The 218,940-nt window shown below is 39.0% G+C and overlaps 12 protein-coding genes and 1 long non-coding RNA gene across 21 annotated transcripts; 6 read left to right on the plus strand and 7 right to left on the minus strand.

Moving 5' to 3' along the window:
* Nucleotides 1-4,720: 4,720 nt before the first annotated feature.
* Nucleotides 4,721-11,050, plus strand: zftraf1 (zinc finger TRAF-type containing 1). The gene is made up of 4 exons (XM_066675869.1): nucleotides 4,721-5,539; nucleotides 7,405-7,643; nucleotides 8,188-8,399; nucleotides 9,233-11,050. Exons 1-4 carry the CDS (start codon nucleotides 5,240-5,242, stop codon nucleotides 9,622-9,624), a joined length of 1,143 nt encoding a protein of 380 aa, XP_066531966.1. The 5' UTR covers nucleotides 4,721-5,239; the 3' UTR covers nucleotides 9,625-11,050.
* An 868-nt stretch (nucleotides 11,051-11,918) lies between these two features.
* arpp21 (cAMP-regulated phosphoprotein, 21) lies at nucleotides 11,919-21,802 on the minus strand. The gene is made up of 19 exons (XM_066675486.1): nucleotides 21,671-21,802; nucleotides 21,534-21,575; nucleotides 19,726-19,794; nucleotides 19,287-19,401; nucleotides 19,077-19,155; nucleotides 18,935-18,994; nucleotides 18,680-18,817; nucleotides 18,339-18,438; nucleotides 17,866-17,964; nucleotides 17,728-17,765; nucleotides 17,154-17,210; nucleotides 16,794-16,966; nucleotides 16,431-16,550; nucleotides 16,190-16,341; nucleotides 15,468-15,545; nucleotides 14,424-14,654; nucleotides 14,244-14,322; nucleotides 12,584-12,702; nucleotides 11,919-12,486 (listed from the first exon to the last, which is right to left on the minus strand). The coding sequence occupies exons 1-19, from the start codon at nucleotides 21,800-21,802 to the stop codon at nucleotides 12,274-12,276; spliced, it is 2,094 nt and encodes a 697-aa protein (XP_066531583.1). The 3' UTR covers nucleotides 11,919-12,273.
* Nucleotides 21,803-31,237: 9,435 nt separating this feature from the next.
* Nucleotides 31,238-46,018, minus strand: pdcd6ip (programmed cell death 6 interacting protein). 2 transcript variants are annotated; one of them, XM_066674677.1, is made up of 18 exons: nucleotides 45,643-46,018; nucleotides 43,060-43,108; nucleotides 42,896-42,965; nucleotides 42,657-42,784; nucleotides 41,047-41,200; nucleotides 40,591-40,691; nucleotides 40,044-40,175; nucleotides 38,557-38,779; nucleotides 38,253-38,376; nucleotides 37,904-38,081; nucleotides 37,644-37,755; nucleotides 37,065-37,234; nucleotides 35,474-35,722; nucleotides 35,155-35,289; nucleotides 33,981-34,075; nucleotides 33,774-33,894; nucleotides 33,493-33,686; nucleotides 31,238-32,954 (listed from the first exon to the last, which is right to left on the minus strand). In XM_066674677.1, exons 1-18 carry the CDS (start codon nucleotides 45,846-45,848, stop codon nucleotides 32,786-32,788), a joined length of 2,610 nt encoding a protein of 869 aa, XP_066530774.1. In that variant the 5' UTR covers nucleotides 45,849-46,018; the 3' UTR covers nucleotides 31,238-32,785. The 2 variants fall into 2 exon arrangements, with proteins under 2 accessions (XP_066530774.1, XP_066530775.1); XM_066674678.1 differs by having other exon boundaries at nucleotides 40,044-40,160; nucleotides 45,643-46,009.
* A 4,079-nt stretch (nucleotides 46,019-50,097) lies between these two features.
* ubp1 (upstream binding protein 1) lies at nucleotides 50,098-64,811 on the minus strand. The gene is made up of 16 exons (XM_066674851.1): nucleotides 63,977-64,811; nucleotides 58,153-58,304; nucleotides 57,971-58,047; nucleotides 57,260-57,365; nucleotides 57,042-57,148; nucleotides 56,272-56,424; nucleotides 56,042-56,152; nucleotides 55,822-55,935; nucleotides 55,189-55,292; nucleotides 53,665-53,719; nucleotides 53,457-53,550; nucleotides 53,260-53,350; nucleotides 53,031-53,152; nucleotides 52,150-52,292; nucleotides 51,842-51,893; nucleotides 50,098-51,746 (listed from the first exon to the last, which is right to left on the minus strand). Exons 1-16 carry the CDS (start codon nucleotides 64,090-64,092, stop codon nucleotides 51,709-51,711), a joined length of 1,635 nt encoding a protein of 544 aa, XP_066530948.1. The 5' UTR covers nucleotides 64,093-64,811; the 3' UTR covers nucleotides 50,098-51,708.
* A 7,349-nt stretch (nucleotides 64,812-72,160) lies between these two features.
* Nucleotides 72,161-119,589, minus strand: clasp2 (cytoplasmic linker associated protein 2). 4 transcript variants are annotated; one of them, XM_066674056.1, is made up of 44 exons: nucleotides 118,521-119,589; nucleotides 115,445-115,523; nucleotides 114,553-114,656; nucleotides 114,233-114,324; nucleotides 112,349-112,424; nucleotides 111,834-111,931; nucleotides 105,460-105,530; nucleotides 99,306-99,452; nucleotides 95,475-95,551; nucleotides 95,211-95,303; nucleotides 94,141-94,286; nucleotides 93,790-93,925; nucleotides 93,390-93,460; nucleotides 93,242-93,301; nucleotides 92,428-92,505; nucleotides 92,160-92,327; nucleotides 91,898-91,938; nucleotides 91,103-91,264; nucleotides 90,833-90,853; nucleotides 90,054-90,158; nucleotides 88,651-88,677; nucleotides 88,055-88,081; nucleotides 87,173-87,340; nucleotides 86,850-86,891; nucleotides 86,048-86,155; nucleotides 84,861-84,923; nucleotides 84,084-84,190; nucleotides 83,448-83,471; nucleotides 83,045-83,289; nucleotides 82,690-82,753; nucleotides 81,767-81,823; nucleotides 80,558-80,560; nucleotides 79,824-79,987; nucleotides 79,664-79,742; nucleotides 78,078-78,221; nucleotides 77,671-77,814; nucleotides 75,777-75,883; nucleotides 75,523-75,673; nucleotides 75,166-75,340; nucleotides 74,609-74,802; nucleotides 74,380-74,508; nucleotides 73,803-74,009; nucleotides 73,591-73,707; nucleotides 72,161-73,289 (listed from the first exon to the last, which is right to left on the minus strand). In XM_066674056.1, exons 1-44 carry the CDS (start codon nucleotides 118,716-118,718, stop codon nucleotides 73,200-73,202), a joined length of 4,659 nt encoding a protein of 1,552 aa, XP_066530153.1. In that variant the 5' UTR covers nucleotides 118,719-119,589; the 3' UTR covers nucleotides 72,161-73,199. The 4 variants fall into 4 exon arrangements, with proteins under 4 accessions (XP_066530153.1, XP_066530152.1, XP_066530154.1 ...); XM_066674055.1 differs by lacking the exons at nucleotides 80,558-80,560; nucleotides 81,767-81,823; nucleotides 88,055-88,081; nucleotides 88,651-88,677; nucleotides 90,833-90,853 and having other exon boundaries at nucleotides 74,609-74,805; XM_066674057.1 differs by lacking the exons at nucleotides 80,558-80,560; nucleotides 81,767-81,823; nucleotides 83,448-83,471; ... (1 more) ...; nucleotides 88,055-88,081; nucleotides 88,651-88,677 and having other exon boundaries at nucleotides 118,521-119,587.
* Nucleotides 119,590-120,766: 1,177 nt separating this feature from the next.
* On the minus strand, nucleotides 120,767-135,388 carry fbxl2 (F-box and leucine-rich repeat protein 2). The gene is made up of 14 exons (XM_066675112.1): nucleotides 134,887-135,388; nucleotides 132,759-132,820; nucleotides 132,590-132,644; nucleotides 132,414-132,488; nucleotides 132,046-132,140; nucleotides 131,155-131,319; nucleotides 128,032-128,158; nucleotides 127,844-127,918; nucleotides 126,730-126,860; nucleotides 126,580-126,640; nucleotides 126,416-126,460; nucleotides 125,180-125,236; nucleotides 124,872-125,084; nucleotides 120,767-124,398 (listed from the first exon to the last, which is right to left on the minus strand). Exons 1-14 carry the CDS (start codon nucleotides 134,914-134,916, stop codon nucleotides 124,291-124,293), a joined length of 1,299 nt encoding a protein of 432 aa, XP_066531209.1. The 5' UTR covers nucleotides 134,917-135,388; the 3' UTR covers nucleotides 120,767-124,290.
* Nucleotides 135,389-142,829: 7,441 nt separating this feature from the next.
* On the plus strand, nucleotides 142,830-149,632 carry susd5 (sushi domain containing 5). Its single transcript, XM_066675487.1, has 5 exons — nucleotides 142,830-142,848; nucleotides 144,054-144,228; nucleotides 146,604-146,716; nucleotides 147,163-147,351; nucleotides 148,062-149,632. Exons 1-5 carry the CDS (start codon nucleotides 142,830-142,832, stop codon nucleotides 149,630-149,632), a joined length of 2,067 nt encoding a protein of 688 aa, XP_066531584.1.
* Nucleotides 149,633-153,468: 3,836 nt separating this feature from the next.
* On the minus strand, nucleotides 153,469-159,181 carry crtap (cartilage associated protein). Its single transcript, XM_066675345.1, has 7 exons — nucleotides 158,708-159,181; nucleotides 157,186-157,335; nucleotides 156,266-156,437; nucleotides 155,953-156,081; nucleotides 155,697-155,842; nucleotides 154,819-154,902; nucleotides 153,469-153,797 (listed from the first exon to the last, which is right to left on the minus strand). Exons 1-7 carry the CDS (start codon nucleotides 159,164-159,166, stop codon nucleotides 153,750-153,752), a joined length of 1,188 nt encoding a protein of 395 aa, XP_066531442.1. The 5' UTR covers nucleotides 159,167-159,181; the 3' UTR covers nucleotides 153,469-153,749.
* A 1,969-nt stretch (nucleotides 159,182-161,150) lies between these two features.
* Nucleotides 161,151-170,203, plus strand: fkbp9 (FKBP prolyl isomerase 9). The gene is made up of 10 exons (XM_066674942.1): nucleotides 161,151-161,595; nucleotides 162,180-162,325; nucleotides 163,130-163,319; nucleotides 163,997-164,142; nucleotides 164,347-164,536; nucleotides 164,945-165,090; nucleotides 165,429-165,615; nucleotides 166,004-166,149; nucleotides 168,939-169,102; nucleotides 169,738-170,203. The coding sequence occupies exons 1-10, from the start codon at nucleotides 161,390-161,392 to the stop codon at nucleotides 169,915-169,917; spliced, it is 1,701 nt and encodes a 566-aa protein (XP_066531039.1). The 5' UTR covers nucleotides 161,151-161,389; the 3' UTR covers nucleotides 169,918-170,203.
* A 2,785-nt stretch (nucleotides 170,204-172,988) lies between these two features.
* sytl1 (synaptotagmin-like 1) lies at nucleotides 172,989-183,739 on the plus strand. Of its 4 annotated transcripts, none has more exons than XM_066675130.1 (15): nucleotides 172,989-173,105; nucleotides 175,529-175,673; nucleotides 175,813-175,955; nucleotides 177,553-177,697; nucleotides 178,225-178,279; nucleotides 178,369-178,408; nucleotides 178,564-178,628; nucleotides 178,834-178,923; nucleotides 179,223-179,389; nucleotides 180,239-180,341; nucleotides 181,308-181,469; nucleotides 181,755-181,833; nucleotides 181,949-182,048; nucleotides 182,134-182,327; nucleotides 182,748-183,739. In XM_066675130.1, exons 2-15 carry the CDS (start codon nucleotides 175,555-175,557, stop codon nucleotides 182,888-182,890), a joined length of 1,605 nt encoding a protein of 534 aa, XP_066531227.1. In that variant the 5' UTR covers nucleotides 172,989-173,105; nucleotides 175,529-175,554; the 3' UTR covers nucleotides 182,891-183,739. The 4 variants fall into 4 exon arrangements, with proteins under 4 accessions (XP_066531227.1, XP_066531230.1, XP_066531228.1 ...); XM_066675133.1 differs by having other exon boundaries at nucleotides 178,372-178,408; XM_066675131.1 differs by having other exon boundaries at nucleotides 173,071-173,176.
* Nucleotides 183,740-185,119: 1,380 nt separating this feature from the next.
* On the plus strand, nucleotides 185,120-195,827 carry LOC136699778 (digestive cysteine proteinase 1-like). The gene is made up of 11 exons (XM_066674756.1): nucleotides 185,120-185,257; nucleotides 185,490-185,555; nucleotides 185,645-185,737; nucleotides 188,414-188,586; nucleotides 189,048-189,297; nucleotides 189,416-189,611; nucleotides 189,725-189,915; nucleotides 190,071-190,162; nucleotides 192,376-192,537; nucleotides 193,097-193,286; nucleotides 195,279-195,827. Exons 1-11 carry the CDS (start codon nucleotides 185,215-185,217, stop codon nucleotides 195,464-195,466), a joined length of 1,644 nt encoding a protein of 547 aa, XP_066530853.1. The 5' UTR covers nucleotides 185,120-185,214; the 3' UTR covers nucleotides 195,467-195,827.
* A 209-nt stretch (nucleotides 195,828-196,036) lies between these two features.
* On the minus strand, nucleotides 196,037-209,287 carry si:dkey-166k12.1 (solute carrier family 22 member 13). Its single transcript, XM_066674758.1, has 10 exons — nucleotides 208,970-209,287; nucleotides 205,726-205,829; nucleotides 205,357-205,511; nucleotides 203,326-203,494; nucleotides 202,663-202,777; nucleotides 201,064-201,167; nucleotides 200,199-200,410; nucleotides 199,258-199,366; nucleotides 198,627-198,827; nucleotides 196,037-197,367 (listed from the first exon to the last, which is right to left on the minus strand). Exons 1-10 carry the CDS (start codon nucleotides 209,285-209,287, stop codon nucleotides 197,262-197,264), a joined length of 1,593 nt encoding a protein of 530 aa, XP_066530855.1. The 3' UTR covers nucleotides 196,037-197,261.
* On the plus strand, nucleotides 199,633-201,787 carry LOC136699780 (uncharacterized). 2 transcript variants are annotated; one of them, XR_010803673.1, is made up of 3 exons: nucleotides 199,633-199,822; nucleotides 200,170-200,361; nucleotides 201,057-201,787. It is a non-coding gene; the product is annotated as an uncharacterized lncRNA (long non-coding RNA). The 2 variants fall into 2 exon arrangements; XR_010803672.1 differs by having other exon boundaries at nucleotides 200,170-200,343.
* Nucleotides 209,288-218,940: the final 9,653 nt, after the last annotated feature.

Raw genomic sequence — 218,940 nt, forward strand, 5'->3', positions numbered from 1 at the left:
CACAAAACAGCTTTTGTTTAAGATCATTATGTATTCATGAAACATACCTCAAATACATTCGATAAAATCATTTAATTAAAAGGGCACAATTTTCTAGATCAATAAAAAGAAAAAAATATTAAAACCACACAATATTAATAAAAAACAATTATGGAATTATCAACAAATATTACTATTCCATTCATCCATTATCTGTAACCGCTTATCCAGTTCAGGGTTGCGGTGGGTCCAGAGCCTACCTGGAATCATTGGGCGCAAGGCGGGAATACACCCTAGAGGGGATGCCAGTCCTTCACAGGGCAACACACACACATTCACTCACACCTACGGTCACTTTTGAGTCACCAATCAACCTACCAACATGTGTTTTTTGGAGGAAACCGGAGCACCCAGAGGAAACCCACGCGGACATGGGAATATTACTATTAGTATTTAAATTATATAAGGCACAGATTTCATTCATTCATTCATTCATTCATTATCTGTAACTGCTTATCCAGTTCAGGGTCGCGGTGGGTCCAGGGCCTACCTGGAATCATTGGGCACATGGCAGGAATACACCCTGGAGGGGGCGCCAGTCCTTCACAGGGCAACAGACACACACACACACTCATACACTTACACCTACGGACACTTTTGAGTCGCCAATCCACCTACTAACGTGTGTTTTTGGGAGGAAACCGGAGCACCCAGAGGAAACCCACGCGGACACGAGGAGAACACACCAACTCCTCACAGACAGTCACCCGGAGCGGGAATTGAACCCACAACCTCCAGGTCCCTGGAGCTGTGTGACTGCGACACTACCTGCTGCACCACCGTGCTGCCCAGGCACAGATTTCAGATAATAAAATACAATATTCTACATCAATCTGGATTCATCTTTCTCGAACAGCAGTTGGTAGATCACTTTTACAGAATGAAGCCTTGTCGTGGACATTTTCCTTTTTTTTGCTGTATATTTTAAGACTGAGATCTGGAATGTTTGCTGACCATGTCAGTAGGCTACACACCTATTTTCTACTAATATTGCTTACATCCAAACATCTGTAGTAAATTATTTCTTTATCTAAGCCCACAATAACAATGTTTTCTTCTGTTTAGCTTTTTTTTTGTCATTTGACTTATTGAGGCTATGGTTTCCTTCAATTAGCCAAACAGTTTGTTAAGATCTGTGAGTGCTCCCTTAACATGAAGATTAATAATAAGGCACGGTGTGAGTGTGTGTGTTGCCCTGTGAAGGACTGGCGCCCCCTCCAGTGTGTATTCCTGCCTTGCGCCCAATGATTCCAGGTAAGCTCTGGACCTTGTACTGGATAAACTTTATAGATTATTATTATAATTACAGGTTACAGATAATGAATGTATGAATGAATGAATGCATTTATACTTGTGCCAACATTGTGTGATGCCATAATTTGGTGCAGTATTTCATCTGAAAATGTCCATATGATTTAATCTGAACAATTTCATCTGTCAGAGGTATGTTTCACAAAAACACTAAAAGAATATTCTAAATGTGGTGATTCCATCATTTTTTTCAGAGGAAGTGGTAAAGTGAATGTTAGGCATGCACCTTTATGGGAATTGTGTACTAATATGCATTTCCCATGTTGATGATATATAAACTTGACATGTAGAAATTGAGGCTAAATCCACCCATTAAAGAATATATATATATTACTTATTTCTAGATAGTTAGGGAAGCAACTTTTTTAATTTTTTTTTATTTCACTTTTCACCAGTAATCATGTTATTTTCATGGGCTATTCTTATTAGAATTCAAAATAAAACTCTCAGATCTTTGCATATTAACAGAGAAACTAAAGGCTCCTTTTTGTAGTCCTGTAATAATAAAATAAACCAGAATATTTCAAAGATGTAGAAACTATTTCTGTATATGATTATTTCAATCATATTTGTACTAAAAAGCAAGAGTGAGAGAGACAGACGCACACACACACACACAGAGAGAGAGAGAACGAACATTTCCTTTCTTTTCATTTGAACTTACAAGGGCTTGTGAGAGCACCTTGAAAACGTAAAAGGAACTTTTTGGCCAGTACTGTAAGAACCAAAATGTGGAGGTGGGCTTGCTCTGTGTAATCTGAGTGCCAATGAGAATGTGGAGAGATGGTATCCATTTTAGGACCTTTAGATGTCCAGTTGGTTAGAGTCAGTCATTACAATGTAATAGCAGTAGCCTTTCACACAGCTCCAGCTTTTCTTTCTTTCTGATGAATCAGTATCATGACATTGTATATTTGAACTGTATTTATATCTGTAGTGGAAATGTTTTTCTCATGCATCTGTCTTTTGTATTAATAAAGATTATTGTGATATTAATACAACATTCATAATTAATATGTGCATTTAAACACACTTTACCTAACAGAGGACTACACTTATCACAATAGGAATAAAATATGTTTAATCTTCAAACAATTATTGAACATTTTCTTACACTTTGGCATAAAGAATATTTTACTGAAGGAAGACTGCTGCTGAAAAAAAATATTTTTGTACATTCAGTACTTCCTCAGGTCCTTTAAATTTTAGAGTTTGGATTGTCTTTCATATCCTCTGGGCGACCTCTGTTTTATGCTTTGCAAGCACTTCACCAATAAAACATGTAAAACCTGTTTTTATTTTTGTTGCACATGACAAGAAACAATCCAGTCATTATTTTTTGTTAAAATGTCTTAGAAGTCTGCCTCTAGTCAAGTTTACGATCAAAAATAATTTTAACTCATGAAAGAACCTAACCTTCCTCAGCACAAAGAGTCAATTGTTCTTTCTTTTGACACCTAACAAGATCATTACTCCTCACATATTACGTGTATCACATATAAATGTTAAACTAAACATTAGCACATGCTACACATAACTAATCAGAAACCAATAATTGAGGTGTTAAAAAAACTTACACACAACAGCAAATTTAATACATTAATAAGCAAACTGCAAAAGGCCTTAGATATCAGCAAATCTGATTACTTCTCAGTTACTTTTAAAATGATTTCAAAGCTTCTATATGTTTCCATATACTTCTTAGCCTTTCTAAGGTTGTTCCTATAAAAATCAGAACATTTCTGTCAGTATCCAGGCTCAGTTATAGTTTGTGTTATTACTGTCTTGTTATTAGAATAATGATCAAAAATATAATTTAATGAATGTCTTATTTTACCATGGAGTAACACATGACTTAAGTGAACCATATCAGTGTTTTACAAGAATACATTAATATATTATACACTTTTAACTTCTTAAACTACAAAAAGCAGCTCAAATCAGTTGCATTGTTCTGTGTTTCAATGTTGCAATTAAAGCTGAAAAACCTGTCCTAGCCAGTGTAGCATTTTTGTAACATGAAATAGGATAAACTCTGTCATTGTTACCAAAAACTAACAGGGCATAGGGAGAAGCTGCACTGGTTGGACATTTTATGACTGTGACCTGTAGTAATTGTTTGAAACATTTTAATAATTTCATTGCAATACTGTGACCTATTATCAATATTACAACATTACAATGTTTGCTGTGATATTTGGATCACAGCATAATTTCTTTTTTTTTTTTTTTACATTTCTGCATAGTACTATAATCAGGAGGATGCAAACAATGCCATTCAGGGTGTTTTGATGTGAAATGTCCTGCTCCAGAACAATACCTCTGAGGAACCTATCTACCTTAAGTCACCATTCCTGTAATTTTCTCTCTCTCTCTCTCTCTCTCTCTCTCTCTCTCTCTCTCTCTCTCTCTCTCACACACACACACACACACACACACATACATTCACACACACACACAAATCACAGAAGATTAAGGACAGACTGACAGTTATCATGCCTAGGCCAGTCTAAACACACGGTGCTTGTGGCCTGCCATTTACAAAACCTCAGAGGGTCCCACTCTGGTGTCAGTAAATAAGATATTGAAATAGCTGTTTCTTGGACCTTGGCTGTCATTTAGTAAATAATATTTAATATTGAATAGTTCCTAGCATTTTCCAATGAATGAAATCATCTTGTATAATGCCTATAACGAGAAAAGTATAGGTATAAGAAGATACCTTCAAATATTATTTCTGACTGCCTTGATCCGTTTTTGATTATAATGAATGCAAATACTTTATTTAGCAGGAAAATATTTGAATGTAATATTCCCTTTTGTTTTGAAAGCAGGAGTGTGTGTGTTGGTGGGGGGGGCGGTAGAGAGACAGCACTGAATCAGGACATTTAACCAACTCCTTGAAATATAACCCTGGGACATTTTCAGTAAATAGAGCTTCTGAGGTCTATAGGCACCGCTTGTTTTTTATGATAACAGGACAAGAAAAGTGACGCCTATAAATGACGTTGTCGCCTATCGATATGTAGTCACCTTTCTATTGCTCACGCTGACCCGCAGGAGGCTGCTGCGCTTGCGCGGCACGCAGCTCTTTAACACCCAACACCCTCCCCCTAGTCATCTGATGAAACACAACATTTGCTGCAGCCAATCAGAGCTGAGGGGGGGAGTACTGGCGCAACATCCATAACAACTATGGGCAAAACTTTCACTCATCGTCCATTAGCGGGACACGGGATTGGCCTTTAATTCACCCATTTCTGAGCAAACTCTGCTCTGATTGGTCGCTTCAAGATGATTTGAGAGGATGTGAGAGTTCTGGGGGGTTAGGGTGGGGGGGGGCACAGGCAGGAAAAAAACAAAGATGGCAGTGTAGACCGAGGGGAGAAGTGTCGAGAAGACCCTGCACAGGAGCTACTTTCAAGCTTGTATTTTCCGAGGCCAAGGGTGGACGGACCGGAGAGCGCACAACGCGTGAACGAAGGAGAACGGCTACAACGGCGCCGCTGTCGAGCACGAGCACCAACTGCACCGTATTGTTGTTTGTTGTTTTTTTGAGGCAGCGTTCACGAGCTGGCCCGAAGCTTTCAAAAAACACGGACAAAAACATCGTCCAGGACCGAGCTAGTGAGCTGACGCCACTACGACCACCATCACCGCCTCGACCTGCCCGTGGTCCGTATGTTGTTTACCTCCTTCCCGAAGCGGCTCGCTTTGTGACAGGTACAGAATGAACCGAAGCACGTTATGACGAAATAGTCCCACACCGTTGGCTACGCTGTCGGCTGCTTAGCGACCCGTTGGCGTCATAAAGCCGTTGTGCTCCGGAGAATCTGTGCTCCGAATAAGTCAGACTCCAGACTCCGGCCGCGCGCTGCGGATAACTGCGATGGAAGAGCGAGGAGAGCTGGCAGTAGCAGCCGCTCCGGGCTCCTCCTCGTCCGGCCTCGGCGCGGGGCCGGAGGGGGGCGCCCTGGACGCTGCGCCGGGAAGCGCAGGACTAGCGGGGATTCAGGAGGAGTCCGGCGGCCGAAGAGACGCTTCCTCCGGCCTGGAGACAGACGCGGACGCGCCACCCAAAAAGCGCGTCCGGCTGCAGGAGGGCGAAGCGGGGAAACTGGAGGAAAGGCTTTACTCTGTTTTGTGCTGCACCGTGTGCCTCGACCTGCCCAAAGCTTCTGTCTACCAGGTATTTCAAAACCTACAACTATTGAAGCATTACATGCATTTTTTTACAAGCCTCCATCTTGCAGGTGTGGAGAGCTGTCAGCGTAAATGGGCCAATGCAGGCCAAGCACACACATAAATAATCCCAGCCACCACCACAGGCCTTTTCAGACTGCACACGGTATTCACATACTCTTTGTAGGCCGTGTTACGTGTGATGGGTACACAAACAGGCAGTTGACACAATAGGCCTCTTTCTGTAGCTGGAATAGTAAAGTGTTTCTACGTTAGGGCTGGGGTCAGGGGAACATTGTTATTGTATAGTTTTTATATATTAATGGTATTTGTGTTTTGAAAGAATGTATGTAATCACACACCCTGTTCAAATAGACGTTGTAAGCTTCACACAACCTATAGAGCTACTGAGCCTTGAAGAAGAATTCTGCCAGCTTATCAATGAAGTTTTTGCAATATTCAGACATCTAGACAAAAACATTCAAGGCTGGTTTTGGGAACTAGATGTGTGAGGTGTGTAACTCGTTTAAAATCTCCATTACATCAAGTTATTACATAGTTACATACATATTACTGGTGCTGGGGACATTGTTTTATGATAGATTTGCAAAACAATTTTAAGGTATCAAAACAATCTGTAAGGTATTTTTTAGATAAAGTCATGGCAGAGAAGTGCATGAAAGCTATTGTAAAGCAAGGACATGTATTTTTTTCACAATTTGTGCCATATTGTTTTATGTCACTAATAAACTATAGACATTAGACTGCATATCAATTAGTTGCTTCAATTAAAGAAATCTGACCCAGAAAGTAAGATCCTCTGTAGAACACAAAATCTCATTCCACTGCTTCTGTTGACTTTGTTTACTCAAACTGAAAACAACTGAATATATATATATATAAATTTTTTACATTAGAATCATTTTCCTTTAACACGTTCCTTTTGTATGACTTGACTAACTGCCCAAACTGGGGATGTGTGACTGTGACCTGACCAGCTGTTTGGCAGTCAGAGACAAACATGGCAAGGGAGAGTCACATGTTACCTTTAACCCAATCACTGCTGACCTCCTAAGCCCCCAAGCCCCCCCCCCCCCCCCCCCCCCCACCCAAAAAAAAAAAGAAATCTTTAAAGAAAAACCATATCCTTAAGCAACTAACCTTAAACACAAAGGTACACACTTTCAAAACCATTTTACACATTTTTACACTTGACCGCAGTCATTCAAAACATGTGACATCAGTGCTCAGCTTCACAACACAGTTAAGGGATTTGTCAATTTGTCATTTTCCCATGTACACTCTAATACTAATCAGTGTAAGCTGATCATAGATGGCAAACAGACAGGTCATTCCCTTTATCTCTCTCTGTGTGTAAACCATTTCTAAAATTGGATGAGAGGTTGTCACACACCCTTAAAATTAGAAGCATGTAACTACGAGAATGTGTAACAGACCAGAGTCATTAACCCTTGTCCAACAAATCCAAAATAGAACTGTATTGGATTTAAAATGAAATCAGATAAACACATGGTTAATCAAACACAGGCCTAATTATCAGACTAGAATGTTGACTTTAAGCAAAACTATTTCACAACCAAACGCCATCTTATCAATAAGTCAGTGTGTTCCAGAAGCAGTTCACATAAAAGTAAATGATTGCTGATTAACCTCTAATGGTCACTAAAAATGAGGTGTTGGTAAAAGAAAGTATTGTGAAATAAAGGTCTGGAAAGACTTACTCATGACTGTCATCACAAAAAAACAGTGTACATATTCAAGAATGGTGTATATATTGAAAACAGAACTCAGGTGAATTTTCAGGGCTAGTTTTGTGTTCTGTGATTAAATAGGGGTGTGTTTTTGTGGTAGTGCACGAACGGGCACCTGATGTGCGCAGGCTGTTTCATCCACCTGCTGGCGGATGCACGGCTGAAGGAGGAACAGGCCACATGTCCGAACTGCCGCTGTGAAATCAGCAAGAGCCTGTGCTGCAGGAACCTAGCAGTGGAGAAAGCTGTGAGTGAACTGCCATCTGACTGCAGCTACTGCCTCAAACAGTTCCCCCGCTCCAGCTTAGACCACCACCAGACAGAGGAGTGCCAGGATAGGTATGCACACACACACACACACACACATCCACCCACTGTCTCACATGTTCCAAATCTCAGTTCTACACACTGGGGACCCTGATTATTTATGCACTTTTATAAGAGCTAAGCGTACGATTACCTTCTTAAGGTATCAAATAAATGCATCATAAACTTTCAAATTTTACCACAGTGTGGTTTCAGTTTGGTTTGATTTAAATTTGAATTTTGATGTTTAGATTGATTTCCATATTATTAAAAAAAAGTCACCAGCCTTTTTTGTCATGTTAGGAAATATATAATTCATAGCATATGTTTTCATTTTCCTATATATTAATGTCAGCAAATGAATGGAAATTGTACAATTCATTCATTCATTCATTCATTTTAATGTTTCTTCTGTGTAAAGATGTTCCCTTTTTTTTATTTAGACACTTGATAAAATGTGCAATTTGACCAGGGGTGTCCATTACTGCATTCAGCTTTACCTTATTAATTGTAATCAGTGATTCATTATTTGTGATTACTTCTGACTCCTGTTTTTGTCTGGCTCTTATACAAAAAGACTTACACAATGTAAGTATAAGCGGATTGGCTGCCCATGGCAGGGGCCCTTCCACGAGCTCAGTGCCCATGAGGTGGAGTGTTGCCACCCATCTAAGACTGGTATAGAGCTGATGGGCATTCTGAATGAGATGGACCAGAGCCATCGCAGAGAGCTGCAACTTTATAATAGCATCTTCAGCCTGCTCAGCTTCGAGAAGATCGGGTTCACAGGTACAAATAAACACACGCACACATTGCACTCTCACACAGTTACAGCACTTAGAGTCAGAAGTGTGGAACTTCAAATTCATTTCATTTACATCTATATAACCTTAATTAACATGTTTACCAAGCTTTGACTGCATAGGCATATGGAGAATGATTTGGATTCAGTAGGTATTTAGGCAGCCATGGCCTTGTGGTTAGGGAACCTGGCTTGTAACATGGAAGGTTGCCAGTTCGACTCCCAGAGCCAGCAGGTCATGAATGAAGTGCCCTTAACCCCTTAACCCCCAACTGCTCCCCAGGCGCTGTGGCTAGGGCTGCCCACCGACTGTGTGATCACTGCCCCCTAGTGTTCACTAGTCTGTGTAAATGTGTTTCACTGCACATATGGGGTTAAATGCAGAGAACAAAATCCTCTGTGTGCAAGCACAATGGGCAATAAAATGATTCTTATAATAAGTATAACAACATATTAACTTTACTTTATTTACTTTTTTTTTATTTGCTTTATAACACTTATAACAGTTAATTTTTTTAAATAAAGAGAATCAACATAACTCCTCAAAGCTTTAAACCTTAAAAAGGCCTCCACGAATTTGATACTGACAAAAATAAATAGTAATGTTATAGTAATTACTGAACACTTCATAGCACTTAATGCACAACTCGTCTTGAAGTTAATAACTGAATATGTTTAAAGGTTAAATATCATACTCAGTAGTTACACGTTGGCTAAATTCATCAGAAATCTAAAAACTATAATAACAACACCTTTAGTCTGTTTAGACTAACATAAACATCTCACAATGCAAACTGACCCCAACTTGCTCTGAGTGCAGAGGTACAGTTCCGGCCTTACCGCACGGACGACTTCATCACACGACTGTACTACGAGACGCCACGCTTCACCGTGCTCAACCAGACGTGGGTACTGAAGGCACGTGTCAACGACTCTGAGCGAAACCCCAACCTGTCATGCAAGCGCACTCTCTCCTTCCAGCTGATACTGAAGAGCAAGGTGAACTCTGCGCTGGAGTGCTCCTTCCTGCTGCTCAAGGGTCCGTACGATGACGTGAAGATCAAACCAGTCATCCAGCACCACGTCTTCTCCAACGATGCCAACGAGACGGAGTACGCGCCACTGCCCATCAGCGACAGTGTGGAGTGCAACAAGCTGCTGGCCGCCAAAAACATCAACCTGCGCCTTTTCATATTTCAGATCCAGAAATAGAGAACAACGAGGGATAAGCGAGAGTGAAAGAGAGGTGCCGGCAAGAGGAGGTAGAGGTGAAAGAGAAGACGGGGAGAAGAAGGAGCACCGCTGAACCACAGATACCTCGACTAGAACAAGGATTTAGAAAGAGAGAGAGTAATAAGAACCACAGTAGATTCAGTTTGTTTCTTTGTTTGTTTGTGTGTGTATGGTTAATGGAAATGCTTTCAGATCCTCTATGGTCCAAAATGAATCTCTTTTCATTAACGATGTGACTCAGCGCTGTGCTGACTCTTTACTAGAAAAAAAAACAAAACAGGACAGGCCTGAATGGTCGTTGCCAGGGTGTATGTATGAGAGTGTGTGCATGCATGCATGCATGCATGTCTTATGGATGTGAGTGCATCCATGCATGTATGTATGTTTGGGAGTGAATGCGCAAGACAACCTAATAGAAGGAATCAATTTTTGTGACTGTGAGACAGAAACAAGTTTGTTGAGGTATAATCCAGTCTACACTGGGTTTAATGTTTTATTTTCATCTGCCTGCAGTTTAGGCAGTTACTCAAGACATGCTGTGGTACTGTACATGTGTGTGTCCAAGCAGTGTTCTCTCCTGCTCAGAACCCTCCTCTCAAGGCTTACACCCCCCCCCCACACACACACACACACCCAGCAGAATATAGGCTGCACCTGCTTTAAATGTATTTTTGTAAGTGTAGGAGAACATTATACTTGAGGCACAGCAGGTCAACTGGCCGAATCAAAATGACTGTTGACCTCTGAACCTGGCTGACGAGATTTTGCATGTTTTTTTTTTGTTTTTTTCCAGTTTTTCCTCTTGGTGTGCTCTCAGAAACACACTTTTAGCCCAGTAGCATCATAGTCTTGTAAGCTAACTTAAGTTTGACATTTTTAACACATTTATTTAAGAACCTGTGAAATTTACCTTTTTATCTTATTTAGAGCTTGATTTTGTCATTTCACATTTTCCCCTCTGGCTCCTACAAAACACACCTGCACGCAAACAACCACCCACTTCTCAGACAGAAGAGAGAAGAGCATCAGCCACCCCATCCCTATTTATTAATTTTCTTTAACCTGTATTCGGTTACCAATCGAAACGGGGCTTTATCCTGGAAAGACTAGAGGAATTACAATATCTGACTGGGAATCACTACTACCCCTGCCTACACACATTCACAAACATACACACACAGGGAACCAGAGAGCCAGATGGGGTATAATCAGATCCCAGTGGGCCTGTATCTCATCAGTTTTAGATATACTTGAATTCTTGCGGACGAGAAGGACAGTGAAGATGATATAGACTGTGCTTTCAGGACCGAGAAGTCTAGTTTGAACCTGTTTCTGTATTTAAAAGCTTTTAATTCTCACATTACACTCTGGCTGTATTTGTGCCTTTCTATTAAAGCTCATCTAAATCAAACACAGAGTCTGTGTGCACTCGTTTTGATGGACAGCACTGATGAAGTTCACCTCTAATCCAATTACCAAGAGATTTGTGTGATAATGTTTACCTACAGAGCGCGCAGAACACAATAAAATCCACAGCTCACTTTTGCATGCTTATACGGGTGTAAAAGACTTGAACTTGGACATAAGAAATGGTATTATCCAGCATTATAGAATAACATTTATGTAATCTAAATAATACATGTCTTACAAGAACTACACAACTCCAGTTTTTCAAAATGACATTGGTAAATTCACAATTTTCTATGTTTACAGAGTGGGTGATGCACACTAAAGAGATAAATACATTTATTCTACACTCACTGTCCATACAGGAGCACTCTGTTGTTGTACAATTACAGACTGAAGTCCACCTGTTTCACTACATACATTTTTTTGCCCCCTTTCACACTCTTCTTCAATGGTCAGAACCACCACAGGGCATGTATGACTTTTGTCACATTGTCAGTGCTGCAGTGACACCACCACATCAGAGAATGATCCACCCAAATCTGAAGGTCATGGGGTGGTCCTGACCACTGAAGAGCAGGGTGAAAGTGGGCAAACAATATATGCAAAGTAACAGATGAGTGCAGTGTATGCACTGTATGACTAGAAAATGGAGCAGATAAAATCTGGTGGTGAAGTGTGTTCAAAAATCACTTGCTTTTAATGAAGCTTCAGTTCAGTAACTGTTTTACATCTAATTAGAGATGCACACTGACACACGTGGACACATTCAGAGTAGAAGTCATAATTATTTTCTACACTTGTATTTACTATTTTATTATATTTCATTAAAACACACAGTGTAAAATACAATATAAAGTAACATTGTGCAATTATATCACAATTTTGACACAGCAGTATATATACATCAGTGCATGTAAAAAGTCACAAATAAAACACTAATAAAGAAATCCTTCATTAAAATGCCATACGATCAATGAAATTTGAATTTGAATTGTGCTGGTGGTGTGAAATCAAGTTGGCAGTCTGTGCTCCTACAAGAGTTGTCTACACTGAAACAACCACTACTGTCTTTAATTGGTGAGTCAATTGACCAATCAGCTGTGAGTCTTTCTGGCCGAAATAATCATGCATATATGTGCTTGTGCATGCATACATGTGACTAAACATCTCAGTAGTTTTATATCAGTGATTCACTCAGTGTGGTATACTGTATTTGCATTAATACCAGCTCTGGTTCTGGTTTCTATTGCATGCGTTTCTGCAGCTGCTTGACTGGCAGGTGACTCCCAGCATACTGACAGTTTGAGGTGGTGGTGGTGGAGAAGAAGGTAGAGGGCTGCAGTACACTGATGCTCCACCCTGGGGCACTGAACCCTGAGGCTGCCTGGTCACTAACACTGTAGAGGGGTAGGACTGAAGTGGTGCTGCCATCTTAAAAAGAAAGAAGTACATAGTGACTGCATGTAACTTTTGTGACAGATTGCAGTTTGATGTTCTCTAATGGCTATCCATGTATTTATTTTATCACCTGATAAGAAGAAGTGGAAGGGTAAGGGCCCATAATGCTTTGCTGTGTTTGGGGCAGCACCTGAGTTCCCACCATACTTGGATAAGCTTGCTGCTGATTGGTTAAAAGAGCTGCATATCCTAGGAGAAGCCAAAAGCAAGGTTAAAATGTTGATGTATGTATCACTGGTTTATCAGTAAAGTAATGGGCCTTGTACCAATCCAGGTGACATGTTGCCCTCCGGTGGTTATTGTTTTTGCTGCACTACAATATCTGATTTGCCATATTAATGACACATTATCAGTTAACCTGAGGACGCATCACTGGTTTTTTTTTCTTTTTAGAAGAAAACAAAGTCTGTTTTAGAAAAAGGAAAACTGGGTCTCCATAGTGGCGCAGCAGGTAGTGTCGCAGTCACACAGCTCCTGGAGGTTGTGGGTTCAATTCCTGCTCTGGGTGACTGTCTGTGAGGAGTTGGTGTGTTCTCCCTGTGTCTACGTGGGTTTCCTCCGGGTGCTCCGGTTTCCTCCCACAGTCCAAAAACACACATTGGTAGGTTGATTGGTGACTCAAAAGTGACCGTAGATGTGTGTGTGTGGCCCTGTGAAGGACTGGTGCCCCCTCCAGGGTGTATTCCTGCCTTGCACCCAATGATTCCAGGTAGGCTCTGGACCCACCGTGACCCTGAATTGGATAAGCGGTTACATATAATGGATGGGTATCCATAGTGACAGATCTCCCTTTCACTCTAATATGTTTTTTTTTTGTTCTTTTTTAATAAAATTATCCACTTGTCTGTTTTTTAAAGTATACAGACTTAAAATAAATAAATAAATAAAACATCCTCCATTTAGTCCCACTGGCAAATCAAAACTACTTCTCAATTTCCTTGTATACCCACCTATTGGATTCTAACAGTAGAAAAAAGACACAGTTTCATAGTATATCCTTTTTTGATTACTGTAATACACACACAGTACTGTTCTAATGTCAGAAAGCACTTCCTTTAAATTCTAGTCAACGACAGTATTTGTTAAGAGCAGTGTCTGTTTTCAGGAAGACATATAAAAACGTATTGTGAAAATGTGACTTAACCATGTGTGCGGAGTCAGGAGATCCTTAAACTATTAAAAACATTTTCAATCAATCAATCAAAATAGATTTATAAAGCACCTTTTACAACTGATGTTGTCACAAAGCAGCTTTACAGAATTAGTATCAGAACAGATAGTTAGTTCTGTGGGTCTGAAAGAATGTGCAGCTGCCATGAAGCTCTTAATGACAAAAGGGTATCAAACAACATAGAACAGCTGCTGCTGTTCTTAGAACCACTTCACTCTGTAGTCCTGATCTCAGCATCTCTGAATGTGTCTGGAATTAGTTGAAACAAGAAGAACTTGTGTGGATTGTAAGGAGCAGAATATACAACTAAACGCCTAAGACTGAACTTTGGAGAATATAGGGATGAGGGGGTGCAAGTATGTTGAGGCTTTAGTGTAATTCTCTAAAAATATATATATTTTTCCTGATACTGACTCGTGAATGACCTGTACTCAATCAGCACTTTGATTGATCAGCACTTATGGGTGCACATGTGCACTCACACACACACACATTTCATAATCACAGTATTTGAATTATAAAATCATTAATAACTATAAAAAAGAAATGGTCTCTGTACCTGTCTGTGTGCTGTAATTTGCCGGTCCATACTGTAGCTGTGTGTTTAGACACTGAGCTGGGTAACTATACACTGAGGTCTTAAAGAAAGGAACACAAAAATTAGGTACAAAGAAAAAGTAAAATGTAATTCTCTAGCTCAGCTTAAGTTAAAATAGGTGTAATCATTAATGATCAGAACCTGAGTATTCTGCTGGCTGCAGGTTTGGGGGGCTAGGGCTGTAGGGGTCAAAGACATTCCTGAGTTATTGTAGCTGTCTACAGGAAGGGGTGGAGCATAACTGTGCTGGGTTTGTGAATAGCAGTGTGTCTGCGGAGGTCCTTGTAGGAAGTAGGCGGGCAGATCAGAAGCATCACCTGATGATTGATGGCTCAGTGTCATGTGACTGAACTGCGTTGAAAGGTCCTCCCTCTGCAGACAGAACAACATCTTGGTGTTATATTCATTTTATTCACTTCACTTGCTTCTCTATGGTGACAGTGAGTATTACAGATTCTAATATTCATCACAAATACACTACAGCTCTAAAGTTTACAAACAAAATCCAACAGTATCAAGGGTATGAGTAGGGTGTAGGTGCAGTAAAAGGCTGAACTCTTCTGGGAAAGCTTTCCACTGCATTCCAGAACAATGCTGTGAAGATTTGATTGTATTCAGTCTCAGCAAAATTTGTGAGGTAAGGTATTAGTTGTGGAGGATTACTGAGGATCACAAACACACCTCGCTGCGGCACGGTGGCACAGCAGGTAGTGTTGCAGTCACACAGCTCCAGTGACCTGGAGGTTGTGGGTTCGAGTTCCACTCCGGGTGACTGTCTGTTTGGTGTTCTCCCTGTGTCTGTGTGGGTTTCCTCCGGGTGCTCCGGTTTCCTCCCACAGTCCAAAAAACACACGTTGGTAGGTGGACTGGCGACTCAAAAGTGTCTGTAGGTGTGAGTGTGTGTCGCCCTGTGAAGGACACCCTCCAGGGTGTGTTCCTGCCTTGCGCCCAGTGATTCCGGGTATGTTCCGGACCCACCCTGACCCTAAATTGGATAAGCGGTTTCAGACAATGATAAACACACCTCATCTAAAAAATATTGAATGGTGCTCATCACTCTGGGGAATGCATTTCCACTTCTCCACAGCTTTAAGTTTTGTTTTCCTTTAGCTTTCAGTATGTTCAGGTTAGGCTCCCCTACAGCCGCATTGTTAAAATCAGTATACAAAACTTAGGTAAACTTACACACTGTTCTGGTGGATGGAGTTGTGAGGTAGTTACCACCTGCTGTGTAGGAATATATGTGACCGAGGAGTACTGAACCTGAGACAGAATGAAAGAGAAACACATTTTTCACCTTAGATTTTTTTTATTACTTATTTAAGATTCTACCAAACATGCTTGCAGTCATATTCACAGTGGAATTTCGAGTTTTGTAGTTCCTCAACTTTTAGTGTAACATTAATGAGCGGCTTTCAAGCCTCACGGTTTACACCAGCCTTTGCTGCAGTTTAACAAAATTTAATGTAAATCTTACAGCTTTTCAAAACAAATAAACGAAAAACTCTGGCATGCTGCAGAGTCTCATTACAACACAACTGTCCTCAGCTCAGCAGTATTAGCCAGTGCTTCCATAGTGTAATATGTGTTTATCTTTGCAACATTTTAAACTGGCTACCAAAATGGAAGCAATCAAAGTGCCAGGGAATTAACAGCCTACAAGTACAACATCATTCATTTGACTGCATCCAGTGTTTAAGCTAAAGAAATTTTGTCCTTTTTTTGTACATTTTGTACTCATTTTGTAGTGTGAAACTTCATGAACAATAGTGTGTAAGGCCACACGGTTATATCACACAGAACTCAGCAATCAGAACTATATTAAATTTAAAAAAATACACACAGGTCATCTATCTTTCCATTTGGTTTTGTTTGACAGATATAAATTATACCTAATTTTCTCCTACCTGTGGGACACCATGGCCTGTCACTGGCTGCTGCTGGTATGGATGGGGTGTGGCCTGTGGCTGCATTGTGTTTAGCTGACTGCTCACTGGCTGCTGACTTGCAGGTGGATTATAAACAGCTGGAGTTCCATCAGGATTTAGATACGGCTGTCCTAAAATTTTAGACCCAAAATCATTATTAGTGAACAAGGTTTGAATGACTATGATTTTTTGTAGCATATATGTGTATATGTCTGTATACCTGTGTGTGGGTTTATTAAAATACTTCCAGGAATTATAGATGACTCTGGCGGCACCAAGATGTAGTTGGGACTATTACTGGCTTGAGCTCCTGAAAGAGGGCAACTGGAAGGCATTGTCTCTGACAAAGAGAAAGACGAATGACAAAGAAAAAAACTTAATGGGCACTTTTTAGTGTAGCACTAGGACTGTTAGACTAATAAAACTTGCAAGTAATGGAAGCTTACAAAGGCTTGTGCCAACAACCTGCCTAAATTCTCATACACATGCTTCAAACTATGCAGAGGTCACTGAAGTGGTATGTGGAACAGGCGATACAGTAGTACTGTATTTTTGGGCTTAGAAATTAGGTGTTGTTTTATACCTGGTTTGCAGAGCTTGGCGCTGCTATCTGAGCGTGTGTGTGTGGGCTTGGTCGTCCAAGTGGAACTATCAGAGTCTGTGCTGCTCCAAGGTCGGGGGTCACTCCAGTAACACTCAAGCTCAACACTGCTCTGCCTGCTGCCTGACAGCTGCCCAGAACCATCCCTAGTGTTCCTGCAAACAAGCCATCAAGGGCTACTCTGTTTCTCTCAGATATATGACTCAGACTAGAGTGACTAATATAGCACACTCTTTCATAATAATGTCACCAAAAATGAAAATAAATCTGCTAACACAATGCATTTAACTACAAACATTTAAATCTGAGATCATTGGATTTTACTACACATTCAGTACTAACCTGAAGAGCTGTCTTTTCCTTTGGGTCTCACTGTTCATGTAACTGTCCTCTGGACCTCTGAAGACATATAAATAGCCATAGATATCAGATACATACCCTTGATCTCTCAAAGTCTATGTTATGTTGAGATCTGCAGTATGTGACAAAAGTAGTTCTTAAATATCACTAAAATATTAAATAATTCACAATAGTTCTGGTTTCAAATGATAGCATCCGTTTTAACGTGTGTAACAGGATATTCTATTATGTGGAGTTAAAGCATCAAGATTAAAAGCCTGTATTGAAATTAGATATTGTGTTTAAAGTTATTTTCCATTCAAAGCTACTTTTAAAGCTATTTCCAAGGTAATAATGACTGCATGACTATCTGCATTTTAGTAAAACAAAACTAGCTGTTAAAAGTGGATTTGAAAATAATTGCTTTATATTATTTTTTAAATTTAGATTTTACATACTTTCATAGCATTTTATAAAACAAGTTTCTAGAGAATGATGATGGCAATTAACCAAGCGACAACTGTCCAACAGTCTAAGACTAAAACTAAAAGCATAGATGATACTAAGCCTTGTTTACCTGGTCTCAATGTAAACACTCTTAAGAGGACAGGATGACTAGAAAGGAGAGAGTGAGCAAGAAGACAGAAATGTTAATAATGTATTTGTGTGTATCTGTGTATATATGTAGGGAAACTAGAAACATTTGTCCACTCACATCCTGAGAGAAAATGCGGTCTCTCACTCTTTGATATTCTTCCTCTCTCTCTTCAATAGACTTACTCTTCGTTTGTTCCTTTAGTGAGGGCCCTCTCAGCTACAAAAAAACAACAACAAAAAACACAAATATAGACGCAACAAATACATCAGTGACCCTGCTAAGTTTTTTTAATGACCTTTCTTAGCAGGAACATAACTATTTTTTACTATTTTGTTCATCTGATAAATGAATCCGTGATAAGTTATTACTGATCTGAATTCCATTCTTCTGAGTGCATTCAACAATAAAGATGCATCAGTTTTTACATAATGAGACACATTAAACTAGCTTTGAAAATCAACCTTTCATTCTATATCTGATATATTTTAATATACTGAATGTGGACAGTGGCAATATGTTAATTAACATCAAAATATGCAGGGTACTCCACCACCAGGATTAAAAATTGCATGGTTTGTGCGTGTGTGTACCTGGATATCCTCCTTTTCCTGGCTGTTGTCTCTCTTTAGTATTGATCTTCTTTCCTCTGCTTTCTCTTCCTGAACATGCTCAGCAAACCGCTGCTCTGGTCTAAATACAAAGACACACATTAATACCCATAGGCCTGTCACAGCCACAAAATTATAGCTCTCAATATAACCTTTTTTGGATAACTGTAACATCTCATTGTGTAAAGTAGTTGTGTTCATCTTAAATGAATGTGATTAATTGTGATCAGGAGCTTTTGACATAAAAGGGATATGTGATGGCAGATTTACAGTCACCCACCCACGTTTTACAAATACACAAACACAATGCAATAGATACATACATCCTGGAGTTGCTGGTTTTGTTAATGATGACAGATTTTCCACTGTGATCCACATTGTGCTCCAGTCCAAAGTAAGCTGCAACTCTGTGAACCAGCATCCTGTGGTAGGATGACATCTGAGGGAACTTCCTATAGGAACTGTAAAATTGAATAAAATGATCCAGTTCTTAAAACTCAACTTGTCCATTGGACTTTTGCCCACAGTTTTGTCTTCATTTCCAGTGAAAATACACACAAAAACACCAGTAGTCTTACCAGTTATCAGTCATAAAGTCTGTCATGTCTTGTTCCAGTTTCAGCAGCATCAGTCTGTCTCTGCAGGTCAGAGTTAAACAATTCAGCAACACTCAAAGGAAATGTGAGGGCCCACCAGTACAGACATAAATTCATGCTCTACCTTGGACTGCTCTTCAGAGTAGTGATCAGAAACTCTTCCAGATCAATACCTGTGGAGTCTGTGTATTCTAGACTCGGTTCTGAAACAAAGCCAAACACAAATCAGTTCAGGCACTCATGACAAAACTAATTTTTTTGATGAACTGATGAGAAAAGACATCCTCTGTGTGTTTCTCTCTCTCTGTCACACACACACACACACAGTAGTAACCTTTAGATAAACTGGGCTTTTTCCTTGTGTTGTCCTCTTTGTTGCTCCCCTGTTCTTCCTCTTCAAGCTCTGAGCTCACGTCATTGATGGTTGTTGAAGTGTTTTCACTCTCACACTGTTACAAGATGTAAACACACAAAGAGCCTTCAGCCATTTGAGACACACTCTTATAAACAAATATACACACACTTCCAACACATGTTGGTGATCAGTCTTGATACGTTTGATTTTATCAGAGCAAAACATAAAAAACTTTGTTCGGAAGGACAATGGGGACTTATGAATGCATCTACCACAGTTGTACCTGATAATATTGCTCATGCTGAGAACCTGGGGTTATGAGGCATATGTAACTAAAAATGCTTATTGGTGTTGGACAAGCTGAGAGAGAGAGAGAGAGAGAGAGAGAGAGAGAGACTGACAGTGTGCTCAGTGTTACCTTGCTGATTAGTTCAGTAGGTGAAGACTCTTCACACACAGCTACACTTCTAACGAGTTTCCTTTTAGACTGAAAAATGAAACCACTGATGAACAAGCAAACCATAAACATTATACATTAACATCCAAGACTTTGAGACTTAATTTATTTGTAAGTAGTTTAAAATCTTAATATTTTAATTAATATAGTTAAATGACTTGTGTATAGCCTTCTGTTTCATTTTCCTGATTCTCAGTCCCAGAGAGCACAACACTGTACAATTTAGTGGTTTCTTTTTGTTTAGTTCCTTATCAAGATTTCCATGATCTGGTAACAGGTGAGTAGATCAAAACTTTAACTGTGCAGTGCTGGGGTCCTTCACTAAGAACGCTACCCTATGCACCTGTGTTATGACATGTCAAGACTGGCATTTCTGATGGACTTCACTAGAACAGGGTTCCAATAAAATTGACATATTTTGGGCAATTCTAATATAATATCTGTAAAGTCAGGGCCCATACTCTTTACCTCAATACTGTACATACCCAGCCTCCTTTAATCTCCATAAATGTCAAATACTCTTCTAATAATGGTGCTGGCCCTCTTAGTTTTACCCATGATAATACAGGGTGGGCCATTTATATGGATACACCATAATAAAATGGGAATGGTTGGTGATATTAACTTTCTGTTTGTGGCACATTAGTATATGGGAGGGGGAAACTTTTCAAGATGGGTGGTGACCATGGTGGCCATTTTGAAGTCAGCCATTTTGGATCCAACTTTTGTTTTTTCAATGGGAAGAGGGTAATGTGACATATCAAACTTATTGGGAATTTAAAAACAATTGGTTTTAATGTAACTTTATTCTTTCATGAGTTATTTACAAGTTTCTGAACACTTATAAAATGTGTTCAAAGTGCTGCCCATTGTGTTGGATTCTCAATGCAACCCTCTTCTCCCACTCTTCACACACTGATAGCAACACCGCAGGAGAAATGCTAGCACAGGCTTCCAGTATCCGTAGTTTCAGGTGCTGCACATCTTGATGGTATGATGTGGTATATGGGCCATTCTTCATCAATTGAAACCTCAAGGCCACTGGATATGCGAAATTGCTACATCATGATGTGTTTCACTCTTTATGCACTGAAGCTGGCACGTTCCCGGAATTTTTCCAACAAGATGGTGCACCACCACATTATGGGTGTCAGGTCCAAGCATTCCTAGATGAACAGTTTCCTAGAAAGTGGATTGGTCGTCGTGGGCCAGTTGAATGGACCCCAAGATCTCCCGATTTGACCCCCTTAGACTTTTATCTTTGGGGTCATCTGAAGGCAATTGTCTATGCTGTGAAGATACGAGATGTGCAGCACCTGAAACTAAGGATACTGGAAGCCTGTGCTAGCATTTCTCCTGCGGTGTTGCTATCAGTGTGTGAAGAGTGGGAGAAGAGGGTTGCATTGAAAATCCAACACAATGGGCAGCACTTTAAACACATTTTATAAGTGGTTAGAAACTTGTAAACAACTCATGAAAGAATAAAAATTTTCTTGTGAAATTCCCAATAAGTTTGATGTGTCACATGACCCTCTTCCCATTGAAAAAACAAAAGTTGCATCCAAAATGTCTGACTTCAAAATGGCCGCCATGGTCACCACCCATCTTGAAGTTTCCCCCCTCCCATATATTAATATCACAAACAGGAGGTTAATATCACCAACCATTCCCATTTTATTAAGGTGTATCCATATAAATGGCCCACCCTGTGTACTGAATGCATTTTGTCTTGTGTTTCATTAGTACATGCTTTTCACTGGTGTCCCTACCTTTGGTGTCTTTTTGGGTTGTCTTTTGTTAGCATCTATAATCTGTTATTGAGGAAAAAGAGAATAATTACACATCTGTAAATATCACAATAGAGAAGACTGTGAGAGAATGGAAAAAAGAGACAGCTTCTCTTTACCTGCTGCTCCAAACAGCTGTTGCTGAGGCAATTCTCCTCTTTTGCCTCCATGACGCAGCACATGGGTGGCGTCTCCCTGCCTTTTATTGACTCTGGTAAACTCTTCTTCTCTCCAGCTTCAGTGTCAGACATCTTGGCACTCAGTGAATGTGAAAGTCAAAGGTCACTAAACTCATACATGCTCTGGTGAGGTATTCAGATGCATTAGAAACTCTGGCTGCTCTTTCTTATGTTCTCCTGTAGTAGACAAATGGGCAGATTCTCTTCTCCCTTTGGCAGGTCTGAATAAAAAAAAGAATATTTACACTAAATGTTAAAACAAAACATTCTGATTACAAGAAAGAAACAGACTGATTATAGTTATTTAACTTAAATAAACATACAGCTGTTCAATACTCAGAGTAATATGCCTGCAGTCCGACCCTGATGTTCACAGTTTGTACTGTTTAATATCCACGGTTATCTAAAATTGTCCCACATCCACTAGAGCTCTAATTACTCTCTCCCTGCTCAGGCCTCGACCAAAGCTCGTCATCAGCTTATCAGGGGGAACTGAACAGGTGGCAGAGAGGCCCTGAAATGCTGCATCTGCACGCAGGGCATGGACGTTGTTAGGCCTGTTTTAGGGGGGCTATAGCCCCTATACATGTTCTTTATTTCAACAACAATTCTCTGTTTCCAGATAACCATTGGATAAGAGTCTGTATTGCTTTCTTGGCAGCATACGCACACTTAATTTTGCCAACTGTCCCCTAAAGTACGGAAATGTCCCGTATTTGGACACTAAAAATGCGTTCTGTATTGAACCGATACAGGACTCGTTTTGTTCCACATTTTTGAAGTCACACTGATGACGGAAACATGCAGCTCTCTCTCAGTCAGAGCGAGGGACAGATTTTCCACTGCTCCTAAACAGAACGTGCTTTTCATTGGTCGTCACCTTTTATTAATCCAATCCGCAGCCAGAGTTCTGTCAATCATTCAGTGCTGCAGCCAATGGAGTCACAGTCCCTCCTACAGGGGGTGGTTTTGTGGCGGCGCTCAAAAACTGGGCACTGCAGCTCTGCATTTACATAGAACTAATTTTAGCACCATGTCCTGGAGAAACTACATTTCATTCTCCCTCCACACATCACAGAGGAATTTCTAAATTAAAGTAATTATTTATGCATTAAAATCACATGAGATAATTTCATATATATCAACATTAAATAGAGTGTAAGACAAATGAGTACTAAATTAACTAATTAATTAACTAAGGTAAATATGATAATGTAAAGAGGACGAGACTGTCTTTTAGACTCTTGGACCGATAAGGTTCTTTCACTTCAGATCTTATTGTAATTAATAAATAATTAAAAATAATAGTTGTTTTAAACTGGTAATACAATATTTGCAAAATACACGGACAGATTCTTCTCTGCCATTGTTCAAAAGGCTGCTGACAGGCACTGACCGTCCTGATGGCAGTTGGCTTAATAAATGTCTAACAACAAATATATTTTATCTGACTGACTACAGTCGAACTGGATTTACACATGAATACTGGTCCCTGGCCCCTGCGCTATTTTGATTTCAGAAAGTTGGCAACCCTACAACACTACGAGAAGTTGAAGTGAGTTTCCTGACAGTGAGTGTCATTTCAAGACAAAAATAAAGAAAAACGTTAATTAAATGCCTGTTACAATCTTTAATTAACCAAACTGAAAAGCCAATGATGCACTAGTTGAAACAGCATTATGCAGCAGAGGAAACCCTATTATTGATGAAGGTAAAGTGAGCATACTGAAAAAGACACTTAAAATGTTCATACATTAAACACTGCAGTTTTTAGAGCAGACTGAATTGATGTTTATGTTCTTTCCTGATGTTATGACCGTGTATTTTACAGACACCTGGATATAGTGAGTTAATAGTTGTTCACAACTATTTTTCTACCTGTAGATGGATATTTGAGATTTTTTTTGTAAAAGCAGCAGCTCCTTGTGGCTTCACTTAATCTGCACCTCATCAAAGAAATTTGCTGCTATGAGGCAATTACCCCAGACCCCCGGTTAAAGCTAAGCCCTCCTAAAGATTCATGGCTTCCTATACTCCCTCCAGTGCATTGCATCTTAGAATAATAGCTCTTCATACGTAATAGTTCAAACAAAGACCCACATGGGATTCACCCACACTTGCGCAGTTCCCTACTGTGCACTTGAGTTTAGAATCCAATACTTCATAACTCAGATAGTGCAGTACACAGAGGAGGATACCATCAGAGAGATGGAGGGATTTGGTGGTGGTTATGGTGTGTGTGTGTGCTGGGGGGGGGGGGGGGGGGGGGGGGTTGAATAGAGTTTGTTTGTATATATTTTTGCACATCTATTTAAGTTAATATTATAGTAAACCTATAATGATCTATGTTGTTGTATTTCACCTTTGTCAATACCAAGTCCGAATATGGCAATGCTATTAAAGCTTATAAACGAGCTTATAATAAAGCTCCAACAGAATTTAGCTGAAAGACAGAGGAGGTGGTATGATTGTGTGTGTGAGAGAGAGAGAGAGAGAGAGAGAGGGAGAACATTAATAAGAGACAGACATACAGTGTGTGTGTGTGTGTTGGGGGTGGTGTAAGAGACAGAGACAAGCTGACAAGAAAGACAGACAAAATGGAGATGTGTTTCTCACGCTTCTCATCATGTTTTGTTTAGTGAAGCTCGTCCCGGTGGGGAACGCGCGCTGCGGTTAACATGTCCCTGTCTCGCGCGCTCGCTTACAGTCCCGGCTCGGCGCGCACTATATTTGTCTCGCCTCAAGCCTCATACTCGCGGACTGTAGCCGTGACGCAAACCGAGCGCGAGCAGCTGCACTTTCTAAAAAGATACCCAAGACCTCTGTCCTATAACAGAAGACCAGGCAGCGCACACAGCAAGTCTAAAGTGAGATCCCAGAAACACCACAAAAGACCACTGTCCACGTTTCAGTACTCAGTTTAACATATGCCATAAAACCAGGTAAGTCTCAGACTCCAAAAGTAAAAGACCCCAGTTGTTCATGATGACCACGACTAAGGAGGCATGGGAATACATTACATCTATACCATAGTCCGTATGTAGCCTGTTTTTATGTCGCCATTTCTTAACCTGGTCCCTCAGTCTGGGGTCAGTTTACCATGATTTAAAAAGTCATTTCTGATCATCCATTATATTTATTAGGATGTGATGCCACCTGCTAGACTCAAGTTTGTGAAAAGCAGAGGGTCATAAATAGTGCGGGCCCGTTTTTTTCCCACCGGTTTTCTGACAGCCCGCTCTTCTGAGCCTGGATTGGCTAAAAAAGTCCCACTAACGGAGTTGTTGTGACGAATATCCAATCACAGCGCAGATGGGCGGGGCTTGTCTGAAAACGGGTGTGAAACTCGGGAAACTCTCATCCAACACTGACTCCAATACAACCAGGGCTTTAGAGCAAGGATGAGATATTCTTTATAACACACCTCATACATTTATCATTTAAAATAGCTCACTTTCTCACCCATCTCGCTCGAACTGTCCGTTTTAAATGTATCCAGAGTCCTTTCCGTTTGTTTAACGGAAATAATTCGCTATTCGAGCGGAAACCCGAGAGAGACCCAGACCCTGACTTACCCGTACACGAGGAACAGCGGGTCAGCGCCGTGCGGACAGCTCCCGACTTCACTGTCTGAACTGAGAGAGAGAGGCGCTCGAGTCAGTGCTTCTGTTTCTGACAGGCTTCTGGCTCCTCTCGAGCTTTCAGCACGAGCTCATAAATACACACAAGCATGCGCGTGCTCGCACACACACACACACACACAAATTTACCGCCTACCGCTCTCTCTCTCTCTCTCTCTCTCTCTCTCTCTTCCCACAAAACAAACACACACACATACACATTTACCGTCTACCGCTCTCTCTCTCTCTCCCCAAAACACACACACACACACACACACACATTATTAATCTGGTGTAAGGACTACAGTCTTCTGTTTTACTGTACTGAAGCCAATAAATGTATTTTCACCTAAACCTCAAACTACTAATAATTAATGTATGTATTAATATAATATGAGGAGATCATTCATGACGTATTAATATATGCTTATTTGTGCACCCGTATTGTAAAGTGTTACCAATATATCAGCATCTCACGTCTCGCGTGTTGTATTGTTGGGACATTTGGTCCCCACATGGTTAGAAAGACAAACACACAGACACACACACACTCTCTCTCTCTCTCACACACACACACTCTCTCTCTCACACACACACACACCGTGAAGCACCTGTTGGGCATTAAAAAAAAAATAAGAGGGGGAGGGGTAAGAGAAAAAACGTGACATATAACCCCACTACTTGTCCTGCTCTATCACCCCAGGCCTGGTGCATCAAATGTTTAGAAAACGATTGTCAGTCACAACATCTGATATTTCTCAAAGACAGTGCAGTACATGATTAGTGCTTTAAAAAATACCGCCTTACAAAATAGCTCTCAGACATACGGGAACTTATCAAGAACTCAAGAGGAAACCACCAAAACCAGAATGAACACCTGTTAAGTGAAGAACATGTATCTCACCCTCACATGCACATTCACCACAGTAACCCAGCAATACACTTACAGCATGTTGCATGAGGCTCTGTGAATTTGCTCTGCCAGTAGTAAGAACAAAAGAAAAAGTGTGAGACATGAAAAAGTGTGACCCACACACTCTCAGTGTATGAAGAGCTCTATGAACTGATTATTACAGAAAAAGGAGAGAGTTGGCATTGTTGATTTATAAACCCTTTCTGCACCTGTGCAGTTTAAACATTATGACTCAAGTAATGGCAGGTTCCTTGTTAGTTTTAGCTAGAAGGCTTAAAAGAAACTGTGGATTGCTTTTTTTGTTTCTTAAAATTCAGTTGTTGCAGTCAAATGACATGCTTTTACACATTTAAACATTAAAGGTGCAGCTCTGACTGAAACAGACGTTAAAAAAAACCTGATGGTGCTAACAGTTAACTTACTAAAATAGGTCATCTGTGTACTCATATTTTAAAACCAGTACGTACTACTTTAACATTCAGTACAGGTAAGATTCCATGTAAGCAAGTCTACTTTCTTTTATAAAGTATGTAATCAATCCAGACACTGACCTAACTTTGGTGAGGAAATAGCAGGTTCTCTTTCAGCACCAGGCCCTAGGAAACAGTGGAGTTACATTCTCTGGAATGATGGAGCACCGTTCGATACATTTGGGATGAGCTGGAGCGGTGTTATTTATGCTGATGTAAAATGTAGTCATAGTTTCTAACACATCAGAAATGATCTTTTGGCTGAAAGCCTTTAAATGCTCACAGCAAAATTTCAACATCAAATGAAAGTTTTCCTAAAAGGGCAGCAAACAGGGAATCTCCAGCTGAATGCTCTTCAGCTCCTCAGAAGATATTTGTGATATGTAGGCGTCTACATACAGATGGGCATATATCTTTCAGAAACAAATATCCACTAATGTAAATAAAATGCCTTGACTATCTCATGCCTTAAAATGGTAACATAAAAGGTAACTTTATAGCTTTGCCTACATTCAGTACTTCATTCATAAACGTATGAATATTATTTCCTTCTTCTGTCTCCACCTCCTCCCGTCTGCAGTTTGAAAGTCCCATCATGCAAGTTGATGGGACTGGGCCCTGAGGTGTGTAACGTAAGAAACCTTGACTGTATGAATTCTCCTGTTTGAGACCGTCACTGCTGCTTCCAAGCAGCGAAGCTCAGCCATGATTTTGACTACTTAATTCACTCATGATACTCTCTAGTGTATAACACCACACAGTCATGCTAACAAGGCACAAACCCTGATTTTGACTGGTCTTTAAAGGGAATGTGTACGATTGTGGGGAATTGCGGTTCTCTCTGGTTTGTTTACGTTCAGATTCTTTTACTGGGGAATGGTGTGTTTGAGGAAGAAAATGTCTATTGTTGGAACATGGCTGAAGTTCAACTTCTCTGAAAGTTTTTGTTTAATGTTTGAAGTACCAAAGAAACTCTGTAACTCGAGTTGTTTATTTTTGTAGCACTTCTGCTCTGTTATCTCCTGAATTTGGCGTTTTCCATTTGAAGTAATCCGAAATATCAAAAATAAATAAATATTACCCACCTATGGAGCAGAAATAGAACAATATCATTATCTTTGTTCATGCTTTTCAATGTTTGGAGTTCAAGTCGTTGTCTAAAAAGCTCAGATGTCAGAGAATCTCTAGTATATCAGACTGAGACAGTTTTTTTTAGCCATTTACAGAAACTGGGGCTTCATAAAAACATTAGACCGGTTTCAAGCAAGTAAACAGACAAGAGAGCTAACAAAGTTTATATTTGTTATTTGTTGGTTGATTTTTGATTACAATAGCGAATGAAGTCTTTAAGAACAGATTTTACTGATTGAACACAGCAGAGAAGTAGGGTTTAATTGCTTCCAAATTCAGGGTTTGGCATCAATTAATCAATCATTTCAATAAAACCTGTGGTCTACTGTTGATTCCGTTTACTGTAAGTGAAGCAAGAATTCATGTGCCCCTGAGAATAAAATGCGCATTTGAGCACCTGCCTTGTAAAAGCTCCACTCATGCCTTCACACACTCTCCTGGCCTGGCGCTTATGTCAGAGATTTGGACTAAACATTAGTTGGGGCTATGAGCCTTCAAAGCATATTTGTTATCTAACCAAACCCCCCCCCCACACACACAGGCATGTCACTGGAGCCTTAGAGCCTCTCTGGTGACACTTTCCAGTATCTATGACGCATCTCAGAGATATCGCTGTTGAAAGGGCAAAGGTCACAGGGGATAAAGACATAGAGAGATTCTGGCACTTTTACAACAATGTAACACCTGCCTCCCACTCTCCCACTCTTTGACACTTACATGTAAACACACATAAATCTCCCACAAATCTCTCAGCAAAAGCACAGGGCATTCCAGCTCCTACAGTTACAGTAAGCACTGAGACAGTGAGAGGGTTCATATAAACACCTGCTCTTTCATTCCTCTTTTGGTGACTTCCTCATTTCTGTCTGAAGCACTGTCTCCAGACTGTCCAGTGGACACTGTGAATTTCAAATGTTGCAATGGTGCTGGGCTCATGTGGATCGGATGACACTCTCAGAAGTAATAGCAAAATTCTGGTTATCCAGTCTAGCTGTCAGCACCGGCAGTTTGTTCATTAGGGCCATCCAGCGATGCACTTTTTTAAAATATCACATTCTACCACAGTGTTATAGCAGCGGTGCCTGTTTTAGATGGTTTGTCCTGCCTCTGAACATCATAGTTCATTCAGCCTCAAGTTTTTGTCCATACTGTACCACTTCTTTGTGGCCTTTAAATTAGTCTTTTATTTGGAACTGTAGCCATTGCAACGCAATCTCCATTTTCTAGAGTGCTTAATGTTAGTCATGTTTGAAATGGTTCCAGCATTACTCAATACATTGAACAATCACTGAGTGAGGAACACCTACCTCCTCTCTACCATCACTGTCCATTTTATCAACTCCAATGACCTTACAGGAGCCATTAGCAGTTCTAAAACTACAGACAATGGTCCATCTGTGTCTCTGCATACGTTCTTACCACCATTTCACCCTGCTCTTCAATGGTCAGGACCTCTAAAGGACCACCACAGTGCAGGTATGATTTGATTGGTGGATTATTTCCAGCACTGTAGTGACCCTGTGGTTAGTGTGTGTTGTATTGGTATGAGTGGATCAGACACACAGGGCTGCTTGAGATGATAAACCTGTGTCACGGATGGACTGAAAATAGTCTGCTAACCTAAAATATCCAGCAAACAGTGTCCTGTGTCCACTGATGAGCTACTGTCTCTAGCTATATACAGGGGTTGGACATTAAAACTGAAACACCTGTTTTTAGACCACAATAATTTATTAGAATGGTGTAGGGCCTCCTTTTGCGGCCAATACAGCGTCAATTCATCTTGGGAATGATATTTACAAGTCCTGCACAGTGGTCAGAGGGGTTTTAAGCCATTCTTCTTGCAGGATAGTGGCCAGGTCACTACGTGATGCTGGTGGAGGAAAACGTTTCCTGATTCGCTCCTCCAAAACACCCCAAAGCGGCTCAATAATATTAAGATCTGGTGACTGTGCAGGCCATGGGAGATGTTCAACTTCACTTTCATGTTCATCAAACTAATCTTTCACCAGTCTTGCTGTGTGTATTGGTGCATTGTCGTCCTGATACACGGCACCACCTTCAGGATTCAATGTTTGAACCATTGGATGCACATGGTCCTCCAGAATGGTCCGGTAGTCCTTGGCAGTGACGCGCCCATCTAGCACAAGTATTGGGCCAAGGGAATGCCATGATACGGCAGCCCAAACCATCACTGATCCACCCCCATGCTTCACTCTGAGCATGCAACAGTCTGGGTGGTACGCTTCTTTGGGGCTTCTCCACACCGTAACTCTCCCGGATGTGGGGAAAACAGTAAAGGTGGACTCATCAGAGAACAATACATGTTTTACATTGTCCACAGCCCAAGATTTGCGCTCCTTGCACCATTGAAACCGACATTTGGCATTGGCACGAGTGACCAAAGGTTTGGCTATAGCAGCCCGGCTGTGTATATCGACCCTGTGGAGCTCCCGACGGACAGTTCTGGTGGAAACAGGAGAGTTGAGGTGCACATTTAATTCTGTTGTGATTTTGTTTTTTGGATACAATCCGGGTTAGCACCTGAACATCCCTTTCAGACAGCTTCCTCTTGCGTCCAGTTAATCCTGTTGGATGTGTTTGGTCCTTCTTGGTGGTATGCTGACATTACCCTGGATACCGTGGCTCTTGATACATCACAAAGACTTGCTCTCTTGGTCACAGATGCGCCAGCAAGACGTGCACCAACAATTTGTCCTCTTTTAAACTCTGGTATGTCACCCATAATGTGTGCATTGCAATATTTTGAGCAAAACTGTGCTCTTACCCTACTAATTAACCTTTCACACTCTACTCTTACTGGTGCAATGTGCAATTAATGAAGACTGGCCACCAGGCTGGTCCAATTTAGCCATGAAACCTCCCACACTAAAATGACAGGTGTTTCAGTTTCATTGTCCAACCCCTGTATATCTACCAGGCGAAACAATAAAGTAAGTGTGTCTAACAGAGTGGACTGTGTTTAAATACTCAAAAAAGTTAGGCATAAGAAAGTATGCAGAGTTACAGATGAACAGAGTCTGTAATTGTAGAACTACAAAGTGCTCCTTTATGATCAGTAGAACTGATAAAATGGACAATGAGTAGGAAGGTGTTCCTAATAAAGTGATCCTTCAGTGTGTATATAGTGCACTATTATAGGGAAATTAATTCAGGAGGTTAGAGCATGCCATCTAGTGGTTACTGATTTTGTAGTATCTTGAGTCATAGTCTAGATGGCTACCTATTAATTGAACACATCACGTCATCAACATTGCAAGAGTTGCACCCAGAGAGAGTTGGGAGGAGCCACCACTGGTTGTCAGTCATTACTTAAGCAAGGGTGCTAAGCAAAGAAGCTGGCCAGTCTATGTTTTCGGCTTTCGTGTTTTTATTTTCGCTGGCTTCTAAACCATTACAGCAAATTACTATGAGGTTGTGAACTCAGTATAAACCAAAATAAAATAACAAATTAAAAGATAATCCTAAAAATTCTGTGTAAAATAAACTTCAATTGAACTAAAATTCAAGCCCAGAATTATTTCAAATAGCCTCTGAGGATGGTTTGAAGTGATCAGAGAAGCCAGAGAGTTAGAATACAATCCTGGATGAAATGTTTTACTATTTCCACCTGTCAGCTAGAGATGAACGATAAAAACATGTTCACAAAAATCCCTCAAACTACAGCCCAGCACATCAGGAGGCAATTGTTTTAATGCTCCAATAAACAGACTCAGTTTCATTGATGCAAAACACTGCTTTTACAAATTATGTACTTGCCTGCTAAGGCTGTCACTATATGGAGAAATTTAAAGGCTGCTCTGTGTGAGCACGTTCAAAACATGGCAATGAGGTGCTTCAGAATTAAAACAAATGTCAAGGTGCATACGAATTGGAAAGAAAGTCCTGATCACATGGCATATTGGACAGAATATAAAGCTAACCACTTCACTTACAGGATAAAGTATCATGGAATTATGAGAGTGAGCAAAAATGACTTAAAACTAAAGATTCAAACTCAAAATGCATATCAAACCCAATACAAGAACAGAATAAACCCACTAAGTGAAGTAGGATATCTAGATGGGTATAAGCCAAAATCACAAAATGGGAATTCCGGATGTCCTTAAAGACTGCATCTAGATTTTAAAATAAAAATAAATCAAGTCTACTACCTTCGAAGCTATATAAAATGTTAACCATATGTTTGAAATCTTTTTATGCAACCAACTGCAATACAAATGTGATGTCTAGCCGCGAGCATGCACATTCAGATGTATGACGATTGAAATATTGACAATTTCTCACCCAAAACTCAGTAATAAAATCAAAGTATAAGCACAAATATATCACAAAACTAAAGACTGACCGAGAGAACTCAAAAAAAAAATAAAGTAACAAAAATGCAAAGTATTTTTTTAAGTGACAGATGCATTGTATTATTTATTAGTCCATTAAACAGTTCCGTTCCCCAAGCGCTCATTGAAAGATGAACAGAGAGGTACAGTGAAAGGGTTACAGCAAAACTTCTCCCAACAATCATCTTCATCTTCTGGATAAGAAAACATCTACATATCCTGCATTAGAGTATATATTTTCAGTATTCATTACAAAAATAAGATATAAGCAGCAGCAGGCAGGCAGCCAGCAGCTTAACTTTGGGTATTAAGTGAGAGAATCAGAGACAGAAAGATCCAGAGCAGGGAGTGTTCCTCTGAGGCTCAGAGGAGAGTGGGCGTGGTTATTAAGGGCAGATCCCCTTGGTCCTTCTAGTGTTTTAAACCCTGCCCATAGAAAGTCAGGTGTTAAAGACAGAAAGAGAAGTGGAATTGTTAAAGATTAAGTGTAAGAGGAGGAAGTGCTAGTATATAAGGGGCAGCATGGCTGTAGCTGGGGCAGGATTTGTCAGAGTATTTACTGTCTACTGTTGGGGGTAGAAGGGTTGTTGCTGGGGTGGTTGTTGGGGATAGGGGTAAGGGTGCTGGGATGGTGGACCTGAAGGATATCCAGCCTGCCCCTGTCCTTGATAGTGCATGAACGGCATGTTATACCCATAGGTATAGGGATACCCCATCGGCATCTGATAGTACCTGAGGGAAAAAGAGAGAAAAAGGAAGCAAAGGGTTTTAGCTTTCAGTGTTTACAGGGGTTCTATCACATTTACAGACAATCTTTTATGAAATATTAAGATTTACAATGCAGTTTTACAAATTATTGCCAGCTCCTGCTGTAAATAGATGCTGCCCTCCATACAGCTGCATGTGGGTATGTGCCATCGACTCTACACTTGGTGGTTGGTGTGTTCAAGTGTACATTTTCACCACAGACAAGGAATGATAAGCTGACAAAGTGATAATCAGACAGCCATAGCTGGTTCTCAGTGCTCTTTGTTGATATGAAGTGCAAAGGTGTATTGGAATCTGAGGTATGGAGTCACACTATAAATTATGCTCTATAAAACCTAGGCCTGATTTATGCCTGCTACAACACTTCTTGTGGCTTTAAATGCAGCTTGCGCTGTTATATTTTGTCCGGTGAGTTTATTTTTTTTAGTTTATGGTTTCCGGCCTCCTGCAAAATGCGTCTGAAAAACAAACGTTTGTGTATATTACAGGGGAAAACGCATACCCTGGGTAACCCTGATAGGTTGGGTAGGGTGGTCCTTGAGCCTGTGTGGGTGCAGTAGGTGGTGCCATAGGTGGCGGATTGGAGAGGTTAGGAGGCGGGGCCTCGCTGGGAGTAGAGCTGCTGGCTGCCTGTGGGGTGAAGTTTGGTGGTGGTGGCCTTGCTGGAGGCTGGCCTTTAGCCTGGGGCTGCACGGGCTGAAACACAGAGCACCAGATTAGAACCAAAGAAGAGGATCGTTTGGCTACAGCATTCTAATCAGAGGGCTCTAATTGGACACTCACAAACACAGTCCGTGGGGTTGGGATGGGGCCTGCTGCAGCGGATGCAGAGGTGTTGGACTGGTACGCTGGGACACTGAAGGAAGGAGCGCTTGGTTCACGAGCAATACTCTGCTGCAATTCCCTATCAATAAAACATGAACAACCCCATCAACACCAACATAATCTCAGAACACACAAACCATGAAAACGGAGATATAAGGTACATACTTAAGCAGCTCATCTCTTTCGGTCTTGCGAGCAAAAACAATGTCACTACACTTATTCTGGAACTTCAGCAGGATTTCAGTCAAATCATTATAGAACTTCAAGGAAAAGGGCGAGAGGAAAACAAAGCAGCACAGAGGGGTTAACATTGTGTTAGACATCAGGATTTTCTCCAAATAAGTATTCTCAGTTAGCTATATGACTGAATACAAAACCAAAGCCTGGACTAGGTTTCATATTCAGAGGAAGAGTTATTACCAACGTTAAACCATTTTTGAGAAGTGACTTTTCCACTTATTTCCATTTCTAACTGTAGTGTCTAGTAAACTGGGTTAATGCATGTTTGAAGACATTAGCCTCACATCTGTAACAAATTTGGTGCTCCAAAATCAGTAAAGTGAATTTGTGATTGGATAGTGATTACTTTTCATTGTGGCATAAACACAGCACTCCTCTCAGCTGAAACACAACCCCTGCTTTACATTTTACTTTGACACATTCACAGCACTACACAGTGGAATACAATACAGTTGAGTTGAATGTTTTTTCTGTTTTTTTTTTTAGCATTTTATTCTTTAAATGGAACATTTAATCAATGTAAAATTGGGTTTATTTTATGGCATATTTTCCGCATATCTGTGTTTAAAAATAATCTCACGTTTATTGCATATCAATGAGATGTTTATGTTTGACATACCTCACAATTTAAAGCAAATCAGTTGTGTACTAATTACATTTTGAGTTGATTGTATTAAATTCTGACACTAATTCTGCATGTCATTTTTAAAATGCAAATCATTGTCATGTATCATTTTTCAATAAAGAGGTCAACGTGAAAACAATGTAATAACATTTTTGCTTTTAATTTTGGCACGTATTCATGTTAACGTGGAAAACAAAGATGTGTGGATTGCATTTCACATTGTCCTATTGCAGTGATTGCTTTTCAATTTGTCATTAATTCCTCTCCAATTTTTCAACAGTAAATAAAAAATTGCAGTTGGTTACATAGACAGATTTGATAAGTGTTTGAGAAACCAACTTGATGTGATATGAAAATACACTCTACCTTTTTATACCTGTCAAATAAATACCATATACAAGTAAGGATGTCCACCTTCTGAAAACTTAGTAAGTAGAGGACTAGTGTGTGGGTGTGTGTGTGTGTGTGTGTTACCCTTGTGCCCTCTTTTAGGTTGGAGCTGATCTCAATGTAACTGTCATGAGCAGAGGCCAGTTTTTTTAGCATCTCCTCCCTGCTATTAGCCTCAGCATTAGACTGCTTTAGTGCTGCAAACTCTTGATGGGATGTCTGAAATGAAGAACCAGCAATTTAAAATAAATTGCATACCAAACCACAAAGAACTGTGTATTACTATTACTAGCTACGAATGAACACAACAACCAATGAGAAAGCTAGAAAAACAACCACCTGCGCTACTCCGAAATAATCAAAGTAATACAACTGTCTGTAAGGTTCCTCTGCTAGTGTATACCTGCACTTGAGCAAGCAAGTCCTCCTGTGCACGGAGATTCTGCTGGACACGTTGTGTGTATGCTCCATAGCGTGTGTCCAGTTCTGAAGAAGACAGGGCCTCCTCATTAATGGCCCCATCCTGAGCCAATGCAGTGAGGAACTTAGCGGTCATGTCAAACGTCACAGACTTTATCTCTCCTTCCAGAACTTCACGGTCTTGCTTGATCTCATCCAGTTGGGCTAACTGAGCCTTCAATATGTTTACAACCTGCAGGCCGGAATAAAGGAGCTTAATGAGTTTTATTTCATATTATTATACATTAAATTTAAGAACAAAAAAGAAGAAAGACAGACACCCCTTCCCAAAGCTTGTTTTTATATTTTTGGGAGCCATGAAGAAGTAATATTTTTCCTACATGTTAAGCAATTTCTAAATTTTCCAATACCAACAAACAATGTAAATTATTTAAATTTATGGTAAATCTTTTAACACCCTGGAGTCCTTTCAGCCACGTCTGCAGTATTCTGATATGCATTGATATTTTAAAACATTTCACAGATCTAAAATTTTTTTCCTAAAAACCATCACATGCTTATATTCAGCATAAACTCAGCAACAATAATCAGAGAGATGTGTGTATGTCATTCATCTGTTTTTGTTTAAATTAACTTTAAACATGGACTTCCCAAAAACCTATTTTCAAGGGGGCTGATATAAAGTGAAAAAACGCATTGTATACATTGGTGTTTACAGTTTTCTAATATTTTAATTAGATTTTCTTCTATATTGCTATAAATCTGATGTGACAGTATTTATCTAAACCTGTGGCTGACACATTGACTATTCATGAGATAGGTGTGAAACACAGGTAGGAAACTGAAGCATTTGGATGTAAATAAACAACTGAAACATTTGGATGTAAATCTTGGTAATTTAGCAACAACAAAAACTGCTTTGGGAGCATCAGAGCCATACATTTGAGCTTGAGAAGACTGTTTGAAAGCAGCAAACACCACCCAAACTTTACTAGCTGAACTCATTTACAAAACATATACTGTCAGCTTCATGAAATCCATCTGGAATATATACTGAACTAGTGTAGCATCAATGTAAATAAGCTCCAAAGCCTCAGGCAGCTGAATTGCGTGACTGCGCTGTCTTGGAGCTCCATGCTCAGTGTGAAAACACAGCTATGTGCATTTGTTATTATGACTAAAATGGGCGTTTGTAACATGTCGTAATCCCCTAATAAGAGCCGGATTATCATGCTATTATCATATGAATATGAATGGGTGGGCCATCAAGGGTGAGTCTCAGAGAGAAACGTGCCTCTTGTTACTTATCTTTCTTTTACAACCAGGTACAAATAAATTTCTTTTCAACCTCCATATTTTTGAAAAGAAGTCCATTTAAGGTTTCTGGGCATATGTTTATTATGTTTCTAGAACAAAAACTCGCTGAGTTGCATTAATGTTTTGACACAAGTTCTGATTTTTTTCCCCAGTAGTGGGAGGGCAGACTCCAGAGGGTTAAAATGTTGAAATTTCTTAAAATTCACCAACTTGAACAAAATTAACTGAAATATCTGAAGTGTGTGTATGGGTAATACCTCACTGCCTTGAAGAGTTTTAGCAGGATTAGCTGAAGGAATGGCAGAGCAGAGTTCGTTCTCTGGTTTACAGAGCAGAGCGATCATCTCACAGTGAGAGTTATAACGTTCCCTTACCACCTGATCAGCCTGCACAGCCTTATCCAACACGTTGCGGAAACTAACACCCTCTAAACGGACACATACAAAAACATTCACATATTAAAAACATCCATACAATTGTGCTTGATCAGTTGTTAAATGAAACTTTCTATACTTCTGCATCGTATTTTCACAGTCCTCCCCACAAATAAACAAAACCCAGTTAAACAAAGAGAGTTTATACTTTGTTATATTGGGGAAATGATGTGGCAAGAATGTTGTGGAAGGACCTGAAGTGAGCAGGTCAAACCATCCAACTTAAAAAGTAATGCATTAAACCCTTCCCAAGCTGATGTGCAGGACTGATCAATAGTTACTGGAAAAGTTGAAAACTGATGCAAAACCTTATGTTATCTGGTGCCGTATTTATGTGTCTAATCATGTACACCTGCGTGTCCATTAAACTCAAGACTCAGTTGTTAGTGTTTGGTTGTGTACCTGCTCTGAGGGGTTTGTATAAGTCTCCAGACGGAGTTCTGTTCCACCGCTGGCTGAATTTGGCTCTAAGGTCATTGTCTGTGGCCTCCTCATCATCCAACATTTTTAAAGACTGTAAGACCAAACATTAAGCAGAAAACAGTTAAATGAATCCATGTTAAGCAATCAATAATACCTACTTTATTAGATTTTAGGGGCCAGTCTCTTGTAAAGGCAGATATATGATGGAAGTAATAGGCAGCAGTGAGCAAGAGGCAAACCTCATCCAGGATTTCGCGGTTTCTCTGTAGAAGTTCAGGCAATTCTTTGATGAGCTGTTCAATGCTGTTCAGACCACCCTGCTGGACCAGAGCACGACTCTTTTCTAATATTGACTGTGGGACAGAGTCTCCGGACAGGTCTTCCAGTGCAGCTGGCAGGTTCAGAGAAGCCAGCACCCTGAACAATTACCAACATTCGACCAATAGGTTGAATCATGTAATAACCAATCAAACAAAACTCATCAAACTAAATGTTTAATGTATGTTTAAAGAGCTATATAAATAAGGACATAACATATGCAAAGTGTGGACATGATAATTTGTCTAACAATGTTTCATAGAAACCTACCCATTGCAGAGATTGGTTGCCTCTCTAAGACTGCCCACAAGTCTGCTGACCATATCACCCCTCCTGGAATTGGCAATGCTCAAAGATTGCTGCACTTCCATAGGCACCATCTTCTCAAAAAGATCTGTCAGAAAAGGGTGCCAACACCAAAATTTGGTCTTTGTTATTCAAATGTATAAATGTTTGGTCTATCCTTACATTCCAATAACGGTAGTTATTCAAAATATATGCACAAGCCAAGAGCTACCAGTTGAAAATGTAAATTAAAAATAGCAAGAAATTATATAAATGACCACTCATTCACCTGTGAACTTCTGGCTAAGTGGTACTTGAACAGGGGTTGCCTTGACAAGTGTTGCCTTCCCAATATGCTCCAGGTCTTTGACTTCAGGGACACGATCATGATAGATGAAGTCGTTGTCTTTCTTAGCAGCTGTGAGAGCACGGCTAATCTTATCAGAAAGACTCTTAACATTCACATACTCATCATAGCGGGAAGCCACAGTCTTAACCAGCTCTGTAGCATGCTGAAGGGCACAAAGAAAATACCAATAAAACATTTATGTTCATATTAACACATATTTAAAATAATATTTATATATCCTAAACAATCCCCTCTTTCAAGATAATCCTTTTTGAAATCTCTTTAAAAAACTGCTGTAAATTCAAAACATTTTCCATGTTTACAAACAACAATCACATAAATGCACATATTCCATTTAGCATTTTTGCTTTTTCAAATAGTCTGTTTTAACTAATGCTATCTATGCTCGTTGGTTCAGTCTCAATAACTGTTTATCTTTGTAGTAAATTCCCAACAACCTCATGGTGTATGTGTCAAATGGGACAATGTGTGTAGACCTCCCCCTATTAAAGTTTCTCCCCTCAGGCAAAGCCTTTGGCCAAACTAATCCAAAACACTCAAGTTCAGAAACAGAATACACATTACTAGTGTAAGTATTCTGGAAACTATATTGATTAGCTCCACCCTGTTTTATACACATGGCACTTTTTAAAATCTGTTAAACTGTATTTTATAGGTTACAATATTTATTTACTACATTTCTCTATATAAATGTTATGCTTATAATTATATTGCTTTGTACTGAATATTTGGTTCTTTGTTAATTCTGTGCTTTAACTTTGTAACTTTTGTTCATCTTTGTGGATCTATATCTTGGTAGCAAATTTTTTACATCCGCAAGCTGTGTGTTGCAATACTGAACTTTATGAAGATAAGAAAGGTATAAACATCAGAGGGCAAATGTTTAGGCAGTTAAGAATATTAGATTTTAAAAAGTTATTTTTCCAAAAATGTATCTGATCAGTAATGTAAATTATTTTAGAAAAGTAAAAAAAATCACTAATTTTAGAATAAAACAAAAGCACTATTACAGTATGTAGCGATCTGTATGTGAATCTGATGGTTTAGTCCTGTCCAAATCTCTCCTCAGAGAAGTCCAGTATTACTTGAGGTTATCATTCAGTTTACTGGTTAATAATTATTTCAACATGTTCAATCAAGTGTGGTGTTGATTTACCAATTCCATACAATCAAGAAGAATATCTGGAATCAAACATTGTACTTCATACAATAACAAAACATATCTACATTTTAGGAAAAACATGCATATTGAGATGCTAAATTATTCTAAATAATAACAATCTTGGTTACGCAAGCCTTTTGCACAATATTGTACTTATTGCAGATTCAAGGAAAAAACACTCTGTGCAGAGCTACCCAACATAGAGCTCAGTTAACAAATACAAAAATTCTTAATACAAACAAACCTGTAGACGGGCAATCTCCTCTCCAAATCGCTTCTTCTGATTGGCCAATGCTGACTGATGGAGCTCTGCAGTGGCTTGCATCATGCAGTGCTTTGCAGCCAAAACCGGAAGCACTTCCTGGAAATAAAAATACTGACCAGGGAGAGGCAACCACAAACACCACGGCAACCACGAACAAACACCACGAGCAACCACAAACGAGCACAGACACACAGCACAGGGCGCAGGAAGAGAGAACAGAACAGCAAATCAGCACGCAACCTTAAGCAAACCTCAACCAAACCTTCAGACAACGCTCATGCAGCGTTCACACTCACAGATCAGTGGAAGGAAAAACAAAGGTACGAAGTTGAAAATTTCAAAAGTGTTTGTGTGTATGTCTGCGGACACAACTAGTGGTCATTACAGACACATCATGTAACTGACAAACACACACACAGTGGGTGCTGCATGCAATGTGTGAATCTACGTTGTTTATATTGTGTCCACAGTGACCCCTAGTGGAAGCCTCTTTGGTGTTAGATTTATTAAGTTAAAGTGGACGTACCTTGGGCAAGTTCTCTTTGTACTGACACTGCTTAAAAGCATCGCCATAGAAATCTGCAGCCTGATTAGCTAACTTAGCAATTATGGCATCCTTCATTTTGTCTGCAGGGAAAACCAAAGAGAAAAATAATAATAATACTGTGAGAACATGAGCAGAATCTTAGACTACAAACCACACTATATGACAGTATTCAAGTCTTAACAAAACAAAAATAAGAAACAATTTTCTAGAAACATTGTTTATATCCCAAAGATAACTATACAACATAAACATAACTGTTTAAAATCCACACTTAAATTTTCTAAAACTATTACATAAATACAGAACTACTTTTATAATTAGATATTATGTGCTTTGATCATACAATGCATGTAGCATTAAGCTATGGAAAAAGACTGAGCTTTTGAGATAAACTTAATGTGCCACAGTGATATGTTGCTGCCTTTCATCTCCCACCTGCAGTGGCTTTCAGCACAAAGACCTCCTGTGCCTGGCTGAGCATGATCTGACTGAGCGTGCCCACAGTCTCTGGAGAAATGTCCATGGTAGGCTCCCGATTCAGAGCAGAGAGCACTGTGTCTTTTATGTGAGCAAATGCACCACTTGCCAGCTGAAGTGAGGGGAAAACAGTATTAAACAAACAATTAAAGCATGTATATGGGTGACATTTGGGACTTGTGTCAGGAGGCCAGCAAACTGAGGAGTATTTTTGGGTATACATTGTACATCAATAACATAAAATAACCTTTATTTATACAAGTCAATTACTAACTGTGCAAGACAACATTTACCAAACACAAAATTCTTTCCTAATCTCCTTACCATCCTTCCCTGGATATATAATTGATACAACTGATACAACCCACTAAGTTCATACCCTTGTTAACAACATTAACTGGATCGAGTTTTTTGTTTTAATCACAAACTTGAGAAATCTGTCTATAGTTATGCTTCATGACTTTCCTTTGTAAGACAATTGTGTACAGTGTAAACAAAGAAACTGAACTTCATATGGTAAGTAAAATGGTGCTTTTTTTCTCTGCATGGAACCTACATGACTATTTTGCTTTTCCACAGGCCAAATCTGGTCCCTAGAACCGGGTACGTTTTCAGTCCTAGCTCACTCTGGGTTCCGAATGTGCAGAGTAGGTACTAAATGGTGACGTGTAAATCTTGAAGAGAACTGATTGGCCTGAGAGACATTTGAAACACCACAAAATGCAGAGCTCTTTTAAATCCAGCACAAACTTGCCACTTGTAAAATTTCTTAAGTTACAGCAGCTTTCACAACATGTGTTTTGAAGAGCTTTGTACGCTCCTTGGGCCGATGGCAGACGAAAATTTCCAGTGAAAGCTGAACGTGCAACAAGTAAAACCGATCTGTGAGAACTGGGTCACGGAGCCGTGTTCAGTCCAAAAACAACACGCAAATATGCGATGAGTAAACAGCGCCTAACTTTACCACTGTCATTGTTGTGGTTTTCAAAGCCTGCAATTCCTGTTAAAGATGGAGTTATGCAACGTCACCGGCTCCATTTGGTGGGGGGTGCTGTGCCGGTGGAAAAGCGACAAGCTTTAAGCGTGCAGAGTCGAGTCGTGTAGAGCCGAACCCATGCTGTGGAAAAGCACTAAAAGTAACAGTAACCCATTTTCATTCTAGGAAATAAAAAGGAACTAAGTATACATGTCTTAGTTTCACTCAGTTTCCGTGAGTTGTTTTGCAGGGGAGTGTCAGTTCTGGAGCATGGTCTGTTTTGCCTAAACGTCCCATACAGACCTAAAACATTGTGTGACTGAACAAAAAAAATTGTTCAATTAACCTAATTTGGGCCACATTCTTTACTTGCAGTATGAATGACACTTTAGCATTCTCAAAAAATTAAGAGCAGACATTAAGAGCTCAAATAATTAGTTGATCATTAGCACTACTTGGCTGACCAGAAAGATTGCACGAGTCACATATCAATAAAATGAGATGATATTAAATTTCGGTGGGGGGTGAAAAGGATATATATATCCCTTTAGAATATCACACACACACACACACTTTAATAGAGGACTCTGACCTGGTAGAACTTGGCAGCTCCCTTCAGTCCCTCATCATTGTCCAGGTTCTGCTCTGAGGCGATCTGACTGGCCAGTGCCCCAATGTTGAACAAAACACATGTCTTCTCATAGCCCAGGCTTGCCAAAGCTGAAACACAAACGTACACAACATACTGAGCAAAGGTTTTCCAGAAAATTTTCTATCAACCAGAACATAATAACCCATCTCATAGTAAAAAAAATGCTATGTAAGACTTACCAAGTTTAACTGAACCACCAAATAGAGATCCTTTGTCAAATGCATCTTTCCATGTAAATGTTAAACACAACTAAAAAAACAAAAAGCAACATTTTATATTGTCATTTTCATATTAGCACATAAAAACATTTGTAGATGAACGTGCAAATTTATATGAGCATTACCTCAGGGAAAGGAAATTTGGGCTCAACAGTACACAGCTGATCATAGTAACTGCAGAAAGAGAAAGAAATAAGATATGAATGCAAACAAACAAATAGGGAATCCCATGTAAGTAGTTTTGTATTGTTTTTGTATCTGTGTCATAGACGTAAATTACTTTAGAAAATCTAAACATTAAAAATATGGAAGTATATTACAATAGCAAAATTGTATTTTAGTTAGCTGCAAATCAAATAAAAATAATATGTATCTGATTTCCCTTTGAACAGAGTTAAATGAGAGAGAAAAAAACTGAACAAAAAGCAAGTCATTTTTTTTCAAGTTCAAGCTAAGGAAACCAGTGACTGTTGAGAAGTAACTTGAGCTAACTGGAGCAGGCAGGGTTGGGGGGGGGGGGGGTGACATTGAAGCTCATGTGACTGTGTGTCATTCACAGCATCCTGATGTAATATCAACAAACGTTAATTAACCCTTCCAAGCAAAAATCTTGACTGCTCTGTCATTGTGCCAAGCATGCCTATGACAAGATAAAAAAACTGCCCTAACAGTTATTTTTGGCTACTCATGATGACATAACTGCACAGGACTGTTGAGTCATTGATCAGAATCACCCTGGAAGGGTGTACCTAGGAGAATTCTTGCGGTTTGTAAACACGTTTGGCCAAACATAAGAGTAACATAGTGGCACAAGACCTACCATTACAATTCATCTTACTGCATCAAGGCCACAAGAGGGTGATACCAAAACAAACAAGTCAGAGAACCAGAAAACCAGCCACCGTCCTGCTCCAAAGTTCAACAAAGAATTGGACAAAAAAAAAAAAAAAACACTTCTCAGTGTCTGGAACAAATATCTGATGAGTCAATGTTATATAGAAGAAATGGCAGTAACCTTAAAATTCTAAAGCGTTAAAATCAATGAAACCCAGCAGCCTGTGAAGTTCTTTTGTTTAACAAATGAATGCACCATTTCCTGGACTCTTCCGTACACAATCACAGGTTAAATTAAGATAAGATTATTAAACGTTTGCTCTAATACTGGAAAAGGGAAATTGCCTATACAAGTGGTAGGACTACCTCTAAACTGCCGCACCCTTGTCTCTTTGTAAAGTTGTTAAATTAACATTAAGAAGTCTATTGTAGAGCAAGCAGAATCAATACAGACAAGTGTAGTCTAACCCTACACCGAGTATTACTTCAGATGAGGTCATAATACAAGTAACGCAGACCTCAGTCTACTTAAGGCCGTCTGTTTAACCTGGCATCATGAATCTTTCACTCTCAATGGCAAAAATGCGTCATGAAGAACAAGGAAGTTTACTGACCAGGGGCTGGTGGAAAAAGTGCAGACAGTTTTCATGGCTGAAACTGGTGACTTCTATTTTAAGGGGTGGTTTCCCAAACAGGGATCAGGCCTGGTCCTGGACTACACAACATTTTAAATTGTGTTTTTCCATTGAAAGAAGAATATATTCTAGGACTAGGCTTAGTCCCTGTCTGGGAAACCACCCATAAAGATTCACAGAGGTCCTAAAATTATGATATACTTGTGTCATGTAAAACTATTCATGGTGCGACAAGAATTAGATAACCGCCTGAACTCCAAAATACCTCTCCTAGGACAGAGATTTAATGCTGGCATTGGCTAGAACACCCAGTTTCAATAAATTAATAAGACCGTTGTCTCTTGGCCTGCATATGACCCAAATAGAAACATTCTGGTTAAAGTCTGGTTTTGGCGTTTATCTTTTTACTATAAGGGGGTCACATATACTGGGATGTGATTTATTTATTTATTTTTAATTAACAGTGCCTATCATTTTTAAACACACACACTTTTTCCTAAGAAAGTGTATGTGTTTAGGGCTTCGTTTCCTAATATCCCGTTGTTTGTTTTCTGTAAGCAAGCTAATTACTATATCCATAAACACAGAAAAAAATTACAGGCCTCGCTTTTAATTCGGCAGATTTTAGCCAACGGTCGGGTTAGCGTCAAGTTTCAGCTTTGACGAGGTGTGGCGTTTACCTGAGAAGATACGGGCTGTCGTGTTTTATGTTTCTATAAAACGTTCTCAACAGCACTGAGAGTTTCAGTGTATTTTCTAAAGCAAACCTACATGCTTTAGTTTATCCACCTAAAAGTTTTAAACCCAAGTCTGGGGCTGACGTGAGCACCTTGTTCAAATTCCCGGTTCCTCCGTCATGGGCGCCTCGTTTACGGTGGAGCAGGGAAAGAGAATAAACAAGTGGGAATGAGTCTGGTTCCCCGAACTGAACACATTACCGTAAGGCCCGTCTGAAAGCTTATCTCACAAAATGCCAGGCGATATTAGATGACAAACGAATCCAGCCGTATCAGCTATGTCGTTGGAGGCTGACGTTAGCTAGCTCGGTTAGCTGTTTTGACATCTGTTTACTTACGCCGTCTCAACTGCTCGGTAACGGTAGCTTTTACAGTAGCACTGCCAAAACAGGTCAGTTACTTTGCCGAACGTTTAACCAAAACGGGATATATATATCGGACTGTTTTTTGGTCGGAGTGTCTGGGCGACTGTTTTTAGCCGTCCCCGGGTTAACTGACTGACCGTAGGAGGATCTCCAGCGAGCTCTCGTGTTTGTCCAGCGGCCTGCCGAGTGCGTTCTTTCGGAGCTTGTTTAGCTCATCCACGGCGCGGAGATATTCTAGCTGCTCTTCTCCCGCGGGGTAAGCAGATGTGATGAACTTCGACAGCGGTTTCACCAAGTCAACTTCCGATGACTTCTTTAACGGGACAGAAATAAACGTCGCCATTTCGGCCCGCACAATGACTGGGGTTTATGGCGAACAGAGAACAGCAGCGGGCACACAAACAGCGCTGCTGCTCTTCCTGGATCTCTCCGGAAAAAAATGCCGAGTGTTCACGAAGCAGCTCTCGGTTTACAGTAACGTCACACCAAGGGCTCGATCTCAAATGGACCCCTGCAGCATATAAAGTGCACTGTGGAGTTAATAAAATGGCTCCTTCTAAATTAAAACCATGCAGTTTTATGTCTCATACAAAACACATCTAATCAGCCGTAATCGGCACGACTCCCCATTACACATTTCGTGCACTCTTAGGGGGTAGAAGCCATATTTTCAGAGCCGTCATGACCTTTAATGTAAACTACATAGGGAGTAGGGAGCCATTTGAGATTTAGCCTCTACATCAACTTTTCTGTAAGCGCTTTATTGTCCAAATTTTCATCTGAAATTTTCCATACCAACAATTGCTACCGATTGACCTCTGTTCTTTTTCTTGAAGATTTAACTAGATATTATTGCTGTGTTGATTTGATTGTATAGTCACAGGTGCATAAGTGAGGTCACGTGATGTTGGACTGGTAATTAATGCAGTGGTTCTTAATGCAGTGGTTTTCTCAGTCCTTCACACCCACTTCAAATGCAGTAGGTGTTGTTTGCTTATTAGTTGCATCACGTGTGCTGGGAGCACAGCAATCTCTAAAATTTACAGGACAGTTGCCAACCAAGAACAGGACTGAGAACCACTCACTAAATTACCCCATCACTCCACAGAACACAGAACCATTGAGGACAGCCCAGTGGCAGGAGTTCAATTTGATGCCTTCTCACTGCCAGATGCAGAAGCATTTAGATCCACCACCCTCGTAATTATTGGATAAAGAAATAATACCAGAGGTCACCAAACTTAAATAACAGCTGATATGGCTGCAGGTTTTCAATCAAATTAAGCAGAAGCACAGCTGTTTCTGCTAGTCCTAGTTTTTAAGCAGTTGGTAGTTCTAATGGTGATCTCTGCTTGGCTGGAATGCTTAACAGCCCATCAGTTGGATGAGAGGCGCATTGAGTGCCTTTCTTGCTTTGGTTAGAGCATCCTTGCTTGGATTCTACTGACCCTTGTATTTACTGCACTGTGATGCCACTGATTTCATGTCAGCATGGGTTTGCAATGGCTGCCACTGGCAGTAAAAGTATACTAATTCCTTTAGGAGCACCAACTAACGGAGCATTATAATGGGCAGCTCTGAGCTTGGGTAATGCTAAATTGCCAGTCCATTACTGCAACTTTGTCACCACCATGCATATCCGTCATTTTGGCCGGCTCCTCCACTTCTGTCTTTTGTTCTAGCTACGAATGAACTTTTCTGGTTCAGGAACACAATTTAGGTTAATGGAAATGTGCCAAACGTTCCCAAATTATGTTTGTGAACGAATAATGAATCCATCCCAGGTTGGTGGAAAAAGGCCATCTCTTTTATCTTATTCCACCTGCAGAGCATGCTTTCAGCAGCTGCCCATTGGCACTGCTGAAACTTTGGCTGTCCCGATCTGTACTGTGCATTTCACCATCGTCCCAGGTAGGAGTAAAGCTTTCTATTGACTGCAGACCAGTCTTGTATATCTGTGCTCAGTTTCTGGTGTCAGTATGCATTTTTGACAGCAGGGGTTCACTTGGGTGCTGCCCCCACATGCAGAGAGGTGGTGACCGAGGGTGCATCATTCACAGCCTGGGGCACTTTGTGGCATCACATGGTGGTCTGTGGCTCATAGGGACCACGTCATGTTTCTGAGCGCATAAACCTCCTGGTCTTGTATCACTTCCTGCCAAGACTGCAGGGTCAATACGTATTCATTCGTACAGATGATGTGTCATTTCCATACAACATCACCCACCAGGGTGGAGCTAGCGCTCTATCGGCTCTGTGCCTAACAGGCTGCAGAAGCAGGTGATGCCCAGATTGACCTTGCTGAGGATAGTTTATTTGCCAGATTTATTGTCCTTGCATATCTGCACAGTGTGGCACCCTCATATGGAACGCCTACAGTTATGTGCATAGCCCCTAGGACAGTAGGCAACTTAGTGGAATCTAGCCCGGATGTGAAACATACTACACAGAAGGCAAGAGCAATATCTACTAGATTGCTATATGCTATCCAGTGGAAAGTTTTCTCCTGCTGGTGTGCTGCCTCTGGGACAGATGTACTGTCCCCTTCCTATGGTTTTAGAATCCCCATTTACATTAAAATTCTAAGAGACCGCAATGCATGATGTAGCAGAAAGCTCTCACACACTGGTCTTTAGTTTATTAAAAGCTCATGTAATTTCCAACAGTTCAAGGCCCCATACATCCGCAATAGGAACTGTTTGGGTGCTAGATTTTCTTGTGCAAATCACCCTTTGAATGCTTGGGTCCAAATCTCGGTTTCACTTAAGACTTCTTACAAATAACTTTTTTTTTTTTTTTAAACAAAATTTACACAATTCATGTCGGCCCTGACTGTCTGTGGTGGAAGCCGGATTCCTGTTTTCACCTCGTGGCCCAAACCATGCTTTCCGCCAAATGTTTTGTTGCTGGCCTTTATAAATTAGTCTCTGGAAGTTTCTGCTTACACACACACTTCAGATGTGCATTAGTCTCATTTGGATGCTCAGACATTGTGCCAATGACAAACAATGACGTAGTTAGTGCCCCTTTCTAAACAGCAGCTTAGGTTTATGAGTCACTGGGTTCTCCTAACCCTTGTGTCTTTGTTTGCCCTAAAGGGAGCCCCTCTTGAAGAAATTTGTGCAGTTGCCACTTGGTCATCATCTTCAACCTTCTCCAGATTCTGCAGAATGGCTGGTTTCACAGTTGGCCTTCCACTGTTGGCTCTTCTGTCAGCATCATCCAGCCTTGATAGAGCACATCTGTCCTCCTGTCTTTGCTGGTATGTGTCATTCATAGCCTCCGGTGCTCAGGGAGCATGGAATAGAACATTAATTATGAATGCAACTGTGGTTCTGTGACTACCAGATGACCACTTGTGTGTCCCGTTACTCGGATGATGTGTTCTATTAACACAAAGTTTCTATGGGACAACTACATGAATGCACCCACTTATGGGGTGGGCAGTGTCACTCGTGACTTTGTTGAAATAATTTTTTGCTATGCCCAGGGAAGATGGATCCATGTTTACTGCCTTAGAAAATAACAGCACCAGTTACATTCATAATTAATGTTTTATACTCTAGCCAGGGCTTGGCATTGGGCATTGTAACCATAGTCATGTACAAATCGAGAGGCTGAATTCTCAAATTTAATGGAGTGCCTTGATAATTTTGGACATTTAAGGCCAGTTTCCTCCATCTAGATCAGGGGTGGGCAATCTTATCCGCAAAGGGCCAGTGTGGCTGCTGGTTTTTGTTCCAACATGATCAGTTGTTTTACTGAGACTAACCAATTAAAGGAGTGGAATCAGGTGTGCGCTGGCCTGAATGAACTAAAATCCAGCAGCCACACCAGACCTTTGCAGCTATGGTTGCTCCCCCCAATCTAGATAAAGCTTAAGCTAAATAGTTTCTTAACAGAAAAACACATTTTTAATCATTATTTAAGTGTAAATAGGGCAATTCATCAAGTTGGAGGTGGCAAATCTGGGCACAGAATGTAAAAATTAGTCATTTTTGAGGCTGGTTTGAACTTTAGAGAAACCATATATTTTTCTATACAAATTACTTTTTGTATTATATATTTTTTTACTACATAATTGCACTGTTAATTCATAACATCCAGTTTTCAAAGACAGTGTTAAACCAGTGCTTTCTCACATTTCTACATTCAATAAGAAGTTGCAGTTCTGAATAAAGTACAATGATTGATATACATTCCAGTTTAGATTAGAAGCAAAAGATGTGTGGGTTGTCAATTATATTTTCATCTACAAAAATGGGCACTGCAAAAAATGTTTGGTAACCACCATGTAAGACTATGTTTTCTTTTTTTATTATTATTTTCTAGATTCAACTAGGTTTCCTTATCAAGGATTAAGCCTACGTTTGGACAATGCTTTCCTTTTAAATTGGCAATCCCTATTCATCAGGATACTGTGAGTAGGATCAAAACAGACCATTAATACTCTAAGTGCAACTGGGGTAAATGGAAATTATTATTATTATTTTTTTAATGGCATTCACTCAGGGCCCTGGACAGATGGTATCTCGTGCAATGGGCATCAGTACACAATACACAAGATGTATTAAAATTATTTTATTTCTGGTACGGGCATGAAGTGTGTACATCCCAGTATCCTCCACTACAACAGAAGCCTCCTTCAGACACAGTGATATGGAAGTACCATAACCGTTGTCATGGAAACACATAGGACAGTCCACATGATCCACAGAGGATGAGTGCTGATTCATCATCACCTTAACAAATCATTTTATTTGTTGCCCCCTGTGCAGAAGTGTGGAGGGTGGGTAAACACTGTCTACATATTATTCTGATCAAGTGTGGTACATTAACACATCCAACAGAGCAGCGCTCTTGTATGTTCATGTCAGTGCATACTTGGTCATTCTTCTTATACAATTAGAGGGCAACATTCCTGCCCTCCATGCTTAGTGGCAAACAAACACAGTACATGCCAAAGCACAGCTGCCCAATGCAGAACTACTGAGACAACCAATCATATCAGTCTCTAATGAAGAAAAGAACACTAAAAGAAAACAAATCACACAGAGCCTGCCCTGATTGGCTGCTGCTAGGCTACATATAGCTGCAGCATGTCACATACAAACAATTATAGGGCCTCTGCACAAAATCTCCATTTTTTCCCAATGGAAGGTGACAGATGTATTTATATAACAATTATAGACATGTGTATATCTATATGCTTACCATATCTGATTATTCCCTGCCTCCTATTATAGCTCTTGCCACTGGGGGGAAAAAAGCAAAATATCTCATGCCAGCTTCTGACAAGTAATTGCAAAACAAGGACCAAACTTCATTTCATTTAGCTGCTTAATTCAACCCAAAGAATTACAAATTAAAAATGCCACCAGTCCTCAGACACTACTGCGTAACAGAATCTAGTAAACAGTTCTTTATGGCACCAGACATGATTGGTCTTTATAGGAGATGCAGACAAAGGTGCATCATCTTTTACAAGTTTACTTAAAAGTAAAATGAGCTGGAAACACTGCCCAAGCTCTATATCTTCACAACTGGATAACAAGCTACAGTTGATCTCACTCACACACACAAACACACAGGAATCATTTAATCTGTGCAGACACAAGTGTCCTCGGTCACCCCAAAAACAAATAAAAGAAAAAATGTGCAGTCCATTTTTTGATAGACATCCAAGCCAGGTGATCAAACAGCACAGCCACTATTACGGACATGGTAAACTATTCAAGTGGAAACTGAACTGTCACCAAACTATAAAGCAAGGGCAGCTTTTTGTCCCAGGTGTGGACTGTCTGGCCAGAGTTTGGAAACTGTCCTCTCAGCCAGGACCATACAGGAACTTCCTGCTCAGGCAGTCGAGTTCAGATTACTCTGATTTTCTCTCTCTCCCTTCTAACTATCCCATTATGTTAAAAACATGTACACACGCACCTGCTTCAAACCCTGCCTCCCTTCTCTCTCATACACAACACACACAATCATCAGTTTAAGTGTTTTCAATATGAAACAAAGTACACGCTTAAGTCAGATTCTAACAGTTAGGAGGCCTTAGCCAACCTCTGCTCAGTCTCTCTTGTATAAGATGAGGAGAGAGACATAAAGATGTGGACAGAGAAGGATGAAGGGAGCATGATCATCGGCAGTGATGAACATCAGTGATATCACATCGCCTTCAGCTTGTTCTCCTTCTGTATCTACTTCAGAACCAGATGGAATCCATCGCTTGTATCATCTGAAATAACACACAGGGGTGGAAAAGAGTGGCTGTGAGAATGAAGTCAATTGTACCTGGTAAAAGAGCCCACAAACAAAAGATTAGCTCATTACCTTTTAATGTACTGACAAGGAAGCAGCTCTCATCAGGGAAATTAGAAACCATCTGCAACAAAGACAGCACGCACTTAAGCATTTATTGTACATGTGTGTATTCAGGACATAAAACATGCATGTTATGATGCATCAATTCCATGCTACATCTGGTACGTGGAAAAAATGCAGAGGATGTATTATAATATGCAAATAAATATGTAAAACACAAGTCTGGCATCATGTAACCATTATCAGATGAGAGAAGATGAACAGAGAATACTCTATTAAATACTTTGACAAGAACCTGTGGGTGTATGACTTTATACCTGGTCACTGAGCAGTATGTGTATTCCTGTAGGCCCCTGCCTGTAGACTTGATTAATATGAGATAGAGGCAGGCTCAACACGTTGGATATTTTTCTGGTCAGTTCACAAGCAGTCATCTCCTCAAGGTACAATGCATGATAAACTTGAAAAGAAAAAAAATAAAATCTATTATATTCAATGTACCATAACATCATGACCACATCTGTTTCTATACTCACTGTCCATTCTCTCAGCTCCACTGACCATAAAGGAGCAATTTGTTCTACAATTATAGACTGTAGTCCATTTTGGCCACATTTCACCCAGTTCTACAAATGGTCAGGACCATCACAGAACAGGTATGATTTAGGTGGTGTATCATTCTCAGCAAAAAACATGTTGGCTTATAAACTAATCATTTTAGATTCTATCTATCTACAGAAATATGTTCAAAACAAAATTTAAACTGTTTTTGGATATATATTTTTGGCTAATATTTTGATAGATAGATTTTGATAGATAATAAACTGTCTAGGTGTATGTCCTATCATGGAGAGATTCCAAATTTGATCCCCAGTGAGCACAACATAAGCCAATATGAGCATCTGTTAACTAACATTACAGAACTGGGCAGCATTCAGTCTCAGAATGTAGCTCTCCAATGACAGTTAGCAGCAGTCCAATTAAAAGCTGGCTTTCAATCTCCCAGCTTGGTAGCATTCTGAGACTGGGGAAGATCTAGCCAAGACGACGAATCAGCAATGATTAAAAATGGGGAGAAATTTGGAAAACCCAATGCACTGATGAAAAACAAAAAAGGAAGAAAAATAAGCTTTTATAAAAAAAATGAATACTGTGGCTTTTCAGACAGAAATCTAGCCATTGCACAATGGAAGTATACCATTAATGGTTGTGGGACTGCTGTGCTCTCCATTCTTGCTTGGACAGCGTCTCTCCAGTAGTGGGCTCTCATCGTGAGATAATTCCTGACACACATACACGGTCAGCCTAGGTCGAACCGCTCTGCAACCACACACATGCACAAACTTCAAGCTCAAACCTGATAAACTGGCTTTATCAAATTCTGATAAACACCAACTCAGAAAGGCAAAGACCTCTTCAATAATTACCTTGATTTTAGTGCATTGTAAAGGCGGATCCCATCAGCTGGCCCACAGATCTGTACCAAATCTTCACGAGTCAACTTCAGTAGATCAGAACCTTATAAAAGACACAACAACACAGCCACAGTAACGTCATTTTTGCACTTTAAATGTCAGTTTGTTGTCTTAAATCTTATATGGGTAGAGAGGCAGAAAGAGAGTACCTGAGAAATGTGTAAAAATCCTGGTATAGGAGTTGAATCTGTTTTTATGAAGCCACTGTTGCACCTCCTGCATAGAAGCTGTTGGGCTTAAAGACTTAAATAAAGAAGGGGAAAGTTATAACAGTACAGTTATAACAAACAAAATATGAAAAACATCTATAGCATTTTTTTTTTTTTTTGGAAGAGGAGTATGGAAAGTCATTACTACCTCCATGGTGACTAGAATGCTGGTATCTCCTTTGTGGTTAGGTGAAGACGCTTCACTAAGGAAAGAAAAAAAAAATGCATTGGAATTTAAGATCCGACTTCTCATTCTGTCAAATTCATTCATGCAAAAAATGTTGGAAAATAAAGATGTCTTCAAAAATTCTATATTACTTGAAAGACAACAATGTGCAGTAAACATTAATAAACGAAAGAAAGTCAGTATTATATGTGATGAAAATTTGCTTTTTTCACCCCTTTTTTTCTTAAATATTAGTCCTGGGTACAGTTTAAACAGTTTTATATTAGTATTATTATATTAGTAAAGAAAATCTAAAATGTTTTTGTACTGACTCAATAATGCAGAATTCATAAAAAAAATACGTATAACAGAATTTCTACTAAGTAGTAATGCAAAGTACTGTGTATAAAATATACCAGCCCTGCTCAAAGTCTTTCCCCAAATTGTTAGTATCCTGCAGCAACCCACTGTGATGATGACACATTTGAACCAAAGTACTTTTCAAATCAGTCAATTGATGTTAATGTCCCCTAATGACTTCCACACATGCTGCACTTGTAAATATGCAAAACAAACAAGCCTAGGGGATAAACCTCTAAAGGATAAACCGAGCCTAGAGGATAACTCTTTATTTAAAAAAAAAAGTTTAGCAATAAGATGAGGGCAAAAGAGAAAAAGCAACATGCCGTGCAAATAAGGGTCTGAAATTGCACGTGTTTAAAAAATGTATACCACAGAGAATGCATGAAACTTCACAACCTTTTCGGTACAGTCAGAGTAAGAAACAGCATTGCCAGTGCAAAAAATTACTTGACTTCTGGCCCAGTCTCGAATGATGCCTATTGCCTACTTAGGGCACTACTTACAAAAAGAATGTGTGTGATAGACAGATGTATACATAGAACTATACAGATCCCAAGGGAAAATGCAGAAAAAAATGCTTTGTTTTGAATAAGGTGTCTGGTTATTTGGATTTCCTTAAGTGGTCTCGGAAATATGAAACATACATATGGCATATGCATGTAGATTAATCTATAATCTATGCACATTTAATTTGATATAGAATAATGCTACTTACAATTCTATCCATAGCGAATTGACTACTCCGCTAGTGCAGAGCAAGTGCTTAACATTAGCTTACTTTGTAGATACAATGTTTACATGCACAGCTGCCTTTTTCATGCTCTGATCACTGCAGTGCCACACCCAATATGCCCCTCTAATTTTTAAGCATATTTTAAAGTAGAACTAGGGTTGAAGTTAGCTGATATGTGCAGGGTGCTGCCACTCTGTAATAAGCCTGCTGCAGGCATGAATTTTTGTTATAAAATCACCTATGGCATTTTGAGATTAAATTAATTATTGTGCTATTCTAGCAATTCAGATTTGAAACCTTATAGATTAAAAAAATATTTGAAGAATTTTCCTCCTATGTGATTATAAATGTGTGGAAACCATGTTCAATTAAGACCTCATGCTTGTGTAAGTGTGCTGTGCTCTGGTCACCTGTCAGGGACTGCATTGCTGCTGCTGTAAGAAGGGTTTGAAGTGAAGGTAGGGGGAGCTGATGTGTTTGTGTTCACATAAGCATTGTCTGGCCAAGGAGAACACTGAAGAGAAACAAAAGCAAAGATAGGAAAAAAGGCTGAATAATAAGTTACTGACCATGTGCAATGTTGCTTTTGTGCTTGATCAATGTTTTTATGTCAAAAAGGTCAATAACTAACAGAGCAGTTCTTTAAAGGCATGTGCATAACTGCCCCTCCAACATGGAATAAAATGCTTAACCAATAATATTTTATTTAATTTACTTAAATAGATACATTAAATATTGAGATTTCAATTTCCTGATCCTTTACTATAGAAGCTGCCAATCCAGAACTGCAAAATGTGTATTACTGAAAACGAAAGGCTTATAACTGAAGCCATTCTCTGTATACTATAACTGTTTATGCACTGTCAGTAACTTTCTCACAAATCCTATTTTGAAGTATTGTTAAGTGCCGGATAGAAACTGGTTTACTCGTAAAAACTGAACAGTGTTTACTGTAACATAATCAACCCAGACATAGACGGTCAGAAAGGGCACTGAAATTTGACCCCTCACAGGTATGAGAGAAAGTGCATGTGTGCCCTTACACTGCCTCTTTTGCTCTTGGCTGTCGAGTCTCCACAATCTGCAGGCAGCGTACGCTTACTTGATTTCTTCAGCTCATGCTCCACAGCCTCCTCTATCACTGGCTCCAGACGAGTCTACAGAAACACAGCACAGAAATCAGTTAGTGTGCATAGCTAGCCTACCTCCACAGAACTGGCTGAGGTAACAGAAGCCAGTCAAACACATTAGATCTGTGCTTGCCTCTGAGAGAATAGTAGTATCATAGGAGGCTTGGTATTTTTCCTTCTCCTGTGCGCTTTTTTTCTCCATCTTCTCTCGGTCGGTCTTCTGTTTCCTATCTGCTCCCTTTGGCTGAAAAATCAAAAGAATTTTTAGTCTCATTCAGTTTTTCCCCTGATTAAGTTCATATATTACATAACACAAAGAAGTCACTGAAACACTGTTTGTACTTGTGTTAGCATTATTGTTACCTTGAACACTTTGATCTGGCAGCTGGCAGAATGCAGGTGTTGTGTGTACTCGCTGTTCTCATCCTGTTTGAAGGTATCTATCTGGATGCGGAACGGTACACCCTTCTCGCCACCATGTTTTCGTGGGGTGAACTCTGTACTGATGCAGTGCACCTAATACAGAAGTCACAAATACACAAGAAAAGTGGTTACACCTACACAATTATTTTCAACATGTGTTAGCTCTTCGTATTCTATATTTATGTCAAAAAGATGACAGCACACAGATGAATTATCATATACTTGGTGGATACAGATGAAGTCTTAAGATTTCTGACTATTGCTATAACATTTAGAGGACAGCAATGGATAAAGATTGTTTATTCAAGCTCAGGTTATTTGTCATAAGTTGGGAGATTTTAATAACTAAATCAGCCCATTGGGCCTCTAATATTTAGTTTAAACTAACTGAAATTGTTAGCTGCAATATTTATATCCCAAAAATAGAAATCAGCTCCAAGGCAAATGAAAATAAGCTACAGGTGATTTTTATCCAAGTCAGAATGACAAAAGCATGTCTTCATTAAGTTAGAACCATGACATTCTGGCCAACTTTTAACGCATTCAAATTTTAGTGTCAATCATTTAACTTAATAAGATCATTCTTTTTTTTCAACTGTATTGTGTTGTACCTTCTTCTTGACCAACAATTTTCAGCTAACATTTCATGACATTTTATGTCTCGATATAATAAACCACTTTCAAAAGCTATACAGTAGGAAATATTTCACCTGCACAAACACAGATGCACGCTTGGAGACGTCCCACAGGAACTCAGCAGCATTTAGCTGGGAGGGGTGGGTATGGGGTTCAGTAATACCCACACACATAGGGATATCTACACCAATTGTAAAACACATAAGGTAATCAGTGTTTCTGCTAGAATTAGGCCATTTGTGCTCAGCAAGTAATCACAACAGTCACAACAGTCATCTCACTGCAGTCTTACCAATGTCAAGCAGACGATCACCAGGACGATTCCACTTCCAGCCCTCCAGCTGCTGATGCTCCATATACTGCAGTCTCCGGTCATGAAACACTACTCTCACTATACTCTACACACAGGCACAAAAGAAAGAGTAAGCCCAATCCATATTATTATAAACAAAACACCAGTGCTTTCCACAGAAAGTATTTTGGACAGAACATGACAGTGCTACTTGCTTTGTATTGTCATAACATACATTACAGGGCAAAATGTTTAAGCAGAGACTTTAATATACCCACCCTTTACAAACATAATATAATATTACTGCAGTAAGTAGTGATATTCTGTAGGTGAATGTGTTAGTTTAACACTTTGCCATTCTCTTCTCATAGCAGTTGCGTATTATTTGAGATTATAATTCATTCTCTGAAACTGCGTTTCAAGTTCAGGGTTGCAGTGTGTCTGGTGCATACCCGGAATCTTTGGGTGCAAGGCAGGAACACACCCTGGTAGAGATAATTTTTCAAAACATATTATAATGTACACTATACTATTTTGGTTCTTTTGGAGTCATTTAAATGCACACAATGCATTTAAAAACTTACACTGCTATCTTTCACTTTTCACATGTTACAGTACACTTAACTAAATTAAACAGCTATTAAACGTGTCCTTTAACGTCTGATGACATGCATGATATATTCTGAAAAGTGAGAGCATACAAATCCTCACCTTCACTGTCTTACTGTTGAGTTCTGGCATTTCCCCCATCTTCCGGTTATCTAGGAGACGAATCTCATAAGACTGGCCTGAATAAGTGGGAAAAAGTTGATGTGTCAATTGAGAATGACTGCTCATCTCAAAATCAGCAATATGAGCAAGATAAGAATGTATAACACACAGGCTGAGATTACCTTGGTTTAGGTAGGTGAGGGTCTCCTCGTGCAGCTTGACAGCAGGGGAGGTGGCAGTACACAGTACGTACTGAAAAGGAGGATTCTTATTGTCCGATTCGACAGGAATGCTTCCATCCTCCTGCTTGAAGATGGGCAGAGCCAGCACATCACTAGAGATAGAGAGGGAGACACACTATGAGAATAGCTCTTACAAGAACAAGCCAAACACAGACTCTTCCTGTCAGTCACTATGGAAACAGTTGTCACAGAGACCAGCTCAGGGGATCCCCCTCATTCCTACAGACATCTAACATTACACAACCAGACACAGCCTTTCTTTTCAATCTACTAAACCACAAATGTAACAGCACTATGTTTCCACTACTAGAAGTGAAAGGGCGAGGAACCAGAAGTCAGAACCTGTGCTCATAAACTGTTGGTCTAAACAGACATTAAATTAGTTACTTGGGAAGGTGACAAAAACTTTTAAAGTCATCAGTATAAATTTACTGTCACAATTTGCCATTTTTGCTTGCCACAACACTGTCATTTAAAACAATAAATCTGCCTTAGTTCTGATACTTAAGAGGTGTACATAGATAACATTAGAAATCAGCCTCAACCCACAATTGCAATATTGATAACCCCCCCTAAATATTCACAATAAAACTAAAAATTCAAGAGGTGTGAATGTTTGAAATTAAAATTCTGAAAGGCATTCCTGAAAGCCAAAATATAACCATATAAGACAATATTCTCCTTCAATGCAGCATTTTCCTAGACTTCCCGCAATTTAACAAACCCCTACACACCCACAGGACACACTCTATGGCCAAAAGGAGCAGAGTCAGCATGTTGACAGTGACTTTACTGTTGCCAAAGAAGCTGCCTGTGCTCTCTGAAACCTGAGCAGCCACTACTGTAACATTCTGTTCTATAGCTGCTTCTTGCATAGTGCAGCCTGATCGGCAGCACAATAATCGAACTTAAACCATCACCCTGTGCTGCACTGGAACAACATGATAGATAACATTTCAGCACAACATTAACTCACACCCAGAGCTACAGACACACTACTTGAATAACTTTGCATATACCCAGTTTGGATTACACTTTGTATACACTTAGTGGGGACACAAGTCACATGAAACGAGCATATTCTGCATGGGGACACCAATGAAAAATGTTGTGTATGCGTAATGTGTGGGAACCATTGAATACTATTTGTACATTCTTAGTAGTCGGCCGATTTTTGGCATTGTTTATATAATCGGCAATGCTGTGGGCAGCTCCGTCATTCTGGCTGTTAGAGCGTCCCCTGTGTCCATCTTTGTCATCTTACAGGCAGGCATAGAACGCACAAGTACAGGAGTACAAGCCTCCAACATGTAGCTGCATCATGTCTCATCAAAGAAAACGGTATGAATTGTTTTCTCTTCTTCAGCTCTCACTATTTGTTACTGGCTGCTCTTTGTAACATACACTCAATAATCTGCATCATAAACGACCGAGTTGGTAGTTATAACCTAGAAACCCAGCGTTATTTAGCCTCTTTTTATATATATTTAGCCAGTCATTTTATATATAATCCCATACGATAAATAAGTATTTCTGGTCAAAATATACCTTGCCCAGAAATTGTTATGAAAAAAATATTACTTTTTTTTCCAGATTTTTCACAGCACCATATTTGAGTAGATAGTCCCCTTCAAAACGAGACTAAATCTGAGTCTCTCCGTCAAACTGTTGGTGAGTAATCCTCTTGTTTGTGCCGAAAAAAATCCAGAGAAAATAGTACACATTTTTAAAAAATAATTAAAATATGATCCCCGTGGAGTCACGTCACCCCTACTGCCACGTAGCTTAGGCCCTCAGCTTTCCAACGACATGTCGATCAAGTCTTTAGACCAATCAGGGGCACAGTTATGGCAATGTGCACCCAAGGAGGAGGGACAAACATGCAGCAGAGCGCATATTTTTTCAGCGCCTAACAGACCCAGACACCGCGAGAGAGACTCGAACGGTTCTGTTTGGCAGCCACAAGCTCCACAAACAATAAACATGTTTTGAAACCTTAGATGTCTTTTACTAGTTACATTTCCTCCACTGAGGACATTTAAATGCAGCAGGGGTGTGGGGGAGGTTGCCTTGCTCTACAGCCAATCAGAGTGCAGCTCTCGCCTTTTAACACATCAGTCATTTAAAGGGACACTGTACTCAGTGAGAAACAAGTGTAAACATCAGAAATAAACTCAGTACATCAGAATAAAACACACCATAACTAAGGCTTTTTATTGTTTGGTGAGGGGTAAATGGCCACTTGGTGAGGGACAGGAAACAAGTTTCTCATAGAAAGTAAAGAAAAACACTAAGATGTTGACATTAGGTCTAGACAAGGTATATATACTGTATTTTTGCAGTAAAAGTAATTATTTTCCTTATGGAAACCTTGGGGTCTAAAGAGACACTTGGAGAGGCCATCTGTCCACTGTCTGCTCCAGCTAGAATAACTTCAAATCAGTATAAGGTATCAACTCCAAATTTTATCTGATGGAAGTAGACCTCTGGAGACAAGTTTAAAAAGACAAAAGTAATGGGACTCATGCACTCTTCAGTTAATAGTCTAACATTTTTTTATAATAGTTATAATAACTGCCTATAATAGTTTATTAACTGCCTGAGGAATGGGAATATTGGCTTTACATATCAGCCATTGGCCACTACTGCTGTCTAAAATCGGCATAGGCCATCAAAGAAAAAAAAAAGCTCTGTGCCTTTTAACATGGAACTGTTTGGGGGGGGAAAATGTGTACATGGTGTAACTTATCTGCAAGTTTTTATTCACCCTTAAAATTACCACAGAAACCCATTTGTAACCCGAGTTGTTTGGTTTTGTAGCCTTTTCAGTAATGCTGTTAGCTGTCTCCTGAATTTGGAGACAATTCTTCCTTAAGTGATCTTTAAAAAATTTTCAATATTACCCAGATATGAAGCAGGAATAAAGCATATCCTCATCTTGGCTTGTGCTGTTCAATGTGTGGAGTTCTCTCCATTGTCTAAACAAATTCCAAATGCCTCTGCCATGAGCAGAGAGAGAGATTGAAAAAGCCTATCATACTGGACAGAGACAGGTTTTGTTTTTTTTGTAGTTTTTTTTTTTTTTTTTTTTTTTTTTTTAAATAAACTCCTTAAGACACACTGGGTCTTCTTAAACATATTATAAACATATTAGACCGGTTCAGAGCATGCAAACAAACAGGAGAGCAGAAATGTTTAGGAAACATCTTATGAATTTTATAAAAAGTGTGTTTTGATTACAATCGTGAATGTTGCCTTTAAAACGCCTTGTGATTGTTATCAAATTGGGCATCAATCAAATGCTTGTTGCCAAGAGCCTTAAGCTAATTCCAACACTGTCACCACTGACCAGTTCCCATTCCCTCTTTTAATGTAAAACATAAAGGATGATCTTACCCAAGCTTACATTAATACAGCCAAGATGGTGGGGTGTAGAAAACTGGTGGCTGTTGTGTGACAAGAGAGGTAACATGAAACTTGATAACAGAATGAAAGCCTGAGAATCTGATCCCCTCAGACTACTGTTTACCTCCATTATCAGGGAAAACACCGTTTTTATTTACTTTTTAATTTATACAAGATTTACAAAGTATGTTATACTTTATTTTAAAACATACTGCTCACTCCACAGATCATATACTCCAAACAAAATCCAACCCATTTACATGTATTTATCTATTAAACCAACATTTTAGACATAGCCATTACACAAACATTATAAATCATGTTTCAGTCAAGATTGCTAGTTTAATAAGATACACAACAGACCAAGCTGAATGAAATACATTTAAATATATTAGTGTGAAAGCTGTAGTAATGAAATGTGGTCTCTTTAATTCAATTGAATCAAGGCAGTTTAGGACAATGCCCAGTTAAAAGTCATTTACAACTGTTTTGCTGCATAAAATATAGACAAATTAAAAAATAAATAAAAAAGTAGCACTCAGGGGCGTCCATAAACTGTTTTCTCAAAATGTCTCAACTTAGAATTAAAATGAACTCAACCACCGACTCCCAAATCACATCATAACCTAGTTTCAGTATGAGATTTAACCAAGCAATGTTTAGAAAGAGAGAATTGCTGATACAGATTTTTCCATCATGACCCCAAAACCTTGCCAGACCTTAGGGCTGCCATTCCAGGGAAACTTGAGCTGACATGCTTATGTGAGTGTGTGTGGCTACTATGCATTTGTGTCAGTCTAGAAATTCAGTGACGACATGGTGCCAAGCGCAACCTGAAAATATGGCACAATAAGTAACTGCCCATGTGTTGAAGAGAAAATGTAAGGCCTACGTCCAACACCTTCTTTTCTCAGTGTGAAACTTCTGTACTATGGCCTTTGCAGCTTTGTTATTCAAGGTACGCTCAATCAATGCTGATTAGCAGAAGCAACGTTAACATTATCATGTCTGACAAGAATATGCTCACTACTGCAAATGGCACAGTCATCTGTACCTGATTCCACATGTACAATCAGCAAAGATACAGAAAACTTTGATCCTGATGGTCTTCTCCAATATAAATTATCAGTAGAAACAGGAATGCAATTGAACTAGCCAGAATACAGGTATAAAGCCCCAATCCCACAACTTGTATTTAGCCACACTTAGTAACTCATGATAAAGAGAAAGTTTGCCACGATTAGAACTAATATGATCTCATATTGCAAATATAGATATACAGAGTAAGAGGATGTCAATCTCAAGCACAAGCAGTGAAGCTGTATAGGACCAAAATCTTAATATACCACTGCAACACACAGTTGTACAGATAAAAGTTTAGGGCATAGTTAGAGAAAACCAACTTCATGAAGGTATGGAATAAAAAGAGTATGACATGACTGGACGCTTCAAGAAGACCACCTAACTACCTCACAAGATATTTACTCCTCTGAAAACAAGAAATTGTGTATTTATTTTTGAAATAATACATATGGCGTTTTAACAGACAGCATGTTTACTTATCCCATAAAGGGAATAACTAAGGTAATTACGGGCCTAAATCGTTGGGCAGTATTGTATAACGATATGTAAATCTGAGCTTCAGGAGTGTAACAACACACAACTTGTTTATGAGGAGTAACTGGGGGACTTTGTTCTGTGCGAGAGAAAGTGAGAGCGGGATATAAAAGAACATGTTGTTCCAGACAATGAGCGGGTGGCTGGAAGTGATGTCCTTTAGCAGCTAGAGCTTTTGTCTGATTATTTTGTATTGAAAACCTTAAGTTAGCGAACTAGCCAAGCAGCTTCTGAGGTTCACTACTATAATAATAACACCACACAAGAGAGCTCACTAATTCCGAGTCCAGCCCCTGTTTTCACAAACTACGAGGAATTTAATTAGTGTTGAACGTGTGCAGACAACTGCAGCGAAGATTAAAAGTGAGACCTAAATTAGACATTAGAGAAATGTAGTGAAACGCTGCTACAACAGGAGAGGCTAATGGCCACGGCTTGGCTTCTTCGGGTCTAATGTTGCTAAGCTAGCTAGCACTTTTCTAGTCACGATTCTTGGCCGTGACGAGCTTATACTTAAAAAGCTACGTGTCTTTGTGAGTTATAGCCAGTGAGCTGCTTTAGAGGCTAACCTCCTATTGTAATTTTTCATTCCATCGTAAACGGAGAAACAATATGCACCATTTAAAGGTGGAGGGGAATTAGAAACAGAAGTCAACTTCAGCTCCTTGATGTGCAAGAACGAAAGCACTGAACCATTAGAAGGTAGAGCGGAAAAAGAAGCCGATTTCAGTTTCTTTCTAACCTCATGCTGTACGCTCCAGCTCCGAGCTCCTGACCGATACCAGACAAACTGGCATCGAAGTCATGAACGAGTCCGGACTCGATCGTAGCATCGTCCATCTTCAGCACCCACGCCATGGCGCCTATATCCTTCTCATCAGACTCCAGACGGAGGGCCGCCAGCTTCTCTCGCTCTCCGTCGACAGAAAACAGAGAGCTAACGCCACACGGGCGGCGGGGCTGGCCAAAGCCAAGTTCGTCAGCTGGTTGGCCGCCGGCGGTAAGCTATCCGCGCCCAGTCATAGGAAAGAGGGGCACGGTGGAGCTGTGTCCGCGGTGATCTCCGCCATGAAATCAGCGCCTAGAGTCCCTCTTTAGACGAGAAGAGGACACGACCAGCGCCTGGATCCTTGTTCTGCACAAGACTCGACCTGGACTACTGAGGGATATTGACCTCAACCCACGATGCCTTTGCTTCTCTCATACAGATGCAGCTGCTCAGGAAAGGACCGCTTTCCCCCGTTAGAGCTGTTAAATAAAACAGTGGGAGTACGCCGAGGTTTACAGTCACTGCATCGCAGTCACACACGCACTGCGCTGCTCGACCCGCTCAGAGCCACACACTGAAAACGACGTCTCTGTATCCACCGCCGTCCGAAACCGCTAACCCACAGTCATCATGACGAGCACCAGTCCGGTTAAGACTTCAGACATGTATTAAGCCAGAAAACGTACGACACCATGGCTTCCGTCATCTAACTAATCACTTAAAAATGGTATAAACTGACTAAACTACCGTTACAGGCGACTCCAGCTCCGGGGCTCAGTGTCCAACCACACCGCTTCTTGCATGGCAACGGAACAGCGCCTGACCAATGGGAGAAAGCCGCACAGTGTCGTCATCGACTTCTCCTTAGAGCAGAAATGCCTGCCTCACCAGTATTGAACCCGCTGCGTAACGCACCTGTTAGGAACTAATTTTGCCACCAGTTATTAAACTTTCAACCCCTTTGCATTTAGGTAAAGCAAGTCCAAGTCCTTTGCTTCTTTCTACCGAATTCTAACCACTCACCAGCACATGAAGTAGCCCTCAAAACGAATGCCTTAATAATAATAATAAATAATAATCATACATTGAAGGGGAAAATTCGTGAACGAACTTTGAATTTTGCTTGTCACGTAGTGCTAGCATCTTAATTGCCGCTTAATAAACTCAGCAAAAAAATCAGCCATTTCATTTAGGCTTCCACTTTATGTGACCACTTCATAAAAATGGGCACATTAATATTAATACCACCTTAAAAATTCTGCCATTATATTTTGCAGGCTTCCACCTTAAGTAAGCGACAACTTCATTGAAATGGTCACATTAAAATAAATACCACATTAAAAAGTCAGCCATTTTATTTAGTCTTCCAACCTAACTGATTTGCCAACTAAAAAAACAGACATCTTAAAAACACACTACCACCTTAAAAGGCTATCATTAGACTACTTTGTTCAATAAACTGCACCTGGAATTTTACACTTGCCCTGTGAAGGACTGGCGCCCCCTCCAGGGTGTATTCCCGCCTTGCGCCCAGTGATTCCAGGTAGGCTCTGGACCCACCGCGACCCTGAACTGATAAGCGCTTACAGATAATGAATGAATGAATGAATGAAATTTTACACTCCACATTTATCCGTGGCTTCCTTAAATTAGTGGGATATGCTGTTATTCCTATGTATTAGGCTCTATGTGTATGAGTCTGTGTGAGAGTTCATACGAGCATTCATACGAGCAATCGGCGGTCGCCATTTTATAGAGGTTTTATATGTATCTCTCGGAGTAAACTTAGTGTTACTTTGTTATAACAGTTTATAGGTAAAACTTACTTTACAAGTACAGAAGCCATTGCTTGCTGACTTTTATTGTCCGTATGTTATTCGAATATACTCCCTTTTGGGAGGGGGTACACCTTCCAAACAAATGCTTTTAGCTCGAAAAATTCAAATTATGTAGTACACTAATAATTTACAAAAATGGAGATACACTGCAACAATATTTAGAACCTTCTTGAAATGTTTCTCATGGCATTACAAACTGTTCTATTGTTCTAAGCTGGACATTGTTACAACAGAAGATCCGTTTTGGTGCGACGTAGAACCATTGCTTATTAATACTCTTAATTCCAGATGGGACTGAGCATTGACCTAAATGTTGGTTCTGTTATTGTATCTGTCAAAACCAATTACTGTAGCTCATTTTTTTTCCACATTAATGAATGAATTTGAATGAATGAGTGGGATCCTCCCCATGGGTCACGCTGTGAGGAGTGCAGTGGATTCTCCCTGTGTCTGTGTTGGTTTCCTCCAGGTACTCCTGGTTCCACCCACAATCCAAACACACACACTGCTATTTGGAATGGCTGTGTGGCATTGTTCACAAATGTGTGTGTGTGAGTGTGAGTGACAGGGTGAGGTGTGGTGTACTGAGGCCCTGTCCTGAGTGTGTTCCTGCCTTGCATTCACGGTAAACTGGTTACAGAAGATGAATGAATTGACTGAGTAAGTGAATGAATGAATCCTGAAAGAAAAATGAGGTAGAATAAGTTCCTCCCTTAACACCTGTGTGTGTCCCAAACAAGGCCCATGATATGATCAGATATAAAACATGAAGCACAGGCTCCTGTCTCCTGAATACACAGCAGATCTATAGACAATCAAGGACATAGGGTGTAGATTATAGGATGAAGGGCACAGGGTGAAGGGTATAGGGGGTTTGGTGTAATAAGTAAGACGTAGTGTGGAGGCGGTGTGGGTGAAATTTAGTTTACATTTACACCCGTGTGTCATGTCCTCATTTTTTTATTTCTGCCACTCCCTCCATGGCTCCCTCCTGCCTGTCTGCTCCCTCTCTCGCTTCCTCCATCACTCCATCCTCCTTGTCCATGTTCTGGGACTCTCTTTTGTCCTCCTCCTCCAATTTGTCCTCCATCCACCTCCCTCTCTTACTTCCTCTCTGTCTTCCTCCATCATTCCATCCTCCTGCTCCTCTTTTTGTCGTATTCGCTTCATCCACTCCTCCTCCCTCTTTCCTTCTTCCATCAGTCCATCCTTCCATTCTTGGTCCGAGTTGAAAGTGAGGCAGCCTTTGTCCAGCTAGAGTTTAAACCATGTCCACATAGTTCAGCTACACTAGCCCATAAATCCCCAGCAGGTCCATGTTAGTTTACTCAGTAAACATCCCATGCCCAGATCCTCATAAATCATGGGACATGAATAATTCTGTGGGCATTAATGGGCACTGAAGCATGATGAATATGTCCTCTGCATAATGCACAATTAAGTTTGTTCAGTCTTAATTGAGGCTGTTGTGTCAGCAAGGTGTTTAAAGTCTAACAAACACTAAATGCAGAGCAATCTGCAGCCCCCATTTTTGCTGGAACAATGACTTTTAAAGATCCCGGCTGAAGGCAGTTTTGCTGTACAGCAGTGTGTGTTTGTGTGTTTAGCAGCTAGACAGCGAATCATTCTGACTGAAGATGTAACACGACCCTACAGTAATACTCATTAGGATATCTGAAATGTAAAAAAAAGGATGCTGAGGAGGAGGAGGAGGAGGAGCTCTAAGCTCCATGACTGTTTTAGAAGTCCTTTAGCTTTCTGACCCCAGCACTTTTCCCGAGAACTTAATCAAGCAACCAGGTGGCGTCAGAGCACTCAGAGGAGTGTGGTGTGTTCTCCCTCTGTCTGTGTGGGTTTCATCCGAATACTTCGGTTTCCTCCCATTGTCCAAACACATATTAGGTAGGTGAAATGGCTGTGTGACACTGTCCAAAGATGTTAGCATGCGAATGACTGGGTTGGTGTGTGAAAATGTCTAACTGTCCATTGTGTGTGTGTGTGTGTGTGTGTGTGTGTAAGTGATTGGGTGAGTATGTGAAGCCATGTGATGGACCGGTGCTCTGTCCAGGGTGTGTTCCTGCCCTGAACAGGATGACTGAGCTCTGAATATTGCATGCTTTGCAGAGTGACACACACACCATGTTTTAGCATATTTTTACCTTTCTGCTTCAATTACATACTGCCACTTTAATGGTCCGAAAATGACTGCACTGGAGGGGCAAGGCAAATGTCCATAAAGAATATTTTGTATTTCTTTTCTTATGTTGAGAATTGCTATGCAGTACTCACACACACAGCCATTCCAAAATCATTAGGCATCTGAGAGGAAGACATTCGAGGGGGCATTTTGGGTTCTTCGTGTTCTCAGAAACATTCCCACTTTCACACACACAAACTCTTGAAAACATGCAGTGAAACATGCCGAATAGTGAGTGTGCAGAGCTTGTGCAATGTTTCAGATCAAAGTATTAAAAGAATAATATCAAAGATTAAAGCAGCAGTATTATCATTTTAATACTTAACCTTTAAGAGTTCTTAAACTATACTTCAGTGATTATGCTGTATATATACAGTAATCAGTACCAATACATTAAAACAAGATTGTTTACAATGTCCTACAATCCTCTGGGCCACCACAGTACCGCCACAGAGCAGGTATGTATAAGAGAGTTGGAGTGCCCCTGTAGTGGTGTGCTGGGGTGTGTTACATTGGATCAGACACAGCAGTGCTGCTAGAGTTTTAAACCTCTGAGACTAGTCTACCAACCAAAAAATATTCAGCCAACAGTGTCCTGTGGGGCATCCTGTGTCCACTGATGAAGGACTAGAGGATAACCAACACAAATTCTACAGCAGCAGATGAGCTATTGTCTCTGACTTTATATCTACAAGGTGGACCAACGATGTAGGAGTGTGTAGCAGAGTGGAAAATTATAGGACACAATGTTTAAAAACTCCTGATCCTCTCAAACCAGCACAGCTACAAATTTCTAGAAATGTGTATTGTTGCTGTGTAGACAGACCCCCTCAAACTGGAAGACTCCTGTGATTCTGAACACTACATTTGATCTGTGGGATTTTAGTATCTTCCGTCACATGTGAGTTATGACAAAATGGATGACTTCTGTAGCATTAGTATTCCTTTTGTGTCAAGCTTTCCATTTTGTTTCCAGGGTGTGACAATTTCTGAGCCCATGGCCTCCTTTAAGAAGATGTATTTCATGTTGAGGCTGAATGATCTACAACTGTGGAGAAAAAAATCCTAGTTCTTTGAGATTAATTTTGGGAGCTCACATATGCTCTGCTCCTCATTACGATGCAAACCAGCAGAGTTGTGCTCCAGCATTGGCATTCTGTGCCTGTATGACTTGTGTCCTTGTTCCGCAGTGTGCCACTAGGTGTTAGAAAGGTGAAATTTGAAAAAGGCCACCTTAAAAATGCCTAAATTAAATTAGACTTCCACATTAAATAAATTACCACTTCAAATAACCCTTAAAAAGACTACCAATACATTTTGATTGCCACCTTATGGATAGCCACCTTAAAGATGACCTTTAAAATCTTAGAGACTGCCTATATATTTCTGTGTCCCTCAAACTGCTCTCTCTCTCTCTCTCTCTCTCTCACACACACACACACACACACACACAGCTGAAGGACTGAGAGAGTTTCAGAATTCAATGAATTTCTATGGGGGTACACCCTCCAAACAAACTCGTGTAGCTCAAAAAAGTTTCCTGTTAATTTTTTAATTAAGTACGGACACTCTAGGGATCAATCTGGTGTATATTTTTTTCATTTTGAGCAATAATTGATCATGCCATGATTTTAAAATTTAAATGAAATTTCTAGGTGAAAGTATAAGGAAGTTATGGGGAAATGTTCGGCTGAAAAGTGAAAAGGCTTTCCAAGCAGAGGAGCTAGAGTGTGATGACATCACACACCCTAGCCACCCCCCATTTAAGTGAATGGAGGGATTAAAGGTGAGGGATGAGTGCAGGAGGTCTTAAGCCTTAAAGAAAATGTTATTAAGTAGATGGTATTATTTTTTTAAGAAAATATGTTCTTAGGAAGCAAGTTAGAAATACAATAATGAAAGAGAAAGTGCAAAAATATAAGTGAAATACAAAAATACTAAGAGTTTCAAAAACTGAAGTTTATTGGAGTGGGCTGTACAGTGGCGCTGCAGGTGGTATCGTTGCTACCAGGGTCTCTGGGTCCTGCTTTTCTATGTGATGGGTCTCGGTGTGCCCGGGTTCGGCTGTCTGAAATCTTGTGGTCGTAGCTTCAAAATTGACCAAGTTAGAGCAGATTGAAATTTTGACCAATGCATTCCTATGGGGAAAAATTCCCAATTTGGAAGCTCTTATTCCAAAATACGTAACTTGGATCGCTCCAAAAAGCACAAGCAACCTGAGTTGAAATAGGATCTATGAACATGTGAAGTTTTGTGGCTGTAGCATGAAGACCCTAGGAAGAGTAGTGCTGACAATATTGCGAAGAGAATAATAATAATAAGAAGAAAAAATAAGACTTCGAAGAACAGTGATTTGGTGAACTTAATAATAGTTACATTTATATGGTGCCTTTCTAATACTCAAGGTCACTTTACACAAGGAGACAAAAAAAAGGGAAGACACTTGTTCATGCAGAGGAGTGCAGAAGCACTGAGAGAAGAGGTAGGTGTTTAGCTGAGATTTAAAAGCAGAAAATGAAGAGCAGAGACGAAAAGTTTTTGGCAAAGAATTCCAGAGCTTGGATGCTATAACACTGATGATCTACCACCAACAGTAACTAATCGAATTTTGGTACTGACAAAAGACCGTTCTCACAGGACCTCAATGATCTTGAAGGTGCGTAAATATTCAGAAAGGTAGTTTCCTTGACAAACAAATAGAATTTTTTTAGTATCTTCTCATTTTAACCTCTTCAGTCAATTGTTTGTCCTTGTAGCCGAGACATCTGTTTGTTATTTGCAGGCCCTGCAGAAATAATTTAATAGCTTATGTAAATTCAGAGCCACAAAGTACTATATCAGCTGTTTCCCAAGGAAGGTCTAAGCCAAGCCCTGGATAGCACTATTTTCAATCTTGAATCTCATTCATTTTATCAACTGTGACAGTGGGTGCCAGCCAAGTTTACAATCCAAGCACTTATGGATTAGCAAAATGGAAAAAGTGAATTATGCCAACATATTTGATTCACAATACATATGCTTATTATTCCTTTAGTCATTGATCATCATCATAAGGGCTGCTACTCGAGCAGAAAAGAAAACTTTTTCTTTTTCGAGTTACACGATTTTTATGGGGGCTGTATTCTTCAGTCCTGGTCCTGGGGTCCAACTGTCCTGAACCATGATTTTTCCTTTTTGAAACATGTATAATTCCACCCCTAATGTCTGAGGTGAACTATGTTATTGCAAATGTGAACCTGACATGCAGGGTAATGGTCCAAGGAAGATGCTAGTTGAATTGACCTGCAGTACTTGACTGAAAAATACTTAACTGATGTTTGATAACTCCTTTGCTACTTATTAATTTTTCAAATAATTTAAACCTGGAACCATGGAGCTAAACGTCTCTGAACAAATGTATCCTGTATCAGAATAAGCTCAAGAGCTTGGCATCCTTTTCATTTTGATACATTAGAGAGTCATTGACAGAATTTAAACCCAGATATTTCCCTTTACTGTAAACTGGTAAATTCAACTTAATTCAGCAAAACAATGACGAGGGGAGGTGTCTATCTGATGACCCCTGTGAAGTGAAAGGTGGTTTGCGTACTCATGGTATGGACCCAATGAGTACACTTAGTTGTTAGGTGTAGCTGGTTGTCGATTGGACGATAAACATAAAAGGTTGCTGCGGCAAAGTGTAGGATACTGTAATTTTTTAACGATTGATAAATGTGGTTGTTGGTAAGAAGAGACTCAGCTGGACCTCATGTTCAGCACTAATGGACTGGCATAGGACATTTTACATCATATTCTGACTTTATTTACAAATATAGATACAACTGTGTCCTGTCCAGTTGCAGAGTTGTTTAATGCTGTTGTCACCAGGGGACAACAGTAAAATTTTAGAACTCCCATGTCCCACAAGGCCTCTTAGAGTAGATCACTGGATTTCAGCTTTTGTTATTTTATCAGATTAATTGTTCTGAAAGTTATTACAGAATTTAGTATTTATAACAATCCATCACTGTGCGTCTGTAACGCAAATGGATGAGGGCCAAAAAAATATAACACAATATAGTGACAAAGTACACTGTTTTGTAAAAGCATAGAAATGAAGGTAAAACAGCTTGCTCATGTCTGTACATTTTGTCTTTATTTTCATTTCATTGTTAGCATAGCTCTAGAAATGCAGAGGGAAAGAACAGAGGAAACGGTTTCCTCACAAGGGGAGAAAGAGAGACTACAGGGAGGAGAAAGACACAACAGTTTTGCCATTTAGATGCGTAAATACATTTCTACAAATTTCCCACTGGAGTAGAATGACACTATGCTACTGAAAAGAATCCACACTCCCTCTGAACAACACAAAACCTTCTCGAATACTCCTGCTGTGTTATATATAGATACATATTGCCTATGTATTCAGTCACTTCTGGCTTTGCAGAACAACTGCGACATCTTGGGCATGAGAATGGGTCACCAGGCCCGTTAAGCCCTGTAGGCTACCAGATAAATGGGTTGTTTTTTAATCATGACATGCATATAGCCAAGCAAAATATGCCATATAATAGAGTGTTATGAAGTGATATGACCATTAATTATCAAGACATTGGGTTTGTTAATATTTCTGCTCAGATTCTGAAGTTTTGAGCTGCATCTTACAAATCTGAGAATTCCCCAAAAGCTCTGTGATACAAAAGAAAACATCTTGATATTGTGGAATGACACCCAGAGCCTCCCCTCTCTCCCCCTTATCTCATTGGTGGGATTTCCACAGATAAGTGAAACTCACACAGGCGCACACACACACGCACACACACACACACGCACACACACACTCTCCCCGTTACCAGTCAACAAGCTCTAAAAAGCTTACCACCAGTGTCACAGATGGAGCTTACACAAAGAAAGACACATTCACACAAACACAGGGGCTGAATTCTGTTTCGGAGGAAGAAGTTCAGTCAAGTCCAGTATTGCCCCAAATGGCTTCTGACTGCAGGTGGAGTGTAAAGTGAAGGCAAAGGATGGAGTCCAGCAGTGTAGGTCCATACGTGTGAGAGTGTATGACTGCAAGCCTGTGTGAGTGTACAGCAGTCTGAGTGTATTTTTATGCGTGTTAAAAAGCCTGCTTGGGCTCCCTGCCCTTATTAAGTCCCATGAGTGAGTCCTGGTTGAACTACAGGCCTTGACCTCCCATGTCTGAGGATGGGTCACTTCCACTGGAGCCACTCTGGGCACGCTTTATATACAGGTTCAACAACTTCAGCTGCAGAAACAGAGAGAGTGTATGTTTATGTGTGTGTACAGTTGAGATCAGTACACTGTTAGAGTAGATAGTAACTGAGAGTATTGACAATGTGCTCTTGAATATCCCTATTTCTTTAATTAGCAATATATTGCACTAACTAGTGTGGCATAAATGAGAGCTGTAACAAAGAATGTGGTATTTATATGTTAACCTCAGACAAATGCACTAGCCACATGATAGTCACAACACAGTGTTATGCTGTAATATCATTTGATATGATTTTATTACATCCATTGTGCACCAAATGGAACTAGCATACCTTACTGCCAGACAATTGGCTGAGATGAGGTTTGAGATCCTCTCCAATGATGGAATAAATAGCCACGAGGCAGAATACACAAGCCTTTCGTACACTGCTCTCAGAGTTATCATAACCCTAGAGAGAAGAGCAAAACACATATTACAGAGTACTCCAGGACTCTCCAAGTTTGAAAACGCCGTGCTATAAATGCCACATAAATTAGTTCTTACCTGTATGAGCCCAGGGACAATCTCAGGCAACATTTGGACCAAGCTGTCCTTGGACAAGCGCTCAATGACTTTGGTGAGCATCTTGATGGCGGCCAGGTTGATGGGGTAGTCTGCAGACTGGATGATGGGGCATAGAACTTTTATGCATTGCTCTGGGCTTATGGAACTCGCCAGCATGGCCGCTGCCTCTTCTGCTGCCCGGACAACCTAAACCCAACAATGTGACAGAGATGTGATTTAAAACAGAGTTTAGAATTTCTTTTTACAGCTTTTTATTAACAAGATTTATTTCTGAATGACTGATAGCAAAGTTCAACAAGTTTTAAGACGAGTGTTCCAATGATTAAATTCAAAACTGGCCTCCTGCAATAAGTAGTTCCTAAAAACACAACCTTCATCTATACATCAATGGAAACTTCTCACATACGTAAGGCACCCCTGCCGTGGTCACTGGTATATCCCCCATATCATGAGAGAGATTGGCTTTTGCACTTATTGTTAATAACAGTCTGAATGGGCACGTTTATTATTAGCACTGAAAAACACAGTATCAATTTTTCATGAAATAGAGACTGACCTCTTTGTGTGGATCTTTGTGTGCTTCTAACGTTTTCATGATGGTGAGTTCTGCATAGTTTTTAAAGCGCCATGGCTGCCTGTTTAGAATTTCCTTCAGCACCCTCAGAGCTAATGCACGAATTACATGCTGCCAAAGTTCACAAGAATGATAGTGTAATTAGTAACAAAATTTTCTTCTTTCATTCCTCCAGTAAACATTACAGGTGGTCTTTTGGTGTATTATATACCTCTCCATCCCCCAGAGTTTCCAGTAGCAGCAGTAGAATGGTTTTGAAATGTTCGTCCCAGACATGCAGCTGTGTTTCCCTGATCAGCCGCATAAGCTCACAGAGTGCTGCCTTCCTCTCTTCCACCCGCTCACTGTGATTGGAAAGCTCTTTCAGCAGTTCAGCCACCACCTCTGATTGGTCCACGCTGCTGTCTGCTGGCACAGTTAAACCATTATCCATACGAGAATTAGAACTCTCCTTCCAGAAAACAAGCACCTAGGCTTAAAAGAACGAGGAGGAGGGAAAAAAAAAACCTTGTGGAGCCACCAGTGACAAGAGTGGCCATGTGACCTTTCCCCCCTCAGTGCCAATAACATCCAAACAGGTAGTTGTACTGTATTATGAATACCCTGAAACTACACTATAAATACTAATAGTAAAATAAAATGTATTCAGACTCAGTACTGAGATGCACTATCCCACTTTTCTTACTTCACCTCAGTAAAACTCAGTTTGGCACTGATTGTTTAGCAAAATGAGCAATAACATTATAATATCCAGAGAGGTTGTCTCACCAGCTGTAAGGGACTCTGCATCTTGGACTGGTGCATCTTTTAGGCTCTTACTAAAAGGGGCAAAGCCGAAGGAAGAATCAGAGTAAGGAGACGAGGAAAGGAGTGGCATGGTATTTAGCAAAGAGGTTTTGTTGTCCAAAGCTGTCCGACCCGAATCTGTAGTTTCAGGACCACCCTGCACAGACAAAAACATCAGTTTAACCATGTTTATACTGTGACAGTTGTGTTAAACAAGGTGCAGAAAAGATTAGTCTAAGCTGTAGTTTCTCTAAAAGCATCACCAAGGTTTACACACAGACATAGAGAAATGAATAAATGTGGCAAATCTTAATTGCCCCTTGACCCTCCACCTCTCACCTCTTCGCCTCCATCCCCTTCTCTTTTGCGAGGTGGTTCAGTCATGTCTTCTTGACTGCGGACACTGAAGTTCTGAATGGCTTGGCTAACCCCACGCAGAGAGCTGTAAATCTCCTCCGAGTTCATATTTTCTGTGTCATAATCAAATGCACTGCACCAACAGATGTAACATAGAATCAGTGGGGCTGGAAAGCCTACCAATATGAACAAGTCACAAAATGAGTAGAATGTAACTATATGACAACCAAATTTACCTCGGTGAGAGTGTGTTCTGTGACGTGTTGGTAGGAGACGTTAGCGGGCTAGAAAAACTGGGTGGTAATCTTGGTGTGTGTCGCATCAGTGGGCTTCCCACCTGAGCCTAGGGTTCAGTAAAAGGCATTTTTAATTATATCTCAAAAAATCCATGCTACATTACATGTTTTTTATTTATTATTGTTATTTCATACTAATAGGTGTCCAACAATTCATACAAAAATGCACAGATCAAACATACCATGATCATTCTGGCTCTATTGTCAAAAGTGTCAACTAAGTTTTATCAATTGATGTTTTTTTTGGTTCATGTCCCTAGTAAGGTTTTTACCTCCCCCTCCAGGCATAATCATTTAATGTGAATAAAGACACAGTGTTTGGGCTGTTGATTCCCTCATACATGCTACAGTGGACTTACTCCAGTATACATGCTAAACATAATTTCTGGGCAATCACTAAATGAGTAATGATGCACGAATGCTAAATCTAAGAAATTATACAACTACACAAAATTAAAGAGGAGTCCTTATGATTTTTCATTTATGATCTGTAATCGCTTAACCTTGATACCTATGGACACTTGAGTTGCTGATCCATCTACCACCTATGTGTTTTATTTTTTTTTTTCTGGAAACTGGCGCACCCAGAGGAAACCCATGCAGATATGGAGAACACACCAAATTCCTCACAGACAGTCACCCGGAGCGGGACACGAACCCACAACCTCCAGGTCCTTGGAGCTGTGTGACAGCGACACTACATGATGCGCCACCGTGCTGCCTATCCTTATGATTTTTTATTTATTATTTTATTTTTAATTCAAAGCAGGGGAAGGACAAAATATTGTTGCAATAATTTGTGTCAATATGCTGGTTCGCCATGCCTAATTCATTTTAACATATATTAATTCTAAAAATAAATAGGTTTTCAGAGGAGATTTTCTGGCATCTTTACGTCTTTGTGTATTTTGGTCACATGCACTGCCTTGAAAACAGGATCTGCACAATATACCAGGCCAACCAAGATGCTATGCTCCTAATGGCACCGATGAGAGCTACTGCAACTAAATAAAGCTTGCAACCCAAAAGAGAGCATTATAAAGACATTGTTAAAAAGGGCTTAACCAAGGCTTTAAGTTGTGAGAACAGAAAGGATTCAAACGTGAGGCTGATTTGTCTTTTTTTCTTGCTGAACAGAGATGATGTTTGATATGGTATGATTATAGACTAAAAATGCAGCCAGGCTATGGATCATTGCTGTGTTTTCTTATCTGTAACGTACAACATTTTTTTGTTTGTGCCTCTGCTATTTGAAAAAACAAACTACTCTCCAACAAATTGAGTGATATCCTCACTGTTGTTTTGTAAACACAACATATACAACCATCTAAAAAATTGTAATTTAGCTTGAAAACACAGTTTTAAAGCACATACATTTTACTGACCATCTATCTGCTCCTACAGCCAAAGTCTGTTGCTAAGTGAATGTGACTGTTTATATGTTTATATCCGTATCCCTGCACTTCACAGAAAGCCACAGAAACCATTTGCCACATTTTACATTTTCTGCATTTGTTGGATATAATTGCTTTCATTCTTGTATTATTTTATCATAAATGAACAAACCAATAAGCTAAAATATTACAGAATAAAATTTTCCACAGCATTTTACTTACATCAATCTGCATTAGAATTTAAAGTCTTTTAACCAAAAATTCTTGTAAATCATCTTACATTTCTTCTGAATGTAGACTTCCTCAGGCTGTATGCAATAACAGATTTCTCCAGAAAGGTCTCTAAATCTCCCATTACCCTAAACATGCAAGTTTTAAGGTGGTATTTTGCAATTCCGAACGCCCAGTTGTGCATATGTTTATACCGATAAGCGCCTTACCTGTGCTACATTGCCTGTGTTGCGCAGGTGATTCTGAAGGAGTTTGGTGGCTCCATCTTGGAAGGTTTTAGGTAGTGCACCAAGAAGCATTGTAAACTCTGGTGTATTTAGCTGGAACAGAGCTATCAGCACAGACTGGGCTGCCTGCAACAAACCAATACACAATCCTCCAGCAATTCAGAAGAAACCTTAAATAAACATTTATAGCAAAAGAAGAACATAACACATTAAATGCCTAAACCTGAATGTTCTCAGCAGCCTATTCGACATAACTGAAGGCATTACATTGTGCAAAAGATGAAAATGATTTACAAAAGTCACCTATTCGGAAGTTTAAATGTCACTGGAAATCTATGGATGCTACATGTATGACTGTATATGGACTTCACATGGAATGGCTTTTATACCTTTCTAACATCAGAGCTCTTGGGTTCTGTGGTCCATGTGATGATACGGGAGACAGCAAGTCTTGTCTCACTAGAGTTTACAAAGTCCTGTGGCTCCATCTGTAGTGTCAGCGTCTCTATGTACTTCAGGATGGCCACCTTCACCTGGAAATATTGGCCTCACATTACTACTAAACTACAACACATTTGGTAATTTAATATCAGAAGAAATTATAAAACAAAAAGCATTATTATAGGTACTACACTTTAAGCATTGGCAGCATTACATTTTTTCAGCAATTTATGACTACAGCATTTGGATTTATACTCTTCCAAATCTCTTTTGCTAATGACAATTGTTTTATGCATTCTGTATCTCACTTCCTTGTTTACACAAAACATTTAAACATTTAAGCATCTAAGACAAAATTCTGCCCATAATCCCAATAATCATCCATTATAAGTAATTAAATTCTTTTATAATCCATAAAGTATAAAAACAAAAATTAGACCCAGAATCACGATATACACAGCTAAGCTTAACAAAAATAATTCACAACAATAGGGAGTGACGAGACACAGCAGGAAATGAAACAAGACAGCTGACAGAGGTTTAGGGGAGGAATAGAGGAATGTTTGGGCATTGTATTGAAGACATAAAAGCTAATGCATGTCCTAGGAATGATGCTCCACTCATTATCCTTCCATGCATCACCTGCAGAGTGTCCATTATCTACTTTGTAACACAAGTAGCTTCTTTCAGGCAGTCCATTGAACAAGGTAATACTAGAACATTCTCTCTCTCTCTTTGACTGGGAGCAGAGCAGTTATTTCAGCACGGGCTCAGTCCAGTACTCTCTACAATCTCACAAAGGCTCCTCTTCAATTTGAAAAGGGACTGAAACTGATAACAACTGTAAGAGCTGTCAAGGTTATGATGTCAGTAAGTTTAAAGCAATCAGCCCTTGTAGGCCTGTGATCATGAAGAGGATTTGCCTTTTGGGAGCCCTGCGTGCCATAGAATTGCTTCCCCTGTGTCTCACTGACCTGTACTGCTTGGTTCCACACTTGGATATGTTCCTGCAGTGTGCAAGCATGCCGCCGCTTTCTGAGGGGAAGCAATTCTATAGCCCTGCCCCCGTACTGGCAACAGCGCCTTCTCCCCGGCTTCAGAGAGAGAGAGGAGAGCATGTCAATGTCAGAGAGTCCCGCACAGAAAGAGAGAGACGGAGGGAAGGGGCAAGGAAGAAAAAAATACTGGTAAGGAAAAGAAACTAAATGACAGCTAAAGAAGAGTACACAAAAATGGAGGAGGGTATAAAGGTGTGAATGTGAGTAAACACGTGCTGGGGAGATGACGTTGGGGTGAAATCTTGTGCCGAGCAGTGACCTCATGGTTTGCACAAGAATTGATGCAGAGCTAATAACCGCCTCATAGCACAGACACTTATTCTGAAACACTCCTAAATCTGCTAGGTACCCTGGCAAGCACCTGAATTGCAACCATCCACAGTACAATACTACCTTAAAAATTGAGCATGTCTCAGAAGATTGCCAGCTCAGCTGGTCAGTGAAAACACATAACCAGGTTCAAAAGCAGCACTTACCTTCAAGTTAGGTGTCTGCGTCTGGTCTACAGTAAACCTCATCAGAATGGTAAACTGCAGATCATTAGGAAAAGAATCCCTATATAGAGAGAGAGGTTTATAAGATATTTTGCTGAACAGAAAATTTGTTATGTGATCATTTACAACACATTTTACAGACCTGGTGACATCAAGGGCTTTTTGTACTTTTGCTTGTACAGAGCCGAGCAGGTCTGCCCCCATTTTCTTCAGCAGCTGTGTGAGCAATACAAACAGCCAGTCCTGCAGATCCTCCTTATGCACTACTATAAAGTCCACTAAGGTCTCCAGGAACATGCTGAACACCTGTTGAAACATACAAATAGTAATTGGCAAGATGCAAAGCTGGATTCAGAAAATGTCCTTTATTATGGGCAAAATGCTCGTCAAGCGCTTTTTTTTTTGGAAACAAACAACTAATTTCTGTTTAAATGTACATACTGTGCATTGTTCCTGGCTTTCAGGGAATTAAAACATTTTTGAAATCTTAGTATTATATGTCCATATGTAAATCCACAGATTAGCAAGATAATCCATAATTTCTTGAGTTTTAAATTAGTGATTAGTTTTTAATGCAAAAATGATCTGGAATGTATTATCTTTTAAATGGAGCAGGTAAAGGCACGAACAAGGACAGAGAATCAATGGCATTAATGTTCTACAAGTAGTCGGATGAGTCTGTTATTTATTAGTATATTAGTTTTGCAGCTTGTTCTGTTACCACCAAAACCTAAATACACTAAAATCAGGAACAATTATATACAAGCCCCAGCAATTCATTAAAGAAACAGCAAACATAAAAGTTAAGAAGCATCAAAAATGGTTAGATTACTGTCAGATCAGAATGAAAACTGCATAAAATCGATCTGAACTTACTCTCTACCGTTCCACCCCAGCGAAAGACATGAAAAGAAAACATAATTTAGTGAGTTTACTCATCAACTTTCACAGCCCTTACAGTAAATCAAGGGCATTAAAACAAAAATCTGTTTTTATTTCTGACAGCAGTATAAATTCAGTATTACTTCACTGATGCTGCAGAGAACAATGGATACTCCTTTTGTAGCTGTGCACATGTCAGAATCATGCAGTGACAAGTGTGACAAAGCCAGTAATATACAGAATATTTCACAGTCATCCTTCCACCTCTCACCATGGCACACGTCAACGACTAAAAATATTAATTTGGTCATTCCTTGTCTGTCAGAAGGCAAGCCTACCCGGAATCATTGGGCGCGAAGCCAACTAGAAACATATATATGATAAGACTTCTTGGAGACCACATTTGACCTAAAGTATTAGACCTCTAGTGGAGTTCAATTAATACTGCAAGATATCATCTCTGCTAAATGTGAGGGTGAGATGATCATATTATTTGCAAGCTTGCTTAGAGTCCTGCTGTGTCCTAAGGAGGTATGTGTCACTAAGTCTCAATTTGTGAATTAGCATATATTGCTGGCTACTGTGTCCTAGGCTGTGCTGAAGGGTGTTTCACTAGTGGAAGACCATGCAGTTTCATTTTAGAAAAGTCTGATTTCTTATGACTTGTTATTATTCAACATCTGTGCTTTACAAAACCTCTGGCTGTAATATAGGAAAAAAGTAACTGTGATTCTATAAACCCCAGTTAGTCATGCATGTGACCATCACAGTTGTCAGTGTGTGAGAACAGCATTTGTATTGCTGGCTGCATATGATGTTATGTCATGGTGTGGCTGATATCCTCCAGGAGTATCCACTGTGCACAGCACCACCATTGTGGTCATTCAGAATTTACAGAATTAAAATTACAACTGTGTTGAAAAAAAAATTGCACATTTTGGAAGAATTGTGAAATACAGTGTATTGAACCATTTCAAACACTTTTATATTAAATCCAAGAGAGAGGGATAAAATAGAAAGAATCAAGAGAAAATAAAACAACAGGAAGAGAAAAATTATACAAATATACAAAAGGAGGAAACTCTGTTTGAGAGTATTTAAGGATTCTGTAATGGAAACACATCATGGAGAAAAGGGTTCCTGCTCTCTAGACTCCAAGGAACAGGTCAGGCATTTGTCAGCATACAGGTATGTGTAATGTACCTTAAAGGAGGCTGAACTGATACCGGATTCTGCCGTGCCGAAGCCTCTGGATTCACGCTGCAAATCAGAGAGATGGTTGTGCCCAAAGGCGGTCAATCAGATTTACAGGGCAGGGCAACAGCCCAGCCACTGAGAGCAGGGAGAGAGTCAGAAGGAACTCGAAATGTCGCAGGAGAGTTGAGAAAAGTTCAAACGGCAAATTAAGACACCGAGCGGGTTAGTGTTCAAGCACGCTTGTACGTTTATATGTGCGAATAAAGGTACAGCTGACCTTATAGATATATCCATTTAAATGGCTCTGAAACTGACATTAATCCAGTAAAACGTCTATTCAGGAAGTGTTCGCAAATACTAATAAAGCTACATTTATTAAAAAAAACAAAAAAAAAAAAAAAACATATGTCTGTGACTTAATTCTCTCATCCACCTAAATGTCAGGATTTAATTCTACGCTGACTTGGTGTGAGGGGCATAGAAATTCTGGGATGTTCCAGAATAGCAGTTTTTCTTGTAGAATTCCATACATACTTTGTGTTTCTGTGCGTGCAAGCGTGTGGAAAAGATTGAAGGAAGTATCAGAAGTGCGGTGAGTGACAAGAGCCGAGCACTGTAACTGGCAGTGAAGAGCAAGAAAAATCCACCAAAAACCCAAACCAAACATGCCATTAGCCACCAAGGCTTTACTCCGAGAGTTAGTGTGCAGAGCGCATGCGGGGCGAGAGTGTTGCTGAGCGTGTGTTTACATGTCTGAGGAAAGAAAAAGAAAAACGGGCTCTAGGTGAGGCAGAATCCGATATTTTGTTATCCGAGAGTGAGATTCGTGCAAGGCTGAAGTATATTTTTATATATTCTATAGAGCAGAGTTTGTGTGTGTGTGTGTGTGCGCTTAAATAAGCCCCACTGCAAGCAACATGCCGAGGTACCTTGCTGTGTGGATCTGCAAACATCCTGGTGAAAATTTCACATAACCTCTTCAGCTCAACACGACTGAAACAGAAGAAAGTAGAATCAATGTCATTAACAACAGGGGCCTCTGCACTAGCGAAAAGATCTGTAACAGCAAAAGACACAGCATGCGATGCCCTTTTTCCAACCTCAGGAATACTGTATCTTTACAATGTTTTACATACCTACTCTACCCTTTTAAAATTAGAAACTATTTCTTCCTTTAACAGATTCCTATATATTAGCTGGAAATATGAATGTAGTACATAATATTTTAAGTTGCATACAACTGAAAACTGTTTCTCCAAGGTTTTGAATAGTTCTGTATGTCACCTCAGAGTGCGCTGGTTCTTTAGTAAAGTCTGGAGTCCCATCAGCCCCTCCTTCCTCTCAGACCAGTTGGCGGAGGCACATCGGTTTAGCACTTCAGCCACATCCTCAGTCTGACGCATATACGTGGGAATGCTTCCATTGCGGGAGCTGTATGAACGCTCTGAACACGCACTTGATGCATCACTGTTAGCATCATCATCAGAGTACATGCCATAGGTCTCATACCGCCGCCGGGCTGGTTTTTTCTGATCAGGGAGAAGCAAAACAAAGGGAATTTCTATCAGCATTTTGGGGGAATAAGCCACACCCCCAAAAAACCAACCCAAATGGAAGCATGTAACAAAATAGGTAGGGTGCATGACATAAAGTGATCTGACACAGACAGACAAGCAGAGAGACTGACCTTGCTCCGCATGTCTCCTAACAGCTGGCAGCATTAACACAAAGTCAGAAATCAATGTCTGATGGTTAGCAAATGGCTATTCACAGACTCAGCACTTTGGTCAAAGGGATAGCAGGCATTTATGTTAGTGTATGGTACTGTGCAACAGTCAGAAAACACCCTTACATTTATTTATGCTTTATTAGCTGGCTAATATGCATTTCTGTTTCTGAAAACTTTTTTTTTTTTTTTCATTCCCCAGTGAACTCAGCAAAAAATATTAGTTCCACCAAAGTACAGTCTTATAAATTGTTTACATTTGTTTTACTCATCACAACCCAAGTAATTGCAGTAACAAATTTGGACACATTTCCCTTCCCCCTAAACTAAGAGAAAACCAATGATGGGATATTATGTGTAATTTTCTATAAGATATGTATCTACATATTTTCCCTGAAACTACAAAACTAAACAGTCATTAAAAAAAAAAATATATAAATATATAAATAAAATAATCAAATAAAATAATTTGCTATTTGAATAATCAAATCAAAAAAAATAATCACTGATTATTTGCCACTATGATGTAGGAATCCAGGAAGAATAGCAGCTATTGCGAAAGACATTACTGTATGTGGGTAAAAAGTGAGGGTATACCAGGGCATCAGCTAGAGCCTCCTCTACATCAGATCCTGTATTTAACACTCTCATGGCACTGACAGAGGAAGAAAGACGACTGGACTGAGACATCCCCAATCCTGAACCTAAAACACATACATATTATAATTATGCCTAAGGTCTACATTGCTAATGGTCACGTTCACTTCACAATACAATCAAATGAACACAAAAAACAGTCACATTACCATCGATAGTATTTCAGTGGAAGAAAACGTAGACACTTATACAACAACATAGCAAAAAAAGTTTTAAAACACATTAACAGGAGAAAGAAAAAAAACTGGGTTAGAATGCAGAACAAAAAAAAAATCATTGGTGATAAAGGACTGAACACAAATGTTTAACTATTCAGCCTAAATGAACTGACAGCAAAAAGCTCCAAATGCAGAAGAGCTTTCTCTCTTGTCCTAATTAAAGCTCTCTCTGACTCTCCCCAATCTTCTCCTGATGTCCCCAGTCACTGCTCTGGGGTCATTTTCTGCCCTTTCTAAAGCTGACACTAATCTCCCAAAGATTTTACATATTCATCACAGGTTATCCCCACATTTGTGGCTGTTTGCTGGAGTGTGTAACCACATTAGAAACCTAAGAGATGGGAAGAATTCTTGTTATGGAAGCTAAACTTAAAGCATGCATGTCCGATGGAAGCTAAACTGAAAAAAGCGGAATGGTGGGATGTAAAACTTAAAAAGAATGAGCATATATAATATTGCTTCTGAATAAGGGCTAAGCAGGCTGGGGGTCACAGTTCACCTGCTGCCCCAAAGGCATCTGGAGCGTGGAGAGCACCAGTAGAGCGAGAGTAGTGTCGTGTAGCTGTAACACAAATAAAGACATACATACACACGCACAACCAAGCCAGTGTTAGAGCCCACCAGAGGAATCACTATCACCACCACACCATTTGTGATACATGCTTAACACAACAGTCCCCAAAGATTAGAGTCCATTTCTGCTTATAATGAACAGTCCTCCACTTTACTGGAGAAAGTGATACTGATTTGATCCAATATATCAAGGTTTGAGGCCCAACCATAAAACAGCTTGATCCAAGATTAACTGCCTGTTACAGTAGCAGTAGAAAATAAACACTTGAAAAGACTTTTAATTATGCTGGTACTGTATCTCCTTTAATCTGATTTCTGTAGATTTGTAGATACAAAAATCTAAACTTTTTAAACCACGGTTAAGGACCAGAAAAGAGAAAACATAGTTTATAAATTTACAAGGTTATAGTTCTTAATAGAACAGCTGTAATCACTTTCTGACAAAAAAAAAAAGCTGTAATACAGAAATGCTGTCTAAGGTTTTTGTTTAAAAACTTTTCTGTAGTGAGCTGGGCTGTAAGATCATCTCAAATACTGCAAGTGTCATCATCCATCAGCATCCGCAACATGATACAAAGCAAAACTGGAAGGCCAGCAAGCATGATCTCCAACTTAATGATGACTGCGGCAAACCACGTCTACTTAAACTGGATGTTTTTCACTTAGTGATCAGAAAGGCAGATCTATTTGAAGTTAAAATAAAGAAAAATTATTACGCAGTAATTATAACATTATTTGCCTGTGTCCATTTAATTTACTAAAAAATTTTATTTATGCCACAAAACTACAAAATAAAAATTGAAAACTTGGACTATTTAACTGTGCATTCCTTCAATCAAGCTGCACTATACCCCTGCGCCAACATTTAAATTTAAAGGTGTAAGCCATGATGTTTGTTCCAATGTGCATAACAAGAAAAACAGAAGTTCAGGTGTTGTAGTTTCAAAGATGTAACTATTAAGGTCACAAATTGTCCAGTCCAGGATTTAAAATAACAAAGCCTACATATGCTGTCACTCAGTGAAAATATCTATACCTTACAAAGTCCCATAGGCCAGAGCTACATCTGAATAGTTGGTTCCCCTCTATGTACCGTTTGCCGTGGCTACTCACCAAGCGGCGTGAAGGAGCGCACAGGGCTGGTGTCTCTGCTGCTCTCTCGACTGGCCTCTCGACTGCAGCCCTGACTCACACTAGGCCGTGGAATACGACTACCCCTCGCTGCCCCACCCCAAGATAAGAGACAGAAGAAAGCGAACAAGAAAAGAGTGTAACAGTGAAAGAGAAGCATGAAAATGCAAAGAACACACAAATATAAAGAAAGAGGGAAAAGTTAGAAGAAAAAGTATAGAATAGACACAAGATTCACAAACACAACTATAAAGAAATGAAGAAGGTTTCTGGTTTCCAAAGAGAAATACAGGGGCCCTTGTTTAAAGCCATGAGGAACCCCACATAGAATATCTTAATTTTTAAACATTTACATTAAAACATGTATTCCCAGAAAAAGAGAAATGCACTTTTATAGTGATGAAACATGCATGAGATTCAAGCACTTTATTAGTCAGCGAAGTGTCTGATAAAAAGACAAGGATAAGAGAAATGGATACGAAATTAGATGTGAACAGTTAAGGGACAAGAAGAATACAAAGCTTACAGTTTACTATGTAATAGCTAACTTCCATATACTGCTACTCTCTTAAGATGGGATTCAGCACATCATTAAGCACAAGAACAACACCTTGTTTAGATTAACATCACAGCAGGGGTATAATGTGGCTAAGTAGGTTATTGTGAGAGCAGCTCAAAAGCAGCTTCTTCAAAGCATTTAACACAGCCCAATTATTGCAAGGCCAGCCAGTGCTCAGATGAATGGGATGGGATGGATGATGGAAAGAAGCCTTAAAAAACATACCTCCTTTTGATCCATTGTATATATGGCCAATGTTTGATGGTGCTTTGATTGAAAAAAGCATATTTGATTAAGATAAGATATGTGAGAATACAATTTGCTGTATGATATCTTCACTCTACTTTAACACTCCACAAATATAACAACAAAGCAATAAGGGGGGGGGGATCATAATTCACTTTAAAAATGTAATAGCAAGAATGACAAATGCACCAAAAAGAAAAGAAATCCCAGTTATTACAAAAGAACAGAAATTGGTAGTTTAATAAATATATAAATCAACAATGAGAATAGTGATGCAGGCACAGAAAAATGTCAGTACTTACCCACAGAGAGGCGTGTTGGACTGGAGTCACGGCTACAGCCTTGACTGCGGGGGATCCTGCTGCGACGGTGGGAACCAGGAGCTGCACTCACTCGTTGTGCACCTGTGCTGAGTGTGCTTAAAGCTGTGCTTGTTAGCACGCGACCTGGCGATCCAGAACGAGAGCCCGCTAAAGAGAGGGGATAGGGAGAAGTGAGAGGAGAAAGGAGAGGAAAACGTGAGACCAACATTTTTGCTAAAAGAACATAAAGACACAGACAGACATATACTACTTGGAAACATACACGAAGACAAACTATGAGTTTCTAGACCTGAAAGTCAAATTCAAACCTTCATTACTGCTTTAGCCCACTAAGCAAATAGAGAAAAGTTTTTCTGTAACCCTATAAAACAAGGTTTTACCCATATGTCTAAAATGAAGCTTGCACAAGAATCTTCTAACAGACAAAGAGAGGGGAAAAGTTTGACATGTCACCAAACAGGAAGAATGAAGTGTTGCCAGTGAACAGCAGAAAAGTTTTCTATGAGTCCTACTAAAGAAGACAGACATGGACAAATTCCTCCACACTTTTCTCTGCAATGCCAAACATCAGCACATTACATTTTGAAAATAATGACACAACCATTTGCTGTGAGTTTAAACCAAATAAAAATCCATTTTCAAATATTTAAGCAGGAAAAAAAGCCCCAGATTAGCCATAGTGAGCCAAGCAGGTAAGCTATGCACTCTACATGCAGCAAGTAGAGTGGGGGGGTTGATAGGAAAGTCAGTGCCTCCATCAACCACAGAGAGAAAAAATATGTAGGAGAAAAGTGGAGTCCAGGGAAATGTGTGGAAAGGGACAAGGATTGAGTGACTAGCAAAATATGTGGAAACTCTTACCACCGACAGGGGTAGCAGATTGAGATCCTGAGCCAATGAAGGGGCAGAATTGTAGAGAGGGGAGGGGCCAAGAGGCCCATTGGGTAGGAGGAGGAAAAGCACATTAAAAAGATGCAATGCATTATGGGATAAATACCATGCAGATGGCCTGAGTGTCCCAACGCAGACACAGTATACATGAATTCATGAAAACATTGGTCCGCAAATAAAGAGAGCAATGTGAGGTGCACACAGATTCAAAAAGCCGCTGAACAGCACTGCACACTGCGGTTGCTCAACAATAAGCTGCAAAAATACTCAACCACCATGAAGAAAAAAAAGGATGAATTTCTTAACACACTTCACACACTACATGGTTCTCTAACTGTCCCATTGATATAGTTATTTCTTCTGTTTATTCTGTGGACTAGCAATCTCTCTCTCTCTCTCGCTCACACACACACATACACAACATAATTAGTGTGTGCTTTTTAAGTGTGTCTTGCTTTTCCTGCAGGCAGAAATGGACTCACTAACACACCCAGTGAATACCACACAGCATGCACAGTACTGAATACACACACTCTCACACTCGTCAACACGTCAGACGTGGGTACCTGGCGTGCAATCAGAATCGTCGGAACCTAGAGGCACAGAAACAGTTGAAGGAGCTGTGTGTTACATCCCTAGATTAGGATGATTCCTGTGGTACACTGTGCTCTACACAGTCTCAAAAGAACATTGGAAATGACAGCAAGCAAATGTAGGGTTGTGTGTACGTGCATGTTGTGTACAGTTGTGTGATTATCTTTAAAGGGTTTGTCAAACGTGAATTTGTCAGTGCATTTTGTGAAGTAAATTATATTTCTTTTTCATCCCAGTTCTTAGTCACTCTCAATATATCCCTTCCCAAGTTAAACACAATGCTAAAAACCCCAGAACAGAGTGTAGGAAAGCACATGCTTCTTCTGAGACATGTGCAGCAAAATGTCCTTTTGTTTTCTAGCTGCTGCTAATTCCAACCAACAGGTCAACTCACATAGAGAAGAGCACCAACTGCCCAGATCTGTCAGCAAACAAACACCCACATTAGTTAGAATTGTGCTTACAGGGCAGAGGGCCATCCAACACAACCAGAGTGTGGGGCAAATTGTGCCCGCTTAGTACTCCTGGTATCAGATTGTTTAGGGATCATCAGGGATCGAATCAGCAATTTCACTATAAGAGGACTGACACTAAAATATAATTAATTTAAGCTGAAATAGCAATTAAACACCAAAAGATATTTTTTTTGGAACAAAAACCTTTTACCAACAAAACAATTCTGCATAATTGTGTAAGCACTAAACAACTTAACAGCATTGTTAGCTGATTGACCAACCACAGCAGCACAGGTCACCCCACTGTAACCAACCGATTAGCTACAAATTATTGATGTCTTTCAATGTATAATTATGTGGCATGGAATATATGATATCTGAATTAACCATGTAACCTTTTGTGTTTTTACTGTTTAGGGAAAGCAAGTTAGCCATTTTGCTAACTGCTATGACAACTCCATAGCCAACTGCAGCCATACACACATCTCAACCCTGTTGCTTGCCAAACATTTGCTATAATTTTTTAAATCTTTTTTTCTTTGCAGATCAGTGTGCAGTTCCACATTATATTAACAAGCATATAAGGAACTGATTTTACCATGTTCACATTTGTGTCATTAATGTTGATGGTTAGTGCGCTAGCTAGCTTGCTAATAGCACAAATATTGAGGATATTTTTGTCACCAATCTTCCAGACTTATTTAGTTTAACAACTGACTAAAATTGAAAATGCCTTATGTGAGCATGGGATAGGTGAATGCAAATAACTTGAGTTGATATTTAATTGTCTTCAATAGATTAAGATATATTCATGTGTAATATGCATGTTAAATTTATGTAAATGTGGGTTAAGGTTTGGGGTGTTGATGTTGATGAGAATGTAGGGTGTAACAAGGGTTTTACATATATATTATGCTTACGCTGGGACTGAGACACCATCTTTGTTCGGCTCCGCCCCCTGGAGTCCACCTGACTGCTGCTTATTCCCGATGGTGTCGATAACGGTTGCTTGGTGCGTAGTCGACCTAGAAATGCACAAACACGTTTACTTTTCTGAGAAAATGTTTTAGATAGAATTGTGCCATTCTCTGTAAATCACTTGTTTATTCCCTCATCTCAGTACAACAAAATATGCACTTCTCATTTGCAGATTAAAGAGGACTAAACATTGAATATTAGCAGCAAGCTCAAGTTTGCATGAGAGAGAGAGTAACGGAAGAATGCAAAATGCTTAGGAAGCATTCTGATACAGCAGGTGTCACAGGATAAGTAGCAGTCCAGAGTACCCAGAGCCTGCAGTACCACCCCTTACCAACAGAGGGCAACAAAAGTATACCACAAACAGCAGATACAAGGGAAAGGGTACCATGGTACAGAGATATTTACTACTTAAAAAAAAAAATTACAAAAATAAAAAAACCACACAAATTATGAGTATGGCAACACAGGCATTATGAGTATGACCAACTACAAGATTCACACATCCGTTATCATAAACATGGGGTATGGTTGTTGCCTTTTTGATTTTATTTTGGAGGGGGGGGGCAATGCTTTTTTAATGCATGAATCAGCCACCCAAGAAGAGAGAAGAAGATGAGGAAATGGAAAAAAGGGGGCGGGAGATAAGAGAAAGATGAAAAAGTTGGAAGATTAGTGAAGCTTAAATGGTGATGGACGGGTTCAACTCAGATGATCTTACCATCCTTATCAGAAGAATCATCTTTAAGCCAGAGAGAAGAAAGAGTAGCACAGCAAACCAGTTAGAAAAAAGTGTACTCACGCAAATTACTCAAACATGCACGCGCGCACAAAAAAAAAAAAAAAAAAAGACATTCTTCACATCAAGAAAAAACGAGGGGCTGAAATTGAGAGCAAGACTCAGTTTTTGGTGGATGGCTCACTGCAATTACTTTTACCCCAACATATACCATACTAGACAAACGTTTGCAATGTGAGAGCATGTACATACCTAGAGATGCATATGAGCCTGGGGGCAGGGCTGTAGTGAGGCGTCCTGCCCCTCCCACCTGCCCGCTGTGTCTTGCCTTAGCCCCAGCTGCTGCGTTGACATCTACATCACTCCGAGATCGCTGCAGGGAGCCTGGGGAGCCCGATGACTTACTGGCCGGAACTGAGGAACATATACATGAAAACAGAAATATTCAGACACCATGCACACGAGACACATTTAGCCCCTTTCACACATACAGGGTAACCCAGAAATGGGTAACATTCGTCCTGGACACTACCTGGACTTGATCCTGCTAGTTTCCTAGCAGAGATTCTGCGTAAAGTCCAAGACAGTGCACGTGAGAACGAAGATGTAATGTTTCTCACAGCTAGTGCGTGTCTGCTGTGTGCTGAGTGTGTGAAAGAACCACTCTGAAACATCTCTGTATCTGATACTCAGGAGTTTCTTCAGGAGTTCATTGGTGAAAGAGCATCAGTAATATAACAAACAAGTAATGTAGCAAACATAATACAAGTACCTAAATGTCGGAACCCCAGTCTTGACAATGGTCTTTTTATGTAATCATTGGATGTTACTTAATTGATATAAAATAATAAAAAGAAAAAGAAAATAGTAACAAAATATTCAGGTTGACAAGATTTGTTGCTCATTTAAATGTAATGTAGTAGACAGTGGCCTAACAGGTACAAGTTTAGTTTCTGTGCATAGTTAAATGCCTCAAAATAAAAAAGGAAGAACCCATGCTAAGTTTACAGTTATCATAGGTTTAGCATACCCCATATCATAGCTCACCTCTTCCTGGAGCAGCTGACCATTTTGTTGACAAGGGCCGACTAGAGAGATGGAAAAAAATGCGTCAGAAAACAGCTACTTTATCTGGCCATAAGTGATCATAAATGGGATGGTAAAGCACCTAGTGCTGATTTTGTAAAATGGCACCTACCACACAGATCATATAGTGACTGCCATTTAAAAGTGACATTTTAAAGTTGTAAGAGATTAGATTTTCAGTAAGAGAAGTGTGTGTGCACGCGTGTTTGTGTGTTTTACTTACTTGAGGCTCTCCTGGGAGCTAGAAGAAGAACGGTCAGACTGTGGCAGTGACGCCACACTGCCAGAGCTTTTCAGACATGACTGAAGTGTCCTCTGATAGGATGATTCTAAAGAGTTATAAAGAGACTCCGCCTCCCCAGGGAAGTGAGCCCGCAGTCCCCAGTATGCCCTGAGGGATGGAGAGATCAATACTGCTACATTAACCCAAGGCAAGGAAGTGGATATCATTTCTACTCAGTATATGTGTTGTGTATGAGGAGAGAACACACTTTCTGGCCTCCACTCGAGCCTCAGAATCTGCATCCTTTATTCCCTTCTTTATGCTCTCCACCAAAACTGCAGCATGTCTGATAGAGAGGCACAGAAACATACAGTGAACACAGTGTTGCATAAAAAAGAAACAAATCTTTGATGACGGTAAAGGCTAATTATAACCAGGCGTATTTACACTTGTCAACTGTCTCAAATCCAGAAAATGCCCTGATAAGTTTCATGCGCATTCCGTTCACACTTGCCTGTACATGCATTTTCCTTAGATTAAATTCAGTTTCCACCTGAGCTGCCTTTTCTCTGTTACATGCAAATCCAAGGATTTCTCATCAAGAATTATGAATTCAGGCCACAGAACTTTGATTCTAACAAGTAAGGCTTTAAACTAATTTATTCATTTATTGTTTTTATTTACTGACATTTATCACTGATTATAAGGCATTCCCTATTACTGTATCAAAAGAAATCAGTTTGGTAAACATCCGTATCACATCAAACCTTATTATGAATTGTGTAAATTACTATACACTGCTTAATGCCCAAAATTATTTTCATGAATATGCTTTTAAAAAATAAAATCTCACACGTGCATGCATTTATACTTGGCTCAGTTACGTCTGCAGTGTGTTTTAAAACTATTGGAAAGCAACGTGTCTTAGAAACAATTACATTTGTTTTTGTGATAAACGGACAGTTAGCCATTCATTCCAAAATGCCTGAGCTGGCTCAGAGCAAACATGCTCAATGTTGTTAACAGTGATGGCTCTCAACACAAATGTCTTATGCAGCACTGGCATAGCAGCACTGGCATACCTCTCTAGAGAGTGTGTCTGCCACTCCTGCAGCAGCAGGTCCAGGAACTCATAACAGCGTCTAAATTGGTGACAGAGAGTGAGAGAGCAATGAGAATGTGTTCAGATTAGTGCTGAATGTAAATGTTAAGATAGAGATAGTGTTTTACCTCCTCACAGCCACAGATTTAGAAGTGCAGTTTCCTGTGATGAGAGGAATCAGCCGTGGCACATGAGTGTGCTACACAGAAAGAAATATATATACAGAGTCATTACAGCATGGAGAACCCTAGTGACAACATTCAAAATCCTGTTTTTAGGAAACAAATTAGTCATGTTTGAATATTTTTACACATTGCATTTTACATATAAGCTGTGTATATTCACTCTCTCTATATACACTTTTTAAAAAAATGGAAATTTAAGAATTAGTCTGCAAAGTTTTGCATTTATTTTAAAAACCTTTTTACCACCCAAATTATTGTAATATAAATATTGTAAATGTATAGACTTCATAACATTTTACATGTTTTATTATATAAAGCACTTTAATAGTTATGATTTTGTTACCCTTATAATGATACGGATTGCTGCTGTGCCAGAAGTGGCCATCACTTTAGCACAGTTAGGAATGAGATTAAATAGCACAGGGACGATGGCCTCTGCTCCATGATCAAATTTATTCCCCAATATTGTAGATAGGTGTCTGCAAAAAAAAAAAAATATATATATCTTTTAATGCACACAAGTTGAATTAAAAAAAAAAAAAAGTTTTTCTTACATGACACAATTAAACAAGTCAATCGCTTGATGTTATTCCAAATTTCGAAGCACTCAATTAGGTGGCCAACTGAAATTGTCTAAACAGGCTGGGCAAAGAGTCAACTGAGCACTTCAGTGTAAGGTCTGAAAATAACTCACGCCACAGTGATGCAGGCCTCTCGAACCACCTGCGAGCGCAGGTCTTTAGCAGACAGCTTAAATGCTCCATCCAAAAGCCGTAGGTGCTGGTAGAAGCAGTCGTAATTGCTTGCCCCAGCAACGAGCAGAGAGCGAATCTTCTTCAACTGAAGTAAGGATGAAAGCGAGAGGGGGAAAAAAAAAAGGTTAAAAGGACAAATGTGTGTATGCAGACATAACAGAGACCAAAACGTAGATATAACTAAAGATCCCAAAGCACTAAATGACAGTCTTTGTCAGTTTCTGTGGCCTAGAAAACTCTGACCTCAGTCTGGCCACAGCTCTTTCTGAGGCATGAGCTTAAACATCTACTCTGCTTAAGATATTCCCATGGGAACATGGTAACCCTGTGTAAAAAATGTCACGCATACTCTCCTGCCTACTATTGTCCTCAAGTGTAGATCATATTGAAAGTGTGGGCTAGTGGTAAGTTACTATAACAAGTTCATATTATACAGTGCATTCGAGAGCATAACGATTCTGTGGCCAAGTAACTAATGCTGTATACGTCGCAAGGTCATTAACACCCAGAAAAGAATGTACACCTATAGTTCCTTTCAACATTAAGGTTGGGATTCATCTGCAGAATAGCATATTCTGGGCTGCCAAGAGGAGAAGGAGAGTATTAAACGAAAACACTGGCATATACTATATTAAATTTATTTGTATTTATTCTAATATTAGTGTGTTCAGAAATAAATAATTGCTACAAAGTTCTTTTTAAATACAACTTTCTCAGATGCCTAAGACTGACCAAATACTGGTGTAAGATAAATTACAACATCTGTCCAATGGTTTACAACCAATTTTTTTCCACTAATAATATCATGAATACCTTATTTATAGAACACATTTGAAGACCACAAAGCCACCACAAAGTATATATATATATATATATATATAAAAGAAACACTGCTATTAAAGCTACTCAAATTCCCAACAGTCCAAAGTGTAAGCATGTGCTTGTTTCGACACAACTTTATATTCTTGTGAGAAACGTGTGTAAGTATGTGTGAGAATAAGAAACTCACTGCAATAGCTCTCTGATCCCAGTCATGTTTATCATCAGAGCAAATCTCTCGGATTTTGTTCAGATTATCCTCCAGGTCTCGTGAGGAGTAGATCTAAGTGGAGATGTAAAGGGGAACCAACTTACACATCATGCACGTTTCTTATCATCGTTTCATGCAAACATTTCCTACAAACATGAAAAAAAAAAGCTGCTGAAGATCCTCATTGTTGTTCTGTACTTTTAGTTATATGTAGGTATGACTTCATAGTGTGCAGCCAGTCACCTGAACAGTGGGGACATCTGTGAACGATTTAATAAAATCCTCCTCATCTACAGCACCAGCTCCTTCTTTAGACCCACCTACACAGAAAACACACAGTGCATTCAAATAAACAAACCTGTAATTACACTCCCACAGATGAAAATGCAAGATCAAAACAGTTCACTATTAGTGTTATTTTTTATGTTTGGGTTCATGGGAGTCATCCCTGAAAGCTTATTTTTTGCATCATGATCACTCAGAGAGAAGTGACTGACGGTTGCTAATGTTTCTATAGCAACTGAGCACACTGAGCTGTTCCTATGGAAACCACTGCATAGCCAGGGAAAGGGAGGGGTTCCTGCTATTCTGTGTGCATGTCAGTGTGTGTCATCTGGGGGGGCTGGCTGGAGGTCTTTGTCATTGTCAACTGTGCTGTAATATGTTCTATGATTGGTGGGGTAAAACACAACAAATAAAGGCTTAATCCTCTGTAATCTGATTTAAACCGACACCATATTTCTACATGTTCAATGCCTACCGCAAGCACTGCTAAAGCAAAAATGCCAAAACTCTGCGCCAGCAAATACGTAAGCACATACACACAGGCACACACAGCTTTTAGTTGTAATGGACATTCTGTCTGCACATTATGAAGCTGTCAATCACAGGTCCCATGGGCTGGCAACCCCTGAGTATAGACGGGAGGGGCAACAACACATGGGGAAGAGCTAAAAAGTGTCTGATCAAAACATCAGCTTCAGAACCTTCCTCATCAAACCTGAGGGAATCCTGTGTCAGGGAAATTCTGATGGACATTTCCCCAGTTAAGAAAGCCACTCACTGTAAGCAAAAACATCAGTTGCTCCTTAAACTGCTGTTACTAGACATTGCAGTTGCAAATAAGAAGCCTTATATTTGAATGTGGAGGCTTTATAAACTTGAGAATATCTGTAGCTCTGAGGTAGGAAAGTGCAAATAATACGTAGAAATTTGTGTCTCAAAGCAAACAAATCCAGGGCTTTCTTTAAAAGCTAAAACAGCCCAGTTAAATCTGAACACTGCAAATACATTTCCTGTCCACACCCTCTACTCAGTGAAATACTCTCTGTATCTTTTACTGAGCAATAGAATGTAGGCAGATGCCCATAAGGCTTCAGGGGTCATGCCCTCAGGCATTCCCCATGCATGTCACTCAAGGGCACCAAGGCAGGAGATTATAACCTGAACTAACCTTTACCCACAGTTTACAATGTAGTGTTCATACAGCTATAAGACAACAATAGGTCTATTTAGGGATACATAGATTAAAATATTGAAAAAAAAAAAATCAATGATTTTTATACATATAATATTTTCAATATTTCAATATACATTATTTACTGCATCTGTCACTGACTGATAGTCATTACAGGGCACGGCTGTCAGTTCATTACGCTCGATTTTATATTTAGTTTAAAAATATTAATTGCATCAAAGCCAAGAGGTTTAGATTTGCTAAAGAAAAACAAGAAACATGGCCTCACATTTCTCTGTGTTTTTTTTATTTTTTTAGCAGAATTATATAGCACTGACAGAAAACATGAAATATATTGTGATATACATTCTGGCCATATCGTCTAGCTATATGTATGAATTATTTTGATTACTTTACAACAAAATTAACTTCACTTTGTGCTGGCTAACATGCTTTAAGCAATCTAAGGCGTATCTAGTACTTTGTATTAATCGAAAGTTTTATAATTACATAGTTTACAAAGTTTATAAATAATTACCAACATTTACTTTTCAACCCAGCAATATATTCTTTTCTAAAAATAATAATAAAAAAGGCTAGACTTGCCTGCATGCTTTGAGTTATTTTCTAGGTTTACTGTAACTGTATCATCACTGCCACACCATAAAGTTTTGATAAAACTGAGTAGAAGAAGCTCCACTGAGAATTGCTATTGACTGATCTTAAGTTACTTTGGAATGAATGCATATCAGCCCACACAATATAAGTATGGGCCCACAGCTTTGCCAGTGTTCATGTAAAGTTTCTATTTAGATATTGTTGAATTTGGACGAAATGGAAAAAAATTATATCACAACATATTTCTTAATTTCAGTCAATACAATTCTAATAACGATAGGAACAAAAAAGCCACGGAAAATCTTCCAAGAACTTAAAGCAACATTACATCAGCAAATTTTTTTAACTAACTTTAAAATCAAATGCTATGAACTGATGGCAGCTCCCTGTAATGACATCAGTCAGCTGTAAATAATATATAGTCCAGACCAATGCTAAATATACATAAAACAACATCCTGAGGATTACTGTAGCACTAATCAAACACTTCCAATAATCTACATAGGTCTACTGTTCTACTGTTGTAAATCACAATCTATGAGCTCTTCTCATCTGGAGCAGTATATTTGTTATATTCAGATGAAGAGCATAGTATTACTGAAACTGTCAAATATTTTAATTCAGTATTATATTTATCTACATTAAAAACTGAGGTCAAGATTCAATTCTTTAAGATTTTCAAAGATTTCAGACATTTGAGTGTGCATTAGCACAAGCTCCCATCTACTCACCTCTGTTGTGAAGTAATCCAGTACCTAGTCATATGTTATAACATATTAATAAAAATTCAAGTTCTGATCACTTTTCAACACTTCCTCATCATCTTTCATAGATGCATAAAGAGTTGAGCATATAATCTCTGAGAATATATGAATAGCTTCTTGTCTCCAAATCACCATATATTTTGACTTTTTAAATTAAAAAGTTCAGCATTTGTGGGGGGTGTCTGCAAGTTCTTATTTTTATTTGAAAAGACTTTTCTTTTGCACCTATATTGATTTTTTGGGGCTGATATGATACCCAATATTTAGCAACTTGGTGTAGCCAATACTGATATTAATAAACGATAATTTTCTCTACTTTCTTAAAAAAAAAAAAAAAAGCAAATTGGATGAAACCAAAACAAATTTTTATCATAGGATTTCATAGGCTAAACTTCTCTTCAGTATTTGTACATTTATGTACTTTTTAATTTTATCTTAAAGTTTATTAGGAGTAGTTAATTTTTTCCTTCATCAAAGTTTTACTGATGGTTCCGTATGAATGGTTTCTAGAGGGGTGCTAATAAGTGCAGCACCGGGTTTGTCTGGAGAGAGAAGGAGAGTGTGACTGAATGTTTAATCATTTTTATTATGTTCAAATAAGAATTTAGACGTTGAATGACTCAATATTCGTCTTTACGTGATTTAAATAAGTAGGGTTCCTGCACTGTGGCGGTTGAGAGTATTTTTCTGTCATTTAACTTGCTGTGTTTGTGTCTGCACACTGTTTACACCACTGTCTGTTTGTGTGTGCACTGAGCCTTATTCGTTTTTTCCCTCAAAACGGACAAACTGACAATTAAACAAAAACCTATCATAGCTACAGTGAACTTTAATCTCAGATGGTGTTCTCTGCAGAGACCATGAAAATCTTCCACACAGCAGATGCATTTGTGTAGTTACTAGCACAAATAAATGACAAGATATTAGTTATAATATCAACTAAAGGCCACTGGCGGCTGCATTTTCACAAAAATAAAACTTCCACATTTTTCTTCACACAGCCACAGATTCTGATCAGTTGCTGTATTAGCACACTATTAAATGGACTTTAAAATCACTATGCTAGCATCTGGACACTTTTACAAGACTCTCTGAAGAGATCATCAGCAGAAAGACAGGAATGCAGAGGGATTGAATACTTTTCAACTTCAAACTGTGACTTTTTGAGTCCCCTGTCACTGACACTGGCACAAACCTATAAATGCTGAGATAATGCCAGGGGACTCTGTCACTTACCAGCTTTGGTGGCTCCTGTACCACTGGGTTTCCTGGAGCTGCTGGCTGAGTCTCCAGGTTTCTTTGGCACTTTCGGCACTTTAAAAGCTGCCTGAGCTGAGGAGGGCCGACTACCATCCACAGAGTCATCATCATCAAAGCTGCGATCTGAGAAGGAAAACGAGGGCAACTGTTAAATATCGACACAGGAAAAGACAGTAAGGATCAATTGAATCTTGGAAATGCAAACTCAATACTAGCTCCATTACCACAGCAAATGAAGACTAGCATATCAGATTTTTTTATTATAATACTATACCAATTTGAAAAGGCATAAACAACAAATACCCATTACATATGAGAACAACTATTTTAAAACACAAAAAATAAAGCATAACCAAAAACTACAATCCTTCATAGGCTTTATTGATTACTGCAGAAAAACAGAGATCATTAATGGGCATATTCTAGTCTAGACTTTGTTAAAACCAAAGAAAGACTAGAAAAACTACCTTTGGATAAATGTCATCTTATGATTTACACTTCACACTTGATATTATAATTGAGCTAAACAAAGAGAACTGCCTCCATATCTCAAAACAACCCCCACATCCACCCACACACATTCACACACAGCCTGTACAAGGCAAACACAGCCAGTGGAATGCAGACATCTTGTAGCTTTAACAACCGGTGCTTCACTCCAGAAAAAAAATTAAATATCTCCATAGCAACAAACCCTGGACAACACCCTTCAACATCCAGTAACATTATGCACTCAGACTACTGATGTACATTCAGTTACACACCCTCAAGGTGCATCAAAGGATCACTCACAGTCACAGATGCGTTTGCAGATGAGGCGCCTCATGCCTGCTGGCTAGCGCCACTCGCTCTCTCGTATCCGAGGCAACGCCCAAGCCAGCCCTCACATGACAGCAGGTCTCAGTGACAAAAACCCCAAAGAAAACATGAAGAGACCCAAAGGAGAAACCACCCTGCAGCCTGTCAGCATTATCCCTCTCTCACCTCTCTCCTTGCTTGCTTTCTCTTTCAGCTACCTCCCTCCCTTCTTCCCTCCCTGTTATTTCTCTCTTCCTCTTGTCCCTTCACCCCTCCTTCACAAGGTGTTCATAGAGCCAATGAGAATAGTGATGACATCATCTTTTAGCAGCCAGTCAGCTTTGAGATCTGAGGATGCTTCTTGAATGTAAATGAGCTCTTTCTGTCTGGTGAAGCTAAGCTAATTAGCATCAATACCGCCATCTTGGCGCGCACACACACACAGATGGGGAGCCACGCCCCCAAAGAGTACATATAGCCTTTGGTAGGAGTGTATGTATAAGAGTGGGACACGGAGAGGGAGAGAGAAGGGAGGCGGGGGATGACCCCATTATTACAAAGCCAAGGGCTGTCAACATTACAGAGGCTGATCCCACCAGCGGCCCATGAAAAGGGCTCTGTGTCTCAGACTGTGGCGTTAGCGTTATTAGCATACAAGCATAATCTGCCTTTGTCTGGCTAGTGGGTGTGTCCAAATACACCAAATGATGAAAAGAAAAACAGAAAGCAAGAACGAGGGTGAGGAAGAGAGTGATTAAAATGAGAGTGAGAAGACAAGAAAGTGTGGATAGGCTAAAGAGAAGGGAAGAAAGACCGAAAGGAAGTGAATGGAGCAGGGCAGGGGAGCAGGCTCTTCTCAAAAGGCCGTCTCCATGGCGACAAGGGGAACCCACATCCCCTGTAGAAGTGGGATTCAGAAAGCAGTGGGCAAATCAAAGCTAGTTCAATTTCACTGGTATATAGAGCTAACTTATTCATATAACAAATCATTGATTAATATTACACTTAATACAAAACTGAAAAGAAAAATCAGCTCAGAAAACACACTAAAAACTACAGTGGGAAAAAAGTTCATGTTCAAACAGTAAGCCCTGAGGAGCTGGAAAGGCAAGAAGAAAAACCCTTTAACACAAAACATCATCACAAAAACACGAACGGTACTACAATGTAGCTTCAGAATATCAGAATATGATGTTCATCATCTATCAAGCAAACCTCACAAATGACACAAAACACTGAAAATGCATCTTATTATGTGATGTCCTGTTCATTTACTGCTGCATCAAGTGTCTGTAGTAGTGGTGGGTGTGTATTTCTCTGTTGCCTGTGCTGTAACTTAATTGGTAGTTTAAGCTGATCTGTTTAATGAGGATTAGAGAGGAAGTGAAGTCATCTGCCAAGAAACAAACAGTAAATGCCTATATAACTTATGCATCTAAACATGCACACCTAGGACCTTTTAAGGGGGGGGGGGTGTTTAAATGCAAATTAATTTTTCAGTGAAAAATAAAAATACTACCTAATAAAATGTAGTTGTGGTAGCATGATGGCCTGAAAAACAGGTCATGCTCTTCTCTACAGGGACAAACCCAGCAACGCAGAAACCAACATGTTTACAAAATGAGCATACACATATACTCGAATATTACTACATAGATTAAGCTCGATAACGAAAGCTGTCCAAGTTCAATATTCAGGCATTCTGAGGTTTTTTATTATTATTTTTATTTATTTAAATTACAAACCCTGAAAAATCTAAACACGCTTTCAGTACAAAAAAAAGCAATGACAGTCCTCTTCATCCTGCTCTTTCAATAAGCTGATTTGTACACTTAGCCATATGCTCTAACCAATTTGACATCTACACGCATGCAGAGAGCAAACATTTCAACAAACAAAGCATGCAATTTGACAAATCACCAAAGCAAATAAGCACTCACCATCTTCATCGTCACCAACAGCCATGGCTACACTGCTTCTGTGAATTGGCTTTCACTCTCTTTCCCCCGTTCTCCCTCTCCCTCTCTTTCTGTCACGCCGTGTCAGGGAAAAGCAGTGACAGGCACAGCGCTCTCTTACCCTCTCCCCCTAACACAGCTAACTGGGCAAGTTCACAGAATAACTATGCCTTTTCAACTCCCCTCACATTTGCTGAATACAAGATCTAACGCAGAAAGCATACATAAATTCAAATACCAAAAAAGAATAAACTTTTATATTAAGTTCCTCAAAGATCCAGACATGTAAATAAAAACAGAATGCAAGATGTACACATTATTTAAATACTATATTTAAGTGAAAACAATGCAAAGACAACACTTCAAACGTTAAAACAGATATTCTTTGAAAAATATTTGCCCATTTTTAATATAATGCCATAGTGCTGGGCGATAAAACGATATCGATATATTTCATGATTAATTTTCATTCAATAACAATAAGCTTTGGGTTATAGAGCTCGATAAATCTTAATTTCTATTCCCAGTTAACACAGCCAGCTGCACGCTATCTAGCTAGTATACTCATGCTATTACGGTAAAGGAACAGGCGACCGCATGAACGGGAAGGTAAACAAGACTATAATAAGTTTAATTCAAGCACTTGTGTATGTATTAAATATATAAACATTTATATTAAATATGTTCGCTATGTGTTTTGGGGTGTATTTTGTTTGGTATGGCAAACCCCTGTCGGAACACAAGCACAGAAACTTTCCCTCGCACGCAGGGAGAATCCGGTGGGTTTTTCTTCACTCAAAGTGTATTTTCCTCCCAGGAAATGTTTTCCGTTTTTTGCGAGAGCACTGTTTGTTGCCTGACATGGTTTTCCTAACACTAAATTATTTTCTCTCCTCGAAAATATTTAATTGGCTCAAATGCCATAGATCAGGCTGCTTCTCTTAAATAAAAACTCCCAAGGTTGGAATTTTTCCACCTGGGTATGCTTCGGACCCACCCCGTCTCTGAACTTGTTAAGCAGTTAAAGGCAGTGAATGAATGAATGTGCGAAACTGAAAACCTTCTAGCTTTCCCACTGTTACAAGCACCAAGTAGTGATCGACCGATATGGGTTCTTTGATTGCCGTTGCCGATTTTTAGACAGCAGTAGTGGCCGATGGCTGATATGTAAAGCCAATATTCCCATTCCATGAATAACTACAGGCTTTATCATGATTTATTTTTACAGAAAAACATATTTGTAAAAGACACAATTTAGAGGTCCTGAAATATATATGAAGTGGTCAAAAGCTTATGAAAACCACAAAAAAATGTAGGCGCTTGTTTTTATTTTTGGGGGAGGAAAAAAAAAAAGTTAGTGACTTAGTGACTATAAACTGAAGAGTTCATGAGTCCCATTACTTTTTTCTTTTTAAACTTGTGTCTCCAGGGGTCTACTGCCATCAGATAAAATTTGGAGTTGATACCTCATACTGATTTGAAGCTTTTGCAGCTGGAACAGACCTCTCCAAGTGTCTCCAAGTGTCTCTTTAGATCCCAAGCTCTCCATAAGGAAAATAATTACTTTTACTGCAAAAATACAGTGTATATACCTTGTCTAGACCTAATGTCAACACCTTAGTGTTTTTCTTTACTTTCTATGAGAAACTAGTCTCCTGTCCGTCACCAAGTGGCCATTTACCCCTCACCAAACAGCAAAAACCCTTACTTATGGTGTGTTTTATTCTGATCTACTGAGTTTATTTCTGATGTTTACACTTGTTTCTCACCGACTACAGTGTTCCTTTAAATGACTGACGTGTTAAAAGGCGAGAGCTGCACTCTAATTGGCTGTAGAGCAAGGCAACCTCCCCCACACCCCTGCTGCATTTAAATGTCCTCAGTGGGGGAAATGTAACTAGTAAAAGACATCTAAGCTTTGAAACATGTTTATTGACTTGATTATTGTTTGCGGAGCTTGTGGCTGCCAAACAGAACCGTTCGAGTCTCTCTCGCGGTGTCTGGGTCTGGCGCTGAAAATATATCTGCTCTGCTGCGTTTGTCCCTCCTCCTTGGGTGCTGATCGTCCTAACTCTGCCCCTGATTGGTCTACAGACTTGATCGACATGTTGTTGGAAAGCTGTGCGCATAAGGTATGCGGCAGTGACATGGGTCCACGGGGATCATTTTTTAATTATTTTTTGAAAATGTGTACTATTTTTTGGCCAGTACTCTTGACACAAACAAGAGGATTACTCACGATCGGTTTGACGGAGAGACTCAGATTTAGTCTCGTTTTGAATGGTACTATCTAAGGTAAGCGCTGCTTTGCTAACTTTGTGTGAGCGTTCTTGTGGGCTCTTCAGGCTTCGAGAAGCAGTGGTTTTGTCATTGATGAGGAAAAATTGATGAGTTTGGAATACAATTATTTTTCGGCTTTAATTCCTTTGATTAATTTTCACTCCATTTAAATCGGCAGATGCCAATTTTATATTATATTATATATATATATATATATATATATATATATATAAAGCCAAAAATCAGCCATGATTTCTGCTTCTTTAAACGCTTGAGGTGGTAATGCCCTAAGAATGTTTTCATAACATAAGACAAATATATTATTACTTTTATGAGGTAAGGAAATGTTATTGTTCCTGTGAAATCTTTCCGTGTGAATTTGAGTAATATGCATACTATGTGTGCATATATATGTTGTAATGAAAATCTGGGGTATTCAGTCTATATTTTTAGAAGCATGTCCTTTGTCACAGTGTGACAAAATGTTAATATCACGATAAATATAGAGATTGATCAATATAGAAAACCATATCGTTAAAATATATATATATATATATAAAATATGAAGTTATTTTGTCTTTTAAAAAATATTTGCTAATTTTAAATTGGATTCCAGCAACAAAAAAATATACATAAGTAAACTATCATGCTCATGCTTTTCAAACAATCTACAACCCCACAGGAAAAAGTACACAGCTAGAATCAACACATTACACATTAGGGATGTGTGCTATTTCAGAGTATATTTGTTGCAGGATTAAATAATTTATTCTCTTTGTGCCATCAGATATCTTCCAGATCATATTCTGCCAATACGTTTTCAATACTGATACCTAGTCCAGGACATCACTTATTAGAAAAAAAAGCACCATGAAACACAAAAGTACCCACAGAAAAACCCACAAAACCAAATTTCAATAAATCTAGTTTAATAAAAGTTTTTAGCTACTGATTTCACAGGTAAAAAGAAATGCTGACTTGTACGTAAAACTAAACATTCTCTTTTAATGAGGTGTAAAATCATGTGATTAACATGACCTTAACCAGAGAATAAGACCAATTGGCAACTACCAATAATGTCAATGCTGCCTTACCTTGACTGAGGCTGAGAGCCATGTTCCCAGAATTCAACACTTCATCAAACCGGCTCAAAATAGTCTGTAACCTGTAAATCAAACAGAACAGGTGTCAATATCATAGTGACAGACCAAGATTATATCACAGTTGTTTCTGAATGATGTGCTACATCTAAAATTTAACTGTCACAAACAAACTAACCAATTCCACAAGAAAACAAAGATTAAAGTGTACTGTATTACTGTCATCAACCCTACAACCCACACAAGTTCAACAGATGAAAACAAAATAGATTTAAATACTTTTAAAAGCTGTTCAGAGAACAGACACTGTGATAAAAGCATTAAAAAGTGTAACAAGTATACTTATCATTTATTCTGATGCATTTAACTCAATATCTCTGTATTCCTAATTTGATAGAAAATCTATCTATTGAAAATGCTCTAATGATTATATTAGCTATGTTCCATACATATCAAATTAATGGTTGACAAACAAAATCTAATTTGGAAAATATAATTAAAACTAGTAACTTGGCTCTTGGTGTCAATCAGTAAAAAAATATCATTAATACCCTGATACCTCTCCATCTCACATCATCCTCCAATATCCCATATCCAGCAAACACCCTTAGCTAGCTCAAAGACAAGTCCATTTCACACAGACTAGGAACCAGTCATGAAATATTATTCACACAGTCTAAATTGAAGTTTGAGGGAAAAATCAATGTACTGAATATCCATCAGAGTCACATATGGCTCATGAGAAGACCATGCAATAAATGCAATGATATATTTAAACACAGTCGTGTCATTTAAAGAGGGCTTGTTGGAAAAACTATGATGTCAAGTAAGATTAAGTTACAGAATGCGAAATGAACCAAAGATATTCCTGGATCAAAATACAGTAGCTAGAAAAATCTCACTCATTAAAGACATCAACAAAAATGCAGAATAATTTAAACAATGCACTGATTACATTTGCATTCTGATATCTTCAAGCTGGGAGAAACTGTGCTGCACAGGAGAGGGACATCGAAAATGCAAAAAGACATCACAAAGACACAGTAGAGTGTCTGTGTTAAGGCAAAATAACAAACCCCACAGGCAATACCCAAACAGACAAAAGTGAAATAACAGCTGATACTTTGCTGCCTGTGTGCAAGATTTGATGCACACAGTACATTCACAAAAAACACTTCCAAATCATTGTTCAAAAAAATGATTCTACAAATATTTTGTCATAACAGAATGTTTCTTCTGAGATATAAAGACATGCTGTGGCTCTTCACAGCAGCAAAACAGGACACTGCTCTTCTTGGAATCCCTTACTGACAGACCAAGCAGTAAAAAACTACACACAAAACCTCATTATGTCTGATTCTCAACTCACAGCACCCTCCAGACTGCTCTACGAGATCAACAGCTGTATTCCATGTATTATAAATTTGTTTCTGCTAGGACAACACATTATACCCAAACAATAATTTCGCAAAAGAAACTGATGAAATCCTTCAGCTGCCCTGTGAGAGCACAATGAAAACTCACTATAAAAACAATAATTATCCAAAATTTGATCTGGAAGAACTGCTTAATACACCCTGCAGGGCAGAACAAGTCACTTATAGCTGGTGCCAACATAGATATTTGAAGTGGGATTCTACGTTCTAACAGTGACAAAGCTGACTGGCAGAAGGTAATTCCAGATTAGCACAACACCTTTCTCTCACATGCAACACTAGCAGTCTCAAACATACCTCCCAGAAAAAAGGGGCAACATTAGTGAATACATTCACATTACTGCCATCCTCATTTTTAAAAAGCACACTCACATTCTGCAAAGAAAATGCAACTACAAAACTAGTGGTTTTCACAGCAGTTTGAAAAACTCAAGTTAGGAACAGTCTCCCAGGCACATCGTGGATTTGTTTTGTTTTAGGGGAACATGGCACAGTGACAGACCTATGGTGTTGTGCCCAATCTCATCTCCCCATCCTAATTTCACTTGTCAAGGTCCCTCGAAACCAGGTAATGTGAAATCAGGATGGCCGGAGAAGAGAGAAAAGTAAGCTATGGGTTAACATAGCTGATCATCTTGTAAACACATGCCGTTCAGTGTGGCTGTAGAAATGTGCCAGTTTATGCTCTGTTCGACTTTAAATGGTGCAGCAGCTCATGGTGTAATAATATTCAAGTGCTTTTCCCCCACATTAAATTGTGAAGTTGCTCCAAGTATCTTTCCACCTTAAACAGAGCTTGATTCTGCCATGGCGCCTTAAACGGTTTATATTCAAACACATTTTCCTCTGGGCTCTAGTAGCCTTTTGAACTAATCAAGCCTCTTAAAAAGGGACCTCAAATTTGCCTTAAAGCAGATGTATTTCCACAAAAACAAAATTGAAGTTACAAATGCTGATTATGCGTTAATCATATAACCTACCACAATGATTACCACCTTAATCTCACATGATGACTTTTACAGCTTTACAAAACAAACAAAAAAACATGAGTGCGGAGAGCTTAATGTTTACGTAGGTTTTGTTGTTTAAACTTACTTAAATAAGTACATAAGGCTACTAATTATTGTTTGTGTTGTTCAATATAAATCATTTATAAAACATAACAAAAACTTATTACAGTGCTTTAAGTTTTCATGACATTTTAAGAATTGTGATAAAGCTTATAACCATGTTACTTTTGGCCACTACAGTCATTAAATTTTCATGCTGTCCAACGTATATGATGGTGCTTTTTCCAGATATTTTGAGGATATTTTATTAAATACTTTAAAATATTAGTTTTATATACTTAATATATACATACAATCTACCAAGTGTTTTGTAGTTTCTGGAAAACTAGTACGTAAAATTTAAAAGCTGCTTTGCAACATGCTGTTTTTTTTTTTTTTTAATACACATTTGAAAATTAGAAGATTATGGCATATCACATTATTGCATATAATATAGGAGACTGTTGCATTCAATTCATTTATTAAAAAATTATTAATAATAAAAAATATGTATTATTAAAATAACTGAAAAACACTTTTACACACTGCTTATTAGGTGTATGAAGAAATGTTAGGATTTTTTTTTTTTTTTTTTATAAATCAGATAATGAGTCTACTGGGCTGAAACATGCTTAAACATTTCACAGGAATCATCACAGCTCTTCCCATTAATCTGAGATATGAATTAAGACTGATAAGATCACATTTGGATGTTTATTTAATCTGATATCCTTAACGATGCAAAAAAATATGAATAAATATTCTAACCTTATCTCAAAACGTAAAGCTGACATAATTTAAAATGCAAGAGTATGTATCGAGAAAATGCCTACTGTCAAATGTACAAACCCAAGGTCTAACAGGCAGGGTTTGGAAGAAAGCAGAGATGCTGACAATTAAGATTCTGCAAGGAACTGCAAACTATAAAAGCTACCTATAGCTTTAAAGAGAAACACAAAGATAATGCATGCTAATGCATGATACAAAACTCAAACCACAGACAAAAAAGTCAGGATAGTGTAAGTTTCTACTAACAATGTGCATATAGTAATACACATAAATAATGTATTGGATTATATATATATGTGTGTGTGTGTGTGTGTGTACTAAAGGGCTATGTATCTTAAATTATCTCAGTCTAGACGGATCAGCCATGTTATTTTCACATACGCAGAAACGTGTGCACACAGTTCCCGTCTCTCCCTTTTTTACTGCAGCCAACGTACAATTCTTCCCCTTTGTGTCCAAAATGGTGCAACAACACAGAAAGAAGACATGAAGCTTTATAGAGGGATAGAAAAAAATAGATATTAGAAGAAAGGAACAAGCTTAACGAGCACGAAAAAGCAAAGGAATCCTGAAGGAAAGCAGGAGAGACAGCAGAACGAGAGACAGAGCATTAATCCCACCCACCTGCACAGACATCTTTAGCTTCCTTTTGTGTCCGAGGAGGTTTGGAAAGACTGTTAATTCCTACAAATTACCATGCATGTGTGTGTGTGAGCACAGGGCAGAGAACTGCATGGCAGTATGTGTGTGTGTGTGTGACAGCCTAGGGATTCTGTTCCCCTTTACATAACCTCTTGCTTGGAACAGACAGCAGTGGGAGGGGCTAGAGCTCAGCTGCTCAGAGACAAGACGACTGAGCCTGCCCCTCCCCCTCAAACCACACACGCATGTTGGTATTACCAGCTTTGTAAACTTCAAGAACTCCTCTAATACTCTGAGTAATGCTATGCTTGCACCTACCTCATCTTAATTTTGGAAAATAAAAAAGAACTTTATCCTTGTTTTCTCCTAAGCTCCTCAAACTTCAAGAGCAATAATGCTAGATTATTCAGTGCTCTCTTAACCAGTGCTAAGTGGGGAAATTTAACCTGACAACACAGAGCTTGTAAACTGAAAGTTTACAATATATTCAGCATTAGGCATCAAACAAATAAATAGTTGTGCTGTTCTTTTTGTTGGAGGAAAATCCATGATCTTTCAGAATTTCTATATAAATCACACCCTGAAATTTGCTCAAAACATCAAACGTGTATTTTCACCAAACTACTCAGCCATAACTCTCACACATTTGTCATACTTTTCTGGCATGCAGAGAACATAAATTCTCACAAATATCAAGCATATGCAGACAAACCTACTGGCTCTCTTCTATTCCCTACTCTCTCCATGCTGTCCTTCCCCTCCTTCACCCTGCTTCAGCTGCCCCTCAGGCTGCCTCACTTGTTTTGACTGACGCGTTCCACAGGCCTGCCTTTCAGTCTGTAACCATGTCAACAAAATACATCCTCTCTCTCCATTTCTCTATAACCCTCTCTCCGTCAGACACTCTTACACTCACACAGGACCCTTGAAGCCAGTAATAGGCGACACACAAACACGCCTAGGGTTATCCACCCTCCTCTCAAGCCCTGAGTAATCAGATATAGTCATATCAGTATGATGTGATGCAACAGAATTCCACAGGGAAAATGACGAGGCACAAACAAAACACACCAGCAGTCAGAACGCTCAGAAGAGTCGCAGCCAGTCAGAGAATCGTCCTGGCATTACTGGATCTCTCCAGAATACAGAAGAATTCCCTTAAAATGTACAGTAAGTAATATCTAAACAACATCCACATATTAATTAATTTAACAGGTGCGGAAACCCACATCCAAGTCTCATCACAATTGTGTTGATATCAGTCCTCTAGTACAGAATATTTTCAAACATTCCCTTCATGTTTCTAACATGCCTCACTGCTCAAAATAAGAAGCTGTTGACCAAATCAAAAATAAATTAACTTTGCTGAGCGCATGTTAGAACATGTGTGGTTGTATATGTAAAACAATTATAATAGTACAGCGACATTAGACTTGACAAGACAACGAAGTTGAAAGAAAGAGATGCACCGCTTGAACCTGTACGAGCAATCACAGAAATATATATATACACATTTTAAATGAATATTGCATCATGAAATGTGTTCATGTGCTGTTTGGAAATTTGGGTTTATCATTTTTTTTTATTTATAAAGTGCATTGTTCATTACATTTCATTGAAATGCTGCAATAAATGTTTTAACAAAGTATTGCATGTATAATATATAATAATAACGTTCTTTCAAGATCAGCATAGATTGTAATAAACAGCAGTTTAGAGCAAGAGATGTCATTGTCTTTCATTAACAAGCCCAAAAAATGATCTCTTTCTGTAAATTCTGCTAGAGTCCAGACAGGCTCCTGAGTCACTACAACCCTGAATTGGATAAGCGATTCCAGACAATGAATCAATGTAAACTCTGCTAGTCAATGCCATTTTTATTGTCTAGTTTTAGTCCTCCAAAGGCCACAGTTTGAAAGTTGAATCGTTAGGAGCGCATAGAGGGACTATTAGCACTACCCTCCTGCTCCCTTGTGGTGTGGAAATGTCTCAATGAAGAAATAAAAACAACCATATATATATATATATATATATATATATATATATATATATATATATATATATATATATATATATATATATATATATATATATATATATATATATATATATATAGTAGACTTGAATATTTAGAGGAGGATGCCCATATTTGCAAACTCTGTATTTGTTAACTATACTGTCCAATCAGAACCGCTGCACATGCCCAGACTGATAAATGGAATAAATATTTATCAGTGTTGCTACAGAATAAAAAAATAGACAAACTGATTCATAATAGTATTTGTTGGTAACTAAATAACTCTAACAAATGTTTATTCATTATATCGATAAGTTGTAGCAACACTAATTTATCAATATCACAAGGCAACTGTGTGCCCATATTTGATAGGCAAAAAGTTATAGACACAGTAAGAGAAAGACTGAAATGAAAAGAAAACACAAGTATACTGACCGTGCAGCTGGAAGTCCTCTCTTGCCCAAGTCTGCTCTTACTCGCTCTCCCACATGTCGATACACCTCCACTAGTGTTGATATGGCAGTCTCCCGGACCTGGAAGGTACACAACACTTTCAACCAAATTCAACCAACCATCAAACATATGCATTACAAACATATGCAGCACATGCAACCATGCCAAATGCCTTACTCACTCCAAATAACCCTACTGAATGCATTATCTGGAGAGTAGTGATGTGCTCTCTCATTCTCGAGCCCCTTCCATCTGCCCCTCTTTTTATTACTTAACATCTTCAACAAGCCTCCCACATGCCAGAAACCAGCACTCACTCTCGCTAAGTTTATGGGATGTTGTTCCCCAGCATGAGCTCTTCCTACACTATACCCTTACCATACCCACAACTTTTGTGTGTAACTTGTTGAACTAGCAGAGTCTCTACATTGGTCTGCTCTTCACAACCACAAACAGTATAAAGAATGCAAAGATCAATAAAAAAATTAAATACATACTTGGGGGTTCTGGTCTCCTGTTAGTGTGCACAAAAGAGGCACAAATTTACTCAGACTCAATGGCTGAGCACCATACCTGAAAGAGAGAAACGGACTTACAATAATTGTTTCAGAACAGAAAGGTAAAAAAAAAAAAAATATTTTTAAATAGCACGTGATGAATGTCCACTGATTTTGAAGTGTCTGTATAATTAGATGGTTAAGAATGGTACAAAGCAAATCACAGTACACATTTTCCCTCACATCATATAGGTTCACTGGTCACTTCAAATAAATAAAATATGTTTTTTGTTTTTTTTTGTGTTCATGGCCCCAGGTCCACATCATGCTCATTGCAAAGACTGAGGTGATTCAGTGTGCTTTTGCAGTACGTTTCTATTTAAGATTAAGCACATTCTAGAATGCACAAATACAAATTAAACACGCTAATGTTCACACTTCAATGACGGAACCAAGGAGGAATCCCGCTATGGATGATATACTATAGCAACACAATAATGGGTTACAACACAAGGCACATTTCTGCATGCCTTTTTCTGAGCACCTTGTAATGGTAAACAAAGAATCACTGTCTTAACGTGACTATTGTGAGAGTGAAGCCCACAGGTAAGAGGATTACCTCAGCCTGTAGGACTCCTGTCATGACAACATCTCAGAGTGACAATGCGGCAATGTGTGCAAGACTGTGTCTAACACAAGAGCTTCAACTCTTACAATATACTATGTACAAAATTGGTGTCAGCCATTCAATAGATAAAAAGCAGATGTGTGTTGGGGGGGGGGGTCAAAAAAGAGCTAGAGTAGAATGTTGATATCTTCAATATAATTACAAATACTGCAACTTTATTACACTGCCTTATCCCAAATCCTCAAAATCTACACTCTACCCAAGTCCGTGAGATTACATGAATAGATCTCTTGTCTAAATAAAATCCCTAGACCCATGTATGTAAGCCATATGTTCTGTGATTTTAACTTAGGTACTCCATGTGTCTAGTTTGCAAAGCTTAAAGGAGAAATGCAAAATGATATCAAAACAATAAGCCCATAATTGCTTAAAAATATTGCACTGTGCAGATATATTTATCATAAATGTCATGTTGTGGCATTAGTACACAATTTGTCAGTACATCTCTAGCTGCAAGAATATAAAAGTGAAAATGAGAGTGAACTTCAGCTGGAGTCACTTCTCTGTTTGGGCAAGATGATAAAATAACTTTGAAAAAATACGTGTTTGTCTGTGATTCTAAAATTCCTTTTACTCCAAACTTAGATTATTTACAAATTTTCATTCCAAGTGGCCTCCCTGGAAGCAAATAATTTGCATTATGCCCTTTATGGCCAAGACGAATGCTGCAATGAGACAACACACTGGCAGCGCAGATATCCTTGGTAGTAAACATATCTGTGTGTTTGTTTGTCTAGAGAAATCTACAGAGACCTACTTCCATGATTTACTTTTAATAGAAACACTTGCAATTAAAGGGCACAGCAACAAATATGATTTTAATGTTGCAGGACTAATTTTTGGTTGTGATATCTGGTCTAGCTGAGCAACATTTTTACATCAGCTTGTAGGTAGTTACATTCAACACCACAACTGATGCCAGGTTGTTAATTTTGCAGTGGACATACAGATTTGAGCGGGCATATGCTCCAGATTTTCTGAGCATTTAACTATAATCACACTGCACTACTATATACATATATTGAATATAACAATGGAAAAAGCTTACTACATGGCATATGTTTAAGATAAAAATATATTTTTATATATTAAAAGTAACATGCCCTGGGTTTTGGTGAGTACTACCCCCTGGTGGTGCTATCAGAGACAGCAAGTTTGTATGTGTGGATGCAGCCTGAGAGTGTCAGGGGACTCACGCATTGAGTGTGGCAACCAGGCACAAACACAGGCCCTCTCTACTGCGGAAGTTCTTGTGTTTAAAGCCAGGGAATAACCTCTCCCACACATACTGCACAGAGACAGAAACAGAGAAAAAAATGATTCACTGCATGTACTGAAACAGGAACTAACAAGTTAGAAATAGATGATGGACTTCTAAATAGCTGCATGAATTACTGTCACAGGTTACAGAGAGAGAAATTAAGGCACACGTACACTGCAGAGGATTTATGATTTGCATAGAGTACTGTGTTGGGACAGTGAGGAAAAGTATAATGAGAGACAAAAACTGATTTACCATGGGAGTGGCTGCCTGTTCCATCAGTTTAAGAATAAGTGTCTGTGCCTGATCTCGAACCTGATCTTTACCATCACCCAGACGATCCACTAATGCAGGGACCACTGAGAGAGAGAGAGAGAGAGAGAGAGAGAGAGAGAGAGAGAGAGAGAGAGAGAGAGAGAGAGAGAGAGAGAGAGAGAGAGAGAGAGAGAGACATTAAGTATCTTATCTCATTTTTGTAGTCAGTGATTTTAGAGAGAAAGTATGCAACATATGTGCATTTGACGAGGTGCTCTATTGCTAGTAAAACAAGTGGTTTCCTTGGTAAATAAAAGGGAGGGGAGCTGAGACAGCTGAGAGAGGGCCATTCAAATAAAGATTATGTCATCTTACGAGTACTGAGTCACTGTGATATTCCCCTTCATAACTGAGGCAGCTGTGATTAAAATGTCTCCTTTTCAGGATGTTTCTGAAGAGATAAATCTCAGTTGTACTTGACAAACTACCAGCTACACCGACATACATTACTGATGTCATATAGTTTTGCATGAGGATATGACACAACAATATTTTGAGTATGATTCTAGAGGACAGTGTGTGGACTGCTGATTCTCAGCCAAAGAAAACAGCAGCAGTGCTGACAAAGAAGTTTGTAGTTTTACAGGTTTTTTTTAGCCTTCCTATGTCACAGGAGGGATTTCTGTATATGAATCAGAAATTAAATAAGCCTTAGCTTTTCATGTTGAGTAAAGCAGCAGCTAAAAAGCAGAATATGTGTATAATGTAAAGCCTGTATTTTACTGTTAAAGAAACCCAACAATGTCACATGTTCAGAATACGAAAGGGGCTTTAGTGACTTATGGCGCATACAAGACAAAGGGGAATACATGAGTAACACACATTAGTTTACCTGTGCCTACATATCCTCGGAAGCGTTCACTCATCCGATCGACGAACGCACTCACAATATCGATTCCCAGCAGTGCAACCTAACATCAAGCAAAGAAAAGACATCAATAGAGAATGCAGACTCATCAACAGCTTGTCTTCTCTTGCAAAAACACACATACACACACAGCTGAAACACACACCCCTGTAAACTGAACCACAGAGAAGCCTGAAAAAGCAATACTGAAACTCTCTTTGCTGTTAAGATGCTAAGAGAAATTCCTGTGAATAGCATTCCTGATGTCTTTCTGGATGTGTCTGTAGACACATTATACCTGGAAGACTGTGTGTGTGTGTGTGTATTTGAGGGTTTTGGTAGGATTGCTGCAGTGTGTTTCTTGGCAGTGCAGGATGGAAGTCCACATTCCAGAAAAACAATCAAATATTCACTACATCCCAAGAGCTCCAGTTATGACCTATTTTAGTCAAAGCAGCCAAAGAGATTCCTGAGAAAGAAAAAGGTGGGCAGGAGAGCAAAATACCTAAACATATTTAATATCGTTGCTGTACAATAAAATTTCCAAATATGGTATCACTATAATAACAGCTTTACTGGAGAAGCAGTTTGTGTAACTGTAGCTGCATTACAAAGCCTAGGCTGTGGCCAGGGTAGGACATGTCCTATGAACACTCCTTAGTAACCTAAGTCAGACAAATGGAACGGACTAAGGAGGCTGCACCGTGATGTCACCAGTAAGGTCTTATCTACTTTGAAGCACTAACATGACTAAGTTAAATGTGTTTGCTTATTAATATTATCATGCAAGATAATACTATTCACAATCTGCAGTCAGCCTGCGTCTGCTTATACATTCATACTTCAACCTTAAGGATTTAAAATTTAAACTGGGATTCAAAATAAAATACTGCTAAATAAAACATATGCTAAATATAGTACTGTAATGTGCCAATAAGCATATTGACTAAATTTTAGAATTGTGGGTAACTGAGGGCCATGAAACATACATAGGTTGCTCCCTTTAAATAGCTCCAAACATAGGCTGCATTTCTATGCTGTATTTGAAGGGTTTTTGACATTGGACGTAGCCTAAACTTTGGAACACAGCTTGTATTTTTACATAATTCTGCACCATTTAAACTGGTCCATTCCTTGTGTAACATTCACAGCTGGCATTTTCCAATGGTGTTATAAATGAAAACAAAATTACACAGTAAAAAGGGGTTATTCGATAGTATGAGAGAAGGAGTATGAATTAGGTTATGTCTAAAGTTATGTACAGGATTTCTATAAATCAGCAGAATGTCCGTTTAGCTCTTTTAAACTTTAATTCATGCTACTGCACAGAGAACTCTGTCAGCACATTAAAATGTAAGCGTTTAAAGCGCCTGTGGTAGAAAAACACCTGCTTGAGCTTGATGTTAAAGAGGCACTGCAGCCTCCTCTTGCAAGGACAATGAGATTCATGGTGGGACAGTAATAATATAGGCCTCCAATGCACAGCAGTGCTTACTGTTTATACAGCATATAGCCAGATCCAAACTTAAGTTTAAAGCCCTCATAAATCAGAAACTATGAAACATTTACCTTTTGTACAGTATTTCAAAGTGAAGCACAGCACGCTGAATGCCAGAGTTAGCTCAGTTTTCATTAACGGATAAATATGGGTGGTGGAGAGGGCATTTAAAATACTGAGTTTTAGTACAGAAAAACTAGGTGTGACCAGTCCTATTATTTTCTAAATGTACACAAGTTGTATTCGTTCAATACACTTGTCAGGAAAGTGTGTCTCAAAATACACACTAAAAGAAGGAGCTTCATTAAAGTCCATTTGTATTATTGTGGTTTAAAATGATGCTCTTTCAATAACTCTATCTATAAAACACAAGCATGTACTGACAGTTCACTACATATTTTTATATGAATCATCTGAAGTCGATGTTGGTTTTTCTAAACACACAATCTATAGCTGTGGGGAAAAAGACCCTTCAATAACCATAGACATCTCATCTATAGATCATTTAAACCAACAGCTGTGAATTACCAGCACTGTTTAGCTAAGAAATTCTTATTAATGCAGTGATAATGTACACTGGCTCCAGCAAAAAAGGAGCAGACAAACATCAGTGCACAGATAAATAAAAGTAAATAAATAAATTAATTACTATTTTTGTCGCATTAGTTATCTTCATGAATTAAAAACAAAAGAGAATTGACTGCATGTCTTGTTAAAAACACACAGAGTCATCTAGCCTCAGAACAATACCCCAATGACCCCCTCCCCCAATACACCAGGACACAGATGCTCTACATTTTCCATTTACACAAAAAATAACAACCAAGTAAACGTAGGACCTAAAAATACCCAATAACCTTATATTTTAGAATACAATCAAATTGGAGACCACAGGCCTTACACATAAGATGCACGTGTATTTTACTTTCCTAACACTGGAGTAACAAAAAAAGGAATACATTGAGTGAAGCATTCTGAGAAAACGTTTCCTAACGAGCTGCAAGGATTAGAAGCCTTGAAAGTGCATTATTTCATAAGATTAAGGGACTGGAATGAGATTTAACTGAGGACTTTGGTCCAGATGCACCGTGTCTGACTGCAGGGTCACAACAAAACAATGCAGGCTACGCCTGGGCCACGTATTCCTGAATCATAACCTTCCTAGAGGCACAAAATAAAGCCTTGGGGCTTGTTAACTGAAGTACAAAAACTGTACTTTGACAGATGTGATAGTTTATGTTTGAAAATACAGGAATTACAAATGCAGTACAGATTTATTCTTGTGTCCTCAGGTCAAAGCGACAAGAGGAGTATTCAGTGGAGCAGCCTGGTACAGGAGCCTAGAAAGTGCATTATTACAAATGATTTAAAGTCTGGAACGAGAAGTAACTGACAGCTTTAAACGAGGTGTAATTTCCGAACAAATGTAGCCAGTCTTTAGTAACGGATACGCCAGAATAACTCATACTTTAATAAGTCCGTTACAGCATTGCTTCAGACTCCACCTAAAAAACATTCATGAGAGCGAAACAAGCAGAGGAAAAAGCAGTAAGAGGTTGGCACCTTGTAGTTACTGGAGTTGACCCAGCCTGTGAGCTCGTCCACGGTCTTGTCGAGCCGCGATTTGTCTTGCTCCACGTCCACGGACCTCTGCGGGTCCTGGAGGTAGTCGATGAGCTCCGGACCGACCTGCAGCCGCCGGCTCACGTCCTTTTGCATCACTTGCTGGTAAAAATAATCCATGTTGTCGTTCTCCTCCATCGCTGTAGAGCTGGTCGGAGCTGCCGAGGCGCTCCGAGGTGAACAGCGGGGTTCGTGTGTGCTCCAACTACAGGGGAGGAAATGTGGACAACAACAAAAACAGTCCTTTGGCTAACGGCGTCTCTCACAGAGAGAGTGGGAGTAGGTGGCGAAGGTCCCAGAACAGAAATTAGTTCAAGTAGCCTAAATATCACCGAACAATTTTCTTTTTTCGGCTACAATATAAAACGTTTGTCAAACACACAGATAAAACAACTTCTGAGAAGTTTCAAAGGTAGGAATAAACAGAAAAGTGGTTCAACACAACGGGTGTTTAAAGTGAGCGGCAGTAAACAGCGGGAAAATGGGCTTTACGGCGAGTGAGCTGCACGGAGGCTCAGGGATAAGCCGCAGAAGCGTCTTGAGCCTCAGTAACTGTGTCTCCGATAACGCTCTTGGTTGAAGCTAAACTTGTTGGCGATTGGCCTGGGCCCTGCAGCCTCTCCTCTGCTCCCTCGAAGCCGCCATCACCTCAGACCAGCCCGCCTCTCCCGCTTCGCTCCCCGGCTCTCTGATCCTCTCTACCGGCGAGGCGTTTTTCCCTATCCGTGGGGCGCCCCTGGAGCTCCTATTTACTCTCAGTTCCCAAACAGTTCTGAGAAACAGCTGTCGGATCTCACGGCTCCTCCGCCGGTGTCGCCGTCTCTCCGCTTGGTCAGAGACCACAGAGCAGAGCAGCCCCCAACTCCGGACAAAAACTGACAGCAGGGCCGAGGCCTAGTGGTCCTTCAGCGCCGCACTGCAGCCTTCCACAGTGCCTGTGCAAAAAACAACACACTCCCCCTCGATAATGGAAAAAGTTCCATAACACCGAATGACATTTCAGCACTAACTCAGAATATAAAATATACAACCACACGGCTTAACTGCGACGTCTGCACAGATGCGTAAGCAAAACTTAAACTTTTATCCGAGACTGAGCGTTTGATAGAGGACTGAGGCCCTCTGCTGGTGTGTGAAGAGACTACCTTCACACATAGCCACACACGTATGTTTCAGGGAAATTTGGGGACATCAGGTAGATTTACATTACATTTCTGGGGATTTATATTAACACCGTAACTGCAGCTAGCCTAACGCTTTCCCTAAAACTTCGCCTAAACACAAATTGTTTAACACATGTTCATTTTTTGGGATTCAGCGTATGGAGGAGTCCTCACAGTAGATGTGTACATTTTTTATGGTATTTTTTATTCATTCATTCATTCATTCATTATCTGTAACCGCTTATCCATTAAGAAGCCCTGCTGTGAACACACCACCCAACATATTTTTAATTCATTCATTTTCTGCAACTGCCTATCCATTTCAGGGTCGAGGTGAGTCCAGAGCCCACCCAGAATCACTGAGCACAAGGTGGGAACTCTCACACATATGGACAATTCTGAGTTGCCAATCAACCTATTAATGTGTATTTTTGAACTGTGAGTGGAAACCAGACCCCCCCCCCCCCCCCCCGGAGGTAACCCAAATGGATTTGGGGAGAACATACCAAACTGCTGTGCCCCCCCCAATGTGTTTGGCAAGCCTAAATCTAAGAAATCATTCGAAACATTGCTAAAACTGACTGACCCTCAAATTCCATTTTACTAACTGCACACTTGAGGCACAATGGCAGTTGTAAAACTGGTCTGAAAAAAAGGAACTTTTAGGGCACAGACTTTGCATTTCAGCTGTAATTATAGAAATTCTTGCAATTGTCCAACTGCAAATTTACAAATTCTTGCAACTGTCCAATTGTATTCTGCTCCTAAAACTGCCCTCCTCACTGTATGTGGGAATAAAATATAGCCATGTTCTCTTCTGGACAGTGTAATTATAGTTGTTCTTGTCAGATTCCCAATCCCAAATCCCAAAAATACTTTTTTCTGAAGGTGGGTGGGGCACACTTAACAACATTCACCACAATAACTTACTTTAAATCCAATTGCTGAGAGGCATTATATCACTTTATTGGGGTTAAATATTAGGATTTGACCCAAATATATTAATGATATAATTGTGCACTATACATTCTGTTTTCTCTATGTAGAGGTTTACCATTGAAGGTACTTCTGCCAATACAATTTAAGGTGGAACAATATTTAGGTTGTTAGATATAAGGTTGTTAGATGTGCTTAGTTTATTTAAATTAAATGGTAAATTTTTCTTTAAGCAGCATAAGTTCAAACCGTGGCATGCATAACAGACAACTATGGTAACATAACACCTACATTGTTTATTTAAGGTCAGTGTGACACAAATATAATCACTGTGGGTGTTAAGACAGCACTGGGGATTTTTCTGTTTGTTGCCAACTGGCTGATGTAGATCTTGAAATATGAAGCATATAATTTTAAAAAACCTAATATAGTATAAGGATGAAGTTTGTTACTGACACCACACTCAGACAGAAATCACCTCCTGTTGGTCGGTATCAGGTGCTAGTTAATTAATCCCATAAACAATAGCTTTTATTACAAACTACCAAGACCAAGTTGGGGGGGGGGGGTGTTCAAACATATCCCTGTCTCTATAATATTCTCAAGTTTACTGCCACTATTTCAATAAATTTTTTCCTGAAATGATATGCTTATTAGGCACCACGTGCAAGCAAGTTTATTAAATATTAATAGACACACCCTCTCTCTCTCTCACACACACACACACACACACACAGGTGTACAGTATGGCTGTAATCTCCAGTCATAATTGTAAATCTGGGGTGCACAATCTATATCAAAGTGTGACGTGAGGGTTACTGAGCATCAAAAGGTGAAACCAAATCTAAGGTCAAAGTAAAGGTCTTCACAGGACAACTTTGGCCTGTTGACAACCACCTCGTCACTTGCAGGAAAATGGCAGTTGTAACACTGCTCTTAAACCCAGAGAAGGATACATCTTGGTCACAGCCTTGGCATTTCAGTTCATGATCCCATGTGTCCTAACAAGACAGTAGGGGCTTAGGGAATTAAAACAGAAATAGCAGTAAACAATAATAGTCTTGGGACTTCTTAATCCCAGACAACTATTCTGATGATCTTACTTGAAGGTGCAAAGAAATTTGGAAAATGCCTTGGGAAGACACAGACACACACACACACACACACACACACACATTTTTGTTTTAAACCAAAAAGGGGGTTTTCCCAGTCTGGAGTTTTCCTCTGACTTTCAATACCCAAATTCTTATGCACAGTCTAGGGATTTGAAACTTGACCTTTCACATTTAGCAGTTGGTGCCACATAGAGGAAGCTTCATGAGAACTCAAAAACTGAAAACCATGCTTTTTTTTGTTCATTTGGGAGAAGTGTGAAGAAATGAGAGAAAAGAAATGTGGCTTATTTGTAGAGCTATACTGCCTCCTTGTGTACAGAGGAGAAAAATAAAATGTGCTTGTAATTCCCAGCAGCATGTTTAACATGACTAAACTACAGAGGGTGCAACATGGAGGCCAGCTATGAAACAGCTCAAGAATAAACGAGTAAGCCGGTGGAGGTGACCAGACATTCTGAAAACAAGGATCAGGGATATAAAAGCCTTCACTCATTAACACATTACCATTCACAATCTCAGAAATGTTGTAAATGTATCACTTTACTCATCAAAGGATCCTCTTACACCATCTTTACCAACCATTTAACGCTAAAAAACAAAACAAATCAAAATTTTACCCCAGGAAAATATGCATTGGACTTTTTTTTAAAAAAATAGTTACTAGAGGACTATCAATAATAACTGAAAAGACATACATTATTCAGAAATCATTGAAACAAAAAGAACAATACCGCATAAACCACACAGAATGTGACACACTGCTCAGATCTTTTATTTAAAGAAATGTCACAGTAACACCAGAACACGAGGACAATCAGGTAACTTGTTTTTTTCCAACTCTTTGTCAAAATGAAAGAGAGAGGGGGTTGTCCTTTTCTTTGATGTCAAATTCAGATTCACTCTTTATCCTTCAGAAGCGACTTCAAAATTCCATCAAACATGGGTGCGTGACTTGGTCGCAGCATATGGTCCATTGCCTGTCAACGATGGTGATTATTGTGATGGCAGCTAATGTTAAAAAAAAATTCTATGAAGCAGGGAAGGAAAAGATCTGAAGGATCACAATACAGTCCTGAGTCTTTTATCTAGATTTCCCACGCTCATTCTGGCATTGCAAAATCAAAGGCACTCACACCCAAAAGACATCATCATTGATTAGGCAATCGATTCAACAGTCATCTTAATTAGTAACATTTAGAAAAGTCTATTTAGTGCTCAATACTACATTACAAATGGTATGTAGATTTGTGCACACTGGAAAACGGTCATACAATGACACCAAGAGCTATAATGGCGGCATTGGCTTAAAAGTGCACCCTCCGTGTTGGTCATTATGGCAAATTACATGCTGGGCAATGGTCTGTTAGCTAAATAAATATGCAGTAGCTTGCAGCAATAAGGAAATAGTTATGTGGGTGAAGAGGCTATTTTAAAAGAATATTTTCATTACATATTGCCAACATGATTGAATTTGGAGTGTTGTGAATCCTGACACATACAACACACAGTCTAGGCCTTCAAGATACTGCAATATTGCACTTAGAACCTAAGAGTCTGATTCATCTTTTCATATTAGAAATCCCTCAGTCTATAAATGAATTTTGTAAATATGAACAGTATTGTCACTCTTAAGGTTCACTCCCACTGCTAGTGCCCAATCAGCTGAACAAATCTTTTGTCTTACTTACATTCTCCATCCCTTTATCCTCATCTTACTTTCTCCTCTTTACGCTCTCAAGTTCATTATGTCTTTTCCCCCTCTCTCTTGAAATAATGGTGAGCACTGACAGAAAATGAGAACCATTTGACTCCAGTTTAAACACGGGTTCCTTGGTTGTAGTGTTATATACTTTGTTGTTTTCTATATTTCGACATTCTCATACACACACGCAAACTGTAAGTTGAACAGAAGCCTCAGATTTTTGCTCCCAATTTTGAAGCAGTCTCTCTCTCACACACTGTGGGAACAATCTCCAAAAATCTCCCACAGCTAACACAAGATGCTCACGGTGTGCCCCGTTCTGCTCTTCCTGTTAATCTATTGGTTCCCTTCATGAGGGAATGCATTCCTATTGGTGACAGAGGGGCAAGAAGCAAATACTGTCTGGTTGTCATGAGGCCTTGGAGAACATCCGTAGGTCAGTAGTTCCATGTCATACTGCAATAAGTACTTCCACAAAGTTTTTTTTCTATAGATCCAAATATGAGATATATTACAAGGTGGCTCTTCCACTTTCTTATTGTATTTCCGATGGGTCAAACTGTACGAAGAAATTATTTTTCATGTCGCATTGTATTTTATTTTGCTTTTGTTTCTCAGGTAACTTATGTAGCTCCATCCAGCTGCCAGGCAAACACTCAGTGAAGAATCCATGTCTTCCACAGCCACACCCTTGTGTAGAGTTTAGCAGTGGTGTCCAGCAGGACCAGGGTAGGGTTGAGAGGTTGACTGACAGCTCCACTCTCTATGGGGTCCCTCAGTAAACCAACCCTCTGTCAGAGTATGACACAGCAGCGACAGAGACGCTGACCTCCTCCATGCACTGAAGGAGGGGGCGTCACTGGAGCAAAGTAGGCATGGACCTTAATTTCAGGTAGGTGGGCCTAGAAGAGAGACAATAACATGTTAACTACATATAATGAACACATTGGGTTCAGTCATATTTATTAATAAGCTCCATGATTTTTCCACATGGCAGTGATAAATCTGACTGCAGTGCACACTGATGTGCAAATACATTGAGCTTAATCCAATCAGAATATTGCTTTAACTTGCTTACTTGACAGTCATTGTGGCAGTGTCAGCAGTTCATTGCAGAGTTCACATTTATGACAGATAAGAGTCATTTTAAACACAAATGTAAACTGTCAAGATGGAGGGAAATTAAATAATTGATCAATACGTTTATATTGTGAAAAGAGGCACTAATGAGACCTTGAGTCATATTTGTCCCATTTTTTATTCTGACATGCCAGTGAACCTTAGAGTTAACTGAACATTTCCCAAATCTGGCTGAGTAGGAGTAAAGGAGCTGCAGGAATATGGCAGTTTAGGCATGAAACAGTGGACGACTGACCCGGATGCGCTTGATGCCTGCGCGGGTGACCTGCTGGCAGTCATAGAGCTCAATGCGCTCGAGGCGTTGGCAACTCTTCAGATGTTCCAGAGTGATGTCTGTGATCAAGGGGCAGTTATCCAGCTCCACCACCTGCAACCGCTCCTGACCACACACACTGCTGCTCAGGTGTCTGATCCCATCATCTGTTATCAGCTCACAATGTGAAAGACTCTGGAACACAAAAACACCAACAGAAAATTAAAGCATGTCCTTGATTGTTCTTATAGTCTCAGTACTAGTATACAAGCACACATGCAGGCACTCACAAGAGCCTGAAGCCGAGGGCAGTGGATTGAAAGCTGGACCAGTGTGTTGTCAGTTACCTGAAATGTCACACAAACACAAAACACTAAATAGGTTACTACTTCATGTCAGTGATGAGTACCACTGCAACAACCACAATTCAGGAGCTAGAAAATATTGTCTATCTTTGTAGTTTAAGCCCCTACAGTAATTCCCCAAACTTCGCTATGACGCTAACAAATGTCTGATATAATCAGGTTTATGAATGAACAGTAATCAGCATGATAACCGGAAATGCTAGTTTTCTTGTGATAACTGTTATCTTAGCCTACACAGCTCTGTGTCTGCCCTGTTTACATAACTTCCATACCACTTTTTGTACTTAAAATTGTGTAAACCTCAGGCAAGTCTTGGTCCAGATTGGCATACTAAACAGTTCGCCTAGGCAGTGATTTATGCATTAATATTCCCTGCTTGCTTTTAATGTCCAGAAGTATATGCTGGTGGCACATACACACACACACACTTCATTTAAGCTAGGCACCTAAACCTGTGCCAACTGCTCCAGGTATTTGTGTGCTCACTACCCCACTAGTGCACTAGTGAGTGTGTGCTCTCTGCCATGGATGGGTTAAATGCAGAAGAAAAATGATTTGTACATTGTATAATGACATTAAAAACATTTTAATCCCTTTTCCCCATTTGAGTTTAAAAAAAAGTGTGAATAATGCAAACACACAAACCAAAAATAAACAGAGGCAGTCTATTATAACACCTGTCAGACAAGTTACAAAAGATACATATAAACCTATGGTTACTTGTAATTTAGGTGCACTAACAATTATGAATTGTGACAGAATCACCAATTGAATTATGTATAATGTAAATGTTCTAGGATATATAAGGGATGTTAAATATTTTATTATGTTTATTAATATTTTCATGTTGACTTTTTGATGAAAAAAAAAGGATTTACTGTTTTGTTTTTTGTTAATAACATACAGCTTATAGGTTTACAAAATTACTGTTTTGCATAATGGCATGCATTTTTCTAAAACAAACTGATAAACAGAGTTAGTGCTCCATTCAAAACACCAGATAAATGATCAAAGATGTGACTGAATGTATACCAAATATACCAAATACCAAAAATGTATACCAAACCTGAATATGTATGCAACATTTACTACCGTTATAAACAGCAGCACTATCAACAGATGACTCTCAAAGCAAAAAATTTGCCTGATTTATCAGCTTACCAAAACACATTCTTCTAAATCCATTTTCTCCAAATCGTGGCAATTCTGAAAAACAAAACATGGAAGATAATCCACTGTCGTCCCCCAAGTCACATTGTTACCGAGACATCATTTAAGAATTTCATGATAGAGGTGTGTGTGCACAATGGTCTATACACACTCACCCTTGCCAGAACAGTAAAACCAGCATCGGTCACATGAGAGCAGCGGGCAGCCTCCAGGATCCTGACAAATTTAAACATGTGCATCAGAAACCGTGCAGGAGTGCTTGTGAGTATGTGTGTGTGTGTGTGTGTGTGTGTTTAAAGCCTTACTTTAGCTGTTGGCAGTTGAGTCCCAGTGCAGTCAGAGAGGCGTCTGTAATGTTACTGCAGCCAGATACACACACCATCTGCAGCTTGTGACAGCCTCGACACAAACTCACAAAGCCCTCATCTGTTATTTGCTGTAGGACACAAACAAACCATGTCAATTTTTGCGGTATTATCTCTTTCATATTTGTTAGGCCCATTGTACTTAAAAGTCAAAGCTAAGGTATTTCAATGGAAATTTTTAGAAGCAGATTAATTTTGTCAGTTGTACTCTACTTATCTGCTGACAACTAAAAGACGGGGGTTTGATGGAGGCACAAGGTAGTAATAACAGAACAGTGTACATCTATCTATATACATATACATACACACATTTTTAATGGCATAGCAAAAAATATATTAATAATAATAATTATATATATATTTTATTTAATTAAAAGAGATATAGACTGTCTGGAAAATTACCACCTAAAATGTAATGATTCCATACATTATATCACTCAAATGTCATTAATCATTCAGTCAATATAGGTATAGTACATGGGCCCTTTAAAATTGATAATTTCACTATGAAGCTTTCAGTTCAATACAGACCTCTTAAATCACTGCAATATCATATTGTTTCATTTGATGAAAATCAAAGATAACAGGTTTTAGAATCAAGTACTTTATTTTGGCATTAAAATCTGATATTTGCCCATGTGCATCGTTTTGGGTTTGTGTTAACAGTTTATGGAAAATGACATGTAGAACTAAATTTAATGGCCATTAAAGCCATTAAATTTAGACAATAGATTATAAAAGGAGAATAATGTACAACATACACCTCATTTTATAATTTGAATTATAAGTTAAAAGAGCAAAATTTAAAGTAGCAACAGACCAAAAAAAAAAAAAAAAAAAAAAAGAAGAGAAGTGAAAAGTTCTTGTTGCAATTCAAAACAAAAAAAGATTTTGTAGACAAGGCAAGCTTCACTGGTTATGGGATCATGATGGCGTAGCATGGCCTGGCTAGAGAACGTTGAGGTTTAACATTGTTTGCATTAACTTAAATTTAAATGAATTTTTGTGTCACTTCTGTGCTCTAATCCCTACCAAGAACACAATGAAGCCTTACTGTGCAGGATTGCATGTTGATTGTCACAAGCTCCGAACAGTGCTTCTGAAGGTGCTTCAGTGCAGTATCATCCAGCTAAAAAACACACACATCAGGGCATTCATGCACAAACCAACACTTTTATTTTTTTTTATTTGTGAAATACACTGCACTACCTCTAAACATATCACAGGAAACTGTGTGTTTACCTGTGTGCAGCCTCTAAGGAACAGTGCTTTGAGGCCAGTGCAGCCACGGCTGAGCGCTTCAATGCCATCACGGGTGATCTGATCACACCAGGATAGGTTCAGATTCTCCAGCATCCGACATCCCTCACTGAAAGGAAGACACCCCATAAATAAAATGAAAAAAAATGGCACAGACAAAACAAACACACATACATACATTTATAAAGCATGAATGTGTGTGTATGAAATATATATGCATGTACACACACACACAGACCTTTTCTTCATATAGCATTCCAGTAAACATATACAGAAAAGAGAGACCGCTTAAAACGTACCAAGAAAAAATATATAGCACCAAGGAGATATTTTTGTCAGTACCTTTTACACTTTACTTAAATATCTGGCCACCCACTTATGTGCTGCAGTCCAAATACATGTGTGGGTTTATTAGACTTTTTTGTTTGTTTTTATGACATTCAAGGCAGTATTTAAGGACAAAAATGGGCTACACCTCAGAATTTTCATTTAAGTTACTTTTCAAATGAATCAAGAGAGTGAACAAAAGGCTTATAGACCTGAAGCTGTGGAGCCTTCCTGTAATGATGTAAAGTGTATCTTATTTACTTAAAAATAAATGACATAAAAAGACAAACAGCTGCATCAAATGATAGCAAACTTAATGAAATATTGTAAAGTATTTACTATTCAACCAGTGCAGAGCAGCAAAGACACAGACCACAAAATTTGTATTGATACTCCTGTGCAGGTCAGATACTGCTCTGCCAATTATCCCATCAAATCAAAGCAAATAAACCAATAAAACAATGCATGTAATTCAGGTTTGGAAAAGTGAGCAGGGGACAAATATTTATGTGAATTCTGGGGTGGCCAGCCCATTGTTCTGACAACACATGCAATTTTTGTTTATTTTGCAAGCAAGTACCTAAAGCATATTATTGCTTATTACATTTTCATTCAATGCCTGTGGCTTTGTTTAAAAAAAAAAGGTTATAGAACAAGAAAGCTGTGTCATGCTTTAAAAATGCCTTTTTAGTTTGCCCACTCCAATGTGAATTTACACTGAGTAAATTAATACCATTTGAGATTTTTTTCAAATACCACATTTCCTTCTGCTCTCAAAGTTAAACCACAAAATTTAAATATTCCAATACTATTTTCCCTGTGAACTTTATAATAAATCATTTAATATTGCATAGTCCTCAGACTTATGATAGTATTCACTATAGCAACAAATGAAAATGATATTCTTGCAACTGATTTCAGGCACCAATTTTGGTGAACACTGATTCTTTGCTTTAGTGCCTTAAATTTTCTGGTCCATCAGCAACATTTACATACTCACTCTTAATCTCAAATCTGCTCTAACACATTTCTGAGTGAGGAACGCAGAGCTCATTTCTAATGTAACTGGGCAAGTATGTTACCAAGTCAATGGTCCATGTAAAATAATTAAATAATAAAAATAAATGCCATCAATTATGCGAATTAACACTTTGAAATGTAGTTGTTGTTTTTTTTAAGGTGCTTGACACTGCATAGAACTACATCATTTTACATTGAAATGTGCATTCTCTACCGAGCCTGTGCCATGTTTTCCAATGCATATCTTTCTTCATATTGTGTTAAATTGGATTTATATTAATAATGGGCATAATTACATTTTAATTTGAATTAAATCTAGTTTGAATTATTTTGCCTTTGTTGTAGTTTTACAGAATTATACTGAATATGAAATAAGGTCCAATACAACATTTCACACCGACAATAGGAATATATTTTGGATGTATTACATGTATTTTACAACAAACTGACTGAGACCCTGTGTGAGTCGTGTGTACATGAGCAACAATGCTCATAAAACTTTGCAGTCACTGCCCCAGGTATCCACAAAGTTTAACATGGCTAAAGTTAATAATTGTGCTATGGCCTCTGTTTGGGCTAAACATTCACCTGTGTTAGGCTACATTCTGTTTGTTTGAGTCATATTATAAATCCTCAGAGTCTACAAAGAGAAAAAGTAGAGACTGAGATTCAAGCCAATAGAAAAAAATAAAACTCTCAAAAAAGTTATATCTCAACCATGAATTCAATCAGTCATTCTCAAAACACATCATGAAAGATCCTTACAGCCAACGATCCTTGAAATTCTCCTGTTTGACAGTGAGCTCTCAAAATACTTAACTCTCAGCCTTTAACAAATGAGTAATGGAGTTAAGAGATTAAATAATGTAGCAGTGCACTAAGAGATTATGTCGTGCTGGGACGTTGTGTAATGGACTGTGGAATCTCCTAAGATAACCAGAGGAGCTTGCAGCAGGAGGTTTGGTCGTTTTATCCAATATGCCCCGAGTTAGTTTTTAACACAAATGACCAACCATTTTATAATCAAAGTGCCAAAAACAAAAATATCCAAAGCAGACATGTATTAAATACTCAAGCATGGCTGGGAAGAGCCCTTGAAATGATAGTGTGTGACCACACCATTTAACCTTTTACCTACATAGGGGAAAATACCCCTCGAAGAATTATACAAGAAATACTCCAGTGTTAATAACAAGCAGAGTCCACACGAACACCAACTCTTTCAATACTGTTTGAGCTTATCTCGTATTAGCCAGCGCCATTTCAGCCACACTGCCTGAGATTGCCTGTGATCATCATGCAACTACATAGCCTGAATTTTAATAGGACCACTGGTTAGATAGATGTGTGGGACAAATGTTTAAAGATTACGAGTTTCTTGTTTTCCCCCACAGTTTTAACCTTTGTGTTTTGTAACCATTATCAACTTAGCCAAGCTTGCAATAACTATAACCTTCGTTAGGAACTAGCACAGCTCAGGGAAGTTCCCATGATCTGTCAAAACCGCTGATTAAGGTAAAAACTCCTGTTCAGAGTTCATTGCAGAGTAGGTTTAAAACAACAACGCAACATGACTAAATGTGACATGCAGCTGTATCAACATTGACATGGCTATAGGATCTGAGTAAAATTGGTCATGATAAATTGAGAGTTTAAAATCTGGGGATATGGTGTTCAAAGTGAAAAAGACTGGGCCCCGCCCACATTCCCCTATAGCTACATCCCTATCTTCCTGAAGAGTGAAAAACTGCTTCTCACCTTAAGGCCTTGAGTGCATGGTTGGTTATGGACACGCAGGAGGTCAGGTCTAGGTGGCGGAGTTTGGAGCAGAACTTGCTGAGGCTGATGCAGGTGGAATCTGTGATCTTGGTGCAGCCATTCAAGTTCAGCTGCTCTATGTTACGACAGTTCTGAGCAAAAGTCCTGTCAACATGCACATCATGTTCAGCCTCGCATAACAGAATTTTATTGATTACAACAGATGTCAGTAGAATTAAAAACACTGAAAATGCCTAGAAGCATCAGTAATTAGTTTGGAAAGCCCTAAACAGAGACACATGTCTTCCTCATATCCCTCAAGCAGTCAAAAACTTTACCAGTCTGTACATGTTCCAGAACTGCAACATTCTGCTGGTATAGTAAAATCAACCAAGTGTTAAAGTATTATTAAGTTAAATAAATTACACATGGTCTACAGAGACAACACCTCTTAATGCACATTTAACGTTTATTTACTGAAATGTGGCTTATGCAAATGTTTTGACACATTTGATATTTTTTAATAGCTCCAGCAAACAAGCAGAACATTATGAAAGACAGAAAAAGAAAGAAAGACCCTTTCAAAATACTAATTTATTTCAATGTAGGAAATCAACAAAACATGCAAATGGACAAGGAGTGTCTACATTTTAGCTATGACTCTACACTACAATACTTTTTTGGGTGCTATACTTAGAAATCTGTTCTAAAGTGATTTATATATTGATGTTTATGTGAATAGTCTCAAAGAAATCTTCAACAGTTTTCCCAGAGTATACAGTTAAACAAAAGTTACAACATACACTTCTGTAGACAAAGATGAAAAGACAAGGGCTGTTTGATGTAACCATTCATGTTCAAATGTGCTGCACAAAAATGAATGAAACTCACTTCATGGAGGCATCTCCCACACTGAGACAGCCTCTCAGACTAAGCTGTCTCAGAAAACCACCACATCTCTTTGAAATGTTCTCCACCACACGCCCCTGAATGAGAGGGAGAATGAGACAGAGAGAGAGAGAGAAAGAGGATCAGGGGTGACGTCACAGTCTATGGATTCAGTAACAAAGCCTACTGACCCAGTACTAATCCTATACACACAGTGACCATTCCCAACACACACAAATATCACAACAAGGAATGCGATGCCCAAATACTGACCGCAAATAGTTTGCTATGAACAAGCAATCTACATTTACACTCTGCCTCACACACAGACTTTACACACTGCACAGATCACTATACGACTGCCCTTTCACCTCAATATCTGTCTGAAAGTTGAAGAGATCAATCTTCTGCCAGTTGCTTCCATCCAGCGCTAGAACATTCCATGCCTAATCATCCGCAGTTAAGGAAAGAAGAGGGAAAAATAATGAATCTTTGTTAAAATACGGTCATTTTAAAATACCGACTCATAACTTCTTGGGGAACATACCTTAGAAACCTGGGCACACCTACACAGTGTAACCACATCCAAGTAGGAGAATATCCTGGGAAATCAAAGATCATAAGGTCCATAACACAGAAATCTGACAAATGTAATCTAATCTGACATCTACCACTCACACACAGCGGACCGGGCTGTTAATAAGGACACTGCTTACCTGAGCAGGAGCTCTTTGGGAAGTTTTTTGTTGATGTGGGCTTCATCACTGTTTGAGAATACCTGGGGAATGTATACAAAGAGAAGCATATACAAAAAATTACCTCCTTGTTTCTACCACACTGTACATTTTATCAGCTCTACTGACCATAAAGGTGCACTTTACTCTTCTACAATTAAAGACTAGTTCATTTGTTTCTCTAAATTCATATTAGCCCTTTTTCAGGACCATAACAGAGCAGGTATGCTTTAGTTGGTATGCTATTCTCAGTGATGGTTGTGATAGTGTGTGTTGCTCTGGAATCAGGCAAAGCAGTCCTGCTGGACATTTTCAGTGTCATTGCTGGACTGAAATAGTCTAGTAACTATTATATCCAGCCAACAGCATCTTGTGAGCTCAGATGAAGGACTGGAGAATGACCAACAAAAATTGTACAAAGTATAAAGAGCATCAAATGACTATAGCCTGTAAATGTAGAACGAAAACTGGACTCAGTATAATGGACAATGACTTTAAATACAAAGAGGGGATTTTACATTTTTTCACATTTTACTGATTGGTGTAAGTCGTTTTTACAGTACAGACCCACAACTTTACACCATATGTCGGAATCTCTGATACTTTCCCAAACATCTGGATAATGGGGTACAATCTCACTGCTTCAGTACACTTTATGTCCAAAAGTTCTCTCATCCATTGTTTCTTCTGAAATCCCAGGATATACTTTGCAGCAGCCACAGCCTCTAACCTTCTGTGAAGGCTTTAGATTGCATTTGACCGCAAAAGCATTAGTAAAGTCAGGTAATGTGTTGGATGATTAATTCTGGATCATGGACAGAATAATTCTGAATAATTCCAAAAGGTATTGAGAGTAGCAAAGAGCACACAGACATAATACTGCCGTCTATGCCATGGATTGTGGTGAGATTTCCCGCCTGGGCAAGCACACTATTACAATCCAAATCCAAATGCAAGACTCCTAAGGCTACATTCACCAATTTAATCATGCAACATACATTTATAACAGGATTATACTCTAGAGCATTCAGGATAAGAACGTCTCCCAGAGGCACAAACGTAAATCGGATGGTGCTCCATCCCTCCAGAAAACAAAAATTCCAGGGCACAATAGGGCTTCACTACCATTGGGCATGATGTATTAAAGTTCATATACAGCTGCTCCTGAGTGTGCTATACTGTGTAATCAAATGACCGTCTGCCTCAGTGATGGGTGGAACTTAAAAATAAGGCTGATTTGAAGAGTTGTCTGGATCATTTTGGACATTTAAATGTAGTCACACTGTCAGCCAGACAGGCATAAAAAGAGAGAGAAAGAGAGAAACAGCAATTATCAACAGAAAATAGACATGCCCCTGGTAACTACATTACACAGTCTCCGCCATGTCCTTCACTTCATCACAGAGCCTATATTAAAGTTGACGGCATGAATCTGATCTGCTGCACTGCATTCGCTCGTTTGTGATCGCCTTTATCACGAACAGCGGGTGCGCGCCCGTCTATCAGCGTTGATCTAAAGTCCAAGGAGCGCGCGGGCCAATTCCAACGCTAAACGGATTCGGGCCTCGCGCCCGCTACTGCGTTAGACCCGGATTACCATTCACAGACAAAAACCGAACGACGACGACACGTAAAAACATACACACACGTCGCCCCTGAGCGCGCGCTCGCTCACACACAAACACAACCTCTCTTTTACACACACATGTAAACATACGCCCTCTCGCTCACGTACACAAGCACAGATAAAGACATGAATCTGAAGTTGGTTTCTTATTGGAATGTTCCGCTCCACCTTAAAAGGCACAGCTGTTATAATCTGGCGCCCTGTCTGCTGCATCGTTTAATGTGGAAACTACATTTTGGGAGATTAAAAAGCTGGCGAACAAGAAGCCAACTCCAGCCTCGTGATATGCACACTCACAGCCACAGGCGCCAGAGTGTAACTGCTGCACCATTTAAGGTGGAACGGAAAATTCCAATAAGAAGCCAGCTTAGGCTTCGTGATATAACTTATACACACATCGTCGGTCAGTCACGCGAGCCGCCACCGCCCGTGTCCGTTTTCTTCATACACTCTTTAAAATAAAAGGCACGGCAGGCCTCTTACCTCAAACCTGCTCTTGGCGATGCCGTTCATCTCCGCAGCGGCGTCGACACCAACAACAACAACGCAACGGCGTCGACGACGGGCCGCTTCTTTATTCTGCTGCTCGTTCGTTCGCTCGAGGTTCCGCAGCGTGGCGTCGCGGCGCGCGCTCTCCGTGGTGTGGCCTACTTACGGCTCGTTCGCGTGCGTGTCTCGGGAACCGGAGGCAGGGATCCGGGGGGCTGGCCGCCGTCCGCCAACCATCCCCCAGTCAAAACAACAACAATAATAACAACATGGACGAGGAGCAGCACTGCCGCCGCTGCTGCGCCGACCTCACTTCCGCCTCGCGAACCGACGTTTCCGCTCACACATGAACCTCTCTGGTGCCCGACGAGCCGTTAGACGACGCACGGGAAAACAGAACTGAATTAGCCCACGGTCCGGGTCCGTAAACTCCGCATTAGCAAAGCTCCGGTTAAGCTCGCCTGCGCTCGGTGGCGCTGCCAGCGGATTGGTGGGCGGCGCTCTGACGTCATTTCTGCGGGAAAAGCCCGCATGGTTCATTGTTTTGATTGCGTTCACGCGGAACTAGCGTTTTTTGCATGACCAGTGGCCTCATTAATAACAATGTAATAACTGGTATCTTCCCTACGTTCTAGGAGATGAGAGGATTAACGAGTTAATTTTGTTACATGTCTTCGCTGAGGACATACACTGGAGCAGGGCGCTGTTTGACCAATAAAGCCAAAGGAATTTCTCATCACGTTTTACATAAGATTTACTCTGTGAATCCGGTTGCTTCAAATGATGTGGGCATCGATAGGTTTTGCATTTGTGGACTTGCTGATTAATCAGTTATTGATATATTTTCTCAGTATGATTTGCTATGTGCCCTTACGTTTTAACCTATTGTTGTTATTTGCTGTGTGGTTGGCGAGGGCCAATAAAGGGTCAGTACAACATAAGTCAGGTTTTTATTTCACACAGGCATTTTTTTTACAATTATCATTAGACTGAGACTTTTAGCTAGGGGCAGTATAATGGTGACTGTGAGGAGTTTTTTTGTGTTCTCCCTGTGTCTGTGTGAGTTCCATCTGTGTGCTCAGGTTTCCTCCCACAGTGCAACCACACACATTGGTGGATTGACCATGCAAAAGTGTCCATAGGTGTGAGTGTGTGATTGAACGTGTGAGTTTGTGATGCCCTGTGTTGCGGCCAGTGATTCTGGTTAAGCTCCAGACCCACCAAGACCCTGAACAGGATGAAGTGGTGATGTTCACTGAATGAATAATATTTTAACTCTCCCTTTTTTTGTGCAGAGCAATTGTGAAGATAATATTTTGGTTTTATGTGATGTTAGCTTAACTTTGTGAATTGGCTAAGCAGCTGTTGACAAGCACAAGCTAACTGCCTATTAAGTGATGTCATTTTTACCCTGCAAATTGTTTTATAAGCTCTGTGACTGAACGTCAAGTAACAGGAGATCAAGTTAAATGTCCAGGCTTGCTAGGAGTGATTTGTCCTCTAGTATTTTGTTTTAAAAGATGCATTCATGTCCAGACCCAAACTGGACTCCACCTTTTTGAGGAACAGTATTTTAGTTTATTGCCTGTATTGTGTTTTATCTCTTGTCTGCTGAGAACATGGTGTTCAGGGGGAGTATACTGTTTATCATAAGTGTAGCATAATTCATTCCTCAGCACCTGGCTGTGATGAGAGGAATGACAATAATGCAAGACTTGACTTGTCTTGACATATGCAGGCTGACAGCACGCTTTAGGCAACACAAATTTCACACTGATTTATCTATTTTTAAAAATGATATCTCAATTTTTTTATGAATGCTGTTGACTTGAGACAGTTTTCAAACATATTCCAGCATTAGCAGTGAACGTAATGCACTGTGTACACTGGAAACTCATTATAATCTTTTATAATCACCTGCCCAGCTTTGGTGCTCATCACATACATGCTAAATATTTGTATTTCTCTCTCTCTCTCTCTCTCTCTCTCTCTCTCTGTCTCTGTCTCTGTCTCTCTCTTTCTCTCACAGACCCACACACACACCAAAATTAAAACTGAATAACTAGCCTATTGCCATGAACATCTAAGGCCAAATTGATCTCTAATAGAGGATTACTGTAAGCATTCTCACATTAGAACCACTGAGAGCTGTATGAATATCATTGATTATCCTTTTATAATTGCACCTGTCAATGTGTGAATCATATTATTCAGCCAGTGAACAGTCAATGTCAGGTTGATCTGTTAGAATGGGCAAGCACAATGGTCTAAACACATTTAAAAACTGCCTCATTTTGATAGATAGACATCTGTGTCAGAGCATCTGTTTTTTGTATGGGGATGTTCCTGGTATGATTAGTACCAAGCAAAAGTAGCACAAGGCTTGGTCCTGGCTTTGATAGACAGGTCAGAACACATAGTGAGTGCATCCGAACTTGTGCCACAGTTGCTCTTTTCTGGGATTAATTGTCACAGACTAGCCTTCATTCCCCATGCACATCAATGAGCCTTAGGAACCATTGATCCTGTTGTTTGTTGTGCTGTCCTTCCTTAGAGCACGTTGGGTATTAACATTGCATACCAGGCACACCTCACAAGACCTGTAAATTTGGAGATACTCAGACCTAAACCCAATGACCCTCACAATTTGGCCCTATTTAAAGCCATTCAGATCCTGACACCTGCCCAATTTTCCTGTTTCCAAAGTCAAATTCAATAAATGACCGTTCACTTGCGTCCTCGCCTTTTGGGTGATTGGCGTAGGTCCTTGCTGGAGTATTACTTTTTCAGCTAGAGGATCATCTGTACATTGGACGTGGTTTTCTACTGTACAACAGCAGAGGGCGCCAGAAGACGGAAATGAGGCCATGGACTGTCGCTGTTAATTCGTCCATTTTTATTAAGTTATTATTTTTAAGTCAGTTTGTGTGATTAGAACTCAGTAAAGTGCTAACATTTAACAGACACAACATTATTAAACCTTTAAACAAAAGTTATGAAGTTGTTCATATTTACTCTCTCTCTCTCTCTCTCTCTCTCTCTCTCTCTCTCTCTCTGTGTGTGTGTGTGTGTGTGTGTGTGTCTGTGTGTGTTTGTGTCTGAAAGGGAGCGTGAAAACACTGATGACATGTTATGAATATAGTAATATATAACAGCATGTCAGCTCATAAAATGACACACACTCCTTATTCCAGCGCGTGCATACACCCACTGATGAGCCAAAACATTATGACCATTTCCTTGTTTCTATACACCCACTGTCCATTCTCTCAGGTTCACAGACCATACAGGTGCAATTTGTAATTTTGCACAAGTACAATTACAGACTCATCCATTTTAACTCCACAGCAATTAATATGGCTTACACTTTTCTGGGAAGGCTTTCTACAAGATTTTGGAGTGTGTGAGAGTTTTTGCCCTTCATCAGAGTCTGAGTCTGATGTTTGACGAGTGAGCCTGGCTTGGAATTTCTGTTATAATTAATCAGAAAAGTGTTTGATGGGGCAGAGTTCAAGGCTCTGTGTGGGCTAGTCAAGTTCTTCAAAAGTAAATTTCCACGACTATTATTTTAACTCATGCTTTATGCACTGGGGCACAGTCATGCTGGAACACACAAGGACCTTTGCCAAACTGTTCCAACAAAGTTGGAAGCAAATAAATGTCAGACATGTCTTGGTAAGCTGAAGCATTAAGATGTTCTTTCACTGGAACTAAGAGACCTAGACCAACCTGTGAAAAAACAACCCCATAGAATGATCTCTCCTCCACTAAACTTTACAGCTGGCACAATGCAGTCAGGCTGGTAACATTCTTCTGGTAAGTCAAGTGGCAGCATGTTTACACCACTCCATCCCATGCTTAGCATTGTACTTGGTGATTTAAGGCTTGCATACAGCTGCTCGATCATGGAAACCCATTCCATTAAGACCCTGGTTGTTTGCACAGTTTTTGTGCTGATTGTAATGCCAGAGGAGATTTGGAAATCTGCAGTTATTGGGTAAGCAGGGCAGTGGGGACCTCAGCACTCAGTGTAACTGAACACACCCTGTACATGGTCTGCCACTTTGTGGCTGAGTTGCTGTGGTTCCTAAACAGAAACCTTTTGTTTCTGTGCAAACTGTTTGAGAAAAGATTACTTAAAGGAATATGTTTTATTGCATTAATTAAAAAAGTATACAGGATATACAAAATAGTATATTATATTTTGAAAGTATAACTGAGTACATAGATACTTTAACAAACCTAAGTTATGACCCTATAGCACTTAGCCAAATTTTCATTGGTCATTTCAATCAGTCTGGACTTGTTTTGTGGAAGAACCTGTAAAAGTTTGAAAACCTTTTTAAAATTTTTACTCATAAGAGTTGGTGTTTTCTGCATTTTACTCCTTTTCCTTAGACAAATACAAAATATATTTTTTCATTTCTTCGGCTCTTCACAGAAGGCAGCAGATCTACCATTGACTGAGATAACCAACGTGTCATTTTCTCCCTCAGTCTCTTTTTCACATTCCGGAAATTGTTGAGTTGTTTTTTACGTAAATTTTTAAAAAAATAAAAAGTAATACTTTATAAAATTTGGAAGATGTTTCCTCACCAAGGGTGGCAGGGTGGTGCATCAGGTAGTGTTGCAGTCACACAGTTGTGGGTTCAAGCCCTCCTCTACCTGACTGTCTGTGACTTCACTTTATGTGGGTTTCCTCTGAGTGCTCCGGTTTCCTCCCATGGTCCAAAAACACACGTCGGTAGGTGGATTGGTGATTCACAAGTGTCCGTAGCTGCGAGTGAATGTGTGAGCGTGTGTCACCCTGTGAAGAACTGGTGCCCCCTCCAGGGTTTGTTCCTGCCTTGTGCCCAGTGATTCTGGGTAGGATCTGGACCCTGAACTGGATAAGAGTTTACAGAGTATGAATGAATGAATGTTTCTTCACCATTTGCTGCTCTCCAGGTGGTCTGCATGTTGGAAGCTGGTCTAATGTGTTTAGGAAGACCCAGGGTTAGTAAAAGAGTAAAAAACTGACAGGGTCTCAGTCCAGTATGCTAGACTGCCCCTCTCTGCTCACAGCAGAAATTGGAAGGTTTTTAGACAAAGGATATTGCTTTATTCCTGCTCCATAGGCGGGTAATACTGACTTATTTTTGCTGTAGATGGAACTGACTCTGGATTCGGGAGAGCGCTAATTGCATGAAAGTAAACACAGACCAAAATCATCTTCAGCCACGCACAAACAACTTCCCTCCTCTTCTCTCCCCTCCTGTCCACCCCTGTCCCCTCCTCTCCTGGCTATTATCTTCCTCTTCTCTCTGCTCCACTCCCCTCCTCTCCTCTCCTCTCCTCTCCTCTCCACTCCTCCCCTCTGACTCTGGATTGGGGAGAGCACTAACTGCATGAAAGTAAACACAGATCAAATTCAACTTCAGCCACACACAAACAACAGTCATTTTTCTATCCCTTAAACATACCATTCCACCTTAAAATATGTGGAGCAAATCGTAGACATTGCCTTTAAATTTGTTTTAACCAAACATTGCACTCATGGGATTCAGATGTATCCTGGCTTTTATTCAACAAAGTAAAAAATAGATCAATTTCCTCTTGGAATTTATATTTTGATGCAAGCACTATTACCTCAGAAGGTTTGTAATGTAATTAAATTTATTTACATTTTAAAATAAATAAACAAATAATTGTCTGGTCTGTATTGTTTTTTTTTACAGCAGATTTTCAGTTAATTATTTTTAGACTATAGTATATTCAACTCACAAATTTACATCCAGATTGTTTGGTATTTAATTTGATTTAACCTAAATCAATTAATTGTCTCTACTATGCATTATTTTAATATTTTACTTGCTTAAATATCTCACCTCTCATCTCATCCTCACCTCTATCCTATTCCTCTTCTCTCCCCTCCTCTCCACTCCCCTGGCCACTCTTGTCCCCTCCTCTCCTGGCTATTATCTTCCTCTTCTCTCTGCTTCACTCCCCTCCTCTCCAGTCCTCATATCTCCTCTCCTCTCCTTTCCACTCCTCTTCTCTTCTCTGTTCTCCTCTCCTCTCCTGTCTCCTCCTCTCCCCTCCTCTACTCTACTCTCCCCTCTTGACTATTGTCCTCCTATTCTCTCTGCTCCTCTCTCCTTTCCACTCCACTCCATTTATCTCCTCTCCTCGGCTGTCCACACCTCTCCTCTCCTCTCCTCTCCAGTCCACTCCTCCCTCTCCTCTCTTCTCCTCTCCTCTCCAGTCCACTCCTCCCTCTCCTCTCTTCTCCTCTCCTCTCCTCTCCTCTCCTCTCCTCTCCTCTCTTCTCCTCTCCAGGCTCCTCCTGCTCTCAGGATGACGTATTTACTAACAGCACAGTGAGAGTTTTCGCACGCTCTCTCCAGCACCTCTGTAATGCACTAAGTGCGCTCCTTGCGCACATAAGCCTGCTCGTGCCCGCGCGCTGAGTCTGTCCTCTTTGCGCACCGTTGTCTATCTAACACACTCGCGGAGCGCGCGACGCAGCCTTATCCTTTTCTCATCCTCAAGTTCTCAGTCACCTGGGCTCTCGCGCTATGGGACAACAGAGTGATCGATCGCTCGCGCTCCTGCCTTTTTTCCTCACACTCGTGGCGTGTTTTAGCGCGGGACTCTCTGGCGCGGACGGTGAGTTCTTCATTCAACTTATGTTTGTGTGTGTGTGTGTGTGTGTGCATGTTGGGAAATGTTCACAAACCAGCGAGTCTAACTCCGCGAGTCTTAAATGATATGTTTGTTAATTGTGTGAGTGTGTGACTGTTTGTTTCATATATATTGGGTATATATATATACTCTTGCCTTCATAATCAAAACTGAATGGCTTGAACTTGTCCAGTCACTGGGTAAAAAAGTTTGTAAGGTGTGTCAGGGACTGAGTTCAGACCTAAGGCTCCACAGTTAGCCCTTTCTACTTTAGCACACTTCAGCTACAATTTTGTGGGGTGAAGGTGGTGTGTTAGACCAAAAAAATCTTGTGTGTGTGTTTTTAGGAGCAGAGCTGGGCCCTGTTTCAGTGTAGGTGCCGTCTAATTATGATCACATCTAGCTGCCTCTCTTTGCTCTGTGTCAAAATTCCAGCCCAGTGTTGGCAGCCATGGCCAAGATTAATGTGGGTTGTGTGGCTGAGAAACTGGGAATTTTTTTTGTTTGAGTGCAGCTGTTCTATTCTGTTCTTCTATTTTAATGTTTCATTTTCTATTCTTATATTTTCTTTCAAATTCAGAGGGAACCAGACTTAAATAAAGTAATTTCTTTACTATTAAGTTTCAATTCAATGTTTTATGTGTCAAGTACATTTTACAAAATTATGTGACCACTGCTGATGTGAAAGATGTTAGAATTTTTAAAATCTATGCACTCACTCAATCAATTTGGACAATGTAGACAATTTGGAAGAACTGGTCATTTACTGGATTGTGAGAGGAGAATGGAGCACATAAAGGAGACAATGTTGACACATGTAGAGCTGGGTTCAATCCTTGCTTCAGATCATTGTCAGTGAGGAGTTTGGAGTGTTCTCCTTGTTTCCGCATGGGTTTCCTCTGAGTGCTCTGCTTTTGTCTCGTAATCCAAACATTTTTGTTGTTAGGTCGATTGTCTTTGCAAAAATGTCCGCAGGTTTATTCACTACAAATATCACTACAGCTCCATACAATGGCTGTATGAGTATGATTTACTTTAACCTATTTATATTTTTCTTCAGAGGAGTAATGGTTTTCAGAGAAAAATACAGCTCCATGGTTCCAGGATTAGAAACAAGTGTGGTATTTGGCATTAATTTAGTAAGCAACTAATCATAGTGTAATATACATCCAAATTTTGCACCATCACAGAAAACTCATTCTTAACACTTAATGCCATCACATCCAGGTCACACACTTTCCGTCACTGTGATATTTAACAGCAAAGAAATACTGATGACAGACTCGGCAAAAGGTGGGTCACAGCAGTATTCCATGATCCAATGCCAAGAGACGTGATGTTAGACTGTTTAACACCAGCCCCATGGTTTGAATCTCTAAACTGTCTTCTTCTCTTTTTTTTACCTAGTGTCAGACTAATACAGGAATTTAGTAATGTATCATTTGAGACTGAAGATGTTATGTGATTATTATTAGTATGAGAGTACGACCTAATAGTTCTGTAAATAAATTTATATCAAACTGTCCATACATCTACCTGCTAATATAAAAATTATATAATTTTTAAAAAAGTATTTATATATAATATATATATAAATTAAGCAGCATTTTGTCCAGCACTTATTCTTGAATAAGGCAAAATGGAGCACATTAAGTCAGGACATATTTACTGAGTCTTAATGATACGGCAAATAAAACAACATGTTTAATTTAAAGTATTCAGGGCATTTGTAGAAATATTTTGTGATAAACGTCTATATAACAAATGTGAATCTTGTTTATTTTTCAGTAAGATATTTTAATAGAACATTTCAGGTATGATTTCTTAATTAAAATATTAAATGGATAAATATTGTTTGAGACAGTCCTCTACGCAGTTGCTAACCCATAAACTATAACATGTTTGCCATTTGATGAGCAAATCAAACAGAGTTGATGTTTTTAGGGTGGATTTGTCAGAAGGGTCAGTGAAGACACTGTTGGAATGGTTCACCACAATGACTCCCTTCAACTGTTATTTTAGTCCTATGTGTGAAACTGTGACTAAATCGGAAAGTGATGTTGAAGGTGGTGTGCGTTTGTGGAGGTTTTTGTGTGAATGCTGTCTTCTTTTAGTAAGCGTGTTGTGTGTGTGTGTGTGTGTGTGTTGGTTGGGGTGGGGTTACGGAATGGTGCTGACTGTGGTGTTTGTGTGTATATGTGACTTCATATTTGCACCTTGGAGTCATGGGATCAGTTTGGAGCTGACCTTCATTCCTATTCTTGTTCTTACCTTTTGTTTGGCATCACATTAAGTTAGACAACATCCTTTAGACTACAACCTGCCCCTAAATATAAATTTGGACTCATTTGACTTTATTAGTTCTTAAATGAGAGATAAAATCATGGTTACTCTTGTTAGCTTGGCATAATTTTATCCAACCAAAGTGATAAGTTTTGAAGCATTACTTAACAATTAGACATGACTCCTCACACTTCTCATTTGAATCTTTTTCACAGGCCGTGTGTTCCTGTTGGACTTGAGGAATGGTTCAGATGCAGGGTTTGAAGCTGCTTCTCGTGCATGTGAAATTCAGGAGGCACGGGTGGCTTCAGGAACTGAACTCCATCATGCTGTGTTGGAGTGTGCATTCTCCGCCTGTGCTCATGGCTGGCTTACTGGCCCTAGCATTGGGTAAGATTCCCAGTTGCACACACTCTTACACCTATTATATCTCTCATTCATGACAACACCGTGTGTATAACGTGAGAATAACAGGATATGGGTGGAAGAGAGAGAGAATGGCGTTTGTGACTTCAGGTAGAAAGTTTCCATTTGCACCTCAAGCGTTTCAGGCCACTGGAGAGCAGGATCTGTAGAGCTGTCATGGAATACATTAATGTTCACTCATTGCTCATGCTGTTCCACAGTTAATATACTTTCCTTTATCTGAATGCTCAAATCCCAGCGTAATTGCCACCTTGTGAATTTAATCCAATTCTTTTACTCCTTGTGAACTGTAAACTGTCAAAATGCTCAAATCAAACTATAGTCATAAATGTACTGTATGAATTCATTGATTTTATTACTTACTTTTAAATCCATAAATGGTCTTGCCCCATCCTATCTTTCAGAGCTATTAAAACCCTGATCTGCTGATCCTGAATGTGCCCAAAACGAGCTATAAGATTACAGGGGACCATGCTTTTGCTGTAGCAACCCCTAAGTTATAGAACAGTTTGCCCCTGTACATTAGACCGGCATCCACACTGTCTGTTCTTAAATCACTTCTTAAAAATCTTTTCTCCTTAGCTTTCATCACCTGGTCTGCTGATTGCATTTGTTTTTGTTTGTACTCTGTAATGTATTGTTATATTGTTTTGTATTTTATTTTTGTACAGCACTTTGGTGTGAAAGTGTTAAAGTGCTATATAAATAAAGTTGGATTGGATTGGATTGTTTCTTAATGTAGATTTTTCCCCCTTTGCTTTAACTTTATGGCTAAGGCTTATCATATTTTCTCTCCAACAGTCCTTTAAAAGGACTAGATCCCAGTAAAAAAAACCAACAACTCACGTTTATAAGTGTGAGGTTAAATAGTGTCCTGAATATCTTGAAATATTTAAAATGATGTAGGGAGTGAATTTGATAAAATGTATTAGAGGGTGTTTGCTGGGGGTATGTAGCGCCGCATCTCAAAGATTGTTCTTTGAGAATTTGAATCCAAGTCAAATCTGTGTGATCACCATAGCTATTGGAGTGTGTGATTGTGTGTATGTGTTGAGGGGTTTTGACCTTGTGTATCTTTTGTTAAAGTGTATCTGCTAGTCCACCCAAAAGAAGTGTCAGTCCAATAAAAATAACCCTCATATTAATCATAGATGACTCATAAATTACACACAAATAGACCATTATGTGAACTCTTAAGCATTTTCACAACGGTCTTGAAGCCTGTTTAAATCATGGGTTGTTTCCAAGATAACTTAAGACTGTCCCCAGTGGATCTTCATGTTCGGTCCCCACAGTTTCCCAACAGCCATATTATGACACCTCCATGCACACCCACACACTCAAACTTTCACTGCATTTTACACTATCACCCCATAAGCCATACATTTTTATCTACCCTCAGCCACAAAGATATATCTATTTAGATCCATGTTGTTCCAAGGTTTAACCTAGATATTCTGTTAATATATTAATTGTAAATTAATAATTTCCTCAGCTCATAAGAGTGGCATAAGAGCACATTTTATGCATATTAATGTGAGCTCTTGGAATAACGATGTTATTTGCCATGGTATAGTTCTTATACACTATATGTACTCTTATACAAAATGAGACAAATGCTCACACAAGTAAAATCAATCTTTTAAAAAAATAATTAAATACAAATATAAATATCTAATTAAGAATAGAATTGTTCCATTCCATACTAAGAAGTGCATTCTTCTTAGTATTTTCATGTTAACATAATAGTTATTTTGTTTCCTTTGTTTATATGTTGTATCCATCGTGCAAAAACATCTCCCTTAATCACCGTTAATGTGAAGAACAAAAGCCAGTAGCCTCTCTTAATGTATCTTAAGAGTACACTGCTACAGGAGACTCATTTCTCAATGGCACATAGAGAGAGAGTATGAACAGGAGGACAAGGCATTTCCACTCAAGTCCAGCCCAAATTCTCATGGTCATCTCACTCTGCTTTGCTTATTAGCATTAGAAACATAACTCTTTAATACAGCTTCTTTCTTTCTGTCATTTGTTCAAAATGGAATGGCCTTTGTCATTCAAATTAAATGTGGTTTTTATACATAACTGGGGAGAAATATCTAAAAAGCTACATCACAGAGTGGTTACAGATTATATTCATATTGTTATTGTCTATAATTTCACTGACACTGATTATTTTTAATGGGTCATTATATTTTATTGATGCACAATGTCTTACTAGCTGTGACATAAAATGAACTACCAGTAATTGAAAAGAGTACAAGCACCAACATTGTACCTTAAGTTACATTTCTGGCTTTCTAACAAAGCTTCATCTGTCTTTTGCCTCTATGCAGGACCACAGTGTGCAGGAGTGTGGCAGGGAGTTTACAGGCTGTGGACCTGAGTGTGGAGAATGTGACATCAGAGACAGCTGAGCAATTGGCTGTGTTCTGTGTGAAAGATACTGGTGAGTTTTAATCCTTGAAGATAAGTTTAACTGACCAAAATAACTGACTACAATTGAAAACTAAACAGCAAAACTAGCTTATTGTTCATTTATAATCCTTTATATCACAACCATTAGTTTACATGTTCAGCTTACAGTGATATAACCTGCCTGTTCTCTTTAAAGTAGTTAGACATGTTATTGCTGACACTCTGTAGCAGAAACAAAAATGGTTTTAGATTTGAGGATTTCATTCCAAGAAAACTGTTTGTTTTTAAATGTGATATCATTCACCTTACCGACAAAGCACAAGAAAATTTGATTACATAAATGTCTTACATGCATAATTATAAAAGGGATAAAGAGAGATAGGAAGTGGTCTAGAGAAGTACACTGTAACAATGTCATTGGGTCATATAATATGTCACTTGGTTGCATAATCTAACACCCATTTGTTTTTACTAAAGGGACTCCCTGTGGTGCACCCCCTTCGTTCCCTAACACACACCTACAGGGACAGACAGGACTGGAGCTGGGTGATGAGCTTCTGTATGCCTGTAACCCAGGACACACCCTCCCCAATGGGGAGACGGCTTTTAGCCTGCTGTGTGACAGCTGTGGAGAGTGGTATGGCCTTGTGCAGCTCTGTCTCAAAGGTGAGAGTGCACACAATACAATGATGATAGAACCATATAAGTGAGCTCCATAATGAGAAAGAATTTAATGTAAAACGTAAAATGTCAAAATGTAAGCTGTGCTGTATTGTATCGTTCACAATAATATTGCCAGAATTTTTTAAATTATTTTAAAAATATCATGACGTCATGATATTCTAACATGTTTACCTAAGGACATCAGGCAATTAGCCATAATATGGCATACGTTCTTTACATGAGTCATTTAAGCACAATAAAGTATGGTGGAAAGTGGATCTGAATGATTGAAATTTCATTTGTAATAAAATAAAACTTTTTCATAAATAAAACCATTTAATATTTTAATATATATTATATATATTTAATATAATGAATAATAATATACATTTTTGTTGCAGTAGTGTGCTCTTGAAATGAATAGAAGTATTTTTCATTGTTCTGTCATATCGCCAAGGATATCGTTATCGTGAAAATACCCTAAAATATCGTGATATTATTTTAGGGTCATATCGCCCACCCCTACTCTCAGGAATACAGAACTAGTCTAGAGACATGTTTACATGTGTTTTAGTTAAATGATAACAGCTGAAATACATAAACCAAATGCAAAATATCCTTGTTTACAGTTTTCATAGTTCTCAATCTTTATAATTAATGTACTGCACATCTGAGAGGGAATCATAAATACAATTTTTCTTAATGGATTACAGATAATGCTGAGTCCTTCACTGACTATGAAGACAAGCTCCCGGATGACCGTCATCTCTATGATGGACTTGAAGAGGTGCATCATGTGAGTTTAATGCCTGGAGTCACAGAGATCACTGAGTTTGAAGAGTCTACATTTGAGCCTGAGCAGGATGAGCCAGTCATGGTAGAGGAAGAGGAGGGCACAGATGAGGAAGACCCTGCAGTGTCTGTAACAGAGCCCCCGGTGTCTCAGCTCAGTCAGAAACACATGTTCTGGTTCCCTTCAGAAGCTTTCCAGGAGGAAGGACACCCCTCCATCAGTACAGAATCATCAGTTAAAGCCCCTACCCTGGATGAGAATTATATCAAAGCTAAAACAGGAGACAGCAAGCCGAAGGCAGAGAATACCACAGAAGAAGATGGAGAATACATAACTCCACCTTTGACAGATGAGGCCGCTGGTCACAATTTGGGCAGCACAGAAGAATCATGGCTGGATGGATACCCTATTCCGCAAGAAGAGGAGAAATTAGGTGCAGGGTCAACAGATGAGGTAGGGCCAGTAGTGGGTGCTGAGAGCGACCATTCAAAGTTGGAGGAGTTTGAAAGTGTGACTCACAGCCTCGAAGGGGAACGTGTTGAAGGAGTTATCCAAAGCCATCCGGAGAATGGTACTAAAGGTACGTCTGAGAAACCTGAAGGACAGGATTATGGAATAAGTTCTAATCGTCAGGAGGAAGAAGAGATGGAGGTTGTAACTGCAGGTGCCAAAGGGAAGGATTATGGCGGAATGTTTCGTCATGAAGAGAGGCAACAAGGAGTGACTGATGCACCACAAGGAAAGATGTCTGATGGAGTGACTGACCTGTCAGAAGAAACCTACTTTGTGACAGAGGACTCCATAACAGTGGACATGGAAGGAGAGTCCAAGACACCAGTGGAAGTGGAAACCAAAGATGTGACCGATAGATCTAAAGAGATCTTTCATGGTGTAACAAATGATGTGGAGATAAGACCCACTTATTTCACCAGCCTCACTCAGATCACTGCTAGCCTAGATGACACTATTATCAACAGAAGACCAGGGCTGTATACACCTGGCTCTGCGCCTGAGAATGTTAGCAACGGTCAAGAAGGAATGGGATTTGAACACACTGTTACACCTTCAGGCATGGCATCACTGGATACCACACCTACTCAACAAGTCCACATTTTTAGCAATGTTGAAACGCCCACCAGCAGTTTCACTTGGGAAACTGAAGATCTTGGACATTTCCTGGAAAAGACTCCCATTGTTGATGGCGACATCTCTGTAGAAGCTCATGACAATCACAGTGCTATGGAGGGGGACCCAGATCGTAGCCTGGATCATCATGAAAAAGCCAAGGATGGAGCTTGTGGAGTAGATCCTTGCCAAGTAGCTGGTCATGGGCCAACAATTGCGGCCATCATCATTGCAATAGTAGCAGCGATTATTGGTGTGGCCTTGGGTGTGTGGTGTTACAAAAGAAGGCAGCAGAAGAGCTCTCACTATCAGCTTAATGGAACTAACAGACAAACCCAATGTATTGAGCTCCAGCAGACTGTGTAACCTAAGACACATAGCTTACACAAACGCCATACATGTTTGAACATTATGATCAAACCGTAAACACTAATCTTCACACAGTATGGGGACTTAAGTTCCTGAAGCTTTAGCTCTCTTCACACTAGAAAGGGTAATATCAGCTAGAAACTGTGTATTGCTTCTTTTCTTTGTTAATACGTATTTTTACCTTTTTCATACTTACTTCACAATTTGCATGTCATGTCTGTGTTGTGCCTTTCTGTTTTTGATGCCTTGTTTTCTTTTTTTGTAGATTAGGTTTGTAAATTTAATTTCATTGTGTGGACTGCATTTGAGAGGCTAGGTGTGAGTCTGTGCATGCATTGAAGGCGTCTTTTCAGTGTTAACATGCTTGTCTATGTGTAGATGCTTTTGTGAGTGAGTGAGACTGTGTGAGTGTGAGGGGTGTTTCAGAGGATATGTGAAAGTGAATTCTTTGTGTGCTGGAAGTCTAAGTGTTACACATAGGTGTTAGGCTAAGTTTGCGTCTGCAGACATTCCGGCGAGAGGAAATGAATGTGCATCTGATTGACTTTTGTGTGAAATCAGCAAAAATTATATATATATATATATATATATATATATGTGTGTGTGTGTGTGTGTGTGTGTATTTTCATAATGCTTTAAACCTGCATTAGAGTTTCTAAAGATTTATAGAATTATTACATGAACATTATGATCTAAGATGGTGATGTGCAATGGTCTTTATTACTGGTACAAACCAACAAAAAAGCACTACCATAACCTTTAAATTAAACCTTTAAACTTTGATTATCTTTCACCACCTCCCGTGTACCATTTGGAGAAAGATTCAGGAGATCTGGTGAGTCAGTCTTTCTCGGGCAAGGCTGAAAACTACTGTTGAATGCGTGCAGCCTTTAAGTCCTCAGACAGCACTGTCATGTTACTCTGATAAATATAGCCATATGGCACTTTGGAAAAAATCTTGTGACTTAACACTGTCTGTTTAACTCTAGTTGCGTTATTGTTTAAATTATGGCTGTGTGGATGCTGTTAACCTCTTCTGATTTGGGGTGTTAATCTATTGTCTTGCTGCTTCCAATTTTAGCAAAAGATACTGACCGTTTTTGCCATTTGTTGTGATTAAACAGAGTTAACCAGGTAGTAGCTTTTCTTTGGTCAGGATTTGTCTGAGTGAGTTAAAAGTAAACTGTAATTTTAGAAGAGTTTTTACATTGATGAATTAAACATTATTTGCTGTGTGGGACGCAGTACAATTTTTCTCTAATACTGAACGTACTTTATGTGTCCTCCTTAACTTCATGTGCAAAACACTTTATGCAATATATTGGAAAAACCTTTATGAGGTTCTCACCACATTCTGATGTTGTCAACGACAGGACTCCATTATTACTTGCTCAAGAATGCGTACTGAAGTTACTCTGAGATTTGTAGGTCTCTATACACCGCTGAGATTATATAAAATAAATAGTAATACATCTAGAATTACTTGGCTAACTGAAACTGAATTTCTGCAAATGTATTTAATCAGCATGTTGGCTGTTTGAATATTGGCCACAAAACATCCAAATCTCTGTATATTTGTTATTCTAAGCCAGCATTGCTTTCTAATATTGTTTTAGGAGAAGAATTCTTGTGCAGCCACATGGATTTTCTTTTACTTCCATAGCTTTGTTATTTTTCTATTAATATCATTAGATATTGTACATTGTCCAAACAATTGGAGTTGATGTAACTTCTATTGATATTATGTCATTTTGCTCTTGTGTTGTTGACTTCCTTTATCTCACAGGAACATTTGTTTACATTTTGTCAAAACATTAATCAATTGTAAACGAGATACTTTCAACACCATCAAATCCAAGTGCTGGACTGGAGAGCTAAATGTACAGTACAAATACAGCATATCATTGTTGTCCAAAGATTAACATGTATCTTCAATATAGTAACATTATGGAATAAGGAAAAAACTTCCTTCACTTTCAATGGAAGTCGGTATAAAAAAGTAATTAATTCTGAGTATTTTTGGAGCATTTCTATTGGTCCATTTATTATAACATTTTCACACAGTGTGAATGACAGCTTCTGTGTTCAAAGGATGTAGTCAATTAAAAAGTCACAAAAATGGAGATAAATGTTTTTCCTTGGACAATATTCTAGAATGTTCTTTTTTTTTCACACGGGTAAACTTGCCCACACCCTTTTTATTCTGGAACAGTATTATAACGTAGGTATTTATTGGGGAATGTTGGGAAGCATGCCCTGGGCATATGACATCAGTCAAAAGATGAATGTCAAGTTTTGAGGAAGAATGAAGGTACAGTGGGTCTTAATTTAAAACTACATTTCAGCTTTATATAAAGATTCTATCATATGTCCTTCAGCCCCAGCAGTCTGGAGTACGCTATGTACATGACACTGCCTTGTGATTATACACACTCCCAGCTTGTTGCTAGAGTTAATGTTAAGGAGAAAGTGTCATTCCTCAAAATAAGAACCTAATCATATTGGATTATATACCAAAGGTATTATTATTATTATTGTTATAATTATAATTATTATTATTATTGCTATTGTTATTATTATTATTGCTATTGTTATTACTTTACAGGAATACATATCATGTATGTGACATGAAGCTTCCATTGGGTGTACCTTTTTAGTTTTTCTGTTATTTTATTTCATGCAGCAAATTACTCTTATTTTCTGTTGCCTAAATTGATCCATATCCTTTAATGTATTAGATTACCATATTTTTGTTCACCACCAAGTCAGATAGCTTGTTGTGGCCATGACACAGCTGAACGTAAATATGACAAACTAACTGACTGATTATAAATAAATTCCAATGTCATTAGTAATTCAGAATTTTTCTTGTATTTGGATTTGTGAATGTGAGGGTATTTGTGTATTTTCAAATTATAACTCACAATCTGGTATTTGGAATATCTAGTGTACATTTTGTGGTGTTGGTTTACATGAGGTACACATGATCAGTGCAATGAGATCAGAAAGACTGAGAATGAATGTTCATGGTTGCATTCAAACATATGAACACACACACGCGCACACACACACACACACACACACACACACACAGAGAACAGAGGCTCATTTAAAAGTGTTTGGACATGGAGTATCTGTGCAGTTTATCACACCATAGTAGGAAAAGTTCACACAGAGAGAGAGAAAGAGAGAGAGAGGAGAAGAGTATCACGGCTTAATGGTTCAGCAGCGAAAAATGAGTAGTGTGTGTGTGTGTGTTTGTGAGTGCCACAGTCGCATTTAAAATTCTAATGTTTGAACTTAACATCCACTGTTTAGTCTTTTGCTGTTAAATTTAGTCAGGGTACTAGAGTATCCACACACTGCTCATTCTGAGCCCAAGTTTAGATATCTCGTGTCTAAAGACATTCTTTTTTTATATATTTTCCAACACATATTTGGTGTGTTTTCTTCTGGTGTTTTTATTCTATCAAAATATTGTCAGGTTACAAATTGCCAAAAATCTTTTGGAATCAGACGGACACAAAATCCTTTAGAATGAGGTAGGACAACCTTAAAGTAATGTCAGTGACAAGCACTTTTAAGCTGATCCATAAGCTAATTATAGAATGGAAGAATCTCAAACCAATATATTCATAATTATATGTAAAACTACAATACAAAATTAAAGTGTCATTAGGGGGAGATTTACGTACAAGTAATTTGAATTCTTCAAGATTGTCAACAATGTCAACAAAAATGTCGCTGAAAATGAAGATTCGTGGAAAAGCGAAATACAAGGAATAAATTCATACTCATGCTTCCAGCATAAAACTAAAGAAAAGAAAGTGACAGCAAAGATTTAGGAACACTAATTTATTATAAAATTGAAACAAATGAGATTCTTTGATTTATTCCTCTGGACTGCAGTGACAGTGCAGTGAAATTGCATTGTACTTATGATTGTCAATGCATTTATACTGACCATGAGGTTTGTAGGCACATATTGGAAAGGCACTATCAGAAATAAATACAGCAAACATACTCACATTGGACAATACTCATAGATCATAGTTCTCTTTTCCTCATGTTCTGGTTCTCTTATATTCAGTGCAAAAAACAATTAATCGTAATTCTACTCTTCAACATCAAGATACTCATCTAGAAACTCCAAAACTTCACCCTGAGAGAGAGAAAGAGAGAGAGAGAGAGAGAGAGAGAGAGAAAGAGAAAGAGAGAGAGAGAGAGAGAGAGAGAGTTGCAATGGTTGCAGGTAATTAGTTGCACAAATTATGGGCCACGTATTTTAAAAATGTATATAAACTGGACAAGTAATTATATCACTGAATGCTGAAAGGAAAAAAGTTTTAAAAACAACCTGAGGTTGATTCCTGTCATTTAATCCACTCTCTTTCTCCCACACTGACATTAACAAACTAAAATATCTTTGAGGAAGATGGAACCGGTCTTGGTCACTCTGCGGTAAACTATTCAAAAATTTGAAAACAAATATTTATTAAAAAAATGTGTCAATACACTCTTTGGCAGATCAGACTGAAAACTTTGCTGTATGTCAACTCCTGAACGTAATAATAATAATAAAAAAAACCTGTTCTGGGTTCAGCCGCTAGAGGGCAGTAGTGGAATTGAAAATATGAGCACTCTGCGCTCCCCAGTGACTACAGCCGTTTTAGTAATTTTGGCCTAAATTTTGGATGATTGCACCTGGCTCTACTGGATGCCAAAATAGAAGTCTAATTTAATTTTCCAAAACAGATTATCAATCAATAAAAATATGGCCCAAGACTTATACTGATGTTTATAGATCACAATCTATTGTACAACATCTTTTACTTGAAATACTTCAACAGTTTGAGGTAAGTATGATGATTTAAGAGTTAGTTTTGAAGTCCTCCAAAAACAGGGATAATCTGAATTCCAGCGCACAGAAAAACAAACAAATGTGAGATATCAAAAAAGTCTTACCTACACCTTGTGGTGTAAATAAAAGTAATCTAAGACTGTATTGTAATATAATAGAATTAAGGAACTGATGATAATGTACCTGTGAATGTGATTAATCAAATTATAAAAGTCTGTATTATCTCATTTGTAATGGGTTTATTTAAAACAAATCTTTATTCAAATTTCTTCATAGTTAAAAGTTGCATGGTAAAGACATAAACACTTTCTATTTTGCTGACCTCGTCATCCTGCTGTAGTTTGTCTTTGGCAAATGCTAACAGCTGCAGCTGCAGGGTCGTCTGATTGTGGTACCGTACTGCTTCCTGTAACCAGGGAAACACAAAACAGTAAAAACATTACTCATATAAACTTTTTTTAACCCAATTTGTTTGTTTGGTTATTAGCATTGTTAAAACGTAATGTGTGTGCATATGGAACAAGTATGTGTTAAGCTTTCCAGGTATCATTACTAAAATACTGAAAACAATAATCAAGTATTTGTTGTGCTCTCTCAGAGGATATAACATTTCTGATGTAAAGGGAATATTTTCAATTGTGAGCACCTACACTTTTTATGGAATTATTTTTTTAGCCAGGTTAAGTTTGTGGATTATAATATGTCAATCTATGTTTTCTTTACCATATTTAATTGTAATATATATATATTCAGGGCAGCATGGTGGCGCAGCAGGTAGTGTCACACAGCTCCAGGGGCCTGGAGGTTGTGGGTTTGATTCCCGCTCCGGGTGACTGTCTGTGAGGAGTTGGTGTGTTCTCCCCGTGTCCGCGTGGGTTTCCTCCGGGTGCTCCGGTTTCCTCCCACAGTCCAAAAACACACGTTGCAGGTGGATTGGCGACTCGAAAGTGTCCGTAGGTGTGAGTGTGTGAGTGAATGTGTGTGTGTCTGTGTTGCCCTGTGAAGGACTGGCGTCCCCTCCAGGGTGTATTCCCGCCTTGCGCCCGATGATTCCATGTAGGCTCTGGACCCCCCGCGACCCTAAATTGGATAAGCGGTTACAGATAATGGATGGATATATATATTCATTCATTTTTATGGATGTTCTCTAAATATGCCAGAGTGCACAACCCTAGTATAAAATGAATATGGAATACTGACTGGTCTTGGAAGAAAGTCCTCATCTTTGAGCCCCCACTTCTCTTTGTGGTACTGATAATACACCACATTATTATTCATCACCTCATCATTGGGGTCAAAGAGTATGTAGCTAGCTGCACATGGCACTGCATTCTTCAAGTCATTCACTGGAAACAAGAACAGACACACACACACATTAAGACATTAAAAATATAAAATCATTATCACAGCACTTATTTCAATTGAGATTTTAATTGTAAAATAAACAGAGCCTCACATTTATAATACGCAAACTGAAGGTAGTGATACATAGTCGCCACAAACTTCTCCACAACAAATCCACCAACAACTGGTGTGAGTTCACTCTCACAGCGGACCTTCCGTTCAAGAATTTCTGCATAGTGATCTATGAATATATAGAGAGAGATTGTGAGAAACAAGAGAGAGAGCAAGAATTGAGAGAGAAAAAAACTCTTCATTATTCAGTTATAGACGAAAATGACAAATGGATAGAAAAAAATCAGTATATTTTAAATAAGGGTTTAGCTCATGTTTGTTCTAATTGTGGGGAAAGAGAAGTGTACACCAACCTGCAATGGATGGGTAAAAATCTTTAAAGTCTTTGATTTCTCTGGAACCCTCTGAGGCAGCAATACATTCATCATAAACTTTGAAGAAGTCTCTGAGTGCTAACTCCATATCTGACACAGATGTGCGGAAGTTATCACCGTTATATGCCCGCACTGATCGAATAAACAGTGCCTGCGGAAGAAAAAAAATCTATTTACTGTCAGTCACAGTGAGGCATATGACTGTGTATCCAAAGTGCAGTGACCAGTTGCTATCAAAACCTTCTTTTGTTGGATCTCCAAGCCAACAAGAATGAAAGAAACCCCACACTAAGGTTGTACCTCACATAGTCACATACATTGGACACATTTAGGAATTGCTCCACAAAGGGTAGCTTTTGTTACTCCAATCAACTGTGTCCTTATAAAAATATGTGAGCACTATCTATGCAATGCTCACTCTTTTGCTGCTCTCATGCAAAATAAAGATGTGCTCACTCAGATTTTCAATACTGATTCTGTTAACCCTTGATAAAATGCACAATCTGAGGAAGCACATATTTATTTTGAACAAGAGCAATGATATTCTCTGAGTACTATATTATATACACCTTACATGATTGATGAAAACAAAGCTGCTGCAGCACCTTTCCAGAACCTTAGCTATTAATAAAAAAGTAATATAAATAAATCAATAAATATCCAACCTAATATATACCATCTGACCTCAAATTGTGCACAGTGCACTAGCTGAAAATTGTGCCCACCGGTCATTTATTAAAGGTATGGAATGAACTAATCAAGACACCCATAATTATTAAAAGCAAGATTTACAGAAGTGTGTGTGTGTGTGTGTGTGTGTGTGTGTGTGTGTGTGTGTGTGTGTGTATGTGTGTGTGTGTGTGTGTGTGTGTGTGTGTGTGTGTGTGTGTATGTCTTGCCTCATATGACTTGGTTTCTAGGTCTTTGAGGTGCTCCTCAGCTCCTGGCAGGCTCTTGTAGTAATTCATATTCCTTTGCATCATCTCATCATCAGGATGCTTCAGCAGAAAAGTGTGTGCAGCAGACACTGCCTTGGCCAGGTTATTGCTCTAAAACACACAAACACACACACAGTCAGCATATATTCCATTGCATTCTTTAGGTACCACTGCCCCAGGTCATGTTTTCTGAAAGCATGTTAGAACAAAACTGATTCTTAAAGGCTCTCCAGTCTGTTTGCGCGCTGGATTCCGATCCAAACAAAAAAAAAGGATGATAGGTTTTCTATGGAGTAAGGTTTGTGTGAAAATCTTTACAAAAGCAAAAATAAATCTGCAAACAAAATTCTTAGCATCAAGAGCAAAAAGTATATGTTGTGAAAGAAAAAATGAAACAATATATCAACATAAAATCTATTTTTAAAAGATACATGGTGGCCTTGTTACTCTTTGTAGTTATTTAATACGTATTTCCATTTGCATTTTGTCAGTAAGGTCTTTGATTTTTTTTATTCTTAATTATAGAACACTTTTCATGGGTGTGAAGGTCTTAGAAGGGAGGTAAATAATTTTTAAGAATATGTTTTTGATTTTTTTTTCTGTTTTGCATTCACAAAACATACTTTCTCCTTATGATTCTAAGAATTTTGTTTGCAGGTTTATTTTTGCATATTTTTGATTAAAAAAAATACACTCCATAGCTTTCTCACTCTCTGCTTATGGCAGAGAAAAGTTGTTTAGATGGCTAAGAAACCTCCAAAGGTTGAGAGGCATGAATTGAATTAAGGATGTAGCTATTCTGGTTTGAGTAATATTGACTTATTTTTGTTATTTGGGATTACTTAAGGTGGAAATGTCTCCACATATTGGAGACAGCTTACTGCATGAAACAGCTCAGGATACAAATGAGTTTAGGACTGGAAGGTTGTTGGTTTGATTCCCACGACTGGCAACAAATTGGGGGCAGTGAGAGTGAAGGAACAGCACTGTCCTCCTCCCTCAGTCCATGGCTGAGGTGCTCTTGAGCAAGGCACTGAACTCACAACTGCTCCCCGAGTGCTGGGGATGGCTGCTCACAGCTCCTGGGTGTGTGTTCACAGCCCCTAGTACACTAGTGTTTGTGTGTGTACACTGCCACAGATGGTTAAATGCGGAAGACACTTTTATTTGTATGTTGTACAATGACAAATAATTGTGCATTACATTATATTACATTATTTTGGAAAACTGGGGCCTGCTAGGAGTCGAGAACATCCAAACTAGATGATCATATCTTTACATTTTGAAATCTAAAATCCATTTAAAGAAAACTCATGTATGGTTTGATATTCAGAATAGAATCAATGTCCATGTTATGGTGGTTTCATACGACCAAAATGTAAATACAAAACAATAAAATACAATAACAATATTCCAGTAAATAAAACATTTGGCACTAAATGCAACCACACACACTTCACACTGGTCCATGCGCATTACTTACTTTGAAGTATGCGAACTGCAGGTATTTGTAGGGCTCGCGCCTCTCGAACTCATCCACGGTCTCGCGGCTCGGGAGCGTCTGGCGGAAGGCGGGCAGACCCTGTTTGCAACGCTTCAGACACTGCGCGCGCTTCATCACGTTCCCGAAGGCACGCAGCTCGGCGAAGTCTTCGAAGCGGCTCTCGTCATCCAGGCGCACGGAGCTGCAGTTGAGATTGCAGAAGGCCTCGCTATCGCGCAGCAGCCGGTAGAGGCGCAGACTCACCTCCATATACTCCACCGTGTCCGGCCACTTCTCCGCGCTGTACTGCTCCAACGCGTGGCGATACGCGGAGTCCAGAGGCATCAGCTCGTGCCGCGGGAAGCTGCGGAAGCTGTACTTCTCATACTGAGCCCAAGAGAGCGGGAGAAAGGAGACTAGAAGCAGAGAGAGCACCAGATACGGCGGACAGGAGGCCATTTTGGTCACAATGGAAGAGTTTGGACGAAAGTTTGAGGAGGAGGAGAAAAGTGTGGAGGAAGGGGGGAGAAGTGGGGAGAGCTGGCTCTCCACGTCCTCACACAGCTGCCATTCCCACCCCGCCCCCTCCACCTAGGCATTTACATTTTCATTTACTGTCGGGGCGCTTTAATTTTTAAAGCGCATTTCTCCATACGTTTCCTCAAACATCTGCACTGCTTTACCTTAATCTCTTCGTTAAATACACCTGTAAACGACAGTATAGGAGACATAAATAAATGGAGGGCGAGGTCACAGGGTAGTGTTTAGGCCTGTGGTAAATCTGAATTATAACACCATTTTTATTCGGTTTTCCACTAAAATGTCACTAATGCCAATTAGCCCTACACGATCAAACTGTTTGCATAAATGTAGTAAGCACATGCTGACACTAGATTAATGAGTCTCAGAAACTGGGCCTTATGAGGGGAATGCCAGGCTACAGCACACAGCTAAACCCCACACTGTTGATTAGATTTGATAAGAAGCAAGGCCTACAACACAAACCCAGCTCATTTATTTACAGTTCTACGACCTATTTGTCCTGGTCTTAATTTATACTGTTACAGTGTTGATTTTGCACATGTCGCACTGGCCTTAATCTATTAAATATATGATTTAGGACATAAACATTACTTCAAAAATACATAATAGAAATTGGTATCTTAAATGCATCTGACGTCTGGTTCCCATCAGCAGTGAACCATTCCACCTCCGACACGCTTTTAAGAGCAGAGCATTTCATACAGTCTGAATTACTCCTCATGTAAACTCTTAATTCCTTTCACAGGAAATTGAAAAATGCATGGACTACACTAGTTTAAGTAACAACTACACGTTTTAGTGAACGCAGTGTAAAGAGTAAAATTAAACGTGACCTTCCAGAGGTCAATGAAGTAATGATTTGTATTGCTTTGTTTTGTTTCATATCTAAAGACATCCTGTGTCCAGGAGCTTGTTCCTCATTTGGGATTTTGCTGTACAGGCCAGAACCATTAGCCTGGATCCTCTCCTATACTGTGGTCTCCTGGCCATCTTTAATCTACTCCTACGACCCCCATCGCCGAGTTCCTCCTCCTCCCCGCTCTGCCACGTAGGAAAAGCCGCGCGTTTCCCGCGCCCATGCGCGATTGCCTTCAGTAATATGATACCGCTTCATGTTATTTATTCTTTCCCACCCGCATTCCGGTTAGTCCTGCGCTTCATGAGATACACTGCCACGGCGTCTAGCGGTATTCTGTCTCCTGCGCTGGGATTGGTCAATCGACTCCGTTTTCTACGCTGGGATTGGTCAGTATACTTCAAGCATTCAGAAACCTACTATAGCCCTAGTATATTACACATTCGAGGAGGTTGTCTGACCTGAAGTGGGAAAAGCCTTCACAGGTTGGTTTGTCTGGCTTGAGTTTAGCTAAAAAGTTAAAACAAAATTATAATCTTATATTATAATATAATTACATAATTATATTATAATTATTGGCAAAAAAAACTCAATTTCTCCAGATAACTCTCCAGTCAAATGTGTCTTATAGGAAAGGTTCTCTTCTAAGTTCATGTAATCTAACGTTGCAGAACAGACTCATGGTTTATGCACGTCACTGTGACTTAGTAAACTGATACACGAATTATAAAACACACAGAAACATTATTAATAATAAAACATGTCACTAAAACATTCTAAATGTAGTTAGTTATGTAGGAAGCCACGACGAGTAGCTAACGGAGATGTGTGAATATGGGCAGGGCCAGAGAAGACATACTGTAAAATCCCAGGGCAGGAAACAGCACGCCACTGGCCAATCCTGATGTTTATAGCCTGCTCAGTTCTTTGGGGTAAATGATTGACGAATTGTCAGCCAATTACAGCACGGGAGACGGGAGCGCCGCAGCCAATCACATGAGCTTTTAGCCGATTTCCACAAGGAGGCGTTTTTTTTCCGAAAAACGGGTGCAGTAAAGCAAAGCACGAAAGCCCGAGGAAAACTTTTAGTGGCTTTGAAAAAAAAAAAACCGGCCTGCGATACCACGTCTACAGACCTGCACAAAGAGAGAGAGAGAGAAAGAGAGAGAGAGCGAGAGAAACGCGTCCTCCTGCACAGAGAGATAGAGCGCGCGCTGAGGGGGCTGTGGCGGAGCAGCGCTCGGGAAGAGAACGGTTACAGACCCCAGGACAGTCCGGTGAAAATGACACAGCGACTCACTGTGAGGATGATTCTCCTTGCTTTTCTCGTCAGTTTTGTGGCCTGTAACGCCCCGCCGGTGCCGTTAGATGACATCGTGGTGGAGAAGACCTTCATGCCTGAACGCTGCGACAGGGCCGTGCAAACCGGTGACTTCGTCCGGTATCACTACAACGGCATGTTCCCAGACGGCAAGAAGTTTGACTCCAGGTAAAACATAATAACAAAATCCCTCAGATAATCTCAGCATGCCTAAGGCAGACGTTCATCCGCAACTTGTAAAGTAAAAGCCAATTACACTCTGTTTGCCACGCAGGCGAGTTTCTGAATGAGTCCAAGGGTTGTAAACTAATAATGTGGCTTTGAATATACTTTCTATAACGGTCCTTGCCCAAAGTAAGATAAGTGAACGCTAGTCTTTTTGCTGATGTCGTTTAAATTAATACAAATGGAATCCATTAGACTTTTCAGGACCAAGTAAATTCAAAGCACACAGTTTCCAGTGGGTGGACTGCCTATGTATGAATGAGCAATGTAATCAATGACAGAAGGCCAAACTGCAGCTTTATCATTCTTCATCATTTCCCAGTAAAACAAATTGACATGTGCACAACAACAGAATGAATGAATTACAAGAAGAACAAGGTGGTCCTGAAAATCTTTTCCTGAAACTTCACACCAGCCCATTCCTCAGCACTGATATGACCGACCCCCCCCTCTGTTTGCCTATATCCTTCACTACTTAACTCTTTTTCTGTCTCAATTTGTCCCCCTTCCCTCTTCTTTTTTTACAGTTATGACCGTGGCACCACATACAATGTGTTTGTTGGCCGAGGTCAGCTGATTGCTGGGATGGACAAAGCTTTATTGAGCATGTGTGTAAATGAGAGACGCCTTGTCAAAGTCCCCCCAGAGTTGGCCTATGGGAAAAATGGCTATGGTAAATTTAAATAATATGTATATACCATATACACTCACATGTCTAGACAAAAAGTTTAACACAAGGAGGAGGGAGACCAGTTATATATATATATATATATATCATCTGATCCTTTTATTTATTTATCCTTTTATTATTTATCTCTCTTGTTTGTGGTTACCTGGCCAAATGGCCCTGGCCCATAAACCCGGCTTTAAGGGGATATCAGAGGTGGTTGTGGGGCTTAGGCAGTTTAAATGGGGAGAGGTGTTTGTGTAGGCCAGAGAGGAAGGTGATAGTAGTGGGGGTGGGAGAGAGAGAGAGAGAGAGACAGACAGAGTGAGAAGAAGAAGAAGAGAGAGAGAGAGAGAATGACTGGGGGGTGGGGACTTCTAAAGGGAGTGACTTCTGAATGGAATTTTGAGCCATGTCCACATGTTGGTACTAGTTAGTAAGGAAACAAATCACAGATTAGGGAGATTGTGTCTTGTGCACTCATGAGTGTGTATAAATAATTATATTACTTATATAACAACACAAACCAAAGTCAAGTGAAAATGTACTATACCACCCAAAATAAAGGCAGTATTAGGAATTTTGCATGTTCATATGCCTCTGTCACAAAAATCTATATGCCACCATATTAGTGCATAAGTGTATTTCCAATTTTTTGACAATGACTTTCCGCACTTTTGGGCCTTTGCCAGAAAATAATACCAGCATCTAGGGGATCTAAAGTATATGACGAGTATATTTCTAGATTTTCTCACTCATGACCTTTTTGAGACTCATGACATGGAGCATAACCCTTCTGACTTCTTACAGGTGACATCATTCCTCCTGATTCCATCTTACACTTTGATGTGCTGCTGCTGGATATCTGGAACTCTGATGATAAAGTGCAGATTCAGACCTATTACAAGCCAGAGAAATGTGACCGCAGTGTTCAGGTCTCCGACTATGTGCGCTACCATTATAATGGCACTCTGCTTGATGGAACACTTTTTGACTCCAGGTAAAAGGATAAAGGCCATAAACTGTTAGAATTGACTAAGTATATATTGAGCAGTAGCAAAGTATTAATTAAAAATATTATGCCCCTAAGATAATTATATATATTTAAACTAATGCCTTCTCAGTAAGCGTGGTGCTTGTGTAAATGTATATATAATCACAGTAAATACAATATATAATTTTATATAGTAGTAGATTTGAGTGAGTTTGAAAAACAATGTTTTGTTCAGATTCTCCTTGATTGTATGAATTTGTTAAATAAACAGCACACATTTAAAATCCTTTTCATTCATTCATTCATTCATGAAAAAAAGGATGAATTAATGAAAAAAACATTTAAAATCATTACTCATTAACTGGTAAAACTAGGTGTTGGATGATAACCTCTAATAATATGGACTGCCATGAGGAGAGATTTGGAAAAAGTTAAACCAATAACCTTGGTGGTATTTGTTGTTTGTTTGTTTGTTTTTAGCAAATAAACACGTACTACTCAGATAAATAGCTTTTGAAATCTCATAATATCTGGTGCCTAAAAGTACTGTTTATATTTATCAGTTTTAATATATATTTATGAGAACGGTAGCCTTTTTTCTGCACAGTTAATTCTCCTTTTAACAATGCCCTATACATGTTTCTTCTGTTTAATTGGATATTTTTTATGTTTTTGTTTTACAGTCATACTCGCATGAGGACTTATGACACATATGTGGGGATTGGTTGGTTGATTGCCGGTATGGACCAGGGGCTTCTGGGAATGTGTGTGGGAGAAAAACGCATAATCACAATGCCTCCCTCACTTGGCTATGGAGAACATGGAGATGGTATGTGTCTTATAAATTTTATATATATTTATATATAGAAATGTAGGACATGATGGCACTTGTCAGTGTTATAATATGACGCACTGATAAATATAATAGTTTTTCATAATCTTGTATTGTTAATGTTTGCAGTATATTTTTAGGCATTTTAAACTTCAGGTAGTATGGCCTTTGTGTCATTCTGTCCTCTTTCTGTTTTTCCAGGCAGTGATATCCCTGGTCAGGCTTCTCTGGTATTTGATGTTGTTCTGTTGGACCTCCATAATCCCAAAGATGAAATCACAGTGGAGGTCCAGAATCTCCCAGACTCCTGCCCTCGCAAGAGCAAAGAAGGAGACTTTATGCGCTACCACTATAATGGGACACTGCTAGATGGGACTTTCTTTGACTCCAGGTATGCACAAGGCCATGTTGAAGTAATAGGATATCCCTCCTATATAATATTTATTTTCTCTCCAGTCACTACAGATAATACTGATTGACCTATCATATGGAGCTTTACACTACAAAAATGTAGATCAATTATAAATAATAGAGATAAATAATAAAGAGATAAGAGAAAATGAGAGCGATACATACATATGTACATACATGCATTATAGAAGCAGTGAATAATTATAGATTTGACAAGGCTAATGGTACTTTTAAATAACACAGTATATTCTTACATATATATGTGTGTGTGTGTGTGTGATCTGATCTTTTTTTTTTTTTTTTTTTAAGAAAATGTGTTATTCCTTATTTCTGCCTCTAAAATCTGATCAGTGTGACACCTAATATTTTATATTGTAATGTCTTTCAGCTACTCAAGGAATCGTACATATGACACATATATTGGGAAGGGCTATGTAATAGCTGGCATGGACCAGGGTCTTCTGGGTGTGTGTGTCGGAGAACGCAGAAGGATCACCATCCCGCCTCATTTGGCATATGGAGAGGAGGGGACAGGTCAGTATTATTATTTTTTTTTGTGCATATGTGAACTAAAAACTTAAATCTTACTGCTTTAGAGACCTCGTTCTCTCTGTATACATATTAATATATAAATTATACATTGCATAGCACAGAGATTATTATTATATTATTGCATTGCACAGAGATTCCAAAGCCTTAGAGACCTTCTTTTTACTTCAAATGTTTTTGTACAGTCTGTGCATTTTAGCTTATACTTCAAATAACACAGAATCCTCTTACATTCTCTATTTCTCTGTATCTGTCTCTCTCTCTCTCTCTCTCTCTCACTCTCTCTCTCTCTCTCTCTCTTTCTCTCTCTCTCCCTCTCTCAGGCACCAAGATCCCTGGTTCTGCCGTGCTGGTGTTTGATGTCCACATAATTGACTTTCACAACCCATCTGACACAGTGCAGATGACCAGTGAAAAGCCAGAGCAGTGCAGCTACATGACCAAACGTGGTGACTTTGTCAAATACCACTACAATGCCACACTTCTGGATGGAACTTACATCGACTCCTCGTTAGTAAAACAACTTCTAATCGTCTATATCGATTATTTCTATTCTGTTATGTCCACACTGTGTGTTCATGTACTGTCATTTTAATATATAATGTGATTCTGCCACATGGAAGCAACCTAAGCAACCCAAAGCACAATCACACACCAAATATAAACAGTGCTCAAAAAACAAGATTATTTCATTAAAATTATTTCATGCCAAAATATACAATTATAATAATCTGATATTTTAAGTAAATAATAAAAATTCTAAATAAGCATTTTTTGGTGGTAATTGATGCAGATACTTTGGACTATGCTTCTTACAACATTGACTAAACAATTACAACTCATTGTACTAGATCTCTGTGGTTCATGTGTGTGTTTGTGTGTGTGTGTGTGTGTATAGGCACAAATATGGAAAGACCTATGATGTGGTATTGGGAGCAGGGCAGGTGATTCCAGGCATGGAGCAGGGAATGCTGGAGATGTGTGTTGGGGAGAAACGCAAACTGATTGTACCTCCTCACTTTGGCTATGGAGAAAGAGGAGTGGGTAAGGCTCTCTTTTCATATCTGAAAAACACTATTCGTTAACACATACCTCTGTATCTTATAATGATACACAGAGACCAGAGGTGGCAAATGAGGTCCAAAACATTACACTCAATGAAACAAGAAAAACAACTCAGTGTTAATCTATACTACTACAACATCTCCTCTTATATGTCACAATTTATAAGGTGTTATATTTAAGGTATATTCTGAATCCACAAACTGAAAATAAAAAATGGATGGATGAAAATGCTGCAATTCATTATAAAATATGTTTTTACCATGTGTTCCCTCACAAACATGGAGTAATCTTTATAACTCAACACTAGGTAATTAATTGGGCTTAGCCAAATCTTGATTATTTGTAAGACTGGCAATTTCTGGTAACAAGCTTATAACACTGCATATAAATGTAATTACTTTAATCTTAATCATGTATATATTATGTAATAGTTATTAAGGCTAAACTTGCCATTCAGTGCATTCAGTTTATGTTGGAAAGCTAGGCTGCTTTAAAATATAATCACACATCATAATTCTCCTAATACTTGGCACCTGTTTAACTTATTAAAATCAGGTAATACATTCTGAGAAACTAACAGTTTTGTTTCACTGATGTTCATTCCAGAGAACGCTTGAGCACAAATATAGTTACAAACATAGGTAACATATTGGCAGCTAAAGCAGTCAATTTGGGATATGCAGGCCAAATAATCTTAAAGAATGCATCCACAGTCATAAAGTTGTTTTTCAACTCAAAATCACACTGCAATTTGTCTGTTGTCCACAGGTATATCTAAAGCCATGACAGTGAATAGTGATTGAAAAATTTAAATTTCCGTCTCTAGTACAGAAATAGTATGAAATGCATATGAAGTTTCATAATTTAGTTTTTCTATCGACTCATATTTTCTATTGAGCATATTGATTGGCACATATCATTCATATGGGGAAAATTAGTAGTGTCTCAGTTTACCAGGTGTGACTCCCACTCATGTAACTTTGCCTGGACGGCATACATTGTGTAATGATATTGTGTGGCATCTTTGTTTCTGCATGTTTTTTTTTTTTACTGAATATTCAGGTGCTCTTCGGCTCAGGCAGCACTTCATTTATTTTATCTTTTCTTTTGCCCTTGAAAATCATTGTGCTTTCAGCATGATGAATCTGAGAATGATGCTAAATATCATATTCTTTCAGCACTACTCTAGGTAGTTAGAAATTAATTGGATTCCATTTTCATAGCAAGAATGTAAGAATTGTTCTCAATCCCATTTCACCCCTTGCTCCTACCACGTAGCTGTTTTATGCCTAAGGGTAGGGTGTCTCAGTTCTTCTTGGGATAATTGAATAGGGCATAGAATTAAGGCTACATGGCCCTTCAAAAGCAGATTTTTCAGAGACATGCTTCAAACAGAGTGTTATAAATGACTTGTGAATCACTGGCAAAATGGCTGCGCAAGAGAACAAAAAAGCATAAATGTTTTCTCCTTTAACTATGAAATTTTTCTTAGTTTAATATTGTTTCCATATATTATGACCTGTTAAGTCACAATAAGCATGTATCAACATATATCAGTTGTAGTATTGCTGATGTAGTTAGCTTTGTAGTTAGCTAGTAGATTTCCAGATCCACCTGAAATGATGGCTCAATTGCATTCTGGAGCCTGACACAACTGCAACATTTAAAGGAACACTAGGTTAGTTTTGGGTTTTATTTATTTGCTCCTGGGGTTCCCACTTGTGTAATTCATTTTAAGGCACTATACTGAAATAAGGGCAGCACGGTGATGCAGCAGGTAGTGTTGCAGTCACACAGCTCCAGGATCCTGGGGTTGTGGGTTCGAGTCCTGCTCCGGGTGGCTGTCTGTGAGGGGATTGGTGTTCTCCCTGTGTCCGCGTGGGTTTCCTCCGGGTGTCCCGGTTTCCTCCCACGGTCCAAAAATACAGGCTGGTAGGTGGATTGGCGACTCAAAAGTGTCCATAGGTGTGAGTGCGTGAGTGAATGTTACCCTGTGAAAGATTGGTGCCCCTCTTCACGGTGTGTTCATGCCTTGTGCTCAGTGATTCCGGGTAGGCTTCGGATCCACGTGACCCTGAACTGGATCAGCGGTTACAGACAATGAATGAATTAATTAATGTACTGAAATAAATGTATTCTTCCACAATTGACACAATTGCTCTGCTGAGCCCAGAGCAGCAGGAAAGAGAGGCTAAATATTACATAGTGTCCATTTAAGCAAGAACTAGAAGTTTCAAAAAATAAATCTGCTGAAAATGAATCTGTATTAGCTGTGTGTTAACTTTTTTTATGGAAAGAGACACGTTTTGTCAAATTCTTAGCTTGTCACATTTATCTATCAAATATGGACAGGCCCAGATTTTGTTGTGCTATTTTGCCCCTAATGGAATAACAGAGACTAACTCCTTTCCATTTGTAATGCGGGATATTTCTATTAATTTACAATTGACAAAATTAGTCTCTATTTTAGAACATGCCAGAGTCATGGTCATATATTTGACAACCCTGGTCTACCTTGAGTCATGGTATAAAACCTTGATATTTGCTGGTTTCATCAACTCAAACATGTCAAAATATACATAACATGCACTGTTGGAAATCAAGCTAATGACTGGCTGCTTGCAGGGGTTGAAGGGATGTCAGGAGGGACTGGTTTTGGTTCTGTGTGCAGTGGCTGGTTGAACCACTAGAGGGTGCTTAAATTTTTTGCTTAAAAAATTTATTTGTAATGACATTTGTTTATATGTGTTTATTTTGTGTATTTATAGATGGTGAGGTCCCTGGCAGCGCTGTGCTGGTGTTTGAGATTGAGTTGGTGGGGGTTGAGGAGGGTCTTCCTGATGGCTACATGTTTGTATGGAATAATGATGTGACACCCGATCTCTTCAAAGAAATGGACAGAAACAAGGACTTAGAAGTTGACCCCACTGAGGTAGAGTGCATGTTTTTGTGTATCGTTGCTGTTCAATGGAAAAACATTTACTACATCAATTGAACATCAATAGAAATGCTCCAAAATTACTTGGAATATAAGCTTTTTGTATTGACTTATGTGGAAAGAAAAATGAAAAGAAGGTTTGTCATTCTCCTGTTAAGTTGCAAATTTAGATTAGACTTGATTAGAGATTAGAAAACTTTATTGTCATTATACAACTGTGCCAGCAATACAACAAAATTTTGTTGGCCCTCCCAGGCAAGAGCAACTAAAGACATAGTAATAAATAAAATAATACTAATAGCAAAAATAATAATAGTATAGGAAACAAAAAGATTGCTGTTGTAAAATATATATTATCCCTCAAAAAATGGCTGTAGACTTTAATTTTATAATCGTCTGATAATACAGGTATGTTTGTATCTTTAATTAAAAAACTATATAGTAAGATTAATGCAATATGAAAGCCATCACAACCAAAAATCAAACCTTCTGCTAACTTGCTGCTAATACTCTTTTACAATCCTCTAACAGTGCCAGTAGGTATAGGTATTAAAAGAGAGGCAACAAGAACATTTGCATGTGTCCATAGAGTTTCTGTTTTATCTGTTTATCTTCTGTTGTCCCTCTAGTTCTCAGACTACATTCTGCAACAAGTGGAAGAAGGAAAAGGTCGTCTGGCCCCTGGCTTTGATGCTCACCGTATCATAGAGAATATGTATCACAACCAGGACCGCAACAAGGATGGGCGGATCACTGAGGAAGAGTTCAAACTGAAATCAGAAGAAGCAGCCACTCATGATGAACTATGAGCACACACTCAAGGATGTGAGGGATGGGACTGGATGTGTGTGTGTAGTTCTATGAGTGGCAGAAGATAATGGTGGTAAATTTGGATATCTGTTTGCAGTATTGTTTGAGTTGTCTGTTGATGTGTATATGAGAATATGTGTGTGTCTGTGTGTGTGTGTGTGTGTGTGTGTGAGAGAGAGAGAGAATGTTTCAATGTGTCTGTGTGGAATAATATTTTTGATTTTTCGCACAAATATTGAGTGTGTAAAAATGCTGAAAATGTATGTGACTTTTTACAAAAAACAACCCCGTTTAATAAACACATTCCAAACCCCAGTGTTTTTATGGATTTATTTTGAATCCATATGTATAATATGGATAATATGTATATTCTATATCTACTACGATAACAAATAAAATCTTAGGTATCAAAAAAAAAGAAATATATATATATATATATGTAGACTGTGGGAGGAGACTGGGAGCACCCGGATGAAACTCATGCAGAAACAGGGAGAACACACCAAACTCCTTAAAAGAGAATCACCCAGAGTGGGGTTCAAACCCACAACCTCAGACTCTGGAGCTGTATGACAGCGAAACTACCAGTTGTCCCCCTATTTAACATAATAATTTAGTAATTTTAGAAACTCTGCTGTTAAATTTAATGTGAAATGAGTTATATTTAGTTCAAGATTTGTATTAATCTGTTCCCAATCTAAGCTTAGTCTATGTCAAACAGAAAATAGGAAGTCACCTTAATGTTTACACTTTCTTCAGTAGTACTCATGATACATTCTTGCTAAATGACTGTGTCAGTCCAATTAAGGCATTTTTCTCAATTAGTAAAAACAAACAAAACATCTATATGCACAGCCCTATTTAATATGCTAGCTCACTGCAGGGGGTAATTATTATTAATCTGGAATATGTAAATATTAGGATAAATATGAAAAACATAAACCCTGATTCTTACTATATATCACTTTAGCCTCTGGTTTTGGTGAATTTCCCGGTATAAGTGTATAATGATTGCATAATGCTCTTGCTCTTTTCTGTGTATTTACTGGGTGTACTTTTGTGTGAATGGCTGTGTATTTAGCAGGTGTGGACTGATAACTACGGTTAGTGTTCCAGAGCTGCAGATTCAACAGCATGCACAAATTCTCTCTCTCTCTCTCTCTCTCTCTCTCTCTCTCTCTCTCTCTCTCTCTCTCTCTCTCTCTCTCTCTCTCACACACACACACACACACACACACCATGTCACTAATGCCTTTCTTTTCATGCTGATACTACAGACTATGAGCTTGGCAAATACATACATTTTGAACTGATTTTACTGTGAATATAGATGTCTGTATATTCAAAATTGGATGAGGATACAATCCTAAACGTAGTTCCAGAAAATTTAAGTTTACTAACACTTTGTAGCCTTACATTATGGAAAAAAACCCCACAATATTTTATGTTTGTATTGTTTATTATTTAATGTTTCTTAGATTTTTGTGGGCTTTGTAAATATACACCCATTAAAAATATAATACCTGCAGTATGCTATACACAATGTAGGACATGTTTATAACTGTATTACATCATCTTTCCAGGTAACATCAGATAACAAAGTCGTCAGCTGTGCAATCATACAGGTCCTGTTACTTTTCACACTCCATAATATACCACACACTTTCAATGAAAGAGGTATCTGTAGTCTATCACTCATACACTGTGATGACTAAGCCAGGCAGGCAGAATGTAGCTTGGAGTGGTTACATTCAAATGAGAATTTAAGCTCCTGAAAAAGCTGTATAGAAGGCAGCATAGGCTACTCCAAACTGTACATACACTATATGGACAAAAGTCTTGGGAATCTTACCCATAACACCTACAGGAGGTTTTATGACAATCTAATTTAATCGATACACATGAATAAGGAGTTACTCCCCCATTGCATTTATAACATTTTCCATCTTCTATGAAGGCTTTCTACAAAATTTTGGAGTGTGTCTGTGGGACTTCTTGCGCATTCATCCAGAAGGGCATTTGTGAGATCTACAGAACACACAATACTTTTGTATAATGTACTACGTATTGTGCATTTCAGCAGTCAGTGAACTTGCTTTATAACCGTACACGGTTTGCCACTTTGAGGCTGAATTGCTGTGGTTCCTAAATGCTTTCATTTTCATACCTAGGAGAGAAGAAATGTCACAAACTGATTGTTACAATAGTGGCATCTTATTACAGTGTCATTGACTGAATTCAGTGAGCTCAGAAGGACCCATTCTTTTACAAAAATTTGTAAAGCAAAACTAAATGGATAAATATATACCTGCAGCAATGGGACTGGAAGGAACCTGATTTCAAGTGATTTGTAGGTTGGTCCTATTACTTTTGTCCATATAATTTAAATAGCATTAAGTCTTCATAGACATGCAGTTTACACTAAAACACCTGCATAACATGGCTGTGGCTTTTGAAATTTAGCCATGTAATATATTGGACACTTTTTTCTTTTATTTTGACCTGGGGCAAACATCGACCATTATCCACAAACAATCAAAAACTTTAATTCATCAGACCATAATACACATTTCCACACTGCACTGGTCCCATTCAAATGAAAAATAAGTGACATTTTTGATTGTTGTTGACAATACGTCTTTTGAACCTACTAAACTTATTTTTTTTGTTTGTTTATTTGTTTGTTTTTATTGCAGTGCCAGTGACAGCCATGTCATGAAATCAGGTAATAATCTGAAAGGATAATTCTACAATTGATAAATCTAATTCAACCCCCCAACGTCTGGCATTGATTGACTATGCAACTGGCAAAGATTTTCTATAGCAGTTATAAAAACTGTGCCAGCCGTTGGTTTAGGTTCATTCTATTATTATTCGAGGAATAATGTATGTATATATATCTTTGGGCATGTGTGTGTGTGTGTGTGTGTGAAAGAGAGAGAGAGAGAGAAAGGAAGAGAAAGAGAGAGGAATGAGCTAACCATGAGACATGAGGTGAATTAATGAACAGTAAACAGCCTCGGTGTTGAATGCTGTGGAATCCGGTTCAGATTTTGCGCTGAGCCTGCAGGGGCGGACACGGAGGGCGCTGCCGTCATTTCAGCCACAAACAGAACACCAGCGCTGCCAAGAGCACCAAATCAAAACTTAAAGAAGACTCCAACCGGGATCCGTAAATGTCCTGAAGGTAATTAACGCGTGTTTCTACGAGCCGGGCTGTGTGGGCTGATAGTTTCGTCTGTGCTGCGGAAGAGCGGGGTAAGTTACAACAGGTGCACGAGCTCTCATTGTACTGCACTCTCATTCGGCCAATACGTGGGAGACTAGTCACGTGAACTTAATTGAAGTTATGTACTGTATAAAACGTAGGCTGTAAATATAGACCAGGGTTAAAATACTATATTAAAATAGTTCTCAAAAACTAAAAGGATATATTTCATAATTGTAGACGGCGCTGTGTCGTGTTTAGTGACACCAACAGGCTTTTGTGGAGCTTTTCTTCGTCCCAAAAACTGTATTCGATGATTTATTTGAGTCAGTAAAATGAGAGCCGTTGGCCTTCACTGGCTCCTGTTTGTTTACTTACTTCTGTTGGTGCGCGCGCTCTCTGCTGCTCTCTGTCAGCATCGTTGGCGTTTCCCAGCTTGTAAAAGTTTATTTTGTTTTACCTGTTTCATCTGTGCATGTGGTTATTTTCCAAAGAGGATGGGAGCATTTGCATATTCATAAATCCACAGGTACTCAAATAAAGCAAAGGTGTAGAGTTACAGCCACTTTTAAGGATTTATGAAGTAACCGATCTGGAAATAACTTAAAAATATTTCACTCTGATGAGCTGAGTTTTTTTTTTATTTTCGGGTGTAAATGGATTACTTTAGTGGGAATAAAATACTGTGGTACCCACAATTCATCATCGGCAGGGAGTTAAAAAAGGTGGGGCCATGGAAGTGACTCACAGTAAGCACCAGGTAAGGGATAATTTTTTGTTTATTGTTTGTTTGTTATTTACATCAGAGTATGTAAGAGTGGTTTACATTTACTTGTTGTTTCTGAACTAAAGCCTGATTCCTATTCTGTGCACATGTGTGTGTCCACGGTTACCATGTGATGTTTCACTCTGTGCTACTCTCCCCGCTTTTTTGTGTGTTGTTAAGCAACTTTTTTGTGGGCTTTACTAAACAGCTACGAAGGTTGTGTTGCTGGGCCTGAAATAACATTTTGCCTAAAGCATGCTCTTGTCCTCAGTTTGTTTGATAGGCTGCAGAATTATAAATAATATTTATATTATCTTTAATCAGTAGGTTGTCAACTTTATCTCTGTTCTAATTAATGAAGATGTGGAGTCAAAATCTGTGAAGGTACAGGCAAAACGTGAAGTTGATTAATTTTAATAAAAAAAAATGTGCTAGGTATGAAAATGCACATCTAAAATTCAGCCACTAGCTGCAAACTGTACAATAACAAATCCATATTGGACAGACAAGATGACAGAAATGTTTTGTAGACAATGGTTGATATTGAGCATTTGGAAGGTATTTTGTAGGTATTTTAGTAAAGTATAAAAATAACATGAAGTTTTGTGTCATATGCAAATATACCTCAGGAAGTTGAGGTTTACACTTCCAGTACAGAGTGTCCACTGTGGTTGGTGAGCACCCACAGATCTGGGCAAGTAACTGTGTGAGTGTTTGGTGGTGTTGGCTTTAAAGGCCCTGAACTATGTTCAAGAGGGAAATGGCTGGGAAAAAATTCCAGGGTGAGAGGGTCAGCTAAATCCGTGCTCTTGTGGATGTCCTGAAGTTTTAGGAGACTGTGTTTAGTGATTTTTCTATACTGATTATGAGCCAAGGTTTTCTTGTAAAGTTCAGGATCCAAGCCTGAATGTCCTGGGTATATTGAGGATAGATCTGATAGTGATTGTGTAGAACTGGATAATCAGGGAATTTTGGCAGGATCACACCCTGGAGTGGGCCCCAGTCCTTCACTGGGCGATACACATTCACATTTTTGGACACTTTTGAGTCGCCAGTCCACCTACCAACGTGTGTTTTTGGACCGTGGGAGGAAAATGGAGCACCCAGAGTAAACCCACATGGACACAGGGAGCTGTGTGACTGCGACACTACCTGCTGTGCCACTATACCACCCCCACCATTCAATTTATATTTATAAAAACTGTATGGATTTGGTGGGAAGGGGAAAGGAGTTACATAGTGTTACAAAAGTTACATAGTGCCGTTTCTGCAGTGCTGAGCCCAGTCTACATATGATAGAGGCTCTATTCTCTCTCTGTTGCAGGTCAGTAAAGCATCACAAGGATTTTGAAGCTGTAATTTTAAGTGAAATGTTATGCAGAGTTCCTTTAACTTACGTTTTGCTAGTCTAAATACTTTATAAACTAGGAAAGTATATTTTAGCTTGTTTAGCAGTAGAGGGTGATGTTTGCATGTGTAAATCTGAGTGTACAGTTGGCCCCTATAATTCAAACTCAGATCCTCCTGAGCTGTGGTCTGAAATATAAGTTCTTGGTTTTTTGTTGAATAAAATTACAGTGGCAGGGTTTAAAAGGACATTGTGTGTATAACTAAGAGAGATTTCCTATATTCCCAGACCCTGGAGTGTGAGGAGAGTTCATTATGGAGGAAGAAGCTGCTCAACTGGATTTGAGTCACCTGACCGAAGTGGAACAAACCATGATTTTAAATGTACTGTTGAGGGATGCTAAGTTATGCCAGCGAGAGGAGGGTCGGATCTGGTAAGTGTGTTTAAGGTTTAAATTTAGTGCTTTTAAGAAGAAGGTATTTTAATTGTGTGTGCATGTGTGTGTGTGGATTGTATTGTGTATATATACAATCTATAGGATTATATGTCTTTAAATGTATGTGTGTGTTCAGCAAGCTACAGCAAGTGGAGTCCGATCCTGTGCGTCTGCGCTCTCTCAGTGGAGCATGGTTTAATGAAGAGCGGGCCAAACGTTATCAAAACAAAGGGATCGACATTGTCCACTCCTCCATACGCCGCAAAAAACGAGGCAAAGGTCTTATTATTTAATTTACTCTCATGGTTCATTATTCATTTTTGGATTTCTGTGTGAAATGGTTTCAGATTTGATACAATAAGAAATAGTTATAATAAGAATAACAAAGCATTTGCAACAGTTCTCCTGGAAGATGTGCATTTTTGTCCTATTTGATTAATGTTTAAACTCGTTTCTTGTTTGTTATTTTTGCTTGTACAGGTGCATCTCAATAAATTAGAATATCATCAAAAAGTTCATTTATTTCAGGAATTAAATTCAAAAAGTGAAACTCATATATAGATTCATTACAAACAGAGTGATCAATTTCAAGCATTCATTTCTTTTAATGTTAATGTTTAAGGCTTACAGCCAATGAAAACCCAAAAGTCATTATCTCAGAAAATTATTATATAATACCAATTTAAACAATGATTTTTATAGAGAAATGTTGGCCTACTGAAAATTACGTACAATACATGCACTCAATATTTGGTTTGCATGAATTACTGCATCAATGCCCACATGGAGGTGATCAGCCTGTGGCACTGCTGAGGTGTTATGGAAGCACAGTTTGCTTTGGAAGCCGCCTTCAGCTCATCTGCATTGTAGGGTCTGGTGTCTCTCATCTTCCTCCTGACAATACTCCATAGATTCTCAATAGGTCTCGTTTAGGTCAGGTGAGTTTACTGGCCAATCAAACACAGTAATACTGGGGTTATTAAAACAAGTGCCAAGTCTAGCTGGAAAATGAAATCTGCATATCCATAAAGCTTGTCATCAGAGGGAAGCATGAAATGCTCTGAAATGTCTTGGTAGATGGCTGCGCTGACTTTGGACTTGATATAACACTGTGGACCAACACCAGCCGATGACATGGCACCCCAAACCATCACTGATTGTGGAAACTTCACACTAGACTCCAGCAGCTTGGATTGTGTGCCTCTCCACTCTTCCTTGAGACTCTGGGACCTTGACTTCCAAATGAAATGCAAAATTTACTTTCATCTGAAAACAAGACTTTTGAGCATTAGTCCAGTCCGTTTTCTCTTTGGCCCAGGTAAGACACTTCTGGTGTTGTCTCTGGGTCATGAGTGGCTTGACACAAGGAATGCGACAGTTGTGGCCCATATCCTGGATACGTCTCTGTGTGGTGGCTCCTGAAGCACTGACTCCAGCAGCAGTCCACTCCTTGTGAACCTCCCCCAAATTTCTCATCAGTCCTTTCAAGGCTGTGGTTGTCCCTGTTGCTTGTGCACCTTTTTCTACCACAATTTTCCCTTCCAGTCAACTTTCTATTAATATGCTTGGATGCCGTTTTAGGGTGTTAGTGACTGCCTTCTGGACATCTGTCAGGTCAGCAGTCTTCCCCATGATTCTGTAGCCTACTGAACCAGACTAAGGGACCATTTTAAAGGCTTAGGAAACCTTTTACAGGTGTTTTATGTTGATTATTCTAATATTAATATTAAAAGGAATAAATGCTTGAAATTAAATGTTTGTAATGAATCAATATGAGTTTCATGTTTGGAATTTAATTACTGAAATAAATGAACTTTTTGATGATTTTCTAATTTATTGAGTGGCACCTGTATATAGTGTGTATTTTATTTTGCAGATATGCCTGTGATGTCAATGTTTGAGGAACAGAAAGAACAGAATTCATCTGAGACGCAAGAAGAAAGTACAGAGGAGGACACAGCAGTGATGAAATATACAGAAATAACAGACAAAAAAGTAGAAGAGGAAGAAATGAGAAATAGGTTGGTGTGACCTTTGCTTTTTTTTCTTCTGTTTTGCCTAATTTGCCTATTCAGTGAAGGTTAAAAGCATCCAAAACAGCTGAATAGTGTTTTTTTGTGCAAATACGAATTATTCATTAACTAAAAAGGTAAATTGTCATGTATAATTCAGTTATAAAGTGAATTCATTGTTAATAAATTATTTATTAGTGGTTCAGTCATATAAAAGTAATAGATGAGATTATGAATTTGAAAGTAATTGTGTATTTTTTTATTATTAATTCAGAACACCTTTAGTATTAGTTGTCTTTCTATCTTAAAAAAGACAGATCACTAATGTTTTGTCTGGTGTAATTTGGGGAAATGACATTCTCAAATATAAATTTCATATATGGACCTGCCACATAAAAATTCACTTCAAAGTTCAGTTCAGCATTTAATATGATTTTAGTGAGGAGCTCTTGGTCTTACAAAGATTATTTTCAGATTCAATATCAGCTTCAAGTAATGTCATCAAAAACAGATGAATATAAAATTTACCTTTCCAGTCCCAACCTCAGTGTGCCCCCTGAACCACGGCCCAGGACGAAACATTCCCCCAAGGTCAGTTTGACAGCTGCTATGTATGTAAGAATAAAGATAGTGTGTATTGCATATTTCTGTATTTACAATTTCATACTTGTTTCCTTCAGAAGAATACAGACAACACAGATGGTAGTTCAGGACCTGAAGGTAGGTTCTGCATAGGTTTACACAACAGGAAACACACACCATTGATTTTAACATTAAAAGAAACCGTAGAGGTGTTTTGTTCTGAATTGCTGAGAATTGTTCTCATCCTCCCTTTTTGTTGTACTTCTCTGTCATTTCTCTCTGCCTTGTCTCAGAAAGTGTTGAAGGTTCAGAGGTTGTAGAAGACAGAGCACTGCAGAACACTTCCCCAACACAGCAAGTATGTTCAGCTCATGTATTGTTGCTAAAATCACATATCACTATTGCTGAAGCAAAACTATATTATATATCAATTATGTGTTAATTATTTAATAATTATGTAATGTAAAGTTTTATTCTACATTCAGCACTTTTGAATGGGGTACTGTATAATGCACATATTTAATAGTTTGTTTCAGGTTTTCTTTCTATATGTCTGTCTATAGGTTGACTCAGAAGGTGATATTGACTCAGGCAGCACTGAACTGGACAACACCAAATTTGGCTCAGTCAACAGTTTGAACTCCAGTCATATGGTATGTGGCATGTAGTCATTAATGCATGTGGCTTAATTCACAAACAGCAACTTTACATGGAATCTGCAATTTACAAACCTCTCAAATAAAATATTGAAGAGGAATAATTTTGAATTAATACTGACCTTGGACAAAGCCATTAAATGTAATATTTTGACTTATGACCATCATTGCATTTGTAAATTTTTAAGTCATTCTGAAACTGATGAGCAAATAACATCCAATATTTTAGAGAGATTTATAAGAGAATGAGCATCATGAGAAGTTCAGAAAGCATCTTAATGATCTGTTTGTGGTAGATGACTGGAAGCCTGATGAGTCTCTACAGTATGGGGGATTTTGGAGATGTTCCTGTTACAGGGAAGATTCAGTTCTCTCTGCACTATGACCCTAAAAAAGAGGAGCTTCATGTTCGTGTGTGTCGTTGTCAGGACCTGGCTCCAGCACACAAAAAACGTTCTGACCCGTAAGTGTACACTAGTAACTACGTATATGTGTGTTGACTCCAGTGGTGTATTTATATTCATAATATGATATAATGCGTATATTGTATTTGAATATGTGTTTTAAAGTTATAGTTTCAGCTGTACATAAAATATATAGTTACATAAAATATTTAATATCTCTTTTCTGTGTACAAACCTAATTTAGAGAAAATGTGGGACATTAAAAAAATGCAAAGTCGTGACTGACCAACTTCACTGTTGCTTTTAAAAAATAAATTTAGAATCTGATGCCTGTAACACACTTCAAATAAGTATTTGCAAACAAAAAGGTTGTTGGCTCATCACTTAATGCAAAAATTGTCAATCTGTTCAAACAATGCAATATTGCAAATAATGTAGGTCTTTCATGCATTACAGTTCACACATGTACCCTCAGGCTTTATTGTTTAAAAACTCTGTCAGACTACTTTGATCAACATAGCCACAGGGGCCCTTGAGTATTTTGGAAAATCATTGTCACTTAACACAGTCTGTTGCTGCATTAATAAATGAAACCTGAAACTGTTTTATGCAAAGATGGAGCCATATATAAATTTTTTCACAGAAGAGGAGAAGCAGACAACAGCAACAACAGACAGTTGAATAGATCTAGGATGACCAGACTTCCTTTTTTACCCGGAAATGTCCTCTTTGGACATTTACAATTAAAAGAACTAGATCTCAGTGTTATATGCAAGCACTGTCTAAGTCGACAAATGCTAAAATGAGTATGACTCAGTGGATGAAGTTATAATTATCACACACAGCCCTTTGGAGTGCTTACGACCTGATGAATTCAATGTGTTCCTTGCTTTGCTGTTTCGCTGCAGGTATGTAAAAGTTTACCTTCTCCCAGACAACACATCTCGCAGTAAACGAAAAACCTCAGTAAAGCGGAAAACCCTGAATCCTGTTTATGATGAAATCCTTAAAGTAAGACCCCACATCTCACTGTGAAGTAAAGACATTAAAGCAACTTAAAATTAAAGGAACTTAAATAAATTTTGAACAATATACACTGATCCACCATTTTATTATGGTCTTCTTGTTTCTACACTCACTGTCCACTCTCTCAGCTCTACTGAACATACAGGAGGACTCTGTAATTCTACAGTTACTGAGTGTAGTCCATCTTTTGCTCTGCATATTTTGTTTGCCCCTTTTGTCACTCTCCTTCAGAGATCAAAACCAAAAATAGTCCACCAGCCAAAAAAATCCAGCCAACAATATCCTTTGATCAGGTATCACTGATGAAGAACAAGAGGCCGATTAAGATTGTGAGTCTCTGACTTTACATCTTCAAGGTAGACCAACAGTGTAGGTGTGTCTAACAGTGCGGATAGCGAGTGGACACAGTGTTTACAAACACAATCGGCACTGCTATGCTTGAACCTCTGTCACATCTTTGATGGTCCTGACTACTGAAGAACAGGGTGAAAGAGTGCAAACAAACTAAGCAGAGCAACAAATGGACAACAGTCTGTGATTGTGGAACTACAAAGTGCTCCTGTGGACAGTAGAGCTGACAGTATGGACAGTGAGTGTAGAAACAAGAAGGTGGTAATTATGTTATGGCTGATCTGAGTATATTGTGCTTGAATTAAGCCAAAGTACATTGAGGTACCAATGGTTGTAAAAAAGGCTGCATGGTGGTGTCCAAAAAATTATGCGAGGATTTTCATAAAAATGATGTGGGAATTTCACAGCTTTTCTACAGCTTTCCCTGATGGTTAGCAGTATCACAAATTGCTCAGCAGTACTACCAATATTTTTTTTGCATAATATTAATGTTGCAAATGTATAAATGGCCAAACTGTAAATGCAGCCAATTAAACAGTATGTATTGTATAAAAATACATATATATATTGCACATTGACAATTACAACATCTTTTCCCAGTATAAAGTGCGTATGTCAGAGCTGCAGGCACGTGTGCTGAGTGTGTCTGTGTGGCACTTGGAACGTGTGAAGAGGAATCTCTTTCTTGGGGAGGTGGAGGTGGGGCTTAGTCATTGGGATTGGGGGCGGAGTCAACCCACCTGGTACACTCTCCAGCCCAGGGTGAGCCATTTACAAAAATTACATTAACGCTGAGCAAATAGGTATAATGCCCCAGCACAAACGGTTAACAAATACAAAACCACAGCCATCATCATGTCCCATGAAACCCAATACTGTACATGTTTTTATGGTGGCATCTGTGGCCCACTGGTTTGGAACAGTTTTTAAGACAATTATTCGATAAATATATGTGTGTGTGTGTGTATACATATGTTCATGTATTTTTGTTTAGTTTCAGTAAACTTTTAAATGTATCATTTATTGTTGTCTCTTTCTCTGTCTCAGGTACAAATGAATCCTGATGCTATCATCAGCAGAGGAACAATTCTTTTTTCAGTTAAATCCATACCATCTGGCTCTGAAGGTAGCTGCACATTCATATAAACTGAGATTATATTAAAATGCTATTAATTCTACTTTATATGTTTCATGTGCTTTAAATGAATCTGTGATAAACTTAATGTGAATGCATCCTATAGGAGGAGGCTACCCACTGACTGGTGAGGTGCATATTTGGCTGAGAGAGGTCATTGGACTCCTTCCTCCAAAGCGTGGTGTTCCCAACACCTATGTTAAAAGGTATTCACACACACAGCATCTCTGGCTCCTTGTCATTTTAAGTGCATTTGTGGGGAAGTAAAAAATGTGCATGTGGTGTGTGCAGTGTGGTTTTGCCAGATGAGACCGGTGTTAGCGGTCAGCAGACACGGGTGGTCCGTGGTACGGTCAGTCCTGTGTTCAACCACACAATGGTATATGACGGCTTTCAGCCCAGTGACCTCACTCAGGCCTGCACAGAGCTCACTGTGTGGAACTCGTCCAAGTGCCTGGGAGGAGTGCGCCTCAGCATCGGATCAGGTACACAAACCTATTAGGCTTAGCAGGGGCGTTACTTTTTCAGTCATGCAGGAGCAGGTGATTTTGCCATCAGTATTTACAGTTTGCATTTGAAAATTTTAAGGCTTATTATGTTATATTTTCCTTATACACAGATCAGTCATAACCACCTCCTTGTTTATACACTCGCTCTCCATGCTCTCAGCTCCATACATTTACAATTACAATTTACATTTACAGTTGTTTGGCCCCTTTCACCATATTTCACCTCAAGAAACTAATCAAAACAGAAAATGTCTAACATATTTGCAAGTTTAAAATGAGATGATCTCACGCAGCATGTTAATGTTTTTTTTTTTAAATAAAGTGTTAAATAAATCTATAAACGAGTTATCTCTTAGCTCATGTGAGGATCTGTGCATATGTGTCTGTGTGCTCTAGGTGTTAGTTATGGTCAGGCAGTTTGTTGGATGGACTCCACTGAAGAGGAGATGAGTGTGTGGAACACAGTCATTGGAAACCCAAACAGCTGGGTGGATGCTGCACTGCCAGTCAGAACCAACCTCCAGCTGTGCTCAGAGTAACGTGCCTGTGCAATGCAGTTTTGTTTATGAATGGAACTCTGTAATTTCTTTTATTTTCAGTGTCATTCTTAGAAAGAGAGTAAATAGTTGTTAAGACAATCTAGGAGTCAGTGAAGCACATATGAAAAATTATTATTTTTTTGTTTGTTTAGGTATCCTGGTGTTACAGGAAATTGTTCTAAAAAAGTTTTTTTTTTCTAAATATGTTACATTCCTACTGTAAGTTTTTAACAAAATTTGAGACATAATTTAATAGAAGTTTGAGAAGTCGACTTAAAAGTGAAGTCAATAATTTGAACATTCTTATTCAAAACTCATGTTCTAAGTCACAAAACTTTCTCAGAGGAACAAACTTAAAATACAGAATTCTTGTACACAACATATTGAACATATTTGTGATAAATATTGCACTGTGAAAATGTGTGATAGGTGCACATTTTATGTGTTACTTTTTCCACTTCTAAAATTCAGCAGTTAAACTGCAATGTGTAGTGTGTTCACTGTAAAATATATGCATTTATTTTCTCTTAAATTTCCAACAGGTCATTTGACCAGAGGTAACTAAATAATTGTACAAAACTGTAAATTTTAACACTCCCTCACCTAACTCCTCTTTGGGCACTTATGAAGTGTGTATTGATTTAGGTTCAAGTTAATCAAGAAAAAAAGCTATTTCTGTCTTTGTTTCAACACATGAGCAAGGACATGGCAATCAGAAACTCAGGCTTTCAGAAAAATGTGGCGTCTCGTTCTGTTCTTAGCCTTGGCTATACTGGAGATACTGTTGTGCAATAATCGAGAATGTCATCCTTCTGTTTCTACTGTATTGGCAGTTGGACAAAATGTAAATAGGAGTAGAAATAAAAATGAAAACTTGTTTAAAAACATATTATAAGCCTTTTTTTTTTATAACAAATCCAGAATTTTAAGAACTGGCAAAATATATAGCAATGAAATAAACAGAACTGAGGTTATATTTAATTAGTTTTGTGCATTCCCATGACTTATTTATTTGAGGTAGGACAAAATGAATTTCATTTGGGCCTCAGCTGGCATTCATTGCTTTTCCTTCTCTCAGCATACCTGATTCAACTCATCAGTTAATGAACAAGTACTTTCAGAGTTGCAATGGGTGTGTTAAAACAAGGAAAAAACAAAATGTGCAAGGCAGTATATCTTATTTCCTTTATATATATATATATTTTTTTTTTAATTATATATTCATTCATTCATTATCTGTAACCGCTTATCCTATTCAGGGTCGCGGTCCAGAGCCTACACGGAATCATTGGGCGCAAGGCGGGAATAAACCCTGGAGGGGGCGCCAGTCCTTCACAGGGCAACACAGACACACACACACACGGACACTTTTGAGTCGCCAATCCACCTGCAACGTGTGTTTTTTGGACTGTGGGAGGAAACCGGAGCACCCGGAGGAAACCCACGTAGACACGGGGAGAACACACCAACTCCTCACAGACAGTCACCCGGAGCGGGAATCGAACCCACAACCTCCAGGTCCCTGGAGCTGTGTGACACTACCTGCTGCGCCACCGTGCCGCCATTATATATTCAAAATGAGGTTATTTCATTTGCTGAATTTTCTGAGTTTACTTTTCATTATAAAGAGGTATTTTGATTTGTTCATTTATATCCCTTGGTCATTGGTAGATTACATACAAGTCTGGCCAACATTGGAGAAAAAAAATCATTAAGAATATAAAGGCAAAAGTCAGTTGTGTTAGCACTCACTGACATGCATTATGTTTGAAATCTGAATTGAGCCAGTGTAGATTATCAGTTTAGAAACAAGTAAAACCAAGCTGTAGATAGCAACCATCTGCACTTAAAGTTTTAATGCTCCATTTGGGACTGGGCTTTTGGTGAACGTTATTACTCACAATCCAGTATAATGAGGTTTCTCACAAAATGGGAAACTTTTTTTTCCTGCAACTCTCAACTAAGATTTCATCTGAAATTAAAGATTATAGGCCGTGGCTGTTTTGATGCCGTATATTATATAATATGTTGCAGAATACAGAAATAAAACCCTAGCATTTTTAATCGCTGACGGGTTTATATTTTCTCCAATTTGACGCATCGCTGGAAAAGAACAGCTGACTGCAGTCATGTGAGAAACATTTAACTGAAGTCATATGACTCAGGAGCCACGCCCTCGGTGAATCCTGATTGGCCAATTTTGCGGCGCAGAGTTGTTCATTGGCGGGAGAGTGTTTTTAACAAACTGAACTTTAGAGGAGCCCCGTGGACTGTTTGTGATTGTGACCTGCTGACCACGGCTTGTTTACTGCCCTGTTTTCGCCATGGGCTTTGTGGGTATAGCTGTGTTCTTTGGCTGCATTTCAGGTATGAGTTATTGTTTATATCTATCAGTATTTTAGTACGGTCTACTCTTAGCGTTGTGTACTCCATTGCTTAATGTCTGTAGCAGATTTTACGACTTATACCCAGTATATCGTTACGTTGTATATGTAATTACCTTTACTCTAAACATAAATAACCCCTGCTATGTGTTGTGTAAACGAGTGAACGTACTGAATGTGGAGGGTGTTAACGAAGAGCGCATGTTTTCTATCAGTCCTGGAGGCCACTCCGCTCCTCGGCGGAACACTTCCCAATTTCGGCGACATGTATCATGTGAAAGGTAAAGTGCCTTCGTACCATGGGTTCTTCCCCTTTATAAAGTGTCTATATTTGATTGATGGGTCTTGAGAATTATGCTCTCCTCTTTAGGTGTGATCTCGTTGCCCTATGCTGAGATTAAGGAGCCGTTTGAAGCCTGGTTTGACCTGAAGGGGAGGAGAAGTCGCATTGACTATTATCACGGTAAATAAAATGGTCTTTGCTGGGGTCACTGTTACTGAGAGTCAAACCTCCTCACTGAATGCATTTTAGATTGTAGTCGCACTTAATTTACAACATGACTGCTTAAGACCGTTTGTTATAAAGTGCTCATTTCCAGTGAAACAGTTATTCGCAGTGGTGGTGGTACCAGACACAACAGAAACCTGTAAATGTATGATGTAATTTTTGGTATAGCTATATTTGCATTGTAACTATTGTGACTAATTGATTCCTATAACCCCATTGATTAAAATAAGCTGAATCTATAGCTCCGTAATTAATCTGTGTAGAAATCATGAAAATCTGTGGAATCCCCTTTGACTCAAACTTCCTCAGGCCAGTGTCTCTGTCTCATTATGCTGAGCTGCTGTATTAAATTAAAGAACCAATCCTTAGCATTAGATCTAGGCTATATATACAGTCATGGCCAAAAGTTTTGGCACACCTGAAGTTTGTGGGTCATTGTCCTGCTGGAAGATCCATGACCTAAGGCTCAAACCCAGCTTTCTGACTAGGCTTGCAAAGGGGTGGAAAATGTCCAGTAAATTACTGGTAACTATCAATGGGAACTTTAGCTCAGGGACTTTGGAAATATTTCAAAATGTAGACTTTCCATGGAATTTTTGGGAATTAATAGGAAATATTGGATAGTTTAAAGGAACTATATCAAATCTTCAATGTACCTTTTTTATCAACAGCAGACATGAAGGCATTAATACCAAGAATGACTGTTACCTGTGATGTCATAGTTGATGAATGTGGCATTTGTCTGTTGAATAAAATGACAAAGTGGAAAAACATTAAAACTAATGGTCTTCAAAATGTTAAATAAATAACAAGTATTAATTCTTGGTCGTTTGGCATGGTGGTGCAGTAGGTAGTGGCACAGTCACACAGCTCCAGGGACCTGGAGGTTGTGGGTTTAAGTCCTGCTCCAGGTGACTGTGAGGAGTTTGTGTTCTCCCTGTGTATGTTTGGGTTTCCTCCCAAGGTCTAAAAACACGCGTTGGTAGGTGGATTGGCGACTCGGTGTAAGTGTGTGTGTGGCCCCCTCCAGGGTGTGTTCCCGCCTTGCGTCCAATGACTCTGGCTAGGCTTCGGATCCACGGCAACCCTGAACTGGAAAAGCAGTTACAGACAATGAATGTATAATTATTGGTTACAGTAACCCATTGAAGCGGAAAATATAGGTAGTTGGTGTATGTTTGCCTTGGTAAGCTAACCTTCTAGCCTTGGTAAACTAGTCTCCTAAATGAATTTGTCCATTGAGCTTTTCTGATTTACCAGATAGCATGCAACTGTGAGATTACACCTTGATTTAATAATTGCTTAAATGTTTCAATGCAAATACGATCAATAAAAAAAAAATATGAACCTTGTCAAAACTTCTGACTTTAGTTAGTCCTTTGGTCCAGATGTTTGCTTTCAGTAGTGGTGAGTGTCAGGTATCTAGAAATTATCTGGACATGTGTGTGTAATTGCCAGTTAATTCCAATGGTAAATTTCCCAACTTTGAAAATTCCTGGAATTTTGCAACCCTGTTTCTGACATTGGGTCCTACATTGTGACCCAAAACCCTTTGGTAATCTTCAGATTTCATGATGGCTTGTATGCAGCCATGGGTTAACGTCTTATGTTGTGCACAGTGGACAAAGGAACATCAAGATCTCTGGAGATGGACCTTGCACCTAGACATAGTTGATATTTTTCTATGATAGTCCTCAGACAGTTCTTCTCCCCTATTTCTGTTGTCCATGCATAGTGTGGAACACAGTGCAAAGATTGAGTCAACTTTTCTTTTTTTTTATCTGGTTTCAGGGTGTGGGTTTTTTTTTTTTTTTTTTTTTTTAAATAAATATAGTCCATACCTCTTACTTGACAACGGTGAGTTTAAACAAGCATCACATGCTTGTTATTTATCCACAATTTTGTCCAGCCTGTTTTTGGAGTCTTTATGTGAAATTATATATTTTGGCTTTTTTCCCCCTTGTTTCAATACACGCAAGGGAAATAAACATGTGTAATTGCAATCATTTTCAGGGAGAAATACTATATCTCCTAGAACTTAAAGCTCACGCAGCTCCAGGATTTGGGTTTGTCCTCACTGTGTTCGTGTGGATTTCTTTCGGGTGCTCCGGTTTCCTCCCACAGTCCAAAAACACATGTTTGTAGGTGGATTGACAGCTCAAAGTGTCTGCAGGTGAGTGTGTCATCCTGTGAAGGACTGGCGCCTCCTGCTGTGTGTTCCTGCCTTGCACCCAGTGATTCTGGGTAGGTTCCAGACCCACTGCAGCCCTGAACTGGATAAGTGGTTACAGACGAATGAATGAACTAAAGAATGGGTGGCACAGTGGCATAACGGGTAGGCTCTGGACCCACCATGATCCTTAACTTGATGATGAACCTGACGATGAGTGAATGAATGAACGAAAGAGTGGTTAGAGCGCCTATGTACTTAATAGATGGCCACATTCCAAGTTTTCTTTCCTTTGTGCATTTCTCCACCAGTAATTAATAAGCCATTTTATTCTTAACTTGAATATTAAAATGTCTGTCAACAGTATTTGTGGAATTGCATACTCTTGGGTGCTCAAAGCCACTGCAGAAATCATGGCAGTGATTAGATGGTTAGAGCAATGATCTGTTTGTTTTCTGCAGGCCAGGTCTGTACTTATCAGCTTGGTAAAGCAATGCCTCAAGGTGTCAGCTACAAGATCACACCAGTTACAACAGAGACAGAATTCAATGTCATGAAGTGCTTCCAAGTTAATGGCACAAAAGAAGAACCTGTTCAGCCTCAGGGAGCGTTGCCCAATGTACAGGGCTTTCAGGTATTAAATTTGGATTTTTGTTGTAGAGGCTATGTTCTAGGAAGCTTCATCTATGTCTGTATGTAAAACCAGAATTTTTGTTGAGCTGTGCCTTCTATTTAAGTAGTGGTGAAACATTAATATTTAAGTACTTGTATTAAAATAACAATAATTACTATTAATACTACTAGTAGTATTAAAGTAAAAATGTAAAAATATTAATTGTTAAGAGGGGTTTTTAGTTGGGTGTTTAATTGAACAGAAGATGTAAATGAGTAGTCTGGCACTACATTTAGTTTCAAAGTGGATGTTTTGCTTAATTTATAGTAAATAAAGACATAACTCAGTATGTAACATGTATCAGTGGCTATTGGTGAGGAAATTAACCCACTAATTGTTTAAAATGTATTACAAACTACAGGTTAATCACAGAAATCCTGTCTGTGTAAATAGCATTTGCTGCTGTCTGTGTCCGTATACAGTTTGAACAGATGGAATACTATGCGGGTGTTTTGTGTGAAGTGTGGAAGAACGTAACTACTATCGGCCACAAAAAGAACACATATCGTCTGTGGGTAACTCGTTCAGAAGGAGATGCTTCAGTGGCTGTGCCTCACCATTATGAGATGATGGGCTACAACACTCTGCTGGGCTCCCACTATGACAAATACCTCATCGACTACAGTGACTTCAGCCAGCAAACTGACCCAAAAGACTTCAGCCTACCAGAAGGTGAATAAATACAAAAGCACAAAAACGTTTTTTCTATATCTCAAGGGCACACAGGTTCTCTGGCATGAACATTGTCTGTTTGGTTGTTCTTAAATCCAAACTTGCTTTTTTTGGAAAGGTATGGACTGTGGCCCGTTTCCTGGTCCAGGTGTGGAGCACAGGCTTTTAGCTAATCCCATTCAGGATCTGATTCATACCTCTCCTGTTGGACATGTTCATCGGCTGTTTGGACACTTCAAGGAGAAATATGAGCGCCACTATGAAACTGAAGAGGAGCATGAAAAACGCGAACACAACTTTGTACATAATATTCGGTGAGGAACAATGGTGCATGGAGGCATTTTACTTTTGTATCTCACACCACCCTTGTTCTAACACCAAATCAGGAAGTCATTAAGTGGTGGTTCCCTTTCTTCATCTTTTTCAGGTATGTTCACTCCATGAATAGGGCTGGCTTGTCATATGTTCTCTCTGTGAATCATCTGGCTGATCGATCTCAGGCTGAGTTAGCTGTGATGAGAGGAAAAAGAGGGAAAAAAACCTTTAATAATGCTCAGCCTTTCCCCCCTGAGCTCCGCTCTGTTGCCACTCCGGATTCCCTGGACTGGAGGCTCTATGGTGTGCTATTTTGTAAACATGTCTGTACATTCATGGATGTGTACTGCAAGCTTGTTGGTTTTGTATGGTTTGATTTTTCATTTGCCATGATTATACGCTATACTGTAGTGTGAAAATAATTCAACTAATTTAAAATCCTGAGTTTGTGTGTGTAGGTGCGGTGACCCCTGTAAAGGACCAGGCTGTGTGTGGGTCCTGCTGGAGTTTTGCCACCACTGGAGCACTTGAAGGGGCATTGTTTCTCAAGGTAAATATGGCACATATGCACATACACTTCAATCTTGATCAGTTTCTGTATAATGCAACAAAATTCAGTACACTGTTATAAAAAGTATTACATTTAAATAGAAAATATAAACACCACTTTTCCAGAAAAGTCTGAACATTTTGTAAAATACAACTTAATAATTAGAATCTGTATTTTTATTTAAATTCTCTTGAACCTTTTATTTAACTGATGTGTACAAGGTTTCCAGTGTATTCACTGACCATGAGTGTATTTAACATTAACAAATATTCAATTTGATGTCTGGGAAACACAGACAAAAAATATGAAGTTTTTGTGGAACATTTGTTTCATGTTTCTAAAGCATTGCCCTCTGAGCAGTTTAAATGACCAAAGGCTCAGTCTTTGCTAGCAAATATAGGTTCTTGCTCATAACTTCATCCCATGACATCTTTTAAACACTACAAATAATGAATAATGTGTTATTGTTTATAAAATCTGGAGCAACACCACTCCTTGTAAAGTAGGGCTGGAGACCAATGTTGAATGAGTGTGACCTTCTAGCTCTCAAATGGCACTGCATAAGAAACTATCACACTACAGTGATTAAATATAGTTACATAGGCTTGGGAGTATTGAAAACGGTTGCAAAATAAATGCCACCTGAATGTCTTATGCAAGGAGAATTTCTATGCAGAACCTCTAAGCCAGAGGTCGGCAACCTTTACCACTCAAAGAACCATTTGGACCCATTTCACACAGTAAAGAAAACACTGGGAGCCACAAAACCCCTTTGAAAACTTAAATGGAATAACACTGTGCATAACAGGTTTTTTTTATTTATTTTTTCCTTTGTGCTATGTATAAACAAACTATACTGTGTTTCATTTATGAAATCAATGAACGACTGCAGAGAAAGTGAAATGACATTTCTGCATGCAATGAAATATTTAATTCCGAAAAAAAAAAACGGGTTGACGGTTAAGTAAAATACTCAATGTTTATTTGAGTCCTTGTAGTAATGGGAAGAAAAAAAACGCAGAACTTAAATGATCCACTGGCAGCAAACAAAAATGCTGTCCTCTCTCTGCATGCCATCATTATTTTACTGGCGCCGTGCAGTCAGCTGTCAAAGTTCAAGAAACCGCACACTGGCGGGTGCCGCACATTGGAAGTTGTGACGTGTATTAAGAGCGACAAAAATATTTTAGATGTTACAAGATGGCCATAATCTCCATAGAATTACATTTTGAAAGTAAATGAACCAAAATAAAATACATTTTAATTAAATACTCATTAATTATTTTCAAAAGCTGAGCCGCATCAGAGGGATCAAAGAGCCACATGCGGCTGACCCCTGCTCTAAGCTGTTTGAAAAGATGGTAGAAATGTGTGCTGTAGCCAGAGGAATTAGTTTCAGCTTGTTTTAATTAAAGTCAGTATTTTCTGTAGAATTGACATAAGGGACCATCAAGACTGTTATCAATGGTAGGTGCAATAAGCAGTATCTCATGATCTGGAGGGTGCATCAGTGACTGGGGCATGGATTATTTGCATATGTGATAATTTTGGCATCCCACTTGGAGGACCATGTTTATTTTAGCATGACATGGTAGATCTCATTCCGTAAGTGCTGCAGCGACATGGTTTCATAGACACATAGTGAGTGTGTGACTCTCCTGTGGCACATCATGAAGAGGAGAATCTGGCAACCATGGACTTTTAAGCAGTCTTGTATCAAGCCAAAAATTCCACTTGCTTAAATTTAACAATTAGTATCCTCAGTTCCCAAATGATAAAAAAAAATGTACTTGAAAGGAAAGTTGATGTAACAGCGATAAACATGCCTCTGTCCCAAATCTTTTGCTGTGTTGCTGGCAACAAATTCTAAAAAGTGTTTTACAAAATTCAGTGAAATTTTCATTGTACCTTTTTTCTGTAAAATAAAGCTTCAAGAGAATGAACAAATCAAATTTCATTGCATTTTTACAAAATGTCGTGAGTTTTCTGGAAATGTTTGTTTACTTAAACCATCAGGTTAGACAGACTTATACTGAAATCAGATTTGTGTACAAACTCAAGATTTGTGTGCAACAAAAGTAAATAAACCCTGATGCGATTACTCCATTGATTTGCTTAAGCTCTCTTGCATCCCTTGACTAAAATAAAACACAAACTGACAGGTTATTGGGCAAATATTTATCTGCTTGTCTTGGACTGTGTCTCTTTATCAGACAGGGGAGCAGGTGGTTTTGTCTCAGCAGATGCTAGTTGACTGTACATGGGGTTTTGGTAATAATGGCTGTGATGGAGGAGAGGAGTGGAGGGCATATGAATGGATCATGAAACATGGTGGCATCTCGACTGCAGAGAGCTATGGAGGATACACGGGCATGGTGAGTACTAGATACACATTAAAATGTACAGAACTGCAGTTGGATCATTTAGCTTGGTATAAATATTTGGGCATTGATGCTCCGACCTCCATTCCAAAGCACAATTTAAAAAAAAAACAAAAAAAAAAAAAAAAAAAGGTTTAAAGCAAATATTTTGGAAACGACAACTTTTAGACTAAATGAGTTATTAAAAGTTACAAAACCTTTAATTCTGCACAGCATGAATACTTTAAAATACTGGAAAATGAGAAATACACTCAGCTCCACTGACATACATTTTGTAGTTCTTCTGTAACAGTCAATCTTTTGCTCTGAATATTTCTTTGCCCCTTCCTGTTATTTAGGTGTTTTTTGTCAATATTCTCATAGATGCAGTGGCACTGTTTTTAGTGTGTAATGCATTGGTACAAGTGCATAAAATACAGCAATACTGCTGAAGAACTATGGTGTTCTTTTATTGTCAGTGGAATGGAGTGTAGAAACGAGGTTGTTATGAAAATGTTATGATTGATCTGTTTATCTGAGGTGGGGTGGATAAGGATGTTTGTTTGTGTTTCAGAATGGATTCTGTCACTACAATTCATCGTTTCTTACTGCTCAAGTGAAGAGTTACACTAATGTCACCAGTGGAGATGTGGATGCTCTGAAGGCTGCTCTATTTAAAAATGGCCCTGTGGCAGTCAGCATTGATGCTTCTCAGCGCTCCTTCACCTTCTACAGTTATGGAGTGTATTATGAACCCAAATGCAGTGAGTCCTCAGTTTCTCAATTTCGTTTTATGGTGCTTTTCCACCACATGGGTCCAGCTCTACACACCTCATCATGCTTTAAGCTTGTCGCTTTTCCACTGGCAGGGCTCCCCACGAAATGGAGCCAGTAACATTGCAAAACCCCCTCTGTACCAGGAATCGCTAGCTTTGAAAACCATAACAGCGGTGGGAAATTTTAGGTGCTGTTTATTTATTGTGTATTCGCGTAAGAGGCGCATAAACCTCTTCTAAACATCTCAAGGTAAAGTTACAAGCTATCATTTGTAAGTCAAAAATAAATGTAAAAGCTACTGTTGCTTAAGAGATTTTACAAACAGCAGGTTTGTGCTGGATTTGAGTGAGGTCTGCATTTTGTGGTTAGGGTTAGACATGTCTCTTTGGCCAATCAGCGCTGTGCAGGGTTTACACATCACCATTTAGTACCTACTTGGCACAGTTGGAATGCGGAGTGAGCTAGGACTGAACTTGCCTGGTTCCAGGGACAATATTTGGCCTGGGGAAAAGCCAATGAGCTGTGCTGAGTTGTGTAGGTTCCATGCAGTGCAAAGGCACCATTATTTTGTTTTTTATAATGTTTAGATCCATGCTATAATGGTCACAAAATGTGTTTAATGGCATATCAACGGCATATCAGCCGCGGAGTAACAGTGGGGAAGGAAGATGCTCTCGGTCTGCAGTACAGCGGAGATAGCAACCACATTGGGCTGACATGTACAGCAAAGGAGCAGTGGGGATAAAAGCCACACTCGGTCAGCAGAGTAGCAGCGGTATAAAGCACCAATTTGCAGACAGTATATAACGTATACAGTTCATACAATTGTTAACATTAGGGCTGTGCCATTATCATATTGTTCATAATAGTATTGTCATGACTTTAAAAAGTCAATATCGTGATATCCTAACATGTTTACCTAACGACATCATGCAGTTAGCTATAATATGGCATACTTTATAAGGGGTGTTTAGGCACAGTGAAGTATGGTGGAAAGTCGCTCTGAATTGGTGAAATTACATTTGTAGTAAAATAAAACTTTTAAATAAATAAAACCATTTTAATACTTTTAATAGTCATTCATTATCTCTAATGGCCTATCCAGTTCAGGGTTGCGTTGGGTCCGGAGCCTACACGGAATCGATGGGCGCAAAGCAAGAACACACCCTGGAGGGGGCCCCAGTCCTTCACAGGGCGACACAAACATTCACTTACACAATTACACCTATTAGTCACCAATCCACCTACCAACATGTGTTTTTGGACCGTGGGAGGAAACTGGAGCACCCAGACCAAGCAGACAAGAGGAGAACACCAAAATCCTTAGTCACCTAGAGTGGGGCTTGAACCCACAACCTCCAGGACCATGGAGCTGTGCGACTGTGACACCACCATGCCTCCCCCTATAATACATATATGTAAAATATATTACATATATTTTTCATTGATTTATAATAGACAAGGATATCACTATTGTGAAAAAACCCTGAAATATCATGATATCATCCACCCCTTGTTAACATATGTATTAACATAAATGAGCACACAAAACCACACCACAGACATACAAAAGATGTCCATAGGTTCATACATGAACGGCTGTCCTGTTTTCTTGTATAAAATGACAAGACAGCACAGTCATTACTTGACTGGGCCATGTCCACACTGTTCTCAGAGAGCCCAGAGGAGCATATTTTGATCATTTTTGATAAATTTTGATGATTGATCATATTTCTGTTTAAACTTTGCTGAATGTTTCACATAAATCCCTTGGAAACACATTTTGAAATTGTTCTTTTTTGTATAATTCTAGGATGTTAAGTGCTTATTTTTTGGGGGGTCATATTTGCTGATAAACTGATGATGTATTTACAAAAATTTACCACAAATGAATAATTGAGTGGAGGGGGGTGGGGATAAGTTAATTAATTAATCATATATTTTCATTAATCTGCGTATGATGGATGTGTTTTTAATAGAGAATGGGACTGATGACTTGGATCATGCTGTGCTGGCGGTGGGATACGGAGTACAGGATAACCAGTCATACTGGCTAGTGAAGAACTCCTGGTCCACATACTGGGGAAACAGTGGCTATGTGCTTATGTCTATGAAAGACAACAACTGTGGGGTTGCCACTGATGCAACATACGTTACATTGGCCTAATGTAATTCATTGTACAGGTATGGCAAGGCTTGTGTTTCCAAAGGAGCTCCACATTATTGGAAACTTATCATTGTAATTGCCTCTGATATTTGCAGTTTGATCATTTTTCATTGTTTGGTATTAGAGCAGGTTGCCATGTCAGGATGAATCAGGAAAGTGTTGAGCACAATCTGATTTGTAAACAATCATTTCATTCTTGTTGCTGTTGTATCAGAACATGGCCCTTTTTATATATATGTTAGCATATCATATGTAATGTGCTGTCTGCTGCAGCACCAGTGAAGATAATGTGATGCTGCTGTAGATTGTTCTGTATTTTAGTGTGTTGTTTTTTTTTTCCCCAAATAAATGAATTTTATAAACTAAATTTTCATTCTTAGTTGTATATTAAATTAGTACTGTGCCAAAGTCAGAGGTTAAGTCACAAGATCATCATACCAAAGTAATCTACAAAACTGCAGCATGCTCAGTAAGCAGGGAGTTCTACACAAACAAATCATTAGAGAGAAGCCTTGAAACTATAGATATATATTTTTAATATAATCTCTCATAATATTACCCTCTGTGTGGGGTTCCTTTGCATGCACTGTTTTTTCACCATACTCTTAAACACATTGGTGTGTTGACTGTGTGAAGTTGTTCACAGGTGTTTGCCCTGTAATGGACTGGCACCTTGTCCAGGGTGTATTTCTATCTTGCACGCAATGATTCCATGCACTGAACCCTCAATGACCCTGAACAGGATGAAGCAGTTGTCAAGCAAGAATTTTGCTACTAAGCCACAACTATTGTGTACTAAGAAGCCTGTTTCAAATTTCACTTTTTTTTTTATATATATAAATGCTTTGGTTGAAACTTGTGCAGTGGCCTGCCAGGTGTAGTGAGGAAGGCATTGCTCATGAGGGCAGTTGTAAATAATAAATTCTCAAGGCTACATGCTCAGCAACCCAAGTGATGTCACAAGCCTTTTGTTTGTTTCTGCCCCCCCCCCCTTTGTCTGGTTTGCAGGACATTCATTTCTCTGCGTACAATTCTAAATTTGGAGGCAGCAAATAATCCACAGGTAACACTGATGAATAACCACTTTGGCTTCTTAGGCTGGATCACACTGAGGTTTCTGAGCCTAACACTCTAGAACTGATCTTGCTGGTTGTTTTCCCACATTTTAAATATAGACCTAAAAGGTATGAACTCAACCACATGCAGGATCCTGTAGATAATTGCATAGCCCAGAGACTCACAAGAAACCTGGCCTCAAATTTTCCAAATTAAATTAATGTACAGCTTAGTTATGTCCTGGGAGCTACTCAGTATAAATATTAAAATATAAGTTACAGCAAAAGCTGTGTAAAATCAATTCAGAGGAAACATTCAAATTAAGTTACATGATGCCCATCAGTTATCTGCTTACACTGTTTGAAAATATATATTAAAGAGCTTAATAATAAATTCTGTGCACCTTATTGTTGCATAGAGTGGTGTGGATAACAGTGGTTAAAAAGGAATTAAAACACTGTCCTCTGAACATTTTCCTCTTATAAATATATACAAAAAATCTGGACCTAGGCTACATTTTCAAAAAATGCAGTACAAAAGGTTCAAGCAATTCTCACATTATTGGAAAATATATACATATATAAAAACAGTGCTAATCTGGAAGCTGAAGAAGTGTCTGTGTGTCCTGCAGGCTCCAAGAGTCCTTCCATCATGGATATAAACAAAATATTTCCTGGTTGTTGTTTTTTTTTTTTGTGTGTGTGTTTTTGTGTGTGGGGGTGGGGGCATGAGGGGGTGTCTATGGAGACTTGTTTGTTAAGCACTGCAACTCTTGGCCCTCAGTGCTGCTTGGTGACTGGTTGGAGTCTACAGGGAAATCCTGGTCATATTTCTTGGAAGTAAACCTGCAGGAAGAAGAGAATGTTAAAATACTAAGCAGCATGCACAAATAGTCTGAGGAACATAACATACTACATAAATATTAAATGTATTATATAATTAAAAATAAAGTATTAATTTGAGAGGCCAGATAAGTTATTTCTACATACAACATAGAAGAAATGTAATGAATAGGCTTATCTCAGCAGTAGAGGGAATACTAAAGCCATGATTTCCATAAATACACCAATAAGCCATAAAATGAAAATCACTTTCTTGTTTCTGTACGCAGTCCATTTTATCTGCTCTGCTTTCCATATACGTGCCATTTGTAATTCTACTGTAGTCAAGCTATTGCTCTGCATACTACTTCCTAGTCCCTGTCACCAGATTTTTCAATGCTCAGAACCACCACAGCACTTGTATGATCTGGGTGGTGGATGATTCTCTGTACTGCAGTGACACTAATGTAACAGTGTGTTAGACAGTATTGTTACAATCATTTCTTCATTGTCTGTTACCACTTCATCCAGGTCAGGGTAGCGGTGGGTATGGAGCCTACCTGGAAACACAGGGTGCAAGGCAGGAACACACCATGGATGAGGCGCAAAGCCATCACTGTTTAAAACACACTCTTACACATACAGACACTTTTAAATACCTGATCTACTTATCAATGTGTGTTTTTGGATTGTGGGAGGAAAGTGGAAGAAACACACACAGACACTGCAAAAAAACACAAAACTGAAAAATGATCCACTGCTACAGTAATACCTGCCTGCCTGGAGGTGGTCCTGACCACTGAAGAACAGGTGCTAACAAAGTTTGCACTACATTCTGCAATTGTAGAACTACAAATTGCACACATGGAAATCAGAGCTGATAAAACAATGAGCACAGAAACAAGTAGTTTTAATGTTATGGCTTATTAGCCATGTACTGTATATATGAAAATCATACATAAGCCTATGTTTTGATGTACACAGTGCATACTACATGTAAATGCTTATAGAAGAGTGCTCAGTCTTGTTCCTGGACATCTATCATTCTACAAAATGTAGCTTCAGTAATAATCCAATGAACACAATCCAGATTTTGTACAAGGCTTTTGGACACATTTAACTTATAGCCCCATATTTAGGATCTGAGCTCTCCAGGGGGGTACATCTCCAGATTCAGGAGTAATTTGTGTGAGTGACTATGCTGTGGATGAGTTTAAATGTATTACTAGTACTGTCCAGATGCACTCAGGTCAGTTTTGTTAGATAAGTGTGAATGTGTTTACCTTTCTGCATCCTGAATGGTATCTGGCAGTGGTTTATTGGCTGTCTCAGGTAGAGCCAATGCGAGAGCGGCACCCAGCAGCGGGGTGGAACCAAATATCAGCACAGGCACAACAGGATTTTGCTGTCTAAGCAGATTTATCATTGGAGCTAAAACTCCACCTATTCGTGCGAACATTGAGGACACACCAATGCCTGTTTGTCTGTAGGGGAGAGTACCAAAAAGTTTTTACCTCACCATCATTAAAATGATGAATTAATCATCATTAAATCATCTGATTTAATATTATATTGTATTATTGAACAATAAAAATAGCATTTTTATTGATGTGCTGTTATTTACTTGTTTCTTAATAAAAATATAGAATAGAATTCAGGGAAGAACCATTATTTCATTTTTTCAGCTTTCATTGTGTTTTGAATTGACAGTTTCCTACTCAAATGCACAATGAAAACCACTAAAGGTCCAAAGGTTTAAACCACTAAAGGTTTTGATTTTTCCACCAAAAATAGCCCAACGTTTATATTTGGGCCACCGAATGTGTGCACATTCAGTCAATGTGTATTACATCAGCAAGGAATAGTGAATATCCAACAAGGGGATGTTTTGGACTAATGTAGTTGAGTACATACCTAAGCACAGTTGGGAAAAGCTCAGCTGAATAAATATAGATAATGGCAAAAGAGGCTGTGATTCCAAATTTCCCAGTCATGGCCAAAATAGTCTGTATATAAGGATAATCTGAAAGAGAGAGAACAAGTCATGAGACAAATAATAGACATTATCCTATTTGACATAGATGGTGTCTATCTTGCATTAACACCTCAAATCAGCTCAGAAAGGGCTTGTTAATGCATTCATTTTCTGTAAATGTCCAGTTCAGGGTCGCAGTGGGTCCAGAGCCAACCCAGAATCACTGGGCACAAGGTGGGATTCTCTGTAACTACTTTATCCTATTCAGGGTCACAGCAGGTCCGTAATCATTGTGTACAAGGCAGGGACAAACCCTGGATGAGGCACCATCCACCACAGGGCAATACATACTCATACAGCCACTCATACACTCACACCTATGGGCACTTCTAAATATCCAATTCACCAACCAGCCTGTGTTTTTGGACTTATGGAAGAAACCAGAGCAACGGGAGGAAACCCAGACAGACAGAGGAAGAACACACCAAACTCCTCACAGACACAGTAAGTGAGGTTTAAACACACAACCCCAGAATCCTGGAGCTGTGTGACAGTGGCACTACATATTGTGCCACAGTTCCACCCTAAAGTGTGCAGATAATATTGGTTCTTAAATTAAACTGTCAGCCATTTCTTTCAAATAATTTATACAAAATAAATTAATAACAAATTGCACACTGATATGTCTGCAGCAAAATGGTGCTGCCATTCAACCATCCAGATTTTTACATTAAGTTCACATTTTAGAAATAATTGCTTATAATAATAAAGACAGAACATCAGAACAGGAGATCAGGGGCAGATAAGAAGTAAGATTAGAGGAGTGCTAGAGAAAAAGCTTGTTTTGACAGAGATAAACAAGCCACAGCTGTGTGCTCACCTGCTGGGATGGCAAGCATGAGGAGGCAGGCTCCACCCCCAATGAAGAGGAAAATACTCAGAGGAAGTCGGCGGCTGCAGGGGAGGACGAGCAGCACTAGAGACCTTGCAGGAATCTCCACCAACCCAAACAGAAACTGAGTCAGGTACAAATCTGTACCCAGGTCAGACACCCCCAGAGACAGCCCATAATACACCAGCACATTCACAAACCTACACACATACACCAAGAGAATAAATAAGACCATATTAGCATTTTCATTATATGGGTAATATATCTTCAGTGTATAATGAAAAACATGTAACTTCGCAGGAAAAAGAAAAATTCTTCTTAACTTTCAATGGAGGTCAATGTAAAAAGATTTTATTGGAAGTCATTTTGGAGCATTCCAATTGGTCCATTCATCAAGACATGTTCACAAAATATAAAGGAAAGCTGCGGTGTTTAAATAGTAAAGTAAAAAGTAAAAATCAACTAAAATGGAGATACATTTTTCATTTGAGGGCAACTGTTTGCAACATAGCTTTTACAGACATTATATGGTTCAGAAATCTGGCATCTATCACCAGTGTCAAGAGTTAAGATTTTCTAAGGTAAGGTAAGACCAGAGCATCAAACATTAAAACATGTGAGTAGCTTTATCTAGCCATTTAATTCCAAAGAAATGTAAGAAGTTTGGAATTCTGGTTTAATGAAAACATTTACATTAAAAAAAACTTTTGGAGTCTCATTCACAATATTTAATTATACACTATTCTTATTAAGTACTTATTTTAGAAGTAAATGATTATATAATGTTAGATAATAGAAAACAAAAACTTTAGGGCTTCTCATTAGTAGAGCTCTGTTTAATTACAGAACACACCAGATGTAGAAGAGGATGAGGGCTCTTTTTCGCATCTCTGGAGTACGGAAGAGATCTGCAGCTGAGTGCTGACTCTGCCCCTGCATCACATCACCCTTGTCCAACTGCAACAGAGCCAACAACAGCACACAAACTCACACACACACATACGTCATCATGTTTTACTGTTAAGACATTTCTAATTATTCAATTTGTGTTGGACCAATAACAAATTCCATTATTGTCACAAGATCAACAAGCATTCACTAATAAAGATCTTAACTTTATGTAACCAAACTACTCAAAATGGGCGACACAGCTATGGACACTTTCGAGTAGCCAATCCTCCTTTCCACCAGAACACCTGGATGAAAGAGCTCTGAGCACACAGAGAGAACACACCAAACTCCTCACAGACAATCATCCGGAGTGGGTCTTGAACTCACAGTGCCAGGAGCTGTGTGACTACGAAACTACCTGCTGCGCCACCATACCGCCCTGAATGGTTTCAGAGATTAAAAAAAAACAACTTTTGCAATGTTTCAATATTTATGTGCCTGTATTATTGTCATCTTACTTTTCTTTATAAGGTCTGAGATCAAACATTCATTCATTATCTGTAACCGCTTATCCAGTTCAGGGTCGCCGTGGGTCCAGAGCCTACCTGGAATCATTAGGCGCAAGGCGGGAACACACCCTGGAGGGGGCGCCAGTCCTTCACAGGGCAACACACACACTCATATTCACTCACACACTCACACCTACAGACACTTTTGAGTCGCCAATCCACCTACCAATGTGTGTTTTTGGACTGTGGGAGGAAACCGGAGCACCCGGAGGAAACCCACGCGGACACGGGGAGAACACACACAGACAACTCCTCACAGACAGTCACCCGGAGCGGGAATCAAACCCACAACCTCCAGATCCCTGGAGCTGTGAGACTGCGACACTACCTGCTGCACCACAATGCCGCCATTGTATAAATTTAATCTATTTAAATATCTAACACTATGTTAGAAACATTAGAATATTTTTAAAGTTTATATAATTATTTATATAGTTAATAATATATCATTATTTGATTCACTCATTTTTTGATTCCTTTACTTTTATTGGGTTTTATATCATATTTATTCACTTGCTCTATTATTTACTGTTCAGTTTTCATTTGAATGTCTCTTTTGAGCATTTGTTAAAATTGTGATAACAAAAGGACATGTACAAATAATAAGTGCATGACAAAATATTAAGCAAGATTATCAAGCTGCTATTTGGACAGCTGGTTTTGCAGATGTCAGTAAAAGCCAGTACTGACACCACACCAGAACATGGACCTGAAGAAAACACCCATCCATCTACTGGTCTGATAATGTGAACTATAAACTTGAACTAATGTGAGTTTTATTCTGTCACCTCCAGGGGAACTCACCCATTTTAAGTCCCTGATTGGCCAGATGCCTGGAGAGGGTGGTGCCTATTGTCATGGTGATGTGAAAAGGAAGCTTTTGAGCTTAGATTTTCTCCAACATACTCTCACATACACACACATGCACAGACACACACACACAAACACACAGAAAGAGAGAGAGAGAGAGAGAGAGAGAGAGATTGTTTTACCTGCACTGTAGGAGGGAATGGACGTCCATTGACCATGGCTGCTCTACGCAAGAGAACAATAGCCTCCTCCTTTCTGTCATTCATCAGTAGCCAGCGAGCTGAATGAGGAAGAACCCTTAAGCAAAGCATGAGAAAGGGACAAAGAGGAGATTTAAGTAGCTTATATAAAGGAAGAACGAATGGTGGAATGGGTTAAGCACCCTAATTTATTAACAATGGTGTATTCAACAGTCCATTTCCTATGCCACATTTATTGGAAAAATATCAGACCTAATACAGTTAATTCAACTACTTTAACTACTTTCTAACAAATTGTTCAAAAATTGTGAAATAAAATACTTCCTTTCAAAATAGAGCTAGGTGTATCAGTAGACTGACAAATGATTTGTAGCTTGACAAACATCAAACCAGCAAGCTAGAAAGATGTAAAGAAATGACTGGGCAAAATACGTAAGGCTGTAAATTATTTAAAATGTTTTGGGTGGTCGGAGCCTGCAGTAACCTTGAAAGCCATGTCTACTGTTAGATTGTTTGTGGAGCTTCAAATCAGTATATTAAGTATACAGACATCTAGACAACGTGTGAATTAGATTACCCTAGATGTATTATGTATGAAACAGCTACTTGTTATATTTAAATAATGTTGTGTTTTTGTACTCTCACCAGATGTAGAAAATAAAGAGGAATCCTGGTGCTGAAATGGCCACCTGTAGTTTTCGCCAGTCTCGAATGAAGTAAGCCATACCAGCCAACAGCATGTAGCCAAATCCAAAAAAATAATCAGTAAAGATTCCAGCCAGCATGCGTCTCTTTGTGGATGTCCATTCTGTCCCTGTACAGTTTTTGGGGAAGATTGTGGAGCAGGGATTTGGATATGAATAAGGAAGGAAAAGGACTGACTACAAGTTTAGGACTGAAACATAGGAAAGATGTAACTGGTTATTCCAGTCATTTTTGTCATGTTATTTACCTTACGCTAACACTGTTATTTAATGTTAACACATCAGATTTCATAACTGAGGCTAAAGAGTTTGCATCCAAACATTCCAAAAGCGGAAGACAGAAGTGTCTAGGCCTGACAAAAGCATTTCAATTATATACCATATTTAAGGCATCCTATAATTTCCCAAATTGTAGTCCAAATCTTCCAAAAGTACTGGAGCAGTCTAAATGCCTTTTTTGTCCATACTCAACTTTACTATAACTATACCCAACTTTTATTTGCTGAGCGTAGACATTTGTTGAGTTATTTAACAATTTACTTTACTTTTAATGCCTTGTATTAATATTTTATTGCTGCTTATTGCACATACAGGTGTTGCTTAATAAATTAAAATTAGAATAAACAACACAAAACACCTGCAATGGATTCCTAAACCTTTAAAATGGTCCCTTAGTCTGGTTCAGTAGGCTACAGAATCATGGGGAAGACTGCTAACGTGACAGATGTCAAAAATTTGGGGGTCGGTTCACAAGGAGTCAGTGCTTAAAGAGCCACCACACACAGACGTATCCAGGACATGGGCCACGACTGTCGCATTCCTTGTGTCAAGCCTCTCATGACCCAGAGACAACACCAGAAGTTTCTTACCTGGGCCAAGGAGAAAAAGGACTGGACTAATGCTCAGTGTCCAAAGTCTTGTTTTCTGATTAAAGTAAATTTTGCATTTCGTTTGGAAATCAAGGTCCCAGAATCTGGAGGAAGAGTGGAGAGGCACTCAATCCAAGCTGCTGGAGTCTGGTGTGAAGTTTCTACAATCAGTGATGGTTTGGGGAGGCATGTCATCTGCTGGTGTTGGTCCACTGTGTTATATCAAGTCCAAAGTCAGTGCAGCCATCTACCAGGACATTTCAGAGCATTTCAGGCTTCCTTCTACTGACAAGCTTTATGGAGATGCAGATTTCATTTTCCAGCAGGACTTAGCACCTTGTCCAGACCCAACAATGCAGATGAGCTGAAGGCGGCTTTCAAAGCAACTGGGCTTCCATAACACCTCAGCAGTGCCACAGGCTGATCACCTCCATGCCACACCACACTGATGAGGTAATTCATGCAAAAGGAGCCCAGGCCAAGTATTGTACGTACTTTTGAGTATGCAAATATTTCTGTATTAAATTTTTTTTTTAAATTGGTTTTATATAATACTCAAATTTTCTGAGATAATGACTTTTGGGTTTTCATTGGCTGTAAGCCATTATCATCAACATTAAAAGAAATGAATGCTTGAAATAGATCACTCTGTTTGTAATGAATCAATATAACATATGAGTTTCACTTTTTTATCTGAATTATTGAAATAAACAAACGTTTTGATGATATTCTAATTTACTGGGATGCACCTGTATCCCCATGGCAATTTTAAAGTAAAAAGACAAAATATCCTACTTTAATTAACTGTCATATACAAACTCTCTTACACCATTGATAATGTCTATTGACTCATTCATGCTCTGCTAAAATGATTTTGAAATGACAGCAATATGAGACTTAATCCAGTTATTCTGATTTTGTTTTTTAAATGACTTTAATGGGGTACATTTATGTTGGCATGTGCCCTACTGCCTTGTTCATATACAAATCCTTGTTGTGTGATTTATCGACATTGTGGATATTTTTAACACTGAAGCGCAATCAAGCATGCAGCTATACAAACAGTAATATGAGAAGTGTTGTGATGTGTTACTCTGACTCACCCAACACAAAGGCATTAATGATTATGCCTGAGATGGTGGTCCCTATGAAGAAGCGCAGAATCACATACACCAAGAAATTTGGAGAAAAAGCAGCAGCCACACCAAACACTGTCTGAAGGGCAAGAGACAAAAGCAGGGCAAATCTCCTTCCAAACCTGAGAGAGAGAGAGAGAGAGAGAGAGAGAGAGAGAGGAGAGAGAGAGAGAGAGAGAGAGAGAGAGAGAGAGAGAGAGATGACTAAATACTGAACATATAGTACTACCTGAAGATTTTATTATAGTGAATAAATTACAAAGTGTGTAAATAATTCATAGTAGCTTCTAAATACTTCATCATTGTACCATTAAAAATCTTATAAACTGAACTTACCTGTCAGCCATTGCTCCAAACAAAACAGCTCCAATAAGTAAGCCCAGCATATAGATGGATGAACCAATGTTGTTTAGACTAGCCCTGTCACACACTAGATCCCACTACAGGCACAAACATAAATAATCACAGAGGAAAGAAACTTGTTATCACTTACTGAACACATTGCCATTAACAAAACAAGCATCCCAACAATTCTCATAATCTCTAATTTTGTATCTCATAAAGAGTATAAACATTTGAGGGCATTGAAATTTTGGTGCTGGATTATGGTAAAGTCTGCTGCTAACTGAGGAGCACCTTGGTTCAGTAGTCTTTTTTACAACCAATAACACAAGGAAAACTAGCTAATAACCAAAATGGTACTATTAGCCAAGAAAACTCTGTATTAAGTGTTAATATTTATTGTTAATACATGCAAGGTTTTCTCAATACGCATGATATCTACAAGCTTAAATACAGGTTTGGGTTACAGATTACATCTAACACCTAAAAGCAGGCTTGTTTTTCTGAAAGAGTGATGGAGCAAACACCCCTCCCTTCTTCCAGTAAATGCTTTCAAAACATTAGGCTCCAGCCTCCATACAATGTGGTCTCCTCCAGAGCTTTTTCCTTACTAGTTGACATGCTACTCTAATTAAAGTGTCTAATGTGGTGTTCTGACTTCACCACAAAGGGATTAAAAAATATTTTGTCTTTTAATGCCTTTTGTTGACTCTAAGTTTGGGAGCTACTCTGAGCCATTTCAACTGTATGAGTCTTAGGATGACTGTTCTTTCTGCTTTAAAAATATGGGCAACATTCATAGCAGGCTGAGGGTTAACATTTTAGAAACACACACACAAATAAACCAAGAACTAATAAACTGAAAAGATGTTAACTTCAATTAAATTTAAATATGCTGAACCTCATTTATTAGACTGATTTTTTTATTATTATTAAAGTAAGTCTGCATAGCTATAGTCACTTCACTGTAGTTCAATGCTAGAAGTGATATCAAGAGTGAAACAAACAACCAACGCCAGAACTGAACATGTTTTGCCTTGAAATTGCAATGTTTTAATGACTCAAATGGACAAATTCAGTCAGCCATGGTTTCTGACATAATAAACCAAATAATCAAATCAAATCAAATCAAAGTTTATTTGTCACATACATAGTAATACACGCTACAACCTGCAGTGAAATGCTTTGAAGTTAAAGAAAAAGGAAATAGAAATATAATAAAATACAATAATATAAAATATATATACATTCTCAAAGTAAACAATATTAAACTAAAAATATTCATTCATTCATTATCTGTAAGCGCTTATCCAGTTCAGGGTCGCGGTGAGTCCAGAGCCTACCTGGAATCATTGGGTAATACACACTAAAGGGGGCGCCAGTCCTTCACAGGGCTAAACTAAAAATAATTAACGTTAAAACTGTACAACAAAGACAAAATAAGATAAAATATCGTACATCTGAATAATGTGCATGAAGTGACAAATGAAAAGGTCTGTGCAATAAAAGCAGTTAACAGTCCTGTATTGGGTGTGCAGTGTGAGCTGGATGAAGTCTAGGTTTAGACCTGGATGACTGAGGTCCTTCACTATCTTCTGGGCTTTGGACCAGCACTGCTTCTTATAGATGGTCTAGAGGTCAGGAAGCACGACGTGGCTGATGCCCTCAGCCAAGCACACTACCCTCTGTAGTGTCCATCTATGTTGTTGGGTGCTGTATCTGAACCAGGTTGTGATGTTCCCTGTGAGGATGCTCTCGGTGGTGCATGAGTAGACGTTCCGCAGGACCTTGGAGGGCAGTCTGAAGTCCCTTAGGCAATGACAGGACTTCTTTGCCAGATTGTTGATGTAGCATGACCATGACAGGTCCTGCGAGATGTGATCTCCAAGGTACCTGAAGCTGTCCACACTTCCACTGCAGCACCGTTGATCCTCAGAGGGTGATAGCTCCTTGTCTGTTACCTGCTGTAGTCAACTATCTGCTCCTTCAGGTAGGCCCACTCATCATTGTTGGAGTTCGGTCCTACTACAACAGTATCATGAGTAAACCTGATGATGGATGTGGAGCTGGAAGTGGCCACACAGTCATAGATGTATAATGAGTCATTATGAATCATTACAATTATGCTTTGTTGAAAAGGCAGAAGAGAACCCTGATGTATATATCATATCATACAGAGATGTGTTCTGTTTTCATTTCCAAAGTTGATAAATGAGTATTGAACCTTCAAGTGAGTTATATCAACAAGGTGGTGATGAACTCGCAGTGCAATGTGGAAACTGACAACTCATCACAGCCTACCCACCATCAGCTGTATGAGGTAAGCAACAGAGGCCATGGTATGAGATAATCCAAGGCGTAGAATTAGTATGGATGGAAGTGATGTGTAACCACCAATATAAAGAAATTTTTTAATTGTCCCCACCAATAATTTGATCCCTTCAACAAAAAAAAGATCTCTTAACATCTCATTAACCTAGAGGAGCAGAAAGGTTTGTATCATGTTCTCAACTCGAGTCCTACCCCCCCCCCCCCCCCCATAACACATATGGCCAGTGTGATTGGCTGTGATTGGCTGTGCAATGGGGGTGACACATGGTGTCTAAATCAAGAGGATTGATTTATTTGATAGATTTATATAGCGCCTTTCTAATACCCAAGGTCGCTTTACACAAAGAGGAGGGGAAGAAAGAGAAAAAAAATAGAGGAATACACTTATGCCTGCAGAGTGCAGAAGTACTGAGAGAAGAGATAGGTCTTTTGCTGGGATTTAAAGGCAGAAATTGAAGAGTAGAGACGAAGACTTTGTGGTAGGAGTCTAAGGTTAACTAGAGGGCGCAAGAGGCTGAGCTAGAGATAGGGCCTATTTGCATATTCATACTGAAAGAGTGTGAGGATGCAGGGTTACATCTAAGCCACTTTTAAGTTATAAGGGGAACTTCACAACATGCCATTCTGATGAACAGAGAGTTTTTAAGGGTTTAATCTGTGAACATAGTATGATTTATAATCTGAATAACACTTGCAGCTGAATAGGGCTGGGAGAGGGCCTAAACTTGAACTTCATCATTAACTACAATGTTGCCCTTTGACCTAATTTGGTCCCTGAGAATGCAGGGTCTCTCACCTTTAATTTGACCAGAAAGAAAGTTAGCTTAACCCCACCCAGTGAATGCTTAATAGTGTAATACATACAATTAACTCTTTTATATATTGTAATTTAGTGAGTAAAGTTTACCTCAGTGACTGTGGTGGTCTCGAACACATCGTGGCTGTACGCCCACCCTGCCTCGCACTCTGACACACTCTGGTTTCCCGCCGTTTTGGCTCTGCACGAGCGCTCGTGGTCTGTGGCACGCGGGTCGCTGAGGTTTGCGAGCTGCAGCTGGAGAGCGTCCGCGCGCGAGAGGCAGCGGTGCGGCGGCGTGGCGCTCGTGAACACACTCACCATCATGTGGAAGGCGAGCAGGATCTGCGGGAGACAAATCCATACGTACAGCGTCTTCTGGAAGCGGCCGAAGCCGCCGGCGATGACCAAGAGCTGCTCGAAATTCATCCCGAGCGCCTTGAGGATCTGCACTTCAACGCGCGCTGGACCGCGAGGAGAGTAGATGTGGCTGGAGGAGGTGGGAGGCGGTATTTCAGGGGAGAATACACAAAGTTTACACTCTGGTGCTGCAGAAATTCATCGATATCGTCGGTTCTACGCTGTCAGGAACAACCGCACAATGCAAATATATCGGCGCACAGTGTAAATACACCATCAACGTCCCCAGGGCTAAACTGATTATCTGAGTTACGTTTTAAAGGCACGGCACTCACGTTCTCGGGGGAAGCATCTTCCCAACACAGCAACCAACAGAACAGAAGCGTGGTCCCGCGAAACAACCCTGCAGAAAGGGACAAAGAGCCCAAGACTGAAGTGTACTCTCTCTCTAAGATTTTTAATGGTACAATGATGAACTATTTAGAAGCTACTATGAATTATTTACACACTTTGTAATTTATTCACTATAATAAAATCTTCAGGTAGTACTATATGTTCAGTATTTAGTCATCTCTCTCTCCCTCTCTCTCTCATACACCCACACGCACACACTTATTATCTCTCTCTCCCTCTCTCTTATACACACACGCACACACTCACTCATTATCTCTCCCTCTCACACACACACTCATTATCTCTCTCTGGGACAGAGTAAACTCAACACTATACACAGGTATACATATTTAGTACTGATACTGTAAATCAAAATGATCAATGAGAAATCAACTCTGAATGTTAGATTTACCACTTTCAGTGTGTATGTTAATCCACACCAGATCAAGTTAATTTTACACTTCAAGTGTTCACATCTAACCTCATTACTGTTCAAACAGTATAACGTCATTGTTCACATTTAACACTGACATTGTTCACACCTACAGTGTTCACTGTGGTTAAAATTATAAAACACTCTAAACACAATTAGCACAACATCCATCAGTTGTAAACCATACCATTAACATATTTCATGTTGTTTTCACAAAATTAAAGCTATGCATATTTTTTGACTAATTTGCAAATACTTGCGCGCAGCACGCCCGAAATGAAACCTGATCCTAAACTGAGACATATGCTGGTGTTGAAGTGCTGTCAATGACATGGACTCATCCAAAGGGTCTTTCTGGATTGAGTGGTCTGGTCAGTGTGGGTATACAACACATACAGAAACAGAGAGAGGAAAAAAATGTCAGGACAAGGGAGAGCTTGAAAAAGGACTGTGCATTTTTATGTTGTTTTTTTTTTTTTTACTGTATTTGTGCATTTCATTTTTACACATTTGGGACCAAAGGCCATGTATGTTGGATTTTTTGTTGTTTACTTGTAGAAATTTCATGACCCTACACTCAGAAAACTGTCACTGTTGTGGTACCTTTTGCTCTCTCTGTGGTGGTACCCTCAATGGTACTTATCCCTTATGGTTTAGATAGGGGACATAATTGTATGTCTATGTCACAGTCTATTATAATTGTTGTTATTATATATATTATATAGTTGTTTCATTTCATCTCTAGGACTTTTTATTTTATTTTATAGACTTCTATAATTGAATTTTTACACAACTGAACTCTAAAACCAAATCAAATCAAATTTATTTATATAGCGCTTTTCACAACTGATGTTGTCACAAAGCAGCTTCACAGAATTCCAGTAAGACAAGATTTGACATGAAATGTGAAGACAAATGTAAAACCCTCAAGTGAGCAAGCCAGGGGCGACAGTGGCAAGGAAAAACTCCCCCAGCTGAGGAAGAAACCTTGGGAGGAACCAAGGCTCACAAGGGGTGACCCATCCTCCTCTGGTCAATCTACTGGTGATGATAGTTAGTAGTCCATGAGAACTTCAGTGTAGGGACAGCTTCAAGGCACTTGGTGGTTGCTGGAGCGTGGGCAGCTGGTCTGAAGCGTGGAGGAGGATCTCGACAGTCATCCATCAGTGTCCAGACAGACAGGTGGGCAGTCGTTTACTCGGAAAGATGTAAAGGGATGGAATTAGTTTTTAACTGTTTTGTGTTTGTAAAGTAGAAAATATGAAAATTTCCAGAGTGTGGCTAAAGACTCCGGCAGATCTGACTATGACAGCATTAACTAAAAGGAGAGAACCAGGAGGACACACAAACACGGGAGCATCCTGAAACACTGGCATCCCTCCGCTCCACCGTCAACAAACCTGAGTGATCGCGAGAAGCGGCGGGACGACAGCACCAGCGTCTCAGTATACTATAATTCCCTGTGTCCATGGACCCCCCGGATCTGCCGCCTTTATCTATGGGGGAGCATTAGCTACCAAATGATAAACTAAACAAATGAGTTTTTAGCCTACATTTGAAGATTGCGACTGTGTCTGAGTCCCGAACATTTTCTGGAAGATCATTCCAGAGTTGGGGGGCTTTATAAGAAAAGGCTCTTCCCCCAGCTGAGGCCTTCTGAATTCTGGGAACATTTAAAAATCCAGTATTCTGAGATCTGAGTGAACGTGGAGGCTCATAATAGGAAATTGTATCTTGGAGATATTCAGGAGCAAGCCCATGTAGAGCTTTATATGTTAATAACAAAATTTTGTAGTCAATGCGGAATTTAACAGGCAGCCAATGAAGTGATGATAAAACTGGGCTGATATGTTCAAATTTTCTAGTTTTAGTGAGGACCCTAGCTGCAGCATTTTGAACTAGTTGAAGTTTTCTTAAATTGCTGCTGGTGCATCCTGACAGTAGTGCGTTACAGTAGTCAAGCCTTGAAGTAATAAAGGCATGTACTAATGTTTCTGCGTCCTGGAGGGATAAGGCATTTCTAATCTTAGCAATATTGCGAAGATGTAAAAAAGCTGTCCTAGTGATACTACCTATGTGTTGATCAAATGATAAATCCGGGTCAATTATGACACCAAGATTTTTTGCTGCTGAACCAGGTTTAACTGGAAAGTTAGCTAGATTTAAAATTAAATCTGATAATTTATTTCTTGTCACTTTTGGACCCAAAAGCAGGACCTCTGTTTTGTTGCTGTTTAGAAGGAGGAAGTTACGCAACATCCAGCCTTTCACGTCTTTTACACAGTCCTCTATTTTCTTTAATCTGTGTTTGTCATCGGGCTTGGCTGAAATATACAATTGTGTGTCGTCTGCGTAACAGTGAAAGTTAATGTCATGGTTTCTTATAACTGTGCCTAGCGGTAGCATGTATAATGTAAATAATAATGGTCCTAAAATAGAGCCTTGTGGAATTCCAAATCTTACTTTAGAATAATTTGAATTTAGATTGTTTACTTTTACGAATTGATAACGTTCCGTTAAGTAAGATTTGAACCATAATAGGGCTGTCCCTGTGATTCCAACCATGTTTTCTAACCTTTCTATGAGAATATTGTGGTCTATTGTATCGAAGGCTGCGCTTAGGTCAAGAAGCACCAACAGGGATACGTGGCCTTGATCAGAGGCAAGAAGAAGATCATTTGTTATCTTGACTAGAGCTGTCTCTGTACTATGATGTTGCCTGAATCCAGATTGGAATTTTTCATATATATGATTCTTATGTAGATATGAACTAAGTTGTTGGGCCACAGCTCTTTCTAAGATCTTAGACAGAAATGGCAAATTAGAAATAGGCCTGTAATTAGACAGTGTACTAGCATCAAGATTTGGTTTCTTGATCATAGGTTTAATAACTGCTAGTTTAAAAGCTTTGGGTACATGGCCCAGACTAAGCGATGAGTTTACTATAGTTAAAAGAGGATCAATAATAGCTGGTAGTACTTCTTTGAGCAACTTTGTGGGAATTGCATCAAGTGTGCAAGTTGTACAGTTTGCGGAGGTGATAATCTTCTCTAGTTCTAATTGTGGGAGTGGGTAAAAGGTTTCAAGTCTTTCTTTTACAGTTATATTATGTTTAGTAAAGTAAAACCACTATTGTACCTTTATGGTTTTTCTCCATTGTGTACACAAAAAAATAGAACTATGCACACAATTCTGAAAACTTGAAGAACTTGCTCTATAAGAGATAAGCATTTAATAGCTGTGTGTAAAGCATTAATGGAAGGAATGAGTTTTGAGGAGAGATTTTGGAGGTTTTGAGTGCTGTGTTTCATTTTGCCAGAGAGATGTGGCCTTTTGACAAAGTAATAAACTCTTCTGGGTTTGTGTTTAGAGTTTTGACAAATTGAGCCACGTTTCTGGAAATGTGTTTAAAGGTTTGGGAAAAACTGTAAAGTTACATTTACACTGTTTGTTCCTTTAGTGACAATACTGTACCTGTACAGTACCTTTTTTTTCTGAGAGGTTACCTTTAAAAACATGTTTTCTGCACCAAGTCTGTCATGAACTATTCTTGTCTACCATACAGTAAATATTAGTCATTCACCTGTAGATAGTATGTTACCAAAAATTCATACATTTGACACTAAAGCGAAAAATGTAGTGGTTTCCAGGAAAAAGACAGTGGATGTCATAACGTCTATTGTTTGCTGGTAGAACTGAAAGATGGAATGCAATTCTGTTTCTGTAATGCCATCAACTGTTTTACATTTTGAGAGTTGTTTTGCTCTAATTGATTATATGGTCGGCTTGGATAGAAAACATGTGCCAGTGTTTTGAAAGTGTGACTTAATATTGAAGCATATTTACTGTGCTTTGATAAAGTTAGTGTATGTAGAGAAAGTTTTGTTTGAATGTTGAAATGAAAACTTGGTATTTACTGAACAAAATGTGGTTTTGAAAATGTATCTTAGGTACCGGTAAATGCATTTTAGCAATTGTAAAAAAAACAACAGCAATGTTGATCTTAGGTTATATTCCTACACTCACAAAAAAAAGGTAAATTATTGTCACTGAAGGTACACGCAGTATCTTTAATATACAACAGTGTTTTAAATTTTTCCCCCTAGAGTTACATTACATTCTCTTCTCCAGAACAAGAGGTGAATATTTGTGATATTTCATTATAGAACCTTCCTGGAGATGAAATGGGGCCTGTGAAATCAACACGATTTTAAAATCTGCAATTATAATAGAACAAAGTATGTTCTCTAACTAAAAGTAGTAGCCTTGACAGCAACTATGAATGTAGAACACTTTTTTATGCTTTTAGGCAACACTTGTGCTTGTTTTGAAGTTGTTTCTATATCCAAAATAAGTTAAATATTGATTCCAACAATCATATTGTAAACAAGTTAGATAACACTTTGAAGAGGCATAAAAGTTGTGATCAGTGCACAAATGAGAAAACAAATGTAGGCTATTCACCTAAGACAGGTAACATTTGAAGCAATGCCTAGTTAAAGAGCAACATAGCCTAGTTAAAGATATTTTGCTTTAACATGTAAAACTGGAACAAATGGCACACCAAGAAACCCTCAAGAATATTTGCTTAAGAATTTTTCCTAAGAGATAAGTGCAGACGTCTGTCCACAGCCACAGCACGACATATTTTGTTCTTGCTTCCAGATGGCAGAGGGAGAAGATAGAGGAAACACAAAACAGAGGACATTAATATAGAAAGAACAAAAACAGGAAAATACAGAATCTGCAGACTTAAGGAATTTAAGGAGTCTACACGGGTCTCAGATCAGCTGAAAATGACAAACACTTTGTTTCTGTAATGATTTTAGGCTTAAACACAGTGTCCCATTTCTGAATCAGCTTCATGCATTACATTTAGATACACATTTATCCATACACTATTAGTGTCATTTTTTCCAGTATGGCCCTCATGACAACACGTTTCAGTTTTGAATCCATTAAAAATGATCTCAAAATCCACATGACATTTATTTCATTATTCTGCACCTAGGGACTTTTATTCTAAAAAAATGGAATAATATGAGGTAGCACTACATTACAGTCTATACAAGACATCACAGTTTTTAATGAAATGAACACTTCAAGGCCAACTAACCAATCCTTTTACATGCAGAAGCTTTGGAAAAATTTACCTTTATGGTTTTGGCTGGGTTGTGAACAGCTCCTGATATTGAAAGGTCACATTCACCTTCTAAAAAACATATGAGCACCACACAAGTGATACTGCAGCACTGAGAATTATCCACCAAATAAATAAGTGTATTGAACATTGGAGAACAGGGTCAAAGTGGCAAATTATGCAGAGCAACAGATGGGCTACATCTGTGTGCAATTTTAGAGGCTGTGACAGAAAAATATTTGCAAATATTTAATCTGTTCTTTACTGCTGTAAATGTTTTAGTTATACGTGCATGCATAATGTTCAGTTTTGGCAGCCATATTCCATTAATGTCTTGATTAAATAAATACTAATCAAACAGTGCAGACGTCACAACATTTTTGCTTGAAATTAGCTAATATTGATTTAAAAACAAAAAGAAAACCTGTAAATAATGTTTAAGCATATCCTGACATGACAGCTGTTTGGTTTGTTAGCATTAATATCAAGTTTGTGTTAATAAAAATGTTTTTTTGCTGCAGTACTAAATCAGACAACAAATTATCCATCCATCCATTATCTGTAACCGCTTATCCAATATGGGTCGCGGGGGGTCCAGAGCCTACCTGGAATCATCGGGCGCAAGGCGGGAATACACCCTGGAGGGGACGCCAGTCCTTCACAGGGCAACACAGACACACACACATTCACTCACACCTACGGACATTTTCGAGTCGCCAATCCACCTGCAATGTGTGTTTTTGGACTGTGGGAGGAAACCGGAGCACCCGGAGGAAACCCACGCGGACACGGGGAGAACACACCAACTCCTCACAGACAGTCACCCGGAGCTGGAATCGAACCCACAACCTCCAGGCCCCTGGAGCTGTGTGACTGCGACACTACCTGCTGCGCCACCGTGCCGCCCTACAACAAATTATCATCATCATTATTTTCATCTTTTTTGCCACTTAATCCATTTCAGGGTCACAGCAGTAACAAATTATATGTGAGCAAAATTGTTATTATGACATCCCTAATGTAAATCATTAATTAGCTTAATAATCTCAACTGTTTTTAACCATAAAATTTGCTGTGTAAAACGTAAGTATATAAAGGTGTGTTATGTGTGTAGTAGTGGTAGTGTGTGTGTTTGTGGGGGTGGGGGTGGGATTTCGAGTAGGGGAATATTCTTATCAGTAAAATACTGAAGTCAAGCCAGCCTCTACTTGGAAAAGCTTGGTCAAGCCAGCCCCCACTTAGATTTGGTGGAACGTCGTATTCTGAACATTACGGTAATAGCGTGCAGAGGAACAAATTTCTAAATAAAAGCCAAAAGTCAATGACAGGAAATGTATGTAATAATAAATAATTTTCTAAACAAATAATAAATGGATAAACAACAAATATTTGCTATTTTGTGGAAATGATGAAGATTTTAGGACATGACTCTCAAGTCACTCTGATGTGCCATTTAAAAAAAAGGCCCTTTGTGTAGTCCTATGTCTGTAAATTTATTTCCAAATTTAAATAATTATTAAAAAGAAACCTTTAGTTTGCACAGAACAACTTCACTTCATAATCATAGTACAACACCTGATTATGTCACTCATGTAATATGAAGTCATTCTGATGTGTCATTTCAAAATAAAAGCCCATTGAATTGTCCCATTTCTGTAAATTTAATTTCAAATGTAAATAATTATTAAAAAGAAACCTTTAGTTTGCACAGAACAATTTCACTTCATAATCATAGTACCACACCTGATTATGTCACTCACTTAATATGAAGTCATTCTGATGTGTCATTTCAAAATAAAAGCCCATTGAATTGTCCCATTTCTGTAAATTAATTTCCAAATTTAAATAATTATTAAAAGGAAACCTTTAGTTTGCACAGAACAATTTCACTTCATAATCATAGTACCACATCTGATTATGTCACTCACTGAATATCAAGTCATTCTGATGTGTCATTTCAAAATAAAGGCCCTTTGAATTGTCCCATTTCTGTAAATTTATTTCCAAATTTAAATAATTATTAAAAAGAAACCTTTAGTTTGCACAGAACAATTTCACTTCATAATCATAGTACCACACCTGATTATGTCACTCACTTCATATGAAATCATTCTGATGTGTCATTTCAAAATAAAAGCTCTTTGAATTGTCCCATTTCTGTAAATTTAATTTCAAATGTAAATAATTATTAAAAAGAAACCTTTAGTTTGCACAGAACAACTTCACTTCATAATCATAGTACCACACCTGATTATGTCACTCACTTCATATGAAGTCATTCTGATGTGTCATTTCAAAATAAAAGCTCTTTGAATTGTCCCATTTCTGTAAATTTAATTCCAAAATTTAGATCATTATTAAAAAGTAACCTTTAGATTGCACAGAACAATTTCACTTCATAATCATAGTACCACACCTGATTATGTCACCCATTAAATATAAAGTCATTCTGATGTGTCATTTCAAAATAAAAGCTCTTTGAATTGTCCCATTTCTGTAAATTTAATTTCAAATGTAAATAATTATTAAAAAGAAACCTTTAGTTTGCACAGAACAACTTCACTTCATAATCATAGTACCACACCTGATTATGTCACTCACTTCATATGAAGTCATTCTGATGTGTCATTTCAAAATAAAAGCTCTTTGAATTGTCCCATTTCTGTAAATTTAATTCCAAATTTATATCATTATTAAATGTGAACCATTAGTTTGCACAGAACAATTTCACTTCATAATCATAGTACCACACCTGATTATGTCACTCACTGAATATGAAGTCATTCTGGTGTGCCATTTTAAAAAAGAACTATTGTAAATGATCACATTTCAGCTATATTCACTCCGGATGTTGGAATTGTTATTAAAAGGAATCCTCCAGTTTGCACACACCACTTTCACTTTATAATGAAAGTACACCCCCTAAATATATGTCTCTCACTTAATATCAAGTCATTCTTGTGTGCCATTTCAGATTAGGACCACTGTAATCAATCAGATTTAAATTATATTCACTGTAGATGTTGAGATTGTTAATAAAAGGAATCCTCCAGTTTGTAAACACTACTTTCACTTCATAATGATAGTACAGCACATGCAAGCATCAATCATTTAATGTCATACTATTGTAGTGTGTCTAATTTGTTCATCCACTCATTACATCCAGATCACATTACTGATATAATGCACGACGCGGTTCCTCAGCGCCTTCAAGAGTAGTCGACTCATGTACCGAGTGATTACTCCAGTGTGAATCGAAGGAACTGGCGTTAGAAGCGTGCTGGAGTCACCCCCTCACTGGTGGATTACCCCTTCAGGTCCGGGGAATTTTTTTGGGGGGGGTTAAGGGTGGGGGCTGTTAGCCTCCGACTTCAGGACAAGGGAAGTGAGGCTAACAGGGGCGCACCTCTGGGGGATCCATGGTTAAAGAAATCCCTCAAGAGTTCGCCCATCAGACCCCCTAAACCCTTAACAGTTCCAGTACAGGACGTTGTTGCAGGGCCCCCTGCCTCCGTGGACGTTGTCGCAGGGCCCCCTGCCTCCGTGGCGTCGTCGCAGGGCCCCCTGCCTCCGTGGACGTTGTCGCAGGGCCCCCTGCCTCCGTGGACGTCGTCGCAGGGCCTCCTGCCTCCGTGGACGTCGTCGCAGGGCCTCCTGTCTCTGTGGACGTCGTCGCAGGGCCTCTTGTCTCCGTGGACGTCGTCGCAGGGCCCTCTGCTCCCAAGGATGTCGCTGCACTCCCTCCTGATCTCCAGG

Source organism: Hoplias malabaricus, chromosome 6, assembly GCF_029633855.1.
Source record: "Hoplias malabaricus isolate fHopMal1 chromosome 6, fHopMal1.hap1, whole genome shotgun sequence".
Taxonomy (NCBI): domain Eukaryota; kingdom Metazoa; phylum Chordata; class Actinopteri; order Characiformes; family Erythrinidae; genus Hoplias; species Hoplias malabaricus.

Excerpts from the sequence above, each read along its gene's own strand:
- fbxl2 (XM_066675112.1), bottom strand. The coding sequence starts at position 134,916 with ATGAACGGCATCGCCAAGAGCAGGTTTGAG. Across the intron at positions 132,141-132,413 it reads ACTTTCAGACAGATATTGAG|GGGCGTGTGGTGGAGAACAT; the intron begins GTGAAAGGGCAG and ends CCTCTCATTCAG. Across the intron at positions 131,320-132,045 it reads GTGGGAGATGCCTCCATGAA|GACTTTTGCTCAGAACTGTC; the intron begins GTGAGTTTCATT and ends GCATGTTGACAG.
- pdcd6ip (XM_066674677.1), bottom strand. The coding sequence starts at position 45,848 with ATGGCGACGTTTATTTCTGTCCCGTTAAAGAAGTCATCGGAAGTTGAC. Across the intron at positions 42,785-42,895 it reads TGGTGGTTCAGTTAAACTTG|CTTTGGCAAGCCTGGGCTAT; the intron begins GTAAGTCTTACA and ends TTTGTGTTTCAG. Across the intron at positions 34,076-35,154 it reads ACCTAAAAGAGGGCACAAGG|TTCTATAATGATTTGACTGA; the intron begins GTAACACACACA and ends TTTTCCTTGAAG.
- zftraf1 (XM_066675869.1), top strand. The coding sequence starts at position 5,240 with ATGGAAGAGCGAGGAGAGCTGGCAGTAGCAGCCGCTCCGGGCTCCTCC. Across the intron at positions 5,540-7,404 it reads CCAAAGCTTCTGTCTACCAG|TGCACGAACGGGCACCTGAT; the intron begins GTATTTCAAAAC and ends TTTTTGTGGTAG. Across the intron at positions 8,400-9,232 it reads CGAGAAGATCGGGTTCACAG|AGGTACAGTTCCGGCCTTAC; the intron begins GTACAAATAAAC and ends CTCTGAGTGCAG.
- arpp21 (XM_066675486.1), bottom strand. The coding sequence starts at position 21,802 with ATGTCTGACACTGAAGCTGGAGAGAAGAAGAGTTTACCAGAGTCAATA. Across the intron at positions 17,211-17,727 it reads AGTGTTTACATTGAGACCAG|AGGTCCAGAGGACAGTTACA; the intron begins GTAAACAAGGCT and ends ATATGTCTTCAG. Across the intron at positions 16,967-17,153 it reads AGGAAAAGACAGCTCTTCAG|GAACACTAGGGATGGTTCTG; the intron begins GTTAGTACTGAA and ends GCTTGTTTGCAG.
- sytl1 (XM_066675130.1), top strand. The coding sequence starts at position 175,555 with ATGGAGGAAGAAGCTGCTCAACTGGATTTGAGTCACCTGACCGAAGTG. Across the intron at positions 177,698-178,224 it reads GAGGAAGAAATGAGAAATAG|TCCCAACCTCAGTGTGCCCC; the intron begins GTTGGTGTGACC and ends TTACCTTTCCAG. Across the intron at positions 178,924-179,222 it reads GTTTGAACTCCAGTCATATG|ATGACTGGAAGCCTGATGAG; the intron begins GTATGTGGCATG and ends TGTTTGTGGTAG.
- si:dkey-166k12.1 (XM_066674758.1), bottom strand. The coding sequence starts at position 209,287 with ATGAATTTCGAGCAGCTCTTGGTCATCGCCGGCGGCTTCGGCCGCTTC. Across the intron at positions 202,778-203,325 it reads CTCTTTATTTTCTACATCTG|GGTTCTTCCTCATTCAGCTC; the intron begins GTGAGAGTACAA and ends GCTTTGCTTAAG. Across the intron at positions 198,828-199,257 it reads CTTTTCCCAACTGTGCTTAG|ACAAACAGGCATTGGTGTGT; the intron begins GTATGTACTCAA and ends TCTCCCCTACAG.
- clasp2 (XM_066674056.1), bottom strand. The coding sequence starts at position 118,718 with ATGGAGGAGAACGACAACATGGATTATTTTTACCAGCAAGTGATGCAA. Across the intron at positions 112,425-114,232 it reads CTGGTTGCCACACTCAATGC|GTATGGTGCTCAGCCATTGA; the intron begins GTGAGTCCCCTG and ends TCTCTCTTTCAG. Across the intron at positions 83,472-84,083 it reads AGGCTCTAGCTGATGCCCTG|CTGTTAGGAGACATGCGGAG; the intron begins GTATACCCTCAC and ends TAATGCTGCCAG.
- fkbp9 (XM_066674942.1), top strand. The coding sequence starts at position 161,390 with ATGACACAGCGACTCACTGTGAGGATGATTCTCCTTGCTTTTCTCGTC. Across the intron at positions 164,143-164,346 it reads CTATGGAGAACATGGAGATG|GCAGTGATATCCCTGGTCAG; the intron begins GTATGTGTCTTA and ends CTGTTTTTCCAG. Across the intron at positions 165,616-166,003 it reads GGAACTTACATCGACTCCTC|GCACAAATATGGAAAGACCT; the intron begins GTTAGTAAAACA and ends GTGTGTGTATAG.
- crtap (XM_066675345.1), bottom strand. The coding sequence starts at position 159,166 with ATGGCCTCCTGTCCGCCGTATCTGGTGCTCTCTCTGCTTCTAGTCTCC. Across the intron at positions 156,082-156,265 it reads TTTTTACCCATCCATTGCAG|ATCACTATGCAGAAATTCTT; the intron begins GTTGGTGTACAC and ends ATATATTCATAG. Across the intron at positions 153,798-154,818 it reads AACTACAGCAGGATGACGAG|GGTGAAGTTTTGGAGTTTCT; the intron begins GTCAGCAAAATA and ends TCTCTCTCTCAG.
- LOC136699778 (XM_066674756.1), top strand. The coding sequence starts at position 185,215 with ATGGGCTTTGTGGGTATAGCTGTGTTCTTTGGCTGCATTTCAG. Across the intron at positions 185,258-185,489 it reads GTTCTTTGGCTGCATTTCAG|TCCTGGAGGCCACTCCGCTC; the intron begins GTATGAGTTATT and ends GTTTTCTATCAG. Across the intron at positions 189,298-189,415 it reads AGACTTCAGCCTACCAGAAG|GTATGGACTGTGGCCCGTTT; the intron begins GTGAATAAATAC and ends TTTTTTGGAAAG.
- susd5 (XM_066675487.1), top strand. Across the intron at positions 144,229-146,603 it reads CTTACTGGCCCTAGCATTGG|GACCACAGTGTGCAGGAGTG; the intron begins GTAAGATTCCCA and ends GCCTCTATGCAG. Across the intron at positions 147,352-148,061 it reads TGTGCAGCTCTGTCTCAAAG|ATAATGCTGAGTCCTTCACT; the intron begins GTGAGAGTGCAC and ends AATGGATTACAG.
- ubp1 (XM_066674851.1), bottom strand. The coding sequence starts at position 64,092 with ATGGCGTGGGTGCTGAAGATGGACGATGCTACGATCGAGTCCGGACTC. Across the intron at positions 56,425-57,041 it reads GTGCATCTGTGTTTGTGCAG|GTGCACTGCATCAGTACAGA; the intron begins GTGAAATATTTC and ends CTTCTGTATTAG. Across the intron at positions 53,153-53,259 it reads TACAATGCACTAAAATCAAG|AGCGGTTCGACCTAGGCTGA; the intron begins GTAATTATTGAA and ends GTGTGGTTGCAG.